Source organism: Myodes glareolus, chromosome 4 (genome assembly GCF_982192425.1).
Source record: "Myodes glareolus chromosome 4, mMyoGla1.1, whole genome shotgun sequence".
Lineage (NCBI taxonomy): Eukaryota > Metazoa > Chordata > Mammalia > Rodentia > Cricetidae > Myodes > Myodes glareolus.
Genome location: NC_142029.1, coordinates 5,271,212 through 5,557,352, shown reverse-complemented (window position 1 = coordinate 5,557,352; position 286,141 = coordinate 5,271,212). Strand labels below are relative to the sequence as shown.

At 49.1% G+C, this 286,141-nt stretch overlaps 4 protein-coding genes and 1 pseudogene across 15 annotated transcripts in view; 3 read left to right on the top strand and 2 right to left on the bottom strand.

The window, feature by feature from the left end:
• Itga9 (integrin subunit alpha 9) overlaps positions 1-86,532 on the top strand; it is a 306,676-nt gene extending 220,144 nt beyond the window's left edge. The window contains exons 19-28 of the mRNA XM_048423214.3: positions 9,984-10,070; positions 12,292-12,371; positions 18,184-18,273; positions 21,010-21,118; positions 27,968-28,075; positions 52,750-52,875; positions 55,321-55,440; positions 59,987-60,088; positions 71,912-72,031; positions 82,707-86,532. Of these exons, the coding sequence (XP_048279171.2) occupies positions 9,984-10,070; positions 12,292-12,371; positions 18,184-18,273; positions 21,010-21,118; positions 27,968-28,075; positions 52,750-52,875; positions 55,321-55,440; positions 59,987-60,088; positions 71,912-72,031; positions 82,707-82,805 (1,041 nt within the window). The 3' untranslated portion in view covers positions 82,806-86,532. The remainder of the gene's footprint in view (positions 1-9,983; positions 10,071-12,291; positions 12,372-18,183; positions 18,274-21,009; positions 21,119-27,967; positions 28,076-52,749; positions 52,876-55,320; positions 55,441-59,986; positions 60,089-71,911; positions 72,032-82,706) is intronic.
• LOC125393461 (small ribosomal subunit protein eS6 pseudogene) lies at positions 8,364-9,061 on the bottom strand (annotated as a pseudogene).
• A 27,487-nt stretch (positions 86,533-114,019) lies between the features above and the next one.
• Ctdspl (CTD small phosphatase like) lies at positions 114,020-231,191 on the top strand. 4 transcript variants are annotated; one of them, XM_087905182.1, is made up of 9 exons: positions 114,028-114,244; positions 199,730-199,884; positions 207,202-207,234; positions 213,984-214,085; positions 217,186-217,242; positions 220,699-220,791; positions 224,532-224,717; positions 227,693-227,814; positions 228,773-231,191. In XM_087905182.1, the coding sequence occupies exons 1-9, from the start codon at positions 114,166-114,168 to the stop codon at positions 228,831-228,833; spliced, it is 888 nt and encodes a 295-aa protein (XP_087761308.1). In that variant the 5' UTR covers positions 114,028-114,165; the 3' UTR covers positions 228,834-231,191. The 4 variants fall into 4 exon arrangements, with proteins under 4 accessions (XP_087761309.1, XP_087761308.1, XP_087761307.1 ...); XM_087905183.1 differs by lacking the exon at positions 207,202-207,234 and having other exon boundaries at positions 114,020-114,244; XM_087905180.1 differs by having other exon boundaries at positions 114,086-114,244; positions 227,693-231,191.
• Positions 231,192-237,900: 6,709 nt separating this feature from the next.
• Positions 237,901-256,519, top strand: Vill (villin like). 5 transcript variants are annotated; one of them, XM_087905176.1, is made up of 21 exons: positions 237,938-238,016; positions 238,264-238,337; positions 242,481-242,664; positions 242,815-242,889; positions 243,157-243,362; positions 244,736-244,844; positions 245,875-245,985; positions 246,293-246,492; positions 246,873-246,951; positions 247,033-247,131; positions 247,617-247,752; positions 248,117-248,217; positions 250,533-250,670; positions 250,775-250,933; positions 251,537-251,716; positions 252,248-252,393; positions 253,510-253,654; positions 255,291-255,476; positions 255,664-255,735; positions 255,878-256,135; positions 256,320-256,519. In XM_087905176.1, exons 3-21 carry the CDS (start codon positions 242,599-242,601, stop codon positions 256,431-256,433), a joined length of 2,580 nt encoding a protein of 859 aa, XP_087761302.1. In that variant the 5' UTR covers positions 237,938-238,016; positions 238,264-238,337; positions 242,481-242,598; the 3' UTR covers positions 256,434-256,519. The 5 variants fall into 5 exon arrangements, with proteins under 5 accessions (XP_087761304.1, XP_087761302.1, XP_087761301.1 ...); XM_087905175.1 differs by having other exon boundaries at positions 237,944-238,016; positions 238,261-238,337; XM_087905177.1 differs by having other exon boundaries at positions 237,955-238,016; positions 238,261-238,317.
• Positions 256,520-256,722: 203 nt separating this feature from the next.
• Plcd1 (phospholipase C delta 1) lies at positions 256,723-280,197 on the bottom strand. Of its 5 annotated transcripts, none has more exons than XM_087905173.1 (15): positions 280,012-280,197; positions 270,395-270,559; positions 267,022-267,250; positions 261,418-261,547; positions 261,089-261,320; positions 260,222-260,423; positions 259,982-260,126; positions 259,756-259,905; positions 259,511-259,669; positions 259,129-259,288; positions 258,816-258,932; positions 257,662-257,840; positions 257,438-257,570; positions 257,209-257,358; positions 256,723-257,088 (listed from the first exon to the last, which is right to left on the bottom strand). In XM_087905173.1, the coding sequence occupies exons 1-15, from the start codon at positions 280,064-280,066 to the stop codon at positions 257,003-257,005; spliced, it is 2,292 nt and encodes a 763-aa protein (XP_087761299.1). In that variant the 5' UTR covers positions 280,067-280,197; the 3' UTR covers positions 256,723-257,002. The 5 variants fall into 5 exon arrangements, with proteins under 5 accessions (XP_087761299.1, XP_087761300.1, XP_087761298.1 ...); XM_087905174.1 differs by lacking the exon at positions 280,012-280,197 and adding an exon at positions 278,742-278,899; XM_087905172.1 differs by lacking the exon at positions 280,012-280,197 and adding an exon at positions 273,703-273,873.
• Positions 280,198-286,141: the final 5,944 nt, after the last annotated feature.

Here is a 286,141-nt window from a genome sequence, read left to right as displayed (position 1 = left end):
ACCAAGGGGCTCCGCCTTTCCTTCCAAAGGACCAGGAGAAATCATTAATGTTCTGCACAGGGCTCTAGCAAGATAGAACTCTAAACCTTTTCATTAAGACGACCTAAAGTGACCCTTACTATTTGTATGGGCCAGTCATTCTAAACAACTGGCTACTGAACCAGAAATGCTGAGCTCAAATGCGAAAGAGCAAGAACAAACCTGGAAAGCAGAGCCTATCTCCCCAGGCATGCTAGCCCCAGTCCAGTTGACTATGTTTGTAGAGCTTTTTAAAGTATTTTTATGTGTAATGAATGTTTTGCCAACTTGTATCTATTTGTGTCACATGCATGTCTGGTACCCAAGGAGGCCAGAAAAGGGCATCAGATCCCTAGGACCTTGTGAGCCACCATGTGAGTGCTGGGAACCCAGGTCCTCTGCAGGAGCAGCCAGTGCTCTTAACCCCTGAGCCATCTCTTCTGCCCCATTAGTTGGTATGTCTCAGGGCTGCTGTAGAAGTGTCTTTCGGTTGTTCTAATGATGTATCAATCACTGAAGTTCTTGGCCTCAGGCTTTTAGGCAGTGCGCCCATAATTACACACCCTGGAATACGCCCTCTGCTTGCTTCTCTGTCCTATGGGAGATTCTTAAAGCTTAAGCCTTGTCTGGTGTATGAGTCAGTGCTGCTACAGCTGCCAAGACAATAGCTCCGTGTCTGTTACTTCAGGTTAGCTCAGGAAGTTCCCTTCCCCCTTCCTCCGTGGTGCTGTTGGAAAGTGACAGAGACTTTAGGAGGTAGGCCTTAATTGTGGGCCTGCCCTTGAAGATGATGCTGGGACCTGGACCCCTCCCTCTCTCCCATCACCTTGACACTGTGAGGTCAGCACCCTTGCTCCATTCCACACTCCCACCAAGATGCCATGCCTTGTCACAGGTCACCTGATCATGAGCTGGAACCATGAACCAAAGTCATTTCTATTTTTACATTGGGTTTCTTAGGTGTTTTTTACGATGGCAAAGATGACTAGAACATAGGTTTAAATACCAAAGCGCTCACTAAGGGGAGGGCTACATCTGTGTACCTCCAATCCTGACACAAGAGACAGTTGTAACAGCATCTGCAAATATACCCAAACCCTATGCTAGGCACAGAGCTCTGGGCACAGCCCTTGGGTCCACCAAGGAAAGCTTTGAATGAGAGACCTCTCAGCTACACCATGATTCTGGTTATTGGCATTTGTGATAGAGTTGACCTTTGTATTCCAACGGTTGATACTCTCTACCTTGACATAGCTATAGAGTCTGGTAGACTAGCAGATTCAGTCTTAGATTCTGTAATTTAAAGGACTTATAGGTTTCATGGTTTACTGCAAAGGAAGGTAAAATTGTAGTAGCGATGTTGAACTGTAGTGTACGTTTATGGGGTGGAGTAGGGAGGCCTGGTGCTTTTCCTATAGGTGTCCATTTCAGCTTCTTATACACCGATTGCCAGGCCTGGTATCCTCCTTAGAGACACCAATGACTGGATTATAAAAGCATATGGGCCAATAAAGAGCATTGTGGATATTCCATTAATATTTATTATTAAACAAGAAATTGACAAGAACATTTAAGAATCAAAAACATGCCCGTTTCACACATGAGAGTTAGTTTGTCAAAGCTGTTTTCTGTTGTAGACACATAAAAGACACAAGATGATGGATGGATGGATGGATGGATGGATGGATGGATGGATGGATGGGTGGGTGGGTGAGTGGATTTTCTCTAGGACAAATAGTCCTGGGATTAGAGCTCATCTCTCTTAATTGTCTACAGTAATATGTTCTGAATGCACCCACTCTCATCTAACTCCCTGCTGTTAAGGCATGGTGTACAAAAAACATGTCACCCAAGGCTTCCATATGAAGACTCACAGTCTGGGATGACCATCATTGTATGGGGGCTGAGTTATCACCATGGTTACAAGCTGGCAAAGGTGCTGATGTTTCCCTTCTGCTGGGGAATGTGCTATAGCCTCCAGGCTGCATTAGTCTTGAGAGCAAGAGTTTCACAGATGACTCTTTGTTTCTCTTAGTTTACACTCAAACACTCAGGATTCTCCCTAAAATGTCTCATGCTGAGCTGGTGTGGTGGAACATGTCTGTAGTCCCGAGATTCAAGAGGCAGAGGCAAGAGGATTTAGAGTTCATTCAGTCTAGCCTTGGCTACAGAGTAAAACTCTATCTTGAGAAAAACAAGAATCCCACACTGGAGAGGAAGGCATGAAGTCAGCTGGAGAACTTTAACACCATCCAACTTCCAGGGAGCTTTCTACCAACACACACCCTGGCTGCCCACTTTGGTTTAGTGGAGCCATGCAGAGACCTCCATGTGGTCTTTTTTGTTGTTGTTGTTTATTCAAGTATCCGAAAACACTCTTTCCACTTCCTCCCCTCCTCCCAATACCCTCCCGCTCCCCCCATTCCCTCTCCTCCTCCCTCACCATTCCCAAGAGCAGTCAGGGTTTCCTGCCCTGTGGGAAATCCAAGTTCCTCCCTCCTCCCTCCGGGTCCAGGAAGGTGAGCATCCAAACAGGCCAGGATCCCAAAAAGCCAGTCCATGCAGACGAAACAAGACCCAGTGCCATTGTCAATGGCTTCTCAGTCTTCATTTGGACCTCGGGGACTCAGTCAGCCCCCATGTCAGCCACATTCAGAGAATCCGGTTTGATCAAATGCTTGTTCAGTCCTAGTCCAGCTGGCCTTGGTGAGCTCTCATTCGATCAGTCCCCTTGTATCAGTGGGTGAACGCACCCTTCGCGGTCCTGACTTCCAGTGCTCCAATGTGGGTCTCCGTCTCTATCTCCATCCATCGTCGGATGAAGGCCCCTCTGATTTTGCTTTCCTTGCTCACGATCTCCATGTGGTCTTTTAAACAAAGCTTTCTATGGGCCACTATAGAAATCACTGTCTTCCCTGTAGCATCAGAGAGATCAAGGAGGTGCTGCTGTCTGGTGACACAGCTCTCCGCCAGGGCCTGGGATTTGGTGAGAGCAGAATGCTTGTGGTTTCTGCGTCCCATCCTCAGCCAGGTCTGGTGCACAGCTGGCCTCCCAGAAGATCCTGCTCCCGGTTAGGAATCAGTAGAAGTGTTCATTGTTTATTACTCCTGAATACTGCTAAGCAAGAGAGCAGTGCAAGGTAGCCCAGAGGCAAAACACAGCATAGAGTAGGGGAGGCAACAATAATTTCAGAGCATCCCTTCGAGAAGAACCCCATAGCTTGTGCATGCCACCTCTCCCCCTCCATCCCTTCCCGCACGAGGCAGTCACTAATGCACCCTCTCTCTTATTCACCTGTGCTGTGCATCTCACATAAGTGGATAGAAATATTCCTGAACTGGACCCCGTGACTGGTTCCTTCCGCTTAACAGTTGGATTTGAAGAGACATCTGTGATGTGATACGCACCAGCACTTTCTCCTTGTTGAATAACACCCCATCCCATGAATACTCTACATTTTGTCCACTTGTTGATCAGCTGGTGGAGGCTAGATCATGTCCCTATGTATTAAAATGTGTTAACACTGTTCCCTTAAAAGCAGGTATCTGTTCTCAACTGTCAGTCATCAAGCCCTCTGTTCTGAGCTTGCCTTTTTGAAGGCATTTGCTAGAAGAGCAATGAGTGAGTACATGAATGGTTGAATGAACGGATGCACCCATGAGTGAAGAAACAGAGTATAAGACAGTGGCAGAGGACACAACACCCTCTGTGACATCACATGTGACATATGACAGAGTTTATGTCAGAACCTAAGTCTCATTTAGAAGATGCTCAAATGAGAAGTCTTTCCTCACACCCATGTTGTGTTCTGTACTAGGTTCATGGAACTGGGAATTGGACCAGGAGACAGGAATTTACATTTAAAGGCAATGTGCAGAGACACAGGTCTGGGCATGGACTTTGAGAATCCATATGCCCATCTTTTGCCCACTAGGACCCTTCAGCAATTGACAGAATGCCTCTGCTCTCCAGTTTCCTCCTCGTAGAGTGATGATTAAGTGGGGATCGAAGTCCTTAGACAGTGGATTTAACTCAGTGCCTGGCGTGTTAGCAAGGCATTGTTGAGCAGAGGCCATCTAGGAAAAACCTCCCCACCTCCTTCAGGCCTCGTGGAGGGAGTCAGGGGTCATCTGAGGCGGGTGCCATGACTTCATCTGGCAGGTGATGAGATGCAGGTGTGTAGAAAGCGTGGTTTATTTGCATGACGACACGCACAGCTGTTGCATATCCGGACGTGAAAGGCAAGGCACACTCCCTTTCTAAGCGGCAGGCCCACAAGTGTTTCACCACTGGGAAATTCATGAGCCCTGTCGAGGAGAATGGACCTCTGGAGCAGGACCGTTCTGTGATGAGACCGGCTGACTCGTTGTTGAAGGGAACCAATGAAGTCTTCTCCAGGAGTGATCCCTCTTTCTACCAATCCAAGTCACTGGGAGCTTTGCTCACCTCTGGTTCCTCTAACTAGGGAGTTTCGGCTAAACACCTCCAAACAGAACCCCTAATCAAAGAACCCTAAAGAAAGTGTCTTGGAGGAACATCAACTGATAGCCAGACATGGAGACCCAAGGGCCCTCTTCAGTTTGGCACACACAGGTAGGAACTAGAAAATGAAAGTTAAAACTCCAAGTTCACCCTGACTCTGAGAGCAAGCTCACCTTGGAACTCACAGACCTTCTGTTCCCCAAAGCTGCTATGTTGATGGCCAATTAAGTTCCTTCACTGAGGCTGAAATCAAACCCTCCTGCAAATGAGAGAAAGGAGGCCAAAAGGCCAGACAGGCTCACTGGCTCCATTGTCTGATCCTCCAAACACCCCCACGTTGTTACAGAGTCTGGAACCTGACGCTGCTGGCCCTGTGCCCAGAAGTTGGGCAGCCAAGGTATACCTGGAAAAGAGGGCTTCTTCGAAACCAGCATCCCTCATGCCAGACAGGCCAGCGAATGAGTTGCTGTTTGCAGACCCCTCACTTGAGGCTTCCATGAGTCAAGCCCACTCACTCAATAACTGCAAAGTCAAGACACCAAGAAGCTTGTGTATACAGACCAAGGACGCTTTCCATCACTATGCTTTAAAAAAATAATAATAATTGATGATTTCCTAGCTTGAACATAATGTGTATTACTATGAAATTTCAATTGAATTACCTGTGATTGTTAGAGAGGAACCCTGTCAGCTGCCCTTGCTAGTCAGGGAAAAAAAATGGGACTGGGAAAAGGGCCAGTTAGTGAATTGGCCTAAAGTCCAGTCCAAGATTTCATAGTCAAAATATTTTCAAAATATTTTGTTAGGACCTTGCTTGCAAAATAAATAGAAACTTGTGAAAATAGGTTGGCTTTATGCTACGTTTGAAATCACTTGGTACTTTGTCATTATGACTCTCAAAGATGTCGTAGAACAAGGTAAAAGCTCTCTGGTGCTGATGAGCCTCTTTAAAACTCACTGCCAGGGCTGGAAAGATGGCTCAGTGGTTATGAGTGCTTGTTGCTCTTTCAGAGGACCAGGGTTTGATTCCCAGCACCCAGATGGCAGCTCTAAACCATCTGTCCCAAGGTGTCCAGTGTCCTTTTGTGACCTCTGAGGGTACCAGGAATGCACACAGTGAACATACATACATATAGGCAAAGATATTCATACACAAAAAAATAAAAAATAAGTAAATCTATTTTTTAAAATATAATAACAATGTCTGATAAGCAACAAAGTATCGGATGAATAATTACTGCATGGGAGTTTTCTTAATATGTGATGTCCCACACCTTCGACTTTTAAAAGTTTGTGTGTGTGTGTGTGCATTCGTGTGTGTGTATGTGTGTGCATGTGTGTGTGTGTGTGCGTGTGTGTGTGTGTGTGTGTTTGTGTACATTGACTCTCTCCTTTCACCATGTGGGTCCTGGGGATTGAACTCTGATCATCAAGCTTGCTAACAAGCGCCTCTACCCACTGAACTATATTGCCAGCCCAGTCTTCTTGTCTGGTATACATGGGACCCAGTTTCAAAACATAGTCACACATGCTGGGGGTTAGAGAAGGAAGACAATTATGAATGAACCAATGTTCATCCCAGGTCCCATGATCCCCGAGTCTCCTAGAGATACATGTTCAACAAAACGTAGCTCAAGAATCCACATGTTCAAATGTTTCTATGGTAACATTAATGCAGGTGACCCTGGGTTTTGATATGCAGACCACTAGCTGTGAGCAAAGCCAACCTTTAGGAAGTTTAGAATCATCCATATCAGTTATTTGTAAGTGCTGAAAAGACTTGCAGTAGTGTCCTCTTAAATTGATCTGTTGTTTGCTTGGTTATTTGGAATTTGGGGTATTATACTGCCTTGATATCTTCTAGCAGAAATTGTTTTAATGTTTAACAAGGTACCTAAGTCATTAAATTTCACTCAATGAATTTTCACAAAAATGGTCTAACCTATGCAACCAACAGCCAAATCAAGAAAAAAAAACATCCTGGGGCTGCAGGAATGACTCAACCGTTAAGAGCACCTGCTGCTCTTGCAGAGGACCTGAGTTCGATTCCCAGCACCCACACAATGGCTCAAGACTTCCTGTAATTGCAGCTACAAGGGTTCTGCTGCCCTTCTCTTGCCTCCAAGGGAACTGTACACATGTGGTGCAAACATAGACACATAAACAAATTTTAAAAAATGTTAAGAGCATCCCAGAAACCTCCTGTGCCACTTCTTGACTTCTGAGCCCATCGTTCTTCATTTCTGCTTCTGTGTGTTTAAGTTCATAAAGTACTTTAATGGCAGGATGGATCTACAAATTGATGTACTATGGCAAATGCTTATATTTTTAAATATTTATTTTATATTAGTGTGAGTGTGCCTGAGTGTATGTATGTGCACCTTATTCATGCAGGAACCCAAGACGGTCAGAAAATGTGTCAGATCTGGAGTTACAGTTGGTCGTGGACTGCCCTAGGGATGCTGGGTTCAAACCCCAGTTCTCCACAAGAGGAGTCAGAGCTCCTAACCACTGAGCCATATCTCCTGCCCACATGGTCTTTGTTGTTGTTGTTTTTCAAGACAGGGTTTCTCTATGTAACAGCCTTGGCTGTCCTACAACTCTCTTTGTAGACCAGGCTAGCTTCAAACTCAGAGATCCAGCCATCTCTGCCTCCCAAGTGCAGGGATTAAAGGCATGTGCCACCATGGCCCAATGCAAAATGTTTGTATTTTTAATAGAAAAATTTATAGAAGTTTTTGTCTTAGTTAGGGTTTCTATTGCTGGGGAGAGACACTGTGACCACAACTCTTATAAAGGGAAACATTTAATAGGGGTGGCTTGCAGTTTCAGAGGCTCAGTCCATTTCCATGCTGAAACATGACAGTATGTAGGCAGGGATGGTCCTGGAGAAGGAGCAAGAGTTCTACTCTTGATCCATGGGCAAGAGGAAGTGAACTGTCTACCACACTGAGTGTAGCTTGAGAAAAGACCACCTCAAAGCCCACCCCCACAGGGAAACACTTCCTCCAACAAGGCTACAACTACTCCAACGAAGCCATCCCTCCTAATAGTGCCTCCCACTTTGGGAGCCATTGGGTGGAAGAGCTGGGTGTGTTGGCACATGCTGATAATCTCAGGAGGTGGAGGCAAAGAGATTCAGATTAGGAACATGAGCTCAACTACATAGTGAGTTCAAAGCCAGCTGGACTGTATAAGACCCTGACTCAATAAAAAAGGAAAGGAATTTGGCTGAAAGGAGCATAGTGGTATTGCAGTGCCCGAGTCTGCGGCTGGTTCCTAGCCACTCTCTTCAGCCATGCTCATTCTCTGGATGGTATAGGCCATGAAAGGAGTGAGGAGATTGCTTCCAGAGTTGCCAAGTCTTATCCAAAGTCTTTCTGGCTTTGTCCCTATCTTCTGAATGACCTTGGGGACGTCCCGTCACTGAATGTCAGTCTCCAGACTTGAGATACAAGGTTGGCACTCAACAAGTGTTGGCTCCCTACTACTTCTGTCTCCAGTGCCACGGATGCCCTAATTTGGTCTCAGGAGCACAAAGAAGCCTGTGGGTCATGAGAGCCTCCAGAATTTCCTCTGACCTCAGTTAGAAACCTAGTGTTAAAGTGAAACAAGAGCAGTTCCCTGTAGCTTCTCTCTGCATTCTCTTAAGCCAGTGTTTGCAGAGTGCAGCCAAAGCTGGGAACACGGTAAACATCACCTCACCCTGGCATCTACTCTCCATCCTGGGAAAGCTTGTGCCTTCAGCTATGGAAAGGAATCGTAGTTTCCTTGGTGTGTTTTGTTTGTTTGTTTTGCTGCTGTCTTTCCAAGGTATGGTTATTTGTTATCCTTAAATACTTCTTTTTGACTGGACCAAGACTTAGAAGTAGAAGCCCTCAGCAAGGACAGCCTACGTCTCTTGGCATCCATTCTTGGCCCTTTCCTTTGGTTTCCTGCATTGTCTTGGCCAACGGTTTAGCGTATTCTGCAGCCTCCTCCTTGTTTTTCTTAGTGTGCTGTTTCTTCAGAGCAATACATCAGCATTTGTGTCACAGGACATGTGGAATAACAAGACGCTGGATCTTGGGCGCTTTCGACCTGGGCTTCTTCCCTTCTTTGTTTAGGGGCTCTTTGATAACATTTTGACAGACATCAGCTTTAGAGAGATTAAAAAGCTTTCAGATTCTGATAGCTCTTTAAGTCCTAACTGATGTGGCCTAACTGATCTGTCAGTCCAGGAATATCCTTCTCTTCTTGTTGTATAATAACCAAGTTGAGAGCACTCAGCATGGCATCCACAATCCGTCCACAAACAGACCTGTGCTTCCTCTCTCCAGTTCTCCTTGCTCTATAGCAAGAATGCCTCATACTCAACAGCAGGCACACTCTGCCATGGGTCAAAATGCCTTGCTTCATGGGAAATCTTTATCTGTCATTCCCACCACTGATTTGGACCACATGACCCTTCTGCTCTTCACCGAGAGCATCAGCAGCTACTCCTGTGGCCATGCAAAGCTTGTCATCCACTTCAGTGAGTTTCCGACAGCCGGTGGCAGGGAAGGAGATAGTCAGATCCATCCTAACACAGATGATGGCCTAGGAGGTGCCAATAAAAAGATGGTGGTGGTGTTTTTTGGTACAAACCTTAGGAAACTCTCAGCCCACCTGTGGTCCAGTCCAGCTTACCAAGCAAACCTGACTTTTGACTCATTTTTTTTTTCTCCCATTGATAACAAAACACCTGACAAAAGCAGCTTAAGAAAGGGGGGTTTATTTTGGCTCACAGTTTGAGGGTACACAGTCCATCATGGCAGCAGGCACATAAGACTTCTGGTCACGTTGCGTCTGCAGTCAAGAAGCAGAGAGAGGTGGACGCTGGCATTCAGCTCACTCTTTTCTTTAAAAAAGAATCTCATTGTAGTTATGTATTTATTGTGTGTATATGTGTACGTGTGTGAACACATATAAATGACAGATATATCTGGGGAGAGCAGAGCACAGTTTAGAGGGATTGGTTCTTTCCTTCTACCATGTGGGCCCCAGGGATTAAACTCAGGTCATCTGGCTTAGCAGCAAACACCTTTGCTCACTGAGGCATCTTACTGGCCCTTCTTCATTCAGTCTGTATCACAACCCATGGAATGGTGCTGCCCATAGTCAGGGTGCATCTTCCCTTCTTAGTTAAATCTTTCTAGAAACATCCTCACAGTCGTGCTGAGAGGTCGTCTCCTGTGTGAGCCAAAATCTGGTGGACAACGATGGCTAATACCTAAAACATTGGCCTAAATTTCTCTGTAGTTCTGCCCTCTCAGAGAATGCTAGGGAAGTGGGCAGACATCCAGAGATGAATGGGAGGGCTTGGTCTGGGCTCAGAGCTCCTGAGTCCACCACAGCCGGGGGCAGCAAAATGGGTCTCGAGGACCTGATGGCCTCACTGGGGCCCGCCTATGTCTCTGTCTCCCATGTAGTCTTGTCATCTGCTGCCATCTTTCTCTTTCAGGAGGAGATGGGCATATCCTGTGAGCTGCTGGAATCGGACTTCCTCAAGTGCAGTGTGGGATTTCCTTTCATGAGGTCAAAGTCGAAGGTGAGGCCCTGGCAGAGATGGGTGCTTCCTCGACCACTGTCCCCAGCTCTTCCCATCAGTCCCTTGTTGCTATGCACGCATGCACACCCTGCCCCCGTGGTGGCTGGGTGACTACTAGGCCCTGGCGTGTGTCTGTCACTGGTGCTCTGCTCCAGGCGATCAGTGGTTACATCACCTCTCTCTTTGAGCCACATCCTCCCCAATCAGGAATGACACCACAAACTCCTTTGTGCTTTGTTAATGGTTAATGTTTTTTGTAATTTTTTTTCTTTTCTGGGATATTCTGTACTATTCTGAGTCTACAACAGGACACAGGAGAATATGTGGCATGAACTAGTGACCTACAGCCCTGACTCTGTCATTCCCTTGGGTCCTCAAGATTTTCTGGAGATCCCCCAAATTTTCCCAACAGAAAAACCTGTATTCTGGTTCATATTTTGAAAAGTTAAAGGCATTGTGGCCAAGTTGGTATTTAGAAGGAGGCAGGTTTCTTAAGCTCAAGTAGTAATACTACATAGCATAGTAGATATTTATGGAACATTCTAGTGTGCGCCATGGTTAGGAAAAATGATCAGACTGGTTTATGGAAAGAAAACTAGAATCTAAAGAGGCCAGATCTGCCTTTGAGTCAGTAGATGTTTCCTCTGTTAGGATGTTAAAGAAAATGCTCCGGTTTAACTTTTTCTCCCGTGAAGAAGTAGAAGCCCCATTTCCTCCCCCACCTAGTCATGGAACCAGACCGCTGTCTCCTGGGCACCTGGTCATTGTTTTAGAATGAAATAAGGTTGACTCATGTCTTGGCAAGCTGCCCAAACACATCAACTGCATTTGATGTACCACGTCCCATAGTCTACGGGCCAAGATGGGGCATACAGAGGAAGACCAGGCATGGTAGGTAGCTTTGTCCATGGTAAAGCATGTAGTTTGAATGCATACCTGCACGTGCGTGCACACGCACATATGCACACACATTTTTTTTTGAGTAACAGAAAATAGACTTCATTAAGAAACCCACACTCTTTCTTAAACATGCTACTCTGCTATAAAAATCCAACTCATATCACAAATCAAACCAAAAATTATCTGGTTATCTCTTCTGGTGGAATGTGAATTTCATCAACATGTATTAACTCTAGAAATGTCATAAAGTCAATAGAGATAAAGACTATCAGAACAGTGATCTCCTATTTCTGCTGAAGCGGTCATATAAACAAATAACTGTATTCTGCTTCATTTTTTTTTAAATCTCACATACAGATGTTAAGACCCTTAGCAAGACTAAACCCAAAGGTAATGGGTGGAGAGAAGGGTTAGAAACCCAGCAAGTTACACAAGGACTGAGCTTCCCCTGCCTGTGGCCCCCCTCATGCTCACCTATTCTCAAATCCTGGGGTCATCAGGGGCCAGGACACCTACTCAGTCTCGTGACCACTCTTCAGGCTCACTGTGACTGGCCGTGTGTCTGGGTCACTCGCCCCTAGCCTGACCAGTTTTGTGCCTTCATCTCTGACCGTGTGTCTTTCCCTCATTTCAGTATTTAGTATGGTTGACTTAGTTCAGATGTCCTGCCAGTTCTAACTCTACAGGGACAAGGCCCTTAACTTCACCTTCTTTTGTCTCCACCTCCCCTGTCTTCATACCTCATCCTCCTCAGAAACCAAGTACCACTGCCACAGAGATTTCTGCCTAGAAAGGAGATGTTTGTGTCCATCATAGATAATGGTCCAATTTAATGGTTCATTCCCATGGGTCTCAAGTAGCATTCAGTTTAACAGAATTCAATATCTCAAAAAGCACGTGATTGCCTAGAATGAAAACCAAACAATTGAGATATGTTAAACAATTCACAATCTGTCAGCATTGGCTGGAATTAAAGACTATCTTAGAAACATCACAGCTGATGAGATATGCAAATTTGGCAAAGCCTGGGAAGGCGTTAGAAGTGAAATCAGAAACTCCTGGTCTTGCAGTTCCAGGGTGCCACTTCCTCTAGGACTTCCTGTGGCTGGAAGGGTGACGTGCCTCTCACTAGAGTGGGGGAAAGGGCAAGGTTCTGCTGTGGGAGCCTCCTTGGGCCTGAAAACTCAGATACACATTAAAAATAACATTTGCTGTGCAGACGAGCTTCCAGAGGACATAGACTGCAGACCGTGCTAGAAAACATAGTTCAAAATGTGGATGGCTCGTGGTTGCCAAAAGTGTTTTCTTTCTTTTCTCCTAGTATGAGTTCAGCGTCATCTTTGATACAAGCCACCTGTCTGGGGAAGAGGCCGTTCTCAGCTTCATCGTGACTGCTCAGAGGTAAAAAAAAAAAGGCCTTAAACAGACTTTTTTCAAAGATAAAAACTTTATGGGATTGGGAAGGGACATGCCTTGGGCATCCCTAGGATGCAGAGGATGCGAAAATGGTTACTCGGTGATAAATCCCCCTTAGCCCTGGGTGGGATCTGACATCTGCAAGGAGGTCATCAGGTTCTGCTTGCTGAGTGAATTTGTCTCCTCTCTCACTGCTGTGATCAAATGCCCGAGGAGAGGAGGCTCAGGGGAGGCGAGGCTTGTGGTGGCTCACGGATAAAGGGATTCAGTTTGTCGGACTGGGAACTCATGGAAGGGGTTGCTCTGGGAGACGGTTTGCTCACATCCCAGTGACCCAGTGATGACAGAACTGGGATGGAAGGCAGGTGTCTGCATGCTGCTTTTTCCTTGCAGCTTCTTGTATCTGAGCTTCTGGGGCAAGACCTAACTTCCTCTGAGTGGAGGTTAACCCTCCCTCTGTTAGTCTTCCCGGAGACTGCTCTCACAGACCTGCCCAGAGGTGTTTCTGCTGGGTGATTGCCAATCTACTCAAGCTTAGGTCAAATCCAGTTAGGACTAATGTCACCCCTACTCACCACTTCTGACCGAGCCTGGGGGGCCCAAGGATCAGCTAATCATGGGGAAGTCTGCAACTGAGGAGACACAGGCTGCTGAGGTGACCTTCTAGTTTTCAAGGTCGTATAATTAATGTGGCTAGTTCCTGCTTGGCCGTGTTTTCCATATCGGACAGATGTTCTTTGTGGATTGTCAGGTCAGACCATCTGTATCTCAGGGATACACACTGAAGCATTTGACAAAGTGGAGAAAGCCACCTGCATCCTGAGCGCCTGGTGAAGCCAGCTGGCAGAGGCCCCCCAAGTAGTGTACCTAGAGAACAGGAGTGTCTTCAGAAGCCAGGTAGACAGACAGAGAGGCCTGTAGAGAATGGTGACGTCTTCCCCTAGGACTGTGTGTAGCTTTGAGTGCCTGCGCTAGCCTTCCTGGTTTATGAGCCACCTCTTTGATTGACAGCCTATGCATGCCTTGAAGCAACATCTCGGTATCAGATGGCTAGCAGATTTCATGAAGGAAACACCATTGGGTCAGTAAGCAGGGACAGACCAACACTAATGAGGTGCAGGCAGGTGTGGTTGCACACCCAAAACGGCATGTTCATTTACAGTTCTTGTTATTTGGCTAGAGAAATGGCTCAGAAGTAAAGAGGGTATGCTACTCTTGCTGAGGACCTGAATTCAGTTCCTAGCACTCATCCTAGTCAGCTTACAGCTGTCTGTAGCTCAGGCTCCAGTGGACCTGACATCCTCTTCTGGCCTCCCCAGACATTGCCCTTATATTCATATTGCTGCATGCACACATGTGTGTGCACATGCACGTGCACGCACACACACACACACACACACACACACACACACTTTAAAATAATTTTAAAACTCTAAGTTTCTAGTTGAAAATATGTCACAAGAATCCTCAGTGTATCCTTTACCCAGATTCACCAAATGTTGACATTCTGATTCGTGAATTTAGCCTTTCTTTCTATGTAGATTGTTTTTCTTAACCATCTGAAAACCAATTATAGAAACCATACCCCTTGACCCATAATTCCTCAAGAACAAACTCAGGAGCTTCAACAGTGGTACATCTAACCCACAGCCCATGGTCCAGTTATACCTATTGTCTCAGAGCTGTCTTTCCAGCCATTTCCCACAGATTCTCAAGACTTCGTTATTTTCTGTTTGCTTTATTTTCAAATTCACATGAAACATCATTGTGATCTCATAAGAATACATGCAGACAGGGCAGATCGCATTTCTGCCCCAGAACTCAAGAGAAACTCTAAGGTGATGGTAGCAGGGTCACTTCCTTCCTGAAACACAAAGTATATCAGTGAAAGTCCACAGTGCACCCTGCTGTTCGGTGCCCATGTGAACCACAGACATGATAGTAAATGGTATTCATGGGTGTCCCTGAAAGGAGGGTGGGAACACACATGGCAATGAGAGATGGAGCTGAAAGAGAGAGGGTTTGAGTTACTTAGGGCAGGAGCAGGCTCAGAAAATCTGAACTACATTCTGAACTACAGTGAGGGGTTACCTCAAGCTTTTGGAGAGATTGGTAGTCTCTAGTTTGATTTCTGTTGCCATGATAGTGTACCCAAACAGAAAGCAACTTATGAGAGAAAGGGACATATTTGCTTGACAATTCCAGGTTACAATTTATCGCAGCAGGGACTTCACTTCGGCAGGAGCTTGCAGCAGTGTGTCGCATCTGTCTGTAGTCAACTCCAGAGAGGAACTGAATGCAGACATGTTCACTCGCTGGTTTGTGCTCAGAGCGATTTCCCCACTCTTACACAGTTCAAAACCTCCTGCCTGAGGAATATTGGCACCCACAAAAGATCTTCACACACTAGTTAATTTTAGACAACCCTTCATAGACACATCCACAAGCCAACACAATATAGACGATCCCTTGTTGGAGGGAGGAAGGGTCGCTTGTTCATCCTGGCCACCCAGCCACGAAGTAATCACAAAGAAACCATATTATTTAAATCACTGTTTGGCCCATTAGCTCTAGCTTCTTATTGGCTAACTCTTCCATCTTAGTTTAACCCATTTCTATTAATCTGTATATCACCACAAGGTGGTGGCCTACCAGCAAAATTTTAGCACATTTAACTCTGATGGTGGCTCCATTGCATCCCTCTGACTCCACCCTTCTTCCTCCCAGCAGTCAGCCTAGCTTTCCCTGCCTACCTAAGTTCTGCCTTGCTATAGGTCCAAAGCAGTTTCTTTATTCATTAATGGTAATCACAACACACAGAGGGGACTCCCACATCAATCCCTTACTGAGACTCTTTCTAAAGTTGCCTTGTGTCTAAAATTAAAGCTAACAGTCATGCTGACACAATGTAACAGCTCCACACATCCCATGAAATTGCTGCCCAGAATACAAGGAGGCAGACGCCCACTGAAACTAGAAACGCTGTTTCTTAGATCCACAGAAAATGCACTGTTGGGCAGGTCCGCCATTGTGCTCTGTCCGTCCTTCAACACCTAGCGCAGCCAGTGGCCATGAAAAGGAACAGGACACGGAAAGGATTTCCTTGTCAAAAAGAAAACGATACAACCTGCCTCTAGCCCCACTCCCCGCTGGGAGGCTGGGAGGGCAGGGGTCAGAAGCACAATGGGGAAAACTTCCCTTCCTCTCTTAGAATGACATGTCCATTAGCGAGTGGTGTGGCTGGGCTTGAAGGCATAGTGGAAACACCTGGGGAGCTTTGAAATCTGCTGATGCCTGGTGCAACCCCACCCATGCCTGGGATTCGGAACTAATTGGTCTGGGGTAAAAACTGGGCATCGGAGTTTGGAGAAAAACTTGATTCTAATTAATGTTAAAGGTCCAGAGCCACTTACTTATTTAGTCCTGAATCCTGCTGAGCATGTCTCTGCTCTGTAGACACCTGTTAGGTGCCTGCTATTTACCAGTTACAGGGATAAGTGTAAAAAACCTCATATACATTAGTGTAAGCATTTCCAGCTAATCCCTTGGGTCATAAATATTAAAGAGATCACAAAGCCATTTAAACTTACTGGACTGGTCCACATATTTCTCTTGGAGATTTTGTAGAAATCTGGTCTACCCACCCCAAGGAGTTCTCCTAACAAATACTTGGCTCCCTGCTACGACAGACAGATCCCTAAAGCCCCTTATCTCAGATGTGACAGTTAAAATATCTGTCATTTCTCTTGTCTGTCACCACCCTTTGAAGGTCTCTTGCCTACTTAAAGCTTTCAGAGGGCATCAAACTGAGACTAAACAGCGTCTTGTGACCCCGCATCTCTCCCATCCGCAGCCTGGCCTGGCAGCCCACTTGGAAAAGTCCCAGCACATGGAGATTGAGGAATGGCAAACGTTGTTTGATGTTTGGCCCCTTTATCTCAGCTTTTCAACTTGGCTCATTCTGGAGCCGTTACTTGATGACAGATCAAACCATTATTGAGTGTGAGCTGCCAGCAGCCCCAGGTGGCTGGACAGATGACAGGGGAAGGGATGACTCTTCCATCAAGAGCCAATTCCTCAGGCCTGGAAGGATGCTGGGAGCAGGGAGGGTCTGGGCTTAGCAATGTACCAACTGCATTGACGAGGAGGTCACCTCTGGACTGACACCAGCAGTGACTCCGATGCTTAAATTACTCCCTGGAAAAGGCAAGGCAAGGAATCTAGAGCACCGGCTCCTGCTGTCACGTGCTGTGGACACCCTGTGAGGGACTGAGGTCATCCCATGTACGGAAGACAGGTGGATCCTGGGGCAGTGGCCCTGTGTGGTCAGAGTCATGGAGCACCATTGTGTTAGAACAATGGGACAGAAGAGAAGGGACTGGAGGGCCGTTTCAGTGCTGTTGCCATTCAACACCTGCTGGTTGGAAGGGGGGGGCTGATGGGAAGGGCAGCGGAGCAGGTGAGCTAGGTCTAGGGGAGTGGGTGAGATAAGCCCTGCCCCAAACCTTACAGGGTCTGGGGCTCCCAGGTTCCATCCCTAGAGGCAAGCTTCACTTTCACTTGGGAACCTTTGTCCCTTCCATGTGACAGAACCAGCCTTAAGTGTCCCATTGGTTCAGTGATTATACCCAAGAGCAGGTGTCCTCCCGAGGCAGCCACTCGCCATGGCATTCACGTACCAATCCTGACTGAGTTAGCGAATCGAAGTGATTGGAGTTCCATTGAGCTGGCTAGAAGCTCAGTGCCCTCTGGCTCATGGTGGCAGGGCTGGAAGATATCTGAGCTTCTCCTGTCGATCCAGAGTGGTGATCCCTCTGCCCCTGGGCTCATGGTTGAGATGTTCACAAACCTCCTTCCTGGCAACCGTGTCCTAAGTTTGCTGGTCACAGTTTATGCTGGTTAGTGTGGCCAACCTGCCACTGCCACTGGGTAAGGAGTCTCAGGTGAGGGATCTTCTTGGCTGGATTAGCCTGTGGACATGTCTTTGAGTTTTGATTGATGTGGTAAGATCTAGGCTCTTGTGAGCACACCATTGCCTGGGACAGCATCCTGTACTGTGACGGATGGGCAAAAACTGTGATAACACGCAGATGGTATGAGTGCATTCGTCTCTGCTACGTTTTTAAGTCCCTACCTTGACTTCCCTCTCCTGAAAGTGTGCCCCAGAAAAACCCTTTCCTCCTCTTTCCAAGCTGCTTTTATTTGGGGTGTTTTATCCAAGCAGTAGGAATGTAACTAGAGCACTGTTTACGAAGCAAACATTTCAGGAGGTCTCACACACGACAGAGGCTCCACCGTAGATCCTTACAGCGCACTCATGAGGACCAGTTAAATCTTGGCTTCTGCCACTCTGCTGGGACTTTTATTGGTGGGGGCCTACTCACCTGTGTGACAGAGAATTTGTGTCCTCTCTCTGTTCCACTATAGTCATCCTAGGGGTCTCTGTGCCCTCAGTTGGGGCATCCAAGATACGTGTTCTGTCCTGCTTCCCAATGTCTCCCCAGCTAGCCTGAGTCCCATCTGCCTCCAGCATACAGTTCCTGAGTAGCAAGCCTTCAGTGGCTTCTTCTCTTTCCTGGTCTTTTTCTCTATTACCTATGGGTGCTTCCTGGGGGTCACCTCCCATATACACTTCTTGCCCCACATCTTTGTATGCGCCTCTGTACAGGGGTTCTCTACCACTAACAGAATGGGACAGATAAGGTGAGTCTAAAGAATATAAGGATTGATGTGCAGCGTAGGACAGGCAAGTCAGCTGCACTCACCGCTGCCCCTGCGTCCTTCTCTTCCCACACAGTGGGAACATGGAGCGCTCCGAAGCCCTGCATGACAACACGCTCACACTGGCAGTTCCTCTGGTGCACGAAGTGGACACGTCCATCACTGGGTAAGTATCGGAGCACGGGGTGCCCTGCAACGGAAGGTGATGCTGCTCCCAATTTGCATGTGTCATAGTCAAGAGCAAGGGGCCCTGCCACCTCCCTACCTTCCAGCCTTGGAAAGCAGGAAGAAAATTTACCTGCCTGTGTTTTATTCGGTCAGTCCCAGCTACCCAGACACATAGCTGATAACACAGGAAGCAAGATGAGGAGTTTAGACCCCACAATTTCTCTAAACATTCTGTTATTATATGCACCCACTCCTAGCACCCATACCTGCCACACACAGTCGCTCCAGAATGCTATATAGTGGCAGGCACTGTGGTTATGGGATTAAAATGTTGGCCTAAAGCTGCAAGGCCAGAGGCTGCAGTCAGGTGTTCCTCAAACCCTAATCACAGGAAGGCAGCCCTTCTGATCAGCTCCATAGTCAGTTCCGACTTCTTGTATTTCTGTCACCGCCTTGAGCACAGTGAGAAACAGCACTGCCTCACGTCTGGGATGGTCGGGAATGGACAGGGAGCGATCACAACAGCAATACCACCCCGTCCAGGTGAAGTCCGCAGCCAGTCAGGGCCGTGTTTTGTTGGAAAGCAGGGCTGTTGGCTGTGGTCTGTGGGGACATGAAGTGACCTGGGTCAGCTTTCAGCCAGAGCTCAAGCTTAGAAAAATGAGAATTCAGTTCCTGTCTCGGGCAAACAGATTACACACTTCTCTGATAGCAGAGGGCAGGGGTGGGGAGGGCCACACAATCAGTTTAGATCAAAGGGGAACTCAAGGAATTCTTAACCCAAATGTAGGCTTAACTTTCTGAAAGTTAAGGATCTTATGTTTCTGTTTTCAGTGTTCCTGACTCTAAGCTTTGGCCCAGAAGGAAGATGCTGCTCCCTAGGGGGAGGGGTCACCCATGGAGTGGGTGGGGCCGTCTATGGAGTGGGTGTGGCCACCCTGCAGTGACAGGGGCCGTCCCTGCAGTGGGAGGGGCCGTCCCTGCAGTGGGAGGGGCCGCCCCTGCAGTGGGAGGTGCCGCCCCTGCAGTGGGAGGGACCGTCCCTGCAGTAGCTGAACCCTGCCAAGAGCCAGCAGAGTGAGGAGTCCCACATTTCATGGCATGGTTCTTAGACATAAAGCTCTGGTGAAATGTATTTGCAAAACGGCTTATGCTGCCTGTGTTCACAGCTCTGTTTTTAACCATGTGGTTTATTTATCTAGCCTGTCTAAAAGATAGTACAAAATGCCCAGAACCAGGCCTTGTTCTTGGGGATGAAGTAAAAACACCTCCCCCACACACTCCATCATGCCGTCAAGGCCTTGGGAGACCTGGCTGCAAGGTATTAACAGTCCCCCATGAAACCATCAGTTAAACAGAGGAGTCAACCTCTGGTCTCTCCAGGGATGGGCAGTGGAGTGAGTTTAAATGAAGCAGCTCTTGCCATTTGGCAGGGGTTGGAACTCACAGCGTCACCAACATAAAGCATTTACGATGAGAAGAGACGGTGGCTGTCCTCTTGCATTCTGTCCCACAAGGTCTCACACTGTTGCTTTGAGAGCCTTTGAACACCTGGAATCCACTGTAAGGTGCATCTGTCTGATTTCTGTTGAGCAGAACTGTCAGGTTTATTCACCTGGGCAGAGTGAAAAGTACTGTCACCAAGTGAAGTCACCTCTTCGAAGACCGTGATCTAAAAGTGTATGAGATCATGCACCGGTGAATTCATTCTCCTTTGAAATACCTATTTCATTTTGATGTTTTAGTCCATTTATTATTTGTGTGTAAGTGTGCAGGCACATGTGAGCGCGCATAGGATCCGTGGTACTTGTGGGAGTCAGAGGACAACTTGGGGAGCTCTAGGTCTCTCCTTCTACAATGTGGGCTCCAGGGGCTGAACTCAGGTCCTCGGGCTTCGTGGCAAGCCCCTTTACTCTCTCAGCCATCTTGCCAGCCCCTAAGATGCACAACTTATTATTCCAATAATCGCATGGAAGTCTGACAGATATAAATGGTGCTTAAAAATGAATTTGTTTAAAAAATAAATTTGTTACAGTTTTGGTTGCCAAAAACATAATTTACTTACATTTATTTCTCAAAAGCTTGTTATCAGTATATTTCACAGAGATTCCTTCCAAATGACAAACAAAATGTGTGAGTTTATAATCAAAGTTTTGTGGTTTTCTTTTTTTGTTTCTGTAACTTGATTTTTAAAACCTTGTTTTAGAAATATCATTAGGAGGATGCCTGGGGGAATGGCTCAGTCAGTGAAGTGCTTACACAGAAAATCATGAGATTCTGAGTTCAGATCCTCAGACCCCATGTAAGAAGTCAGAGGTCGCCATGAGCATCCGTAACCCCAGAACAGACAGATCCCTGAGGCTCTCGTTCAGTGAGAGTCTTTATCTCAGAAAATAAGATGGAGAGGAGAACACCTGATGTTCACCTCTGATCTCTATACCTATATGTTCACACACAAAAACAGATACACATATATAAAGAAACATAATCTCAGTATATAATGGTTTTGTAGCTATTGGTATGACCTAAGGCTAGAAGACATGGCAGAAATGTCCCTGAGGAAGCCAGGGGCCAGTTATGCCTACTGATGGGAGAGAGGAGTAAGCATCTACCTGGGAAAAGAATCAGGGGGAGACGTGAGGGAAAGAGAGGTGATGTTTGAGTTCTCAGCCCCACGGTGACCTAGGGGCCTTACCTCAGGTAGAATGACAGAGTTCATACTTTCCTCTTTCAGAGTTGTGTCCCCAACCTCCTTTGTGTATGGTGAGTCTGTTGATGCATCCACCTTCGTTCAGCTGGATGACCAGGAGTGTCATTTCCAACCCCTCAACATCACTCTTCAGGTAAATGATGGAAAAGCCAACCTTTTATCTTATTTTCTTTCCAGAGGGAACTGTTCAAGTCTTTTTCTGGTGTGGGGTGTATAGATAGATAGATAGATAGATAGATAGATAGATAGATAGATAGATAGATAGATAGATAGATAGATAGAGAGATAGCGCTACAAATCTGCAAACCTCTCTGCTTTTCATTTAGAGCTGTGGTTCTCAACCTTCCTACCGCTGTGGCCCTTTACAGTTCTTCATGTTGTGCTGACCCTCAACCATAAAATCATTTTGTTGCTACTTCATAACTGTAATGTTATGTTTTGCTACTGTTATGAATCATAATGTAAATATCTGATATGCAGGATCTCCAATATGTGACCCCAGTGGTGGTAAGCAACCCACAGTTGAGAGCCACTGCCAGAGATTAGTTTTGTCAAGAAGGCTTGTGTTTACTACCATCCCCCACCTTAAGGGCTTTAGGGGAGTCTCCAGGGACTTGGCTCATCCCTTTCCTCCAGGGTTTCCATGGTGACTCCATAGAAGCCTTCTCCTGTGGGGACCAGCCTTTCAGAAGTTCATTTTCATAAGTACACTGTGGGAAGTGCCCTGGCCCCCCACGGGGCCCAGGCTGACCAGGCTTTCTAACCATCAGCTCCTTTGGTTTACTGGGCATGTGATCTGTAGAAGGGCGTTGGTCCTTCTCTTGGAGGTTCTGACAGAGCCAGGAAGTAGCTAGTGGAGGCTTTGCAGGCTGTACGGCCTTGGTTGCCTGCTGACCCTCTTGAGCCTGCGGGGCTGTGACAAGAAGGTAGTCACAAGGGAAGATGTTGATGCTTTAGCTGTGCACCGAGATTTACTTTGCATGTATCTTCTATGTGCCATGGAATGTTACTCTGGTTTATTTCCCCCCAGAAATTTACTGATGTCGCTGTTCTCAGTTTGCATGTTGGACAAGAGTAAGCACTGGGCCAGCTTTGGTCTGTGAGGCCTGGTTTGTTGGTCTTTGCTTTGAACATATGGATTCTGAGGGTAGCTTTTCAATATGAGAGTGTGTGGATGTGACACTAGAGGGACCTCCACATTGGCTAGTCTGTGACCTTTAAGGGGCAAGTACGGGGAAATTTGGCCCCTGTGAGAAAGGGTGTGTAGCATGGCCCCAGCACTAGGTGACCCAAGCCTGGGCAAGGGCTGATCAGGCATTAACTGAAAAATACAAGAAGAAATGACCCCACTTATTCAGTGAAGACCGTATCTCACAATCCTGGGATCTGCCTTCTGTTGCATTCCTCTGCCTGCCCATCCTCCTACATGGAAAGGATGGTCTCCCTATGCGATACTCACTATCGGGGCCAAATAACAGCCATTTTCCTTGTCTGTGGTTCTCCTTAAGTGGACATAAGGGATCACAAATAATGATGTGGTGAGAGCTGCAAGGATGAAACCAAAGCATTTGGGGGCTCACAGACAATAATCTTCCTTTACCCAGAGTGTCCTCTGGGCCAGGAGAACCCAGAAACCAGGATGGATGGAAAACACATGTCTCCAGCATAGAGAAGATGCTTCCTTGACTAGCTAAGCCAGGCTGTCACATCCTGCCCTTGATTTACAGAGGAGACCGGGGAAGAGAGTTCAGGGTTCACTGCGGAGACCCTAGGGTGACAGCTGTGGCCATTCCTCTGGGTTTCCAGAGCCCCTCTTCGAGCCCTTCTACTGTTTCCCCTTGCATCTCTCAGCTGGATAGGAAACAAACACCAGGTAGATTTATTTTATTTTTGTGATTTACAACCTTTCTTCTTTTGAAATACAGGATGCAGGCAAGAGAATTATTTAGAAAGGTTCAAATGACCCAGACAGTGTCATAAAAAAAAAATCCTGAGGACTGAAAAAGGCAAGAGGAATGCTAGCTACATAAAATACCAGATTTATAGCAGATACTGACTACTAGTGCCTATTTACAGGACGGAAGAAAAGGATTGATGGGTGGGTGGATGGACAGACGACAGGGATCGATGGATGGGTGGATGGATGGATGGATGGGTGGGTGGACTGATGGGCAAACGGACAGATGGATGATGGGTGGATGGATGGATGGATGGATGGGTGGGTGGATGGATGGATGGATGGATGGGTGGACTGATGGGCAGACGGACAGATGGATGATGGGTGGATGGATGGGTGGGTGGATGGATGGATGGACTGATGGGCAGACGGACAGATGGATGATGGGTAGATGGATGGATGGATGAATGGATGGATGGACTGATGGGCAGACGGACAGATGGATGATGGGTGGATGGATGGATGGAGGGATGGATGGGTGGATGGGTGGATGGATGGATGGACTGATGGGCAGACGGATGGATGGATGGATGGATGGATGGATGGATGGATGGATGGACTGATGGGCAGACAGACGGATGGATGGATGGACAGGTGGGTGGATGGATGGGTAGGTATATGGGAGGATAGATGGAAGAATTCTGAGGGCATGCAGTTCACTCTTCCAGTTGGTTCCCTGAAGGTGTTTTTGAAGAGAACTTAAAGTTAGGTGTCTAGGAACCTAGCTTATTTCACAAGTGACCTAAAGCAACAAACCCAGGTGAAGACTGTGGCCCTGGAAATGAGTGATTGGCATGGTTGTTAGATAAAACACTGGTGAACTGTAAGCTGGGGCCTGAGGGAGCTTCAGCTGTCGGTTCAAGCAGGAGTCAGTGAGTTGGGTCTGAGAGTGGTCAATGAGCTGTGATTGGAAAGAGGCCTTCCACGTTAACAAAGCCTTCCTGGACCCTTATCTACTGACTCATTTCTCTGCTGCAACCCTTGTGATCACTGTTGTCTGCTGGAAGGTCACTCAGATCGGCAGTGATAATAACCAGGAGCTGGGGCTGGGGTGGGGAGCGGGAAGGGATGTGGAGAAATCCCTGGAGTGTTTCCTTATTCCAGCAACGTCGCTCCTGAAAAGCAGAAACAAGACTGCCCCACAGAGAGGTCTTTCTGTGTCGTTTATTCGTATCTCTGTCATTCAACAACATACATAGGAGCTAAAAGGCTCCAAGGCTCCACTGCAGATGTAACTGGGAGAAAGCAGATATTCTGTCTGGGTGGCTTTCTCTGCTTTGTGCATAGTTTTTCCGACAGAGACACGAAAGATTGTTCACTGTTAATAGTGATTGGTTTGTGGTTTGGTTTGACTTCATTTGGTTCGACTTTCCCATCAGGAGTCAAAATGCTTCCCTCACCTGAAGAATTATCAGGAAATATATTGCAGATGTCACGCACAAGCCTTCCCAAAACGCGGGTGTTTAAAGTGCTGGCATGGCAGGCTGCTGTTGTTTCAGCTCCTTGCTTGCATCTCATTACACAGAACCTCGAGATGTAGCCCTGTTTAGCCTGGAGCTTGCAGAGATCCACCTGCCCCTGCCTGTGACTGCTGGGGTCAAAAGCGTGTGCCACATCTGGCTGCTTTGTTGTTTTTTGAGAGCAGGTCTCATTGTGTGACCCAAGTTAGACTAGAACTGGTAACTCTCCTGCCTCTGCCTCGTAGTTCTGGGAAGACAATGTTGAAGGAGAGTGATAATACAAGCTGCCTTTGTCAAGTAAAAGCCGTGTGAGCCGAGACCTCTTCCCTGGCACTCACCCGTCCATGCTGTCAGCAGGATTCCCAGGCAGAGCAGGAGGGCCCTCTGCATTTCCCATTCTTGAGTTTTCTTGATTGAATTGTTTCAGCTGTGGCTGGATACTCTTTCCTGTTCCTATGGTAGAGGGCTGTTGTTGCAACTGTTGTTCTTTGGGAATCAAAAGTTGGCAACAATCTCTCATCCAGTCTTATCATTTTTAAAAATCTGTCCCCTGAAGCAGAACTACCTACTGGGAAAAAGAACTAAAGAGCTGGCTTTCTAGGGGAAAGTTGGCTACAGACAGAGCCCACTCCTTCAGTGTATGAATGCACAGTGGTTTCGTTTGTTATTGGTTCTACCTCTCTAGCCTCACCTTCAGAGATACATACGCTGAATACCTGAATCCTGTTTCTTATGCCCAGGCTGCCACTCCTTTGTCTCTCTCCCACTTACCCCATGCTCATCTTTAATTTTTTGACAAATTAAAATTGCAGCTTAGAGTGATAGGTGCATGCCTGTAGTCCAAGCCTTTGGGAGACAGAGGCAGAAAGAGCGTGAATTCAAGGACAGTTTGGCCTTAACAGTGAGTCCAAGGTAGACTGAGCTTTCATAGGGAAAGACCCTTTCTCAAAACAGAACTTAAGAAAACAAATCTATAAATATCACTCTTCATTTTTTATTTAAAAAAATCTTTAATGACACATATCTTAAACTTTGTCCATTTAAAGTCTACAGTTAATAGTTTTCCAGAGTGTTGTAGAACTTTGTTTCCTCAAAACTAAATTTAGAAATTGCCATCAGCTAAAAGAAAACCCCCACAGTCTGAGTACTGCTACACAGACAGGCCTTGACAGTAGGCTATCCAGGGTTGGCTCCAGACCCCTGCCATCGAGCAAACAGCCCAACAAACAAGTCATGTATACAATACCTATGTTTACCATATATTGTAGTGTTTACATGGGACACTGAATGTCTAGAAATACAGCAAACACACCTTAATTATGCATACTTTATTGGTGAAAACACTAATGGTCCTCTGAATCTTAGCAAGTTTTACTCTTGTTGCTGGGGAAGGTGTTGTCCCTGTAAGGATGAATGTTGACCGACCTGGCTTCTAGTTGTAAAGACTGGGGACCACTGGTTGACATTTCTGAAATTCAGATAGCAGGGACATCTGCGGCATCCACTGACTCTTGCCCTCCTGAAGAGTTCTTGATAGAATAAGATGCGGCTTGATGGTCTACCTACAGTAGAAACACTTAGGAAATCGGAGTCCATCTTCAGGTACCTGCCAGTGCCTTGCCAGCTAAGTTCACGACCTTAAGTTCTAAACCCTCCGTGGTCATTTCAACAGCTTCATGGCATTTTTGTCAGGAGTGCATCCCCTCTCAAGGAATCACTTTACCACTGATCATGAATGTTCACAACGGCAAACCCTGTCTTGGTTTTCAGTGTACTTTCCCTGGACTTATGATGGTTAGTTTAATTATCAAGTAATGAACGTCTTAGACTAACCCGGGAATTGAGTCTCTGTGAGTGATTGCCCATATTAGGTTGAACAGGTCTGTGGGAGATTGTCTGCATTTTGTTAAGGGATGTGGGAGGACCTGCCCACTGTGGGTGGCCCCATTTCCTGGGCAGAGGATGGTGGATGGCTTGAGAGTAGGGAAAAGGAGCTGCACACTAGTTTACATACATTTGTTCATTACCCTGGTCTTGTCTGCAGATGTAGTCATGACTAGCTGCTTCCAGGTCCCTGCCTCCTTTCCTTCTCTGAGGTGATGTGCTTAAACTTGAAATCATGAACTCAAATAAATACCACCTCCCTTAATTTGTCTCTGTAAGGCTAATTTATCACAGCATTGGGGAAAGAAACAAAGACTCACCGAAGACATCAGTCTAGAGCAGCTATACCCATATGGACTATAATTCTGAAGCAGTAAGACTTGGACATCAAAGTCGGTCCTCCATTCATGGGCTGCAGACTGAGTGCCGTCAGCAAGCATGAACACATCGGTCTCCCAGTGCATCTCCAAAATACATCTCTGCTCACAGCCTGTTTGCTTAGTTATTCACGAGTTCATTAGAATAGCACTTTTGATTTCCCCAGGGAACGTTTCCTCTGCATTCACAGTTTTATTGAATGGTGCAAGAAACCTTCCCATCAGAGTTCTTGGGTAGCCAGGTACATTGTCTGCTGTGACAATCTTAGGGAAGGAATCTTCTCTCCAGCAATAGATCACAGCAGTGAGTTAAAACATTCAATAAACATGTGTTAGAAGAAAGTCTGCCATTCAGTCTTTGCTACTCTGTTACAGGATGTGGGTTCTAGCCCCATGATTGTTACAATGTGTTCACCTGAGTAATGAAATGTCTTATCTCACCCGGGGAACTATTAGTCTATGCTCTGCTCTTATAATATGCCCATTTTCCAGATTCCTCCTCATACTGTTTCTGCCCTGGGTTTAGCTTGCACTCTTTCCTCCCTCACCTCATCCTTATTGGTCTCTTTGTTGCTTCTTTCTCCCCTACACCCTTACTTGGCTTTGAAATGAAGAAGATGGCCGAGAAGGGAAGGGGGTCGAGTTGGCAGGATTAGACACTGAGCTCAAGAAGGGATGCACAGATGTCATCCAGCTGTGCCAGCAGAATGGCCTGGGTAGCATGCGCACCTTTGTAGGAATAAGATCACTTCATTTAGGGACAGCCCCCATGGTCACTGAGGATCATTGTTATCTCACTGAAAAGAAAAAGAGTTTGGACCAAGACACTGGACCTCAAAGATTGTTCCTGGGTGTGGTATCTCTGGGAAATATAGGGGTACTACCCCCACTCAGACCAACTGCATCAGAAACTGGGGGTGGTCCTCCCCACACCACCCATCTGTATTTGAGCAAGCCCCATAGATCATTCAGATGTTGTTCTAGAATGTGAAAGCCCTTAAACCTTTTTTTAATATCTGAATTACCCTCAACTACCATCTGTGAATAAATATCTAGGTATGTAAAATTAAATATAAATTTTAGCTTGAAGAGGACAAGAAAAATATTTAGTATTTCATTTCAATTAAATTCAGATTCCAAATGATATAGTTCTATTTCATTTAAAAGCATATCTTAAAAAGTAAAGTCACATCCTAGTGTAAAGCTTCTGTGTTCGGTTCGGAGACTCTTAGGGCTCAAGAGCATAGCATGACTCGAAGGACCCTTGTCTTTTACCAACACTTGTTGTGTGCTCCAACCCACAGGTCTACAACACGGGCCCGAGTACCCTTCCCGGGGCGTCTGCCAGCATCTCCTTCCCTAGCCGGCTGTCACCGGGTGGCGCAGAGATGTTTCAGGTGCAGGAGATGATGGTGAGTCCTCCATTTGCGTGCTGTATTTGTTTCAGCTTTGAATGCCTGCTAGAAATTTGTATTCCACACCCTGGCACCTACTCACAAGGTTCAGGAAGTCTGACTTCACACTCTGGAGACACACCAGGGGAAACCCAAAGAAAGACTTGAATTTCTGTGCTGAGACAACTTGGTTGGTGCCATGAGACCTTGGAAGGGATGGCCATGAACTCATCCCCCGGGGTGGCTTCCGGTACCTCTGGGAACTCCCAAGGGCTATCTGCAGTCCTGTGCGTGTGAACGGATTTCTCTGAGAAGAGCCTCTGCATGTGTAAAGATTCTCAAAGGAACACAGCTGCCCAGGGAGTAAAGATCAGTGGATAAGGTGTGTGCATGATGAGAACAAAACCCCAATTCCCGTGCAGACGATGAGGCCACCTGACTGCATCCCCTGTAGCTGGCGTGTGGCCATTGCTACCCACGTGCTTAACACATACTCCTTGGCTCCAAGGATTTTTGCCCAGCTTCCTTCTTTCCTCTGCCTTTCATCTCATCTCCCCAGCTTCTGAGGGGTTCAGGCCTTCTGTATTCTACACTCCTACCCTGGGGTCTAAGCCAGACTCAGGAGTCAAAAATCTAGCCTATTCTGATGACAGCACCAATCTCTGTGCACCCAGATCCCTTCCAGGAATTAGAGGCTTTCTCCTCTCATGTAGATACCAGCATTCAACCGCAGAATCTACATCCTGGTGATTTCACTTAATTCCGGTCACCCACCAAAGGCCCCACCTTTTTTTCTTTTTTTCCTTTTCTTGTTTTTATTGAGCTATGCATTTTTCTCCGCTCCCCTCCCTTCCTCCTCCTCCCCTTCTATCCTCTCCTGTGACCCCCACACTCCCAATTCACTCAGGAGATCTTGTCTTTTTCTCCTTCCTATGTAGATCCCTGTGTGTCTCGCTTAGGATCCTCCTTGTTGTCTAGGTTGTCAGGGTTTGTGGACTCTAGGTTTGTTGGCAGAGACTGCTCATTTGTTTCCCGGCCACTCAGACTCCTGAAATAATCACACAGAAATCTGTATTAATTGTAGTACTGTTTGGCCAATAGCTTAAGTATATTGCTAGCTAGCTCTTATATCCTAAACTAACCCATCTCCATTAATCTGTGCATCACCATGAGATTGTGGCCTATCTGCAAAGCTTCAGCAGGCTCCAGAGGAGGCATCTGTCTCCAGCAGCAGCTCCATGGCTTCTCCCTGACCCCACCTACTCTCTTCTTCTCTATCTGCTTGGAACTCCCACCTTGCCCTATTCTCCTAAGCCATTGGCCATAATAGCTTTATTCATTAACCAATAAAAGCAAAACATGGACAGAAGAACTTCCCACACTATAGGTTAGGTTGTTGTTGTTTTGTTGTTGTTTTTTTTTGCTTTATATCTAGAAGCCACTTATGAGTGAGTACATATTATATTTGTCTTTCTGGGTCTGGGTTACCTCACTCAATATGATGTTTTCTAGATTCGTTCATTTGCCCGCAAATTTCAAGATGTCATCATTTTTTCCTGCTGTGTAGTACTCCATTGTGTAAATGTGCCACATTTTCCTTATCCATTCTTCAGTCAAGGGACATTTAGGTTGTTTCCAAGTTCTGGCTATGACAAACAATGCTGCTATGAACATAGTTGAGCACATGTCCTTGTGGTATGATTGAGCATCATTTGGGTGTATACTCAAAAGTGGTATTGCTGGGTCTTGAGGAAGGTTGCTTCCTAATTTTCTGAGAAATGGCCATACTGATATCCAAACAGGCTGCACCAGTTTGCACTCCCGTCAGCAATGCAAAAGTGTTCCCTTTACCCCATATCCTCTCTAGCATAAGCTGTCATCAGTGTTTGTGATCTTGCAAAGGCCCCACCTTTAAGCACCATAGTCACATTATACACAGGAGATTAAATCCAGTGTGAGAGTTAGAGAAAGCAAACCATGTTCACACCTTAGCGCCTTTCAGACCTGCTTCTCTGTCTCAGCACACAGCTACCCTGGCCTTCAGAGCCTGGGTCGGAAGTCTCGGGTCAATCCTAACTTCCTTTTCTCATATACTTCACATCCAGCATAGAAGCAAACCTAACAAGTGCCCCTTCGTAAAAATCCCAGTGTTACCTTTGCTTCCAAAGTCTTGGTCTAATGCTGCCACCTGTCACTCAGGTTGTGGTAGTGGCCACTGACTAGTGTTCCTGACTCTGCCCTGGCCTCCTACAGTCAGTCCCTCCCTGGCTGGGTACTGACACACCTCCGTGTAAAAATCTTCCAGTGACTTTCTTCTCCCTGTAACTTCTTCCAGTGACTCTGCTGTCCCCTGCGCTCTATCTTCTGTCACTCACCCTCACCTCCTCTTGCCCAGTGTCCTCTACTCCAGTCCCCTTGCTGGTTGCAGATGCTCTCCCACCTCTGGAATTCAGCCTACATCTTCCTTCCCCTGGAGTACCTTTTCCCCAGATATCCACATAGCCTCCTCCTCCAGGCTCCTCAGATGTCACCTCTCATTGACACCCTCCTGCTGACTCTGTCTTGACACTCCTCTTCCCTCTGCCCTGCTCACATTCTGCCTTGTTACCAAGCTGACTTCTATTTTCTTACTGGGCCACTTAAGCAGCCTCCTGTCTGTTTCCTATAACATAGGGCAGGGATTCCACACTTGCTATCTCTCTGGGACCTAATGCAGTGCTCAGACTATAATGTAGGTATTCAGAGAATATCTGTGGATCGTGAGAACAACTCCATACTCTAAGGCAGTCGCTAACTCTGTAAGTGAATTCGGGGGAAATGCAGAAAACAATCTTGACAGACCCTTTTACCCAGGAGATGAAACCATCTCCTAAACAACAAAAAGTCAAGTCCCTGGGTCAAAGGGTCTGTTGAGATTGTTTTCAGCATTTCCCCTGAATTCACTTACAGGCAACCACCTCTCTGCATCCCTGGAAAGGATGGAGGCACAGGACTCAGGGGAGAGTCACTGCACAGGAAGGCACATGCAGGCTGGGTTGAGAGGGTCAGGAAAGCTAGGGAGGGACAGGCAGCCAGCCAGAGAGATGGTCTCTCCATACATGGTTGCAAATCAGGGCAGCAAGCCCATGGCCTGTGTCACATTTAAGCCTAGAGTTGAAAGGACACTGCCCACTGGGTGGAGTTTTGGGAAGCATTGTGCGATGCAGTCATGGTTTCTGGCATTGCTGTCCTCTTGGGTCACATGGGCCCGAGACTAAAACCATGTGAGTGCTAAGTGCAGAGCAAGCCCTGGTCCCTGATTTGCCTACTGAGCTGTGCATCCTGTGCTGTGTCCTTGTCTGTGAGCCCTGCTGACCTGGCAGAAGACAATCCCTGACTGTTGTGAACCAGCGGGGTGACACTGTCTGACCTTAGCGTGAGCTTGGCAAAGTACACACTTCTGTCTTCTTGCTTTTTGTTTTTAGTGCTAAGGATTGAACCCAGGGCCTTGTACATCGAAGTACTTGTTATACCACTGAAAAATTCCCACCCCTCTCCGTAATTGTTATTAACTATAGCAACCAATACCCTGTCTTGTCCCCAGTGTCTGGAAGTATTGATAGAGGTTTCTGTCCCCCCTGGTCCCATAACCATTCAGTCCCAAAGAAATACACAGAGGCTTACATTAATTATAAATGAGTTGGCCTATTAGCTCAGGTTTCTTATTAACTCTTATAAGTTATATTAACCTTTCTTACATCTTATATTATCCCATTATGATTGTCCGTGTTAGCCACGTGGCTTGGTACCTTTCATCAGTGATGCATTCTCATCTTGCTTCCTCTCTGTCTGGGTGACACTGCAGACTGACTCTCTCCTCTTCCCAGAATTCTCCTGTTCTCGTCACCCCGCCTCTACTTTCTACCTGATCGCCCCGCCTATACTTCCTGCCTGGCTACTTGCCAATCAGCATTTTATTAAAAATAAAACACGTGACAGGATAAAAGACCATTGTCCCACAGCATGGAAGAATAGTGTTCTCACGTGGCACCCAGTATGCTGTAAGAGCTCTTCACGTGGACATCTGCAGTGTTATAATGAGACCCAACCCCCATGCTGTGAGCAGAAGTAACTATGGACGACATCAGAGCACTGAAGTCACATGGACGGGGACGCTGTCTCAGAGCCACGTGTGCTCTTTTCCCTCTTTACTGGCCTGCTTTCCACAGATATGTGTGAGGTTTTCCCAGGGATTTTCAGATTGACTTGTCTGTGAGTTGAACTGGCGACCCTGAAACTCCCAAGAAGAAAGAGGGGCTTGGATACATTCGGGGTTTTGAGTTCTCAGAACCAAACACTTAGGTTTTTCAAAACAATATTTAGGGTGTGGTCAGTCACAGAATTTCCAGCAGCCAACTCCGGTGAATAGACTAGCCATGAGCATTAACAGGAGAGAGGAAAGCAGACTCCCAGACGGCAAGTGTTGAGACACTCTGTTCCTATGACGAGCCCTCACTGGATGACCGAGTGAGGGACCTGGAAGCAATCCCATGGGTCATACGCTGCAGCGGTGGACAAGGATCCCAGACACCTGTCTGAGACGCCCAAAGCTCACCCTTGGTCTTAGGGCCCATGTGTTTGAGAGTGAAGGTAGAGCCTGGCCCCACCCTCTTCTTGCTCAGATCACTAGATCAGGTGTGACTGGCTAAGGTCTCCTTCTGGGGCGTGGGATGGAATTGGGATCTCGTTCAGGAGACTTGAGCAGTGCCCAGTTTCCTTTCTGTTGCTGCGTGATAAAACACTGACCCAAAAGCAATTTGGTTAAGGAAATGGCTGGTTTGGCTTATACTTCCAAGTCACAGTCCATCATTGAGGGAAATCAGGTCCGGAAGTCAAACAGGGTCCTTGAAATAGAAACCATGGAGAAATGCCACTTGGTAGCTAGCTCACTCCCAGGTTCACACTTAGCTAGCTTTCCAATGCAACCCAGGACCACCGTTGTGTGGCATGGTGCTGCCCACAGTGGGCTGGGCTCTCTGACATCATCTACTATGAGAGAACAGTCTCTCATAGACTGACGGTCTCCCAGCTGGGACCCCCTCTCAGGTAACTCCAGGCTGAATCTCACTGACAAGTAAAGCCAGTGCTAATCACACTTGCTCCTCTTAGGGATACGCGTTGTCAAAGCCTCCAAGATCCTGTGGGCTTCTGTAATACTTGCCTCAGATACATAGCCCTGAGGCTGCAGAAGGGAGAGGATATGGAAAAAGGACAGAAGAAAGGAAAAAAGGAAAAAAGGAAGGAAGGAAGGAGAAGGGAAGAAGGGAAGGGAAGGGAAGGGAAGGGAAGGGAAGGGAAGGGAAGGGAAGGGAAGGGAAGGGAGGAAGAAGATAGCTCTCGAAGATGGAAGTTGTATAAAGACCACTTAGTAAATAATGTAAAAGCAGCTGCCTATCAGTAGGCAGGTGAGCAGGCAGAGGAGGAACAGCAGCAGGCAGGGCAGCAGGCAGGGGCAGCAGGCAGGGCAGTAGGCAGGGGCAGCAGGCAGGGCAGTAGGCAGGGGCAGCAGGCAGGGCAGTAGGCAGGGGCAGCAGGCAGGGCAGTAGGCAGGGGCAGCAGGCAGGGCAGCAGGCAGGGGCAGCAGGCAGGGCAGCAGGCAGGGGCAGCAGGCAGGGCAGTAGGCAGGGGCAGCAGGCAGGGGCAGCAGGACAGCAGGAACCTGACATTTCACACCTTCAACTGCAAACACTAAGAAGATAGAGAACAGAGTGGGACAAGGTGATGAGCTGCCCAGGTCAGCCCCGAGTGACGCACGTCCTCCAACAGGTCTGTACCCCTTTCCCAAACAGTGCCACCAACCGGGAACTGAGTGCTCAAATACCCCAACCTGTGGAAAACTTTTCTCATTCAAACCACCGCCATAGATATAAATTTATAAAATTATTAACCTTTGGGAGCACCAAAATTCTTCATAAAAAACGGTCCATAGGTATTTGTGGGAAAGGTATTTGCAACAAACTTAATAGGTAAGTGATATATTATTTATTTTTTCAAAATAACAAGGAAAAGGCTAAAATGCATACAAATGGGTAGGGGTAGGCGGAAAATTCACAGGCGAAGTTTAAGTGGCAATAAGCATGGTCAGCCTCCCTGAATTCAGAGCACTGCAAACTAAAATTGAGGTTTTCATCTTTGAACTGACAAAGATCAAAAGACTTGGGGCATTGTGTTCTCAGGTGAAGGATAATGACTATGCCCACAAATACTACAGGTAGGAAAGACAGAAAAGAAACTGTCAGACTTTAAAGATGAGCCCTAACAGCGCCTCTCCCCCCACCCGCCGTTCCCGAGTCTATTCCAAGAGACTGTAATCTACTCAGCTAAAAGTTTGCCTTTCCAAGAGTAAATATATCATAGACCCTTCCGAGTCTGGCGAAGTGTGTGATCGCACCATATACACCACTCAGGTTCTGGGAGGAGACTGTTAGAGTCAAGATAATAATACTAAATTTATATTATTCGGAACTTACCGCAAGCTGGGGATATGGCTCATGCAAGCATGGGGACCTGAGTCCATTGCTAAAATCCAGGCAGAATCGGGTGCAGCGGCACAAATCTTAATCCTGGTACTAGGGTGAGGATTCGGGAGGGCATCTGGGACTAGCTGGGCAGCCAGTGCCGTCAGTCAGCAAGCTCACGGTTGAGGGAGAGACCGTCTCAAACAGAAGGTAGAGGGTGATAGAGGAGGACACCCGTGCTGGCTGCTCTTCTGTTGCTTTGGTAGAATGTCTTAACAAGAAGCGGCGTGGGAAGGCAGGGCCTATTTGGCCCACAGGTCCAGGTTGCAGACTGTTATTGCAGGGAAGGCATGGCAGGAACTTAAGCCACTGTGTCCACAGTCAAGGACAGAGAGAGAATAAACACACGCTCGTTTGACTGTGCTTGGGGTCATCCGACTTTCTTCACTTTCGTAAATCCAGGGCCCAGCCCATGAAATTGTGATGTGCACACTGTAGGGATTCTTCCCACCTCAGTGGATGCTGCTAAGAAAATCCCTCATGGGCATGCCCATAGGCCAACCTGATCTCCATAATTCCTCACTGGGACTTTCTTCCCAGGAGAGTCTAGGCTTCTTCTGGAAGATTCTAAACTGACAATTAAACCAAACCAGAACAGTACCCAAAGTCAACATGTGTGTACACATACATGCGCATGTGTGTGTGCGCACGCACACACACACACAGAAATGAGCATGTCACGAGAAATGCAGTACGGAACCACTGTATCAAGTTCTATATGTACTATGACAGGTTCATCTGATTACATAGCTTGGTGAGAAAATAAAGGCACGGAACACATTTAAAGGATCACCCAAGGTCTGTGTTTATAAAAACCTGGGTTGGTGTTCACTCCTGACCACGGGACTGCACAGCCACCTACACGGCCTCATGACGTCATTCTGTCTGCCAGTCATGATGTCGCCCAGCTGCACTGACCCCATCTAGAAGACAGACATGTCGAAATGCAGACTCGGGCTGCACCTGAACTTCTGACTCCAAATCTGCTCTTGAACAGGACCCCTGCACTGTTCCACTGCCCATGTGCACACCCCTGCTTGGGAACCCCGCTCCACAGTATGGCATTTCCACTAACACACTTCCATCTCTCTGTCTGTCACACGTGGTGACTGTGGCTGCTGAATTAGTCTGTCAGGAGAATTTTTTTTTTAAGCCACATGTCCTTTCATTCAACAAGTACTCTACACCCAGCGCAAGTCGAGGGCCGGGTTACTACAGACCGTAAAAGGCAGAGCTGTGATCATTCCCAGCCCTCAGCTAGGCTACCTTCCAGGAGGGGAAGACAAAAATGAGGGAAGCCCACACAGCACATCACTAAAAGCTATGGAGAAAAAATGAAGGAGGCAGAGGACGGCCAGGAGGAAAGGGAGAGTGGTCAGCAAGGTCTGAGTCCTCCTGTCAGGGTGGGTGACTAAGCAACCCTGGGAGGCTGTGTCGTGAGATCTCTCTGCACAGTGGCCTTGCCATGTCTGTGGGGTGGTCTCTCTGCCTTGTCCTTACTTGGTTTGGTTTTCTCTTTGGAAGTGCCAGCCCCTACTCCTTGAGGCCCCCACATGGGCATTCAGCTTGGACGACCAGCAGTCTGTGGGGGAGGGGGAGCTCCCTCTCATCACCTGAGTCACTTATTTCTCTGGCGGTGGCTGTCAACAGTGACACTGATGTTTAGAATGATGTTGTTCACATGAGAAGCATCCTGGGTTTTACGAGTTAGCTATGCTTGAATGCTAATTGCAACAAGAAGTCTCCCTTGCAGCAGTCTTCCTGGAGGCCCGGGTTCAGCTTGTACATGAGTCAAGACTGGATCTTTAAGACAACCCAGCAGATAACCCAAATCAACCCCAAATGGCTCACATTTCTGTTTTAATCTCCTCTACCGTACCCCATCATGAACTCACGCTGCTTCCCCTGCCTGTCCCCCTCCCTCAGCGTTCTTCGGGAGGAATTCAATGGCTTGCCCTGTGCCAGACTTGCTCTCCAGGTGAGAGACCCCTTCCAGGGAGAACCCTAGGCTTAGAGAAGCCCTCCCCAGCAGTTAGAGAGGGATTTACAGCCCCAGAGTAGCTTTGGGGATTCCATGATCTAGCCCTCTGTCTTTGGGCAGAATGGAGTCAAGATGTCTTTTCAGTACAGTAGAATCATATTTCCAGATAGTTCTCTCTGCTAAGCCACCCAGCATCGCTCAAATCCCACTGCTATGACTAGCCTCCATCTCTCCTGCCCTCATTTCCCTCCTGACCTTTTCTTAGCTAAAATGGAAAACACTTGCCTCATTCCCTCTTAGAGAAGTTGAGCTAGTGCCTAATCTTTCTTCCACCTTCTTTTCCAAAAAAAAAAAAAAGAGAGAGTTGTTCCCCCCCCCTTTCCTATCCTAGGCTACTGTCTTTGTTTTCTCCATGGGCTCCAAAAATAAAAATAAAAATTCAAAACCAAGCAATGCAGACAGCTTTTTCTCCAGCCTCTCCTCATCTCGAGCCATCATTGCTCCACCAGGGAGAAGCCACTTGGCAGCTGGAGAACTCTGTCCAGTCTTCCCGTCCTGACTGCTTCTCTGTGTAATTCTGGAACCCTCGAGGGTCTGTCTCTGTATAAAGATCAGAAAGGAGGGTCAAGTGATAGACCTTTGTCATTCCGGCTCTAGGAAGGCAGAGACAGGAAGATCCCTGGGGCTTCTTGGCCAGCCAGTCTAGCCTAATGGGACAGTTCCAGATTTAATAAGAGACTGTGTCTCAAGAAAATAAGGTGGAGAATGATTGAGAAAGACATGTAACATCCACCTCTGGCCTTAACACGCACACACACACATACCAACACACCAACAAGGAGCTTGTATTGACCCACCCACAGGTCTGAACCCACACATACACCCAACTTTTCTGGCCATATTCTCCACTACCCCATGCTAAACTCCTTCTGACTCACCTTCCAGCATGCTGAACCTTTGAGGCTGCTGGACTTCCTGGCCTTCTGTTTGTTCACAGCGTCTTCCTTTCTCTACTCATCCTTCCAGATCAGTTCCTAGGTTCTCTCCTTCATCATGCCTTCCTGAGTTTTCACATAGACAGTGCTTAGACTGCAGGTCTGGGTCCAGAGCCTGCCCTCCTAAGGAGTCCTCCCCGGCCACTATTCCCAATGCTGTGAATCCCATTGCTGGTTCCATTTCACTGTGGTATTTTCTTCACAGTCTTTGTCATATTGTAAATAGGAGCTGCGGACTGCGTTCCCACCTCCTGGCTCCCAGCCGCTTATACCCTGAAATAACAACACACAAATTGCAATCATTTAAACACTTCCTGGTCCATTAGTTCTAGCCTCTTATTGGCTAACTCTCCCATATTGATTCAACCCATTTCTAACAATCTGTATCTCACCACGAGCTTGTGGCTTACCGGGATGAGTCTAACCTATGTCCATCTCGGAGGGGAGAGACATGGCGTCTGCCTGACCCTACTTTCTTTCTCCCAGAATTCTGTTCAGTCTACTCTGCCTATCTAAGCTACTGTCCTATCAAAAGGTCAAGGCAGTCTCTTTATTTAACCAATGAAAGTAACACATAGACAGAAGACCCTCCTACATCATTGTCACTCACTAAAATTAGTATATCTGATGTCTGTCTTCTCTCAGGAGATTCCAAACGTCGTGAGAGCAAAGGACATGGCCCTGTTTTCTGTATATGTTCACATTTGACGTCTGGACAGAAGCATGAGCTCAGAGAAATAGGAGAGTTCACGCCTGTCTTTGTTAGGGTTTCTATTGCTGTGAAGAGGCACAATTGCCATTGCCATGACATCTCTTATAATGGAAAACATTTAGTTGGGGTGGCTTACAGTTCAGAGGTTCAGTCCATTATCATCATGGTGGGACATGGTAGCATGCAGGCAAACATGGTGCTGGAGAAGGAATTGAGAGTTCTACATCTTGCAGGCAGTAGGAAATGGTCTGAGACACTAGGCAGCATCTTGAACGTATATGAGACTTCAGAGCCTGCTTACACAGTGACACACTTCCTCCAACAAGGCCACACCTACTCCAACAATGCTACACCTCCTAATAGTGCCATCACCTCTGGGGTCATTTTCTTTCAAACTGCCACATTCTATTGCCTGGTCCCCAAAGGCTTGTAGCCATATCATAATGCAAAGTAGTTTTTAGTCCAACTTCAAAAGTTCCCATGGTCTCTCCAGTCTCAACAATGTTTTAAAGTCCAAAGTTCATAGTCTCTTCTGAAATTCATGTAATCTCTTAACTGTAATCCCCTGTAAAATCAAAAAGTAGATCACAAACTTCCAACATATAATGGCACAGGAAATACATTACTGCTCCAAAACATAGGGAGGAGAGCATAGTGAGGAACTACCGGACCAAAATAATACCGAAAACCAACAGGGAAAACTTCAAACTCTGCATATCCATGTCGGCTGTCAAAGAGCTCTTCAGATCTCCAACTCCTTTCAGCTTTGTTGACTACAACACACTTCTTTCTCTTGGGCTGGTTCCACTCTGCAGCTCTGGCATCTCCAACATCTTGGGTTCCCCAGGGCAAGCTAGTCTTCAACTTCACAGCTTCACACAATAGCCTCTCTGGGCTTCCATTCAGGGACAGGCCTGACGAGTGCTTAACCTCAGTGACTTTCCTTAATCTTGGGGGCAAATTCCATTTCATTTTCTTCTATCCTTAGCTCTAAAGCCAGAACTATGTGGCCAAAGCAGCTTACAGTAAGCTGCTTACTGGGGTAGAACATGGATCCCTTGTTCAATTACATCTTTACCAGCTTTCTGATCTTCACTGCCCATGACTGGCTATTCTGGAATTTGCTATGTAGACCAGGCTGGCCTCAAACTTAGAGATCTGTCAGCCTCTGCCTTCTGAGTGCTGGAATGAAAGCCATGTTCTAAGCTTTTCTTTGGTTCTCTTTCACAAGTTGGGACACTGGGTAAGATCTGCTTGCCTCTGTCTCCCGAGTGCTGGGATTAAAGGTGTGCACCCCACACCTGGATCTAAACTTTTCTTTAATTCCTTTTCACAGTTGAAAACTTAGCTGATGGGATCTTGCCCTGAGATCACCACTCCCTTTATTCCATCTCTTAATCTCTTTATCTCCTTAAACACGAGACTTAGTTCCAAACTTTTTTTTGGTGCTCCTTTTCTCCTTAAATTTTACATTTTGTAATTTACTCTGCTCAGTTTGCTCCTTTTTATTATAAATCTTCGTTAGAGTGACCACTAATAACCACACAGCCTTGTCTATACTAGGCTGTTTTGAGATTCACTTTAGCCTCAGACAGACTCCAGGTGAGGGAAAAAGGCAGTCATATGCTTCACCAAAATATCACAAGAATGATCTCTACTCCACATATTAATTTAATATTCTTCTTCTCTGAAACCTCTTGAGCCAGCACTCCACGGTTCAAATCACTCTCAGCACCACTGTCCTCCATTATGGCCCTCGTGTATGGACCATTAAACAGTGCTTAACACATCTCACTGTTTTCCTAACCCAAAGTACCAAAGTCTAAATTCCACCAAACAAAAACATGGTCAGATACATCACAACAATACCCCAGTCCCTGGTACCAACTGCTGTCTTAGTTAGGGTTTCTGTTGCTGTGAAGAGACACCATGACCACGGCAACTCTTATAAAGGAAAACATTTAATTGGGATGTCTTACAGTTCAGAGGTTCAGTCCATTATCATCATGGTGAGACATAGTGGCATGCAGGCAGACATGGTGCTGAAGAAGTAGTTGAGAGTCCTACATCTTGCAAGCATCAGGAAATGGACTGAGACACTGGACAGTTTCTTCAGCATATATGAGACTTCAAAGCCCACCTCCACAGTGACACACTTCCTCCAACAAGGCCACACCTACTCCAACAAGGCCACACTCCCAAAAGTGCCACTCCCTTTGGGCTACTTTCAAACTACCACAACTGCCCATACCAGCTGCACCAACACCAGACATAATTTTTTCTGTTGTGTGCTTGAGAGGTAGACCCTTAATTGTCAATATACTTCACAATATATCTAGAGCTGCAGTTCTCAACCTGTGGGCTGCGACCTTCATAGGGGTCACTTATCAGATAGCCTGCAATCAGATATTTACATTACAGTTCATAACAAAAGCAAAATTACAGTTATATAGTAGCAATAAAGTAATTTTATGATTGGGGGTCACCACAACATGGGGAACCATATTAAAGGGTTGCAGCATCTGGAAGGTTGAGAACCACTCATGCGAGGGTGCTCCATATGTCCTAAAAATCTGAGAAATTTGTGTTCACTGGGAATCCCTAAGTAGAGCCATTTTGGAAAGTTCCACTCGTTCACCAGCAAAAGTTGCCCGAATTTCATTCTGAGAATCAAAAGGAAGGTAACATTTTCAAATCAGATTAAACCTCTTACTGGTGACAGCTCATAATCCACAAACTTCAGGGACAGTTGTTATGTGATTGTGTTACCTCACAGCCCTCCTTACACATCAGCCGATCTTGTGAGCAGCCGTAAATCATTTTTTCTCTCTTTTTCTTCTTTACGTACATATAGATATATCACACAGTAAAATTTCAGAAATAGGCCGGGATAAGGCTTAATAGTTTTTTTTTTTTTCTCAACAGAAGTCAAATACTTTAAAGAAGGGAAATGTTTGGTTGAATTCTGCAGCAATAGTTAAGGAGACGTGATTGATTGAATTCTAGAGAGATCGTTGCATTTCTGGGCACTCAGTCTATGTGAGCTTGGCCAGAAGGCAAAAGCATGTGTTCCTACAATGTGTCTGTGTTCCACTCACATACTCTGGGAGATGGAGACTAGTGTCAGTCTGGGACATGTATGGACATGTGTGGACATGTACAGGCATGTGTGGATATGGTACAGGCCAGAAACTCACCTTTGAATTGTGTGGACATCAAGAGTAAATCAAGCCAGCAGTGCCGTTCCCCTGCTGGCCGAGGGTGCCTGTCCTTTTTCTGGGGCCTGAATGCACTGTGCTTCCAACTGCCATGACGCCTCCCTGCCATGGGGTAGACCAGTTGGACTGCGGCTGCTTAGGTGGCGTGTATCTTCTGGTTCCCGACATGAATAGGCCTTAAAAGTGGGTAATTAAACAGTCAATTTCCCTTCATCCCTGAAAACAAACATGACCCCAGGCTCGCTGGTGCAGGCAGGATGGGTTGTTAAGAAGTCGTAACAGAGATTTCACTGAGGATAAACAGAGCTCATCAGCCACTGCCGAGAAACACATGGTTCTCATTTAACCTGCTGAGGCCTAATTGAGTGTGCCTTAGAAACACACACACAAAATGGAGGATGGCTTTCTGACATGCACCCCAAATTTATTCTGACCAAAAGAAATTGCCGTGGCATTACCAGCCCCTGAGAAGTAATCGTCTCCTGGCCGCTGGGAACCCACCTTTGCCTCCTCTTTAGTTTCCTGGACATTAGGCCTGAGGCACACCTCAGACTGAGCTCCTTGAAACCGGAGAGCAAATGAAGCTGCTCCCAGTGTCCCTTCTGCAGCTCTGATACGCACACACCTCTGAAAAGCCATCTGAGGGGTTGGCTAGAACGTGATGGGAGGTGGCATCCAAGAGGTGGTCACGGGGCTTCTGATAGAAGGGGATCATCAAATATGTCCGAAAGGTGCAGAGTGAACCCCTCAAAGCTGGAGGGATGTGAGCTTTGTCCTTTACTGTAGAGGAATTCAAGAGCTGAGGCTGGAATTTAAACAAACTGATACAGCTCCAAGGTCTGTGTTGTATCCCATTGGGTAGGGGTGGGGGCGGAGGTGACAGGGTCATTCGTTATCCAAATCAGCAGAACTCCTGCTTCCAAGCTGTCTCCTTATCTGTGGAAGGCAACGTTTCTGGCCTGCCTGTATGTCTAGCGCTCAGGTGACGTATTTACACCTCAATCTCTCACTCCAGACAGTTCATCCACATCTGGAAATTCTTCCACGTCACACTACAGACAGTCCATCCACATCTGGAAATTCTTCTGCGTCACCTCATCTCTAAAACTGCTTCCCATCTGTAGCACTTTAAGTCCAGGAATGGCCATCCCGCTCTTGTGAAACCTGCCTCCTCTGGGGCCTGCCTTTCTCTGATTACATGTAAATGAACTCTCTTTTATAGAGAGCCTGGTGTGGCCTGCGCTCTTGACTCTCCAGCAAGTTGGTTCATCCCCACAAAGAGGGAAGAAGGAGCTCAGAACTGAGGGTGAAGCCAGCCCTAAGGCTGGTGTAAATAAAAGGCGTTCTCCTGTAACATGAGAGATGGCCGGCTCCCAGAGAGGCTGTGCTCTCCACTTCCTACATACAAAGCATTAATGTCAAGGCTTCATTCCTTTTCTGTCTCATCTTTGGTCTCAGTAACCTCCTGACCTAACAAACAGAACACATCTTTCCCCGGTGAGATGACCTTTGGGGATCGGGAAATAGCTGAGAAGAAAAGTATTTTCTTTAGAAGATGGTTTTCAGCTAGAAGTCAAAGTTACGACAGTTTCAGGGTTTTAAATTGACTCTCCTTGTTGCCAAGCCGCACACACACAAATGAATAAGTATAATGAAGCGACTGTCTTCTTTCTAGAATTAAAGGACACTAGGCTAATCTGGGGTTTCTGATCTGTCCCCAGCTCTGCAGTTTCCAAGTGGGCTGTTACGGGGACAGCTGTTATACACCTTCATTTCCTTTCCATTTCAACAACAAAACTATGTATCTAAGGTCCTTGTTGATACAGACCTGGAGCTCTGGGGGGCAGAGCTAGCCAAAGCTAGAACCTCCCATCCCCTTACCTCACTGAGCTGGTGATGAGGGGAACAGCTTCCTTTTTGGGATTGTTGGTGTGTTGGGCCCTCTAGCTACATGTCAAAAATAGATATCAGAAAGACCAGAACACAGGGCTGGAGATGTGGTTCCATCAGTAAGTGGCTAGGCACACAAGCATGAGAAACTAAGTTCAGATTCCCAGCATTTACCAAGCATGGCAGTGTGCACAAGAACCCCAGAGCTGGGTGGGCAGAGAACAAAGAGAATCCCTGGGACATGCAGGCCAACTATTCTAGTTGAACCAGTGAATTCAGATTCACTGAGAGACCCTGTCTCAGAAGACTAAGGAGGGGAAATGACTGAGAAAGACCCCTGACCTCTGGTGTATGTGCACATACACACACACATTGACACACATGTATAAGAATGTATACATACATACATACACAAAGTCACATGTCAAACTGATAAGCAAAGAGTCTTCCACAAAAGTGTAGGAATCCACGGCTGAGCGCCCCATTGCTTTTCAGTGGTGGGACACCGACACTCAGGAGTTGTGTTCTCAACCATTGAAAACATGGGTAACATACAGCTAGGTGCACCCACAATCAGAAACTCACCAAGACTGTTATTTTGGTCTCTGGCCTTGCATTAAGCCACCCTGTCATAGCTGGAAAAGCAGAACAAATCAGGGGTGACTGACTGGTTGTCTGACTCTGTCTGGGTCTATCACACTGTGCAGCTTGAAGTGGATGTTGAACACACGAGCCTTAGGGTCATTAGGAAAATGATGTCGTCTTTGGCTATTTGTTAGACACTACCGAGAAACACCTGGGAGCCGTGCACAGCGATGTAATTGAACAGAAGGTAGACAGGAATATAAATGTAGTTCACTTTTTGCTGAATGGAACAGAAATTAATTGACTCATATATGTTAGGTCAGGTGTAATTAATCAATTTCTCAAGCATTTTAGTGAGTCCTTTGAGTCCTAAAATGAATGCCGCCACAACCGTTTTGGAACTCAGTGAGCCCCTCGTGGTGGATGGGGGTCACCGTGTCTTCCAATATCTCCATTGCTGGAGTAGGCGGGTAGGTGGTAATTGAATTAGCAGAGCTGGCATTCAAAACATTCTCTGGCTTCCCATCTCAAAGGGCGTGTGAATTCAGAGAATTCGGAGAGGCCCAGCAGTTAAGTCGTGGGGCTGGTCATGTTTACCCAGTTGCCATCAGCTGTGCTTATGTAATGTGATACGTGGGGGAGGGGGAGTGGCCCAGGGAAGTAACAGGGAGCAGAATGTCGGCTGACAGAGAGACGTGGATTAACAGGAAACATATGTTCTTGAAAAAAGCGAACCTGTACTCCTCTATCAAGTAAGCTCTGGGCTACTTCTAGTCAGCTTCACCCAAGGGCTGCATCGAGCGTGACTCCAAGCTGAGCTCCTAAGTGATGCTTGGTTCATCCAGGTTTCCAATTGCCTCTCACTGACTGCGCACCAGAGGTGTGGAGCCAGGTACATCTTGATGACGTTCTCTGTGACACCCCACCCAACCAGTGTGTGATCAGGAGAGTGGGCTAAAGCTGATACAAAGAGGCATTCAGGCCTCAGATGCATGGTTAAAATGCTCAATAAAAGGCTAGGTATGTTGGTGCACATTCAGGAGGCAGGAGCAGGTGGGTCTTTGTGAGTTCAAGGCCAGCCTGGTCTACATAGTGAGTTCCAAGCCAGCCAGAGCTAGGATGGAAGGGAAGGAGGGAGGGAGGGAGGGAGGGAGGGAGGGAGGGAGGGAGGGAGGGAGGGAGGGAGGGAAGGAGAGAGGGAGGGAGGGAGAGAGGGAGGGAAGGAGAGAGAAAGAAAGAAAAAGAAAAGAAAAAGAAGTGTGAGGATACTACAGTCCTGAGTGGACTTCATCCCCCAGCACTGAGGCAGGTTAATCCGCACACTTCAGATCACACATCCTCCTCTTTGGTTCAGAGCCTTTATTGGCTCCTGCATCCTCCTACAGAACCACCCCAGTCCTAAGATTTGCTTGCAAGCCCCTTGTTCCGTTGTCCAAAGTGGATAACAATGTAAAGAACAGAGGTTTGCAGATGATTTAGGAAGCCACAAAGTCAAGGGGTACAGAGCTGGCACTGCGCCTTGAGGGTTCTTGTTGCAGGGTAACGGTGGTGAGGGTCACATGTTATGACAGCTGTCTTAGCATACATGGTGGTACATGCCTTTAGTCCCAGCACTCAGGAAGCAGAGGCAGGCAGATCCCTGCGAGTTCAAGGCCAGTCTGATTTACATAGTGACTTTTAGTACAGTCAAGGCTACAGAGTGAGATCTTGTCTCAGATAGATAGATAGATAGATAGATAGATAGATAGATAGATAGATAGATAGATAGATAGTCAGTCAGTCAGTCAGACAGGTGGATGGTTAGATGAATGGATAATAGACAGATGATGGATAGATAGATAGATGATAGATAGATAGATAGATAGATAGATAGATAGATAGATAGATAGACAGACAGACAGGTGGATGGATAGATGAATGGATGATAGATCGATGATGGACAGATAGAGAGAGAGAGAGAGAGAGAGAGAGAGAGAGAGAGAGGTTTCTGTCCCGCCCAGTCCTGCAGCTGTTCAGTCCCAAAGAAATACACAGAGGCCTACATTAATTATAAACTGGTTGGCCTATAAACTCAGGCTTCTTATTAACTAACTCTTACATCTTAAATTAACCCACAATTCTTGTCTGTGTTAGCTATGTGGCTTGGTACCTTTTATCAGTGAGGCAGTCATATCTTGCTTCCTCTGAGGCTGGGTGACGACTGCAGACTGAGCCTTTCCTCTTCCCAGAATTCTCCTGTTCTGGTTGCCCCACCCATACTGCCTGCCTGACTACTGGCCAATCAGCATTATATTAAACCAGTACAAGTGATAAATCTTTACAGGGTACAAGACCACTGTTCCACAGTATAGATAGATAAACAGACAGAGAGATAGAGACACAATCTCATGATAACCCACCAGCCCCATGGTGCTTGAATAAATTAATTTATTTATGAAGGCAGAGCCCCATGTGACCTCTCTGAGGTCCCATCTCCAGGTACACCAACCCGTGAATGTGAGGACACGTTCACACCGCAGCAGGAGCCCTCTGCTCAGGCCGACTCTCCAGCCTTCATCCCACGCTTGTCCCAGACTGAACTCAAGGCCACCGTGTGCTCTTTCCAGCTTTGCTCTTCCCTTCTCCCTGGATTTCCTCCCCTCCTCAAGATCCACAGGAGCCTGCCAGCTCCTCTGGGTCAGGAATGCAGGCCACAGTGGGGGCTGCCTTCCTGGCCAGGGGAGGAATTTGTGGAAATGGTTGGAGTTACTGCAGGGCTCCTGCTCTGAGGCAGGGATGGCAGACTGTAGCAGTGGGGGGTGTGAGGTCAGTGTGTAGAGCTGCAGAGCCTGGGTGCTGGAGTGGTCGGGGAACACCCTACAGGGATCCTAGAGACGGACTTTGTGAGCTCAGAGCTACAGGCACAGGGCAGGTCGCCTAAGCCCTCAGACCCTCACACCTGTCAGGTGTGGGTGACAAATAAGAGACATGGTGGCCCAGTTTGCCTGGCACACCTCTGATAAACGTCTGTCTCACTCTTAAATCTGCTCAACCCCCAACTGCACTCTCAGAACCAGGCCATTTTAACAATGGAGTATTATTTGGCCCTAACAAAAATGAGATCCTGTCACTTTTGGCAACAAGGCCGAAGTGGGAGGATATTGTGTTGGATGAAGTGAACGGGACGTGGAATAGGAAATGCACATGTTCTCGCCAAGTGGGGGCTGGGGAAGCTGATGTCACCGTAGTATGTGAGACTACCAGAACCTGGGATGGGTGGGGGAAAGGGTGGGGAGGAAGAAATGGTCTAATAGGGATGAGGTGGGAGGAGACAGCACACAGAGGAGATGCGGAATGTCCCCAGCACAGAGGATGGATGTCCAAGGTGATGGACACTCCAGGTGCTTGGTGATAGCCTCACACATTGTATTCCCGTTCTGAAAGCTCACACGCAAGCAGAGGGGACTGCTAGAGAAATAGCAGGGAGGAGATTGAATTAGGTTCCTGCACACAATTAGGTGACTCGCAACAGTCTATAACTCCATCTCCCTGGGATGATGCCCTCTTCTGGCCTTTGTAAAACCTGAGTGCACACACACACACATGCACACACACACACACACACACACACACAAAACCCATACCATGCTCACTCACAAATATGTAGTATTTTTATATATTAATTAAATCACTGTTTTCAAGCCCCTATTTGACAGTCATATGATCTCCATTCTGACAACAGTAATCCCTGCATGCAGGGATCCAGTGTGTGTCCCAGCTGTTACAATAGTGCCTCATGTGAACTAGGATTATCTTTTACGTCTGGATTCAGCATAGAGAGGCCCACAGACTACACCTGGCTCCCAGGGAGAAGGGCTTGAGGATGACGCTAGAAAAACAAGCCTTATGTGGTGCTATATGCCAGGAGCCCCAGTCTGGAGGCAAATAGGAGGGCTATAACTGTCCAAGGCTAGCCCAACCGCAAGCAACTTCTCCAGGTCCATAACAGACACTGTGGTCCTGAGCCTCACACATGGAAACGTCCTGCTTCCTCTAACCACAGCATAGTACACCATCCCTTTTCCACCTGGGGACAGAGGCGGGTGATGTCCACAGGAAGTGCCGGCTTTACCTGACAGTGCCGTCACCAAGATGTGAGCCTCAAGTCAGGCTTCAAGCCCCATGCTTTATGAAGTGAGACCACTTGGATTAGGCGGGACACTAACTTCTGATACCTTCGCGGTGTCCAGCCACTTGCCCAGGACGACTGTCCCACCATGTGATACCTGTGTCCTCTTGGACTCCACAGTCCAGACTCCCACATCGCTTCCAATCTCCTGGTTTCAGCTTCTACCGTGTTTTCTTTGAGGTCAGGGGTTTGAGAGGACAGACAATAAAAGAAAACCCTCAATAACTGCCTTGGCAGAATCCAACCTCAACAATGTGCCCCATGTCCTCTTGTCCCTGTTGTGGGCTTGGTAAGTTCTTTTGTGCAAATTCCAATAGCTGCGGACCTCCCCTAACTCCCAGGGGTCCTGCCGAGGAGCAGCCCTGGCGTGGGAAGCATTCAGGCTGGAGCAGTCTGGGAAAGTATGAGAGTGAGCGGGCAGTGGTGAGCAGCGGGCATAGGCCACAGGGCAGCCCCTTCAGCCAGCCGAAGATGTGGCTGTTGAGCAAGAGCTGAGGGTGCTTAGTGAGACACGGGAGGATGCTCCATGTTCCCATGACTTTGAGAAAAGATGATTAGGGCCAAGTTGAGGGCATTCCAGTGTGCTTTTTCTTGCTTTGATAAACATCTGTGGCCAAAGGCAACTTGGAGAGGAAAGGGTTTATTTGGTTTATAGCTTACAGTCCATTATGGAGGGAAGTCAAGGCAGAAACTCAAGCAGGAACCTGGAGGCAGGAGCCGATGCAGAAGCCGTAGAGAAGTCCTATTCCTGGCTTGCGCTTCATGGCTCACTTAGCCATGAAGCACCCAGGACCACCACTCCAAAGATGTCACTGCCCACAGTGGGTGGGGCCCGGGTGGGGCCCTTGCACATCAATCATTAATCAAGAAAATTCCCAATGGGCTTGCCCAAGGCTAATCTGATAGAGGTATTTTTTTTTCAACTGAAGTTCTCTCTTCCCAGGTGAACCCTAACTTTTGTCACTTAGACAAAATTAACTAGCACGTGAGGGTGGGGTCTCAACGATTGCTTGTCTACAGAATGGAAGATAAGGTGACCCCAGGCTAAGAAGATGGCTCAATAAGTAAAGATGCTTGCTGCTAAGCCTGTGACCTGAGTTCGATTCCCAGAGCCCATACGGTAGGAAGGAGCCAGCTCTGACCTCCACACATGCACCATAGCAAACATGCCTCCTCTACTCACTCATACATGAAGAAGTATTTTTACAAAAACATTAGGTGCCCTGTATGCTCCATGGAAGATGCACATATGATCCTAGAAGCCTGGATCAGCTCCTAGGAGTAACCATGTAGGTCATTGTGCTAATTCTATGGATGAGGAAACCAATACCCTAGAGACCCAAGTTGTTACGTTATCAAGGCCGTGAGGTGACAGAGCTGAGCTATAGCCAGGTACCACTGAGTGTTCAAGAGTGTAACTGGACACGGTGGCTCACATCTTTAATCCCAGCACTCAGGAGGCAGAAGTAGGAGGATCTCTGAGTTCGAGGCCAGCCTGGTCTACACAGAGAAATCTTGTCTCAAAAAAGGCAATTAAAAAAAAAAACGACAGAGAGAGAAAGATAATGTGTGTATGTGTAGAGTGTGTGTCTGTGTGTGTGTCTGTGGGGCTGGGGAGGCAACTCAGGGGTAAAAATGTTCACCTTATAAACTTGAAGACCTGATCAAGTTCAATCCCCAGCATCCACAAACAAACCTAGTTGGGTGTCGGGGGTCACATTTGCAATCCTAGTGCTGGGAAGATGGGGACGGGTGGCTCCTTGGGGTCACCAGCCAGGCCATCTAGTCTAAGTGCTAAGTTCCAGGCACTGAGACTCTGTCTCAGAGAAGGAAGATGATATTTTCATGGCAAGATTGTCCTCTGGTCTCTGCATGCACATGCACACAGACATGGACGCACATGTTTTCAAAAGTGTGCCACGTGATTCACAGTAGTCAAGTTACAGACCACGACTAGATGTTCATCAATCTAAGGTGTGTTGTGTAGACATAGGGAGGTGTGTCAGACACGGGAAAGGGGTGGAACTGGAGATCATAATGGTAAATGAAATAGGCCAGTCATAGGAAGATAAGAATTGGGGTTTTTCTCCTATGTAAAAGTTTTGAGGGTGGCAGGAAATAGCAGTGACGTGAGAGGGAGAGTGGGGAAAGGAGGGAGTAAGAGCAACACCGGTAGGGTAGCATCTGCTCTTCAAGTTCATTTTACTGGGTGTGGGCTGCCACTAACGGTCAACCACGTAACCTTGGACAAGTCACTGAACCTAAGGCTTCAAGTCCCTTATCTGTCAGCCAAAGCCAAGAACTGCCTGATCTGGGAACTGCCATCCAAAAGCAACATTCCAGGGCTCTCTGTTCCCCTTCCAACCCCAGAGCCGGCACAGAGTGGCCTGACCTCCCGCCTACAGGCGCTTGCGCCTCCCAGGGGCTGCCAGGAGTCAGCCTTTGGCTGGGAGTGGGAGTGGGGGAAGCAGCGGCAGAATGACTCTCCGTGGAGAATTCTGGGTAAAAAGAGACCAGTTGATTGCCCTCCCTGACTCCATCCTTGACTGCTGCACCTAGTGCTGGGCTGTGGGTACTGGGGTGTGGTCCTTCTGCTGCTCTGCCTTCCTCTTGTCTGTATCTCCATCTTTAAAATGGCCCTGTCCCATGGGACTGTTGTGAACCAAATGTTAATATTTGAAAGGCGTCCAAAGCTGTTCTTGGGTGTTACCATCCGTGACTGTGACCCACCCGTCCTGACCAGAGGAATGCCTCCCTGCAGTAACCCTGATCAGGGACTGAGTGACTGGATTTTAGCTGCTCCAGGTCAGACCCTATGAACACCCCAGGAGCCTTCATACTCTTGGTGAAACAAGACAACCCTGAACCTCCCAGAAAAGTGGGTTATTTCCTGATTAAAATGATTCCCATTTAACCACAGTTAAGGGCACAACAGCCAAGGTTTTCATCCACTAGACTTCGCTCTCTGTTTCCTGTCTCCGCATTCCACCGAGGGCAGACTGTCACAAGGCATCAGATGGTCTGACCATCACTTCCCTGTTTGCACGCCACCCAAGAGATGCCCTGTGGAAGAAGTCGTGTTCTGAGCTGTGACTCTGCCCCTCCAGGCTGACACCAAGACCTGTTTCTCACCCCCTGTGCCGCCAGTCCCAGTCCCCTGCCCTTCTCTGCTGGCACCTGTGGCCGATGTCAGTGCCATCTTCTCCCACTGAGGGCTCTTGTGTGAAACCAGCTAGGGTGGGCTGGCAATCAGATTCCCCTCCCTGACTGAAACCCCAAAGCAACAGTTTGGGAGCACTGAGGAACCTTTTGCGAACTTCTGATTTCAGTGAGGATCAGTGAGTCTGTTCTGCGAGACTCAGAGCCTTTCCAGGTATAGACCAGAGATGGGGAATGATGGCCAGGCCTAGGGATCTTCACTGGAGCTTCTATGCGGGACACTGTGCTCTCTGGGCCTGTCAGCACTGTCCACTCAAGGGACAAGTGGGGGAAGGGGAGCCCCACATACTCTAGAGTGAAAAGAGATGGGCTAACAGAAGAGTCCATGTATCCAAATCTCGGGCACCCACCATGGAGTTGATAATCCACTTGGAGTAGAAATGAGGACCCAGAGAAATCTTTGATGCCCTTTTTACCTCTCAAGATCTTGAGGGGTTTTACAGCATCCTGGTGGCTCCTTGGAACATTCTAGAAACTGTAGACAGAAGTTTCTGTCTCACCTGGTCCCACAGCCATTCAGTCCCCCAAAAAATACACAGAAGCTTATATTAATTATAACTGTTTGGCCTATTAGCTCAGGCTTATTACTAACTACAACTTAACCCATCATTCTTGTCTATGTTTAACCACGTGACTTGGTACCTTTTCTCAGTGAGGCTTTCCTCATCTTTCCTCCTCTGTGTCTGGCTTGTGACAGCAGACTGAGCCTTTCCTCTTCCCAGAATTCTCTTAGTCTGGCTGCCCCATCCATGCTTCCTGCCTGGCTACTGACCAATCAGCGTTTTATTAAACCAACTCGAGTGACAAATCTTTACAGTGTTCAAGAGCATTCTCCCACACAAGAAACTTCTAGCAGTGGGCCATGCCCGAGGCCCACTTACATGCTGATGAAACTAAGGTCCCAGAAGATCTGAGCTCCAAACCAGGGCTCTTGACTCTGTTAGCAAATCACTTGAACTTCTTTGCCTCCCAAATGCCTGTCTGAAAGGAATTGTGTAAATGAGCTTGGGGATCAGTATGTGGAGGATCAGAGCTATTTATTTGCTTGTCCTGTGTCATCTCAGCTCAGTTATTTGAGGACTTAATAGCCACACTGTCTATCATAACTTCTTCCTCAAACACTTCACAGCCAGAGCTGTCTGTGGTGCGTGCCTGTGGTCCTGGCCTCTAGATGGGCTGAGGCAGGAGGATATCTTGAACCCAGGAGTTCAAGGTCAGACTGGGAAACACAGTTAAGATCCTGTCTCACAAAACATGTTGCCTTCTAGAGAATGGTAGTGGGGAGGCTGTGGGCTCCGCCGCTGGGCCAGGTGACTCCAGGTCAGTTCCTAGCCTGCTGGCTCTCACGGGTCTCTCTCGATTTCTAGGTGAGCCAGGAGAAGGGCAACTGCTCTTTCCAGAGGAACCCGACCCCTTGCATCATCCCTCAAGAACAAGAAAATATCTTCCACACCATATTTGCTTTCTTCACCAAATCTGGAAGGAAAGTGTTGGTAAGAAGTTGTTCAGTGACTGGAGTCGTGAGGGTGGGCTTCACAAGGAAGGTGCGTGGGAGATGGTAGGCACTCTGCTGCTTGGCGTTTCTTCTTTCTCAAATCTGGTTTTCATCAGTTGACTCAAAAAGACTCAAGGACTGTGATCAAATCCTACTTCTCAGTCCAGGCTTTCAATCAAGACATTAAATGGAAACCTTTGCAGCCCACCAAGCAGGACACAAATGATTTCTCCTCCTAGAAAGAGTCTGCAAAAATGTCGTAGTTCTTCACAACACCCGGGGGAAACCTCCTAGCAATGTCTATTAAAACTAAACGTGTGTGTTCTGCAAACCAGAAAGATACACCGTTGCTGGGTCTATCTCCAAGAAGTGAATGCATATGCTACTGAAAGACATGGGAATATTTGAAACAATTGTATAGTAGCTAAAATCAGAACAATACAGATACAAGTAAACAGTGATGTATATTCATACTCAGGAATATTATAAAACAATGAAAAGGAAAATGTAACTACTCATGTTCCACTATATAATGCAAGCAAGTCTCACAAAAGTTACAGTAAGTGAAAAAAGTCAAGAATGAAGGAACATTCTGGAATATTTTGTGTATAAGAAGTTCAGAATTAAGGAAGGTAACAAAAATGTTCGGTAGCATGATGGGGGTGGTTCTCCAGGTGAAAATATGCATAAAATATATATGTTTTTTTTACCATTTTACCTCCCTAGTGCTTTTCCAAAGCCCCCCCTTCCCATATCCTATTATATTTCTCTAGCTCTTTACTTCCACCTAAGCACACCCCACCCTCACTTACACACATCTCCCACCCCCTCAGAGAAGCCTGTTTGAGATCAGGTTGATAACTGTTTGAGATCAGATTGACAACTGTTTGATATCAGGTTGATAACCATTTGAGATCAGGTTGCTAACCGTTTGATATCAGGTTGATAACCATTTGATATCAGTTTGATATCAGGCTGATAACCGTTTGATATCAGGTTTGTGTTTTCTTTTTTAACTTGCACACCATCTCAGTTTTGTTTCTTCTTGCTATGACAACACACCCTGGCCTAAGCAATTTAGGAGAAAAGAGGTTAATTTTATCCCACAGTTCCCAGTGTACCGCCCATACAGAAGTCACATGACAACCTAGTCACCTGGCATCCACAGCAAAGAAACAGAAAGGAAAGAGTTAGCACATTCCTGCTTGTGCTCGGCTCCCTTTCTCCCTCTCACACAGTTCAGGACACCCTGCCTAGGAAGGTGCCACCCACAGTGGGCAGGTCTCCCACATCAATCAGCATAGTGGAGACAGGCCACCCTGATCTAGACAATTCCTCATTGAGACTGTCTTCGTAGGACTCTAGATTGGGTCAAGCTGACCATTGACACACATGGCGAGGGTGGCCAAGACCCCAGGGGACAGTTAATTAGATTTAGTGACATCTGACTTACATTGTGCACAACTCCAGGTCAGGCTGAAAATGTCCCCTGAAAGAGAAGCTTCACGCGGGTATATACATATATACATATAAACTTACATATACATACTTACAAAGAGAGAAGCTTCACATGGGTATATACATACATACATATACATCCTTAAAAGATACACTTCCAAACACGAAAGGGAAATCCCTCCTTGATCACTGAGAATAACTTTCCCTTGGCAGTTTGTGTGTCTCCCTGAGGTATCACAGGCTCTTTTGTTCTTTAAGGCCCCACTGGAAACAGGCAGATAATGAGATGTGTTCTGCAGAATGTGCTCACGCAGAATTAACTGTAGCTGGAAAGTATTCTTGTTCAAAATTCATGAAAGTTTATCAGGATATGTAAACGTTTCTTTTTGAGAGGAATTGATTCTCCTTGTTAAATACAACTTTTCAGTGGGATTAACCACGAAACCACTTCCTGCCTAGTCGTGGTCTCCCCCACAGGCTAGTGAGCAGTGCTCTAGTGCCCACGAGGTCAGAAATCCTTGTACCGCCCTCTGGCGGTGACAGAACATATTGACATCTTTAGTTTTGGGGGGGTCTGCTAAAGTGAGGGTTTTTTTAAGCTATTCTTTATAGCAGTACAATTTATATACTAAATAACAGTAATAGACTTGTGTGATATAATCTCAAACCGAAGAAATCGGGAGATAGTTCAGGTTACACAACCCCTCCCTGCATGCTATATGTGTTTAAAAATCACTTTTTCATAGATGACTTTATGGGACATATGGAGTTGTGACTGGACACGCCTAATTCCTGTTTTACACTGTGTTTTGTAGCTGGGGGTGGAATCCTGGGCGGGGTCTGCCATCAACCACTCCCAGGCTCCACCTCTTCCTCTTGATTTCTTTATCCTGAAATCCCACGGTCACCATCACAGATGCTCTGCTCTGTAGACGGCTTTGGATTGTGTCCGTCTCTTAATTCCATCTGGAAATTTTCTCTTCAGGACTGTGAGAAGCCAGGGAGTTTCTGTCTGACAGTGCACTGCAACCTTAGCGCTCTCCCTAAAGAGGAGAGCCGCACCATCGACCTGTACATGCTGCTGAACACAGAAATACTGAAGAAGGTGAGTCCCCTCGGCCTACCTATTGGGGTTACCCGGAACCCCTGGGATCAGTTCCCTATGACACTCAGGTTACTCCTCATCAGCCTTTTCTGTCAAGGAATAGCAAGAGCTGTTTTAGGTTTATGGGCCAGAATCATGAGCATTCAACCTCTTGACATTGTGGCATATTATGATCATGTATGAAATCAGTCTTCAGACTGTTCATTGACTTCTGAAAACAGCAAACTCTCAATGTTTTAAATAAGTTGATTTTGTGTTGGGCTATCCATGTTCATAGCTACACTGGGGTGCATGTGGCACAGATATACATGCTAACTGAGTCATTTACAAGCATTCGACTCTACCAGCAACCCTAGATGATATTCAAATGCAGGGCATGGCTATGTTTCTAATAAAACTTTATTGACACAAACAAACAGAGGGCCAGATTTGACCCATGAAGCCTAGTTTGCCCTATTGCTTGTTCAAACGATCCCTCAAAGATGTTGGACTTGTGAGCCACAGATCACTTTGCTACTGTGAGCTTATCAAGTATGGTTACAAATCCCTGTCAGCAAATCAGTGGCCCTTAATAGAGGTTTACTGTGATTTATTTTAAGATAAGAGGTGGCTGAGACTGCTCAGCTTTGTGCCACAGAATGCTATAGAAATAATTGGGAATAAAGGTAAAATGCACATGTTAGCCTCAGAGTTCCTATTTATCTTGATTTGAGAAGATTAATTGTGTGTGATGTGTTTAAAGCCATCCACAGGTGAGTACAGCTGACATCCTGGTCAGCTTTTAATTAGACCCAGCAGTGAGGCCTGCCTGAGAAGATTCTTGCAGGCATCGGGGGATGGGGTTCGGCTTCACTGTGTGCTTTCCTACAGTCTCCACACGCTGAAGACAACTGGACACCATCTGGGCTCCCTAGTTTGGAAACTGGTTTGGAGAAGTTGGACTCACACTCAGGGCTTCTCTGGTGTACCCACTTTCTATAGGACCATGTTAGAGGAAGCTGGGTGGGAGCTATGCTCTATTCTCCTCCTCCTCCTCCAAGGAGTCCCTGCCTTACACGGTTCCCCGAGTCTGCAGATGTGCCTGCCTATCTTAGCCAGTGCTGCTGACAGTTGTGTTTCCCGTGACACTCTCGTGTCCCCAGAGCAGTAACACTGGCAGTGAAGACCACTCTGCCATCTCTTCTCTGTCTGTCCCATGGCTGCTGCTTGGCCTTCAGTCACAGGGGCTGAGCGTAACTGTGATTATTCGGCATTTCTCTCTAGTGACCAGTGATGGACAAGCTATGACGTGTGCATGACCCCCAACACTCCCTCACAAAATTAATTAATTCATTAATTAAATATAAAATAAATAGAGGATACATGAAACCAAAATTGCAAAACTATTAAATTGCTGGAAGATTTTAGGAAACAGAAATATTCTTTTGGATGACAGTCCTCCCATATTTACCAAGGACCACATCCCAGTAACTGCTGTGGAGGCTGCCAAACCAATGGAGCCCTAGGCAAGGGAGGTGACAGCTCTGGGAGGCTGCTTCTCCAGCAGAAGCAGGTCCAGACTGCAGCTGGTGACAAGACTGACTTGGGAGCCACGTGGGACCCCTGCTGCCTTGGAGTCTAAAACAGTGTTTCGGGCTTGGACCTTAACACAGTGCCTTTAGAAGGTTGACCAGATGGTCCCTGAGCCATTGGATCTCCCTGTGGACTTGGGGCAACACAGACCTTGTGGCTGGCCTCAGCCTAGAGTTGTGTTTATTTTCCTTTGACCTCAAAGTCTGACTCCAGACAAGGGAATTTGAGGTTTTATTGTTTTAACCTCAACTAGTTTTCCTTTGAAATGCTGGGTCTGATTTTTTAAATCATCAGAGGGTAGGATGTCTTTGGAAGTGTCCCTAGGGCCTTCTTCACAGCCACCAGAGGCCTGCTGTATGCCAGCCCTTCATCTGTGTGGCCTTTAACCTAACCGTCATTATCATTGTTAATATCTAAGGTGGTGATAACGATGATTCATAATATAAAACACAGTATCAGAGGACGGCTTTATGACTCAGTGGGTAAAGGCACCTGAGGCCAAGCCTGTCTACCTGTGTTCCATCCCCACAATCTACATGATGCAAGCAGAAAACTGACCAATGAAAGTTGTCTACTGACCTCTCCTGTAGGCTATGGCCTGTACATGACCCCCAACACTCCACACTAATTATGTAGTTAATTCAGGGTAAGATAAATAGGGGATATAGGAAACCAAATTTTGAAAACTATTAAATTGCTGGAAGATTTTATGAAACAGAAATATTCTTTTGAGTGACCATCCTCCAAGAAGCATTTAAGAATGTATTTTTACTAAGGAGGGGGGTGATAAGAAGAAAAAATATGGGGGAGCTAGAGAGATAACTCAGCAGTTAAGTACACTGACTGTTCTTCCAGAGGACCCGACAGAGCTCAGTTCCCAGCACACACATAGCAACTCCCAGCTGCCTGTAACTCCAGCTCCAGGGGAGCCAGAGCCCTCCCTCTTCTGGCCTCTGCAGGCACCTGCACTCATGTGCACTTACCCCCACACACACAAATATACATAATTAGCATTAATTTTTTAATAACAGTGTCAGATTTGGCCACTACATCTGTGGCTCTATAGTTCAAATGGAGCTCACACACTGGAGCCCATCACTCCTGGTCTGTCTGGAAACACCACATTAAATGTTCATAAAACTCCTAAGCTGGGTTTAAAAGGACAATAATTTCTACACAACCCCCAGGTAAAGCACAACATCAGTAGCCCCCTTGTGCTGCTGCAAGGTGCTCTCTGTGGGTTCCTGGGTGATGAGCAAAGGATCCCCTTGGAACTTACATCTAGAGAGAGAGGCCTTTGTTGCATTCTTGTAGATTTAGACAGTGTAGGTCGAAGTTGGCAGCTGATCCTGAGACGACCTTCACCCATTTTCTGTTAGGATCACAGGGAGCATGGAACTGGGTGATGTATGAACAGGTCACTCCTGGTCTCAGGAAACTGACACCATTTCCTTTGTGTCACAGACTTTTCCTGGAGACATCTCACATGCGCTTGTGTATGCGCGCACGCGCGCGCACACACACACACACACGCACATGCACACACACGTGAACACACTCACGCACATAGAGGGGTTGGTGGGGGACATCTACTCACCTCTGAAAGGAAATCCACAACAAACCAAAGTAGCAGTGAGGCCGAAGTGCAGCATGGAGAACCAATGAGTATTCGCTGTGGCCACTACAGAGCTAGGATGACTGGAAGCTGTCAAACAGCCACCCAGGTATAGGTGACAACCCAAAAACTGCAGCCTTGAGCTCTGTGCACTGCTTACAGGCAGCTCTACCACATTTGGTCAGAGTCTCCTTCCCCAAGGTCCCCTCCCCCACAGAGACCCTTCCCCAGGATTCCCCTCCCCCCAGCAACTGTTGACTCCTTTTATAAACTGGGAGGGGCTTCCAGAATCGGCCTAGTTTCACCTCCCAGACTGTGCTCTCTCCTTTACCTCCTATATCGCTTAAACCTTCTACTCCCTCTTGGAGAAAAGGTTCCAGTCCCAGGGAACGCCATTCAGCACGTGGATACTCCACGCCTAACCTAAATGCCAGAAGCCTAGCCCTGAATTCCACATGCATATGCCTCCAAGGATTAAATTTCTGACCTTAGTGACTTCCTCAAATAACAGAGGAACTCAGTCAGAGCAGATGGAGACACTAAAGACACCTGGCTGGCAGAGCCCAGTCATCCCGCAGAGCAGCGAGGGGACTCCACAGACAGCGTCCAGTGTCCTGAGGCCTGAGCTTTGCCAACCCACATCTTCTCCGTCCTGGCTTTGGAGCCATGTGCTTGTTATCTGGATTGTGGCTTTGAAACTGAGCCTACAGCAAGGCTTCCAACCGCTTCTCCCCACAGGCAGAGTCTCCAAGGTCCCCTCTTTCCCCTTAGACCCCATTTACAAACTGGGTATTTGTCTCCCACACACATCCCCATCATCATTCCATCGGGTATCCCTTTTTGAATGCCCAATGGCTTCAGCCTCCAGAGAGCTTCGTTCAAGAGCAAAGAAAGAGTTAAGGCTAACTAAACCTTCATGGTTTTGAGGACTGTGGTCAGGGCAAGAAGATGACTAGAAAATGGGAATCAGATGCCTTCTGAGGAATGCCAGGCTGGGATTTGTTGCACACAATTAAACAGCTTTATTTATCCTCTACTCTTTGTGAACATGTCAGTATCAATCACCAGCTATCTGGCCCTCACCCCTCGGAAACCGCAACACACAGGCTTGCATGTGTGCCGTACTGGCAAATGCAGAATCCTCTGTACCCTCCACCATCCAAAGGGATTCTCAAGAGAGGCTGGAAGCCTATGTCTTTGTGGGTACCAGTGATGGGGAGGCTGCTAGTTGCGTGATAAAATGCACTTGGGATCATCATGGAACCCTGAGAGCTCAGCTCCTCGTAGTCCCTCTCATGGGCGAATCATTCTCCAGGTTGTTTGAAAAGAGTCTCATGAACTGCGCCATTTCCTCCACAGGACAGCTCCTCTGTCATTCAGTTCATGGCTCGTGCCAAGGTGAAGGTGGACCCTGCCCTGAGAGTGGTGGAGATGGCCAATGGGAACGCAGAAGAGACTCTGGTGAGTTCACTGCCCTGGGACAGCTCTTCTCGGAGGATTGGGGTCTTGGAGTTGGGACCTGAGGGGAAAGAAATTCTCTAAGCCAAGATGAAGGGTTTGTGGTAGACCCAAAGCCCTGCCTGCTCTGGCTCCCAGGGCCCCCTGGAAGGCCTCATGGGTCCATGGCTCTGTTAACTTAGCACGCTGTCAGTATGCGAGAGTTTCTTGTAGTGATGGGCCAAAGGAAAAACTGTCTGGAAGTGTCCTCAATAGGACTTAGAGTTCCACTCTGAAGCCAGGGCTATTTTTATCTCTCCTTGGCCCTCCCCTGAAATCTCTGCTGCTCCCCTGCCTATGCAGTTCCATGGATAAACCCTGAGGGTGAGGGGAGCTTAGGAAACAATTGTTTGCTTGTCTTACAAAGGCCGTGTCACAGTGCCAAGACCTAGAACCTCTTTCATGCGCTCCCCCTTCTGCCCTGCTCTCCTTAAAGTTGTCAGGCCTCAGAGTAGGCAGGGAACCTCACAGCTTAGGTGTCTGGTGAGGGAGACACTGGACAGTAGTGAGACCTTGGAAATCTGAATTTTTTTTCTTGTTCCTAGGGAGGGAAGGGTCAGCGCTGTTTGGCACCCTCCTAAGTCCAGTCCCAGGGGAGCAGGCAGGGAAGACAGCCAAGGCCCTGCCCTGCCAAGGAGCCCTACAACCTGCTGCTCTTCAGCTTCCCCTCCCATGGATTTTACCTTCTCTCAGGGGAGACTCGCCCTCTCTTGGAGAATCTGTTGTTGCTTTAACAAACTTAAGAAGTGAATTCTCGAAGAATTGTATACTTGCACAGAGCAAGATTTTTAACTTATTTTCTAGTCACACAGAGATGCACCTTTTCATAATACTGGCATGTGAGGGGCTAGGACGATGGCTCAGTCAGGAAAGTGTTTGCTGTATGAAGATGATGAATTCAAGTTCTGGTCCCTGGCACCCATGTAGGAAGCCAGACATGGCAGTGCGTGTCTGTAGTCCTAGCACTGGGGAAGAGCCGCGGCTTCATGGCCAGCCAGTCTAGCTAAAACAGTGAGCTCAATAGCATCCCAATCCTGTTCCTCTTCCCAGCGAGTTTATCATGAGAATGTCAGCCTGTCTGGGACGTCTAAATGCATGGGGATGACAGCACTCACGAGGGGTCAGCCATCCCAGGGAAGGTGTCAGTCCTGACCTCTTTGCAAATGGACAAGTTGCCCAGAATGAAACTCAAGTCCTCCACGGCTCGTGCTCAGTTCTTCTAGCGGGTCAGATATTTGGGGTTGGCGCTCGTCTCTTTTTCGCTGCTCTGACCACTTAGCAGCTGTCTCAGCTCTGCACCTAAAAAGCAAGCAAGAGAGCTGTGGTCCCTGCTGACTGTCACAGTGCTGGTTAAAGATCATCTAAAATGAAACATGCCCAATCATTCCGCCAATAGGAATGATTCACAGGTGTGTAGCAGGCCAAGTTGCTTGTGTGGGTGGAGAGAAAGTTCTGGATATGTTGTCTTCGCCCTGGGATCCAGGGAGGCACCACACACAGCATTGTGTTGTGGGGCTCAAGTCTTTGACTCTCCTGTTTTGAGGGCTGTGGTAATATTCTCTCTATCAAGTGTTGGCAAGAAGCTGTTGTTAGGTTTCTTTTTTTTTTTTTCATGTTCCCAGCAGGGACGGGAAGGAACACACAGTGAGAATCCCAAGAGAGCCCTTCTCAAAGGTCCTCCCACCACTGCCTTTGTGGTCCAGAAGCTAAGATTCCGTTCTGCACTGTGTTCTCAACTTTCCTAGTAGGGGAAAGAATCTTCTCTGAGTAGGAAGACTTCTGGTTTTAGATGAAGTGCATTTTTTCCCCACGTAATCTTCTAAGCATCTGGCTCCCCTCAACCACCCATCTGAAGGGGGTTTCCACAGAGGCTGCCCAGCGAACTTAAATCAGGTGAAATTTCACAGCCTCTCAGATTAGGCACCAATCACTGTGGCCTTGGACCGATGAGGGAATGTGCTGTCTGGTGTCCATCAGGGGTGTAGGTAAAAGGAGGAAGCACACAGTCCGGTTTTTAACCATAAACAGCACACGGGATGATGAATTAGGAAGATCAATTGCTTTTCCTTGTGTTATCTCCCCCACCCCATCCCACAACCCAGTGCTGGGAATCAAGCCTGGGGCTTTTAACACATCCGGCAAGAGGTCTACCCCAAGGTCCATCCTCGGTCTGCGGTCTGCGTGTCTTTTATTTTTATGTCCTGATGCAGTGGAGCATCTGTCGGTCACTAGAAGTATGTAGTAGTAGATTTTTTGAGGACTTGTTCCTTGATGAATCCATCAAAGATGTTTACTCTTAATTACTTTCCTATTGCTGTGCTAAGACATCGCTCCTAAGGCAACTTATAAAAGAGAGAGTTTATTTGTGGCTTACCATGTCGGAGGGTGAGTCCGTGAACATCACGGTGGGAGTAGCATGGCGGCAGGCAGGTGGGCACGGCGCTGGTGGGCACGGTGCTGGAGCAGCAGCTCAGAGCTCACATCTTGAAGCAGAGAGATGACTGGGAATGGCATAGACTTTTGAAACCTCAAAACCCACCTCCAGTGACACACCTCCTCCCCTAGGGCCATATCTTCTAATCCTTCCCAAGCAGTTCTAACAGTTGAAGACTAAGTATTCGAACATATGAGAGTCATTTTTGTTCAAACCCACCACACTTAACCAGAAGTAACGTTCAAGATCAACTTCAATGACACTTATCTGGTTTCATGCAGTCTTTAGCCCCGAGGACCTTGGTGGAGTCTCAGTGACCGCAAGATCAAAGGGCTGGTTGTGAGGAACCAATAACATGTTGACTTTCATATTCAACTCAATCCAACTTACTTTCCAGGGAGCAAGTTGGGGCAAGAAAGAAAAGTTAGAGAAAAAGGTAAAAGCAGTAGTTGGGGTCCACAAAGATTTTGGCATAGCTGTGTGTGTCCTGGGAAACTCCCCATTGGGAGCAGGAATTCGCTTGGGGAAGAGGGGTACATGAGCTCCCTTTTCCATGCTGTCTCTCTCCACGGTTTGTTCCTAGTCAACCACAGTGTGAAATACTAATAGAAAATTTCAGACATAATCAATAAGTACCATTATACAATATTGTCACATTTTTCCTGTCTTATGGGTTGTTATTATTGCTAGCCTCCTACTGTTATAAATTAAGTTCCGTAGTGACTGTAGAGTTAATATTGGTGGGGTTTACACTAACCACAAAAATCCACTGGGGTCTTAGAAAACACTCTCTTGGGGGAGAGCTCTGAAGGGAATGAAAATAGGAATACATTCCAGAGACATCTAACACTATCCATGAGACAGAAAAGGCACCAAAAGACCAAAGAGAGTTAGAGATGTCCCCTGCCCTAGGAGTTTACCTCCAAAGCCAGCAGCTGAAGCAAAAGACTCAAGTACTGCATTGGTTAGTTTTCTGTTTGGCTGGTTTCTGTCAACTGAGCACAAGCTGGAGTCATCTGAGAAGAGGGAACCTCAATCGGAAAAATGCCTCCATTAGATTGGTCTATCGGGGTATCCTTTTTATTGATGATTGATGTGACAGGAACTAGCCCATCATAAGCCGTGCTATATGGACCTAGGTAATATAAGAAAACAGGCTGAAAAAGCCTGGAGGCACACTCCGCCATGATCTCTCCTCAGTCCTGTCTTGAATTCCTGCTCTGACGTCCCACCATGACGGGCTATAAGATGAACTAAATCCTTCCCTACCCAACTTTGGATCATGATGTGGTATTTTGCCACATCAATAGTAAGCAAACTAAGAAATACCCCTTATTTTTTGAAGATTTATGTTATTATTTCCAATGATGCATGTATACCACATTCACACAGGTGCCCATGGAGGCCAGAGGCATTAGATCCTCTGGAGCTGAATTTATAGGCAGTTTTAGGCTGCCTAGTATAGATGCTGGGAATCAAACTTGGGTCCTGCTCAAGAGCAATACTTGCTCTTAACTGCTGAACCATCTCTCTGACCCCCAAGTACCCCATACTTTTAAGGAGACTAGCCAATAAAGAAGGCTGGAGATTCCACCAATGTAAACTAAAAGACTATAGAAGTGATAGTTATTGGAGGCATCACCCCAAATTCCTTTCGTCCGTGTATGAGGTTGGCATGCTTGCTCACTTGTGTTCCTGGGATCTGCATAAAATAGAAGGGTGTTGGACGACCATGCCGTGGCGTGTGTACCACACTGCCACCTTGAGGACAGAGGCAGAAACCTACTTTCCCGCTGTGTCAGAAGCAGAATGGGCTAGAATTTGGCTTATCTGAGAGCTCTTGGAATTGCCAGGAGAACCAGACTGTGGGGGTGTGAGAGGAATCAGGAAACCTGACAAGCCAGGGCCGTGCTGAGTCCAGCCACAGGGAGGACTCAGTGCCCTGGGCTCTGGGACCAGCGCCCCTGCCCTCTTGTCACCTGCTGCTCTGGGGTCAGGCATGAGCATCTCACCAGCTAAGGTCGGCACTCTGTACCTGGGGACCAGGTCACTGGTGTTGTCAGCTGCTCTGGCAGGGACGGGAGCCCGTCTTTCCCTGTGACTCATTGACTGGGGAGAAGGAGCCAACACTGGGCCACAGACAGTGACCGTTGTCCCCTTCAGCACGCTTCAGGTGTCATGAAGGGCAGTGACTAGTCAGCCACGCTTGCCTGAGAGCAAGAGTCACTGTTCAAACACTTGGAGCACTTTTCGGTGGGAACTGCCTGGGCAAGCGGCCGTCCTGATGAGAGAACATGAGGCCTCGTCCAAGGATGACTGGCGGGCTGTGGACGCCTCACTCTCTTTCGAGAACTAATGTGGATTGGGTGTGGTGACCCACCTGAAGTCCAAGCACTCGGGAGGCCGAAGCAGAGGACCTTGAATCTGAGGCCAGCCTTGGCTACATAGCGAGATCCCGACTGAAAACCAAAGAGTGTGGTAGAATAAGCAGTGGTTCCTGCCAGTGGGATGGGAAATGCATTTGGAACCTTCTGTCTTCTTCATGGAGTCTCATGTTCCTCCTGCATGTGACGATCTGGATCATTGATTCAGAATAACCCCTAGAAAATCCGCTGTCCCCTTCCGTGTGAGAATCACTAAGCCCCTTCCTCTCGGGAACGAAGGAGTCTGTGACTCGGGGAGAAAACAATTGATCCACTCCAGATCTCGCACAGGCTGAGGCCAGGGTGGTGTCTGGAGTGCTAGACGCACAGCCTGGTGCCTCTTTCCCTCTGCCTCGTAACCTCTCAATCAACGTTGGTGCCCAGCTACTCCAGATGAATCCACTGAGACAAAGGCAAAGGTGTTTGACATGACAAGGAAATGACTGGCTTGTTTTAAGTTATTTAATCTGTGAGGATCTGCAGAGTCCAGTCAGCCTCTGTTCCCTGGACCCTGATCTCCTCTTCCGAAAAGGGGTCTTCCCACTCAGGTTAGGTCAGACCCCGGAAGGAAGCCTCCTTCCTGTATCCTGTGTGCACGCCTGAATAAACCTGCCCTGCTAAATCAGTAAAGACAGCACATTCCGGTGACCCGTGCTCTGAACCCATCCTTTCAGGTCAGGCCTGCCTGGCTTCCGGCTTTTTCCTTCCTGCCTCCCCTTCGGAATCAGAAACTCCCAAGTCAGCATCCTAACTCAGTAACTTGGAGATCAACTAAGCTCCAAGCCTCAGTTTTCTTGACTCTGTCATGGGAAGGCTGTTTTCTGTTTCCCTGCAGTTGTTGGAAGGCTTCAACACCACCAGTGAGAAGTCTCTAGTAGGGTCTAGAGGGGCAACTCAGAGGTTAAGAACACTTACTGCTTTTGCAGAGGACCTCAGTTTAATTTCCAGCCCCCACATTAGGTGGCTTACTATGACCTACAACTCCAACTCTAGGGGACATGGTACTCTCTTCTGGCTCTGGCACATACATGCTCAGTGCACACACAGACAAGCAGACATGTCTGCATACACATAATTATGCCCTCTATACAGAGAGGGTTTTTTTTAACCGTGAACCTCGGTTATGCTATGATTTATTGCCACCCCTCCTGTACCATCCTCTTCACCCAAAATTCCTGTGGGAGAATTAAGCACTGCCCATTGAAAACTGAGAAAACTCCAGGTGTCATTTGCCAGACACACACGTGAGATTTTCCAGCCATTTAGCCAGCTGGTGACTATATCTGAGGGTTTGCTAAGTGTGTGTGTGCCAGGCACTGAGGGAGGAGGTGGGCACAGCCGTACCACCCACCCTGGGGCTGGCTATGGGAGAACAAGGATGTCACCAACAAGGAAACTAGCAAGGACTTTGTCTCCACTGAGCCATTCAGAACAGAACAGAATGGGGTTAAGGCCTGGGAGTGGAGAGGAGTGAGCTTGCCCAGCAGGAGAAAGTGTCCCGGCTCATTAGCAGAAAGCTGCAAGAGGACCAGATGGGGTGGCGTGTTTAAGCTACCAAAGGAGGCAAGATTGAGGGCAAAGGTAGGGTCCATACCACATACAACCAGTGGCAGCCAAGGAAAGCCATCTGAAGTTCTGTTTGCAGCAGGGAATTATGTGGAATGATGTATATTCTTTGTGAGTTTTTTAAAAAGAAAAATATTTATTTATTTTTATTTTATGTGTCTGGTGATTTGAAAGAACCCCCCCCCCATAGGGAGTGACACTATTAGGAGGTGTGGCCTGGTTGGAAGAAGTGTGTCTGTGTGGGGGCGAGCCTTGATGTCTCCTGTGCTCAAGCTATGCCCAGTGTGGGATACAGTTCACTTCCTGTGACCTTTGGATCAAGATGTAGAACTCTCAGCTCCTTCTCTAGCACTGTCTGCCTGCATGCCACCATGAAAATGATGGACTAAACCCCTGAAATTGTAAGCCAGCCTGAATTAAATGTTTCCCTTTGTAAGTTGCCATTGTCATGGTGACTCTTCACAGCAATAGAAACCCTAAGACAAGGTGTATACATGTTTGTATGTAAGTTGCCATGCGCAAGCTGGGAACAGAACTGGGATTCTCTGTAAGAATGACAAGTGCTCTTTAATCTACCGAATGACCTTTCAGGTCCCTTTAAAATTTTTATTGCATTATGTATTTATTGCATGTGCATATATATGAATAGGCATGCCTATGCCACAGTGTTCCTGCAGAGGTCAGAGGACAGCGTGTGGGAGTTGATCCTCCTTTCACCGTGTGGGGTCCGGGGATCCAGTTCAGGTCTCCAGGCCTGACCGAAAGCCCACCAACCCTATGTACATGGTTTAAAGTCACAAACTACAGTGTAGATGCTGGGTTCATAGGGATAAGGGTGAGAATGAGGAGTCGGTTAGACAGTCAACACTCTCCCCTGACACTAGTAACACTGGTAGAGGAGATGGAAGAGCAATGATGCTAAGGCTAGGGAGTATGTGGCATGTGCATCCTGACCAACGATGAGTCTAATGCTGTCTTGTGTGGTGTGCCCACATTATCATGTAAGAGATGAACAAGAAAGAGTGAGCCAAACCAACAGGGAGTCCCACCCACACTGTGAACCAGCGGCTTCTGGCCACCATCACGATTATCCGTACTGCTGTTTAAAGGACAGGATCCATTTCCACATAGAAATGTGCTTTGGTTGACTTAGGAGTGGGATGTCTGGGACTCCCCCAGGATCCTTGGTCCCCAAGGAAACCATGGCCAGGGAGGATCATGTTTTAAAGGAGCAAGATGTCCAGCCCACCAAAGTCTTTCACTGACCATCAATTATCCAGAGCCCCATCTGGATAGACACACGTGTGCACAAGTATGTACACGCGTGTACATGAACTATTACAGACGAGCTGGACTTTCTAAGTAACAAGCAAGAATCAGTCCGGGTGATATATAGCTGACCCTCTCCCTCAGAAGCAACCTGTGTCTGTGGTGGCCTTGGAAGCACACCGCATTCAGATTTAGTGGTCAGTTAATTGCAGAATCTTCCCCCTGTGGCCTCGTCTCTATCCAAGCCGCAGATATGCAGTCAGGAGGAGAATTGAGAGTGAAGGATAGAGCCCCGAGGTAGAGCGCTTGCCCAGTATGTTCAGAACCCTCTATTCAATCCCCAGCCAGAGACAGGGGCAGCCCTCACCCTCTGAGGGTTTCTGCATAGCAGCAGACCCTTGTCCCCTTAAGAAGTCCTGTCCTCCAGGAGTAAGCTATGAGGGGTGGCTCTGGAAGTTATGAGTGTATCCGTGGGGAAGTAACTTCTGTCCGACCAAAACTATGAGCCCCAAGTGCATCTTCCTGTGGACCACCGGCCAGTTTGTGTGTGACTCACTCATCCAGTTTCAACACACTTCCCCAGCCTCATGACATCTTTTGTTGAGCCCACTTTGCCCTCCTGCTGACTCCCTAAACAGTGGGTCTCTTCACTTACAGTCGCTATGTCTTTGTTCAGGAGTCACCGTGCTTCTGATTTGTTAAGATATCATGCATCAGTAGAGAGAGATGGCTCAGTGGTTAAGAACACTGGCTTCTCTTTCATTCCCAGCACCCACATGGCAACTCACAACCATCTAAAACTCCAATTTTAGGGTACCTAGTGCCCTCTCTGATCTGCAAGGGCACCCAGCATTTAAATAGTGCCAGATGTGCATGCAGGCAAAACGCCTATATGCTAACAAATAAATGGATAAAATGTTTAAGTTGCACATCAGTCCTGATGTGGTCGTTTACACCTGTAATCCCAGCCGTTAGGAGACTGACGCAGGTGGATTGCTGTGAATTCAAGGCCAGGCTGAGCTGTATGGTAAGTTCCAGGCCAGCTTGGGCTATGGAATAGGACCCTATTTCAAAAACATGAATACATACCTGTACATATACACACATGCTACACGCATATGCATATATGCGCATGCACAGAGACAAATATAATTTATAGAGCAGTTTTCATTTTTAATAGCTGGTGCTGTTCTGCTTCACGGTTAGCCGTCATTTAGCTCACCTGTTGTGCTTTCCTTAGACACCGAGGGTAGGTTCTCATTCTGTCTGTGGGAGTAATTCTGCAGTCAGCATCTTCCAGGTCTCTTGTTTAAATTGTGTTTTTGTGTGTGTGTGTGTGTGTGTGTGTGTGTGTACGTGTGTACATGTGTACATGTGTGTCTGTGTGGTACATGTGGAAGTCCGAGGACAGCTTTTGGGAGTTGGTTTCCTCCTTCCACCAAGTGAACCCCAGGAACCACACTGAGGTTGTCATGTCTGGCAGCAAGTCTCTTTACCCCTGGGGCGTCTCACCAGCCCAACATCTCTGAGAAGAGCTTTTTGTCTGGAGTTTATATTTCCTGCCTTTGATCATGTTTTTAAGGGCAGGATTGGCAGGTCGAATGGTGTGAACGTATTTAAGACAGGCAATTACAGAACCTGTCACACAACCAGGGTGGAAGGACATTCCAAGGTGTAAAAACAAAGAGTCGGGGACCTCAGGGAGGATGAGACTAGCTAGCTGGGTTGCGAATCCGTGACCTGGGAGGGCCTGGGAAGGAAGGGAACCAGACTGTTGTGACTCGGTGTCCTGAATTAGACACTCAGAGTGAAGAGGAGCCATCGATAGAGTGAGGTGACAGGAGTGACTTGTCAGGACCTATGTTCTTAGAGAACAAATTCAGTGGCGGGGGGGGGGGGGAACCGCTGGAAGGAGCCTGGCGCCATGCCTGTGATGGTGGGGCCTGAACTAGGGCAATATCAGGATGGAAAAGGGGAAAGGAGAGGTGTCTTAGAGAGGCTTGGTCTGGGCCACTGGCTCCTGAGTGGTAGAGTTCTGGGCTGTGGTCAGTGTGTCTCCATGGTGTGCCCTGTACATTGTGGGCTGTACTCAGTGTGTCTCCATGGTGTGCCCTGTACATTGTGGGCTGTACTCAGTGTGTCTCCATGGTGTGCCCTGTACATTGTGTGCTGTGCTCAGTGTGTCTCCATGGTGTGCCCTGTACATTGTGGGCTGTACTCAGTGTGTCTCCATGGTGTGCCCTGTACGTTGTGGGCTATGGTCAGTGTTCTCCACGTATATGATTTTTCTTCCCTTCTTTGCTCATTCATTTTTTTTTCATTTGTTTGTAATCTATGATGTGGCTTCTTAGCACACTGCAAGGCGCTCAGATCACTCACAGAGTTTATTGCAGTCGGGATAGAAGAGACTGATCTGCCAAGGCTTAGAGGTCACGTCCAAGAGGACCAGCACCACTGAGAAAAGACACCGAGTACACATTCCCGGGACGTGACAGGACATTCTTACAAAATCCGCCAGACTAAATTGTAGTGGCTACTCTCGTCTCTGTATCCACAAAACCAGACCTCCAGCATGGCTTTGCCAAGAGGACACAGTTCAGAGTCCCGGACCTTACAACTAACCCCCTACTGAGTCTGGCTCAGGATCCTTGTCTGCCAGAAGGTTTGGCTGACTTTTGCCTGAACCTCTAGGGAGGGACTGAAGCGCTCCTGACTCGCAGGTGCAAAGCTCCAAGCTCAGAGAAGTCAAGGACTTTGCCTGAGGCCCCCATCCCCAAAGTGCCTGCTGGGTTTTCTAGGCACCTTTCTCTAGCTTGTTCCCACACTGGAAAGAGCATTTCTTCTCTACTGAATTTCCCTTAAGACAAGTTCTGGGTTCAGGTTCTACATGTGAAACCAACGAACCTGACTGTCGTGTGGATAAATGTCCACACCCACCCTTACTCCAGCACATATCACCCAGCCACTCCTTGCTCCAGAAGTAAACACGAGGAACTAAAGATGATCAGGTGGCTTTCTCTTTGGAAGAAGAGGGCGCAAGTGGCACTTGATTTCTGTAAAGCCGCAGGGACTAGAAGTTAGCCAGAGAGGATGGTCGGCGTGAGCTACTGCAGGGAAAACACCCCACTCTCCTGCCGGAGGCCAGAAGAACCCTGTCTTGCTTGCCATTTCTGTGGTGTAATATTCCCACTGCAATCTGACAAAATGTCATCACAGGTGTCTTGAGTTGGGAGGAGAAGCACACTTGGCTCTTGAGCGCTGACTTAGGTCAGCTCTAGACACCAATGAACCTCTTCAAAGTTAAGGGCTCTGCCTCAGGGCCTGGAGAGATAGCTCAGCAGTTAAAAGAACTTGTTAATTTTCTTTCTTTCAGTTTTTCAAGACAGCATTTCTCTGTAGCTTTGGAGCCTGTCCTTGAACTCACAGAGATCCGCCTGCCTCTGCCTCCTGAGTGCTGGGATTAAAGATGTGCGCCGCCACCCGGCTACACTTGCTGTTCTTAAAGAGAACCCCAGTTAAATACCCAGGACCCACATGAGGCAGCTCACAACCTCTTATAACTCCAATTGCAGGGGTTCTGACACTCTCTCCTAGCCTCTGCGGGCACCTGCATGCATATGCTATACATACACACACAGATGCACACACACCTATAAATAAAAAAACAAGTGTGCTCCGATGAGATGAGGCCTCCAACCACACATGATGCAGGTTAGAAATGCCAGCACATCTGGAATGAACTTCTTTAACAGCTTAGGCACAGCTGTGAGACCCAAGTCAGTGGCTTAGCCCTTATATGGTCTACAATCTAGCAGGAAGATGGTCTTGAGAAGATGATTCCATACTAAGTGGCACATTGAGTTGAACCCTCAGAAGTACTCCCTGCTGGAGAAACACCCCCTCCCCATCTTCTTTATCTCAGAATCAGCATACGAGGTGGAAGAGTGTCACCTTGTCTCGGGATGTAACATGGCCTGACGTTTTTTACTATACTTTTGTTCAGCTTGTGATATTTGGAATCAGGGCTGCTCTCTTTATAGCCTTTCCAGGACACAGACCTTGTCCTCACAGTGTCACGTCTGTGTTGCCTTCTAGGTGGTCTTCGAGGCCCTGCACAATCTGGAGCCCCGCGGCTACGTTGTGGGGTGGATCATCGCCATCAGTTTGCTGGTGGGATTCCTCATCTTCCTGCTGCTGGCCGTGCTGCTGTGGAAGGTGAGTCTGGCGACCACGGGTGCCTGCAAATGTCCCACCCAGGACACCAGGTCGCGGGCCTCCCCAGGGCCAGGGAACCTGGGAAGAGGTTTCCCCTCACCGCACCGGTACAGAGGGAATCAGCGCCCTCTTCAGGCAGAGGATGGAATCTTGCCTCCTCTTGGACCACTTTGGAGGAGACTCCAATCACCTCACTTTATCTATCCTCAGAAAATTAAAACCATCCCAAACCGTTACTGCCGTCACTACTTCAGGAGACCAATCTGGTCCCTAGAAGGTGTTTGCTCCTGCCTGGGAAGTGACCTCACCATGGGTGATAGGTTGCCAGCCAGGCTTTCCCTAGATTTCAAGATGATTGCAGCTGGAGACAGTGTTATCTGTGATGTTGGCCCGGAAAGGGAAGGAGAGGTCTTAGGTACTGTGGGTTTTTAGGTGGACTCTCATTAAGAGCCAAGTAGAGCCTGGCCCAGGGGAGAGAAAGTACAAAGCGAAGACAAAGACGGCAGGCTTTCATCCTGCTTTGGGTTACCTTCTGGGCACAGAGTAAACGGTGCTCTTCAGCAAAGCAGTTTTAAAATGCCTATTACAGAAACAGTTTCTGAGAGTATTGTGCATGGATGTTTAAAATCCAAATAATTATTTGGGATTAAAAAACAATATGTATGTATTGATCAAACATAATAACCTTAACAAAGAAAAAAATGTTATGTGGCATCCAGGAGTTACATCTTGGACCTAAGTGTGACGAGCTTGGTCTTGTGTTTCTCCGCATGCGTAGATGTGAGCCAGGCTTTCTCATGGGCTCAGCTTGTTCGTGGACAATTTATTAGTTAAGTTATCCAGACAGATACTCAATATATGTTCAGGTATTTAAATAGAAAGCCGTGGGTTCAGTCCCTGTGTGTGCACGCTCACAGACTCGCATGCATGTCTGTACACATATGTCATGGCCTACATGTGTGTTTAGAAGGATGACTTTCAGGCATCAATTCTCCTCTTCTGCCGTGGTATGTTGGTATGTTACAGGATGGATCTCTGCCAGGCTTGGTGGTAGGCACCTCTGCCCCCACCCCATCATCTTACCAGTTGTACCGTTGTTTGTTGTTGGCTGTTTATTTCTTTGGTTTTCTCTTTAAAGATTTATTTATTATGTATACAGTGTTCTGTCTGCGCTCCAGAAGAGGGTACCAGAGCTGTGAGCCACCATGTGGCTGCTGGGAATTGAACTCAGAACCTCTGGGAGAGCTGCTAATGCTCTCAACCTCTGAGCCATCTCTCCAGCCCCCCAGCACCCTCGCTTTTTGAGACACTGGCCTGGAGCTCACCAGGTTAGGCTAAGATGGCTGGCCAGTAAGCAGTAGGAGTCTGCCTGTGTCTCCTACCCAGCCCTGGGACTGTAAACCATTGCCACTATGCCTTGCTTTTTCACACGGGTTCTGAATATCAGAACTCAGACCTTTATACTCGCCAGGAGGCACCGTACCAACTGAGACATCTTCTCCGCCCCTGTGGGTTCAGCTCTCAATCTGGAAAAATATACGTATAATAAATACAATTTAGAGTATGTAAACAGTCTAGAAACTCCAGGAAAACTGTGTGTTTGGCATACTTTTCTCAGATTAATGGTCGGCTCCATTGCTTTAAACTTAATGGTACTTTACTTGGAAGAATATGTGGACATGGAAGGAAACATACGGTGCATATCATGCTCGTCTTACATGCCCGCACATGCCAGATATCCTGTGCTGTCTGGCAGCTGTTGTTCCCTGGGAGCAGTACTGCAAACCTCTCCCTGTGTTCAGAGCCGTTTCCGGTCGCATCACGACAGCGCTAACTCTGGAGTCCACAGCCCCCTAGTCTAGAATCAGGGTTGTTCCTGGTTGTGCATATCTTATAACAATACCACAGTGGGTGACCTTAGAGTCAGAAAGTTGCACAAATCCTTCACTGTGTCCTCAGAGTGAAACCCTAGGAACGGAGTCATGGAGGGATGTAGTTCACGTTGTAAACTACCCTGATCCCCCCTCCCACCGCAGGTTTTGCAGAGTGTGCATTTTCCTGTGTATTTGCCAACAGCAGACATTTCCTCCCTTTTAACCGTCCAGTTCGTCCTTTGTTTACCCCACACAGCCAGATAGACTCTTAACAACCCCTCGTCTCCAGCTCCAGCGCCTTCCTGCTGAGAGGGCCTCTGGCCTCTGAGTGGAGAACAAGGCTCAGTGTTTGGAATCTGAAGACGCCTGGTTGTAGGGTAGGGGGAAGCATCTGTCTTCATGTGGGCTTTTGGAATGAGAAGAAAGCGCTCTTGCTCCAGCCACATGGGCCCAGACACAGAGCAGGGGATGTCATGGCCACTCCCATTCCCCCTGCTGGTCTGCACGAAGTCCTCATGGCTACCCCACTGAGCTCACACCACCCAAGACACGTCATCTGTGCTCTCTGCTCTTCCCGCCTGCCGCCACTGTGTCCCTTTGCTTTTGTCCTGTTTGCTAAGAGAGAGTGTGGTGATGGACCATGTTCCCTGATAAGAGCCGCACACACAAGCTGTATTCCATGGCCTTGTTTCCGCAGGAGAACTAAAGGGAACAACCTTGTGTATATGCACCATGGCTCCTTTATTCTTCTTGGAAGGGAAGGGAGAGGACACACATACTTTTCTGCATCAAAAATGTCATTGCATAGAACTTGCCATTGTCCATCATGGTTACGAATCTGATATGAGGTGGTGAGAGTCCAGGGTGGGCTAGAGCATAGTGGGTTATGCCTTCTTGTTATCTCTGTGCCTTCTTGGTACTTAGATCAGAGTAAATGCAGGCAAACTGCATGCTGCTGTCTGATCCTCAACAGAGCTCGCTGCTCTTTACTGATCTCCATAGCCTACTCAGGCTTCCCTTCCTGCCCCTCATGTATGTGACAAGCTCTTGTTTGAGATGAGGTGTAGAAGTTGGTTGATGTTGACACTTGATGGCTGTTGACTGGGGACTTGTTACCAGGACCACCATCTTTCTCTGAGTCCCTGACAGTAGGTGATGAATACTTCTTGAATCCTGTCTACTGAGGGACCTCAGGATTCTGGCCACCTGGGAGTGTGTTTTAGTATTAGAATGAGCCACAGGTCAGCTCTGCAGTGGCCCCCAACTGGTTCTAGCTGGCCTTCTTCCGAGGGTTCCACCTTCATCTTTGCCGACTGGTTTCTCTTACTCTCTAATTTGGCAACCTTTGTGTAAAGTTTTCTAGACCCGACTCTCCACACAGGCACGCATGCAATACGCGCACACACACTCAGGCACACGAACACATTAAATTAATTAATTTTAAAAATAAAAGGGATGGCTGGTGAGATGGCTCAGGCAGTAAGTGCTTGCTGCCAAATCAGACAGCCCGAGTTCAATCCCCGGGACCTAGAGAGAGGAAGAAGAGACCCAGCTCCCACCGGCTGTCCTCTGATGTTTGTGTGGACACTGATGTTTGTGTGCACACTGATGTTTGTGTGCACACTGATGTTTGTGTGCACACTGATGTTTGTGTGCACACTGATGTTTGTGTGCACACTGATGTTTGTGTGCACACTGATGTTTGTGTGTACACTGTGGCATGTACATGGGAGCACATGTGACATAAAATTAATTATAATTTTAAAAACTTGGTATAGTCTTCATATCAGAGGGTTGTCCAAGTCAAGCATGGCTGTAAGACCTTCTGACTTCTCACAAAAGAAGCAAGTGGGATGGGAAGCCTTTAGGGGGGAATATGTCTTTTGGGGGGACTGACTGTGTAGTAAATCTAGAAAAGGTTGGAAAAACAAGTGAAATGAAGGATTATTTTGAAGTTCTACCTTCCCTACAATGTTGGACTACAGACATTTTGTCAACTCTGTTTCCTATATCCACAACCTGAAAATAATGCATTATGGGTATTGAGTGGCAATTCAATATCGCATCGATGACGCCGTACGGAGAACCCCACTGAAAGCTGGATGAAGTCCAGCCCGGCATCTGCCTTGTCAGACCTCACCAGTTTGGGCTTTATTACCATGCTCCATATGTAATCCCCTCCACCCCCTCCAGGGAAGCCGCTGGCTGGCACCAGCCATTCAGCTGACCAGGAGACATATTTCTAAGAACACTTAAGGGACAGAAGCCAGAGGTCAGGCCCTCTTCCTGTACGGACGCATCTATTGAATTCCCTTCTACTGTTTTTTACTTTTGTAAAAGATTTATTTTGTGGGGAGTTGAGAGGAGGGGTTGGTCAGAGAACAACTTACAGGAATGAATTCTCTTTCCTTCATGTGGGTCCTGGAAATTAAGGAACTTAAGTCATGAGGCTTGGCAGCAAGCTTCTTACCCACTGGAACACCCTCTGAGAGGCCTGAGTTCCCTTTCCGAGTGCCTCTGGACATTGTTGCCTGTGGTCATCTGTGTTTGTAGGGGGAGGCCACTAGGTAGTTCCCAGCCATTTAGCCCCAGAATAATCACACAGAAACTGTATTAATTAAATCACTGCTTGGCCCATTAGCCCTAGCTTCCTATTGGCTAACTCTTACATCTGAATTTAACCCATTTCTAGTAATCTATGTATCGCCACATGGATGTGGCTTACTGGTTAAAGTTCTGGTATCTGGCGGGGGGGGGGGCTACATGGCTTCTTTCTGACTCCACCTCCTTTCTCCCAGCATTCCATTTAGTTTTCCCCACCTAACTCTGTTCCCCTATAGCTCTGCTATAGGTTCAAAGAAGCTCTTTATTTATCAATGGTAATCACAGCATACAGAGGGAAATCCCATATCATGTGTCCTACACACATGAGCCAAAAATGATCGTCCCAAAACTGTGTGGTCTAAACCCAAATGCTGGTATGATATTAAAGCTCTAGAAAGCAGACTCTGCCAGTGCCTCTGTGATCCACACGGGCTTGTGAATCCACGTGTTTGATGCTCACTGGGTAGCCAACAGCTCCATTCAGCAAGTTGCACTAGGCTCCTTCTAGGTGGCACACCCAAGTAACTGGGCAGAAGGAAACAACTGTTTTGAAACCCACTGAGAAAGACACTTTAGTGGCAGAGAGGAGCATCAATACTTGGCCTCCTTCACTGGTCCCTGACTCTTGTGACATGTGTCCCATGGAGTTCCCTTCTATCAGAAACAGAAACCCCTTGAGGGTCCACAAATGTCTTCTCCAGAGCTAAGTCCTGTTCCCTGTCTTGTGCTCAGCCCACCCAGACTCCCCCTCTAGACCCTGCCATTACTGCTCCCCAGAACCTTCCTAAAGGGCCTGCTGATGGCCCAGACTCTCTCACGCTTGGCAGCAAACGGACCTGGCTCCTACACAAAATCCACAGCAGGGCCCCAAGCTAAGCAGAGCGCTGAAATGGATCCTAATCAACCTTCTCAGGGTTGAGCTGTCCGCGGACACTGGGAACCGTAATTTAAACTTGATGTGCAAGGATTACGGTAGCCTGCCAAACCACTGCGCAGGAGGAAGACTTTGAAACATGAAACTCTTTCAAGGGAGAAAAATCCAAAAGCGTCCGCTCTCGTTGCTTCAGCTCCTGGCTGGGTTGGAAGACACGCCAGCCTGGTGCCTCTTCCTAGAGGCCCCTTTATGGAAAGGGTGAACTGCTCAGAGGTGCAACAGCATGGGGCTAGCTTATCTGAGAGACACCTTCAACTCATTAACACCAGCGAAGCAGGGCAAGAGAAAATATGTTCAGGCGTTTGACCTTTGGAAGAAAAATGCCTCCCTGCATCCCTCTACAGCTTCCCTGAGTCTGCCCCCTGCTTCTTTGTAGTTTGCCAGACACACAGGCCACCCCTTCAGTGAAGGAGCTCATCCACAGCCCCCAGCCAAGGACCCTCTGTCTCTCTTCTTTTCTTTCCTGATTCACACCTTTTCAAAACTAGACGTTTTGGAACAGAGTGCCATTGTTTTGCAAGGAAGACCCAGTCCTGCCTGGTCAAGTGACAGAGAAACAGGGTGCAGAAAGGGTTTGGCTGCCCCTCCCCGCCACCCCACACACAGGAGCTACTCGGAGGCCTCCATCAGCTGGAACCGTTCCAGGAGCCTTGTATTCTAGAACTTTCTTAGAGAGCCTGGTTTTTATTGGAGAGCATCACTGTGGCTCACAACCCAAACTGCTTAGCAGTGGACATCTGTGGAGTAGCACTGGGAACATGGAAGGTTTGGCAGCCACGGCAGAAGGCTCACCACCTTGCCTCTAATGCAGACTGAGAAAACCCATCCCTACTTTTCAAAACAATATACACTCATGTGCACACATGGACACACAGTCCCAAACCACCACCCCGCTAAAAACTACGTGCCAGTGACGTGTGGTGGGGCTAGTTTATATTTGGAGATAAATATTGGTCTGATACTGTGTCCTCGACGTCTTCAGATGGAGACGGGCTGTGTAAACAGCCAAGGAACTAAGAGGTCCATAAACATGGGCCCAGAGCTAGGCCAATGGAAGAGCGTGCCCAAAGTTTCGGAATGGCTACCCAAGAAACACCAAAGGCCAGCATCCAGAGAAACACCCTCAGAGCCCAGACGCCCTGGAGTTGTCTTGCTGTTCTTATCACCCTGAAGTGAACTGGACCAGGACTGAGTACCTCAGAACTGGGTCGGTTCTCATTTCTTCCTCTGGGTTCATTGACTCACCCAGCACTCACCTAACGGGGCAGCTGAGGAGAAGGTGCCACTTGGCCAGTTTTCTGGAGACACATCGGTTAGTGCACAGGAGGGATCTGGGAGCTGTTCTCTTGGGGTTACTGTCGGGACCAGAAGGTGCTTTGCTGCTCCAGGCCTCCAGCTGAGCAAACCTTGAAGCTAGTCATGAAGTCTCCTCGTAGGGCGGTTTCTCCTGCAAGCAGGATAATTATAAACAAAACATCTGAGCCCTCCTGGAACACAAACCTTGGAAGATTCCAGAAAGGGTTTCAGATTCAGGAAGCAACTGACGCCGCTGGGTGGAAGTGTGGGGTCGTTATGGGTACAGCATATGCTTGTCATTAATCGTTTCCCAGAAGTCTCAGGGTGGGCTTAGCTGGCAGTCCAAGACTTCTCAGAATTCCTCCCAAATACCCAGGTATGCTAATGAAAGAGAACCTACATGCTAGGATCAGTAGGGGTGATAGTGACTGGTTGGCGCAAGTTACCATACAGTGTGGTGACTATACAAAATGATATTCACATATTCACTCATTCATCCATTCATTCGTGTGTGTGTGTGTGTGTGTGTGTGTGTGTGTGTGTGTGTGTGTGTGTATCTGTGTGTGCACACATTGCTGGGAATAACAGCTGTGGCCCTGTGCCTACTAGGCAGGTACCATTCTACTAAGTCATTCCCCAGGTTCTCCTTTTGTTCTGGAAGCTTTCTCTTCATCTGCTTGAAGAGTCTGAGTTTGTTAGAAGTCACTCTACTGCCATCTGTTGGGAAATGGCCCTGGCAACCCTTTCTGTCTATTCTCGGGCAACCTTAAGCTCTGGTGCACAGTGCACAGCCTGTTCTGCCATAGTCAGCCTTCCCCAGCCACAAGAATGTACTGTGCTTTAAGGAATGGTCTTGGGGAAGACATACATACCCGTGACAACTCAGCCTCCCCTGCACATAATCGCTCATCAGCCTCCCATGCTCAAAGGTTGACTATTGGGGTCAGAACTCTCAGACCCTGGGGTCCTGGCGGGGAGAATGGGCCTTCCAAGCCTGTTTCTGCCTGAAGAAGAGAGCTTGCTCTGGGTGTCTGCAGGAGAGGACAGCACCCTTACTTAGTTGGTGACAAGAATGACATCCATAATGGTCTGAGCATGTGAGCGTCATCATTGCATTAGCTGCTCCAAATCCTTTCACCACATCTTAGCATGGACACGAGAAGTGAGCCATCTCGTCTCCTTCTTAGAATGAAGAGGAACCCTAGCTCTGGAGCCGGGAGGTGGCTCGGTGGTTAAGAGCACTTGCTCTTGCGGAGGATTCAAGTTCGGTTCTGAACAACCGAGTTAGGGTGGCTTCCAACTGTTTATAACTGCAGCTCTAGGTATCTGATGCCCTCTTCTGGCCTCTGCAGGCACCTGCACTGATGTGCACATACCCACACAGAGACACACACAGACACACACAGACACACACACACACACACACACACACACACACACACACACACACACACGGTGGCCCAAGAGCGGAATGTCACAAGTCTCCTTGATTGGTACCACGGTCACCTGGGGTTACCGATGGAACCGTTACAACATCAGCAGCCCCAAGTGTAGGCTAAAGACACTTTCTTGTTCTAGCCATGTTTATCTTCACGATTGAGTTTTTCTAGTTTCATTTCTGTTGTTCTGATAAGAAGAACCCACCCACCCCCAAAAAAAGTAACTTCAGGAGAAATGGCTCATTTTAGCTCCCAATTTCAGGTTATGACCTGTGTTTGCAGGGAAGTTGGGGCTGCAGGAATCCGAACCAGTCAGTCACATAGCATCCGTAGTCAAATGCAGAGAGAAAGGAATGTGTGCACACTTGTGCTCAGCTCGCTCTCTGCATTTATCCAGTCCAGGACTTCATGCCTAGGGAGTGGTTCTGCCTCCAGAGGGTTGGGCCTTCCCATATCCATAACAGTGAAAAGAAACCCTCACAAGCCACCCTAACCCAGACAGTGTCTCACTGAGACTCTCTGCTCAGGTGATTGCAGGTTGAATCGAGTTGACAGACTGAACCATAACAGATTTTCTCAGACTCTTGCAAGTTGTCCTTGGAAGGCCTCTGTTCCTTCCCTGCCATTCAAACTGCACAGCCCTGGGGGACCTGCTGGAGTCTAGTAACAATGTGGGGGAGGCAGCTCTGATCTGTGCAAGGCCAGTGGAGCCCCCTTCAGTGAAGATGGGGTGGTGTCACAAGAGAGACCCTGATCTCCACCTGCTTCTCTGCCCTGCAGGAGCCCATGACCACCCACAACTCTCATTCCAGGAAGTCCGGGCCTCTCTTGGCCTGACCTGCTCAGGCACTGTGTGCACATGGTGCACATGCATGCACGTGGGCAAAACACTGATGTGCATAAAAATAAACATTTTTTAAAAAGAAAGGTCTCTGCACACCAATCAACTTAATCACTATCACTGCCCTTAAGGCATGCCCGGAGGCCCATCTCCCAGATGGTAGATACTGTCAGTTTGAACATTCCTTTAACTATCACAGGCCGCAAACAGTTGCTTAGACACTGGATAGCAGCAATTGTAATGGCTATGTGAGATGAGCCAGATATTCATCTTACCAAGTGCGAAGAGCCACAGACCAAATGCAACTTCAGGGCAGAGGTAGAAGAAAAAAGTCGGAGAAAACTGCCACCCTGAATCAGGATGCAGAGCCGAGGGGAGATCTATGCTGTTGACTCCAGCATGGGTATCATGAATGCTACAGATAGGAGAGAAAGTTCTAGAGACTAGCAAGGCGAAATGAGACCCCACTCCCTGGATGCTTGTAAAAGTTAGCTGTGTGAGAGCACTGTTTGTCAGATGGGTTCACAGGGGCTGACATCTCTCGGGACATTAAGAGGTTTGTGTAAGGTCTGAGGATGTAACTTAGATGGTGAAGTGCTTGCCGCATAAACACAAGGACCTGTGTCCTTCCTCAGCACCTGTATAGAACCAGACGTGGTGGCCTATGCTTGTCATCCCAATGCTGGGGAGTAGAGACAGTCAGATTCCCAGAGCCTACTGGCCAGGCTGGCCTGCTCAGAGTGGTCCAAGCCACTGAGAGACTTGTTTCAAAAATCAAAATGGACAGCTCGTGCCTGACTCTGACCTCCACACACAAAACACATAAATACATAATACATAGCAAATGTGTATAAACATGTTTATATACTTATATATGTACACAATACAAATCCACACAGACATAAAGAGACATGTACATAAACACATAAACACTATACATATAAACACATATACACATAAACAAACACATATATACATACACATAAACAAACACATATATACATAAACAAACACATACATACATTAACATAAACAAACACATATATGCCTAAGGACATACACATCATCACATATGCATATAAACATACACACATAAACACATATATACATATCTATGTGTACACATTTGCACAAACATATAAACACACATATACATAAACATATGCACATAAACAAATATACACTACACAATATACGTGTAAGCATGCATGTAACACATGTATACACAAACATGTAAACACGTATATACATAAACACATATGCAGGAGAGAAAACAGTAAGCTCTAGAAATGCTGGCTTTCCCCATCAGTGGTCAATGCCTAGAAGATTGGAGCTTTTCCCAAACTTGATTGACCATGGCATATTTATCGTTTTCTTCACTCAAAAGAAACTTTGAAAAACACCCAATAACTAGTGTTTCCCAGCACCCAGTTTGGGGAACACTTTTTCTAAAATCGGTGCAATGAACATCTTGCTGGGAGATAGACCAGGAAGTCAATGTGGTTTGAAAAGTGGATCCAGGTAACTCTTTGCTTGCCTGCATGTTTTCTAAAAACAGTCTCACCCAAGACATTCTCCTGGCTTCCCCAGGCTTGGGGAGAGCTAGGTCCCTCCCACCTCCTCATAGCTTAGGCTGCCTGGGAATCCAAAGCCAGTCCTAACCCAGAGCTCTTCCACTGTCTTTCAGATGGGCTTCTTCCGCAGAAGGTACAAAGAGATCATCGAAGCTGAGAAGAACCGGAAAGAGAATGAAGATGGTTGGGACTGGGTGCAGAAAAACCAGTGACCCACCGTACCAGTCATGTGATGCCCTCATGCTCCCATTGCCAGCCTGTGGTCCCTGATCTTTGTATCTTCCATATTTGGAAGAAAGAAATCTTCTCCAGATTTTTCGGAGGCCCCACTGATGCTGTTCTCTTCCTCATCCTGTCAAGCCCGGTGCCGACCTGAGATGGCCACCTCCAGCCAGGTCACATGACTGGGGCCACCACGACCTCCCTTTACAAACAAACTCAGAGCTTGGGAAAGAAGAGCTACAGAGCAAAGCAATATTTATGGATGCAACATTGCGTGGTCAACCCTCAGGGGAAACTGTTACCTAAAAGTATTTTTTATAAATGTAAGCCTTTTATATTGATCGTGTCTTTATATTTGTATCGATGTTTTATAATTTCTATTAAATAGTTCTATAATTCACTCAAGCACTGAAACCTTGGAAATACATGTACCTGCATACAAATTTTAAAAGAGAAAGAACTTATTGTACTTTGGAACTTGCTGTTTAAAACCTGCAGATAAAATAAACTAAAGAAACCTCATGAAGTGAATCCACCAAGCTGGGAGCGCTGCAGAAGCACCGTGGATGTGGCAAGAGCACCTAAGACATTTCCCATTGTTGTCGCCCGGAGTCGAGGCCAGAGCCTTGAAGAAGTATCAGTGCTTTCTCTTACGGACCTCACTGGGAGATTCCCAACAGGAGCTGAGATAAAAGCCTGGTTTCCTCACTGCAGATGCTCTGCACACCTCCGAGACATGCAGCAGGCACTTCACCCTCCTCCCTCTGGAGTCAGCAAGCGCTGGATAGACAACTGGTCAACCTCAGAATAGCATCTCATCCCAGACACTGTGCGCCAGGATTTAAAGCGCAGGACTGAAGCTGTGTTCTCTCAGCAAAGACCTGTGTCTCTGTGTGTGGGGTGTTACCTTGTGATGCCATTTCAGTTCAAGGATCTCCATTTCCTCTGTCACTCTTGCTGTCCCCAAATGGTAGTCCTGCAGATTCCTTCCCAGAGAGGATAGCCCCACTTGATTTATGTTATGTCTTAGGTGGAATTCTCAAGAGTCAAAACCTGGAATAAGGACTTGGGTGCAAGTAAGTTATTGAGAAAGTCTTCCCAGAAGCTAGCAGTGAGGAAGTAGAGAATACAATACAGGAAAGTAGGCGAAGCCAAGCAACAATGTCTCTTTAGGGGACAACCCACAGGCTGGCTTCAGCCCAATTGGATCTGGTCGGCAAGTCAGGCTCAAGAGTGTCCCGACCAGGTGTCAGGAAGCTGGACTTTTGTGGTCACACACCTGCAGGGAATGTAAACTTTCTGCCTTTGGTTCTTGCTGACAAGATGACTCTGTCCTCTAAAGGACTGCTTCAGGGACACCCTCAACCAGGGAGACCCAGAAATCATACAAAGAACTCTGAGCCAAGAGCTTTGGTGTTCCCCTCCCCCAAACAAGTGAACGCTATCTTCAGCTTTGGGAAACCCAAGAAGCCATATGTCAAAGCTGGTCCTAAAAGTCAAATGTTGCATCTGACTCTAGAATGGAGACAAGGGTCACAGCAAGACTGGGGCAGCTCAGGAAAGTAGTATACACCCAGTTCATAAGTTTTGTTAAAAGAATAGGGAAAGAAGTCTTGGCTTTGCCAGCCATGTACAGCCTGGACTGTGGGTTGGGCACTGTGCCGGATGCTGGTGATCCCCAGAGAACACAGCCTCGGGGTAGTAAGCCATCCATCCCGCCATAGATGTGAAGTGTAGATTCTTCATGAACCCCACTTGCAGCTGTCCTGTGATGATGATGTGTGGATTATGTCATGGTTTCCTTTAATAAATCATTCGATATTCTTAGGTGGTGAGACCACTAGAGTGCCAGCTGCAGTTTTAGCCAAATGCATCGGTCCCCACTGGCCTGCTTCCTGCAGAGGGCATGGTTTCATTGGGGTCAGTGGAGAATGGTGACTCACGTGGACAATCCAGCCAGCCAGCAGAGCTGCACCTGAGAAGTGTGGACAGGGAGGAAGGGCAGACTCGGGTGAAATCTGGCCGGTCGTGCCCCATCATGAAAGATAAGCCCCCATGAGTAGCCATGTGTCAATAAGTCAGTACAGCTCCATGAGGCAGATCTTAAGAAAATGACATGGTAGCCTCAGAAGCAAATCCTGGCAGCCATTGTAGGAAGCATCTTTGCCTGTCTGATAATGCTGAGAGCCAGGTGGCAGGAGAGCGTGGGATGTGACTGCTGGGCACACGGGCAGAGAAGGGGGTGGAGCACCGTCTCGGAGTTCTCTCACTGAATAGTTCAGCATCTTCATGCCAGCCTTCCTCAGGCTATCAGGGTAAGTGGGCAAGTGTGTTGATATGTCTGTGTTAGCTCTCTCTAGAACATTCTTTTAAAACCCCACTGTGTAGCCCATTGTACCCTTTTGCCTCTGAATTCACCGTGGAAGCCCTGTAGTCAGTCTCTTGGGCATGATCGTTTCTCTGCTCCCGTGGTTTCATTGTGTCTTTCGTGGTTTAGCCAGCTCTCTGGACTGCACTGAGTGTTGTTTTGTTTTTTGTTTTTAATATGAAAAAGGACCCTTGTAAAGTCTTGACTAAAGCAATGCCTCCAAAAAACAAAGTGACCCCCTTCTTCTGAGTTTACACAGGACTCAGGAAAGTCTGGAGCATCCCCAAGAGGCTAGCAGTTTAGAAGCACAGAAACACTAGCGAGAGGGAGCTGAGTGTCTGGCTTTGTGCTGAGAGACCAATGCATGCCTTGTGTTCCTGGCACTGCGGTCACAAGCAGTGCTTTGGGAAAGCATCCCAGTGCCCAGAGGCTTGGCAGGCTGCGTGAAGCCCCCCGCACCAACTTTCTTTGCTAAAGCCAAAAGCAAGATATGTCAACAAACAGCAGCCATGTTTGTGGGGCACCCCAGTGACCTGTGATGCTGTTGAGCCCCAGTCTGGTCGGTGTGGAACGTTATTCACATTTACCTAAGGTTAAGGTAATGTTACACCTGATTGCCTGGGGGATGGACGCCTAGGACAGGTGTGCCCAATTTCAACTTCCTGAATTTTCGAGGTGTTACAGAGCATTGTCATTTGAGGGATAGACAGTTTAGTAACAGAGTGTTTGCCTGACATATGTGAAACACTGGGGAAGCTATCCCTTTAGCAAACACAAGGCAGAAACCGAGTATCATTTCTCAGTTCCTCGAGGACATGGGATATTAAGAGATGGGGGTTTTGATACGCGGAGTAGTAAAATGCATGGCAGAGAGTATTTGATAATGGCTGAAGGGAGGCTGCAGAGCCAATGGGGCCAAAGCAGCCTTCTAGACGGACTTCTGAGTCTTCCGCCCCCAAGGGGAACGTTGAGTAAATCCCCCCACATGGTGCGGTGCTCTCCACAGCACGCTGGTCTGGATTTCACTTCTGTTCAGTTTGCTTTGTTTGATCCTGAGGTGCACAGTATGATTGGCAGTGTGAGTTTACGCTTTCTGAGTGGTTTGTTGCAGGGCAGGCACCTCCCCTGCTCTCCCCGCCCCCTCCCGCACGGCCACAGCTTTCCTGAGGTATCCACACAAAGCACACTACCCAAGAGGATTTGGGATGGGAGGGCTGTCCCTCCTCACTGTGTCTGTGTGTACTCCCGTCTCTGCAGTCACTTCTAATTCACTTGCACTGTTTGGGAAATGCCAGGTTTACAAAAATAAAAATATGTGTTTGGAATTAAAAAAAAATGGCTTCAAACGATCCCAGCGTTTCTGACTGTAATTCATTTGCTACTAAGAGCTTTGTGAGGTTCTGAAGAGGGAATTCCAGTACAGAGTGAGGCAAGCCTTAACAAGCACACCAAGGGCTGCCTGCTCTGCTCTCACGGGAGCACCCCACACGACAGCGCTGACCCTGTCCTCAGGCCTGTAATTTGGACACCACCTTCTCTGTACATTGCCTGGTGTCATCTGTCCAGGGAGAAATACCCGTCAATGAAATGGGTGGGTTTCTCAATCCAAACAGACCTCCTGCACATCCATCTGTAAGTCACTGAGCATTTGCCCAGGCTAGCCTCAGACCTGCTGTGTAGCCGAGGATGGCCAAACTTCTGATCTTCCTGCCTCTATCTCTGAAGTAATAGGGTTACAGATGTGTGCTCCCACACATATTTATTTGGCAGTAGGAATCAGACTCACTCTAAGCAAGAGCCCTGCCCACTGCACTAGCATGCCCAGTCCTTCTGGAAATTTCCCACTGGCTCCAGACGCTGCTGCATTTTCTTAGATTTTCAAATATACATTTTCTAGCTGAATCCTCATTCTTATCCCAAATACTGTTCATCTGTGGATTTTTCTTTTTTCCCTAGATAGTGCCAACAAAGATCTCCCTAATAGATCATTCGTTTTCAAGAATAAAGCCTCTGACTGTATAGAACCTGCTGGGTTTTGCGTTCTGGTTCATCAATTACAACTTTCACACGTATGAAAAGGTCCTCTCTGGGCTTCATTGTTAAATTCACACGTGGCCTGCAGAGCCAGCTGGGTTGTTAAGATCCCTGGCTGCTCTCTTTCCCTCTCATGAGTCTCATTCACGGGCACGTGTTCTTCACGTAGCTCATTGGTTATTTATTTACTGTTGGCCGGTGCTTGGCAACTTTCCTCAGAAAGTTCTCGGTGGCGGCCATCCTTTGAAGCCTGGGTGACATCTGCTCTGCTGAGCTCCCACCGATGGTCAGGCCTTGGGGTTTGATGGACCACCCATGGAATACGCACAGCAAATCCACTCCAAGGCCAGCCTGCGGCTTCCTCCACGGGGTGGGATTCCATCAGCGCCCTTGCATTGCCCTGTGCTCTGCTCAACACCCTGGCAGCTTTCCTCAAAGTCTCTCAGGCCTTGAGAGTACTGGCCCGTGGCAGCATTCCTGTTTCTGATTGGCTCTTCTGTCTGCTCATTCATTCATTCATTCATTCGCAATTCGGTTTTTGACTGTATAGCCTGGGCTGACCTGGGACCTGGCATCCTCCTGCCTCACCCTGTAATGAAATCACAGTCATCCACCACCGTGCCGAGGTAAGCTGCTACATTATAGGCCACTGAGTCCTGCAAGGCCCTGAAGGCTTAACCTCCAGTTTGTTAGCTTTGGCGTCAGCTTAGAAGGGAAGTGAGAGAGTCTCTTCCCATGGGCCTCTCCACCACCTTTGTTCAGGCTTTGACTTGGGAGTGGCAAGCTTCTGTTTTCACTTTAGTGATTGGTTGAGACAGAATCTTGCCATGCAGCCCTGGCTGTCCTGGAACTCACTATGTAGACCAGACTGACCTCAAACTCACAGAGATCTTCCTGCCTCTGCCTCTGCCTCCCAAGTGCAGGGGTTCAGTGAGTGTGCCATCAGGCTTCTTCAGTGGTTTTAATATGTTCTTAAAACACTTTATTCTTAGGACAACAGCAAGACAGCTCCACAGGGAAAGGCACCTGCTGCCAAGCCTGCCGACCTGAGTTCAATCCCCAGGACCCTCATGAGGGACGGAGAGAACTAACTCTTGAAAGTATCCTCTAACTTCCATACATGCACCCTGACATGTGCACTTCCCCAGCACGTAAATGAATATAAAAATAATTATTAAAATGTTATTCTGTTGCAGGGAACCGCTTGTTCATCTCAGCCACCCGGCTATCTTAGCCCTGAAATAACCACACAGAAACTGTATTAATTAAGTCACTGCTTGGCCCATTAGCTCTAACTTCTTATTGGCTAACTTTAACATCTTAGTTTAACCCATTTCTATTAATTTGTGTATCGCCACGTGGCAGTGGCTTACCAGCCAAGTTTCGGCAGCATGTCTTACTCTGGCAGTGGATCAATGGCGTCTCTCTGACTTTGCTTTCTTCCTCCCAGAATTCTGTTCCGTCTTCCCCGCCTACCTAAGTTCTGCCCTATCAATGGGCCAGGGCAATTTCTTTATTCATTAACCAATGAAAGCAACACACAGAGGGGACTCCCACATCATTGTTCTTTGTTCTGAGCATCCTTTTTATGTTGTTAAGAGGACTGGTCTATCTGTACTCCATGTGAGAAGCCTGAATATCTGCTCCCTAAGTTCCCAGCCTCCTCATCTGCATGTAGACCTATGTAACATTTTTACTATTAGAAGAAAAATCATTAAGTTTTCAGAAAAGTTGAAAGAACTTTATAGCAAACACTCAAGTATTTGACATCTAGATTTACATCAGCTTTTTATTACATTTGGTTTGTCATGTGTCTACTAACCTTCTTTCCATGAACTCGTGTTCTATTTTTTATGATATTCAAGTAAGTTATAGATGCAACGCATTTTCCTCTGGCTGTCAGTAGATTTTTCTGTTTGTTCGACCTGTAACAATATTATTCATCTATGATGTCTGTTTGACTCTTTTGAAATCTGCTTCATCCATAAATACATACTTATCATTCCTATCTTTAAGCATACTAAGCTTAGCTGTTACATGATGTCTATGCCCCCTATAAGAGCGAGGTCTTGGGGATATCACTGCTCTCTCTGCTGTTTCTCAGCTTGGGTCCTATTTCCCTTCGTATTTTTAAACTATAAGCTGCCCATCTTCCTTGGGACATATCTGAGAATTTGAAACAATTTCTCCATAGAACGTTTCTATTTGCTTTTGTAGGGTGTCCAAGAGACACAATATCTGATACCATTTTCATTGAAATCCTTGCAGCTCTCAGCCCACCCAGTCAGCGAGCAACCAGACTTTCAGAAAGGCTTCTCCTGCCCAGAGCCAGAGTTCTAGTTCAGCACTTTCTTGGAGTCCTTAGTAGGGGGGTGGCAGGAGGGGATTTCTGACTCCTCCCTGTTCTGGTGCCACAGCACTGTCCTGTCTCCGATTTATAGAAAGGAGAAGCTCGGCTAGGACTCCTCTGCTTGCGTGGCTCCAGGATGTCTCAGGCACTCAATCTCCCTAGCGACACAGACGCTGACACTCAAGATTGTCTAGTTTGATGGTGTGCCCAGAGCAGAACTGGACCTCAGCAGTCTGCCACCCTCAGTGGCGGGGAGGGTTCTACTGTGGGTCAGTGCTTATTGACAGTTTAGATTCTTACCGTTTCGTCAGTAATTTACAGCAAACAAATACAGTCTTCAACTTTTTAAAAGCTACATTTGTTTATTTATTTCTTTAGTGTCTGTGTATGTATTTGAGCATGCAAACCAGCAGGCATGTGTGCCACGGCGTACATGTGGAAGTCATCCATCAATTAATAGAAATTTTTCTCTCCTTCTTGTAATGGTCTGCTCTGTCCCTTTAAGAGACAAGCCATGCCCACTCCCTCCCTGTTAGCTTCCAGACTGAGTCCCTTCCTTTTCCATCTCCCTCTCAAAAAGGCAGCTTCTCCCCACTTCTCCCCTCCCCCCCTCTGCCTCTCTCTCTCTCTCTCTCTCTCTCCCCTTCTACCCTTTCCCCTCCATAACCCACTAAATAATATCCAACCTCACCTGCATGGCATACCTATCCATGTCTCTGTCTCTCACCCACCTTCGGAGACCTATGGTGTGGTCTCATTGCATGCCCATCCGTCTGTCTCTCCTCATGGGACTGGCTGCCCCATTGAGGTCTCTCACCCACCTCATGGCTCCCAACTTGGGACCCGCTGCCCCTCAGGCATCCACAGCATTTTACTTAATCCATTCCACTTCTACCATGTGGGTCCCAGGGATTGAACTCAGGTCATCCGGTTTGGCAGCAAGACTCTTCACCCCTGAGCCCCCTTATCAATCCTCAGCATTTCTCTCATGGTCAAATACTCTTCTATATATCTGAAATTTGTTATGTCTAATCTAACTGGGAGGTGGAGAGATAGCTCAGAGGTCAAGAATGTCCAGAGAAGGTGAGTGTGGTTTCCAAACATCCATATCAGAAGGCTCACAACTGCCTGTAATTCCAGAGGCCTCCATGCTTCCAGCTGACTTCATATGCACATATGTGCACACACACACACACACACACATACACACATTTACACATTAAAATTTTTAAATTATTTTTTGTTTGTTTTGGGGGGGATTGTTTGGTTTTGGTTTTTTGGTTTTTTGAGACAGGTTTTCTCTGTAGCTTTGGAGCCTGTCCTGGAACTAGCTCTTGTAGACCAGGCTGGCCTCGAACTCACAAAGATCCACCTGCCTCTGCCTCCCGAGTGCTGGGATTAAAGGTGTATGCCACCACCACCGGGCCTTGTTTTTGTGTTTTGAGACAGAGACTTACTATGTATCCCTGGCTGGCCTTCAACTCTGATATAGATACTAATAGAAATATGTCTTTGCCTCCTCCCAAGTACTAGGATTAAAGGCATGAACCACCATGCCCAGCCAAAAAATTAAATTCTTAAGAAAGAAAACAAAAGAAAGGATGGAGGGAGGAAGGAAGGAGGGAGGACAGAGGGGCAGAGAGGAAGAAAGCCAGAAAAGAAACCTACCTCTGTTGTAAAGTTAAAGTGCTTACCCCACAAGTGAGAGGACCGCAGTTTGCACTCCCAGATCCCACAGATGGTCCGAGTGGGTGTCCCAATCACCTGGAATTCGGGGACTTGGAGGGCAGTCACAGGGTGTTCCTGGGGCATGCTGGCTAGCAAGACTAGTGTGTATTGATGAGCTCTGGCTCTAACTGAGAAACCTTGCCTCAGTGAGTAAAATAGAGAGCAATCAGGGTGAATCGTGATGTCAATCTGGGGCCCCTACACACACATGCACTCACACACATGAGAACACAAGCACACACCATGCCTGCTCACCACACATGCAAAAATAGCAAAAGTAATTAAAGGAAAATAGAGTAAGCTCTAGCATCGAGATTAAGTAACTCCCATCTACTCTATCAAGAATTTACCAGTGAGGAGTCTCAGTGGTTAGAGCTCCGGCTGCTCATACAGAGGACCTAGGGTTCGGTTCCCAGAACCCACATAATGGCTTACAACCACCCATAGCTCCAGTACCAAGAGGCCTGACACTCTTTTGTAACTCCACAGGTACCAGACACTCACACGGTGCATAGACATACATGCAGACAAAACACCCATACATGTAAATAAGTGAGTGAAATTTACCGAGTGTGTAAGATTCTCAGAAGCAGGTGTAGTCACACACACACACACACACACACACACACACACACACACACACACACATACAAACACACCTGTAACCCAAAAGTCAGGAAGCTGAAGCGAGAAGATAGCTATCAGTGTGAGACCAATCTGGGCTACATAATAACATACAGACACACGCATGCACACACATACAATCTGGGCTACATAATAACATACAGACACACGCACGCACACACATACAATCTGGGCTACATAATAACATACAGACACACGCACGCACACACATACACATGCATGGAGCGGGTGTCTGAAATCAAGAAGGCACACATGCACACGAGTGTAACACTTGTGAACACTATTTGCTCTTCTGTCCCCTTTTGGTTCCTTTTCATTCCTTTTTGTTGAGGGTTTTACTAATGACGCTGTTGCAGACATAGTCATTGGCAATTGCTCTACGTGATAAAACTTTTATGTTAAGTTGTGACTAATCATGTGCTCAACCTTGTGTGACCCAGTGAGCTGATGGGAAGCAGGGGATCGGCTTGCATGGCCCTGGTGTGTTGAACGTCAGCAGCAGTCTGTACTTGGCTGCGTTTCGGTGTCGCTCGGGTGGCCACCGCAAATGTTACAAGCCCTGGCTTCCTGGAAATGGAGGGTGGCATCTGAAGAAGACCCACGACTCAGACATGATCTGTCCCTGTGAGGCTACGGAAGTCCACTCCTTACCCATGACATCGCAGGAAAGCAATGACAGGTTGTGGATTTGAAGAGTTTACAGTTTGACAACCCACAGGATTCAGAATCTGATCTTTGGCGGTCTCCATCTGGTTAGGAGACAGCCAAACGTCTCGTTTCCTGAACTTGCCCTGAACCCAGAATCTAGACTTTCAGCTGTGTGTTCCTATTTATTAAGTTGTCCACAGCAATTAGAAATGACCAGGTACCCCGTAGCCCTCTGGTCCCTGTCCCTAGAGTCGGGCGGTAGCTATTCAGTCTCTCCCTAACTGTACCTTGGTTTTAGTGGGCCCAGTTCTGAAATCCTGCCATGGACTGCTGGAGTGCCCCCTTAATACTTGATGTAGCGTGAATTAGTTACTCCCCTGGCATTGTAACTAATTCCTGAAAAAGACAACTTAAGGCGTGGTTTATTCCGGCTCTTTATTTAAGAGCACAGCTCACCATGGCAGGGTGGGCATAGCAGCAGGAGCTTGAGACAGCTGGTCCCTTTGTACCCGCTATCGGGAAGCAGAAAGAAATGACGGTCGATGCTCAGTTCACATCCTCCTTTTTATTCATCTAGGGCCCTGGACCGTGGGATGCTACTGCCCACATTCAGGGTGAGTCTTCAGTTAACTAGAAACTCCCTCACAGACATGCTGTATTGTCTCCGACGTGGTTGTAGGCTCTGTCAAGTTGGCAGTCAGTAGAATCACCACAGGTGCTCACATGGAGACACAGGGGTCTCTTGGGGGTTTCTTCTGTAATGACACTAACTCCACTCAAGAGGGCTGTCATGAGCTAATCAACTCTGAAAGAACTCACCTCCAAATCCCTGGAGGGTGCATTTCAGTATGTTCAATAAGAACAAGTCATAGATCATGAACAGTCCAACCATGGCACAAATAGACAATTACTGATTTCAAGAAAAGCCAAAGTTGAACAGAAAAGGGAAAATAAGCATAGCGTGCTGCATAGTTCAGCTAATAACGCATTTCTTTTTTTATGTTTTTAAAGATTTATTTATTTATTTTGGGTTTTTTTTTGGGGGGGTGTCAAGGTTTCTCTGTGTAACAGCTCTGACCGTCCTGGAACTGGCCTTGAACTCACAGAGATCCACCTGCCTCTGCCTCCCAAGGGCTGGGATTAAAGATGAGCGCCACCACCGTCAGCTAATAACACATTTCTATAGTGTTAGTAAAAACTGAGTATCTAACTGAATTATATTTATCCTGAGAGCAAGAGGGGACAGCTGGGCATGGTGGCACACGACTCGGGAAACAGGCAGGCAGAGCTCTGTGAGTTCAAAGCCAGCCTGGTTGATATAATAATTTGAGGATAGCCAAAGTGACATGGTCAGAACCTGTCCCAGAGTAAACTTTCTTAAAAAGGGGGTGCACAGGGAGAGGACAGGAAGTGAGGGCCCAATGGCCCAAGATTTCTAACACGGACTAGATCTTTCTCTTCTACTGAAGAAGCCTTCCAGGTAATGCCTGAAATATCAAGCTAAACATGAGTGCCTCTTGTGAGTTAGACTAAAACCGCATGTGGCAATATACACCTATCATCCCAGCACTTGGAGGCAGAGACAGGAGGGCCATGAGTTCAAGACCAGCCTGTACTACATAGTGAGTTTGAAGCCATTGTGGTCTATAGGACCTCTCTGTTGTCCCAGCATTTGGGAGGTAGAGGCAGGAGACTCAGGAGTTCAAGGCCAGCCTGAACTACATAGTGAAGACTTGACCTAAAAACAAAACAACAACAAAATGGGAAGCCAGAGAATCGGCTTCGTGGTTAAGAGCACTAGCTGCTTCCAGAGGACTCTGGTTCGAGTCCCAGCATTTACATGGTAACTCACAACTGTCTGTAACTCCAGCTCCAGGCCAGCATTCTCTTCTGGCTTCCACAGGTGCATGCATACTATACAGACCGTCATGCTGACAAAATATATTCGTGCACATAAAAAATAAATCAAAATAACTGTGATACTTGACATTTGCTCCAACACTTAGGAAGTCAAGGAAGAAGGATTAGGGACTCGAGGTCAACATGAGGGACAAGGAAATCCTATCTCAGACACAGAGAGAGAGAGAGAGAGAGAGAGAGAGAGAGAGAGAGAGAGGAAGACAGAGAGAGAATATACTCGAGTGATCGTCCATATGAATAGGTAATGGATGTAAGACTGGGAAATATAAATTTTATAGAGTTAATTGATTCTTCAAACTATGTGCTTTGTAATTTTCATAAGAGTGAGAACTGAGTCTGAAAGTCATTTGTAACAGATGCTGTCTGTACCTGAACGGATGATAATCCTAAAGACTCATCTGGAACTGGCTGTCACGGGCCTCTGGACATCAGGGTGGCAGATTCGGGGCCCTAATGAAGGGGTCCTACTGACCGGTCGCCCTGAATTGTATCCAAGAAAGCAGCCCTTGGTTGGTGGTGGGTAACAGAGTGTCAGTATCCTAAACAAGTCACAGGGGCACCTCGCACAGAGACATCTGATAGGAGGGGGGAAAGGCACTCTATCGTAGAGCAGATTATCCCCCTTAAGAGAACTTGAGACAAAGATTTATAGGCAAATTATTTTGGGGGCGTGCAGCCTCAAGCATGCAAAAGTAAGAGTGTGAAGGGGCAGGAAGCAATGGGGTAGGAAGGAATAGGTCACAGCTGAGCTGACCACAGCCCAACTAATTAGCAACAGACTTGGGGAACTTCTGTATCAGCCAGCCTAGCCAAGCAAGGGACACAACTGCCATTAGCTATGAGTCCATCTCTTGGACCTCCCACTCCCACCCTACTCCCGCCCATACTCCTGCCTCGGAAATGGTCAAAATGAACCTTCCTGGGAGTTAGCCACCCCACACTTAACTGCCTGGGAGTCAGCTCCCACACACCGTTTTATGAGATGTTGTCTAAGTTCAGAAGTGTTAGGGGACAACCAACAGCAGGCAACACCGTCAGCAGCGTCACGGCAGGATATAGAACCTACAGAAAGGAGCTGGCTACCACCATGAACCAAGACCCAAGTTTGCATCAGTCAGCTGATGCCATAGCCTGGCTTATTAGCCATCGGTGTTCCGACCGCACAGCCCTATACTGTCGGCAGAGGCACCTAGCCACTAGCCCCGCCCTCCGACTTTCACTGCCAATGCGGTAACTATTGACAGCCAGAGCTCTCTCCCTATGGGAGGATCTCTCCACGGAGGGCTTCCCAAGTAATATTCCAACCCCTTAGTAAATTGCAACGATGTTGGAAAGTAGAGTCTGGATTGTGCTGACTTCTGCAGATCAATCAAATTCCCCCAGATACTAGCAACTGGCTGCAGATGCTGATCGGTGTGGCTTCAGCAGCCTAAAGCGGCGCACAAGCCAGAGCGCTGGTAAACCGTCTCCCAGCTGCCCCCCAGCGGTCAGAATGCGTCACTGCAGTTCGTCTGTTGTAAAGCGTGTGGGTGGTTCCGGGAACTCATTTAACTTTCCAAAATAGTGCCAGGGAAATAGCAGTAACCAAGAAATTACGTTAAGCAATTAGGGAGAGCAACGGGAAATCACGGTTTTGGGGGTTTCGTTGTTGCTTTTTTTTTTTTAAATAAAATACTCCAACCATAAACTTACTAAATCTAGTGTCAAACAGGATATTTGTTGTTTCAAGTTGCAGAAGTCCGAAGAAGCGGAGAATTGCGACAAGGCCGATGAGAAGTTCCGAGGTGAAAAGGGCAAAGTGGGTCCGTTCTCGGCTCCTCTGAGTGCCCTTGCTTCCCACTCCCTGGTTAAAGGCGCAGTACTAAGAGCCTCAAGCCCCTTTTAACTGTGTTCCGTCGATAAGGATTTTTAAGTGGCAGATTCTCTACAGTTTCATCACAACTATAAAAATACTGACCTTAAAGATCCCACCTAAATATAAGCCAGGCAGTAGCGGCACGCCTATAATCCTAATCACAGCCCTTGGGAAGCAGAGGTTGGTGGGTCTCTGTGAGTTCAAGGAGAGCCTGGACTACAAGAGCTAGTTCCAGGATAGGCTTCAAAACTATGGAGAAGGGGGCTGGAGAGATGGCTCAGAGGTTAAGAGCATTGCCTGCTCTTCCAAAGGTCCTGAGTTCAATTCCCAGCAACCACATGGTGGCTCACAACCATCTGTAATGGGGTCTGGTGCCCTCTTCTGGCCAGCAGACATACACACAGACAGAATATTGTATACATAATAAATAAATAAATATTAAAAAAAAAACTATAGAGAAACCCTGTCTTGAAAAACCAAGAAAAAGCCAACAGAGGTGCCCTCTGATTCTGAGATATCAGCGGGCTTCTTGCCGTGTTTGATGGCGTTTGTTATGTGCGCTCACTTGTTTAACTGGTACCCCAAACCTATCCACCTGAAGTGTTTTTCTTGTTGTGCGTATGTTTGTGTGTGTGCAGGTACACATTTATGTGCATGTATATGGAGGCCAGAGATCAACCTTGGGGTGTTTTTCTCCAGAAGCAAAGACCCGTATTTTGAGATCTGTATTTTGTTTACAGCCATCTTAAGTAAGTAAGATACTCACCTTTGCAGGGCAAGTTTGGAACCTAGGAAATTAGCCTAGTGAGATCTGCAGGCCCCAGGCTTTAGAAACAATTAGCATTTCCTTTGTTGGTCAACAATCACAGACCCTCAGTATTTCCTTATTAGCTAGGGATGTCTCTGGACCTGAATTCCAGCAGACCTGATACCCTCCCCTCCCCCTTGTCCATTTGCTATATAACAGCTTCTGAGAATTAATAAAGCACAACTTGATCAGAAAACCTGCCTTGCTGTCGTTTCTCATGTCTCTTGTCCCCTCCATTCCTCTTCCTCCTCTAGGTTTATCAGGGACCCCTCCCCCACTTGTATCCTGGTGCAGGACAATTGTCTGTAATCTGTTCAATCATGTTTTAAATAAATGCTGATTGGCCAGGCAGGAAGTATAGGTAGGAAAACCAGACAGGAAGTAGAAATGATGCAGTGAGACCAGGAGAATTCTGGAAAGGAGGAAGTTGATTCCTCCCACTCCTGCCCAGATCACTTGCTGCCCAGAAGCAGCAAGATGTGATCTGCCGCACTGAAAAATGTACTGAGTCATATGACAAATATAGATCAGAATAATGGGTTAATATAAGCTACAAGAGCTAATAAGTAGCCTGAGTTAATGGGCCAATCATCTTTATAACTTATAGAGATCTCTGTGTGATTTTCTTTGGGGCTAAACAGCTGTGGGAACTGGGCAGGACAGAAACCCCAACAAGCCATCCCCTCATGTTACAGTATCCCACTGGCCAGGATATTATTCCTCATGGTATACCTCGTTTTTATTGATGCAGGGTCTCTCTCTGGCCTGAAACTTACAGATTAGTCCAGGCTGCCCAGCCAAGAAGCTCCAGAGATCTACCTGCCTCCAGCTTCCCAGTGCTAGGATTACAAACCTGCATATGTGTGTGCGTGGGGGGAGGGGTGTGCTCATAAGTGCAGAGCCTGTGGGAGCCCAAAGAGGACATCTGGTCCCCTGGAGCTGGAGTCACAGGTAGCTGTGGGCACCCAGTCTGGGTGCTGGAAACCACTGAACTCCCATCCTCTGGAAGAGCTGTGTGCACTCTTCTCGACCAGCGAGCGGTTTCTCCAGTCCAAACACCGGAATTTTGCCAACTAAAAATGTTAATGTTTGTTTTATCAGCTGTCTGCAAGGGTGTGTCCTTACATTTGAGTTCTTTTGAAAGAAGCCAGTGACACCAAACAAACTACTCCAGTCCCAGAAAGAAGAAGAAGAAGAAGAAGAAGAAGAAGAAGAAGAAGAAGAAGAAGAAGAAGAAGAAGGAGAGACAGAGAGAGAGACAAAGAGAGAGAGAGAGAGAAAGAGAGAGAGGAGAGAAAGAGGAGAGAGAGAACTATAAATCAGAAAGAATATGAAGGAAGTCACTGAGGCTTGGTAGCATCCAAAACTATCACCTGCCACAGCATCAACTTTAATGATTCTCTGGGTCCTGATTTAAAATACCTGATCTATCAGCTACAAATCCATCTACTTTACTTGGTCACAGCACTCTGTTTAATGAATTTTCTGTCTCCAAACTCATTTATGTATATAGATCATATGCCAAGTGCTGGATGCTGCACAGTATGTACGATCCATGATGCTCTCTGGAGACGTCTCGGTTGTTCAGAAGGTCTAGCTTCCTGTCGCTATAGACCTGCAGTCACTCAATAAATTACTTCTTTGCTAAATCTCACTGAAAATTTCCCTAGCAGGGTAGCGCTTTCTTATCGCGAAACATGTGATGGGCCGTGGCATGATATCACATTGATCATGGAATCTGCACGCTCTCCCCACAGGGAGCAGTGGTTTATTAGCTGTCGATTTGTAAAGCACTCTCTGGGATTATCTGATGCAAGATAAAAAGGAGGGCAAGTCTGTTTCATTGTCTTCTCTGTCAATGAAGAATTAGCAAGCACAATACAGCTTATTCTATCAATGGAATTCCAGTGAGAGGCCTTGAGTCTCCACCACTGGTCCTGGCTGGGTAGTTGTAGTCTTGAAGTTTGGGGGCTCCCTCTGTTGTTATCTTTTGGTTAGTATTTATTATAGGTTTTATAGCGTTATTTAACTATATCTATTTATATAGTTATTATAATAATATTATTACTATAGGCATTTACCCATAATAAAATCCATAATATGCCAGTTTTAACTAACAAATTTTCCATTGCTTTCTGGAGAGAGAACACATTTTGACCATTTATTCCCTATCTATAAACATTTATTCTGAACAAATATTGACCTGGTGTCTCTATGTCCAAAGTCCCCTGCTTATGGCCTGAATAAATAGACATGTGAAGGCAGGTTTGGATCCATTTCATGGTATCTGTGCAATGAGGCAGTAAAATGGATGGCTAAGAGTGGACGGACATGGAAAGCTCTTTCTATGTGTGTGTGCATGTGTGTAGGTATGCAGCATGTGGGCAGGTGTGTGTGCATGTGCATGTGTACAGGCATGCAGCATGTGTGCATGTGTGTGTGCATGTGTGCAGGTATGCAGCATGTGTGCAGGTGTGTGTGTGTGTGTATGTGCATGTATGTAAGTATACATTCCTTCATGTAGAGACCGGAGCTCAACGTACAATCTTCTTTTGCCACTATCTCCCTTGTCTTTGTTTTGTTTTATTTTGTTTGTTTTTTGAGGTAGGATCTCTTACTGAACCTGGGGCTCACCGATTGCAAGACTGGTTGACCAGTGAGCCCCAGGGATTCCCCTGCCTCTGCTTCCTGTGCAAGAATTCCTTCGCTGGGGAGATGTATCTGAGGAGATACCCTCTCCTCAGAAGACCCCAACGACAAACTAAAGTATGATACCACCAAGTTCTCCTTGGGGAACTAACGAGTTTATTTGGCTTACTTATGAGTGTGGAGAACCCCAAAGCGGCAGCACTGAGAAGTTCCTCCCAGCATGGATGCTGGCCTCATAGCCACATAGATTGAGTTACCCCACCCCATTAACCTCCTCCAGCCTGTACACTCCATCACCTCCCAAGAACACAAAGCCCTGAACAATTAAGGTAGAGCTCCATCCTAGTGGCTGGGAGGCACAGGCAGGGGTGGCTGAGGTCAGGTGACAGTCCACTGACCATTGCCACACCCCTCTCTGTGAGGGGACACCAGCAGTCTGCCTTCCTGCCCCAGGACCTCTTCAGCTGCCTGATGAAGGACAGTGGCACTCACTGAATAACACTGTAAGGCACTTCCCACAACTGAGATCACAGGCACACAGCGGACGCCTGGCTTTTACCGACTGCTAAGAACCTGAACCCAGGCCCGCAGACTTCCCCAGCGCTTGACTGAGTCATCTACCTAGGCCCAGAATACTCTTTCTGGGCAGTTGATACAATTACCACACAGGACCTTAGCTATGCAAAGATCAGAGGGTAGGAGATCAGATGTAGACAGTAAGTAAGGCTTTGTCCTGGAGACCACCAGGCCGGCCAAACATGGGCAGCAATGGCTGCTGGCCCTATACACTGGGATGTGGAGAGAAAGGCCCATGGAGACTGTTCCTGCCAACTTCATAGAGTCCTGGGGCAACATGGGACAGGCTTTCTGACAGGCAGAATCCAGTATACCTACAGGAGCTACCTCTAGGTGACAGCGATAGCTGCCATATATACTATAGACAATAGGAATCCGCATTTCATAATACCATACCTGAATTTTGTATGATGTCTCCCATTTCACATTTTGGAAAGTAATTTTAAACATTAATATTGGAGCTGGAGAGACAGCGCAGTGGTTAAGAGCACTTGTTGCTCATGCAGGGAGCCCAGGTTCAGTTCCCAGCACCCGTACGGCGGCTCACGACCACCTGTAACTGTAATGGATTATTAAAAATGCTGCAGGATCCCCGAGCAGCGGCAGGCAGTGGGCCATGTGGTGGCAGGCAGGGGCAGCAGGTCCCCAGAGCAGCCAGTTTCAGGCAAGGACTGTGCATGAGACCATGCGGCAGGTCTCCGAAGGTGGCTGGTCCCTGGCAAAAGGCGAACCATGTGGTTTCAGCGGGCGAGGAGAGACAGACAGATAGGCATGCCATGCAGAGTGAGGTTGGATATTTATTCAGGGGGTTATGGAAGGGGGGGAAGGGAGAAGACCAGAGAGAGAGGAGAGAGAAGGGAGAGAGAAGCTGCCTCTCCGAGAGGAAGACAAAAAAGAGAGACTAAGGCTGCAAGCAGGAAGGAAGATCTGCCTGCCTCAGCAGACAGGGAGGGAGTGGGCGTGGCTTGTCTCTTAAAGAGACAGAACAATCATTACAGTAACCCCAAATCCAGGGAGATCCAATGCCCTCTTCTCACCTTCAAGGGCACCAGACACACATACAATGTGCAAACATACATACAGGCACACATACGATGCACATACATACATACATACATACCAGCATACATACAATGCATACACGTGCATACAAGTAAAACACCCATACATATAAAATAAAACAAATAAATCTATTTTTAAATTTAAAAAAAAAATCTAGGTGTGGTGGTGCATACCTTTAATCCCAACACTTGGGAGGAAGAGATTGAGGATCTCTGCGTTTGGGGCCAGCCTGGTCTACATAGCTAGTTCAAGGCCAACCAGGACTGCATGGAAAGAAGTCATCTCAATAATAATGATGATGAAGGGAAGGGGTCTGTGGCTCATTACATAAAGCACTTGCCTCGTAAGCATGATGACCTGAGTTCAGATCCCCAAAATCCGTGCAAACAGCCAGGGGTGCAACCCCAGCACTAGCAGAGAGGTGGATACCTGAAGTTCAATGGCTAGTTAATCCACAAGAGGATAAACTCAGGCTGACAAGATGGCTCAGAGGGCAGTAAGTGCTTGCAGGCAAGCCTAAGGACCCAGGTTCAATCCCCGGAACCCACATGGCAGAAAGAACCAGCTCCTGAAAGTTGTCCTCTGAGGCTGACGAGATGGCTCAGTGGGTAAGCGCACTGGCTGTTCTTCCAGAGGACCCAGGTTCAATCCCCAGTACCCACATGGCAGTTCACAACTATCTATAACACAAGTTCCAGGGGATCTAACTCCCTTCCCGACAATGCACGAAAGAATTAAATAGATTATTCTTTTTTTAAAATAAATGAGTAAACTCCAAATGTAGCAAGCAAAACTTGAAGAGGCTGGCTTACCTAAGCAACTTCAGTAATCTCAGCCACGAATGCCACAAAGCCACCAGTGTCCATTCAGATAATAGACAGCGACTACACCGTGCTGCCTGTGGGCTATCTGCACTCCAAATGCACAACCTGAGGCTGACTGTGAGGAAAGTTAGACCAGCCCACACTGCTCAGGGTTACCCTGCAAACCCATGGGCCACACATGGCATAATTTAAAATCGGGCTGGAGATGAGAAAGTTGATTGTCCCTTCTGAATGCAGGCTGAGACAGTGAAGTAAAACTGAGGCAGATTGCTTAAGACTGTATCGTTTTAAACTCCTAACTTGATCACTGCATCCGGGTTATGTAAGAGACTGACCCTCTTCCTTTCCAAGTTTGCTCGTAAGTGGTTGGGAGAGTAACAATCTGAGGGAATATGAAATTAATATTTGGGAAAACACAGGAACTGCTTGATGACATTTTTTGCAATCTTCCTGTAAGTCTATATTTAAAATAAACACTGGCTGTTAGTCCAGGGGTATGGCGCTCGCCTGAGGCTCGGGTTTGGTCTCCAGCCTAATAAACAAACAAGGGAGGCCATCATAGTTCAAACCTGTGATTTCAGCACTGAAGAGGATGAGGCAGGAAAATCACCGCAGGTTTGGAGCCGAGCCAGCCTAGGGTACCTAGTGAGAACCTGTTTAGAGAAACAGAATAAATTTTTAAAAATTAAATTAAAAAGAAAGCACACGGTAGAAAGATCGGGTGAGGAACAGTGTCTGCAGGCTGTAGAAAGGAGTGACGCGTCACTTCCCGCCGCCCGTCCGGCTAGCTTTACCAGAAATAATTACACAGAAACCGTATTCTTTTAAACACTGCTTGGCCCATTAGTTCCAACCTCTTATTGGCTAACTCTCACATCTTGATTAACCCATTTCTATCAATGTGTGTAGCACCACGAGGTGGTGGCTTACCAGCAAGGATCTTAACCTGCGTCCATCTTGGAGAGGAGAGCTATAGCGTTTGCCTCACTGCCTTCTTCCTCACAGCATTCTGTTCTGTCTTCCCCGCCTACCTATATCAGGCCAAGCAGTTTTCTTTATTAATTAACCAAAGAGAGTAACACATAGACCCTTGACCCTTCTCCATCCTTTCCCCTTTTTCTGTTTAAACAAAAAAGAAAGGCTTTAACTTTAGCATAGTAAAAGTACATATAACGAAACGGTTATCAAGCAAGTATTACAGTTACAATATTTAGATCTATTTTATCTTTTATCATAATTAAGGAAAACTATAACTATAACTAACCATTGCAGGCGGCGCCTTCTCTGTCTCTGATCTCAATTTGATTTGGAGGCAAGTTCCACTGATAACGACCGCTGTGCTTCGGGCGTCCAGAACTTTTAAACTGGCTTAGCACCAGTGAAGACGCATAGCGGCGCTTATATAAATAATCTATTTGACAATAAAGCCATTGGATCCACAGGCAGCCCTGGTCCTCAGGGATGGAAATTTTCAAAAAGCTAGCGAGCCGCTGTGGTCCGATCTTCCCCCGCGGAAGGCCTGCAACTCATTAGCTGCTTCACAGCCGTGCAAGCGGCCAGCCTGGCCTCCTGGCTGCTGCTCTTGGTTGTGCGCAGCACCAGAGGGAAATTGCCTAACCTTCCAGGGCCCCACTGAAAACACCAGCATTGTGTAAATAAATAAAGGAGAAGAGAAATCTGACTGTGGAAATGGCGCGGAGAAAATGGGTGTCACTATCAGAGAATTGGTGTTTTGGCAGCGCAGGCCTATCTGAGAAGAAAGGAAACGGAAGTTGGCAGGAGCCCCTGCGAGAGCCTCTGTAAGCACCGCAGAGGCCACAGCCATTGGCCAAAGCCCAGGAAGAATCAGATCCTGTTCGCAGACCTATCCACGGGCATCCATGCCACTTCTCGCCTCCAGACCCGTGATTCCTCTTTCCTGTGACGGTCCAAAGCCTAGCGCCGAGCAGTTCTAGAGTCCCCGGGAATGAGGCAAGAATCACTCAAGGGCAGGGAGCAGCCTTTTTGTCGGGTGTGTGTGGGGGGGGGGGGCATATGCAAAGCATAGTAACAGATGGGTCCGTGAGCTGTGTCTTAATCTGCTGGCATCTCTCTTTACTTCTCCACACATCTCAGGGAACCACACGGTCTCCAGCAGTGAGTTTTGCTCTCCAAGGACATGGAGGCCCAGCGAGCACATATCTAGTAAATTCTAGCTTTCACATATTTTATCCAGCACATAAAAGTGCCCATCTTAGCAGCTGACAATATGGTATGTCCCCCTTCCATTCAGGTTGAGGTTTTTCTTTTAATTTTTATGTGTATGAGAGGGTGTTTTACCTGCAAAGATGTCTATGATGCATGCAGTACCCACGGAGGCCACAAGAGGGCAGTAGTCCCTCTGCCTCTAGAGTTCCTGGTGCTTCTGAGCCTCCAGGTAGGTGCTGAATATCTAACCGGGGTCCTCTGGGAGACCATTAACCACTAAGCCGTCTCCTAGGCACGTTTTAATATTTTGATATTGTTGCCACTGAGACAAGGTCTCAATGTGGACTAAACTCACTATGTACAACAGGCTAGCCTCAAAAAACTTGATTAGCTAGGCGGTTGTGGCACACGCCTTTAATCCCAGCACTCAGAAGACAGAGACAGGCGGATCTCTGAGTTCAGGGACAACCTGGTCTACAGAATGAGTTCCAGGACAGCCAGGGCTACACAGAGAAACCCTGGAAAAACCAAAACCAAACAACAGCCCCAACAAAATGCAACGTTCCTCCAATCTCTGTCTGTGGAATGCTGAGATGGCCCAGATCACAGTCAGCTTCTATTTTGATGTTTATCTCAAAATAATTCCCCAGATTCCTACCCACGCCTTCTGCTCTTCAGGTTCAAGGTCAGCCTTTCCCTGAGGCTATCTGTCCACCTTCAGCTCTGACAGCTTCTGGGGCTTTGACCACGTGTGACCGTCCTGCTAGAGCTGCTTCTGGGGCAGAGAAGAGTCCCAGCGTGACAATGGATATATCCGTCTTAGCCCTGCACTCGCTGTGTGAGCAAGGAAGCCATTCAGCCTCACTAAGCTTGGTTCCTCATCTGTGAGACACCACCGTTGGGCGGGGGCACGTCCCTGGTGGTAGAGCGCTTGCCTAGCACACACGAAGCCTTGGGTTCGATCCCCAGCGCTGGGAAAACTGGGTGTGGGGAGGTGGAGACAGAAGGCTCGGGAGCTCAGAGTCCTCCTCAGCTACATTTGAGTTTGAGACCAGCCTGGGCTCTCTGACGTCTTGTCTCAGGTGTCTGGGAAGATGACTCAGTGCAGACTGTACAACCACGGGGACCTGAGTTCAGGCCCCACCCTCCCAGCTCCCGGCAAACAGCCAGGTGTGGCAGCACACTCAACTGTAATCCTAGCACTGGAGAGTTAGAGGCAGAGGCTCCCTGGGACTCATTGTACAGATGATCTAAACAAAATGCTGAGCTCAAGGTTCATTGAGAAACCCTGCCTCAAAAATACCCAGGAAAGTGCCATGGAGGGAGAGATACCTGGTGCCAACTCGATTTGTAGACAGTTGTGAGCTGCTGCTATGTGGATGCTGGGAATTAAACTGGGTCCTCTGGAAGAGCAGTCGGTGCTCTCAAGTGCTGAGCCATTACCATGCCCTGGTTTTTATAAGATTTGGAGTAATGATTTGCACAATTATAACTTGGTAAACGGTAATAAACTGAGCCAAACTGACCTCTGTGTGTGTGTGTGTGTGTGTGTGTGCACGTGCATGTGTGTTTGTGTGTGTGTGTGTCCATAATTTAAAGTAGGATTATTGCAAGAGGAATGGGGTAGAGGGTGGGAGAACACCCAAAGAAAATCAGAAACAGAAAGACAGAGGTATCATATTTGCCACACATGCCTTACCTGAAGGAACTGGTTCTGGTCTGGAGTGGCTCCAGCCCTGTGACTCTATTTCTAGAACTTACCTGGGGAACCTAGTCGTTCTGAGACCCACCATGTGGTGGACTTCCCCGTGGAAACTGGGGTGTGTAAAGCACTAAATGCGCAGATATGCCCCCATCCTCTGCTCAACGACCCTCAATGCTGGACCTTCCTGTGGGGCTCTATTTCCTGCAGCCAAGGGAGACTGACCCCTCTGGGGACGCATACTGCCCCCGCAGAGCTCTGTGTACTTAAGTAGGCAGGATGAATGTCAACTCCTCATCCCTGTTGAGGACTCCCAGACACAGCAAACAGAATGAGTTTAGGGAGCTCTCAGAGGTCTAGCCAAGCTGGCTAGGATTTTCATTTGCCCAAAATATTTTGATGCCATATTTTGCAAATACATTGTAATGGTTCCAGAATCTCCATAAATTTTACTTCTTCAGACCCATCTCAAAGCTCAGACCAGGACAGGAATGTTCTTCCATGTCGCACGCCTTCAAGAAGCTTATGGGTCACAGACCATGGTCTGGACGCCCACCTCCTCTCTATGCACCCTAGCCAGCCAGCTCTCAGGTACGGATCTCCCAAGGCAAAGGACTCCCAAAGTTAAGGGCTGAGCCTGCCAGGGCGGACATGATCATTCGGTGGGATTGGGAGCCTCACCTAAGAATGAAGGTTAGCAATGTAAGTGGGGAGGTTAGCAGTCTGCACGGCAGTATGTGAGACCATTCACTGGAATATTAACGAGGCATGAGCTCAGGTGTGAGAGGAAGCCAGCAGGCTTGGCCCTTAACACCCAGACCTCTATGGACCCCTGCGTGCCTGTGCCTGTGGGAGTTGTTAGCACACACCTTTAGTCCCAGCACTCGGGAGGCAGAGGCAGGCAGATTTCTCTGAGTTTGAAGTCAGCTTGGTCTACAGAGTGAGTTTGAAGACAGCCAGGGCTGCACAAAGAAACCCTGTCTTTTAAGCCAGGTGGTGGTGGTGCACACCTTTAATCCCAGCACTCGGGAGGCAGAAGCAGGCAGATCTCTGTGAGCTGTGAGTACGAGACCAGCCTGGTCTACAAGAGCTAGTTCCAGGACAGGCTCCAAAGCTACAGAGAAACCCTGTCTCGAAAAACAAAACAAAACAAAAAAGAAAAAGAAAGAAAAGAAATCCTGTCTTTTTACAGTGTTCTGCCTACATGTGTGCATACAGGCCAGAAGAGGGAACCAGATCTCATTTCAGATGGTTGTGAGCCACCCACCATGTGGTTGTTGGGAATTGAACTCAGGACCTCTGGAAGAGTTTTTAACTTGCTCTTCACCTCTGAGCCATGTGCAAAACCAAAATGAAATCGCTGTGGAGACTCCCTCCCTCTCACCTGCACGTGGAGTCTGAGACCTAGAAGTCTGGGCTCAAAGGCAGCTGGGGGAGTTGGGTCATGCTTTCAGGGCAGACACATGGAGGCCCAGGCAGGGAAGATGGTGATGTATAGGCAGTGCCAATGCAGAAAAACCAGCTGGGCAGATAGCCTCGTCACGTGTGTGCCTTGTGCCCAGTATGTAGCTGAGCCTGTGTACAGTCGAGCATGTGGCTGCTGATGCCTGTGGCCAGACCTGCTCAGCCAGGGCCCTGCCCCTGGGAATGATTCCAGCAGGCAGTGTTACCAGGGCAGCCTCCTGTTGAAACTGATGTCATGAATGACTGGAGGAGACAGTAGCCTTTCCAGGTAGGGCCACACATGCACGCAGATCCATCAAATCTGTGCCCGCATGACTGCTTCTCATCAGGGGCCTGGGACAACACAGTGTGGTGGATGGGCACAAAGGATGAGATCCCACCTAAGGAGCTCCAGACATGAAGTCAGCCCCGGTTTCTCTGGGCTTTCGGGACTCAAAGCCACTTCTGGGTTGAGTGCAGATGGGGGCTGTTTACTCTGCTTGGGAGTTAGTCCTTCACATAGGGGTCAGGGTCGGACTGTGTCCTCTCCCAACTCAGGTCACTGTTCTTGTATCCAAGTTCCCTGAGTAGAGAATATTCGAATTTTGGAGGTTGTGGGGGTTTCTTGGGTTTGATATGCTGAGAATATTCCATCTAGGATCCCAGAATTTTCCAAACCCTTCCTGAGCAATTTTATAACAAGTCTCCTCCCAGCTCCCGTTCTCATCAACCGGGTTGCCTTTCCTTTGCCATCCTACCTCTTCATCTCCGAGACTGGATGCTAACAGAGCACATCAGTCGGCTTCCTGTCTTCTGCCCTCTCCAGATCCTCATATTCCCGAGGACTTTTCTGTTAATCTCTGAGGAGAACCAAACAGACATTTCTATCCTGTCCGCTGGGTAGAATAGCACAAGCCTGGACCCTCTGTGGCTAGGCGCTCAAGGAGCCTAGTGCCGCACCCAGCGTGACTTGGAAAGGAACTTACAATATTCAGCCACCAGGGGGCAGGCTGCACCTGCCCGACCACTAGCTCATTTCTGGACCCTTCTTGGGCATGGGTATCTTTATAAGCAGGAGGTGGCACATAAGTCCCACCTGGGGCCAGGTAGAGGGCATCCGTGGGGATGTATGCAGAGGGGGAAGATGGCCGGAAAGCCCCGGACACAGAATTCAGTGGGGAGAATCTATGTGATGAGGATGGTGGACCTTGGTAAGTGGATGGACCATGATGCTGAGAGTGAGTGGTTGATCCCTTAGGGATGTCACGTCCCAAATCTCAAGCATGCAGCCATTCTAGTGTTACATAAGCTAATAGATTCCCTGCTGTGGCTAAAGCTGCCTTGAGTTCTCCTTTCAACCCACAGACAGGCTCTAGTTATGTTTGCTCCTTGCACAAAAAAAAGTTACCAGTGAGTGGGGGCTGGAGAGAGCTGGAGAGATGGGTCAGCAGTTAAAAGAAATCCTGAGTTCCAATCCCAGCACCCACATGGTGGCTCACAACCATCTGTAACTCCAGTCCCAGAGGATATGACACCCTCTTCTGGCCTCTTCAGACAGTAGGCACACAGACAGCACACAGAAAGACATACAGATAAAACACTCATGCATATACATTAAAAATACACCTTTTTGTGAGCCAGGTGGTGGTGATGCATGCCTTAAGTCCCAGCACTCAGGAGGCAGGGGCAGACAGATCTCTGCGAGTTTGAGGCCCGCCTGGTCTACAAGCGCTAGTTCCAGGACAGGCTCCAGAGCTACAGAGAAACCCTGCCTCAAAAAACCAGGCTAAATCCGCAGCACAGCCTGGCTGTCTGGAGTTGGTCACACACAGCCTTCTCTGGACACGCTGGATGTGGAAATCCACTAGCTCGGAAAACCGAAGCCCAAAGAATGGCTCCACGTAACATCTCTGAGCTGACACCACACAGAATAGTCAGCTCTCCTTGCCGTCAGTGGTTATCCCCCTGCCTCTTCTACTAGACTAAGCCTGCAATACTGAAGCAGAGAGATTTAGTGTGGGGGAGGCATAACGTGCCTAGGCTGGAGTGAGGCTCCTGGGAACTTCCTGTAGAACCCTGGCCTGGTACCCACTAGGAAAGGAGAGATGTTTGCTGGAGAAACCTCATCCAAGTCCTAAAGTGTCCCCAGGAGACAGACCCGAGGGCAGGCTCTGCTGTGCAGCCACCTGACCAGCCACCAGGAGTCTCTCTCTGTCCAGAAACTACTTCCCTCCTTTCCCAACAAGGGAAACATGACTTCTCCTCATCCTTTCAACTGTTCCTGAGCCTCTCTGAGCCTTGATGTGATTTACCTCCAATGGCTGTCAGCTGTCCTCTGGGTACCAGGGATGATTTGTCAAATTGGCAAAGAGCCACAAACAGGAAGAGCCATACTCATGCCTGATCTATGGGAGAACAAGGTAGCTCAGCTCCATAATCCCCAGTGCCTAGATCAGAGCAAACAGAAGGCACCTAATAAATGAATGCTGAAGCCAGGTGGTAGTGGTGCACACATTTAATCCCGGCACTCGGGAGGCAGAGACAGGCAGATTTCTGTTAATCTGAGGAAATAAATAAATAAGTAAAGCATTTTCCCACATTTATTTTGGTGCATTTGCTATGTTTGATTCATCTTGTCTATATAGTTTAACAACTAAGGTATGTATATATTCCCATCTGTGGGCACATACTTTAATCTTTCATCTGCAAACCAATGTACTGTATCATCTCAGACTTTTCCTATGATACTATGAAATTATTTATTATAGTTATAATAATTATGTCACCACATGAAAAACACATTTAATTTTTAATAATTTACTCCTACAAAAAGCTACACAAACAATACCAAAACAATGGCACCGTCAATAGACACACTAACATAGAAGAGGGAAACTCTCATAGGGCCCGCCCCTAGACAAAGAACTACAGGCAACTAATGCCTGCTAGAAGGAGAATTAGCCCGTCTCAGGGTTGAGCCCTCATATTGGTTATCCAAGACGAGGTGGTCATTTTTGAAACTATACACACACACACACACACACACACACACCAAAGATGAACTCAGTGGGTTGTATTTATAACTTGTGCACACACATCCACATATTTTGTGTGCAACAAAGGTACTCATGTAAAATGTATTTATATTTTTTAACTTATGTGTGCTTTACCTGCATATATGAATGTGCATCATGCGTACACAGTGCCCTCAAAAGCCAGAAGAGGGCAGCATATTCCCCTGGGACTGGAGTTACAGTTGGTTGTGAGCTGCTATGTGGGTGCAGAGAACTGAACCCCAGTCTTCCGAAAGCACAGCCATAGCTGACAACCACTGAGTCACCTCTCCAGCCCCGACCCCATCATTTTAAACATGTGGTTCAGTTTGGATTTTATACCCACATAAAAATCTTGTCAGCAATGGCAAGGAGAAATGGAGGAAAGCTAAGATTGGTTTAAGGGTAGGATGGGATGGTGGGTAAAACTTTTCTTTGATTTCTATTAATAAATTGAATTCTTAAATGAACTGACGATGGAAGAGAAAAAGGACTCGGAAGACAAAAAGCCGAGTTCTCCCCCTCCCCCCCCCATGCAGGATTTGTGCTGCCCCCAGTCATGAAAAGGAAGCTACTTATTATTGTGGCGGGCAGGGGCAGGGGTCGATGCAGAGATGAATTACTATTCAAAGTGCCCAGAATAGGCAACTGTGAGTGCTCAGCCATTCATGGGCCTTCTCCATCAACAGCCCCCCCACCTCACCCTGACACACACACACACACACACACGCACGCACGCACGCACGCACGCACGCACGCACCAAGGCTCAGGGAGCACATGGAAAATGAGGCAGAATGTGAAAGCAGGATAGGGGAGAGAGCGATGAAGTTTCCCTCTTTCACAGTTAGCCCAGGGCAGCTGTGGGTGTCTGCACAAGATTAGGCCAGGCAAAAATTCCAGCAATGAGTAGGGAGGGGCCGCGGGGCCCCTCAGCACCTAGGAGCTCTGGGCTGTTGATGGCTGCTGGCGCTGGAAGAGTCAGTTTTCTTTAGACGTGTAGCCACTGGTGAGTTCCCCACGCCTCAGTGGCTGATTCCACAACCATGTGCTCAGGCTAACTGCAATCAGGGCAAATAAATAATTATAAACGAGGGCACGAAACTGGACGGGAGATGGAACGGGCTGCTGCGGGGAGCTGAGGGATGAATTGATCAAGATATAATGTATATATTTGTGAAATATTCAAAGAATAAATTTAAATTTAAAAAGAAAGAAAGAGTGAATGGGTGTAGATGGTGGGGTGAGGGTTGAGGGACTTGCAGGTGATTTCCGACCCGGAGAATGGTAGAGGATGACGGTAAGGAAAGAATTGTTACTGCCGGGTTCCCCTTCCCTACCCCGCCCGCCAAAATCACTGCTACAGAAAAAGCTAAGCAGGAAACTCCACACGTGTGAAAATCGCTTCCGGTGGTCCTTCCCTTAGCCAAAGAAATACAGGGCTTAAACACATGCGCAGGTGAGCCCAGACACAAGGTGGGACAGGCGTTGTTAGATGAGAAGACAAGTCCTGGGCGCTACCTGGCTTTAATGGGTCTGCGTCTACGAGGGTTAGCGAGGTCATGCCGTGTTGGGGGGCGGGGGGGGGGGGACGGGAGCGGGGCGACTACAAGCTAAGGCTCGCCTTCCTCATCAAAAGGACCCTTGGCGCTTCATGGCTTGGCTGCCCAAGATACTCATCGGAGTCCCTAAGGTGCTTTGAGAAGAGCACTCCTGGGCGAGCGCACTCTAAGGGCACCTGGGACGCCTTCTCCATGCACAGTTCCAGGATGTCACTTGCTTGGGTGTGGGAACAAAACGCTGACTTCTGGATAGGCAGCTTGTCAGCAGACAGGCCTTCCTCGTACTCCGGGCGCAGAAGTTCTGTCCCGGGGCAATCACCCACAGTGGGATTCTCCCGGCACCACTCGCCTGCGAGCTCACACCCTACCAGAAGCGCTTCTGGAAGGTTCCTTCCAACTTTGCGGAAGCTCGCCGGTGACCACACGGCTTGCCTACTGCCGGGATCCCACCCGCGTGGAAAAGTGAGCAAGTTCCACCGGGCCTCCCCTCTTGAAAGCCACCGCCGGGTGGGGTGGGGGGGAGGCAAGTGCGCGCGCAAGCGGGAGATGGGGGCGTAGCCTGATTGTCTTCTCCAGCCCGCCCTACGTCACGAGCCTCGGCCCTGCCCAGGCAGCGGTGATTGGTAAGCAGAGCGCGCGAAGCCCGCCCCCCCCCGCAGCGGTGCTCCGCCCACCGGTTGACAGGGAACGCAAGTCTGGCCTACAAGTTGGAACAAGAAGATGAGGGCGCCGAAAGGCTCATACCCTCCAAAACTGGTGGCTGTTACCCCGGACCTGGCAGCAGCCAAACGCTCCAAGTTCTTGAGTTCTGGCCCAACTCCGCTCCCGCAGGCCACTGTCCACCCTCAGCCACCCACATCCTCCTTTCAGTCGCCAGAGGCATCCACAGCCCCACGTGCCAGGAGGTCTAGCCTCGAGGACGCACTGTTCCGCCCGCACAGCGACTCTCATCCCGATTGCTTCTGCGGACTGCACAGTGCGAGCCGGGTCTGCAGACTCCCCGCGCACCACTCAGCGCCTCCTCACTCCCGGGCCCAGCATCACCTCCGCCTGGCAGCACACCCTAGCTCTGCATCACCCCAACTCCGTGCCCGAACCCTTCCGCAGGCCCGTTCCCCTGCGGAACCCTTCTTTCCCAGTTTGAGCGTCAGGACGTCCCTCACACGGAACCCACTAGTGACTGCAAACGTCTCCCACGGCGTCTGGCCTCCGGGTGAATAAACCTCCCTGGGCCTCAGCCGGCGATCCCGCTGCACCAGGGCCTCCACCGCGCGCGCCTCGCTCATCCATTCCACGCTCCGCGGCCCACACCCCGATCGCTGAGCCCACTTCTTTCCCCGGGCTTCACTGCACCCTCCCACCTACCCTGAGGCCCCTCGTGCCCCGCGCGGGCGCCGCAGCCCTCGGCCCCAGACCACACCCCGCGCACTGGGCCCCCGACTCGGCCCCGCACCCCTTTCCCTGGCGGGCGGGCGGGCAGCGCCGGCGGCGGTGGAGGCTAGTCCTCGGGCCGGGACACACCCACCCGCCCGCCCTCCCCGCTTTCCTCCCTCCCTCCAGCGCTCCCTCTCTCCCGCCCTCCCGCCCTAGCACAGCGCTCGCTCCTTCCCTCCGACTCCCGCTCGCGCTTCCCGCGGCGCCGGGCCTCCCGCTCCGCCTCCCCGAGCGCGGCTCTCCCGGGCGCGGCTCCGGGGTTCATGCTGACGAGGCGGCGGCCGCTCCAGCCCAGCGGCGGCGGCGGCGGCGGCGGGAGCTGGGGCGCGGGCCCCGGCCTCCTCTCTAGGAGCGCGGGGCCGGGCGGCGGGCGCGCCCCGGCGGCGGCGGCGAGCGCCCCACCGCGCCGCGCCCCTGCGCGCCCCCTGCGCCGCGCCCCCGCGCGCCCCCCGCGCCTAGCTTGCGGGGGGCCGGGCCTGCGGGCGGCCGGCGCTGCGCGCACCCATGGACGGTCCGGCCATCATCACCCAGGTGACCAACCCCAAGGAGGACGAGGCCCGATCGCCCTGTGCGGGCGAAAAAGGTGAGGAGGGGCACGGGCAGCTGCCGCGAGGGGCGTGAGTGCACCCCGCGTCGCCGGAGTTCTCGGTGTGCGTCCGCACGGGCGTGGGGGAGGGGTGCACTGAGCCGGGAGGGTGCGTGGGTGTGGGGTGCGCCTGGAGCAGAGGGAGGCTGCGAGGGTGCGTGTGCCAGCTAAGCTCGTGTGAGTGTGCATGAGCGGCCGAGAAGTTGGGATCGGATGTGTGCACACTGCACAGCGCTGTTTTAAGTGTGCATGCGGTGCGTGTGACAGGTTGTGGGTGCACCTACGTGTGCGCGCAGGCCAGCTGGAAGATTATAAGGGCGTGTGTGCTTCGAACAGATTGTGTGTTGCTGACAGGCTGTGTGGAGTTTGTGGTCTTATGTGGAGGTCTGTATGCATCTGACTGAGAGGTGTTGGAGTGTGTGCAGAGCCGGAGCCTGGGGACGGTGGATGAGTATGTTCACTCCTGATGGAGTTGGTGTGCGTGTGATCGTGTGCCTACGCTACCCAACTGGCAGAACGAATGCACTGTGTCTCTCTACTGTAAGGGTGTGTGTGGTATCCACCGCCCTGACCAAGAACCTGTGGGTACAGGAGTGCACATATGCTTGTGCACAGCACAGTGAGGCCATGTCTTGAGAATAGTTGGTTGTGCAAGTGGAAATGAGAGATGAAGAGGAGCTGTGCTGACCCCCACAGACGGCAAGGCACACATGCACGCTTCCTTCCTAGCTCTTGTCTCAGAGTCTGAGGAACTCCAAGGCCTGGCGTCTCAGGCCTCTGGTGATTGGGGTGGGGGTGGGGGCTCTAAGCAACACTCTGTTCGAGCTTTGGGGAACTGGTCAGGGACTCAACCGGCAATGCAGTGTTGCTCCTGGTTTGTTTGGGGGTCATATTCTGGCCCCACTCCTTTTCTCTGTTTACTTTTTGCTCTTTCTCTTGGTCTGTTGACCCCTGGGAACTGCCTGGAGTCACTGTGTGTCCTGCAGGTTGGACAGACTGTTTTGAAGAGCTGGCATGGTTTGTTCTGGCGACTAACTCTTGCTTCACTGTCCTGCCATGTGCAGGACAAACACCCCGTTCCCTCCCCAAGGACCTGCTTGCCCCCTCCAGCCTGTGTGCCAGTGCAGTGAGCAGGGACTGCGGCCCTCCTGGGAAATGGGATGAGGATGGGGGAACAGTAGGACCCCCCAAGTAGGACCCCCGGACAAGCCAGGAGAATACAGAGACTCTCCAGAGGTCCCTTGGGTGGGGATTCGCCATCCATTTCACCCCGTACACTGTAAACACTGCCTGCATCACAGACTGGTTTTCTAAATGTATAATAGAGAATTCAAACTCCACAGAAGCCCTTCGTGCCCCATAAATGAGTTTTGAAAACCCTGCAAGAGGGTTTGGAGTGAATTCCACGCCTGCCTGGGGCCTATGTGGATAGCCCTCTGGAGTCTAGCCTTCCCACCATAGGGGCTGGAGTTTTGGGGACCCTGGCTGAGGATGTCCCCTCGGGGAGGGTCTCCGAGCTTGGTGAACCCAATTGTCCTCTCTACTGTGGACTTGTAGCAAGAGCTGTGGCAGGCAGCTAGGGGCTACTTGCCAGGACCTGGGTCCTCTTGCGGCTCCAGCCTCTGAGCTGCAGTTTTGCAAACTCCCTCATCCTGGCGGCTCAGGTTTCTGAAGCAGAGTCAGCCTATAGAAAAGCCAGACCTTGTACGTGTTACTGGAGGTGCTTGCTCCGTTGGACTTGTTGACATTGCTTTCCTGGACAGGCCTTTCATATCGCTAACAGTCTATTTTGTTTGTTTCAGTGTCAGCTTGGTTACTTGTTAACTGATTAGGGGAATTCCACGCCTGCTGTCCTAGGGTGGGGTGCCTGGCTAGTAAAAGCCTTAAAATACCACTAACATGAGTTTTTTTACTCCAAAAAGTTGATATAATTTTGATCATATGTGGTATAACAAAATACTTGAGAATCATTGTTTTATCTATTTGTTTTTAAAAATATTTTTGGCTTGGTTGGAGCCAGGCGGTGGTGGCACACGCCTTTAATCCTAGTACTTGGGAGGCAGAGGCAGGCGGATCTCATGAGTTCAAGGCCAGCTTGGTCTACAAATCAAGTTCCAGGACAGCCAAGCTACGCAGAGAAATTCGGGGTGGGGGGGGATTCAGCCTGTGCTTTGACAGTCCCACAGGTAAGCAGCGTATCCTAATCATATCCACCCCCCAGCTCCCCTTAGCCCCCACCAACACGCGCTCCTCCCACCTTCATGTCTATTCCTGAGAATCAGGTTTGAAACAGATTCTTTAGAAGAATAAACCACCAAAAGGGTTCAACAGTGTTTCCAGCTTAAGTATGCTGGTATCTTTAGATAGGCAGAACGTATTTTATATAATTTAAATGAAGACAGACAGCCATTAAGTATTGGGCCTGCAGTGTTTGGAAGTGTTTGAGGTATGAAAGTGATTGATGGTTTTTAAAGATGTTTGCTTTCATTATTTATTCTGTCAAATAGGCATGACAGCGACTCTTGGGTTTGATGGGAGGGATAAAAGAAGCCGTATATGGAGAGTTCTGCTCTGTGTACCTGCGCACCACTGCTCCACAACCTTTGTCTCAGTGTGGGTTTAGAACAGAAGCTGGGTGTGCTGGCAGCAAGTTGAATTACTTCTTGACACAGTACGTGTGGCTGTGTGCTCAGAAATGGCTGTCGCTGTCCCCTTAGCCTGTCTCTCTGGGCTATGCCTTCCCGTTGTGTGTGGTTGGGTTGATAGTGTGAGGCTCCGAGGAACCATGTCCCCCGGCAGGCTAACTGTCCCCACTTTGCTGTCACATAGCACCCAGAAAAGCAGACAAGAGGTAGGAATGAGAAAGCCATGGGGGAAGAAACCCGAATGACGAGTGTGTCTGTGAAAGACCAGGTCGTCTTGTTAAACATTCAGGTGACGTCCAGTGTTCAAAGCTGACATGTTTGGGAAATGACTCCTCTCAATAAACTTGGAAGAAATTAAAAAAAAAATAGCACAGGCTTTTCTTGTCATTAAGATTTATTTATTTGTATTTCATTTGTGTGGGTGTTTTGCCTGCATGTATGTCCATATGCCATGTGTGTGTCCGCTACCTGTGGAGGCCAGAAGAAGGTGGTGTTTGATCCCTAGGAACTGGGGTTAAGGATGGTTGTTGTGAGCCACCATGTAGGTGCTGGAACTGAACCCTCTGAAGGCAGCCAGTGCTCTTAACCAGCCCCAGGGGTGCAGGCATTTTCAAGAGTAATTTAATACTTAAAGCGTAAGGAATGCTTTTGGCTGCAAGTAACAGAAAACCAGGCTTCCGGCAGCCTAAGCCAGCTCCTCCTTAATGACCAGTGGCTGCTGTGGCCCTCGGCAAGCGGCTCTGATGTTATAGCCAGCGTCACAGTGATTCTCGGGGCTCCCCCACCCCCAGTCACCATAGTCAGTCACAGAAGTGCCATCTTCAAGGCAGGAAAGTGGACAGAGCCAGCTCGTGTTCATCCCTCTTCCCTGGAAAGCCGGCCATTCCCAGGGGCTGCACAGTAAACTTTTGTTCATGTTTAATTGGCCAGAACCGGATCACGTGCCCTCCCTTAGCCTCACGCAAAATCGAGGACGTTAACTGTCTAGCCCACCTAGGAAGGAGAGAAGACCATAATAGAGGGGATCAGCATCCTCAGCACCGGTTTTACCTCTGTGTCTCTGTCAAGAGGTGTCACCTCCTCTGTACTCAGAGACACAGTGCGATGATGTCACTGCTGACAGCATGGCTTTGCTATAGCAACATTCCCAGCCATCCTGTGTCAACAGGTGAGTAAGGCTGGACCGTGGGCCTTCAGTCCTGCAGAAAGAATGCTCCCAGGCCGTCGGACCAGACAAGTTCAGTTACATCTGAACATATAGACACGTGACTTTCTGAGACATTCCATAGTGAGAAATCTCAAGAATGACATAACAGTGTGATCCTATCTTGTTTTTTTAAAAAATCAAATACACAAAACTGAACAAATATGTAGAAATACCCACACACAAATGAGACAAATGCACAGAGGTGATTCCCTCGGGGGCAAAGGCAGAGTGGCAAGTGAGGCAACTTTGGCTCTTTGTTTAAAAATTGATGAAAATGTGCTTTTGTTTTATGGATGAATTTTTTTTTAACTAAGAAAGGACATTTCCCCTAGCTCTTTGGAAAGAAATAATTTGAAGGAATTGTACAATAACAAAACAAAACCCAAAGAAACCTCGATTAATATGCAGAAATACCCAGAACATTTCAATGCTAGCTAAACAGCTGATTGTGAGCTGATAGGCCTGCTGGAGGTCACCACAGGCTGGTGTATTTGTGCAGCTATTTGGGCCCAGAGACCTGAGTCTGCTTCTCATAAATGTTTGTGACCCTTAATCTTTTATTAAATATCATTCTAAACTTTTAAAATTTTATTTCATGTGTATGGGTGCTTTACCTACATGTATGTATATGTACCGTGTGCATGTGCCAGAAGAGGGAGTCAGATCAAGGCTGGAGTTACACGCAGTTGTACATTGTCATGTGGGTGCTGGGACTTGAACCCGATTCTCTGAAAGCACAGCTTTTAGTCATAACTGAGAGCCTCCGACCTTGGAGGTGCTGACAGAATTACAGCTAAGAGAAGGTTCTTCTGAGCCGTGATCATTTCAGACGAGAGGATAGGCTGAAGGGAGGTTCACGCTAACACTTTGTCGAGGCGGTGTGAGGCAAGGTCTCGTGAAGTTCAGGCTGCCCAGGAATTTTCTGTGTAGCCTTAAATTAGCCTGTACCCCTGTACCTCCTAAATGCTGGGATCACAGTCATGTGTCAGTGCACCCGGTTAATTCAGGTTTTTTCTTTCTTTCTTTCTCTCTTTTTTTTTTTTTTCTTTCAAGACAGGGTTTAGCTGTAGTTTTAGAGCCTGTCCTGGAACTAGCTCTTGTAGACCAGACTGACCTCGAACTCACAGAGATCTGCCTGCCTCTGCCTCCCTAGTGCTGGGATTAAAGGTGTGCGCTACCACTGCCCGGCTAATTCAGTTTTTAAAATTAAACTTTTTGTCATGGTTGCTGCTGTTGTTGTTGTTGACAGGGTTTCCCATGTAGCCCTGTCTGTGTAGATCAGGCTGGCCACAAGCTCAGCCATCCCCTGCCTCTGTGTCCCAGTGCTGGGATTATAGGTGTGCGCTCCTCACCAGACTTAAATTCCCGATGCCCAGCTTACACTTTTATTTAGGCATAACTGTAGATCATATGTTGTTACAAGAAATCACACAGAGCCAGGTGTAGTGTGCATACCTCTGTAGCCGGAACTCCTGAGACTGACTCACAGATCCCAGATTCCAGGTCACAGATTCCAGGCTAACCTGTGGCAAGACCCTTCGAAGAGGAAAGAAGGGAGGGGAAGGGCCATTGAGATCCTCTGTCTCCTCTGCCCTGATCCCCTCAGTGTTAATATTTTCAAGACTTTGAATGGCTTCCCAGCAAGGATGTTGAGAATGACCTTATCGAGGCAGAAGTTACATTACCGGGAGACAGCCTTTTCCCTCCTTCCCAGCTCGCCTCCTTAGCACTCCGGCAACCCCTACTCTGTTTTCTGTTTACAAAGTTTTGCCATTTCAGAAATGTTGGCTCGGTGCGATTGGACAGAATGTGGTCTTTTCAGTTTGCTCTTTTCCTCCAGTGTGATTCTCCACGGAGTCACTTGGTGGTTGCTCATGCAATATTTGGGCTTTTCTTTTCCCTTGCTGTGTATTATTCAGCGGTGTGAACCAGCCTGCAGTCTGATTGTTCATCCTCTGAAGAGAATCTGGGTTATTTCTACATTTGGGGTATTTTGAATAAAGTTGCTGTATACACGTATGAACATTTTAATGTAAGTACAGTTCCTGGGTCATGTGTTGGTCACAAGTTTAGTCACAGTTTTTTATTTAAACTAAACTACTGTTTCCTTGAGTAAACATACCATTTCGCTTTCTTAATAACAAGTAGAAGGCATCTTTTTCTCTAAAGCCTCTCGAGTATTTCATGTTGTCATTTTTAAAAATTATTTTATTACATTTATGTATATGGTATGCCCTGCGCTGTCACTGTCTGCCTCATTCCCTGGAGACTGGGTCTCTCACTGAACCAGCCTAGTGACCAAGTCCCCGCTACCCTTGTGGCCCTGTTGCACACAGCACTAGGGTTGCAGACTTGTGCAGCCACATCTGGCTTTTTAAGGGGTGCTGGGGTTTTGAACTTGGTCCTCATACTTGTACAGAAAGTACTTTCCCCACCAAGCACTCTATCTCCCTAGCCCCAGCCATCACATTCCCAAAGGCAGGGAGTTGCCACACATTGTACTTAAGATTGAATGATGCAGGCTCAGAAACAGTGGAGTAAGACACAGAACTCAGAAACAGACCCACACCACAGATTTTAAACAAGCTCAGATGAAGAACAGGGTCTGTGAAGGTGGCCCAGCTGTTCAGAATAACTCCCCAAGCGTGAGAGTCTGAGCCTCAATCCCCAGAACCCAGGTAAAAAGCCAGGCATAGGTTGACTCGAATCAGGGTTGTGTGATTCTCAGTAATGTGGGATGTCCTTCTGTATATGTGTTGTTCTTATTGGTTAATGAATAAAGCTGCTTTGGCCTATGGCAGGGCAGAATATAGCCAGGCTGGAAGAGATATGGAAAGAGAGAAGGCAGAGTCAAAGAGAGGCCATATAGCTGCTGAAAGAGAAGGATGCGTCAGAACCTTACCTGGTTAGAAATGGGTTAATTTAAGATGTAAGAGTTAGTTAATAAGAGGCCTGAGCTAATAAGTCAAACAGTGTTGTAATTAATATAGCTTCTGTGTGATTATTTGGGTCTGGGAGGCCAGGAAACCGAGCAGTCTCTGTCTACATTTTAGTAAGCAAATCCTATTAATGCTGCTCTGTGCACTCTTCTTAAAGCACTTGGAAGTTTTGATGTGGATGTTCATGTGTTCCATGTTAGCATACAGACATATAGTTGCTGTTGTATACTTATCCTGTGTACTTGTTGTTGAGCTCACTGATTTGCTGTGAGCCTTTCTGTGGATTCCTGCAAGTTTTGATGTAAGCAATCTTGTCAAATAAGAATGTTTGTTTTTCTTCGTTGGGGCTGTTTGTCTTTTATTCATTTTTTCTTGCTTTATCACACTGACGAGAACATGGAACAGTAAATTAAGCTACTGGTGAGGATGGATGGATGCCTTTGCTTGCTCCTATCTTGGTTACTTTTCTGTTGTGATAAAACCATGAGTTAGGCAACTCACAGAAGAAAGGGTTTATTTGGGCTTAATGGTTCCAGCGGGATAAGAGTCCCTCATGGTGGGGACAGACCAGAGGGCAAGCAAGCAGCAGGCATGACGGAGGACTAGAAAGCTGAGAGCTCACATCTTCAGCCACGTGCAGGGAGAGAGCCAACCGGAAATAGGCGTGTGACTTCATACATCAAAACCCACTCCCAGTCATGTACTTTCTTCCAGCCAATCTGTACCATTCAAACCCTCCCGAAACAGCTTCACCAGCTAAGGACAAAGTGTTCAAGACTGTTGGGACGCTTCCCCTCTAAACCAGGACAGCTCCCAGCTCCCAGAACCAACAGTCTTTCTGCAGTAACTATAGTATATAGTTTGTTTTGTTGTTTGTTTGCTTGTTTCGAGACAGAGTTTCTCTGTGTAGCCCTGGCTGTCCTGGAACTTGCTGTGTAGACCAGGCTGGCCTCAAACTCACAGAGGTCCCTGATTTAATCCTGAGTACCAGAATTAAAGGTGTGAGCCACTACCGCCTGGCCCAGTTGTTAGAGTTTTAACTCATTGGGTTGAAGTTCCCTCTGTCCTGGGTTTTCTGAGTTTTGATATTGAAGTTTTCCATAGGCTTTGCCTGCATAAGTGAGGACAGTCATGCTAACTGATATGACAGTACATGTTGACTTTCGAATCTAAACCCAGCCTGATATCCTTGAATAAACTGCTTCTGTTGCATGAGTCTTTTCTCAGCGTTGATAAACTATCTGCGACACTGTCTACAGTTTCGCTGTTTCTTTTCACTTATGTTGACTTTTCCTGACATCAGCCTCATGAAATATGTCAGGGAGCGCTCTGTCTGTCCTGTGTTCTGGAACCAATTGTGTGGAATTAGCATGTTAATTTTCCACTGAAATCATCTGGGCCTGGAAATTTCTTTGGGGCAGTTTTTAAATCTCCAGATTCGATTGTTTTCCAGTAGTGGCAGAGCTGTTTAAATATCTCCTCCATACGGGAAGACTTGCGATAGAGCGGGTTGCTTGAGGTTCAATACGTTTCATTTCTGCTGACAAATGGGCCTTCGTCATACTAATTCCCTTGCCATCTTCCAGATGTAAACAGAACGAACAGCAATGAGGACAGTGGTCATTTGTGACCCCGTATTATTATTTCCTGTCAGTCTTGTTAAGGGTATCTCAGTTTCCTTAGACTGTTCATGGTTTTTTTTTTTTTTCTGCTTCTCTTGTGTGTGTGTGTGTGTGTTCAGTTTTCTCATTTCTTTCTGCTGCTTGATTTGATTTGAGTTGGAGAGTTCTGAGACCCAGGTGCCCTTTGGCCTTCCTGGTAAATGCGTTTAGTGCCGCGCACGTCTGAGCACTGCGGTAGCAATCCCCACGCATTTTGACATTTCCACTTTCATTCAGTTCCCTGCGATTGTTAAGTGAACTTTAATGTTCAGAAGAGCATGGGGTTCATGGTCAAATCGAGCAGAAAGCTCGACACAGCCCCCGGCGCCAAGTATGGGGCATCCTCCCCCACTGTCAGCATCCAGAGCCGAGCTGTGATTACAGTTTTATGACCCTGCGTCCGCTCAGCATTATCGCCCAGCACAAGAAGTACACATTAGGGCTCACTGTCGCCATTGTCCGCTTTATGAGTTTAGATAAAGACGCAGTGATATGTGTCCACCGTTACAGCATCTAGCAGGATGATTTCACAGCCCTAAAATCCTCCTGTATTCACCCATCCTTCCCAACCCCCAACCTCTGGCAACTGCTGATGCTTTCTAGTGCGTCCATAGGTTTGCCTCCTCCTCCTTTTTCTTCCTCTTCCTCTCCTTCTTCTTCTTCCTCTTCTGCCTCTTCCTTTTCCTCCTCCTTCTTCTTTTTTATGTTTTGTGTGTGTGTTTGTGTGTGTGTTTTTTTTGAGACAGGGTTTCTCTGTATAACAGCCCTGGCTGTCCTGTAACTATCTCTTGTAGACCAGGCTGGGGACACGCACACCCACAGAGGAATTCTTTTTTAAAGATTTATTTTATTTGTAATTCTCTCTCTCTCTCTCTCTCTCTCTCTCTCTCTCTCTCTCTCTCTCTCTCTGTGTGTGTGTGTGTGTGTGTGTGTGTGTGTGCGCGCGCGCGCGTGTGTATGGGTGTACATGTGTGCCGATGACCAGAAGTCAGCATCATGTGTCTTCAGGAGCTGTTCCCTTTGTTTTTTGAGACAGGGTCTTTTATTGGCCTGGAGCTCACCAATTAGGCTAGTCAATGGCCACTGAATCCAAGGAATCTGCCCCTCTCTGCCTGTCCAGTGCTGGGCGTACAAGTGAGTGGCACCATGCTCTGCCCTTCAATCTGGGTTCTGATGATCAACTCGGGTCTTTGTGCCTCACAGTGTGTGGCGCCATGCCCTGCCCTTTAATCTGGGTCAGCTCAGGTCTTCACGTCTGCACAGTGTGTGGCACCATGCCCTGCTCTTTAATCTGGGTTCTGTTGCTGGAACTCAGATCTTCATGCCTGCCCTTTAATCTGGGTTCTGACAATCAGCTCAGGTCTTCATGTCTGCACAGTGTGTGGCGCCGTGCCCTGCTCTTTAATCTGGGTCAGCTCAGGTCTTGTGCCTTCACAGTCAACACTTTCCGACAACGCTCCCTTCCGCATCCCCTCAGACCCTCTTGTTTTTGGTGTTGAGTAACGCCGTGCTCTGTAGATGTGCAACAGTTTAGTCATCGTTCACTCGTGGAGGGACAGCAAGGTCGCTCTGAGCAACTGTGTCCACGTCTTTGGTAGAGATGAGTTTTCAATTCATTTGGGTCAAAACCCATATGAGATTGTTGTGCTAAGCATATTGGGTTTAATTGTAAAGGAAACAGCTGTGCTGTTTTCCAAAGAGGCTGTATGATCGTTAGTTTTCATTAGTTTAATTATGATGCATCTTGGCATGGATTTCTTTGATTTGTTTATTGCCAGTTCATTTTGCTTCTTGGGGTTATGTCTCCGGCCAAATTTGGGAAGTTTTCAGCCATTGTTTCCCTGAGTCCTTTTCAGCCCTACCCATTCTTATCCCCTGAGATGCCAGTGACACCATTTTTTTAAAATTAAGACTCAGTTATTTTTATTTTATGTGTATGGATGTTTTGCCTGTGTGTGTATATATGTGCGCATCACAAATGTATCTGGTGCCTGTGGGGGCCAGGGGGCACAGGACCCTCTGGAACTGGAGGTGTAGAGTATTGTGAGCCACTATGTGGCTGCCGGAAACGGAACCTGGGTCCTCTGCGAGAGCAGCAAGTTTTAAGTACTGAGCCGCCTCTCCAACCTCCACGGTCCCTTTTGTTACTGTAGTCCTGAAGGTGAGTCAGTGCTGTTCTGGTGATTTTTTTCCTTTCAATCTCCTCTTGTTCAAACTGGGTAGTTTCTGGTTTTCTCCCTTCAAGCTCTGATGTAGAAGCTACCCACTGGGATGTTTTCCTCACGCTTCTTTCATGGGCGTGGCGTGGTGTGTGCACCTGTCCTCCACTTACATCCAGAGGCAGGGTCTCTCACTTGAACCCACGGCTCACTAACTTTTCTAATCTAGCTTGCCATCTTCACCCTCTGTGCGCTGGGATCACAAATACATCACCATGCCCACCAAGAATTTAGTTGGCTGCTGAGGAATCTGAACCCTGGTCCTCACACTAGTGGGGAAAGGGCTCGACCCAGTGAGCCATCTCCCAGGTCCCAGCCATGGGCCCTTTCATTCTAAGTTTCTGTTTCTTCTGTATAATTTCTTCATTGCTAAGGCTCTCTACCCCCTGTTTCCAGCGTGCTTCAGTTACTTGTTGAGGCGTTGTTATCATGGCCGCTTTGAAGTCTTTGTCAAGTAAGCCTACCTTCTCTGTTGTCATGGCGTTCCCATCTGCTGATTGCTCTTTTTCGTTCAGTTTGAGGTGTCCTGGGTTTCAATATAACAAGGGAATTACAGTCAAAATCTGGAGATCTTCATGTTGTGAGAAGACTCTGGGTCCTGGTTAAGCCTTCCATCTTAGTCCGGGTACTCCCACTTGGCTCTAGCGAGAAAGGGGAGCCCTGCCTTGATCCCGGTCTCCACTGGGTTCCTCTGATGGCTGCTGGGCCGAGAAGGGGGGAGTTCAGTGTTACAGAGGACTGGCCTCATTGTCTCGATGGGTGTGGAAAGCCTTGGCTCTTCCCACACCTTCGGTCATACCGTCCTAGTGTAAGGGGAAGCGTCTTCCTACTGAGTCAGGGTGAAAGGCCCCACTGCCCACGTGGTTACCACTCACATCTCTGGGTTCATCACCAGCCCTGCTCCGTACATGGCCTTCTTTGTCGCCATCAGGGCTAGTGACTGAGATCACTGCTCCTGATGAGAGTAGAGGTCTTGGTTAGTAGCCTCAGCTATTTACTGGTATTTATGGGGCAGGTTCACAAGGGCGTGCGTGTGCGTGCGTGCGTGCGTGTGTGTGTGTGTGTGTGTGTACGTGTGTGTGTGTACGTACGTGTGTGTACATACATGTGCATGTGTGTACGTACCTACGTGCGTGTGTGGTGTCTGGTTGCAAAGTGGTGATTATTATCTGGAGTATTTTGGTTTTGCCAGATTTTCCTTTCGTCATATGGCCTCTGGGTTGCAAAGAAAAGCTTTTCTGGGACTCTCATCTGTAGCTACGCTTTTTGTCTTTCATCTGAAACTTCTCGAGCAGTGGGTCTTGGATTTGTGAGGCAGACAGGGTCCCCAGGGAAATCGCCATATTGTTCTTCAGACCTCATGGTCGCTACCTGATTTGCCTTCTCTCTGCTTTCCAAGATTGGCCTGTTTGTCCCTAATAAAGTCCAGAGGGTTAATTGTGTTTAGTGGGAAGGAGAGGAAGTCAGTGCATCTACTCCGTCTTCCTGGAAGTCCCTCAATTAATATTTAATCTCAGCCAAATTAAGTACTGATTTATGTAATGGTTTTGACACAGGGTGTCACTCCCTGCCACCAAGTTGGCTTTGAGCTTCCGTTCTCACACCTCAGCGCCAAGGTGACAGGCACACATGACCAGCCAAATTAGATACTTTAAAGACCGGAGTGGGAAAAGTTGTCCTTTTGAGGTTCATTTCAAGGGTGGGCGAGAGGGCTCAGTATATAAAGACGCTGTCCACCCAGTGCCTGACAAGCCGAGTTTGATCCCCAGGACACACATAGTGGAAGGGAGAGAACCAGATTCTGGAAGTTGTCCCTGACCTCCACACGTGTGCTCTGCTGGGCGCCCACCCTGGAAATAAATAAGTGTAAGAAATCTATATATACATTTTAAAGACTTGTTTATTTTTAATTTATGTCTTCAGTCCCAAATACTTACGCTTTTTTAAAAATAAAGATTTATTTCAACATTATGCTAGTGAACAATGTAAAAAGTCAAATTCTCTTAGTGCTTCTAATATCTTAAAAATTCTTAGCTGGGTGTGGTGGCACATGCTTTAATCCCACTTGGGAGACAGTGGCAGGCAGATTTCTGTGAGTTTGAGGCCAACCTGGTCTACATAGCAGGTTCTAAGTCTGCCAGGATAAAAGTTAGACACTGTCCATGAAAACAGAAAACAGAACAAAGAGAAAAAGATAAGAATGAGTTAAGTCTAAAATCAGATATAGATCAGTAGGACTACCGGGACACCAGTAATTTGACTGGCCTTGAAAGGGTTAATTTATAAGCTTTGACCTTCACACAAAAATATTAAACTCCAAGTTCCCCCACTTTCCTAATATGAAGTGTGTTTTTTAGCTGCTGTTCTGGTGGTTAGTGAGAATGTTCAGCTTCGCATCTTTAATTTTATTTCTCAGTTAAGGAACTCTCCATTTAATCAAATAGAAATGCCTTTTCGGGGTAAACACAGAATAGTGGGTCTGGATTTAGTGCACATGGTCATCAGAGAGAGACTGCGAAAGTCTGCTTTTGGCTCAGACTGCCTGGGAAGTGGGCCTGTAGTCTCCAGAGACTTGCCTCAGGATGATTTGCCAGAGCACCCCCCTGATGGAGAACTCCCCCCCCCCAAGAAGGATGCTAAAAAGAAATCCCACACTAGCTCAGAATCAAATATAATAGAGGCTGCTCGAACGGGGAACAGCCACCGAATCCTGCAGCATAAAGAGAGAGGGACCGTGCACTTTACATCAGCATATATAGTATAAGAGGCCATGCCCAAGTGGGCGGGTAACTTTTAAGGATTTCCTACAGCACCCCCGCCACCTCCCTCCCCACCACCACCATTTGAGACGTCAGGACGGGGGATCTCAGAAGAGACCTCACACCTTAGATTTTAATTTTCAACCAAAGGGCTTTTCCCCTTTTTGTCCTGTGGAAGGGGCAGGCTGGCAATGCAGGAATGGTCATGTGAAAAGGGGCTGACGGTCACTGGATCTTCCAGCGGGTAAGTGGCAGAGAATGGGAGAGAACTGGCCACAAGTGAGTCTGCACACATATGTAAACACAGTACATGTAAATATCCCTCCACCACTGCTCCAGAGGAGATACAGTATCCAGGCCAGAGGTCTGTAAAGGGCGATGGATCCTCTTGGGTAATAGTGAAATTATAATGTACACCTTAGAACTTATTTTCCATGTCTTACATCCTTACTCGTCAGATATTTAAAGTTGAGAGTGGGGCATGGGTGTATGTTGTGGGGGGGATTTAAAAATCCCTTTTGTTGGGCTGAGAAGATGGACTCAGTAGAAAAACTATTTGCTCTATAAACTCGAGGGCCAAAGTCCTACTCCCCAGAACCCATGTCACTGCCAAATGGGAGTGGTGACTTGCCTCTAATCCCAGCAATCTAAAGGTGGAGACAGGATCCCAAGAACAAGCTGTCCGGCCAGACTGCCTGAGAGACCCTGCCTCCGTGAGTAAGGTAGAGGCAGTCAAGGATGCTACCAACGTCAGCCTCCACACACGTGCACACACGTGAGCCTCCCACACACATATGCACACACTTTTCTCCTTACCTTTAAATACATCTTTCCTCTCCTTCAGTATAAAAAGATGGGAATACATAAGTGATTTGACATGAAGCTAGGCGAGTGCTTGTCTTCCCAGCTCTGTGCTAGCAACGTGCAGCACAGCAAAGGCTCTGGAGCCCCTGGAAGCTGCAGGTTGCAATGTGGACATTGATGTGTGAATCACAGCTGCAAACACGGATGGTATAATCCCCCTGAACCAGAACCCAATCAAAACCCGCCTTTATGGTGCCTAGGATTACGCAACAGTGCCTGTTGGTTCTGAGGAGCTGTGTCAAATCAAAAACTGAAAGGTTTCTTTGTAATTATAATTTGTATTAAGGCTGTTTGCCAGAATGTTCCCAAGTCCTTGTACTGTAGAGCGCTTTAAAAATTGAAGCAAAGTGGCTGAGCATTTGATGGCTGGAGCTATTCTTGCTTTTCAAAATTAGTACGTAACCAAAGACCGCAGGGCGATGTTCCAGCATCCTGAAGAACAAACTGCTTTACCTTGTCAACATGGCCTGATAAATGTAGCCTCGTAGGGCCAGGAAGAAAGAGTATAGCCTCCAGATTGTACTTAATGTATTCCAAGCCAGATTCGCTTTTCTTGCTTGGCTGTTTGTTCTGTGTTGAACTTGCTGAAGCCCCAGACAGAAACCATTGACTCTAAGTCCAAAGACCTCAGTCAAGGCAGTATTTTCTTTCCCCTTCTTCAGGAAATAGAATATATCCACTTACGTTTTGTTTACAGTACTATATTTAATGACAGTCATCAAGCAATTCTAAAATCTGTATTGTTGTTAACTTTGTTTAATGTATAAGCACCAGCAACTGGGTGTGTGTGGGGGTGTATTCATGTATGTATGTGTGCAGGTATGTTCATATGTGTGCATATACACACATATGTGAGCATATACAGCATATACACGTGTGTGCGAATGCAGGTGGAGACCAGAGGTCACCCTTAGGTTTGCTTCCTCAGGTCCTAGCCACCTTGCATTTTGAGACAGCCCCAGAGATATCCCTGTCTTCACCTTCCCTCCTGAGATGACAAGCCCTGCTGTTTTGCCCAGTTCTTTGTGGGTGGTGGGGGTCACACTGCAGTCCTGGTGCCTCCAAACCTTTACTGACTGAGCTAACCGCCTCCCCAGCCCGAGAATTAGTTTTTCTACTCCATGGGAGGCCCTAGCACTGTAGGCTGACTTCTTCCCTGAGTGATTTCTGGGCTTTGCTTTTGTTCTTCTTTGAAGCAGGGCCTCCCTGTCTAGTCCAGGTTGGCCTGGAGCTCGCTTTTCTGCTTCAGCCTCCCAAGTATTCAGCTTCCAAGTATAGGCCTGTACTTGTCACACTCGATTGCCTTGATTGATTTGACATTTAATATATGTGTCAAGGTAAATTTACAGAGAGTAAAAATACACGTTTACAAAGCTGTGTGAGCCTTGACAAAGACAACCGTGAAACCATCTCTATCAAGATAAAATGCTTCCACTGGGCCCAAGATATTCTCCCTGGCAGTTCCGTTTTGATTCCAAGCCAATGACAGTCCCTGTTGATAGGCTGCTTATCTGCCTTTGAGATTGTCATTTCTTTCGAGTGGCTAATGGCATCTTATCAAGCTGGGCCTTTTGGTATTTTGTTTGTGTTGGCTCTGGAGACAGAACCCCAGGCTTCGCACTTGTTAAACACACACTGCTGTCCCAAGCCTGAAGTCCCGATGATGCCGAAAGTCTTACTTTAATTTTAAATTTTTCAACTAGGTTGTTTGATTTCTTATCATTGATGTCTTTTAAATATAAATTGAGAGTCACATACTTTGTTTTCTATGAGTTCTGCGAATATTTTCTCCCAGAGAATGCAGTGCTGGGGAATAATCCAGGCCCTTGCACATCACATGCTAACCCCCATCCTACCTCCGACAGCCCAGCCATGTCTTCCTTTCTCCCAGGGGAGTACATGTGGTTAAAGAAACACACACACACACACACACACACACACACACACACACACACCAGCTGGAGCAATAGCTCAGCAGCTAAGAGTTCTTGCTGCTGTTACAGAAGACCCGGGCTTAGGTCCAGTAGATGAGATGTCCTCTTCTGGCCTCTGTGGGCACTGTATACGCATGTTGCACAGACACACATGCCGGTGAAACGCCCATACACATAAAATTAACATAAATCTTTTATGTTAGAAAAATACATAATGTAAAATTTTACCATCTTAAAGTATACCTTTCATGGGTACCAAACACATCCCTACTGTTGTGCAGCCGCTACTCCGTCCAGCCCCATAATACATTAATGTTGTAAAACTGTTCATATCGGTTAAATGGTAAATCGGTATTTCCCCTCTCTCCATGTCCCCTAGCAACCACCGTACTGCCTTCTTTCTTTGTTCTTTGATTTTCCACCCTTCCTTTTATCTTTTGGGAACTGGTTTACAACACTTTAGCAGAACACCTTTGGGCTCCATCCATGATGTATATGTCAGAATTTCCTCCCGACAGACAGTGTTATGTCAGAAGGAAGTCGTGATTATTGTCCATCTTTAATTTTAAAGTTGGATGATAGCATTCTCTTGTCTGTATCTGGCTTCTTTGCTTTTCCCTGTTCGTGGGCGCTTTGGTTGCTTCTGTGGTTTAGCTTTCATGAATGCTGCTATAAACCTTAGGGTACAAACATTTTGACTTCTCGCTTTGAGGTTCAGGGTTTATGCTTACGTGTAGAATTGCTAGACCATCTGGCAGTTCTGCTGGGCTTGTTCTGAAGCCCCACCATGCTGCTTTTCCAGGCACCCTGACAGCACAAGGATCCAGCGTCTTCTGAGCACGCTTGTTCTTTTTCTGGGTTTTGTTTGCTGTGCTTGCTTGCTTGCTTGCTTGCTTGGAGTCAGGGAGGGTTGGGACAGAGGCCTTGAACTCCTCTGGGTCCTCCTGTCCCCATCTCCCAGAGTTCTGAGGTTACAGCATACACCACCAGGACTGGCTTTTCTGGGTTTTTTTGGTCCTCACAGCTGTGAGTGCTGCTGGTGCCGCTCCAGAGTGGGGACTTCTAATTTGGATCAAGTCTAGCTTGAATCATGGCTACTGTGTCATGATGACCTCACTATTACAAAGACTTTCTCTCTAGGCAATGGTGGTGCACGCCTTTAATCCCAGCACTCAGGAGTCAGAGGCGCTCAGATCCCTGTGAATTCAAGGCCAGCCTGGTCTACAAGAGCAAGTTCCAGGACAAGCACCAAAGCTACAGAGAAATCCTGTCTTAAAACAAAAACAAAGACTTTCTCCTAAGTTTTTTGGAGAGGGGAGGAAGATAAAAGCAATTTACATCATTCCATTTTTAAACTGTTTTAGGTAAAATATATGGTGTGGGTTGAGGAATATTTATTTTCTTAAAGTAAAGTATTTTGGTTGTTTGAGAGGGTTTCTCTGTGTAGCCCTGGCTGTCCTGGAACTCATTCTGTAGACCAGGTTGGCCTCAAATTTAGAGAGATCCTCCTTCCTCTGCCTCCGGAATGCTGGGATTAAATTCGTGGGCAACTATGCCCAGCTCTTAAAGATATTTTAAGATAGGCTTAAGTGTAAGGATTAGGAAAGAGCTGTGCAGAAGAAAACAGTCACCCATAAGGAAGGGAGGTTCCTGAAGGGAGAGTCATCCACCTTGGTTTATTGAGATAGTATCTACCACTGACCTTATTAAATAGGCTGGACTAATAGCCAGCAACCCACCTGTCCCCACATCCCCAGCAATGGGATTTCAAGTGTACACCATCAAACTGGACTCTTTTTTAAAAAAACAAACAAACAAACAAACATGGATTCTGGGGATCAAACTCAAGTCATTTTACCAACTGAGCTATCTCCTCAGCCCCAGGTGTTGAATGTCTTTGAGCCTTCATTTCATAGCGAGTGGTAAACACCATATAGAGTTATTATGAGAATTTGTGACACGTGAAAGGCATTTGCCAAACATAAACATTTAGCAAACACATCCTAGATTAATCACTATTGTTATCTCTGATTGCTTACTCGGTAAATATTTGTTGAGCAATGTTCTGACCTGTTCAGCCCCAACAGGTTCCAGAATGCACATGCCAATACACCTAGCTATTTTATTTGAAAAAAAATTGTTATATTATGTGTGTGTGTGTGTGTGTGTGTGTGTGTGTGTGTGAGCGTGCATGTGTAGAAGTCAGAGAACAGCCTGCAGGCATTGGTCTCTCTACCATGAGGGTCCCAAGGATCAACTCATATCATCAGGTTTAGTGGCAAATGCCTTTACTCATTGAGCCATCTCTCTGGTTCAGGCCATTTTATTTGGCTATTTACTGTGCTTGATCATAGTGCTCTAGGGATTGGATGTACAAAGAGCCATGGATGCTCTGACTTCACCATTGACATGTGTTAAGCTCACTACACGTGTGTCTTATTTCATGCTACTTTAGAAGGTCAATAGCGCCCACCATGTGGCAGAGGAAACCAAGTCTCAGAGGAGTTAAGTAACTCTGATGTAGCTGTGCACCTACCTGATTGGAAAGCCAGGACTTAATCCTCGTCTGTCGGGCCCTGATGTTGAAAGGAAACTTGAAAAATGCTTGGGAACTACTACAAGCCCTTCCAACTTATGTCTTGAAAGACAGCAGCTACCCTTCTTTGAAGATGCCTCTCCTTAGCTCCTGCCACAGGCAGCGTTTTTAATGGGATGCGTTCTTTGGCTCACCCAAAATGACAGAGCATTCTCCTAGGATGTGGTTTCTTCTGTCTGTTATCTGTGTAATGAACTGTTTCCTTGATTCTTGCTGCTGTCTCTTGACACTCTTCAAGTTAGCTTACAAACCATAAATGCCAGAAGTGAGAGACACTGAAATTTTTCATAAAAGTCAAGACTCCTGGGGCTGGAGAAATGGCTCAGCTGGTATGATGCTTGCCATACAAGTATTAAGACCTGCGTTCTATCCCCAGAACCATGTACATAGCCAGGCTTAACTGTATATACCTTCCTGGTGAGGCAGAGACAGGAAAAGCCTTGGGGCTTCCCCAGCTGGTATAGCCAAACTGGCCAGCACTCAGATCATTAAGAGACGCTGTCTCATAAAACAAGGTAGAGGGCAATTAAGAAAGATACCTAAAGTCAACTTCTGGTCTTTACATGCATGTACAGGCATGCAACATACACACACACCCCACACACAGAAAAATCCAATACCATTGATTTCTGTGTGCATTTGTGTTTTGCCATGGGTGTCAGGTCCCCTGGAACTGGAATTACAGACAGTTATGAGCTGCCCTGTGATTACCTGGAATTGAACCCTGGTTCTCTGAAGCAGCAGTCAACGCTTTTAACCACTGGGCCATCTCTTCAGACCCTACCGTTAATTTCTAAACCCACTGAAGAAATGATTCCCTAGCCTTCATTTGTTCCAGCCACATGGTTTCTAGGTATATCATTAAATAAAAGAGGAAGTTTGGGGTGTTCTCTTTTTGTTGTTGTTTTTGTTGAGCCAGGGTCTCACTATTTATCTTTGGCTATCCTTGAAGTCATTGTATAGACCAGGCTGGCCTTGAACTCACAAAGATCCACCTGCCTCTTCCTCCCAAGTAGTAGGATTACAGGCGTATACCCTGCACCTGGGAGGGATGTTCTCAGTAGGGAAACAACACGCCAAGGAGGCTCTTAAAGGCAGTCAAGTCCCGTTGTATTGGTCAGAGTTCTTTTCTGGAAACCACAGAACCCAGCTGTATTAAAAGGGTTCAGTGCCTTGTAGACATCTGGATGGCCAGGAAATACTCAATTCCATGTGGAACTCTCCTACTGAGGCACACCAGAGACCCCACCTGCTCATGATTTAATGTAGGATATCTCTATTTCAGTGCTGGCATTGTCTGAGGTGAATTTATTTTTATAATCTTATTATAAAAATAAAAGATCATGTCTCAAGCCCACTGGCTTCTCTTTGGAGAAGCAGGGCTGAGATCTGGTTGGAAGAAATCATAGAAAAGCAAAATTCTAAATAAATACATTGAGGCATGCTTAATGAGATAAACAAAGGAATGCATGAGACTCTCAGTGTTAGCAGTACAAAATATTTTATTGTCTGCGATGTGCGTACATATGTACATGCATATGTGTTTATGCATGTGAGTGAGGGTGTGCCCCAGAGCATATGCAGAGATCAGAGGACAGCAGATATTGTTCCTTGATGCCCACCTTGGCTGGGCCACTGTCGCTGGCCTGATATTCTGTCTCCACCTCTCGTCTCGCTCTAGGCATGCTGGGATTGCATGTATGAGCTGTCCCGCCTGCCTTTGTGAGTGTTTAAGGGATTGGAGCCTGCACAGCAAGCTCATCACCCACTGAGCCATCGCTCCAGCCCTCTGTAATGTTTTCTTAACGACGGCTTTTTAAAGACAAATATAACAAAGCACTAAAATTCTCTAGAGATGGGTAGTTGGATACATAGGTCCAATATGTGTTTGCTAAATTTATTCCCTGTATTTCTCATAGGTTTAAATTTTTCATAATGAAAAAAGATTAATCTTGGACTCTAGTTGAAGATTAGCATCAATTTTTAAAGACTTTACCTCTGTATAAGGACATGAATTCCACAAAGTGGGGAAGATGCGATCATTGCATTTAGTTGGTTCTTCTCCCGAAAGGGGAGTGTTCAAGAAGATTGTGGGCAGTTTAGGATGAGCTTTCCCTCAGGGAGTTGAGCTTGGTGCTAATGCAGCTGTCCCGGGCTGTGCAGTGGGCCACATCAACCCTCAGTCTTGGTTTTCTTCAGGTGACCTTCCAAAGGATGTTGTAAGGGTTTGCTCAGTAGCTTGACTTTGTGTCAAGCACCAGCTACAAAAAATGTCTTGAATGTCCTGTTTTCGAATGTGCAGTCTGGTCTGAGCATGTCACCAGAGGGTAGATTGCCTAATGTGCTGGTTCCACTCTGTTACCCCAGGGGTTTATTTTAGGAATAAAGGACTTGAACTGTTCAGTCAAGTTCTTTATATTAAAGAAGACAAACATTATTTTAGAGAGAGAACAAAGACATCTGTGAAATAAAAAGTCAAGACAAGTCCACTTGAAACAGCGTTTCTCAACTTCCTAATGCTTCCTAAACCTTGAGTTCCTCATGTTGTGGTGATCCTCAACCATAAGTTATTTCATTGCTACTTCCTTACTGTAGTTTTTGTTACTGTTATGAATCATAATGTAAATATCTGCTATGAGGGATATCTGATATACAACCTGTGAGGAGGTCGTGACCCCTAAGTTGAGAACCACTATCTTAAGAGCAATTCAGCCAAAACAAAAACCAAAACAAAACAAAAATTCCTGTTTGAAGACCCTTACTGTCCATAGCACGGAAGCCCGTTATGACTAACAGGATGGGTTTTCTGTTTGGACAAGGGCTCTGGTTCCCTGGTGGTCCAGGTTACCTCTAGCCCTGTTTCTTTAGGGCAGGAATTTTCAAGCCAGAGCCCGCAGGTTCCCCAAGAAGCCCAGGGGCCCAGACTTCAGGGAGTCTGTGAACTTGAGTGGAAGGTGGGCAACAACTCAGTGCAATGCTTACCGATGCTGGTGACCCTCCATCTTGCTCAGAAGAGGTCAGCGTGGGGTCTTCCTCTTGTCGGAAATATCAGGATGGATCCCGCTGGGCCTCAGAAAACATGGTTGGGAGTTTTATTCTTTGGAAAACTTTGTGTGAAGCCAGTGCTGTTTCTGTCTGCTTTTAAACTGCATTTTTGTGTGTTTTTCATGCACACATGTTCACGTGTATGTGTGTACGTATGTCCACGTGTATGTGTGTGCATATGTCCAGGTGCACATGCATGTTGTGTGTGCGCATGTGGTAGCCAGATGTCTTCCTTGAGTGCTCTTTTCCTTGTGTTTTTTGAGGCAGGCTCCCGTTGAAGCTGGAACTTTCCAGCTGGGCTGGACTACCTGGCCAGCAAGCCCTAGGGCCCTCCTGCCTCTGTCCTCCCCCCGAGTGCTGGGGCAGCAGTCTCATGCCGTCACACCTGGCATTACAGTTGGTTTTGGTTTCTGAAAAACCAAACCCGGTTCTCTCACTGAGCTACCCACCCCTGTGGTTTATTTCATAGATTGCAGAGTGTGTTTGTAAAGCCCTTGGGTCCTGGAGTTTCTTTGTAAGCAAGGTTTTCAGTATAGATTTAATTTAATACCAGTTTTAGCAAGTTTTCTCTTCCTAGTAATTTGTTGGTTCGGACTGTGTTTTTGGAGTAATGGGTGGTGCAGCTGGGCATGATGGCCCATACCTTTAATCCCAGCACTCCAGAAGCGAAGGCAGGCAGGTCTCCAGAGTTCCAGACCAGCCTGATATGAAAACAAAGAAGTAAAGAGTTTGTTTAGTCAGTGACCTACACAGTCATTTGGGGTTAAGAGGCTGCCCTTACAGAGCAGGTTTGGATCCCAGTACCTGCATGGCAGCTCGTAACAATACGAGTTTCAGGGACCCGACACCTCTTCTGGCCACTTCACGTACGCATTTGGCACACATACATACTTGTAGGCAAAATACCTCGACACATACATTTTAAAAGATTTTTTTTTTCTTGAATGAGGAATACAGCACTTGGGAGGCACAGACAGACAGATCTCCTTGAGTTCAATGACAGCCTGGTCTACAGAGCAACTCCCAAGACAGCCATGGCTACACAGAGAAACCCTGTCTCAAAAAACTAAAATTAATTAAAATAAAAATGAGGAGTATGCGTTGTCCATGTTACTCATCTTTAATGCCTACCAGGTTATCTTTCATTCTTGATATCGGTAATGAAAATGAAGCAATGGCCCTCGGGATGTGCATTGACAAGAGTTCTAAGAGCTACCTACCCAGAGACTGTTTGCAGTCTATACCATGAGCTGAGAGTGGATTTAATCTGTCAGAGGAGCTAGAGGGCTGGCTCAGCAGTTAATAACGCTGGCTGCTCTTCCAGAGAACCTGGGTTCAATTCCCAGCACCCACATGGCAGCTCACAACTATTTGTAACTCTAGTTCCGGGGGATCTGGTACCCTCACACAGATCTATATGCAAGCAAAACACCGATGCACATACAATTTGAAAAAAAAATTTAAAAAAAGTAGACAGAGGAGTCAGTGGGATGGCTCAGCGGGGAAAGGCATTTGTCACCCACTCTGGTCTTGAGTTCAGTCTCCAGGACTCACGTGTTGGAAGGAGAAACCCAACTCCCACAAATTGTCTTCTGACCTGTGCACGCACACCAGGGCCTCCAACTCACCCACGTGTTCTCTCCCTCCCTCTGTCTCACACACAATAAAAATGTCCTAAAAATAGTTTAAAAATGACATTTGCCAGAAATAATCTCCTTGACGCACAAATAGTGGACACAGAGTGATAAGCCTTATCAGTGGGGGCAGGGAAGCAATTATGTTATTTACTCTCCGGGACTCCCCCAGTTTCAGAATGTAAAGCATTGGCTTGGAGGGCTAGGGAGCCACTGGGCCTACAGAGCTGCGGTCATATACAACCAGGTACCCTGAGGTCTCTGCTGAGTTAAACCTTATGTCCCTCTGCATGTGACTGTGTATGTATGAGCTTCTGCTATGATAAAATACACATGGCCAAAAGCTACATGGGGAAGAAAGAAAGAATTATTTGACTTACGTGTCCTGGTCACCTCCCATCAGTAAGGGAAACCAAGGCAGGAGTTGAAGAAGGCCATGAAGGAATGTTCTTCACTGGCTGACTCTCCACTTCACTCATTTTGCTTCTTAGACTCTCAAAACCACCTGCCCTGGAGAGTCATTGCCCCCAGTAGGCCGTTCCCTCCCGTATCAATCATTGTTTGTTTATTTTGATTTTCTTTTCTTTTTTGTTTGTTTGTAAGTCTTGGTTTTTCTCGTAGTTTTGGGACCTGTCCTGGAACTCACTCTATAGACCAGGCTAGCCTCAAACTCACAGAGATCCACCTGTCTTTGCCTCCCGAGTGCTGGAATTAAAGGCGTGTGCCACCACTGCCCAGCTTGTTTTGGTTTTTCAAGACAGGGTTTCCGTGTGTAGCCTTGGCTGTCCTGGAACTTGATCTGTAGACCAGGTTAACCTCAAAGTCACAGAGATCTGCCTACCTCCACTGGGATAAAGGCTTATGCCGCCACTGCCTGGTCCACACCAATCATTAATCAACAAAAAGCCCCCACAGCCTTGCCTCCAGGCCGATGGGATGGGGACACTTCTCCACTGAAGCTCCCTCTTCCCGGATGCCACCAGCTTGTGTCGCGTTGACGAGTTAACAGCACGGTATGCACAGAGACTTGTTTGAGGCACATTATCTTTGGGTGCTGGATGTTAGAGGATGCTTATTTTCTTCCCGATCTTCTGTATTATTTAAAATGTTTTGCATGAGCATGCATCATTCCTACAAAAATAGCAAAACTTTCTAAGGAGCTTGGCAGGAACAAGAGGAGAGTGTGGTAGGCGCGGGGTGTGCATGCGTGCATTTCTGTTGTGTCTTAGGGAACAGCCAGGGAAGAAGGATTTGAAGCTCTGAGAAAAGAGTGGCAATCAACAGAGTGAAGAAGACTTGGGCCTGGGCTCCAGTACAGACATCAGCCTTAAAGGGACAGGACACTCTCGTCTTCATAAGGGACACAGGGATGAAGATGCTGGGGAACTCCAGAGCTGCAGGGAGGGAGAAATGAGGGTGTTTATAACCCATGGCTTCCAGTGTCTTGGTGAAATGGGAGAAGAACATGTGCTGAGAACGGGAGCAGTAAAACCAGTGGTGGGGTCTCCAGTGGATCTGATGGACAGTGGGGGAGACACGTGATGGGCGTGGTCAGCTGGGCTGTGGCTCCTGCATGCAGCTATAAATACTACACTGGTGAGGAAGGCCAACAGTGGCTGGACAGGCCTTCTCTCAAGGAGAACGGTGCTTGGATCTGGCTGCAGGGAACAGACAGGCTCAGCAGAACGTCCAAGGAGAAGAGAATTCAGAACACTTACGAGCAACACTGAAATGTCTGGCCCTTGCATCAGGATGCTAGGAATAGTGAATTAGAGAAACACTTACTTGGAATTTGGAGCATGAATCCAAGCCAGTCCTTTGGCCAAAGGTGCATGATGCAAGAGGGGCTTTAGAATCCGTACATTGCAGGAGTTCCTCAGGTCGCAAAGGCAGCTATGGAGTGATCCCGATATACTCTGGCCTTTCGGGGAGGAAGAGTGCCAGGCAGGAGCTAAGATGTTAGCTCCAGGGTGGAAAGATGGTCGACTCCTCAGAGAAGGCTCCGTGAGTCCACTGACCCCTCACTCGTGGGGCTCTGGTGTTTCCTTGTCCTCCTGTGAAGGGCAGGTTGACCAGAGGGAGGGCAGAAGAATGGTCTCAAAAGGGAAACAGAATGCTCAACCGAAGCTTCTTACAGAAGAGAGGGAGGTGGGATGAGGTGGGTGCGCATACCCCTCACAGTGAGAAAAGGGGTACGCAGAGTGGGGAGCCGGATTGGGTGGTGGAGGGCGACTCGCACGCGGGTTTTCCACAGGAAAAACTGACCTGGGTATTCTATGTTTGCTGTCACAAAGTGCTGTCTGCTCACTTCAGGAGAAACTACAGACGAGCAAACGCAGAAGGAAATAAACAGAGGAGCCGAAAGAACTACCCATAATTCCCAGAGTGTGGGAGCTTTTCCCATTGATCAGTTCTTCCCCTGCAGTTCCCACCGTCACAGCTTTGAGTCTTGGGATCAGCCTGACCTCTGGCTCAGTGGCTCCCCCTAGCTGCGCCTGGTGCCTGCCACAACCACACTCTCAGCCTCTCTGTCCTGTGTGGACGGCCACAGTCGTCTTCCTGGTTCCTGGCTTGTCTTCCCCACTTTCCAGTGCACCGGGGAACCAAACTGTTTGTCAGCGTACTGTCAGGCATAATCTAGCAAACACTGAGTAGAGTTCTTGTTGGCTCCATCTGTCTGGGGTGTGTGTGTGTGTGTGCGCACGTGCACGCACGCCTGCGCTTGCCTGCCAATAATCTACAGCCAAGGACACCCAGGCCAACCAGACCCGGTCTAGGCAGTCTTGGCCAGTTAGAGGAGATAGGCCTGTGGTGTGACTGGGATACGGCACTGGTAAACTCTGAGTTTATGCCCCCCAAAGCCCCCATTTAACCTCCCTCTGCCTCCTTTTCCTCATCTGTAAAATGAGAATAAAACTCATTAAAAATCATCACAGTTATATTATAAAAATAAAAATTGTCCCTTCCTGGCCAGGATGAACTATCAGATCCACGCAGGTAAGGCACTTGAAATGGCACTTGGTATGTAGCAAGCAATCCATGAGGGTTTGCTGCTAAGATTATTCCACAAACACTGTGAGGAATGAGGAGGCTCCGGAGGGCGCTCTGCTGCGCGGGTGCCGGTGGGGAAGTTATCAGTCCCTGCTTTGTGCAGGATGACTGGAGGTGTGGTAACAGCTCTTCACAGCCCTGGAGCGCTGGAGGTAAACACGCTAGGTATTTGCCAAGGAGAAGGTCAAGCCATGCATAATTTAAGAAATACACAGCCGTTCTGCACTCCAGGGCTTCGATAAGGTGGCAGTTACATAACAGGCTGTAACCATGCAGACGAGCTGAGAGGGACGTGGGGGTCTGGCCGTTCTGAAGAGCAGTGTGTCTGCCAGGGCAGAGGCTGTGAGGGACGGAGGACAGGCTGCATTAGGTTTCGTACAGTGTGGGTCTAAGGAGATCTGTGTGTTCCCATGTTGTATGTGTTACTGTGGCAGCAGGACAAACAGCCTGATGATTCTTGCCAGGCTAATGCCAATAGGAGGGTTGAAAGTTGGCTTTGAATGAGATAGATCACCATTGCTTTCTTCCTTCTTGTTAATGTTTGTAAGTCAAAATCAGATTGCATCAGTGTGCGGCTTGGTTTGAGTCAGCTGTTACAAACCTAGACATCTCTGGGAAGAGGGAATCTCAACTGAAGAATTGCACCCATCAGATTGGCCTGTAGGCAGACCTTTGGGGCGTTTTCATAACTAATGCTTGATGGGGAAGGGCCCAACTCACAGTGGGTAGTGCCACCCCTGGGCAGATGGTCTTGGGGTACTCTTGAAAGCAAAATGAGTAAGCCATAAGCAGCAAGCCAGTAAGCAGTGTTCCTCAGAGGCCTCGGGAGGTTCCTGTCTCGAATTCCTGCCCCGACTTCCCTTCGTGATAGAATGTAAGCTGTAAGGTGAAGTAAACTCTCTTCTCCCTGAGGAGCCTTTGGTTATGGTGTCAATCACAGCAAGAGAAACCCAACTAAGACAGGCACAAAGTCAATCTCAAAAGCATTAGGAGCCAAGGAGGCAGCTCAGTGGGTAAAATGCCTGGACAAGCGTGAAGACACGAGTTTGGGTCTCAAGAATTCCTGTGACCCCAGAACTCCTGCGGAGAGTTAAAAGATGGGCAGGTGAATCCCTGGAAGGTCACAGGACAGCAGTAACGAGACTCTGGCCCAAACAAGATGGAAAAGAAGAATGGACCCCTAAAGGTTGCCTTCTGACCTCCGTACACTATGGCACATGTATCCCCACACTCATACGAGCATGCACACATACCCGTAACACACACACGCACATCTTATGACGCTCCTGTAAAGCCACACTTGGGCTGATGCCATCAGATACAGTGATGCTAGCCTCCTGATTCCAAGCACGGGTGAGTTAAAGTGTTAGAAGCAGATTCTAGTGGCTTGTTTCCATTTGGGGGCAGAAGATATAGCCCTTGAGCAGTTGCCGAGTGGTCCCATGCTTAGACCTCCCAGTGTGAGTCATCCAGTACCTTTTGAGATGGGAACTGACTGGTTTAGATAAACTTTGCTGTTAGTCATACCATGAAGCCCAAAATTTCAGAGCCAGTTTATTTCTAGAACCATCTGTAGGGTAAGCATAAACCTCACATCCAAGGAGTTGTCTGAACGGCTCTGCTATTGCCAGGCTTTTGGAAGTGATATCCAGGCAGGGATGGTTCTGGACTTGGGATAGAGTGAGTGAGGGGGCTCCAGCCCACCAGGCCATGCTGGAAGCTCTGCTGTATCCCAGAATGCCGTAACTTGCCATCTCCCTTAGCAAGAAGCCGCTGAAGAATTAATTAGTCCCTGGGAGTGGGGAGGCCCAAAAAAGCTTTGTTGGGTTGAATCCATCATTTTAAATTGTGTGGTGGTGCGAGCCTGTGAATCCCAGCACTTGAGGGCTAAGGCAGGAGGATCATGAGTTACATGGCAGCCTGAACTGTGTACAATTCCCTAGCTCAAAAGGAGGGGGGGTGTGATGAGGGGGGGATCTGTAATACTCCTCTGCTGCTTTTTAAGTATTTTCATACATTTATTTGCTGTATGCTTATGTGTGTGTGATGAAGTGAGTGGGGGTGACTGGACAATGCTAAGGAGTCTGTCCCCTGCGTCTGCGGTCTCCAGGGATTGAGTTCAGGTGATTAGGCAGTGCAGGCACTTTTACCTGCTGAGCCATGGCACCAGCCCCGAGTAAACAATTTTAATATTTGTAAATGAGAACAGAATTTGGAATGTCCTTTCTTTCTCACTGCCACCTGATGGAGTCGTGTGGGAGATGGGAAGGCTGGCTTGCAGGCCAGGAGGATGCAGGGAGCCTGGAGACTTAGCGAGCGTGCGACAGTCTTTATTGAAGGCAGGGACTGCCTCCCCCCCCCCCCCCCCGCTATAAAGGACAGTGGCTGAAACAGTTCCACTCTTTGAAAGTTTTCAGAATGAAGTTTTAAAAAGTGACAGCATACTTGAGGACAAGGAGAACATTTCGGAAGATAAAAATATAACTAACCACTTTAGAAATGTAACGTAAAGGCTGGATATGAAATCAGAGTTTGCAAAAGACAAGAGAACAGCCAGGCATGGTAGCCAAGCCTCTGGCCCTCCGATGCTGGGAAGGGGTGGGGGCAGGACCCAGTTCCACTGGCCAGTTCTAGCCAATTGGTGAACACAGTGCTCAGCAAGAGACCCTGCCTCAAAACATGAGGTGGAGAGCAAAGACACTTGCTGTTGATATCTGGCCTCTGTAGACACGTGCACGCATGTGTGCATGCGCATGCACACAGGTGACACAGGTGAGGTAGAAAATTAGAATGTTAGTTATATAAGTAAATTTAAGCAGGTTGTGCAAAATCATTATCTGATGAGCAAGAGTTCTAAGGTAGAAGAACCTTGAAACTAAGAAAAGGGACTGGAGAGATGGCTCAGTGTTTAAGAGCACTGGCTGTTCTTCCAGAAGACCCAGATTCTGTTCCCAGCACCCACACGGCAGCTCACAACCGACTGTAACTCTAAATCCAGGGCACCCACTGCTCTCTCCTGGCCTCCATGGGCACTACACACACGTATTACACAGGTATAAACATACACATGAAATAAAAATAAAATTTCAAAAAATTTAAGCATAAAATCTAGAAACACTGAGTAGTAAAAGTGGTTTGTCAGTAATTACTTTGTGTCACTGTGGCACAGTCTTTACAGAGCGACTTAGAACAAGGAGAATTTTGTTTCGGCTGATAGCTTCTAGGGGTTTCAGTCCATCGTGGTGGGAATGGCCAGGCGGAGGCTGTGTCAGAGTTCACAGCGTGGAAATGGAAGGCAGAGTCTGCTCACGTCACTGGCCGAGCAGGAGCAGGAAAGAGACTGGAGCCAGGGGTCGGGGCACCACCTTCAGAAGCCCACCCCTATTGACCCACTTCGACCTGCTTGCCTCCACTTCCTGATAGTTCTGTACCCTTCCAAACCAGCCCCACCAGTGGAAGCCAGGTGTTCCACATGTAAGCCTCTAACACTTCAGGTTCAAACCACAGTCCTTCAGAAACAGGGGAGCCATGTCACAAGCAGAAATAAATGAAAACCAGGATGCCGTCAGACTTGTGAACGTAAGTGCCAGAAGCAAGGAGACAAACTCAGCAGAGTTCAAGGACAGAATTATTTCCCATCTAGAATTCTACACTCCACTGAAGTTTCAATCAAGTGTGAAGATAGAAAAAAGATGTTTTTAAATCCTCTTCTGGGAAACAAACAGAACAAGAGTTTCAACAAAATAAAAATAAAAAAGAAATAAAAACAGAACCTAGGAGGCATGGAACAATCCATCATAGAAAAGCAGGCAGGAGATGCCCAGTGTTTTGTAAAATAGGCTCAACTCTGAAATGCACAGGTATCCGCTCCACTTGGGAAATAATAAAGATATCAGAGTAGGCGGGTGGTGGTGGCGCACACCTTTAATCCCAGCACTTGGGAAGCAGAGGCAGGCGGCTCTCTGAGTTCGAGGCCAGCCTGGTCTACAAAACAAGTTTCAGGACATCCAGGGCTACACAGACAAACCCTGTCTCAAAAAAGCAAAACAAAACCAAAAACCCAGAGTATTTGGAAAAGGTGGATGCGCATGGAAAAGAAGCAAGTGAAATAAAAAGAGGAAAGGTTAATTAAGGAAAAATAAAAGTATGTAGTGAACAATTATTAATTTTAATGTAAGAAGTGGGGGGATGTAGATGGTTTAAAAGAGATAAAATGTAAAAAATAAGACGTTAATAGAGAATGGATAAAATAGAAAAATCAAGAACCGCATGGGAGCTCACCAGGCTGGAGCTCACACCAGTGTCTCGCTCAGCCCTCAGAGGCTGCTTCTTGCAGTAGATGGGAACCAACACAGAGACCGTAACTGCACAGCGTGCAGAGAGTGAGAGATACTGGCGCACTCTGTCCTAGATGGGACGCCTTCATCAAAGCCCTCCCCTCAAGGCTTGGGGAAGATTCTCAGAGCCAGCAGCCAATAGATGACTCCAAGGAGCTCGTCCAAGCACACAGCAGTACTAATTATATGAACTCACAGAGACTGTACATACATAAGACTCGCGCAGGTCCACACCAGACAGCAGGATTAATTAAATGAACTCACAGAGACTGCACATTCGTAAGACCCGCAGAGGTCCACACCACACAGCAGGATTAATTATATGAACTCACAGAGACTGCACATACATAAGACCCACACAGGTTCACACCAGACAGACCCCTGCACTGAAAGGGGGAAGTGGACACAAAGTCCCACCTTAACCAAGAAGCTGTTTGCCGTTGGTACCTGCTGGGAAAGGGAAAAACAGTTTCCTCCAAGGGGATGTCACTGGGTCTAAATTACTACACTCCGGGGCAGGCTTCATGCTTCAGACTGATTGATCAACACAAAATAGACTCCACATGGGTTTGGTTTTTTTGGGGGGGGGGCTTTTTGTTTTGTTTATTTTCGCTTTTTGTTTTTGTTTGGTTTGGTTTTAAGAGAGAAGGAGAGAGAAAAGACATGGAGTTTGGGGGCATGATCAAAATATATTGTATGAAAAACATTTTTTAATGAAGAAATTCTACTTAAAAGAAAGAGATGGATGGATGTGGGCAGGTAAGATGGCTGCCCATCACAATGGCCTGAGCTTTATTCCTGGGCCCACATGGCAGAAGGACAGTGCGGACTCCCACAAGTTGTCTCTGAACTCCTCACACATCCTGACATACATGCATTCCCCCACATAAATACACCCTCTGACACAAAATATGCAAGTATGAAAAGCAGGACAAGAAATGGCAATATCAGTATATTATCTGGCTTAAATAAAAGCCAAAAGAATGTTCAAAGGGGACGGACACATATTTTTGAATAGTTTGATGTAAAACATGGTTTACTCTGATTTAAAAAAAAGAAGAAAGGGCCTGAAGAGGTAGCTCAGTGGTTAGGAACACTGGCAGCTCTTCCAGACGACCCAGGTTCAATTCCCAGCACCCACATGGCAGCTCACAGCTCACGACCGTGACTCCAGTTGCAGGGGATCCGACACCCTCACACAGACACACCCAATGCACATAAAAATGACAAAAATTTTCAAAATGAAAAATGATAAAAGGTTGAAGCTTTGTTAATAGGAGACTCAAGCCTGTACCATCCAACGGCATTTGCCGCTGCAGGCATCCGCAGCATGCAACCAGAGTCTTCCTCGGTTTATGCTTTCTGTCTTGAGGTTGTCTGTCACAGGATGTCCTTTGGCAGGTGGCCAGGCTGTCACCTGCCAGAGTCATACCAAGTTTCACATGAGGTTATAAGGCTGAGCAGGGCTACATTCTTCATAACAGGAAACAGGAGAAGAGGAAGCAGGAAGGAAGGAGACAATCCCCTTCATAGGAGGATTTAGGAGAGGATTTGCTACTTTGTGGTTGGGACGGCCCCAGGGAAATCCTAGCTGAAACCCAGCCTGTGACCATGGCATTGCCTGGCCATTCCACGCCTCCGTCTTCTGAGGCTTGCCTAATCCAGCCCAGCAGTATGTCCCCAAGGCCAGCCCCGGATACAGAGATAACCAAATGGACACAGCCCTCTCCATTTCTGTCCCTGCCGCACACTGGGCTGGATGTGCCGAGGACTCCGTGTGGTCCCAATCCAGGCACTGACTTGGAGGACACAGAGTGACCCAGATTTCCTTCTCTCCCTACCTCTCACCCTGAGGTGGCTTTCTCTCCATCCATCACTGTTGCTGACACACAGTGACTTTTCATAACCCAGACAAGACTAATCCATGCCTGGGCTCGCTGAGTCCAGCTCTAATTGACCGTAGGAGATGTCAGTTTGTATCTCTCTGCTCGTACTGTCTGAAAGCTGTGATTGTGGAGAAGGCCCTTTGTACTCCTCCACACAGATGTGTAGAACAGCAGCCCAGGTGACAGCTAGGCCACAGCTGTTGAAAGAATGGTTTTTAGCTTTTAGGTAGTAAGAGACCTTAAAAACGCTTACCCGTTTATTACAGAAATAATGCATAGCCAGGCACGGCTGTGCATGCCTGTGAGTCCAGCATGTGGGAGACTGAGGCAGGAAGATTGTGGGGTCCAGAAGTTAATCTTGAGTGATGTAGTTTGAGACATGATTTCCCTTTTGGCCCAGCCTCCCTGATGCAGGCAGAGTGGCTAGCCAGCCAGCCCTGGCCATCTCCCTATTTCTATCTCTGTAGTGCTGGGATTGACAGATACCGGCCACCACCTCAGGTTTTCCCACGTGGATTCTGGGGACCAAACTCAGGTCCTCGTGCACTTTACTGACCGAGCCATCTCCCCATCCCAGTACCTGTACTTTAAGGGGCCCCAGAATAGAAAGACCCTTAAACTTGAGTCCTTCTTCTGGTGTCGAAGGGTGACCATAAACAGCTCCTGGAAATTGATCAGCCGCAGTTTCCCTGCCTGTGTGCCATTTGCAAGAGGGAGAGACAGTATCAAAAACACTGCACGTATATAAGTGTGTGCATTTGCAAGGCGTATTTTAACTTTGTTCCCTGATCTTCACTCTCACACCACTTTCGGTGGTAGCTCTCCGACATCGTCTCTGATCTGACGCATGGGAACGAGAGCAGCAGCGAGCGTGCAGGAGGAAGGGTAAGGTCTCCACTTCCTGTGCAGGGCGGGCTGGACATCTAAGGCCAGTGAAGGGCAGCCAAGGGGGAGGAAAGGGAGTTGAGGGACAGTCTGTTCTGTTGTGCCGGCATGTGCCACCGGCCGTGGAGTGGACTTGCTGCTGCAGGACACAGCTGACCTTTGGAGAGGCACTGGGTGAGGCGCCCTTTCTCAGGACAGAACCCAGCTGTTGTTTAGATGTCAGAGACTAGTTCATAACTGAGTTTGGCAGTCAGCTCAGGATGTGAACAGTTTGGAAAACAGTCCGCCCTTAGGTTTATGGAGGCCAGGACGGTATGAAGGGAATCTTTGTGTTCCCAACAGGTTGCTTTGTAATCCTTCTTTGCAGAAAAATTCGCGCTTAGCAACTGCTTTTAGAAAGAATGGAGAGAATGTAGGAAGGTCAGAACAGGTGTGCAGAGGTCGCCCTTTCTGACCCTGGTGGAGGACAGGGGCCATTCCTAAACCAACAAGTCCACCAAATAGACCGATTCAGATTGCGATTTCTACCACAAATATTGACTCCTTCAAGTTAGTTCTCTGGCCTGAGTGTAACAGGACAGCCTGGCCTGTTTTCTTTCTTCATCTCTATTCTTTTACCTACCCTACCCTTCCTTCTGAACTCTTAGCAGGCGAGTCTTCTTAATGACCAGGTCTGCATTTTCTCTCCCAAGCCTTAATGTTGAGACAAATAGCAATAGGAAATCCATTTTCTCCGAGTGTGGTTGTGAGGGAAGTGAGAGCAGAGGCCGGGAGAGCCTAACAGAACAGAAATGACAACCAGATCAATCAACGCAGCTTCTTGTCTGCCCTTCAACAGTAAAAGTAAAAGTAAGGATAGATTATTACGTTGTTTTTCCCCACCAATTTTAGTTGCTTTTTAGTTAATTTTAAGATTCCTATGAATTGGTATGCAGAGTACCACATGGCTAGCCAATGTTTAGTATAAAATCAACAGGTCGGGGTAAAGAGATGGCTTAGTTTGTAAAGCGCTTGCTACATAAGCTTTCAGACTTGAATTCGGTCCGTAACACCCAAGCAAAAAGCTATTGCACCTGTAATCCCAGCACTGGGGAGGCAGAGATGGGGATTTCTGAACATGCAGGCCATCCAGCCTAGGTGAATTGGTGAGCTCCATGTTCAGCGAGAGACCCTGTTGCAAAGAAAATAGTGTGGAGAGTGACTGAGAAAGGCACCCTATGTCATCCTCCAGCCTCCACTCACGTGTTTGTGTTTGCACGCACGTGTGTGCATGCACATACACACACACTCACACACACACAGTTTTATCTAAAGTTTACAACACCTGGGCATGGTGGTGTATGCCTATAATCTCAGCACTTGGAAAACAGGTGAAGGAGGATCAGGAGTTCAAGGCCAGCCTCTGCCACAGACTGAGTTCAAAGCCAAATGGAAGAGCTTGCCTCGAAGACATAAAACATTAAAAGTAAAATGTGTGATAAAGGTAGTGCATATTTACTTATCTTCATTCTGGAGGGTGTAGAATTTCAGTTGAAGGTTTTTCTGTAATGCTGTTTGCGGGCACTCCAGGTTTGTGACAGAAATCTATATAGTCGCCACAGTCCTTGTGGGGTCTGTGTTATATGCAGTTTTCCTCTGGCTACCTTCAAGATCTCTGTAGGTCTTTCTTCCTTCTGGTTTCTTTGTATTTATCCTGCTTTAAGCTCCTTGGGTTTCATGAATATATCAATTTGTTGATCTTCTTAAACCCATAAAATCAAAGAATTTCCAGCCATTATTTTTTTCAATACTTATTGTGTCTTGATTTTTCTCTCTTTCTTCTACTTCTGGGGTTCCAGTTACACTCGGGGTCCTTTGCAGTCCTACAAGTATGTAATATTCTTCATCTTTAAAACATTTTTTCCTTTTTCTTCTTCAGATGGGATCATTTTCGTTAGTGTTGACGTCATGGGCCCTGTCTGTGGTCTGAGTTGTCACCCTTACCCGATGATTTAATGATGATTTAATTTTTTTTCACATATAATAGGAGGTTGTTGTTGTTGTTGTTGTTGTTGTTGTTTGGGTTTTTTGAGACTGCTGTGTCTCTCTGGCTGGTCTCACAGTCACAGAAATCTGCCTGCCTCTGCCTCTGCCTCTCCCATGCTGGGATTAAAGGTATGCGCCGCCACATATGCACATATGTGATATGCTGAGGTCTCTCTTGATGGTCTCTCGTTGAACATGGGCTGTATTTTCCAGTATAGTCACCAATAATTTTGCATTATTTTGGGGTTGGAATAGAGTCAGATATCCTGCGGTGAAAAGCCTAGATTCTCTGCCGTTCTTCTGAGGAGCTTTATTGAGGAGTGAGGGATTGTTTGTTTGTTCTAGGTACCAGTGATTAACTTGGTTAAACTAACCACAAGCTCCAACTCCTGCTCAGGCACCTCCTCATTCTCCAGGTATTTTGTTTGGAGTCTGCTGCCTGCATGTGGGATTCAGGGTCAGCCAGAGGTGTGGGTGGTTCTGAATGCATTTACGGCTTTCCTGGGTCTTTGCCATCTGGATTGCTGCTGCAGCTCCCAGTGGCCATGGCTAGCCGGAAATGTCCTGAGAGCCAGTGCTCTCCTGCTGGGCTTTCAGCACTAGGCCAGCTGTGGCTCCCACAAGGCTCAAAGACAGACTGAATAGGACATTAGTACATCTGCGTCTCTCCCGTCTCCTAGGTGTCAGCTCCTCCAGGAGATATATATTCACTTTCTGTCTCATAGTTTGTCTGGAGTTTATGTAAAGCTTTTGTAAATAATTATATTTTTGTCCTGAGTTCTTAGTTGTCTGTCCAGGAAATCAATCTAGTATCAAAAATGTGGTGGGTGGGGAGTGGTGATTAAAGCAGTAGCTCCCCATGGAGGAGTAAGGGCTGCTCAAATGTATACAGCAGGCAAAACGCACTGAGTGTACAGCTAAGATTTGGGCTTGAGACCATGGAGATAGTTCAGGGGGTCAGAGCGCTTACTATGCAGCCATAAGAACCTGAGTCCAAATCCCTCCACAGAAAAGCTGGGTACAAGTGTGCGTACCTGTAACCCAGAGATAAGCCCATCCAGAGTGCTCACTGGGCAGTCATTTGTCCAAAACAGTGAGATTCCACTTCAGTGAGAGACCCTTTCTCAGTGCAATAAGACGAAGCATAGAGAAAGATAACCAGGGTCTTGCTCTGGCTTCCACGTGTATGCACATTGCCTCACACAGAGACACTTATGTGCACGCACGGCACACATGCATACCAAGACGTGGGCACCAAAATATAAAAACTAATACTAAAGCATTGCTAATTTAACCAGTTGTGCTGAGTTACTCAAGGAAAATAAATATCTAATTATTTTGCAGTATGTCAGGGAGACTGGATTGGTGAGCATAGAAGAACGGGGCGGTGTGTGTAGGTGAGGAGAAAGCGACTGTAGGAAAGATGTTGGTGGTCGAATCTATGTGGCCTTTGGAACTTTGCCAAGGGCCTGTAATAGTCGAAGGCAGGCGTGCTGGGTTCTCTCTGAGGTGCCCACAGTCTGGATGTTGTGTAGACCATTAGAAGAACCGCAGAGGCTGCATGGGAGGGGTGAGGGGCATCAACAGGACATGGGAGTCCAGATGCAGAAAGGAGCCTGTGTAACTGTCGTGATACGAAACAGAGCTAGAAGGAAGGACCAGAGCCTCGAAGACTAGTTTGTGTTTTCTTCAGAGCAGAAGAGACTGCGTCTTTGAGTAAGGTGGGAGATGAACACCCTAACACGCAGCTGTTTAATCTGGTACCCAGAAGTGCAGGGCACCCAGATACAGTCGGCCCCCACCCACCCTGTGAAGCTTCCTATTCCCTTCTGTGCATCTGGCAAAATGCCCGGGCCACGGTGAGTTAGAGCGACACCTGAGGGATCCTCGGGCCTTCCAGCTGTGGTGTTTGGATGGCTCCTCGGAAGCGAGGCTTCTGAGGAAGATGAGTGTCTTCTTCTGTAACCATGCATTGCTGTGAAGCCAGCTCATCCCCTCCAAGTCTGGCCTGTCCTGACTGAGGATGAATTCTACATCCAGAACTCGCCATGTCCAGGCTCTAACCCCTTCCTGTGTTGTTAGGGTGGATGGGCTCCTCGCGGAAGCTTGCAAACCCTCACTCACGTAGAGGCCATGTGACTTGTTTCTTGGCTCTAATTCACCTCACCCCAAACACATAGGAACCACAATTCTCGACGTCCCTCACGTGTCTGTTCTCTAAGAAGCGGACAGAGATGGTCCACATTCACGCTCAGTGATGCAATTCGTCCATCAAGACCTATTAATGGAGAGGGTCTTCTCTCAGGGGACCCCAGGGGAGGGAGGATTCCCCAAGTTGCCTCAAAGAGAGGAGAGTGTTTCGCTAGCCCTAAGCTCCAATGAAGAGGAAAAAACGCATTGTTAACTCTGCTGGGGAATGAAGGCTGCCGCCGAGGCTCCGTGAGCAGGGCTTGAAGTGCGTTCTGACGGAGCAGCCACATATCCTGTCTAAACAATGATCACAATGTTGAGTGAGACCATATGAAGCTGCCGTTCTGTGGGCAAAGTGCAGACAGTAGCAGTTTCTATAGCAAAGCCTAATGGCCATAACAGCAATAGCGCTGCGGGTGCTGCTGCCCCTGCCGGCTCCGCTCCCCCCCCCCCCCACCGCCCCATGCCCGGAACCCCACACAAATGCTTTCACTTCGGCTGGTTCTATTAAATGCCACTCGCTGCTGGCTTCACTCACCTTCCATTTGGTCATTAAACAGTATCGCCAAGGATCTGCTGTGCGCCAAAGAATACACACCAATGACCAGGACAGAGTTTTTACTCTCACAGACTCAGGGCAGCTCACAAGGAGGGCAGATAATAACAAATGAACAAAAGATCAGAGATGATCAAGGCACGTGCCATACAAAACCGACAACTCATGTTTGGTCACTGGGTCCCACAGCAAAAGGAGAGAACTGACTTCCAGAAGTTGTTCTCTGACCTTCAGACACACACCATGACACAAACACATGCCTTCTCGTACACATGCAGCAGTAATAATTACTAACTTTTTGTTTGTTTTTTGAGAAGGTTTCTCCGTGTAGCCCTGGCTGTCCCAGGACTCACTCTGTAGAGCAGGCTGGCCTCGAACTCACAGAGATCCTCTTGCTTCTGTCTCCTGCGTGCTGGGATTGAAGGTGTGCACCACCACACCTGGTTAACAATAAATTTAAAAGTGTTAGTTAATTCATTAGTTGCAGAGTACAGTAGGTGTAGAAGGGCAGTAAACTAGTGTTTTATCCTTGTTGCTATGACAAAAAGCAACTTAAAGGAGAAAGGTTTTAATTTGCTTCACAGTTCTAGGTGACAGTCCATCACAGAGAAGTTCAGGACGTGGGGACTTCAAACAGCCAGTCACATGATACCCACAGTCAAAAACAGAGAAATGGATGCATGCGTGCCGCTTGCTGGTGCTCAGCCTGGTTTCTCCGCTCCTACACAATTCAGGACCCCCTGAATAGGGAATGGTGACGCCCACTGTGTGGATCTTCTTACAGTTCCCCAAAGACATGCCCACAGGCCAACCCAACACAGACAACTCCTCACTGAGGCTTTCTTACCAGCTGATTCTAGCTTGTGTCAAGTTGACAATCAAACATACAGTGGTTATCTGTGGTATCCGCGCCAGGGTGAGCCTGGTTTGTTTTGCCAATGGTTGGAGAACAAAGGAGTATTGGTGTGGCATAGAAACTAGCAGGTGCTAACCTCTTGCCATAGCCAAAGCTTGACATAATCCGGTACCCAGAGAAATCCCAGTGAGTAAAGCGGTCAGATGACGGACAGGACTGTGCAGGTCTTCTGTCCTGCACTGTGCAGGTCTTCTGTCCTGCACAGAAGGACACGGGGGGGGTGAGATACCAGAGGGGCTTACAGAAGGAGTTGCTGCGGAGGCAATAAAGTCCCAGGCTGGAAGACAAAAACTGATCTTGGCTAGAGATGCCCGTTTGTGACCCACACCAATTTAGATGATAGTTCATCTCACGAGAGTATAGGAGCTGACCTGGGAGCATGAGTCAGCCCCAGTCTTAGGGAGATCACAAGGTGAAGGCAGGCCTTCCGTATCAGGGGCCCTGCTTTTTTCCCCCTGTGGGCCGAGGTCTCCACACTGATGCCTGTATCCCAGAACCGCTCTGACGTATGTCCTCAACTGTAGCTGTCCTGTATCCTAGGCACGAAAGGAGCTCCTCGGCTGCTTCCTCTGTGTCTGGCATTAGGTGTCCACTGCAATAGTGAGTGGACCTTGAGATGAGTCAAGAAAAGTCAAGAAAAATGGAAAGGACAGGGTAGCCAGAGGTCTGAGGGCCAAAGATGAGTATGGAGAGAGCGAGCCGGCCAGGGCTCCGCAGAGGCCTTAGGAGGCCTTGAATCCCAAATACCATCCACACTGGTCTCACAGCGGTCAGAGACCATCATAGTAAAACATTGCAAACTGAGGTTCCCATTTTTAATGGCTTTTCTTTGCTTTGCTACTTTTTTCTCTAAGTGGCCCCAATGGGTAACTTAATGTCCCTGGGCCTCGGTTTACCCATCTGTAAAACTGGAGTAATCATGACGCAGATTTCTGCCTGTAAAGAGCATCAACTATGGCTGACATGTGGTCAATGCTCATATGTTTTCTTTAAAGAATTTATGGGATCTTAGGACTGTTTCAGAGTTAACAGCAAGTGCTGTTTGGTTCCTAGTGGGTGACCCATATCACAACCATCTGTAAATCTAGCTCCGGTGGCATAGAGCTGATGCCCTCTTTTGGCCTTGGCAGGCAGGGCGCAAACATGCACAAATTCATACACGGGCATACATGCACATACATAATCATTTAAATGATTTTGATTTAAAATTTAAAATTTTTAATGCTCTTAATTTCATTTATTTTTTTTAAATGAAACCATTTTTAAAAAGAGCTTGAGGAATCTCTCTGCCCTATAACTAGTTCTGAGACTCAGGTGGGCCGTGTCCCTTGCCTTCCATCCGTGAGAAGACAGACAGGCGCAGACAGGCCTTTCGCCACAGTGACATCTCGCCTGCTATGAAAACAAGAGTGTGTTGCCTGGGAGCGAGGTCACAGAACTGTGCCTTGGGTTAGAAGCAGGAAAGCACAGCGTCCCAGAGAACCAGGCGAGAGTGAATGCCGAGAGGATGGAGCTGGGGGCCATGTGACGGGGATGTTACACGTAGGCCCCAGTTGTGCAAGTCATCTGGGGTCGGCATGAGAAGGAACAGACGGTGCCGACACCAAGCCAAGGGTGTCTGATGGAAGACTGCCTGACGGATGGAAGGCAAGGGACAGCCACCTTATCTCAGAACCAGCTATAGGGCAGAGAGATTCCTCAGTTCCTTTTAAAAATGATTTCATTTTCGTTTAACAAGTTTTAAATTAAATTAAAATTAAATTCATTAAACCCCTTTTACGTTTGGGGGAATACTGTTTATCGATGTCAGCAAGTGTTGCTTTTGACAGTGAAGGAGATGTTTGGCTTCTGTGGCTAAAGACTTGAAGGAAGAAAGGGGACAGTAAGGTGGTGAGAGGTTGTGACATTGCTTCTGAAACACAGAGGGTCTTCCTCATGGTTATATAGAATGTTGTAAACATCGCATCGGTTGGGGGGTTTTGTCTGTATGTATGTGCACCGCCTGTGTCCCTGGTGCCTGTGAAGGTCAGAAGGCAACATCAGGTCCCCAGGAACTGGAGTTAAGGATAGTGAGCCAGCCATGGGTGCTGGGAATCAGACTCAGGTCTTCTGTAAGAGCAACGGGTGTTCCCAGCTGCTGAGCCGCTCCACCAGCTCCCTGTGTTAGTTACACTTGCATGGCCGTGACCGCAATACAGCCTCTCAGGGTTTCGGAGGACGCTGCCACTGTGGCAGACAAGCCATTGCGGAGGGAGTGTGTGGGAGTCTGCACATAGCACAGGAGATAATGAAGCAGAGAACAGGTTTGGAACCAGGGGTCAGGTTCTAAAGACCCCGCCCAGTGAGTCCACCTCCTAAAGGTTCCACAGCTAGTGTCCGAGCAGGAACAAAGACAGGAAAGCTGAGGCCCTGGGTCCAGCCGTGAGGGCATTTCCTCCAGTGACCTAAGGACTAGACCCTACCTCTTAAAGGGCCCACCACCTCTCCTATTGCCGTACTAAGAGCCAAGCTTGCAGCACATGAACTCAGAAGGGGACAGACATACCCCAAACAGCCATTAGGCTAAACAAGCAATTTTTCTGATACGATGAGAAACCTAGAGAGAGCCTGTCCGGGGCTAATATGGTACATCCGCAACCCTGTCTGTTATCTTTCTACCTGTCCTTGGCAGTGGCTTTTATCCTTGTACACAACACAGCTCTGCCTTTTCTCTGTGAGTCAGAAGAAGGAGAAAAGAGAGAGCCCTGTGCCAGGACAGCAAAGCTCTTTGCAAGACTCTGGTCAGTACTGTGTCCCACGGTCACCTGACCATAAGTCAGGGAGACGTCTTAGCTGGGCACATTGCCATCCCTAAAGATACAGAGAATTCTGTTACGAGGGAGAAGAGGAGGGTGTTTGATGGGTAAGCAGCCATCCGTGTCTGTATCAGTGCATCGTTTCATCTCTTTGAAGCTCAGTTGTGTCCAGTCTCGCTCCGTGCTACCCCATCTCTTTCAGCTTGTCAGAGCAATGCCTCATTTGTCTCTGGGATGAAAACTCTCCGTGAAGCTCTCCAGGGATGTGGGAAAACTCGGCTTACATCACAGCAAACAGTCCATTTCTCGTCAATCTCTGTAGCTCTAGTAGCCTCTTGGGCAGCTCATTGTTCAGAATGCAAGGAGTTGTGGAGCCACACTAACACATTTAGAGTTTGGCATCCACAGCTCCCCACCCTCGGTGTTCTCCCAGGTGACTTTGCCCACTGTTTCTTCTTGCCCCTATTGTTGGGTGTATTATCCCACCCTGCCTGCTGTCCATGCCTGCTGCACTGGGTCAGCCAGTGGTCACTATGAAGGAACACTACAGTTGAACAGTCTTACACCACGCTGCCCTGTGACCGCAGGGCAAATCAGGGCTGCTTTTCTACATAGAGGCCCATTGTCATGACAACTGCTGCTGGGTCCCACATCCTCCTCAGAGAGTTACCTTAGTTTTAGAGGCACAAGCACTGTGCAACTCAAGAGAGCACCGTCCGTCCAGCATGAGGCCTGCGTGGGCTGAGCTTGAGGAATTGTCAGGCCCCTGAAGTTAATCAACATGGTACTGGTCTATGATGGGCCTCTTTCTTGGGATAGTTAGAGAAGGTGGTGGGCAAATTGTACTCTTGTCTATCAAGAGCCAAACCCAAGCCTGAACCAACCAGCTGGTCTACCAACCATGTGGCCTAGTAGATCGAGTGGGTTCCGTGCAGAGATGGAATGCTCACCACCACTAGCCGTCAGAGAAATGTGTATAAAAATTACACTGGGACTCTATCTCATTGCTGTCAGAATGACAGTTCAAAAGCAACATGCCAGCAAGAAGGAGACAAAAGAGGACACTAATGCACTATTATGAGAAGGTAAGCTGGCCGTGCCACTGTGGAAATTAATGTAGAAAAATAAAAGTAAGAACTAAAAACACACCTTCAGTATGGCCCAGCTATAACACTTCTCAGTATTCACCAAAAAGACCCCAAGTCAGCACATCCCTGAGATCCTTGCACATCAGTAGACTGTGGTACCATTCACAGTGGCTGAGTTAGGGAACCAGCCTAGGTGTCCACCCACAGAACTGGGTAAAGAACAGGTTTATGTATACAATGGAAAATAGGTTGACGTATACAATGGAAAATTTTTTCAGTCATAAAGAAGGAATTTAGATCATTTTCTGGAAAGTGAATTCAAACGAAGATCCCCATATCAAGTAAATTAAATCAAACTCAGAAAAGCAAATATCACATTTTCTCTAGTTTGTGGGACCTGGCTTTTAAAGGTACATAGAATCGTTTATACTGATGGTGCAGAGGAGAGAGAAAGACTGGACTGAGTGTTTTCAACTTGACAGATGTCTCCAGAATCACCTGGCAGAGGGGGCCATCTGTGGCTGACTATGGCTGTGGAGTCATCTGGACTGCATTGAGTTAGGGAAACCCATCGTTATTGTAGACAAGAATCGTCCTCATCGGGGGATCCTGTACTGTATGTAATAAGAAAAAGGGGAGCTGAGCATTCATAGCCATTTTGTTTCTTAATTATAGATGCAGTGTGACCAAGGTCTTGCTACTTTGGCTTCCTATCTCGGAACTGTGCCTTTGATTGAACAAGAACAAACTCTCACTTAAGTTGCTTTTGTCTGGGTATTTTATCAGGGCTACAGGAAAAACTAATACATTGGGAAACACGAGGGTAAGAAGGGGAAGGGCAATATGGGGGGATATGCTCAGATAACATTGTATATATGTGAAAATAGTCTTGTGTCATTCGGTGATGGTGGTTGATTGTTGGTGGGGTGGTGGTGGTAGTTGATTGGTTGCTTAGTTGTTGGTGATGGGATGGTGGTTGGTTGGTTGGTTAGTTGTTGGTAGGATGGTGGTGGTTGGTTGGTTAGTTGTTGGTGGGGTGGTGGTAGTTGGTTGGTTGGTTGGTTAGATGTTGGTGATGGGATGGTGGTTGGTTGGTTGAGTGGTTGGTTGGTTAGTGGTGATGGGGTGGTGGTTTTTGGTTAGTGGTGGTAGTGGTGATTGGTGGTGGCAGTTGGTTGTTAATGGTAGCGGTGGCGGTAGTGGAAGTTGGGTCATTTTCTGGAAAATGATAGCCGTAAAATACAAGGACTTGGGGGAGAGCAGCCAGAGATCCTGCTGGTTCCTGAGGCAGACCTTTCCATTAGGGTAGACAGCTGCTGCTGGTACTCTGAGCAGTGAGGAGCAGTTGTGGGACTGGTGAGGAAATGTGTGTACGCAGATTTCGAAATGGTGCCTCGTGTAAAAGCTTCCTTGCTGCTGTTACTACAGCTGCTGAAGCAGGGCAGCACTGGGCCCTGAGGTGGGAGACCGGCTAGGAAAGAGTTCTGGGCCACACAGCGTGAGTGCTCACACTCTCAGTTACTGGGGGAGGGGTCGTGGGGAAGACTGATGTGTAATGTTCCTCCGGTCCTTCAGTTGTGCAAGTTTGGACACCAGTAGAGTCTACCTGGAGCCTTGGGGTCAACCGCTAAAGGCAAGCAAGACTGTCCTTATCACAAGCCCGTCTAAGCTTCTCACTTAGCAAGTGATGTGTCACATCCGGACACCGCCCCACCAGACGTCTCCTGTGTGGCTCTGAGGTGGCTTCCTAAGTGCCAGGCACAAGCTCAGCCTCTTGCCACGAGAGCCAGGTAGCTCCCCTTATTCACATCCCTGTAGAGAAGCCACCGTGCACCAGATGTTGTCACTGGTGGGTCAGTGCTACTGCTTCTGGTTGCTGCCACGCTCCCGAGCCTGCCGGCACTGCCACTAGGTTAAGCAGAAAGTGAGCAGGGGACACAACCTTCCTCACTATCTCCCTACCACTTACTCTTGTGGCCTGCAAACTGCCTCAGTCTGTCCAGGGCTGGAGAACTGGATAGAAGAAGAATTCCTGTGAAGAATTATGTAGAAGAAAGTAACCTGACCGACTGCTGACAGAACAGCCCTTCATGTGACCACATCTAACATCTGCAGCCTAGGCAAAGAAGAAAGCCAGACTGAGACGAACCACACTCTGTGTGTGTATGTGTGTGTGTGCGTGTGTGTGTATGCGTGTGTGTGTATGTGTGTGTGCGTGTGTGTGGGGTATGTGTGTCTGTGTATGTGCAAAGGTGAAAGCCTTAAGCCCACATCAAGTGTCTTCCTCTGTCAGCTCTCCACTTTTTTTTTTTTTTTTGAGATAGGTTCCCTTCCTGAACCTGAAGCTCACTGATTGACTAAACCTGCTAGCCAGTGAGCCCCAGGCTGCCTCCCCAGCCCTGAGACCACAGCAGTGCCCACTGTGCATAGCTTTTTGCGTGGTAGCTGGGGCTTGAACTTGAGTCTTTATGTTTGTCCAACAAGAAATTTACCAACTGAGACGTCTCAGCAGCCCCTCTCTTTAGAGTGTGAATGCGAACTCCCTTTAGAGGAGCCCCTAGACCCTAGAGTGCTGACCTCCCCAAACCTGAGAAAGACCCTCAGTGTGAAGAGATGTGCAGAAGGAGATGTGGTTCCCCGGGAAGAAGAGCGACCAGAACAAAAGGGGAGTCTGCTTCTGTTTGGGGTGTGTGTTTGTGTGTGTGCATGCACGTGTGCACGCAGCATGTATGAACATTCATGAGTGTACATGTGCAGATAGGAATACATACGTGTGGGAACCAGAGAGAAACCTGCTGTGTTATTCCTCAGTCTCTGTCCCCCTTGTGTTTTAAGACAGAGCTTCTCACTGGGATCTAGGCCACAGGGGTCAGCCTGTCTCTGCCTTCCCAGTGGCCAGATTACAAGCGTGTGTCACCGTGCCCAACTTTTTACATGTGTTCTCAGGCCACACATTCATGTCCTCATGCTTGTACCACAAGCACTGTACCAAATGGCCTATCTCCAGCCTCAGGAGATTATTTTTCTGTCTACCCTTGCATCCGGACCGCAGTATCGAAACAGCCTCTCCGCTCAGCTTCCTGACTCTGGGTTGTTGCTGCCTCACCACCCCCCATCATCACCACCTCTTCGGTGACTTATCAAACACTATGGAGTCACTCCTCCACTCCTCTGCTCCCAAGCTCCTGAGCCTTCAGAGCCGCTCTGCTGCCTGGGAAAAGAAAAAAGAAAAAAAACAGGAAAAGGTGGGAGAATCTTCCTCTGTCATCTGCCCCCACCTACTGCTCCGAGTCTCATGACTTTGTTCTGGAAAGAATGGAGATGAGATGAATGAATGTAAAAACCGGGAGGCCCAGAGAGAGTTCTGGAGCCTTCTGTTTCGTCGATACAGAGCTGTGGCGATCGTCGGTGGCCATCACCGCTCCTAGTGACACGGTGGCCACCGCCACGCTTATTGATACAGACGTGTTTTTCAGAGAGTTAGGGAGTTTGTCTTGCTTCAGAAAGGGACAAGGTTGCTAGGATTTCTGAAGGAAATCGAGACTCGTAGCATCTGGTCTTTCCCTTTGAACTCGCCATGCAGATAACATCTTCATAAAGGATCTCAGTGGCTCGGGCTCGTTCTTTTTTTAGCCAGCCAGTCCTCTAGTCAAGTTTTGAGAGACTTGGGAGAACATGTGATTTTTTAAAATATCCTGGAGTATTTTTCCAGGCCTGGGCAGCTCGTGGGTCAATGCACAGCTATTTCCGTATGTGGGTAGGGTGGGAGAGCACAGCCAGGTCGCCAAGGGCCAGGGCCCGGCTCTCTGAGCCGGTGGTTGGACAGAAATGCTCCTTCCCTCCCTCCTCCTCCTGCTCCCAGCATCGAGGTGCAGGTTTGTCTCCCAGATCCCTCTGAGTCTGCATGCCTGTACCTGCTATCTGGTGTTGACTCTGAGCTCAGATCCCTTTAACTTGTGGTGAAAGCCCGGACTTCCCACTCCCAGCACGTCACAGGCAGGTTTGAACCGCCAGGCATTTGAGGAGTAGCTGAGGGGAGTGTGGACTGCCTCGGGGAGGGGTGGCTTTGGAATGCACCTTTCAGAAAACAGACACCCACAGTCCTAACTGATGTGAAAGCCTGTTGTGTTTCAAGGCAGGAGCCTGAGTCATAGAGTAGGGTACCTGTAAGGGGTACCTGTAAGGGGGTGTCCTGGACACCTGTAAGGTGTCCCCTGTAAGGGACACCTGTAAGGGGGTGTCCTGGAATCACAGGGAGTAGTGTGGACTGGCCGCTGGGTGACTTCCCAGCCCAGGTCTATCGCAATCTGTCGCTTCCCAGTGATGTTTCCCTTCCCAGGCACAGAACTTTTCAAGTCAGAGGGTGAGTGAATTAGTTCTTGGGCCAGATGTTCTCTGCCCCACCCCCAGCTTTTCCCCACCCTGTCTGTGCCCAATTGGGACTATATGAATGGACTCCCTAGCTTCCTGATGTCCTCTTGGTTTTGCTCAGTGGGGAGTGGGGGAGAGCTAGAAGGAAGTATCCTACCTCCGCCCTGTGACATCACCAAAGATCTGGACTCCTGGTGCTACGTCTAGTTCCAGTGACCTCTCTTCCCTCTGAACGTGCACGTGTGCCGCTGAGACGGCTCCCAGAGACCTGCACTCAGGCCCTGAATAAATGGCACCCTTATTAGACTCCTCACATTTCCTGTTTTGAGGGTTCTGTCTGTTTGCTGCCAGAACGCTGGTGGATAAGATTCCTACGATCTTTTCGGATTCGGACAGAGCTGAGTGCCCAGAGGGAGTAGCCAGCTTTCTGGGTCTCCTGGTGTTTCACCAGGACAAAACCCAATGAAAACAGACCTCTAGAGCCAAAGTTCCCAGGATACGGGGTCACTGGAACCCTAGTAGGCACAGACTGTTGGGATTTGGTTTCCAAAGAATGTGCAGAGGAATGTTGTCACTGAGGTGGGGAGAGAGCCACGAGGGCCACCCTGCTAGGCTGACTTGTCTCCTGCACCTTTTGCCATTCCACTGAACTTTCCTGGTGTTCCTACGCTGAAACTGCTGCTCTTAACCTGGCCGTGCACAGGTTCTGTGAGGTTCCCATGATGGTGCCTGTGCCTGCTGTGTGGAATGAGCCGTCCGTGTGGACCTGCCTGTGTAGGTAGCATGTGCAGTCCATATGGACCTGTCTGTGTAGGTAGCATAGGAGAATTGCCATCACAAACTACCCTAATTGTGAAGATAGAACCTGTGTCCAACTGGACCGTCACCCCTGCCCTGTCCCTGTTAAAAACTCCCTTTCCTCTTCTCTGGAATGTGCATTGCTCAGACAGACGTGAAGCATAATCTCAGAGACATCAAATTATACAATTATGCCGTCAAACAGCAGCCAGATCTGGAATTTGTGTTCTTCCCTTAAGGGTCTTAGGACCGTTCACACACAGCCCTTCCAAGAACAGCTGCTTCAAAATGGGTTCAAAGGGAGAAGGGTAAAAATTAGGAATTTTTTTAAAATTCGGACACTCTCAATTAGTTATTAAAGCTAGCATTTTTAAGAGAACTATGTTATTTTTTGTTTGTTTGTTTTAGAGAACTATGTTATTGTTTGTTTGTTTGTTTGTTTCCGAGATAGGGTTTCTCTGCTTGGCTGTTCTGGAACTCATTTTGTAGACCAGGCTGGCCTTGAACTCGGAGAATCACCTGCCTCTGCCGCCTAAGTGCTGGGATTAAAGGCGTGTACCACTACCACCCAGATGAGAACTATGTTCTTAAAAATTATGCCACGTGCAGTTTTCTCTTAAAAACAGAAATTTAAGGACGTTTGCCCTACCCACTTGACCCTGTAGAAAATATGCCGAGCCGTGTGCGCATGTCCATGTATGCTGTGCATGTGGGGTGACCAGAGAAGCTAAAGGAGACAGGGATGGGGTGACAGGCCTAGAAAAGACACAGCACAAGGTGCCTGGAGGGACACACACTGTCCTAGTTTCACTTCCTTCCCCTGACAAACAGTGTAAGGGGACAGGGGTCATCTCTCTCTTGGTTCCAGGTGACAGGCCATCAGAGCAGTCCCAGGGACAGGGCTCAGGGGATCTGGTCACATCGCATTCATAGCCAGGAACAGAGAGCAAGGAATGCATGCGTGCTTGCCGTTCAACTCACTTTCTCTTTTATACTGCCCAGGACCCAAGCCCAGGGAATGATGCCTCCCGCCGTGGGCATGTCATCCTACATCCACTGCTGTAATTCCTCATGGGCCTGCCACCCACACACCAACCTGATGGACCCAACTCCTCATTGAGACTCTCTGCCCAGGCGCTTCTAGATTGTGTCCCACTGACAGTTAAAACCCACTGTCACATAACACCAAGGGGTGTTTACCAAGCAGATGCTGGGCCTTGCTGCACATAGCATGAGTGACTCTGAAGAGCAGTGCTTGGTGGATGAAGCAAGAATGAACTACATCAGGTAGCTTTTCCGTAAGCTAAACGTGGGTGCTCGCAGACATGCAGTGCACATGTTGGGAGCGCAGCACGGACACTAACTTCACTCTGAGCACATCCTAAAGTTTTCCTCTGGGTTGAGGGAGATGAAAGTTAGCCTATCGGGCCCATAGGGAAACTTGGATACACAGGACCTTTGCGTGGTGTCAGCCGTGTGGTGCACGGTAAATGGAGCCCTCTGTTCTTAAGGTGGAAAGCAAACAAAGTCCTCAGCATGTCGTCCCCGTGACTGTGCGGCGCAAACCACAGGTGGTTAAGGGAAACAAAAGTCACTTTTGTAGGGTCAGGGCACGGACACGGCTGCCAAGAGACCACATGAAAGGCCGGATGCCATGAGCCAGCCTCCAGGCTCACCTCTGAAAACACATCATCTGGCAGCACCCGCCGAGTGGGTGAGTGTCCATCGCTGCCTGCAGGAGTACTCCAGATGTGGCTATAGCTCTATATCCTCACCTTTGTTATTTTTATTTCTTGGTTGTATGTTTGCATAATTGTGTGTGTGTGTGTGTGTGTCCCTTCTGGCCTCTACATGCCTTGCATGTGCCTGGTACGCATACATATGTGTGGGTAAAGCACCCATAAAATAAAGCAAAAAAGAAAAATCTCCAAAAAAATTATACCCATCGGTGTTAGAGGCCGGGTGATATTTTGCTGAGTAAACACGTTGTCCTTGCTATCCATTGTCCCTTGCTGTCACATTTCGCTGCTTCCCACTCGTCCCACTTCTAACAACTCATGGAAGGTATCTTTGGTGCATATATTCTTCATATTTTAACTGAAACCCTCAGAATACTTGGGACCAGGGATTGTGGAGTAAAGACATACACAACAGCACCAGTGGGCTAGCGTATTAGCACACACCTTTGATCCCGCAGGTGGGTCTCAACTGAAGGCCAGCCTGGTCAACATAGAGTTCAAGGCCAGACAGAGCTAGACAGTGAGACAGCAGCATCTTAGAAAGGGAAGGAAGGGGGATGGAGGAGGGAAGAAGGGAGGAAATCTTCCACTCTTGGGACAGGCTACCAACTTGTTCTCCAAAGCATACTAGCAGTTTACCGTTTCCCTAGAGCAACAGCAACTATTGAAATTATACACTGTGTTGTTGCCTTTTGTCATGGGTGGGTTACTGCGTAGTTAGACAGCTAGCTACTTTGTTAAAACATGGGCACTCTAGCCCAGACTAACCTGAAGCTCACTTGTAGCTCGAGCTAGCTACCACACACACACACACACACACACACACACACACACACACACACCTTACAGTGATCTTTCTTCCTCAGCCCTTGAAGGCTGGAATTCCAAGCATGAGCCGCCAAACCCCACTAAATGTTTTTCTTTCTGAAGAAACTGGTGCTAACTTACTGGTTTCTCTGTTTGTTTTATTAGTCAAATAAAAATCAAGATATGCCTTTTTTGGCCAAATTTAAGAAATTTCCCAGCATTCCGTAATGAAAACCACATCAAACTGGGGGCCTTGAAAGTAGGCGAGCCAGGTCTGGGCTCTGCCGCTGTGACGTCCTGGGCAAACACGTCTCCTGAGTGCTCTGTTCTCTACATCCGTGCTGCAAAAACTGTGAAACCCACCTTCCAGGTGGCAGACAGAGAGCAAACGGACGCCTACAGAATGGCCTTGTTGCTCCTAGCCAGTCTGTAGCTCAGGACTGAGCAGGGGAACTAAGCAGCAACTTTGGAGAAACTGTCCTTACCCAAGACCAACACAGCCCCGAGGCTGACTGTTTGCACGGGCAGCGGCTCCTGCACTGGCAGCGGCTGCCTCCTGCCAGGAGCTGGGAACAGTGGGGCTCTTGTTCTGGCGTAGCTGGAAACCAGCTTCCTGTTTTTCCTGGTGTGGGGCTGGCGTTTTAATCAGTGGCAGGAGGGAAGGAACAGCCCTGGGTGGGTAGCCTGTGTCCCACAACCCGGCAGTGAGGAGGAGTCTGGCTTTTCCTCCAGGGACTCCTGTGGGTCCAGAAGTCACGGAGCTCGGTGACCTTGACCAGGACCTCGCAGCCAGGTTAACCAGGGGAGGGAGCTCAGGACAACACCTCGTCAGTGCCTGTGGAAGCCGATGCTGGTGCATTTAAAATATGATGCCGATTCAACAGGACGCTTCTATTTCCCCCAGAGTCAGTGCGCCACACAGCCCTGCTCACTTGACGTTCTTGGACGAGCCAGACTCCTGGGGTCACTCTCTAGCCACAGAAGGGACTCTAGACAAACGGCTTATAAAACGGGAAAATAACCGTGACTGCGTCCCTGGGTTACTGCGACGTGTAAGTCAGGTCTTCATAGTTTTGAGTCCCGCACTAGCCGTGCAGTACTTAACATGCAGTCTAGAAATTTTACTTGCTAAACACGGGACCCACAGCTCAGCGGTTAAACTTTAGTTAGAGACCTGGCAATCCATTTTAAAGGTAATCGGAGGAAGTCGACACAACAACTCTGCAGCATAGTAAGAAGCAAGCGTCTACAGATGAGACTCTCTGCTGACCCACAGAGCCCTATGCAATTCCGCTCCAGTTTATGAGGTGTCACAGTGAAGCTGTACCAAACGTTACATCTGATGTTAGGGCCCTCTCAGGAAATGTTCACTGCACTGAAAAGTAATGAGATGAATCAACCAGGCCAGAAAGAAAGCTGGTTCTAATTCCTAATATAAATGTTCTGTCCATCTTTTGTACATTAATTATATTGAACTTTCTGGACTCTATTATTCTTTAATAAAGATAAAATCAACATAAAAAAAGATGATCGGAGGAAGTTTCTCAGCCCACTAAAAGTGAATAGATAGTATGATGGTTTAATAATTCCACAGGAGCCAGGCAGGCAGTGGTGGAATCCCAGAGCTTGGGAGGCAGAGGCAGGTGGATCTCGGAGTTCGAGGCCAGCCTGGGCTACACAGTGAGTTCCAGGACTAAGCCAGAGCTACACAAAGAAACTCCCGCGCCCCCCCCCCCCAAAAAAAGTCCTCAGGAGTCTATCAAATGTGCCTGTTCGTAATAAAATAAAAATACTTTCTTCCTAACTGCTCTGGTTTAAATTCAGGGGGAAACTAAGTTGGTTTGGTGCCGACATTGGTGTGCCTTGGTTTCGTGAAGACACAAACTGCCTTGCTCCCTTCCAAGGGGTGGGGCTGGAGAGGTGGGTGCAAGGTGTGAGCTCACCATTCGTGAACACGACCCTTGCTGTCTGATAGGAAGACTCCTAGCCACGGCTCTTTAGTCTCCAGCGCTGTGAAACTGGGCTGTCCTGGTTTGTAACTGGGAGTAGGTTTGATAGGTGTTTGTAGTACTGGTCCTGTATCCTGTGAGGATGTGAACTGAACACATAGGGCCACTTAAATCACAGAGTACTCTTGCCCTTCTATAAAGCACATTCACATGGATGAGCAATGCGACACAGCCTATTCCTCCTTGAGCCATTGGAACCAAACATCCACAGCTGGTTTGCTCGGTCAGGCTGAAGCACAGCATTCTCTGGGTTCACAAATGGGTGAAAATTATAACACAGCTGCATCCACAGTGTGTCTGAGACTTCAGAACGGAGTTGGGGCCATAGAGGAGTGATATCCCGTTGGCTGATAACTTTTATTTCTTCTTTGAAAATGTCGCCCTTTGACTTGTATTTTGATCCTAACCCTCCACAGCCACTACTCTCTAACTCCCTCCAGTGCCCCCAACCCAGCCTCCCTCCCAGCTAAATGCTCTCCTCACTTTGAGACAAGGTCTCACAAAGTAGATCAGGCTAGCCACGAACTCACAGAAATCCACCCACCTCTGCCCGCTAAGTGCTAGGATTAAAGATGTGCCCCACCACATCTGGTGTCTCCTTTTTTGCTGTCATTAATAAAACCAGAGTTCACTCAGTGCGGCCCACGTGGGTATGGGACCGGCTACTGGAGCACGGACAACCCACCAGTGGCCATATCCCTAAAGGAAAGTGACTCTGGCCCTCAGCAGCCATCAACTGCAGATAGGTCTTCCACCACGGGTGGGACCTCAGGGCTCCTCCCCGTCACACTGGGCTTGATCTTGTGCTGGCTACTGTAACTGTAACTTGATCTTGGTGCAACGGCCATGTCATGTCCGGAAGCCATGGTTCCCATCCCTCCTTCCCGTCCACCAGCTCTTCCGTCCTTCCCACCCTATCCTCTGAGCTTTGGCTGGAAGGAGGTTAATATAGTTGATTCATCCACAGCTGAGCACTCAAGGTTATTTTTTATCAGACTTTGATGATTTCTGGGTCTCTGTGGTAGCCACTAGCCACCGCCAGGAGAGCCCCAGAGAAAGTAACGGATTTGCTGAAGAACAATGTTTCTTCTGGTGAGTTTGGTTTAACATGGTAAAGGATTCCCAAGGCAGGTTTCAGAGTCTGTCTGGGAGAAAGAGGAGAAAGGGTAGCAGCAGAACCAGAAGGCGGTTCAGACACTTCTCTACAGAGAGGCAAGAGGAGGTTCTGGGGTGCTGAGAGTGAAAGTCTAATTAAACTCCCTGGGTCACACACAGAAGAAAGTGTGGAAATAGGAGGGGGCGTGGGGATAGGGTTTGGCAAGGAGAATGAAAGTGACAAAAGCTTATTACACAGACACACACACAACACTGTCAAACAAACCAAGACTAAGACCTCTGTCCTAAAGCAAAGCTCTTGAGTTAATTATACTTTATTGTATTCATCTACGCCTTCAAAAGCATCTTGGCCGATGTCTTTGGAGGGCCTGGAGGGATCAAACATTGCACTGTCACAGCTCCATGGTGAGGCTCAGAAGTCTGATTGGTGGAGAACCCGTAGACGGGAGGCCAGGTCCTCCCTGCAGCCGTCGGTCTGGCTCTCTACCTTCTGTAATAGGATGGAGAACCTCGACTTTGGTTGACTTTAAGACCATTTCTTTATAGGCAGTAATGAACTACAGAGTCTTTGTGTGAGAACCAGGCCCAGGAAGGCAGCTAAGTATTAGCCAGGGTTGTAAGGCTCCCCCAGCGAAAGATGAAGGATTGCTGTGTATTTGTGAAAAAGAATGTTAGCCAGTGTGTGTGGGGGGGGGAGTGATATGCGCATGGTCTCTCTAGTAATAGTGCAGAAATGTGTTAGGTATCTAGTTACCGTTGGGAAGGAAGCCTGCCATGAAGTAAGAGGATCTCGTCAGTGAATTAACACTGTCCCAATTCCACAGATGCTTACTGACCATCAGTCACCATTAGTCACCAGATGATGGCTGACAGTCTAGTTGGTTACTGTCCCCTCTTGTCTTCAGCAGCCCCATAGCCCAGCCTCTGGCTCTCCTATGCTGCCTTAGTAGGTTCTACTTACTGAATGCTTGTCTGAGCCAGCCTCTCCTGAGTGCTTTATAGGAAGGACTTGAACTCATCTTTATGACTTTCCTCACACAGGTGTGGACCCCAGGGTTCCATGCATGGTTTAGTCAGAAACTTCACAAACATGTAAATGAGCACAGAGTGCAGGCTCGTGCCCATCATCCCAGCATTCGAAAGGTGAAGACCAAGGGCAGCCTAGTGGACATATGAAGTCCTAGGCCAAGGTTGCACGAGACCCTACATAAAAAGAAAAATCATCCATGTGGTGGTGGCACAGGCAGGCGACTGCATACTGCAGAGTGAGTTCCAGGACAGCCAGGGCTACATGGAGAAACCCTGTCTTGAAAAACTAAAAAAGGGGGGAAAAAGTGCATATAAATGAAAAAATAGTATTTTAAACCTAGGTCTATCTAATATCTCCTATGTTATATTATGTACCCTTTAACCCCCATTTTTGGAGACAGGGTCTTACTATATAGTCCCAACTGGCCTGGAACCTGCTACGTGGACCAGACTGGCCTTGAACTCACAGAGACCCACCTGCCTCTGCCACCCAAGTGCTGGCCTAGAGCCCCACATCACCATGCTTGGCTTCTATGCCTCCTGAGTGGGTCATCAAAACAAACCTTAGCAGCTCATACCCTAGGCTGCCTGGACTATTTGGGACTATAAGGACACAGGTCCAGAATCCCAGATTTTGTACCAACCCTCACCCCCACACACAAAATGATGTTTGGTTTCATGGGAAAGTTATCTTGTTTGTGGGTAGAGGTAGGAACTAGAAACTCTGCAAACTGGAGATGTTTAACTTACTTAATTCTGATTTCAAACCTGAATTTTGATGACCTGACCCAGGTGCTTCACATATGAGGAAACTGTGATCTTCAGTGGATCTTTCTTACCTTACCCAAAGTACACAGAACAGAAGGATGCTCTCAAGGAGCCCAGCCCAGGATCCTTCTCTGAACATCTTGGTACTCCAGGCATTTTCTGAACTTTTTATTCTGTTGCTTGATTTGTTAGCTCTTTGGACCAAGATACCTTTTTCTGTTGCTGGGTAGCAAGCTCCAGTAATCCCCGAGACAAATGTCTTTCAGCTGTCTGCATCTCTGCATCATCTCTGTTTGTTGGTGTGTGTGTGTGTGTGTGTGTGTGTGTGTGTGTGTGTTTGTTTGTTTGTTTAAGGCTGCTGCTGGGCTGTAAGCTCCAGTACCCACTGGGACCAATGTCTTGCCTTCGTTTGCATTTCTGCATGAGTCTTTAAGTCAGTTTGACTGCCCAGTCTCCAGAAAGTGAGCAAGACTTGCTCTGGTTTTCACTGAAATGACATCAAATCTGTCATAGATCATATTGTAAATATTCTTTATAATATAATATTGAACCTTGACATTCACAAACATGATATATTCTTCCATGTGTTTATAGACTTATAATTTCTGCAGATAACGTTTGGAATTTACATAGGAGAAGTCTACATCTTTGGTTTACTCTTAAATTTTGTATTTTTGATGTTAGCATATGTTATGACTTTGGGTTCTTCCCTTTTCTAAATGCTTTCTATTCTCTTATGTATGGGGACAATGTGTATGTGGTATGTGTGTGTGGTATACGTGTGTATGTAGTATAAGTGTATGTAGCATATGTGTGTGTGGTATACGTGTATATGTGCTATACGTGTGTTTGTGGTATATGTGTGTGTGGAATATGTGTGTGTGTAGTATATGTATCTGTGTGGTTTATGTGTGTATGTGGTATATGTGTGTATATGGTATATGCATGAGTGTGTTTACATGTGTGTGCCTTGCTCTATCACTCTCTGCCTTTCTCTTCATTAAAGGAACCTGGGCCTGGGCTGGCAGCCAGCAAGTCCTGGTGATCCTATAACCCTTTATCCTCCATCCTGCACCCCAGTGCTGGGGTTATGAGTGTGAGCACACCAACTTTATACGCATGCTGGGGATTTGAACCTGGGTACTTTGCTTTCACAGCAAGTGCCCTTTCCCACCAAACCATCTCCTCAGCCCTGCATGTTTATTATTTTTTAAACTAACCTTCTGTCTCCCAGCTAAGTGTATGTGCAGATTCTCTTAGATCATCAGTATGCAACATCAAACATCTGAACGAGCCCCCCACATACATTTCTTAGAGCGCTCTCACCAACTGATGCTTCATCCAGGCAGTGACAGCTTCCGTTTCTTGTCCTCGGTCTCAGGAGGAAGCGTCAGTGTTTCAGCAGAGGATGATGGGTGCTATAGATAGTTATTTATAGTTACTTATCAGATTCCAGAAGATTCTATCTAGTCCTCCTTTGCCAGGAGTCTGCCATAGATGGCTGTTGGCGTTTACCACATTTTTTCTCTCTGAATCTGTGAATATGGTCATTTGGTTTTCCTCCTTTCTTTGAGTGTGATGGCGTGGACCCATGGGTTTGGGGCCTGGCTTGGTTGGACTCAGAAAGTGAATTAGTTCCTGATTTCTGGAAGGGCGTGTACAAGATGGCTGCTATTTCTTTGGAAAGAGTTGTGTAACATCGATGCTGCTTTCTTTCCCGTCTACTGGCGTGTCATACATTCATTCAGGAAGTGATTGTTGTGCCAAGTGTGGTGGTGCACTCAGGAGGCAGAGACTGGGGGTGGGGTCTCCTGAGTTCATAGGCCAGCCTGGTCTCCAGAGTGAGTTCCAGGCGACAGAAAAAAGAAATCGTCAATCTTACTGTTACTTCTTTGGAAATAACCCAAGCCGCCCTTCCCCAGCTGCTTCTAAGGCTTTTCTCTTTGTTTGTATTTTCCTGGGTATTGCCTCATTGTCAGCTAGTCCCCGGGGGCCTGGGCCTTAAGATGTAAAGCTGTGCCTAATCATATTCTTGGTTTAAAACATTCTTGGTTGCTGTTTCCTTTCTTTTTTATAGTTGCATTTATTATATGTGTGCACACATGCATGCCTGTGTGTGGAGCTCAGAGCATTGCTGGCGAGAGTCAGTTCTGCCTTACCCCATGAGGGTCCTGGGTATGAAATTTCGGTCGTCAGGCTCGGAGAGCAGCAAGCACCTTCCCCTCCTGAGCTATCACTCTGGCCTTCCCACCGTCCGTCTGTTCTGACCTATTGCCTCTTTATCTTTGTAGTAGAGTTACAGGCATGTTGGTCTTCCCACTACATCCTCCTCTATCTGTCTGTCATCTGTCTGTCTGTCATAGCCTAGGCAGGCCTTGAACTCATGGCCCTCCAGCCACCACCTTCCCAGTGCTCGGTGCACTTCCAGCTGTTCCCTGTGTATCTTCCCAGCTCCCCTGTTTTCTACCCTTCCGTGGCTGAGTTTGAAATAGATTCTCCTTTTGATCTCTCAGCGAGTTCCCCGATTTGCTCTTTCTCACTGAATTTCAAGTGCTGAATCCTTGATTTTAGGTTTTTGGGTTTTTTTTTTTTTCTCCCCATCTACAATCTCTGCTTGTTCTTTTAGCGTGTTCTGTTTCTGGTTTCCCTGGAAACTATCTTTTACCTCTTCGAATTCTCTTAAGTGCAATTTCTTTTAAAAATTGTATTTATGTGTGTGAGTGTATATGTGTGCGTGTTGTTCACCTGTGCAGGGCAATGTAGGAGCCGGGGATTGATGTTGAAATGTCTTGCTCACTTGCTTCTCCGTGTTTGTATGTTGTGTGAGGCAGGGTCTCTCACCGAACCTGGGACTAACTATTTCAGCTAGACTGGCAAGCAGTGAGCCCTGAATCCTCCTGCCTCCACCCCTACCTCCAATGATTCTGTTACAGGTGTGTGCCATGCCCCTGACTTTACACAGGTGCTGGGATTTAAACTCAGAACCTCATAGGTAATACTTTATAGAAATAACCAGAACCCTGGGTTGATGCTGTCCTTCTTCAGGGAAATCTGTCCCTGCAATCTGGAATCAGGGGGTCAGGGGACTACTATGCCCGTGAGAAGCAGCCTGCTTAGTGGTGTGGTCATCTGGAAAGGAGGCTTTGGTTGTGGTCTGCCCAGTTCCACAAGGTGTCCAAGCACTACTCTTAGCCTCCTCTTCCAGAAGTGGCAGACATTCCTAAGAAAACAGCATCACCCAGTGCCACGCACCTCTCTGGCCATATCTTCGAGGAAGAATCTTTTAACATAGATTATTTATGTGGGGGAGGGGTGTGCGTGTGTCACGGCCTTGTTGAGATCAAAGGACAACTCGCGGCAGCCAGTTCTCTCCTTCCGCCTGGAACTGAGCTCAGGCCGTCGGGCTTCGTGGCAGGCACCACCACGCCGTCTCAGGAAGCCCCAGGAATGCTTTTAAAATAGTTTCCCATATTTTCTCATTTCCAGTAGGTGGTTTAGCCTGAGTTACCTAAGCTGATTCTTCCTAGTAGGGTTTCAAGTGACCCATTTACTCAGTGCTTGTGAGTTGAATTATGGCCTGCAGAAATCTGTGCCGAAATACTAGCCCCCAGCATTGCTTAAGATGACCTCATTTGAAAATAGGGTCATTGTAGATTGAAGTGGCTAAGGAAAGGTCAAATGGGAAGAGCACACCCTTTATTTGTGTGACACTTGTCCTTAGAAGAAGAGGAGATGAAGTAAGCAAAGGCAGAGTTATGAGAAGACAGAAACTGAGATTGGAATGGTGTCTGTTAGCCAGGGGACACAGGTCGTTCTCACAGGTACACAGCAGAAGCTAGCAGAGGCTAGGAAAAGGCACTGGCGCTCAGAACTGGGAGATGGTAAATTCAAATCACCTGACGTGTGGTGCTTTGATGCTTTGAGTCTATTTCACCTAGGAAATAGACTCAACACCTTATCATGTGCTGAGTACATTCCACAAACCACCTTGTTAGGCACAGACCTCTTCATGGGAAGGAGGGAGGGCAGCTTGTGCCTGAGAGAATCATGTTAGAGACCCAGAGGCTGAGAGGAAGCCTCGGTACTGTGTGTCCTGCCTTAGTTTGGTGACACTGAGGTGTCTTCTAACACTCTGCCGCACAGAAAATCCACCATGTGTGCACATGCACATGTGCCAAACTGTGTGTGTGTGCTTGTGTATGTGTGTGAGCACATGTGCGTAGATATACTGTATTTGTGCATGTTTGTGTACATCTTGTGTACATGTAGCCACACTGTGTATTGCATGTGAGAATGTGCATGTCTGTGTGGAGCCCGTAGGCTGACATCGGGTGTCTTCCTCCATGACTCTCCATCTTGTCTGCCAAGGCGGTTTCTCTTACTTGTACCCAGAGCTTGCTGGCACACCAAGACTAGCTGACCCGTGTGCTTCAGGGATCCCAAGTCTCTACTTCTCAAGGGCTGGGATCACAGGTTGCCATGCCCACCCAATATTCCTGTGGGTGCTGGGGGCTCCACACTCTTGTGCACCAAGAACTTTACCTGCTGAGGCATCTCTCCAGCCCAGTGCCTTGTTTCTTTAACTCTGAAGATAGTGCTCAGCAAGACATGAATAATGCCGTTAATTCAGAGTGGATTTCCCCCTGGGTTTGTAAAAGTAAGAAAGCATTTGTATGTAATATTTAATAATTATGGCACATCATTTCCCTAAAGGGTTAGATACTTTCATCATAATTATTTAGAAAATTGACTACTGATAACTTGTCCTAAATTATATCCCCACGTAGATGAATAAGTTTAGACTTTACAAAGTTGATGTCATCTAAATTGGAACATAGCCCCTGCCCTGGAGTAGCAGACCACAGACTACCAAACAGCTTCACCAATAAATGTTTCCACTTAGTACAGTTGAGTCATCAGATTCTGGGTTACAGCTTTCTGAGGGGTCTGACAGCTTCCCGCCCTCAGTCAGAGGCAACTGTAAGCAACACAGCCTCCTTTCTTTAACCCACCAACCTTCACGGAAGTGCCCAGGCATCCTGGTTGTGGTGTTGACTAACACACGATGGATGGGCGCGCTGTTGTGCTTGGCAGCAGATGACCAGAAAATAGCCAGGTGAGCCCAGGGCAGTTAGGAATTGAGAACGGTGTGTATGAACAGTGTGTATGGCTGAGAGTTTCAGGGAAGCATTTCCAGGTTCAGAAGCTAAGGAGTAAGGAGTAGGGAGAATAGAGAGGCGTGGAGGTGTTCCAGGGGAGCTTGCTTAGTGTGGCATGATGGACTAAGGGACCGGTCTTCAGTGCCTGGATTTAAGCCACCTCTTTCTCCTGTACCTTTATTATAGAACTCTTTAAGGAATCCACCTGGCATCAGGAAATGTCAAAGTCTGATGTCTTAAGAGCCCCTTCCCTTCCTACCCAACGTGACCCCGTGATGGTCTAAATAAGAATGGCCCCCACAGGCACATATATTTGAATGCTTAGTCATCAGGGAGTGGCACTACTTGAGAGGGATTAGGAGGTGTGACCTTGTTAGAATAGGTGTGGCCTTGTTGAAGGAAGTGTGCCACTGGGGCTGGGCTTTGAGGTTTCAAAAGCCCAAGCCAGTCCCAGTGGTACTCTCTTTCCTGCTGCCTTTGGATCTGAGTAGAGAACTCTCAGCTACCATGTTTGCCTGCATACCGCCATACTCCCCACCATGATGATCATGAACTAAACCTCTGAAACTGTAAGCAAGTCCCAAATAGATGCTTTCTTTTTATAAGAGCTGCTGTGGTCTTTGAATCTCTTTGTAGCCATAGAACACTGATTGCTGGTTGTTAGTGGTACATGCCTTTAATCCCAGCACTTGGGAGGCAGAGACAGGTGGGTCTTTGTGAGTTCGAGGCCAGCCTGGTCTACATAGTGAGTTTCAGAACAGGCTCCAAAGCTACAAAGAAACACTGTCTGGACAAACCATAAATAAATAAATAAATAAATAAATAAATAAATAAATAGATTAATTAATTAATTAAACACTGACTAAGACCAACCCTGTAGCATGTCCGTCTGAGCTAAGGCCTTTGCCCGTTTTGAAAGACCCCATTATTGTCCAGCTCAGTCAAGCTGGGATCATCGTGGCTTTGTGCAAGCTATTCCCCCAGGGTTTCCCAAATTTAATGAATCTCTTGGAACCTCTAACCTCCAGAGGTTATCTGTCACAGGTTGCCCTCTGAATGGGTGCGTCTAAGACGCTCCGCCTCCTTCCACTCACTTTCCATATTCCTATCCATCAGTCTCCCCAATGGTTCCTCTCTCCTTCTCTTGATTTAATATCAAAACTTTGATTGTCTTCAATGATTCACAGGAGTCGTATTCTTTTCTTGTGGGAGGATTTTATACCTTGTTTGAATTTGATATCCTGCCGAGGAATCAGGTCCCATCCAATGTTGGGAGTTGAGCACCCTAGGATCTGTGGGAACAGGAGGGCCCTGTAATTGTGACCCTCCTGCTTCTGCCTCTTCAGCATACACTACTGATGTGTGCCCCCATGGACGGAGTGGGATCTCGAACTGTAATAGAATTTGTGACTGTGGGATTATTCATCATTCAAATGATGAAATGTATTATCAGTAATAGATTCAGCGTCCTGCCTGTGATCTTCACACGGCTCTGCAAATCCCTCGTGGATTAAATGGATCAGACCCGGCTGCCCTTCTGGACAGCACACACAGCAGCTCCTCTCAGGGTTTAGTGTTTGACACAAGTGTCCTTGGAGGTTACTGTTTTTAAAGGGTTACCTGGTGATGTTTTAAACATTTGAAGTCTATTCTTCCGCATAGCAGGCCTGTCATCCTTGGAGGTATTTAGGGGACCCGTGTCTTCCAGCGTCTGCCGAATACTCCCCCTCTCTGGGAAAACAGCATTGGAACTTTGCCTTGAGTTGATCGCACATGGCGGGACAGAGTCTCTGAATACATTCTCACCCCTATCTTTATTTTAAAAGTGATGTGTGAAGTAGAAACTAGACTAGGAAACCAGCGTGGCAAGTGTTGGGGGCCACTTGCAGGAGGGATCATTTAAGGACACTATGTGTTTTCTGGTCTGGAGCCAGGTCCTGAGGAAGTTGAAGGATTGGGAGGCTGTGGAGAGCTGAAGAGTCGGTCATCCGGTGGGAGCCTGCAGCTGAGGGAGAAGGGATGGAAAGAGGCCTAGGGTGCCCCGCCCCGGGAGAGTGGAGTGTGTTCGTAGGGCTCTCTTGGTGGAATAGCGCTGCTTTGTGGGGCCCTGTGGGAGACCAGGGTGGGGGTCTAGCTGGTTTGTGTGAGCCAAGTGCCCAAGAGCCATAGAGGAACTGATCAGAGCAATCAGGGCCCAGAGAGAAAGCTAATTTGAAGATGGGAGTTATGGCGGCACAGACACCTCTCTGCCTTGATGGGGGCTTATGTTTCCTCTGGCTGCTAGAAAGAGAGATAGGGAGAGAGAGAGAGAAGAAAAATACAAATGACACACTCTATTCTTAAGGCAACACAGATTTATTCTTCTTTAGTTTTAGAGGTCAACATTCAAATGCTCCCACTAGGTTAAGGATGAGGTGTTACGGACTGGTTCCCCCTGGGGCCTCCAGGGAGAGTCAGCATCGGACCCCCGTAGCTTCTGGAGGCCACCAGCAGTCTGGCTTCTGGCATTCCACTCTCTTCCTCTTTTGACCTTCGCTTCCTCGCAGAACCTGTGTGAGTTGTGTTTAGTGTTCAGGGGTGCTTGCATGGTTCAGGAAAGTCCCACCATCCAGTGATCTCCAATCAAATGACGGTCACATTCCTAGGTTTCTCAGGAACTGTAGCGTAACAGTGTTAACACAGAAAGTCAAGGATTCGTGATGTCTGATTGAGTCTTGGGGCTATGACTTTTACCCAGTCTCAGGGCTATGCGGGCCTGGCATGTTGCCATTGGTCACCAGACTGCGCTTCCATTCAGTCAGTTGGCTGCTCCTGGCCTGTGTTGGGTCTCAGGAGGCTGAGTACTGGGGGACAGCTCTCCACAGTGGCAATAGGGCTGTGCATGCCTGCTCTGGCTCTTTAGCATGGACAACTCCATCTCCAGCTCATTGACAAGTTGGGTTGCTTCCTGTTTCGACTTCATTTGCCCAGGCTCCAGAGCACCTGTCTGATGGGATGGGTTCCTATGGGTCCTGAATATATCCTTCAGGGGCCCTGCAGAAGGCATGGGGCTCTCTTACCCTCTCTTGCTGGGGACTGTGGTGAGCAGTCAGACATCTAAGACTTTTTTCTCTTCGGAAGTATGCTCTTCAAGGGTGGGATTTCGAGCTGGGCATGGTGATACGCACAGAGACAGTAAACTGAGACAGGAAGATCATGAGTTTGAAGCCAGCGTGTCTTGAGAGGAAGGGAGGTAGAGAGAGAATATAATGAACAAGTGAGAGCAGGAGAGAGAAGGCAGAGGGAGAAGAAGAAACAGAGATGGGGGGAGGAAGAGGAAGGAGGAAAGAATTCCAGGTGTAGTGGCTGTGAGCCCAGGCCAATGTGACCTACACACACTGAAACCCTGTCTCAAAAAGCAGAGGAGGAGGGTCAAGACCTTTCATTAGGGTAGAGAAGCACTGGGTGTATCCGTATGACCTTTTCACCCCGTCACCCTTTGCCCCCTCTTCCCTTCACCTCGTCACCCCTTCACCCTGTCACTGTAGAGTTTTTCAGAACTCTGGGAGCTAATGTGCTGCATTCTACCAACTCTATGAAATAGGGCAAATGATCTGGTCTAGAGCGAGCTAATAGCTCTGCCCCTTCTGGTCTCATCCTCTCCCCTGAACCACCATCAAAACCTTCCCACCGCCCTTCGCTATTCTGTGGCACCACTGCCTTATTTGAAGTCTTGATGTCTCACCCTTTCAGTCCGGGGACAGCTGGCCTACAGGAAGGTGGTCCTTAACACTTTTCCACATCCTGGAACAAGATATACAACTTGTGGTTTCCTCTTTGGCCCTACAGTGGTAGCCCTCGCTTCTGCAGGGTCATGGGTCTGTGAAAACTTCATACCAGGTCATGGGGTTGAGGACCTCAGCTTGAGGGAGGAGCTAGCTGAGACCACTGTATCTGATCCCCTGGAAGCTACTGTCTGGGTTTCAGTCCCAATGCTGTCCTCCCAATGAAGTCCCATGGTGTAGGATGCAAAGGTGGTGTTGGTCTCTCTATAGAACCCCACTGGTCTGGGAACCGGTTCCTGGGCCTCGGGAAGCTGGAGCAGCAGCGGCTGTGAGATTCCCTAAGGGAAGGTAAATGGTTCAGAGCTCCGGCTGCTCAGTCTTGTGTGGCTGCTTCCCCTGTCATGGTAGAAGGAGGATGTTACTTCATTAGAGGAACCAGCAGGCCTCCTCATAACAGGTGCCAGATGAGCCTTGAAATAGATGACCACTCCTCCTTGCACGCAGCTTTGTTGAGCTAGGAGCTCATCAGCCTTAGGGTCCACAGGGAGCACCTGTCCCTCGTTATCACACGCTCTTGGTGGGAGATGGTATTCCAGGTTTCAGATGAGAGGTGTGTGTGTGTGTGTGTGTGTGTGTGTGTGTGTGTGTGTGGCCCACTCACAGCAGAGGCCTGCCCCTGTCTGGCTTGGCGCTCTGTTCTCTCTGGGGGACTTCCTTCTGGTCCCATGCGCAGCCTGCAGACCTGGCAGCCATCCGTACTGCTGGCGTTTCCATCACGAGGATGCTGAAGGCTGAGCTCACCAAGCATCCGTCCAAACCTCGGTTGCCTCGTCTTGTACAAGATTACAACAGCTCGGAGCCATGGAAAGCCACCCGAGGAGCTGTGAACAGGAAGGCAGCCAGCCACAGCCGGCTTTCAGAAAAATCACTCTGCAAGAGTTGGGGTGGGGAGGCTTGTCATCGGGCTGCTGCAAGGCTCAGGGATGCAGGAACCATGGTTGTGCTGGAAGCCTGCTGAGTGCTGGAAACAACCAGGCTCTGGTGGTTGACTGGGGGGTGCAGGCAAAAATACAGGACGTGCTTGTTCTTGAGTGACGTGTAACCAGTCGGTTAGAAGAGCCTTGAGTTCTTTTGGGAACCCCTGAAATGGCTGAGGCCTTCCAGAGAGCTGCCCTCCCAGCCGGTTCAAGTGTATCTTAAAATACCTGATCTCGGCAGAGTGGAGCGCTGTGTAGGAAGAACCACATGTTATTTCTCATTCCATGTTCAGTCCCCGATGTGTGGAAGCTATTTTGAAAGATGAGCTTTATGTGATTTCATCTAGAGAGGTTTCTCAGGGTCATTTGTTAATTTTTTCCCATTTATGAAATTACTGTGTCTTAGAAAATTCATGTTAAAGAAAAAATACCTTTATAAATTCTTTAAATTATCTCTTTACAAGTCCTACTCATAGCAAGGAGGTGGTGTTGCATGCCTAGGCAGAGTCAGGCAGACCTGAGTTCTAGGCCAGCCTGGTCTACAGATCAAGTTCCAGGACAGCCAGGGCTACACAGAGAAACCCTTGGGGGGGGGGGGGGTGGTCATACTCAGAAATTTGAACTGGATAATTAAAAACTGAAAGCCCTCAAAGGTGACATTCTGACACGCACATTCCGTGTGAATTGCTAAACCACTATGCCTTGCTGCCTGTTGATCTATTTTCTTTTTAAAATCAAAACACCATGCTTGTAAGCCCATGCTGTGTCCAACAGCATTGAATCGCTCATGCTGGCTACCAGAAAACTGGTGCCCGGAAGGGAAACACAAGCTACCCATTTGATATCTGCTGAGCTGGTCTGAAACACCCGTGTGCGCTCCTGAAGGGTGAGGCTCCACATGGACCCAAAGGTTACAAGCAGCAATTCCCCTGTTCCAGGGTCAGGGAGCTGCCTGAGCAAGTCAAGGCACTCTGGTCAAGCCTCAGCCTGAGTTCCACCCCCGGACCCACATGACTGAAGGAGAGAGACTGTTCCGCGGTTCTCATAGGTTGTCCTCTGACCTCTGCACTCACGCTGTGGCGTGCGCATGTGTACACAAATACAGCACATGGTCGTGCACACACGTGTGCAATAAATACATAATGTAAACACATCATTAAAAAAAGAAATTCTCCTATTCCACTTTTCTCTGTAAAACTAAAGGCGGAGAGTTTTCCGTGTTTCAAAAGAAGCCCGGCACCTTTAATCCCAGCACTCTGAGGCAGAGGAGGTGGGCAGATCTCTGTGAGTTCAAGGTCAGCCTGGTCTACAAGAGCTAGTTCCAGGACAGGCTCCAAAGTTACATAGAAACCCTGTCTCGAAAAACAAAAACAAAGCAAAAACTCTTGGAGAAAGGACACTGAGTGCCTTGGGGCGGAGACCATAAGCCATAGGTACTGTTACAACCTCCCAGGAAGGCCAGAGATGAAGGTCAGCTGCAGGCCTCCTCATCTTAGTTCTGAGACAGGGTCTCTCCCTGGCTCTGGAGCTCACCATGTTGTCTACACTGCCTGTCCACAGAGCCCCCAGGAGCCTCCCCCGCCCCTGCTCTCCAGTGCTGGGCTGAGGAAGTACATACCAAGGCACCCTGTGCTCTCCTGTGAGTGCTGGGGCTCAGGCTGGCGTGACAGGCACTCTCCCCACCAAGCCCCCTCCCCACCCTCCTGAGTTTCTTTAGCTATTCAAACTATCTGCTCTGTTTTGGGTTTATTTGGTTGGTGGTTTATGGGGTTTGCTGTTGCTGTTTGTTTTAAATTATTGAGGTAAGAATTTGATAAAAATTCAAAGTAAGGGTATTTCGTAATTTGACCTTCAGAGAAGAGAGGTACCGCGTGTGCTGTTTGTATGATAAAAATACATTTCTCTAGGCCCACCATGTACTCCTCTGTCTGTTTTGGTCACTGCCCCATGATTAGAGCTGTTTACCCATGTAAAGAAGGAAATTGAGAGGGCTGTGAGGTCCAGAAGCGGTAGGTTGGATTTGTGCCAACTTTACCTCCACTTCGTTCTGTCGTTGCCAGCCCTGGCGGGGAGGATGTCCAAGAAAGAGGGCATCTTAAGGGATGACCCCCAGCAGGCAGCAGCTACTGCGTCCCTGGCTTGTGTTTATCTTCTTATCTGTGCAACTCAAAATGACAAAAGTAAATATTTGGGACCAAGTTTATTTTGATCAGACAAATTCCAGCCTGCTTTCTAAAATTAGGGAGTCTGTGGGATGCACGCGGCTTGGGGCATCCTGCCGGAGAAGTTTGTCTGGGAGTTATTCTGTTCCCTTCCTTACTGTTGTTGCCTTGGAAAGACGTGCATTTTAATGTCCCCTCGTGTCTCCCCCGTGTGCAGACCCCGGACTGGTGATGGGACGGCTCTAGCCAGCTACTTTGGTAGGCGCCCACCGCCTGCCCTCACCAGCCCATGAAGAGTCAAGCTGCCTCCTCTGCCCTTCGCTGTTTACCCTGCCAGACCTGCCTTCTAAGGACAGCTTCCGTCCTGTCCCTGTCCCTCAGGGGAGCCCCTTCCCACTGTCTTTCCCCTGGTGGTATTTGTCAGTGGACAAGTTAGAGTTCTCATTACCTCCGGAACACATTGTAACTTTCCATTTCTCCCATATACATGTCCCTTCTTATCCACTCCCCCCCCCCCAATGGCTCCAGGCTTAGCTGCTACACTCCACTTCCTGGGCAGGCCACTGAGCCCAGGGGGGACGCCTTGGCTGACTAAGTATTCTCTGTGACATCTTGTCACTATCTTTTCCCCTCCATCCCTAGCACAAAGGAAGTCCCAGAAGACATTTCTGTTTCCCCATTCCTAAATTGTCCTTGACCCCGGGGAACAGGCAGGCTCTCCCTGCAGGCTCCCGGGTGCCTAGATTCCACAGCCCTTTAGTAGAATGTAGCAGAAAACAGCTGCCCCACCTCCCACAGTGGGCTTTCACTCACTCCCAGGGCCTCACCCTGCCCTTGCCTCCCTTCCTCACTGGGCTGGCTTTGCTGGTTCACGACTTGTGTCCTCAGGGAGTTCCTTGCTTTAATACTCTCCTGCCACAACCCTGAAAGTCTCTCCATGTTTGAACCTTTGCACAAAGTTATCCAAACTGTATCCCCAGTTCTAGGAGCAGAGAAAGTGCTGGTAATCAGTGGGAGGGAGGGAGGACTGGGGGCGTGGGCTCTGTAAAGAGTGAAACACTTGCCGTGGACCTGCCTGTGTGGACTCTGTGGCCTGAGTTCAGACCCCTGGCACTCTTGTAAAAGTGAGGCGTGGCAGCACGTGGCAGTGCCAGTAACTCCAGAGTTCAGGGGAGATGAATAGATTCCCGAGACTTGCAGGCTAGATGAATCAGTTAACTCCTGGCTCTGTGAAAGACCCTGTCTCAATAAAAAAATTTTTAAAATTTTAAAAAATTTAAAAAAAATGAATGGATGAGAAAAGAAGACAGATACCAAACTCTGCCACATGCATGCACATACATACACAGGCAAAAACACACGCATACATGCATGCATAGGCACGCACATGTGAGCAGACACTACACACACAGTTGAGAGTAGGAGGCAAGACAGATGGGAGCCCGTGGGGGTTGGACACGGAGGTGGAGGATGGGAAACTCGAGTCGATATGAAATGCCTTTCTGCAGGTGGAACATCTCTGATGTGGAAAGCCAGGGCGCTCCTCACCAGTGCTGGCTCTGGGACCTGTCTGAGCAGTTCAGCAATAGGCAGCCATTTTACTTCCTGGGACACTTGAAGTGAAAAGCTGCTCTTGTGGCCTACGGGACCTAAGTAGCTTGTCCTCCTCTCCGTCCACTGCCTCCCTGCCTGATCTCCCCGCTGTAGCCATACGCACCTTGCTATTGGTTTTGAGAGACAACCCCCCCCCAACCTCTAGTGCTTGTTTTTGCCTTCCTTCTACTAACTTTGCACTTTGTTGTTCTTTTTTCTAGTTCCTTGACATATAAAGATAGGTTGTTAGTTTGAAATCTTTCATTTGTAAGATTTATTTTGTGTGGCTTGGTGTTTTGCCTGCTCGTCTGTCTGTGTACCCTGTGTGTGCCTGATGCCTGGGGAGGCCAGAAGAGGGCTTCAGATCCCCTGGGACTGGAGTTACAGGCAGTTGTGAGCTGTCATGTGGGTGTTGGGAATTGAACCTGGATCTTCTGGGAGAGCAGCCAGTGCTCTTCACTACTGAGCCATCCCTCCAGGCCATCCGTCTTTCTTCCATTTTCATGTAGGCATTTACAACTATCAGCCTCTCTCAGTACCACCTTTGCTGCCTTTGTCTTGGGGTGTTGTGGTTTTGTTTCTATTGATTGCTTCTTTGGCCTACTGGGTGTTTAAGAGTGTATTACTTTGTTTCCATGTGCTGTGGGCTTCCAGTGTTTCTCCTGCTGTAGATTCTTAGTTTCGTCCCACTGTGGTCAGAAGAGACTTATTCTGTGACAACACGTGATCTGTTCCGAAGAACGCTCTGCGTGTGCTTGAGAAGAATGTGTGTCCCGTGGTGTCTGGAATGTTCTGTCTGCGGCTCCTAGATCCATTTGCTCTCACTGTTCAGTCTTGTTTTCTTATTGATGTTCTATTATTCAGAACGGGATTGTGAAATATCATTGTGATGTTATCTGCTCTTCGGTTTTGTCAGCCTTGGCTGGTCTCCTCCCCATACCTCTGATGTTGGGAACTTATATAACTATTGTATCTTCCTACTGAATTTATAGAATGTGTGTGTAGTGGGCCATGCATGTGAATGTACAAGTATACATCCCATACAAATGCATGCAGAGATCATAGGAAGACATTGGATGTGTTCTGTGCTCTCTCTCTCTCTCTCTCTCTCTCTCTGTGTGTGTGTGTGTGTGTGTGTGTACGTGTGTACATATATGTACACACATATAATTGCCTTGCAACAGAATCTCTCACTGACCATCTGGTCTAGGATAGCTGACCAACAAGCCTCAGGTTCCACCCATCTCTAACCCCTGAGTGCCGGAGTACTATCTAGGTAGGTACAACCATGCCCGGCTTCTTAAATAGGTGCTGGGAATTCAAACTCAGGTCTTATGCTTGCACAACGAGCATTCTTACTCACTAAGCCATCTCCCCAACCCCCTTCATCATAGGATGCCATCTCTCTCCTGGGACAGCTCTTGACTTAAGTCTGTGTTGTCAGCTCCACTCTGGTTTGACCCTGTTTGCATGGACCATCTCCCCTCCTTTTGCTCCTAGCTTGTGTATACCCTTCCAGGGACTCTGAGTGAGTCTCGTGCGATTGGATCTTGATATTTCTTTCTGAGTTCAGCCGCTTTATGTGTTGTGATTCGAGTTTAATCTATCTATGCTTAAAGCAATTATCGACAGAGAATGACCATTTTCCTGTTTTCTGCCTTGCATGAGTTCATTTGTTCTCTTTCTTTCTGTCTGTGTCTCATTGGTGTTTTTGTGTGGTGACATGATTCGACTCCTTTCTGTTTCTTTAGTTTCTCATCTATAAGTATTGTTTCTATGGTTTCCATGGAGATTACAGAAAACACCATTCAGTATTATGAATCTATTTTTGGCTGGCAGACGATGCCACTCAAGCCAAGGCATAGTTTTCAGGCATATACAACAAAGGGGATTTTTAAAATCCTTTTCCCTCTACCCCTTCATTAACAACTTCAGATAGAATTAGCTAGAACTGGTGGATATGTATCTTATGAATCTAAGGCAAGTAATTCCCAATGGGATTTGTTTTTAGAATTTGGTAAGTAACTCTGACATTTGTCTAGAAGTATGAAAGGTTAGACCAACCAAGATATTTTCAAATAAAAAGGGAGGGGCTACCACCATTCAATATAAAATAGTATATCTGTACTCACAAGACTGCATTTTACTGGCACACATAGGGAATTGGATTAGACAAGAATACAGATCAGAGTCACAGGCTGAAGAAGTACACAAGGATGGATTGTTCAATAGATAGTAGGATATTGGGTGTCTTTTGGGGAAGAAAAGGGTTCAGTAGTATATCCTGAAAATCAGAGGAGACCCCAAACAAAGAAATGTTTACTTTGAAAAATACTAGAAGAAAAATATAGTGTATCAAATTGAGTTAGGAAAGAATGTCTTTAAAAGATTGTTGGACTTAGGAGTAGGGAAGGTGGAAAATTCTCACACATGCATTTGATACCCAGTGCCTTAGAACGAAGGGCAGGCGTGAAGGAAGGACATTGTTAGAGTTGACTCTTTGGAAACCTAAAGGTTCTGCCTGTCCATAGCTACTCTCGCCAGATTCTCTACAGCCTACCACAGATGCTGTTTCCAGCACATGGCACAGTCAGCATGGCAGAGGAGCTGGTGATACAACGCCAAGTCATCCCCACTAGGACAAAGGGGAAAATGAGTAGAAACGGGCTGCCCCGAAGTGCCACGTTTGTCCCCCCCATGACTCTCAAAAGATCTAGAGATGCCCCCAAGCCTGCAGGAGGTTGCAGAGCCTGACTGACCACCGAAAGCGTGCAAATTAAGCTCACAGCAAGTTGTACTTGGCGCCTTTCGGACAGCAGAGGCTGTGCGCTCTCCACATCGCCATCGGGCTCCTGTTGCGGGTTGAGGTGTACATCCTGGTGTCCCCCTGGCATCAGGGACAATGTTGTAGTCCATTCTCTCCTTCTGTTGTGGGCCCTGGGAATCAAACTCAGATCATCGGGCTCATGAGGCAGATGGATGCTTTTGCCCACTCAAGCCTCCTCTCCAGCCCGCAATATTTTAGAGGGATAGTGTGCACAGAAGGGCTGCGTGTGCGGCATTAGTGAACACAGGAAGACCGTGTGTGCTGCGTGGCCTTCATGGCACTGTTTTTGTGTTCTTGTCGCTTTCAGATGTAGAACTCATAATTGTTACTTTAATACATGGTATGAAACCCTACAATACCTGGAGCAATGAAAAATCCTTCCCCCTCTCTCCTGTTCACTGTCCTTCATACTCCTGATTTTTCTTCCAGGGAACATTAGGTTCTTTACAAAACCTTCCAGGGGTGCTCTCGGCGTACAGAACATGAACATATATGTGCATTTTGTTTAGAAGTGTAAACGAGTGGGCTGGAGAGATGGTTCAGTGGGTAAAGTCACTTGCTGCCATGCCTACCAATTTGAGTCTGACCCAGGCGACCCACATGGTAGAAGGGGAGACTGACTCCCAGAAGTTGTCCTCTGACCCCAACATTAAAACATACACACTAACAAATGGCATGACATATTTTTTTAAAGTTTATGGTAGTGTGCCGCATGTGATGTATGTATTGTGCGTTTCTCATTGAGGCAGCTCCACATCACTGGCAGGTAGTATCAGACCAGGTTGTGAGCATCGATCTCTGGGTTTTGAGAAAAATGCTTTTTCCACCTTTGTCATCTTCTCGGGAGAATTCCTCAACATCTTTAGGATACAGCAGGTGGCCCATCAAAATGAGGCTGTAAAAGGATCCGTTTTATGAACTAGAAACTAACATTTTAAGTAATATTTACTACATTTTCCCATAATAAGTATGATATAAATTGTGGTCATTTAGAAATGTTAGCTCAGTATCAAGAAAAGCCTAATATGCCCTCCAGTCCCGTGAGCCAGAGAGCACTTGACATGATGGTGCTTTTTACATGAGCTTGTATTAATTATTTTATAGGAAGCAGGAATTACCATCTTTGCTAAATGGGCCGTGCTTGTTGTGCAATCACGAGGATCTCCCTGGACCCTCAGAACCCAGGCAAAGCCATGCATGTGGGCAGAGACGCGTGGGTAGAGACTTGGGTAGAGACGTTGGCAGAGACACATGGACAGAGCCCATGGGCAAAGCCATGTGTGCAGAGACATGTGGACAGAGATGTGTGGGCAGAGATGTATGGACAGAGACATGTGTGCAGAGATACGTGGACAGAGCCTGGGGGCAAAGCCATGTGGGCGTGGTGGTTCTTAGTGCTCGAGAGGTGAAGACAGAATCCCCAGGGCAATCTGGCCCTCCAGACTAGATGCAAGGTGAACTCCAGTATCAATGAGAGAATCTGCCTCAGTGAGTATGGTGGAGAGAGACCAAGAGGAGCACCCAGCTTCCACATCCATGCACAGCATGCGCACGCACGCACACACACATGCATGCACACGCATACACACCACACATACACACACATATACACGTGCGCACACGCCACAAATGCACATCTCGAAAAGAAAAAGAAGTGGCAAGGAACTGTGAGCTGTGTGTCCAGGACTGGGAACTGATGTGAGTGGCGTGGACGACGAGTGCTTCGGAGGACTCTCACAGAGGGGAGCTGTTTGCCCTGCTCTCCCGACAGACTGCAGGAGCTCCACCTTTTCAGTGTTCTGTGCTTTGGTTCATCCGTTCATTAACATCTGCGAATTTCTCCCCCATAGTCTCGGGCGTTTGAGCTCTTGGTCCCCAGTTGGTGGCGCTGTTTGGGGAGGTTTAGAAGGTGTCGATTTGCTGGAAGATGCTGGAAGAATATCATCGCCAGGCAACTGGGCAGGGTTCACAGCTAGAAGCCGCATGACGCTTGATGTCTCTGTGTTTCATGTTTATGGTTGGAAGGTCGGAACCATCAACTTCCTGCTCCAGCTGCTATCTGTGCTCCACCATCGTGGACCTTTACCCTCTGGAACCAAAGCCAAAATAACTTTCTTCCTTTAGTTGCCTTGGCCATGGTGTCTTAGCACAGCTTTGAGAGTAAATCATTGAGCGTGTACTCGGGCAGGCCTGTGGTGTACCAGCACAGGGATGTGGACAAGATTGCTAAGGCCCCATAGCCCTGTTGCTCACAATTGCAGAATTTACCCAGCCCATACTGCTGATAGAGACAGGGCTGGAGCAGGTCTGAGATGGTCGTCGGTGCACGCACATACACACAGACATACACGTGCGCACACACACATACATATGCGCGCGCGCACACACATACACACCATGGAGAAGGGTCACTCCTCCTGGACACACAGGGCTTTCAGTGGTTGTTGTCTGTTGATAGATCAAGGGCTGCAGCAGCAGCTACTCCGCTGGACCTCCACATGGCTTTCCCTTTTACTGCTCAAGCCTCATGTCTGCTGCTGTGGTAAAACACCCTGACAGAAAGCAATGTATGGAAGAACAAACTCGTTTCAGCTCTCAGTGCCAGGTCCCAGTCTCTCATAGAAGAGAGGTCGGTGCACAGGAAGTTAGAACAACTGGTCCCATCCATAGTCAGAGCGAAAAGAGAATGGATGTTTGCGTGCTTGTTGCTCCAGGACACAACCCAGAGGACCGTTCCACCCACTTTCAGTCTGGGTCTGCTCGCATCAGTTAGGGCAATCAAGGCAGGCACCCTCCCCCCCAGACACGCCTACCCTCCCCCCCCCCCCCGCCTGCCCAGACGTGCCCATAGGCCCAGCTGACCTAGACACTCCTTCAGTGAGACTCTTCCCACCCAACGTGTGTCAAGTTGACAGTTAAACTAATTATCACAAACACCTCCTGGCGTGTGACGTGTTCCTCTCCTGCTTTTCAAACAGGTTGTTGCCAGTTAGAGAGTGGGCAGTGTGTGTGTGTGAATGGGTCTGTGCCCCCGCGCTCACCTCTGTTCGGTTAATAAGCACAAGAGAAGGCCTTGTTTTTTTAAAACACCCTATATTTGATGACTGTTAAATTTTAACCTGTTTCCTCTTCAGTACATCACCTTAAATCCCTGTGCTGGTAGTTATTCCGGCTCTTGGTGTAAAAATGCGCTGTGCGCAGTGATGGCTCAGAGCTCGGATCCCAGCCTCACACAACCCAGCTTGTTTAACCAGCCCTGCTACTTAGGAGCTCAGTGAGTGGCCCAGGTCACCAGGGCCAAGAAAAGTGCTGAGGCAAGGAAGGGTGTTCCTGGTAGAGTGGGCATCAATCCCTGGAGGCTATGCTCTGGGTTTGTCTACCCACTGGGTCTTCCTAGTAAGACCCGGCTCCCTTTGTAAGTCACCTACACTCACTCTACAGTGAAGGCAGAGCTTTGAGGGCTCAGATGCAGGTCATGAGGCCCGACGAGCAGGAGGAGTGCTCGGAATCTGGGTGTCCGTGTTCTCGTGGGGACGTGGGCTGGTTATGATTCTCACTACACACTGTGAAGAGCAGAGACGACGTATCTAAAGGGCCTTGCACAAACACACTCAGCAAACGTAAGACAGGGGACAGGGAAACAGCTGTCATCCCTGGGGAACCATCGCAGACCGGCATCGTGCTCCCAGAGGTGGCTCTTTCAGACTGTCCTATGGAATTCCCTGGGGAGGTCTATCTCATGGAAACAAAATAGACACTGGCTGGATATCTTGAAAGCTACCTCTTTTCTTGACTAAATCTTTTTTTCCTAGATGTTTGGGTTCTCTTTTGAGCTGTGTGGTCTGCAGCCCGGCCTCTCTCCACTCTGGACACTCCCCTTTTATCCCAACAGAGGGGAAGTCGTGTTTGTTGACCGCTCTTTCAGGGCGGATAAAGGAATGTAATGTATGCACACACTGCCCAGAATTTCCTGTTAGACACCCATTCCAGACCACGGCCTGGGAGGCGGTCCAGAGATAGGAGCCCATTCTAGGAGGGAAGAAATAGTGCATTCATTTCTCGGTTGGCCTCCGGAAAGGGCCTCACCCTCGCCCGCCTTTTAAGAGGGCATTTAGCTTTCTCTAGCATGATGTAGTTGTGAATTCAGCAGTATGGTCTCTCTAAGACTATAATTAATGTGCTCAGCTCTAACATTCCTGTGTGTGAAGCAATAGCTTTACCTAAGGCACATTTGATATTCCATTCTAAAGGCAGCAGCATGAACCCATGGACTGCGTGGACAGAATGCAGCCCATCTGTAGCACGGATGTTGTTTCATTCTGTAGCAACATGGACATCCACAAGGATGCATGCACGGGGCTTATTGTTCTGAATCCGCTACGGATCACTCCTGTGTGTGTGATGGGGGTATGCAGTTTCATACAGCCCCCCCAAGAATGTTGGGTTCTTGCTCCGACACCATCCGCAGCCAGCAGGCCTCAGCATGCCTTCTGTCTCCACCCTTCATAGTGCTGGAATTACGATCGCTTTTGAGATGGGAGCGGGGACACAAACGCTCACACTCACGCTCGCACAGTTAGTGCTCTCACCCGTTGAGCCATGCCAGCCCCCCAGCCCTCAGATTACTGTGAGGCCGTCAGTTGGATGGGTATGTTGTTGGAGGAACCGGGCTCCAGGGAGTGGTTGAAATGGCAAGAGATTGTCTTCTGGACTGTCGCAATAGGGGACTGAGCCCTCAGTCTGGATCCTTGGTGCAGTCTGAATGTAGCACGGACAAGCGGTGTTCATAGTGGAGCAGAATGGAGGTCCTGGGTGGACAGTTACTGGTGGGGGAGGGATTTCCGGCTAACTAGCTGTGGGGTTCTTAGTATGTGGTGGGTGTGCCACAGCAGGAGTGTGAGGGTCAGAGGGCAGCTTGTAGGAGTCGGCTCGCCTTCCTTCATATAGTTTCTAGGGGTTTAACTCAGGTCAGGCATGGCCGTAAGCACCGTCACCAGTCGACCCATCTCTCAGTCCGCCTATTGAGATTTTCAGTGAAGACAGGCGAGGGTTGTGAGCCATCACCTGAGGAAGGGTGGATATGGGACGTGTTCCCTGGACAGGCACAGGAACTTTGTTAAGGTCACCGCGTAGCTCTGGTAAATTTGGACTTTACAAAGAAATGCACAGACAGACCGAGGAACCTCTCCGCCATCAGGGTACGTGAAGGTTCCTTGTCGGCGATATGTGAGTTTTCCTTTGGACTGTGCTCCCTTGGGTGATCCCTGTGCCAGGGGCAGGCGAGCTTCGTGTCACGGAGACTAAACGCAGCCCTTCGTGTTCGTTGCTGCTAAGAGCGAACCTTAATTTTAGAGGTACTTCCATAGAGTAGCAAAGTCAGCTCACTGCCCTTTATCCTCAACTCCTTATTTTTAATTAAATTTGTTCTTGGACCTCTTCACCCCCACCCACCCCCTCTTCTCCCCACAGATCTCTTTCGTGTTTATGTCTATTCATTTGGTTTTGTGGCTCACTGAGACAAGCCAGTGTCATCTGTGTGGCCATGGGTTTGGAGCTTTCCCCTGGGACCTGGTGGGTTTACAACGGTACGGTCAGTCCTTCTCTCCCAGGATCTGATCAGTCAGTCTGAGGTCGTGCCCCGAGAACCATCCCTTGGCGCTGCAGAGCTATCACAGCTAAGGAGTGTGAGCCAGAGCAGAGGGGAGGGTAGGTCATAGCCCATGTGGTAGCTATGCTCAGGACGGTGAGCACACACAGCCTGAGTCTATGTGGACCCCAAAAGTTTAGGTCCTGAAGCCAGGGTGGGTGGTCCTAAAACTTCCTCACACCCTAACTCTAAACCCGATCCAGTCCACAGAAAGCGAAAGGTCAGTGGTTGCGTGGTATGTGGCTGGTCTGGGGACATTTCCACATTTCCGGGAACTGCAAAGAAGCCAGAGGATCAGGAAACATAAGATGGTAACCGGAAATTGCCCTCTGCCCGTGTAGATCCCACTCCACTGCAGTCTCCCCCGTTGGCATAAACTCAGCCAGCACTCTAGTCACGTGATCTTTAGACTACTCTCCTTGGGCCACCGGAGAACCGAACCCCATGGTCCGTCTTGGTGAACTTCCTCCTAGACACTTGGTGTCTTTGATGACAGCACGTTCTGAACACATTCCATACATGACCTCCTAGAAGGACGCTAAGGCCAAGGCTGACTCTAAGCCTCACACGCAGAGATGGGTTTTCCTCATTGCCTTTGCTGTACTGGTGTTTGTGTATACAGACATCTTCTCTGCTCTGGAGGTAAGACTTGAAAGGGCCACTTAATGTTCTAAGTTTAGAATTCACATCACCAAAACCAAAATGGTTCTGCCTACATGTTTTCTCCTAAAACCCGGCTGTGTCTGTGAGGACGGTTGTCTGGGTACAAGCTAAATTCTCACTGTGCAAAATGAGACGCTGCACAGAGCCCAAGTCAGCTGCCGTTCTTGCTCTGTTTCAAGTTGCTGGTGGGTCTTTGCTGTTACGTGAACATACATGCAAATTTTGCTGCAGGCACGGTGCCGGGGCAGGCACGGTGCTACGGGGAGCTGTCGTTCTTTGCACAGCGTTGCCGTTTAAGTAGATGAAGTCATGCAGCTAACGAGAAGGCTAAGACAAGCACCTCCCACGCCCTCCTCCTCAGTACCTGATGAGCGCTCTCTGTTTGAGGGAGCTGTATTGTTTATCTGTTGTCTGCACATGCGTGTATGTGTGCTTAATGTATTCACAAGTGTGTGGGGGTCAGAGGTGGACATCAGATGTCCTCCCCAATCAGTGTTCCACCGTAGTTTTTTCAGTCTCTTACTGAACCTAGAGCTCACCAGTTTGGCTAGATCCAAGGATCTCCTACTTCTGCGTCCCCAGCCAAGGGGATACAAGCATGTACCCCCACACGTTGGGGACCCAAACTCATGTAACCATGATTACAGAACAGCCACTTTACCAACTTAGCCACCTCCCCAGTCCACAAATACTTTTAAAAAGTTCCGAGGGGCAGGGAGTGCCCTGTAGCACATAGAAGTCAGAGGACAAATCGGAGGAGTTGCTTCTCCCTCCACCTCGTTGAGGCAGGGTCTCTAGTTTGGAGTTCTAAGCCTGTTCTCAATCTGTGGGTCTTGAACTCCAAAGACCACCAGAAAACACAGATATTTACATTACAGTCATAACAGTAGCAAAATTACAGTTATGAAGTAGCAACAAAAATAATGTTATGGTTGGGGGTCACCACAACGTGAGGAACTGTATTAAAGGGTCGCAGCGTTAGGAGGCTGAGAGCCACTGGTCTAGGTCCCCAGACCATCACCACGTGTCATCTCTCGTAGGCGTGCTAGGATTATAGATGTACACACTGCATCTAGCTTCATTATGTGGCTTCCAGGGATGGAGCTCAGGTTGCGTGACTTGTACAGCAAGTTCTTTCTCCTGCTGAGCCATCTCCTTGGCCCCTGCACCTACTTTTAAGTAAGTTGACTTCTAAGGAAGAAATCCCACTCTAGGCTCTTAAATAGCCCATGGGGCTGGGTTGCAGTGCCCTGTACTGCCCACATCAAAGCTTAGCTTTCTGGTATCTTGATTTTTTTTTAAAGCAATGTTTCTTATTAGCCTTGATGCTCCTCGGGCTGTGAGGATAGTTAGTGCCTAAGACGTTGACCACTGCTCTCCACTACCTAGCGTGAGAGCTTCCATTCCCAGAACTGAGTGTTGCCACTGAAAATCATGTGAGCTAATGGGCGGTGGTGGTGCACACCTTTAATCCCAGCACTTGGGAGGCAGAGGCAGGGAGATCTGTATGAGTTCAAGACCAGCCTGGTCTACAGAGTAAGTTTCAGGACAACCAGGACTGTTACACAGAGAAACCTTGTATTGAAAAATAAAATGGAGGAGGAAGAGGAGGAGGAGGAAGAAGAGGAGGAAGAGGAGGAGGAAGAGGAAGAAGAGGAGGAAGAAGAAGAGGAAGAAGAAGAAGAAGAAGAAGAAGAAGAAGAAGAAGAAGAAGAAGAAGAAGAAGAAGAAGAAGAAGAAGAAGAAGAAGAAGTTTTTTGTTGAAGAAACTCATGTAAACCTAGCTTAGGGTAGAAGGGAATCTGTGGTTTTACAAAGCTAAAAATTCCACAGGGGCCTGGTCTTGATAATACTCTATCTCTTTCAACTTTGGCTTCCTGCACTAGTGACAAGGGTGGCTACCAGCTCCAGGATTCTTAGAAAACCCAGCGAGAAAGGACACCCCTGACAGTCCCAGCATGAGTCCCAGGCAAGAACCTGCTGGACCGAGTTCACCTGTGTGGACTAAAAGCCAGTGAGGTGGGAGGACATGAAATAAAGGGGGACACATTTTTTTAAAGATTTATTTATCTACATCATGTATGGGAGTGCTCTATCTGTACATACACCTTTATGCCAGGAGAGAGCATCAGATCCCACTATAGATGATTGTGAGCCACCATGTGGGTCCTGGGAATTGAACTCACGGCCTCTGGAAGAACAGCCAGTGCTCTTAACCTCTAAGCCACCTCTCTAGCCCCCTAAGGAGAACTTTTTAGTATAAAACTTAGTGGAGTTCTGGGAGGCGAAACCTGTCAGATGGATGCCATATTCCTGTTTAATGATTTTAATTTGTTAGTTACTTAATGAGGTCACTTCTTGCTCCCATTCAGAGAGACCGGGAGACATTCTGGAAGCTTCCCATTCTGTAGGATCAGGGACTCATTTCCTCTGAGAAAAAGGCAGCTGCCACATTGTCTACTCCAAGCCTTATCTGTCGATGCTTCCAGAAGTTCCTAGCCCTGGCAGGAGAGCAAAGCCCATATCCACAAGCAGGAAGTGGGTCTTAGTTGTTGAAGTGAGGTCTAGAAAGAAGCAGTAGGGTGTGCCCAGAAAACGAGCCTTGTTTCTGTTTCCCTCTGTCACCCCCTCCAGGAGACACACAAGGATCATGAAATCCAGACCCACCTCCAGCACAACTCTCCTGTGACTTCCCTCTAACGTCCTCCAGGGAGAAGAAGTTGAGCCACAGACTTGCTCATCTGCGTCTGCCAAGTGTCTCCCTTTATTCACCTTTAGAGGAGATACCCCCTGCAGTGGTAGCACAGGCCTTTAATCCCAGCACTCAGGAGGCAGGTGCAGGTAGACCTCTGTGAGTTCAAGGCCAGACTGATCTACAGAGTGAGTTCCAAGACAAACACACACACACACACACACACACACACACAAAAAAAAAAAAAAAAAAAAAAAAAAAAAACAACATAGGAGATACCCACATCCTAGCCAACAGGTGGAGAAAATGGCCTTGAGCGTGGTCTCACCATCACCCTGAAGAAAGAGACAGAGGGTGGTCCCTCGCCACCTGTGCTGCCCTGAGCCTGGGGAGATGGCAGTCATGGTATGGCAGGGAACCCCAGTGGGAGAATGCGCTAGATCTGCTGGCCTCCTTGGTGATGCCGTCCAGGGAGCAGCTTCGGGCTAGGACTCCAGGGCCGGCCTAGGTAGCAGAGCTCAGCAGAGAACTAAACATAGCCCTGGGGGGAAGCGAGCTGCGAGGGGGTGAGATAGTGGGGGCTCTGCCTCTTCTCTCCTGAGAACCTGCTCTTTCCCTCAGAAAACAGCAGCCAGCAGAGCTCACTGGACACTCAGCCCCCTCTTTACCTTGCCCATCTCTGCATCCAATTTCAAAAGCAATTGAATGGAATTATTTCCTGAGATTTGTCTAGCTTTGCTTTTAAAGTGCAGTTTATATAACTGAGACCTATTATAATAAATGTGTCTCTCGGTTGGCAAATGCCAGGAGAAAGAAAAAAAAATTTACTTTCGCAACAGCCAGCCTTTATCCAGAATTTACCAGCAGAATCATTTCTGCCCTGCCAAGCAAACGTTGCTGAGACCTGATGAGATGGCTCAGCAAGGAACGGGGCCTCTGCAGAGCCTGGAGACCCGAGTTCAAGCACCAGGACTCACATGGTAGAAAGAAAGAACTGACACCCAGTTCTCCTCCAACCTCGACACACAGTGTGCATATGGGTGCACGCGCACACACACACACACACAGACTAAATAAAAAATAGCATGTGTTTAATAATGGGAGAAATAAGAAAAACAGAAAAGAAAAAAGGAAGTAAGTGCATTGCTGAAGAGACTCCGAAAAGAAATTAAAGATTGACTTTTTAATTATGTGTATATGTGTGTGTGCAGTGCCCACAGAGGTCAGAAGAGGGCCTTGGAAACCCTGGAGCTGGCGTGACAGGTGGTTATGAGCTGCCAGCATGGGCACTGGGAACCACCTTGAATTCTTTACAAGGGCATTACCCACCTTTGACCACTGAGCCATATCTCCAGCCCCTAATTTTTTTTTAAAAAAAAGACCACTGATGGTTCTAAGAGCAGCGTTTGCTGAATACTTATTAGACTCTATTCTCAGTGCTCATAGTAAAACATTTCATTCTCACAACAAACTTGGAAGGTATGGCCATTTCTAATGTCCTTATTCTATGGACACGGAAACCCAGGCTCGAAGTAAGGCAACTTCCCCAGTCCCCGTGGTGTTTCTGGTTGAGCCGTCATGAGTACCCACACAAGCAGGCTCCAGAGCTGTGCTCTCTCTCTCTCTCTCTCTCTCTCTCTCTCTCTCTCTCTCTCTCTCTCTCAGCATTTGGTAGGCTTAGTTGTCACGTGGATCCTGTGAAGAAATTACTGCGGGACAAAGATCTGTAGCAAATCAAGCTAGGACACTACCTCAGCAGTTTAAGGCCTCTGCCTGGGGAGGAGAGGAGCCGATGAAGACAGATGTGAGAGCTACTTAGGATTCAGGACGGCCTAGTGAAAGAGAAAGGGGTGATGATTAGAGTCGGGGAGCGGGGACCGCAAGCCCCATTTAGCCATGTCAGAGACTGGAGGAGCGGAGACTATGAGTCCCATTTAGCCATGTCAAGGGGGAAGGCCTATGAGACGTCCGGAGACATCCATCCCACATGTGGGAGAGAGGTCAGGGCCAGAGGCTCCAGCCACTCAGTCATACGCTCACTGGTCCTAAGGAAATTTGTCTTCTCCCTACTCCAAGAAGGGAGGCAAGGAAACCTCTGCACTTCCACGGGCCTCTGTATGGCTAAATCTAACTTCTCCTGACTCTCTAGACAGCGAGGGATCCAGTGGTAGAAATGTAAGTGCCTTACTGGTTCCAAGTCTCAGGTTGATTGATTGATGATTGATTAAATAAATAGTTGTTTGTTAATTAGTGTGAGGAATGGTTGTGTGAGCCAAAGGTGAAGACAGACCTTGGAAGGCGCTCCCTCTCGGGCTGCTCACTGGGCTGCTCACCGTCTCCAAGATGCAAGCAAACCATAGACTTGCCGGGAAATGTACCGTCAGCTGGAGACCAGCATGCTGTTGGACTGGGTTCGCCTTCAGTGGGGCGCTTAGAGGAAATCGTACATTGGAAAAAGGCCCACTTGGGTTCTACTCCTGGCACCAGCAAGTGCTAGCTGCTCCCTGTCAGCAAGGATGGAAACAGTGACCCCTGTAACCTCTGGGAGTTGTGTGGAGTCCAGGAGGTGAGGTTTAGAAAGTTGGCCATCAGTCAGCTTGCTGGTAGTCGTATATTTACCAACACTGCTCACATGTGCTTGGGAGGCCACCACTTGTTGGCCCAGTGGCCTGACCCTGCCATTGAATCCTGAAATGGGACCACTGGGCTCCGTGATGTACCCTGAAGTATTCATGAAGAAGACAAAACATCCAGCTTCCCCAGGATTTATCATTTTAAAATGCATCGTGTGTGTGTGTGTGTGTGTGTGTGTGTGTGTGTGCGCGTGCGTGCGTGTGCGTGCGTGCGTGTATGCACGCGCGTGCACACACGCGTGCACATAGAGGTCAGAAGAGGGCATCAGGTTTTCTCCATCAATCTCTGCTTACTTCTTTAAGGCGTGGGCTGTCTCTGAACCTGGGGCTTGAGTTTTCTCAGTGAGGCTGGAAGACAGTGAATCCCAAGAGGAAGTTCTTGTCTCTCCCCTCAGAGCTGGGGTTACAGGTGTGTGCGGGATGCCCAACTTGTCCCACGGGTGTTAGAATCCAAACTCTGGTCCTTACAATTGTGTATCAATGCTCTTAACCACTGGACCATTTCCTCGGCCCCTAAGGGTCGTGCATGGGGGCTGCAGACCACCCACGTCTGTGCAGTTGCTTGGTGATCACCTTCCCAGAATCCCCTGGATGCATTTGGGTTTGCTGTTACCAGGGAACTAATTCCTGGGATTGTGATCACTTGGGAGGAAGGGCGCTGAGTGAATCACTAAGTTCACACAGTGAAGAATAGTGCCAGGTGGCTCGTGAGGAGAGGCGTGTTCTCACAATTGCCCTACTTTTAACACGCTTCCCACATCACTAAGCCTCAGCAGGGTCTCTTTGAGACTACAGCTCCCAACACTGTAGACCCACCCAGCCATGGCATGTGGTAGGACTGCCCCGGCCACATTCCCAGGCAGAAGCGCCTGCCCATCCAAGTTGTCAGTCTTCTGCCCTGAGGTGTGTTTTCCATCTGTGCCAGATTTTACCTTTTATTTCTGACTACTTGTGGCAACTTGTCCCAAGCCCTGGATAAACAGAAAGACCCATCCCTCCTTCAGATGCCTCCCATTCAGGGCAGGCCAGGGCACAGTGTTGGATCCAGAGAACTTTCCCTGATTCTCCAAAGCCCGCGCTCTGAGCATCACGCACATCTTTGAGCTGTTTGACCCCTACAGATGACCATCTCCGTAAAGCACAGAAGTGTCCAGACACCGAGTCTCTAAGAGGTTCTTGCTTGTTGTCCAGTGGAAAGATGCTTCTGAGGGAGGGTCAGGTCTGGTTTATTCATGAAAAGACACTGATTTTGATGCGTCTTGTTGCTGGTAGGAATGCTCCACCTCCTCAAGTTGGAGAACGCAGGTGACAATGCCCCTGAGCACTGTGGTGCTAAGGAGCCAGCAGCCCCACCGAGCTAAAGTTCCAGTGATTTGTCCCGCCTGTGGGGGTGGGTTGCAGGGCCCCTGGAGTCGGGTCTGAGAAGCAGCTGCACACTCCAGTCCTCGCCCCCATGCGTTGCCTCGATCACCCACAGTGTGCTCTTTCTCTTTCAGCTTCTCAGCGCAGCATCAGCCTGAAGAAGCAGAGGGGTCGTAGCATCCTCAGCTCCTTCTTCTGCTGCTTCCGAGACTACAATGTGGAGGCCCCTCCACCCAGCAGCCCCAGTGTGCTTCCACCACTGGTGGAGGAGAATGGTGGGCTTCAGAAGGTCAGTACATACGGAGAACTGCCGTCGGTAAAACTGCGGCACTGTGTATGTCCTGCCGTGGCAGATCCTCCCCCAACAGTCTGTGTAATGTGTGTGCAGCTGTTGAAGACGTGGGTTCGGTCTTTTTAGAGACAGGGTTTCTGTTCCTCCCATCTAGCAACTGAAGGGCATGTGTGATCGAAATTTATGGCCAGCAAGATGGCTCAGCTGGTAAAGGGGCTGCCAAGCCTGATGACCTGAGTTCAAGCCCCAGAACCCACATGGTAGGAGAGAATTGACTCTCCCGCGAGGCATCCCCTGACCCTTTCATGCACACTGTGACATGGGTGGGCATACACATGCGCATGTGCACATGCGTGCACACGCATGCACACACAGAACAGATAAATTTTTTAAGAAGGAACCAGTAGCAGATATAGAAACAGGCAAAGTAAGATAGAGACAGAGCAGACCTTGCAGTGAGTATAATTGTGTGACAACACGTGTTTAACAACAGTAAAGTGGAAGGGCTCCAGGTGAAGTGTTTGCTGGTGTGTGTGTGTGTGTGTGTGTGTGTGTGTGTGTGTGTTAGATTGTCATAATAGGTCAGAACCCAAAACCACCCACAGGCTGTCTGATAGACACATCTGAAACAAAATGACTCAGAACAGTTAAGAATATAAGGATAAACAAAGAGATACCATCCAGAAACAAACAAAGAAACCAGGTTATATTAATTTCTGTCAAAAACTGGATTCCAGGTTAAGAAAAAAAAATATTGAAAACTGCAAAGGAGATAATCCAACAGGAACATGGTTAAAATTACAGACATGGAAGTCATAAATAAAACTTTATGTTCCAAATAGCATGAACAAAGATCATAAGCAGATAACTCACAGAATAAGAAATAGCTGTGGGACAGGAGAGAGGCTCGTATCTCCGCAGTCCGGAGCACTCACTGCCCTTCCAGAGGATGAGTTTGGTTCTCAGCACCCACGTCAGGCAGTCGCAGCAGCCTGGGATTCTAGTCCAGAGGCTAGAATGCCCTCTTCTGGTTTCCACGGGTATGTGTGCACATATACTACATATTTAAATAAGGAAAAAAATACAACTAGTCAAATATGGGATAGATCAAAACACCTGATTGTTTTGGTGTATGGCTCAAAATATGAAAAATATTTGATATGGCCAAATATGTAAACTAAAACTACCCTTTTCCTGTCTGTGAGGTTTTTAAAAGGTGATACTTGGGTTTGGTGTGGGAGTGGAGGGGGCAGCATAGCATTAAGTGGTGTAGAATGTGTGCTAATTGGTTTGCATTTCCGAGAGAACATTTGGCAATGCACAATTAAAATCTTAGAGTATGCCTGTTGTTGATGAAAGCAATTTTATTTCACAGTAAAAAAAAAAAATCTTGTTATAAATGTACAAAGATTGATCCAGAAGATGCTATCCAGCATAGCTTATAATGATCCAGGAAGGTGCCTGATGCAGACCTCTGACCTACATACATGCACACAGACACACATATGTGTACACGCACAAAGCTGGCCTTCCTTAAGTCAATGGAGGTACATTTTCAGACACATACTGATTCCAAACAGGGGTTAAAAGGAAAAAAGAGATCGTTGGTTAAATGAGCTACGTCATAGCCACACAGTCAGTGGCTGTCTTGGTTAAAAGTGGCATACCCTGAGGAATGGCGTGTCACGATTTTTGACGTAAAGAAATATTCCCAGTAGAGCTGGGAAGACAGTTCAGTGAGCCCAAGCTTGACTGCCTGGGTTCAGATCTCCAGAACCCACATAAAAGCATTAGTGCAATGTCTTCAGGGAGTCAGCAGAAGCCTGTGGGCCAGCCGGCCTGCCGTACACCACAGCGAATAGTCATGGGCCAGCCAGCCTGCCATATACCCAAGGCAAACACTTGTCTTCTATAGAGGCCTAGGAAAGACCTGAAATGTCAACCACCAGCAGAAGCCCATGAACTCCGTGGGGAAGGATTTAAACTGTCCACTGTAATGTAGCCTCAGGTCCACGTTGGAAAAACGAGCGTCCGAGACTCCTTCTGGGGAAAACAGCGTAGAAAGCCAGCCTCCACAGACAACTCGGGACAGCCATTGGGATGGAAAAGACTTGTGGGGCTCCAGCGTCTCACAGCACTAAACACAAAACCTCAGAAATCAAGGGAGACAGTGAGAGCAGCCGTTTCTGAGAACTGAGTGTGAATTCTGGAAAAGCAAGTAGAAGAAATATCTTAAAATTCAGACCAGAAACGCAAGGATGGAAATCGTGAGGGAGGAGAGGAGCCATCTAGAGCAATCAGCAAGCGGAGTTCCAGAAAGAAAGACGAGGCAGATGTTTTTTTCTTGAGCTGAAAAAGACAGATTGCACCTGCCACCGCAAAGCTTGCTGGTTCTCCTGCAGGAGTGGGACACAGCAGAGCACACGCCCGGGGATCAGGGGCTGCTGGTAGAACTCCCTCAGTTAAAGGAGCACGGCTTTTTGTTTGTTTGTTATTTCAAACACAGAGCCAGGGTTTCTCTGTGTAGCCCTGGCTGCCCTGGAACTCACTCTGTAGACCAGGCTAGCCTTGAACCCACAGAGATCCGCCTACCTCTGCCTCCCGAGTGCTGGGATTAAAGGCGTGCGCCACCAGTACCCTATCCCCTGGCTCAAGCAACACATCTTACAAGCTACCAGAACACTTTATTCCAGTGAAAGCACTTCTTATCAGCAACAATAAAAGACAGAAGACTGTGACCGCGTGTGCAGGTTACTGAGAGGGGAAAAGATGATAAAGCACACACATTGTACCTGTCAAAAAGCTAGCCCTGGGCTGGGAGGAACTCAGACAGTATGAACGTCTGAGTTCAGGCCCTGATTTCTCCAGGGCAGCTGAAGATAAACAGAAGCATATCTTAAACAGAGAACATGAAACAGATTGAACCAGTTTCTGCTCACAGGTGACCAAGACGACGTCATCTGTCTTGACAGATCTAGCCATGCGCCGTTACCAAGAACACGCCTGCCATCAAATGGCGATGGTTTGGGCAACACGTAAAAGAAAACGAGCAACCAGTAGCTTAAACTGATTGCTTTTCTCACACGCAAAGACTGAGTCAGTCGGGTGCTGAGTTGGTTTAGATCCCAGCGATGACATAAGAACCCCAGACTGTGCTCCTCCACTTGGCCATCTCCCTGCGTGGCTATCACTGGCCTCTGTGCCTCCCTCCTCACACCCGAGATTTATGTTCATGGGTGGTGGGTAGCTCTAGCATTGTCTGTCTCTTTCACATCATTGCTTTCATGGAAGACCCAGAACGTCGTCAGAGGGCTACCCACGTGCAGCAAGGATGACATGCACAGAAATTCACCTGGATGTGTTTCTACTCTCAGCCAAAATGAGGAATGACCCATGAGTAGATGGGCCGGTCAGCATGAGTGTAGTTGTATTTCAGTAACAACCTTGAAACCTACGAGGCTTCAAACAGCGGAAGTTGGTCCAGCAAGATGACTCCTTGCATAAGGATGCCTGCTACTAACGTTGACGACCTAAATTCTGTCCCCGAGACTGTGACAGAAAGAGAACCGCCTCCTGCAGGCTGTCTTCTGATCCGTGTACGCTTCAAGCAGTGGCTTATGTTCACCCCCAAGCATGCACACACAGGGCTAGAGAGGGGTCAGTGTTAAGAGCGCGTGCTGAGGACCCAGGTTCAGTTCCTGGTGCCCACGTGTTGGCTCACAACCATCTGTAACTCCAGTTTAAGGGGTTCCAGTGCCCTCTTCTGACCTCTGCAGACACTGCAACCTGTGACACACACACACACACACACACACACACATATATGCAGATGAAATAGCTCGTATACATAAAAAGTAAGTCTTTTTCATCTTAAATTTTGTTTTTGAAATAGTTTAGAGAGCTATTAGGAGGTTTTTATGTTTCATTCATCCATCATTTGCCATAGATTAGCTGAGTCTTCTGTGGAAATGCAGTAAGACACAAATCCAAATCATTCCAGCCACATTTCAAAAAAATGTTTCAAAACAAATGCAATTAATTTTAATCATATTTTACTTAACCCAATATATCCAAGGTTCAAACGTGAGATCAGTAGAATAGTGTGAAGATAATTTCTTTTTGCCTTACCAGTTCAGGAGCTAATGAGTGTGTTTTCTATCCGCGCACATCTTGGTTTGGGCCAGCCACGTCTCGTGGACTCAGTGGCCACCTGTGTGCTGCTGTGTGTGGCTCTGCTCATCTCATTCATGGACGTACAGTGTTGATGGTCTGTGGCTTGGCTTCCTTAACTGTCACAACCCCTGAAAGTTTGACCCAGAAGCAAATGTATGTTGGCTTTAGTGGCAGCAGCAAGACACATAACTATACCTACCTAACTTCAAAGGCAGTGAAGTACAACCTTACCGTGTACCCAGAAGAGAAGCTGAGGTGACAGGGCACAGACTGGCTAATGCCTTTTAAAATGAGTTCTGGATCGTTTCCATAATAGCGTCTAACAAGGCATGATAAAGGAGAGCAGGAAGCAAAGAGATGGGTGCAGTGTACAAGGAAGACCGAACTGAAGGAAAGAAGTCTAACCGCTAAGGCAATATTAGTATCAGATCGAGCAGAACTGAGTCAAATATGTTAGGGGCTGGAGAGATGGCTCAGTGGTTAAGAGCCCTGGCTGCTCTTGCAGAGGCCCTGGGTTCAGTTCCCAGCGTCCATATGCGGCTGCTCACAACCACCTGTAAGTGTCCCTCTGGGAGTTCTGATGCACTCATCTGCCCTCCACAGGCACCCAAACACATCACATACATGCACACAAATAAAAATAAATACATTTTTGAGGGGGGCGTTTCGAGACAGTGTTTCTCTGTGGCTTTGGAGCCTGTCCTGGTACTAGCTCGTAGACCAGGCTGGTCTCGAACTCACAAAGATCTGCCTGCCTCTGCCTCCCGAATGCTGGGATTAAAGGCGTGCACCTCCACTGCCCAGCTAAATAAATACATTTTAAAAACATTAAACACAGTGAAGACATTTGCAGTGATAAAAGTCTAATAAATGAGGTATGTCATGGCCCAGTCATCCTTCCGTATGACCAGATATGTGGCCAAGTATGAGAAGAAAGCTGTGATAAAATCATGATATAAAGCTATTCTGTCTTCTGAAAATGAGCAGCAAACAGCACAGGCAAATCATTGGTAGGTTCTGGCTGGTGGAATAAAACAGGAAAATGAAACAGTTGTTATAAATATGGAAAAGTTATAAAATTAGCCTTGCTTGTGGATGGCGTCACTGTTGTTATAGATGCCCGAGAGAGAGAAAAAAACTGATTTGAATGGCTGAGAGCTCGCTCTGTGTGCTTCTGGACGGGCTTACATTCGTGTGGAAGGAAAAGACATCAATGATACTGAAGAAAGCTCAAGGAAGAACACACTAAAAGACAGCTCGCCTAGCAGATGTGACTCTTTGGTGTGTGTAGCTGTCATAACGTATAAAAGGAGAGTCCACTGTGGCTCGTCTCCTGACCCCAATTCCAAGCAACTCTCTCCATGCATTTCTGTCCTGCCCTGCTTAAAAACTATTGCTGCCGGCGGAGACCAGTGCTCGGCTCAGCAGGAAAAGGCTTTTGCTATCACACCTGACAACTTCAGTTCCATCCCTGGGACCCACGTGGGGGAAGGAGAGAATCAGTTCCTGCGAGTTGTCCTCCAGCCTCCACGCGTGCAGAGTGGCACGTGCAAAATGAATAAATAGATGTAATGAACACGTTTTTAAAATAAGAGAATTAAGACCCTGTCCCTGGGGAGAAGTGCCTTAAGTGAAGGGAACCGGGATCCTCAGTTGTCCGTGGAGATAAACACCTTGTAAAGGCGTTCCTTTGGGAGCGGTGGTCTCAGAATTACTGTTTATTCATGGCTTGCCTCTGTTCACATTTGCAAAAATGTCTTTTTAAATAACTCAGGGTTGTTGTTTGTTTGTTTTTGCCGGCGGCGGGGCTGGAGAGAAAGCTCAGAGGGTTAGAGTTGGATTCCCAGCACCCTTGTGGCAGCTCACAACCCTCTCTAACTCTAGTCATGAGATCTGGCACCCCTTCCTGGCCTCCACGGGCAGTGGGCACACATGTGGTATGCAGACAAAACACCGCTCTGAAGGGACCAGCACTTACGAGCTTCTGGTTAAGCCTATAGCAGCCCTCTGCTCCCTAATCCAGACACTGGGGTGAAGTTCCCTGAGCCAGTTGTTGGACACCAGGATTTTATTAGCGTGTGCTATTGTGTGGGAGACATGAAGCTCCCTGCAGCTCCCCTCTGAGGGAGACTGCTTAGAACTGTAGAGAGAGGCCCCTCTTGGGGGCCTCCTGGCAAAGGAACAAGCCATCCAGGTCATCTCTGGAGAAAAGAGGATTGCAATTACCCCCACAGAGGTGATGTCTAGGGCCCAGAGAGAATCGTGAAGTCACCATGTGAGTCTTAGCAAAGCTACCAGGAGGTGCCAGCCGCTTGCCTTTGCCGTCAGGTTTGGCCTTCACAGGAGACCATGCTGCTGGTGACCACCTTGGTAGCCATGGATACATCTTTTCTCAAATCCTCCAATTGGAGACACGAAGCAGCACATCTCCCTCTCCCAGCATATGAGAAAGAAAAACACACACAAAAAGTAAATAAAACTTTCTTCCCCTTGTATTAACATTTATCAGCGCAACAGTGCCCCTGCCAGTCTGCAAGGCTGGTATTCTGGGCTGAAGCTCTTTGAGGCCCCTCCTCGGGGCATGAACATTCTTAACACCCTCAGTGAAAACAGTGTTCTGTTTCCCTTAAAGGGGAAAGCTGCATTGGTAGCCTGGGAGGGAACTTCTTGTACCTTGCCCTGTCCTCCACTTTTCCCTTCTCTCCTCCACTCTAGGAGGACCTGGAGCGGTCAGGCATTCCTCGTGATCCGATCAACCTGCCTCCCTTTCCCTGTTTGTCCTTTTAGGGGGGAAATTGCTTAAACACAAGAAAGAAGCCGGTTATTAGAGGGGTGGGGATCAAAATCGGAGTGTTCGGTTTTGTTTTTAAGTTACAGTTGTATTCTGAGAGCGGGCACACACTGTTTAAATAAACAGGCCTGAGCCTCAGAAACCCTGCCTCCTTGTCCGGGAGGGGCCTGGAGGCAGCTTGGGCCTGCTCCCTCCCGGAAGTCCCTGGCTTCCTCTGCTCACTGCCACCAGGGTGCAGGGGTGGGAAGGCCATTGCTGTGTTTCTGCTCAAGAGAGCTTAGAAGTTTCTTTTGAGAATGTGGTCTCTTTGTTTTCCATCCTGACAGTGATTTTCTTTTCTTTTTCCTCAGGGTGACCAGAGGCAGGTCATTCCCGTACCAAGTGTATGTATCTTTTATCCAGTTCTATTAAAGCATGCATGAAATCCTTCAGTGCATTTCCTACTAAGGGGAAAGGTTTTCCAACGTTCTTGCTTCTGTTGGGTTTTATCATGTGGTGTAAACAGCTATATTCTGCTAGAGAAAGAGAGAGAAAGGGGGGGGGGAGGCAGAAAAACAAAATTAGTTTGAGTTGTGTACAGAAACACTCTGCAGCGTTCACCCCTCTTTTCTCCTGCAATCCTCACCTCCTTACTCCCAAGAAGAAGCTCCCAGCTGCAGTCAAGTGGCCTGGCGCCCACCCCACCCACCGTATGCCCTGGACCGGCTCCTCTGATCAGGAGAGCGGCACGCACTGCCCAGACTTGCTTCCTCACAGCAGAGTCTGGCTCACTGAAGGTGCTCGCTGTTCCGGGGCTGCTTGGCTGCAGCTCTGGGCTGAGAGGAACTTTTGGGCTTAATCTCCTTAAACTCCCAGGACCCAACCAACCCCTCAGACCCCTCGGCCAGCTGCTCTGCGACTTGCCAGGCCACCTCACTAACCCTTTGAAAACCTTGAATTCCAGAGCTAAGTTGTACCTGTGTCCCCAGGCCTCCACTGGGCCTGCCATTCACTCTCCTGTATGTTCCCACCCCTCCTCAGCCAGCAACACTCTACATCCAACTACTTCCCAGAGGAACTTCACAGCTAGGCACAGCCCCATGTCCTCAGCGAAGGACCCAGTTTCCAGAACAGTCTGTGAATTGGTCTTATAGTCTTTAAGGATTACCTGATTCCTATTATGGGATTCCAGTCTGTGTGTGTGCTTTCCTAAAGCCTCCCCGAAGTATGGCCACCCTGCACCAAATAGAGTGGGTTTTATGAGTTTGGGTTGCCAGAGATTGCAACTGGCCCAAAAAAGTCACTCACTTTGCTTTTCTCAAGACTTTCAGTTCTCCATTGACTGTGTCTAGGGGTTAGGCTTCCCTGGGGGAGAGACTGACCAGGCCAGGTAGCCTCTGAGCCAGTGTTTTCAGCAACACCCAGCAGGCTCTGTCACCGGGCCACCTTTAACCTCTACGGAGGTATTTTCGTACATTTTTCTTGCACAAGCATCTGTGTTAAATAGGTGGCAGCATCTAGTGTCCTCTCCGTGTCAGTGCTGCACACAAAGGTAACTCGTGGCCGGCTGTAAAGCGAGGCGCGAAGGAAAGTAGCTGTGGGCCGTGCAAACCCCGCTGAGGAAACTGGGCTCAACCGCATACAGAATCCCAGCATAAAGTAAGCAGGGCCGAGAAGGTTCCTGGTGTAATTTATCTTAGCGTCGGATCAATGGGCTCCAGGCTCTGTCCTGCATCTACAGCAGACAGTGGTCACATGTGGCTCTTGGGACTGTCTTCCGAAGAGGCAGCACCTGTCTGAAGTAACTCTAATCGTGTCTTCATGTTGATGCCGCCCCGGCCCCACACTGGGAATTACCTTGTGCATATTAAACCAGCTCTCTACCACTGAGCGACATCCTCCCCCAGCCCCGATTTGCACCTTTAAATGATGATCTGAAGGAAAACAGTCCCACCATTGGGCGTGGTGTCCCCTCCACTGCCTGCTCCACATGCGGGACTGAGGACAAGGTCAGCCAGGCTCAGCTCAGTCCTGAGGTTTACATCTTGGCATCCCTGGTAAAGTCTGTACTGACTTCCCAAGGCCCCGGGTCACTTAGGTAGAGTGACCCTGTGGAGCAAAGGGTATTCTGGGTAATACTGAGTGACTGAAGCTAGGTCTGCATCAAAGGACTAGATACCTAAGCACTTCAGGACCAGGTCCCCTGAAGGCTTTCTCCAGGAAAGAGGAAGGGCCATCTGAGGCCGCAGGTGCCCAGGGCAACTCTTGGCACAGAATCCCCCATCTCTGCTTCGGGCCCCACCCCCGCATCTCTCATTCATATGCTGGTCTTTTTGCATGTGCAGAAGTTTCAGACTTTGAACTTTTTATTCAACAATAATTCAAGCCAGTAGTTAAACTTTAAATGATGGGAAATTAACATAAGGGGGAAAAGCCTCTCCGGGCAGGGCCCACAGTCTAGCATACCTCTCCTTAATGTTTGTCCCACCCTCTCAGAAAGCTCCCAAGCAAACATGTTCATATGCATGAGACTGTGTTGCTCCCGCCATTCCGCAGGCCATCTGATGCTAGTCACAGACACTGTGAACATCTTTGTACAGATCAGCATATGTACATCTACATGTGTATATGTTTTGTACATATCTACATGTACATATGTTTTGCCTGCCGCTGACTGCATTCACGTGGCTGTTTGTGTAGACACAATCATTTGTTAAAGGAGTGTCCATGTGTCCATGGACCTGCCCATCGGGTCCTAACGGAAAACACTGGGTGCAGCAGCCTAGTCCTCATTGTTAGCTGTCGAAGCCAAACTGCCCTCTAACACCGACGACTGTGAGATGCCCCGTTCCCTCTCAGAAATGCTTTTCAGAAGTTCCCAGCCTTTGCTAATCCAAAAGCGAAGAATGCTGTTGGTTTATTGCTTTGACTGGCATCTGTGACCCGTGAATGTGAGCAATCTCTCACTGGCCGCACACCTTGCTTCCATCCTGCCCGTCTAGGCTTTATCTTGTCCTCTCTTTTGTAAATGTTCAGGAAGTGGTGCTTGGGCCTAAGAGGAGGAGCTCAGTCGGTAAAGGTGTTGCCAAGGCCAATGACCTGAGTCTGACTCCCTGGGACCACATGACACAGAGAGATCATCAACCCCCACAGTTGTCCTGTGACCTTCATATGTCCACACAAACACATGCGCACGCGCACACACACATTTTTTTTAAAGTTTTTAATGTTAAAGGACTATAGTGTATCTTTTGTCCGTGTTTTCAATCATTTTAGCCACAAAGAAATTTTAATCTCCTATAGGTAAATGTACTCATCTAATGTTTTATGACCCCTGATTCTGTGCCTTGGGAGATCTATCCACTCTATAACTGTGACTCAGGACCCATGTCCTCCTCTGAGATTTTGGTGTTCTTCATTCATTTAGAAAGCACGGGATAGTCTCCAGTGGCCGCTCTGCTGCCCTGAACCTCTACTGAGCCCTCACCTGTGACACACCACTGGAATGACATGTTTACACAGACCGTTGAAAACTTCAGTTAGTAGCTTTCGTATCCCACCTGTGTGCTGGGAGTCAGAGCTTCCTCGCTGGGAAGCTTCCTGAGCTTTGTACTTATGGTCGGATGTTGATGGCTAAGGAAGAAATGCAGGGATGGGAAGTTCACAGAGTGGTCATGGCTTGAGACAAGCTTGTGAAGGTGGCATCCTCCGTGAAAGAACCCACAGGGTCTGTGACCCGAGTCCTGTTGTCCTACACTCTGAACACAGAAGTGAAGGGGGATGGCAGAATTGACTTAACAGTCAGTCTGTGTTGTCCGCCAAAAGCTTTTAATAAAACTGGAATTTCATTTCCAGACTTCAGATGGCAAACCACGATGCCTTTCTCCTCCCCCACTTCCGTGTTTCTGCCCCATCCTGCAAGTCCCACACATGCATTTGTATAAGTGATTTTGTATAGAAAAGGCCATTTTTGCTGGGCCAAGGTGGCAAACACCTTTAATCCCAGCACTTGGGAGGCAGCTGCAGGCAGATCTCTCTGAGTTCGAGGCCAGCCTGGTCTACAGAGCTAGTTCCAGGACAGGCTCCAAAGCTACAGAGAAACTGTGTCTCCAAAATAAAACAAAAACAAAAGGTCATACTTTATCATACTCAGTGGCCCGTGCTTAGAATCTCACCATCAGGAGGGTTGAGAGTTCCAGACCAGCCAGACCTAAATGGCCAGCAAGGTGCTTAGTGCTTACCAAGTGAGTTTGAAAACCCAAGTTCACCCCTAGGTCCCACATACAGGTGGAAGAAGTCAGCAGACTCCAGTATGGGCTTCTAATTTCTGCTATTTGGGAGGCTGAGGTAGAGTGAGTTCAAGGCCAGTCTGGGTGCCTTAGCAGACCTTGACTCATGTTTTCAAAAGGAAAAAGACTCGGTGCCACCTGGTTCGGCTTACAGTTCTACTGTAAATATGTACAATCCTTCTTGATGTAATGGGAGTTTGTCTTGTTCTTAAGCTTTATGATGACCTCAGAGATTTGGTTAAATCTTTTGAGTGACTGACTCAAGAACCAGCTAACTCACCGAACACTATGGTGGCTTTACAGTGTCTTGGTATTGCCAAGAATGTGGCTGGCTCTCCAGAGGTCTTAGCATGGGCTGAGGAATTTGCATTCCTCCCGAGGAGGCCCCCAGAGAAGCTGTGTGAAGGGCTGGATTGATGGAGCTCTCCCTCCTTGCATCTTCCTGGAGCCTGGCCTTCCTCTCTGCTGTAAAATCAGGAGCTTACTTAGCCGAGTTTCGCCCCTCTGATCCCTCCTTCCCTGTATCATTTGGTCAGAGCTGTCTGTTTTTCTTAATTACTATTAACTCAGACAGTGCTTATAAAGTGTGGTACATATGCCGAGAAGGGAATTTTTAATCTTGGGCTTGGAAAATCTCTGAGCCGCTTTGAGCAGATCTTTGATGTTTCCAGATCTGTGAGGGGTTGGATTGCTAGAGCCTTGTTTCCCAGGCCAGCAATTTAAGTGACTGAAGTTATAAACATCGCTTCAGCAGCAGTGCGTGAAGCTGAGGGGGAGGCTGGAGGGAAGGATGCTCCACCTGGGTCGGGGGATTGAAAGGGAAAAAGTCTTGCCTGTCTGTAGTCTTCACAGTGAGACTGTGTCTGTCACAGACTTGTGTGATAAAATCAAAGCAAATTTTACTGTGGTCACGCGCATACCTTCTGCTGTGGCACAAAGAATTCCCTATCTTTTGGTTGTGTTCAACCCTGCCTTTTTTTAAAAAACATATTTTCGTACAAAACTTCTTGTGAGTTTGTTATCTTTTTTTTTTTTAACACCCTGCTGACTCTGTCGTTTATAATGATGGAAACAGGTCCCCTTTCAGTCCCTGAATTCCACTTCAGCAGCCAGGGCACATCCCGCCTCCCTTGCTAGTGCCAGAGGCCATGGGGGGACCGGAAGCCAGCTTTAGTTAGAGCTTTGGAAAGTGGAGCCTTCTGGGCTCTTTCTTCCCCATGATTTAGAAAATGGCATCAATGCCAAGCACCCTGGAGTTAGGACCACTTCTGGCCCTACATGTCACCTTTTGCTCAGCCCCTGTCCTGGGTGATCATGGTACCTACCTCATTAGCTAACCTGCCCTGTGGCTTGCCCTCACTCTGCGGCTAGCTAGGGTTCAATTCTATTGTGTTTTCAGTCCTGGAACTAGCCCTAATGCCCCACACATGCCAGCGCTCTGCCACTGAGCTAGATCCCCAGCCCTACTTCTGGGCCAGGGTCTCGCTAAGTTGGCCAAACAAGTCCCTGAACTTACTGTGTAGCCGAGACAAGTCTGGCTTCTCCTCCTGCCTCAGCCTCCTGAGCAGCCCTCTTGGGATCACAAGTGTGCACCATCTAGCTTCAAAATTACTATTTTTTTCCCCTTAGTTAATGTTCAAAAGTGAAGGGAACCAGCCACTTCACAGAAAATACTTCTGATTTCATGCTTGCTTGTCTTGCTTGAAAAACTCCACTGTTCATTCTTCCGTGGCTGAGTCTAGATATTTAATTATGTTTTGTTTTGCATCAAATATTAAACAGTTTGCAGGAAAAAATTAACTAGTTAACATTAGCCTCTGAACATACCACAGTCAATTAAAATACTTCACATTATCTCTGGAATGAGGCAAGGCCCAAAGAAATAAATACTCAGAACAGAGCAGGCTGGCTGAAATCAGTGTGTTAGCTCTTTATGACCCCACCACAGGATAGGAGTCAGCTGCTACAAGAACAGATTGGGGGAGCGGGGGACTGGCTTAACACAGCACGTGGGTTAAAGTCTAACTTGATGTAAGAGGTACAGATGCCTCAACCATCGGTTTCACGCCACAACAGTGGAGGGGCTGTGCCCACCAGTTTCAATTTTAATACTTGAAGGACAACTTGTTGGTGGGTCAAGTGTTTAAGAATGCCAGGCATGAGGCTGGAGAGACAATTAAGACTTTGTGTTACCCTTGCAGAGGACCTGGACTCCACTTCCAGCACCCACAAAGGTGGTTCACAGCCTGTAAATGCAGTTCCAGGGATTTGACGCCCTCTTCTGGCCTCTGCAGGCACTGCATGCACAATGTGCACATACAGACCAGCAGGCACACATGCATATACATAAATAAAAGTATCATGGGTCCAACATAGCTCCAAAGTTTCCTGACATGTTACAGTGAAATTTAGGCAAACCACAAGCCCAGGAAATAGGCCTGTGAAGTCAGAATAGTTGTTCCATGTAACTGTTCATTTCTTGTGTGATTCATTTTACTAATACTGGCCACCCTATGGGTCCCAGAGAAGTGCTTGGTGATGGAGTGACAGTACAACTGATAAACATCTGTTTTGCATGGAGCTATAATTGCCTCAACTGATAACAATAATAAGTGTCTGAGGTGATATTGAACGCCAGGCATCAGTCAGTCACAGAAAGATGCGGTTTCAGTGGGACAGAATCCCTGTTGCAGAATCTCTGTTGTTATTGCTTTTAGTAAAGGGACCTGATGAGCCTGACCGGGCCTCTAAATGTCCACTTTCATTTACACCCACGTTAATGTGGTCTCAGCTATAGTGGAGGTGGGGGAGGGTCAGCCTCTACCACTGAGTTTATAATATTGATTTTTTTTTTCTTCCTTTAGCCACCAGCTAAATACCTCCTTCCAGAGGTGACGGTGCTCGACTATGGGAAGAAATGTGTGGTCATTGACCTGGATGAGACCCTGGTGCACAGTTCATTTAAGGTAAACTCCACATTCAGGGTCTCGGGGCGGGGGTTCTTTTTGATGTCATAACCACTGTGTGAAGAGTGAGGGCTGTGTGTGTGTATCTGTGTGTGTGTGCGCGCACACGCGTGTGTGACTTCACTCCTCATGAAGAAATTCCAAGAACTCAGGGTTTGCCCAGGTGTACATGAGCTACAATAGTTGAATATTAACACATTGGTTTGGGGAAGAAATTGCTGGGCTGCCAGTATCACCGAGTACTTCCTTGAGGTCTGGGACTTCCCCACTCTCAGCCTGGTAGAAATGTTTTTAGGTTCAGGTGGTTCGGACAATTAGTGCCTGGGGATGTAATGTTTTTGAGGTAGCTGGAGCGCTGTGCATCCTATTGGGTGGGGCATGGGCTAGGGTATTGAAAGTTGTTGGGCACCCTGCTGTCCTGGTAATGTTCCCAGCTTAATTTTTGAATGAAGCCTTGTCCAGTGGACTAGGTCGTTCATTCCCACTGTTCTGCTGCGGTTGCTTGTTTCCGTCATGGCTAACTGAGTACCCACCCTCACAGCCCCTCTCTGTGGGCAGTGAGCTGCCACTAAGCTACATCTAAGTGACCGTCACTCCACCTCCCTGCCTGGAACTGTTACAGCAACAGAGGGCCTCCGCACCGGCGTGGCCGGAGCTGCGCTAAGACAATGAGTTCATTCATTCCTACTCAAAGTAGAAGAAATTGTTTAAGGAAGGCAAAGGCTGCCAACATTTGGAATAGATGGTTGGTGTGCTGGGGAGAAGCGGTGGGTGTTGAGCCTGGTTCTGGTCACCGTGGGCTATTCCTGTCAGTGAAGCTGCTCTACCCTGGCCGGTGCCACTACATTCCTCCTCCCCCACCCCCATCCTGGGATGCCTCTTGCTTCACTGAGAGATGTGACTGGCACCACCTTCACCCGAGCCTTCTCACTGAACAAACAGGACGAAGCCAGGAGGCACTCCCTGAAGGCTTTGGAAGGTGGATAACCTGGCTTGTAGGACCACCTCATTACCCAGCATTCTAAGGACTGGACTCTTCCAGGATTGGTTCTGGAGCCATGGCCTTGTGTCCAAGCTCCACTCTAAATGTCCTTGCAACATTTCCCCTTCCATGAAGCAAGCGGCTCCGGGTTTCAGGCGCAGAGTGGGGTCAGTTACTGTCGTAGTCTAGAGAGCATTCTCCCAAGGCACCCTGGACAGACTGCACAAGATTACCAAAGGTTCCTGGTTCCAAGGCAGGGCCTTGGCAGCCTTGATGTCCCTGGACCCTGCTCAGACTGTCACAAGCAGTAAACCAAATTTCCTCATTTCTTCCCTGACCTGACTACATTCTAGAATTATCTCTTACCTTTTTATTTATCTGTTTTTGTGATGAACGTGAGTACATGTGTGCCGTGGCGTGTGTGTCTGTGTGTAAGGTCAGAGCACACTTTTAGGGTCAGGTCTCTCCTTACACCGTGGGTTCGTGGGCTTAAACTCACCAGGCCTACCCAGCACTGAGCCATGTTTCCTTGCTGCACCATCTCATGGACTCGACCCAGGCTACCTTTCCAAGTCAGGTTAGGGTTTTTCATGTCGTGGGCATCCCAGTCTTTTGGGAAGTGAGCGCTGTGGACCTCTGGTGTGACACACAAGCTCATGGACTCCATCGCCCTGGCACATGAGAGCCTAGCAGCCGTGTTTGGCAGCTGAGGTTGATTCTCCTCTTACTTCACTGTGTAGAGTGTGATTTCATAATCCAGAGCCTGTGACAGTTATTCTTCCATCGTTTTTCTCTGTTTCTCTTGTTTCGTTTTTCTATTTCCGTGGTAAAGTTATGAAATTTTGAGTTTCTCCCTTGCTTTTCTACCCTGGGAACAGATAAACTATGGTCTTAAACCTCAGCAGTACCCCCACATCTGAGCGCTTTGTGACAGAGTGATGGTCTAGCACACTGCACACAGTGATGGGGTGGTGGTCTAGCACACTGCACACAGTGATGGGGTGGTGGTCTAGCACACTGCACACAGTGATGGGGTGGTGGTCTAGCACACTGCACATAGTGATGGGGTGGTGGTCTAGCACACTGCACACAGTGATGGGGTGGTGGTCTAGCACACTCCACATTCTTCAGTTTATATGTCAATGAAGAGTGTGTGGTGCAGACCCAGTCTACAGACTAACCAGAGGTCCGGCACACCTTCTCCACCCAGTGGCCACCATGTGCATCTTCCTTTGTCTTCCTCAGCGTCTCTCTTGCCCCTAGGATCTGCAGGCTGATGAGTCTTTTGGACCTGTTCCTTAATTTTTCTAGCTTGTGAAATTCTGTTTAGACTACATAGGAGCCCATTGAGCTACAATGACTGCTAAAGTCCTATTTTCCAAACGCGCCCACTACTCTCCAAGAGTTACGTCCAATGTCTGTGACGTTGTGGGTAGGCTGGGTTTTGTGTTTCGTAGAACAGAGCAGTCGAGAGGGTGGCTGCTTTCCAACCCCAGAGCAAGAAACCAGGCCAGGCCACCAGGCAGGGCCTGAAACTGCTGATGGAGCCATGGGGACCCATCAGACATCATGCTCACCACCACAGCAGTGGTAGAGGACAGGCACTGGAGTCCGGAGCGGGAGGTCTGCCCAGCCTCCTGGTGGGCGGCATCTGGCTTTCTGCCTGCTGTGGGTCGGTGCTCTGAGCATCCCCTGCCAAGCTGCCCACACTGTGAGTCCAAGGACAAATTGCTTTTCCAGTGGTGGTGACACTGGTCAGTAGGTTTTCATCTCTGCCCCCTGGTGGCCAACATTGGCTCCCCTCATCTTGTCTGGGCCCCCAGGCAAGGGCTGGACTCTCTGAAGAGCCCATTCTTTTGCCAGGCTGTGCCACCTTTTGTGGTAGAGGCAGGCAAGTGACCAGGAGGTTGGATCAGAATGCTGAAATGCCATGACAAGCAGAGAGAAACGTGCCTTCCTGCTTGTGTTATTTCAAGGACCCAAGGCATATGCCAGCACCCTACTGAACTGTTTCCCCCAGTTATCAAAATATTGGTCCAGGCAAGCTTTTTTCTTGCTAAAATTTCCAATTTTATTTTCCCTTTCAGATATATTAATCACAATTCCTTTTCTCTCCAGCCCATTAGTAATGCAGATTTCATTGTTCCCGTTGAGATCGATGGAACTATACACCAGGTAAGAAATCAAAGCTAACCTGGATCTGTGGTGAGCATTTTCTTCTTGTGACCACATTCCCTGCAAATGTCATTTCTAAATTCTCATCTCCATGGTGATTTTATTCCAGCTACAGGAAACAAACTTTGTATAATAAATACAGTGAGCCGGGCATGGAGACAGAGGCAGACGGATCTCTGAGTTCGAGGCCAGCCTGGTCTACAGAGCGAGTTCCAGGATAGCCAGAGCTGATACACAGAAAAATCCTGTCTCAAAAAACCAAAAGGAAATAAATGAGTGCAGTAAATGAATTCCTACCTCACACACATTTGTCTTATACCAGGTTAATGAGGGACCTTTTCTGTTCATAACTGTTAGATGTGATTGTTCTTTGGTTTGATTTATTTAGACTTTCGGGAGTTTATTTTTTCATTATTTTATTACTTAAAAAAATACCAATCCAAATTCCTACTCCCTCCCCTCCTCCCACTCCCTCCACAGACCCTCCCACTCCACCCCCCTCCTAAGAGAGGGCCATGCGCCCCTCCCTGTGGAAAGTCTAAGGCTCTCCCTACTACATCTAGGTTGAGCAAGGTTTACATCCAAAGAGAATAGGGTCCCAAGAAGCCAGTACATGCCATAGAGACAAATCCCAGTGTCACTATCAGTGGCCCCTCAGTCTGCCTCTGCTGTCAGCCCCCTGCTCCCCACCCCCACCACAGGCTTGACATCCAGTTAATGTCCTCCTATGATTGCTTTAGGCCACTCTCTCAGCATGCAATAGGGAAATACCACCAGTAAGTCATTATGGGGCATTTTTGGAAAGAGGTGTTTTGTTTTTGGGGGGGGCGTTATTGCTTGTTTGGTTTGGTTTTCGTCTTTGTCATCAGCAAGCTTTTCTGGAAATGGCCTTTTTTATGACTAGATTAGAAGCGTGGTAGAAGACCTAGCCTTGAAGGTTAAAGTAGAGGCAGCTTTGGTCAGATTACCCTTAGGGATGATGGGACCGCCTCCGCTGGTGACTTTAAGGCCTTAATGGGAGAGTACCTGGCCTCAGATCGCAGGAGGGAACATCTAGTTCCTAGGCCACATGGGATGTCATTTCTTAATGATGTCAATAAGGCCCCGTAACTCTTGAATGCAGTTACAACTGTCCAGGCCTGTAACAAAAGTCATCAGTATAACCGTCTCACTGCCCAGATGGGGAAACTGAGGCTTAGAGAAAGGGTTGGCTCAAGATTAAATGTGAAAAGTATCAAAATGAGAATCCTGACTCCCGAGCCAGGGTTCTTTTCCTTAGACTTAGACCTAGCATTGCAGGAAGCGGGACCTGGGAAAGGCCATGTCTCCACACCTCACGCTTTAAAGCCATCATAAAGCCAGAGCTGCAGGCATATGGGCATTTAACATTCCTACCAGCATCTGCTGATTAACTCGACACCCGACCAGCAGTTCAGACTTCTGCACTGAGTACTGTGGCTCGGGAGAGCTTGAGATGAGGCACTGGAGGGCTGCCCAGTGGCATGGAGAGAAAAGTAATCCTCCACACCATGTGACCGCGAGCATGCGCAGCAGCTCCCCCAGCCCCTTCTCTTTGGCCCTAACCACCCCGGGGCTGGGATTAGAGACTCCTAAGGGGAGGAAGCCACAGGTGCTAAAGCAAGAGGACCAAGGCCCTGGCGAAGGCCGTGGCCTCGTTCAAGTAATCCAGGATAGGCTGTGCAGGTCCCAAGGGGCCTATTCTTGGTTACTTGCACGGGGACGCGGGCCTGGACGCCGGCATCCGGGCCCAGGACCCTCCTTTCTGCCAAAGGCGCCAACGTCAGAGTTCCCTGTCAGTCTCCAGCTCTTTGCACGTAGCCAAGCGTGCTGTCCATCCAATCCTCCCAGGGACACAGAACGGGAGGCCACGCCCAGTCACTGGCACCAGGACCAAGAAGTGGTGCGAGCAAAGGGGGTCCTGCGGCTGCTGCAGCCACAGCTCTGCCCTCAGCCCGAGCCCAGCACCCCAGCTCAGCAGGGTCCTCCTATTGGTACTCAGTCTCCCGTTCCTCAGACCCCTTCCTCTGCCCTCAACCGCAGAACCAGGCCCCAGACCCACTCTTTCAGCTAGCCGGGTGGGTGTTCTCCCACCTAGTCTCCCACCAGCAAACACCTTTTTCTGGCGTACTGCGAAGCAGTTGTTTGCACGTGGGAATGCCGTTTCCACGTGGGAATGTCGTCACCGGCAGGGTTTTCTCACAGGTGGTGCAGAGCCCTGTGCATCCAGCTCCGGAGCCTCCCTCCCTTCCTCTGTGTGTGTGTCTCTCTCTCCCTCTCAGAGGCTCTATGTACTTACTGCCACCTAATTCTTCACCTGCAGCTGCCCCTCCCTGGCACAGCCTTACATTCTCTGGTTGCCTATGATTGACTGGGCGCTCGGGCTTCAGCCCAACACCACACATGTTGTCAAGCATCCAGGTCCCGCGTTCACACTTTGCTCAGCCTAGAAGCTTGGTTCTTGCTTAGTGTGAGAACTCCTATTGATCCTTCAAGGTCAAGGCCAGATATTATTCTCTGTGACTCCCTCCTCTGCAAAGGAAAAATATCTTTAATGTAAACGCCACCCCCACCACCCTGCTCCACCCCACCCCCATCCCCAGCCGAGCGATGAGTGTTGTATTCACTAATTTCTGTAAGTATATGTTCAAGGCTGTGAGCCTGGCAGGGGCAGGCCTACATCATCCCATTCAGCCTTGTAGCCGAACCGAGCAAAGCACTGTGGCCTAGTAAATGTGTTGTGTCTTTAAAGAGGTAGGCTAACTTCAGTGGAATTTATTCAAGTCTTAATTGGGTCCTCCCTCTTCCCGTGTCTTCTCCCTGGCTTTTCTTTCTTTCTCTTCTCTCAGTTCCCTGAGACTCACTTCACCTCCAGAAACAGGAGCCTTGTGGTCCTCTGTGGCCCGACTGTGGGAAAGAGACACCTCTTGCCACTCGGGAGTACTTTGTGTGTTCCCACATAAGCAGAGGAACCTCTATGGTGTTGAGCAGAAAATCTTCAAACTTTTTAGCCCCCGGGCCTTTTTATGGGGTGTGGGGTGAGGGGGAAATTCAGAGTAGAAGGCAGCAGCCAATCCTTGACTTCCAAAAGCTCAGCACATAGGCTGTAGGCCTGCGTCCACATAGGGACTGACTCACAGTGGGTGTCAAAAACCACACGGGATGAATGAGCAACTTCACCTGAACACGGCACAGCTGTGCTCCACCTGCTAGCTCTGATGAGCCCTAAGACCCTCGGCATCGTGGTCAGCTTCCCTTTCTCCTTGTGAGAGGTGTCTACTGGCATACCTGGAACCTACATCCAGCTTTCTGGTCCAAACCTCAGCAGATCATGCACAGATAGGCCTGGCAGCAGGAGGAGGTCCCCTGGGGCAGCTCTGGATGCCCAGGGCTTCCAGCTGCTGTGTGGCTGATGCCTATCATCTCCTCCCATTGCAGGTGTATGTGCTGAAGCGCCCACACGTGGACGAGTTCCTCCAGAGGATGGGGCAGCTCTTCGAGTGTGTGCTCTTTACTGCCAGTTTGGCCAAGGTGCGTCCTGCTCCCCGCCGCAGACTCCCAGCCGTCACCCCAACCCCTTCACCCTCCACCCCCCCCCAAGCTGCCAAGAGCCTTTTGTTAAGGTGGAGGAAGCTATTTTTGCGGTGACAGGTTCCCACCCCAGATGGGATGGATGCAGGCCATGTGCATACTGCCAGGCTGAAAGGCTTCTGGTTACCATGGTGACAGGGAGCATTTAGAACAAATGCTCCATGAAAGTCGCCTGTATGCAGCCACCTGAAACCAGTTATCCACAGCCGAAATCACAAGACCTGTCCATTGTGACTGCAGAAGGATGGCTGCCCAGCACAGGCGTGGTGGAGCATCCCTCGCCCACTGACTAGCAGCCAGATGTTAGAGGTCTCTGTGTCCCTGGGTTTAGTGGCCACAGGTCTGGAGGAGGAACGAGTAGAGGCAGGTATCAAGTGTCCCTTGCAGGCATGGGCTGATGAACGTTCTGACTGGCTTAAGGAGCCGCCCGGTTTCTGGTAACACCTCAATTTCCTCTTATCTAATTGGGGCTAACTCCATCTGCTTGATGGAGTGGATTAAATGAAGAAGCCGCGTGGATGGTTAAGCCTAACTCCCAGCTCCTATTGGCAGTCGTTCATTGAGCCCCTGCCATCTTCTGTGCGCTGCTCTGGGTAATGTCACGGGGTAAGCATTCCTGACGTTCAGTGTATAGGATCATCCGTGTTGGTGAGGGTAATAACATCCAGACAGGTTCATTGGTGCCATGCTGTGGGCAGGCAGAACAGGCCCCTAGCTCCTCCAAGGTCTGCCCACCACGAGTCTCACAGAGTCACGAAATCCACTTGGTAACATCCACGGTGTCTCCATGAGTACCTGGAAACTCTGAGTAGCCCCCAAAGATGAGTTCTGTGGTGTGTAGGTTAACCCTTTGTGTGCAGAACTCCTCCAGGAGCAGCAGCCTCCTCCTCCGTGGCCTGCCTGGACAGCACCCACATTCCTCTACATGTTGAACCTGTGACCTCGGGTCCTCAGCACTGCTCCCCTGGCTGGGGCATTCACGTCTGGGTGTGTCCTCTGTGCTGACCAAGGCAAGGGCCACCTATTGAGCGCACTGCCAGCCTCATCAGCTGGCCTCAGTGTGAGCTGCTGAGAGATCCCACACCTGGGCTTTATTCACTTGTACAGAAAACAGAGCATGGCCTCAAGGAAATAGTCTTCCCCGGTGGTGCCAAGACTAATTATGTGTGCAGCCTCAATGGTGCCTCTGATGCTGCTCCAGGATGCTAAAGAACCTGGAGTAATAAACAGCCAAACAGCAAGGCGAGGATTGCACCAGCGCGCTGGACTAGGGCTTGTTTTTTCCTCGGCGAGATTGAAAACACTCTTCCTTGGCATTGTCCCCAGTGTTCGCCTAAACATCCTTGTTTGGGCTGCTCTTCCTGGGCTGCTCCCACCTGCCCCACCATCTGTTTCTCTAGCCCTGTTTCAGTATTATTCTTGCCCTGCAGAGCCAGACCCAGTCCCCAATGCAACCTTGTAGCCTTTTCAACCCCATGGCCAAGTTGTAGTGATGTGTAGTCTGGGTTCTAGCTCTCGGAGTTTAGCTCAGCGCTCAGCCAGCTGCATCTATACAGTGAATCTCCCTGCCTCCTGCCAGGGCCTGCAGGCACAGCCCACTGCCTCCCAGACTCCACGGTATCTGCTACTTGTTGCCTATCCTGGCATTCATTCTCCCTCCGCACGTGATAGGGCACTGAGGATACAGAAGAGAAGAGATGTGCCCCCGCCTCGGGCGCCTGTAGGCTTCATCCTAATCTTGCAAGCCTGGAGACCCCCAGACACTTCCCTAAAAGGCGATTGACAGGACCAGAGAGATGGCTCAGCTCTGGCTGCTCTGGCAGAGTACCTAAGCTCAGTTCCCAGCACTCACATGGGAGCTCACAACTGCCCATAGCTCCAGTTTCAGAGGATCCAATGCCCTCTCCTGGATTCTGTGGACACTGCACACATATGGTGCCCATACACACATACATGCAAGCAAAACACACATGAAAACAAATCAACCCTTAAAAACATTTAAGGGATGATTGCCACTTCTGGTGGTAGCAACGAGGAGAAAATGAATCACATCTTTTCTCGTGCAAGTCAACCCTTTGTAGAACGCCCACATGCCCCTTAGCCAGCTTCACCCAAATAGTGCTCTGAGCTGCTCAGTCAGTAGGAAATGCAGCTGCTCCTGGACTCTGCCCCACTCAGGGTGTCCTTGGAGTGGAACGAACTTTCCCACAGACCCAGCTGCAGCGCATCTACTACGGCCTCGGTGACTCAGCCTCAGGAGGTCCCAGGTTGCAAACCCTGGCCGTGGGCCTTACTTTGGTCTTGCTGGTGGATCCAGGTCTCGAGTGAGGCCTGCAGGACAGGGCAGCAATGGGATGTGCCGTGTGCCCTGTACTGACTCCGAAGATAGTAGGTCAACACTGGGAATTTTAATCAGGGCAGCAGTAGGATATGCTGTGTGCCCTTCAGCGGCCACTCTGACAGCTGGGGGCCAATGGCTGGGAGGGGAGGGCCAGCAGGAAATAGGAGCTTCCCGGGCCAGGAGAACTCGTCCAGGAAGATTCATTAGAACTAAAGAAATGAAGGTGGGAGTCAAACTATTTTTGGAGATAAAACTGACAGGAACTGCTGACGGATTCGATGGGAGAGACCTGTAAGAATGCAGTGCTTTCTGATATACACGGAGAGGGAAATACCACAGTCCTAAAATACTTCCAGCTATTCGAGTGGCCTAAGAGGCTGATGAGATGGCTCCGTGGCTCAAGGCACCTGCCATGCAAGTCTGGCAATGAGGGAAAAACGGTTCCATAAAGGTGACCTCTGACCTCCACGCGCACATCATGGTGTGCTTGTGCATGTGAACATACGCGGCAACGATAATTTTTAAGTAAAAAAATAGAAAGTAAGTCCGAGAAACGGAGAAGGTGGCTCCGTAGGTAAAGCGTCGCTCATGCTTCCCTAGAACACACAGAGAACCGAGCATGGCAGCCAGTGTGCCCCCTGCAGGTCCAGCACTGGGGAGGCAGAGACGGGGAGGGGGTGTGTTCCTGGGGCTACTACCAGCCAGTCTGACTGAATTGGGAGCTGCAGGTGCAGGGAGAGACCTTGACTCAAAAAGCAAGGTGGGGGACAATAGAGAAAGACACCAACGGTGGCCTCATGTGTCCATGCACACCTGTACACACACACGACCAAGACAAGGAGTAGTCTAGGCAGTTTCTTACAGGGCTACGGAATCTGCAGCCTCATAATGCTGTCCACTTTTCTGAATTACTCAGAAGAGCGGGCCTTTCCCTCCTTCCTCCTTCCCTGACACTTTGGGCCGCCTTTATTCTCTCTAAAGCTCCCCCACACTCACCCCCACCCGCCATGCAGCTGGCTGCCTCTGTGCAACTTTTTTTTTTTAACATGATTTCCTCCAGTCTCCTGGACAGCTGCCAAAATTTACAGCTTGCCAGACCTTTCTGGCAAGATTTCTTCCAAATCTAATAAAATACACCAAACAAAAAGTCCAGCCTGATGTCATGCCTCATGCCTGTGATCTCAGCACACGGGAGGCAGTGGCCCAGAAGGACCCTGTCCTGGGCTGCTACGTGGAACACATCTTAACCACCCTACCTCCCCGCCAAAAGGGGACGTGTGTGCTGGTGTCCTAGGTGGATTTCTGGCTCTTCCGGCTTCATAGAGACTCTTGTTTCCAGTATGCAGACCCTGTGGCCGACCTCCTGGACCGCTGGGGCGTGTTCCGGGCGCGACTCTTCAGAGAATCCTGTGTTTTCCATCGTGGGAACTATGTGAAGGACCTGAGTCGCCTGGGACGGGAGCTGAGCAAAGTGATCATTGTGGACAATTCTCCCGCCTCCTACATCTTCCATCCGGAGAATGCAGTAAGTAGTCCTGAGAATGGGCTGGGAAGCTGTGGCTGCCTCTGGCCTGCTGCTCAGGCACCCGCTCGGCAGGCACCACTCTGAACACCTGTGCAAGGGGGGCTCTGGGCGGGGCTCTGGGCGTTTTTGGATTGGGTTTTTTTTTTTTTTTTGATACTGTATAGCCCTGACTGTCCTGAAACACTATAGACAAGGCTGGCCTGGAATTCACAGAGATCCACCTGCCTCTGCATTCAGGCAGAGTGCTGGGTTTAAAAGCGAGCGCCACCACCCGGCACTTTTTCCAGATCTTGACTCAACCACTTAGTAACGGCCTGACATTGGCTTCCTCGGTCAGCCTTCCCCCTCGTCTGCATGTGAGATTGGCAGGGACACTGCCTCCTGGATGGTTAAGGACTCAGTGTGAAGAGTCCTTAGAACCTGGCTCGGTCCGCTGCGCTCCGTAGCACTGAGTGTTGTGATAGAGAGGGCCCTTTCTGTCTGGCACTAACTTCACGGAGCTTTACGACTCCTAAGGAAGTGTATCCTCGGTGAATAAAGCACTTTAGAAATGGCTTCCCATCAGACTGTCAGGTTTGCCTCCTCAGAGTGACGTCCGAGAAGCCCACGTAGGAAGGTTCCCCGCGTACAACTCCCTGGAGCGTAGCCGCCCTCAGTGCCTGCTCACCAGGGCAGCACAACTCACTGAGCGGAAAAGTGGTGCCCTCCACTGCTTGCCGGGCACTTCCAGGAAGAGAGAGATCAGCCAGGCCTACTGGGGACTGCTTCAGGGTCATCACACCGAGCCCTCAGTCCTTCCAGATCATTCTCTGGGAAAGACACATGCTTCTTGGGCTCACCCCAAGCCTGCAATGCAGATCCCTGCCTTCCTCCTCCCCCACTAAGACAGGGTTTCTCTGTGTAGCCCTGGTTGTCCTGAAACTCACTCTGTAGACCAGGCTGGCCTTGAACTCACAGAGATCCTTTGCCGCTGCCTCCCGAGTGCTGGGGTTAAAGGCATACACCACCACTGTCATACATACCTTTTTAAGTCTAGAATTGTATGTCTCTACTTATTATAAGGGGTCGCAACTATATTCAGCCAAAAGGTAAGAATAAACAGTCAAACTTCTGCCTCACAGTTAAATATGTTCATGTTGCCGGATAGTGGTGGCACACACCTTTAATCCCAGCACTTGGGAGGCAGAGGCAGGCAGATCTCTGTGAGTTCGAGACCAACCTGGTCTACAAGAGCTAGTTCCAGGACAGGCTCCAAAGCTATACAGAGAAGCCCTGTCTCAGAAAAAAAAAAAAAAGGTCATGTTACCAGGTGTGGTGGTGCCCGCCTTTGATCCCAGCACTCTGAAGGCAGATGATCTCTGTGAGTTCGGGGGCCAGCCTAGCCCATGTAAAGAGCTTTAGGCCAGCCTGGCCCACATACTGAGACCCTTTAAATAAGTAAAGAGATTCATGTTAACGAGCCAATCCAGTTCCACCTAGTGCACCTGGCAGTTGTCTCCAGCAGATAGGGATGTGTCCGCCGCTGCCATGGTTCACTTCCACACAGCCGTTTCTTGTATTAGCTACCGTATACACTGTTCATGTTGCCATCTAGACATGTTTTTCTGGGATGTGAATCAGTTAAGTCAGGATCTAAAGAAGGTCCCTGCATTGCTTCATTTAATGTGTCTCCATTCTAAGCATTTCTTCACTCCCCATCGTTTCTTCTCTATCATTTATTTGTGGAAAGTTTACCAAGTTGTCTTAAGGGAATTTTCTATATTCTGAATTTGATGGCTGTTAGTAATTAATGTTTTTCAGCCACCTTTCCTCCTTCAGGCAAACAAGTAGACTTTCTATTTGCTATTTGATTAGACTTGGGCTTCTTTTAAATTTTTTCCTTTTTTTGTAGTTTTGTTTTTAATTACCTGTTTGAATGTATAAGAGAGAATATGCACATGAGTGTAGTACCAGTGGAGGCCAGAAGAGGGCATCAGATTCCCTGGAGCTGGAGTTACAGGTGGTTGTGAACTGCCTGTTGTGGGTGCTGGGAACTGAACTCAGGTCCTCTGCAAGAGCAGTACATGGTGCTGATCTTAGCCACCAAACCATCTCTCTAGCCTCTCTTTGTAATGTTTGAAAGAGCTTGTTTTATTTTTATTTGCATCTATGCATGTGTGTTTCATGCATGCAGTACCCAGAGAAGCCAGAAGAGAGCATTGGATCCCTGGAGCTAAAGTTACAGGTGGCCATGAGTCACCTCGTGTGGGTGCTGGGAACCAAACTCGGGCCCTTTGGGGGAGCAGCAAGGTGTCTTAAGGACTGAGCCATCTCTCCAGCCCCCTCTTTTTCCTTTTCTAACAAAAATATGTCACAGGTAGTGCTGTTGATATGGTTTAGTTGACAAAGAGCTCACCTAGCATGAAGGAGGCCCTGGGTTCAATCCCAGGTCTGAAAGTAAGTAAATGAATACCTTTTGGTTTTTTTAATCTCTTCTTGGGACTCTGAACTTCTCTCCACTCCTCTTCTTCCTCCCTCCTCCACAGAGAACTAACGGGAGCTCTCTTTGTGCCATATCTTCCAAATGCCCTCAAATTGGACATTTCCATGTTTACCTGGTTGCTGCTAAGCCTGGGCAGGAACTCTCTGCTTCTCTTTGGCACACCGCTTAAAGCAGTGGCCCTAAGTAGAGTCTGGACCTATGTGCTTGGACTGGGCTCTGTGGTTGGTGGTTGTCAGGTAACCTCTGAGAGGCATCCAGGGCTCCACAGCAGCCGGGCCAGCGCAGTGCCGTAAAGAGCTTTGGGAACGGGCATCTTTTCTTCAGTGGGAGCACTCACTGGGGCTCGCTCACACACCCTGGGGACGGCTGCCTCACTGAGCCGCCCCTACACCTATGTCAGCTCCAGCACTGACTCTGGACCAGCTGCGCTTGCTGCTCCGGAGCAAACAAAAGGACGACGGTGACGGTGTCACCCTTGGGTCCTGTCTTGCAGGTGCCTGTGCAGTCCTGGTTCGATGACATGACGGACACAGAGCTGCTGGACCTCATCCCGTTCTTCGAGGGCCTGAGCAGGGAGGACGATGTGTACGGCATGCTGCACAGACTCTGCAGCAGGTAGCCCCGGCCTCGGGGCCTCGGGGCCACGGCCCGTCCCTGCCTGTGCACTCTGGAGCCCCTGGCTCAGGGGACCCTCCCAGCCTCAGCTTTCTGAGTGGACCATGAGCTGACTCCATGCTCCGGGTCACAGGGTGAATGTCGCCATTGCCTACCTGTTTCGTTTTGGGTTTGTTTGTTTGTTTTTTTCTTTTTTAAAGAACAGAAGCAACTATTTTAAAGGAAAAAAACTCTTTTAATAGATTTCATAAAAGGACATGCATTTTACCAGATTCGATTTTCTTAAAACATACCAAAAAGAAAAAAAAAGAAAAAAAAGAAACCTTGGTCTCTTCCAGACGCTCTTTCAACTGCCCTCCCTCCCAAGAGACAGCCCGTCCCCTTTGTCCCGGGTTGGGGCAGCTGACCCAACTCAGAATCTCTTTTCTACAGGATAAAGTGCCTTTTCGAATGTTATTTTAAGCTGAGAGTTACTTTTTGTATACAACCTATTTCCAGACATCTTTTAGTCTTTTACTGTCTTAGATATGCTAAGACAACAAACAGGACAGTTTTCTAGACCCTGGGAGCCTGTGTGTGGTGGGGCGAGGGTGTGGCCAGGGAGAACGTGGATCAGGTGCAAACATCAGCCTGTGGCGTGTGCGGGGTCCGGCTCCCTTTTACGGGAGTCTTCTCGTGACACCCGTGGCCCCCACCTGTTTCTGGCCAATCCAGAATGTACCTGCCCACGGCCCCATGCTTTATGAAGCAACCAATCCCTTTTATTATGATTTCTGATGTTGATAAAATTTGTCTTGAGGTTGCATTTTCCCCTTGAGCGGTGACGTTAGGGTCACATCTGCTTTCCCACAATGGTCACACGTCTGTCCCATGTTGTTTTCCTGTTGTCAATGGTTTGAGGAGAATAGTTACAGAAAACCCTAAAACCCTTGGACTGTCACGTCTTTCCTTCCGAAAGCTGGGTACCCGTGGAGCTGTGTGGGACCTGCTGCTACTGCGCTGCCACCAAATGGAACTGACCAGCGGCTGTTACACTGTTCTTCGCCACTGTGCCTATGCTCAGAATACGCTCACTGCTAAACTGCAGGCTTGGACAGGGTCAGAAACGGGGCCCTCCCGCCCCATCAAGCACGGCACCAACTGTCTCCCTTTCTTGGCCCTGGCCACCAAGAATGTTGAAGGGCACAAAGGGGTTTTTTAAATAAATAAATAAATAAATAAGGGCCAGAGCAGCGCTCAGGTGTGGCGTCCACTTCACACTGCAGCCAACATCAGAGCCCATGGAAGAGCTCCCCAGTCTCGCCTGAGAACCTGTGGCCTCGACCAGCCGCCACCTCCATGTGGCCCAAGTCCATCTCAGCCTCTTTGGAAGCACAGCCTCTTCAAGCCAAGGGTTGGGGAAGCCTGTCTAAATGGGAGACTCGTTGCTCCAAACCAAGGAGAAGGGCTCCTCGCTGGAGCCCAGCGGTCTCTTTCCAGCCATTCCCCGTGTGGTGTCCAGCAGTGCTGTGTTAACGTCGCTCTCCTGAAGAGTGAGAAGAGCCCTTTCGTGTTGGCACCGTTGCCTTAGTCTTCTGTGGGTTGGGCCTCAGCCAGATTTCTGCTGGGAGTTGCTGGCACTAACAAGACTCAAAATCAGGGGTCAAACTTTAAAAAAAAAAAAATTTTTTTTTTCTTTCACAAAATAATGAAGCCAGCTACCTGGCCTACCTTCCCACAGTGCTTTGGTCTGGGAAACCACTGTGCATTCAGAGCAGAAATACAGAGAGATAGATCATCAGATCTCCTGACTTTCTGAGTGTTCCGAACCCAGCGATCCCTGTGCCAATTACAACAGAAACTGCCCCTTTGCTAAGCATCACCACAGATAACAAGTTACGTGGCAGATCCACATATGCCATAAATCCTCACGGAAACCAGTCATTAGCCGATCCCGCTGCCTTAAGTGTCTTGGGTGTTGCAGTGTCTGCCGCGTGTTCATGTCCACGCAGAACGAGGCCCGGATGAGAACCTCAGATCGTCCGTCACCTGTGCCTCTTGCTGTACTGGTGTCACGGGTCTCAGTTTGGAAAAGGGGGCAGGATGGACTGAAATTCCAGAATATTTCAGGGGAAGTGAGCCTAGCAACAGTGCTCTGCTTCAGACAGGTTTGAGGCCAGTCTGGGCCTTAGAGTTCTGGAGCTGCGCATGGTCCTGCCCTTGAGGCACAGCTTCCGGACGGGGAACCCTGTTCTTCTTACCACCGCAAACATGGGATGTCTCGGGTGCATGGCAGGGCCTCTGAGGCTTCTGAAATCCGCACCTTATTTGACCAAGCTCCAAAATGTCAATTTTTCTTTCTTTAAAAAAAAAATCTGCTTTATGTACATAATTGAGAAAAAAATCTATATTTTTTAATCAGTTACTTGTAAATGAAGCAATAGAATTCTAACAAGGCCAAGAAAGGAGACGAATGTGTGAGGTTTATTTTCTTAAGGTAAATACGGGTATTGCTTTTAATTGTTAGTTTATTAAAAGTGTGGGCTTGAAAGTTTATCAGCCACTTCTGTGTGCCATATCTTCCCCCACGTTACCAAAACACTCCATCTCCTTAGCCAAAAGAAACAGTTGACCTCCCAAGTTCCGTGATCCTCTCAGCTCCACGTTCGGACCACTCTCCTAGACATGTGCTTTCGACGTGAAGGTCTGGAACAGGACGGCTTGGGATTGTGGACTCCAGCCTACGCCTTTTGCATGACCTCAAATGGGGGCTTCCTGGGCACCCCGACCCCTGATGATGTTAGTGTTCTGTCTTCCATTTATTCTGGAATCGTCCGTGTTGGTCTGTGGTTCCATGCACTAGCTGCTTGTGAACAATGCATTTGTGCCCTAATAATTCTACCACCTGTCGCCCATGGCAGTTGGTGGGGATTCCTTGGACGCGGTGCAATGCCGATGAGATTGGGGACATGAGAATGTCCAAATGACACTAACTTGTCATAGTTACAGCATTTGAAGTTGGGGTACGAAATGAAGCCTGGAAGTGTGTATAGCCCGGCAGCATTTTACATCCCTGGTTTCTAATAAAATCCGGAAACACACAGCCCTATTGGTCAAACACTCGTGACGTGTGTGCCTCTGCTCTCATGGTGCTGTGCTGGACAGCCGGCACGCCAGCGGCTGTATGTCTGACCGTGTCTGTCCCTGGAGCCGCCCTGCAGATCGCCACCCCAGCAGTCGCGATGCTGGTGTCTGGGGGGTTACGGATTGCTGCTGGATGCTTGTGGCGATCCAGCGCTGCTTGGGAAATACTACGTGTGGAATATGCACGGTTCTGGGGACAAGTATTGTCAATCAGTGATTTCCCTCCTGCCAAAAAATAAACTCATGAAACTGCACTGTCTCATGGTTGACCTGCTTCTCCAGAGGTATGGCCTGTTGTGGGTTTTTTTTATTTTTTTTTCCATCCCCTGCACACCACACCCTTCTCTGGACACCGTGGGTCTTGAGGTCGTTCTCACTTCTACAGAGCAGAGTGGATGGAAACTGGGCCACAGCACTCAGTGCCAGACTTTCTGACACCTAGAGTAAAAAAACCATCCAACCCAAATTGCTCATAATTTGAAAAGGGGCAGCTGCTCAGCCCTCTGGCCCTCTTTCTCCAGACAGGGAGCATGACTCCATCCTCCCATAAGGACTCCAGCCCTACCAGCTGGGGAGGGTCCTGGGACCAGTCCCCTTGGGATGGAGATAGAGCTATGAGCACCACATCTCTGCCCGTCCCAGCAGAACTGCCCAGCCAGACAACGGTCACTTTGCCTTAGCCTGATTCTGACTTCCAGCGTGCCCCCATCCTTTGCTTCGCTCTACTCCCTGGTCCTTCCTGCTCTCACATCCTCTCCTGTTTTACACCTCACAAACAGGCTTGTGGCCGCCTAGTGAGTGCCCAGGCAGGTGGAGAGAAGACAGTTACAAAGAGGACAGTTAACTGGGACTTGGCTTCCCCGAAATGTGCTCTGCTCTTTTCTAGTTATGACAGGAAGAATGGAAAGGAGGGAGCAGAGGTAAGGACAGCCTGGGAGTGACAGCAAGCTAGCTGGCAGTTGGTGAGATGGACAGGAAGTGCCTGTGGGCTGTGGTCAGGGTCCCTGGAGTATCCAGACCTGTTAATTTCCCTTTGCTCAAGATCAACAGGATGCTCGAAGCCCATAACCTCTAACTAGTGAGGCATCAGGCTAACCCCAGAACAGGCTGAACCCTCGGGCTATGAGACAGAGGCGTACAGGCCCCTAAGCTTTCCAAACAAAGCCCCATCGTAGTTCCTGTTGGGCTACACCGAGAATCACCAAAGGTTAAGTGCATTCCTCAGCACTGCCTCCCTCACACACACACACACACACACACACACATCGCCTGGGAGCTCTCAAAGTTTCCAGTTCCTGAAGGGTGACAGCTCGGTAGGTGACGAGAGTACTTGCTGAATTATAAGGCCCTGAGATTGGAGCCCCAGCTCCTACGTAGGATACAAGCTTCTAAAGTAAGCATAAGTGCCTGAGTTCAGTTTCTTAAATGCACAGAAATGCCAGGAGTGGTGGCATGCCCTTCCAATCCTAGACCTAGGGCAGCAGAGCCTGGCGGACTCCTGGGACTCCCTGGAAGTCCAGTCTAGCCTACCTAAATGGTAAACTCTAGGCCAATGAGAGACCCTGACCAAAGGTGGTAGACAGCATCCTGAGGATGACATTCCAGCCTCCCACATGCATGTGTACACATGCACCTACAAACACAAACATGCTCATACACACCAATACGTGTAGAGAAGGAAAAGGCTAGGCTTCTCAAGGCCACCCTGGCACTTTGACTCAGACCTCTCAGAAGGGGAGCCTTCCTTAAAATAATCCAAGGGACTAGAAGGTGCAACCAGGGCTGGAAACAGCTGACTAGCTACAGAGGAGTGGGAAAATTGCCCCCAAACTGTCCCCAGGCCTGGTGCCCACACAGTGTAGCTGCCATGTGCAGGGTTTTGGGAGTTGCCATACAGCGTTCTTGGGGAGATGGTTTATACATGTTCACTGCTAAAACGGAACCTCGAAAAGCACAAGAAGTCCTCCCTGGGTACCAGGAGCCTTTCCATGGCCAGAGCATTGTCTGTGCTAGGTGAGAATCCTGGTTGAGCGTCCGGAGCGATGGCTCAGCAGTTAATCAGCAGTTAAGAGCACTGTTGCTCTTCTGGAGGTCGTAGTAGTTCCCAGCCCTTATCAGGTGACTCACAACCTATACCTCCAATTCCAGGGGATCCAGTGCCCTCTTCTGGCCCCTGTGGGTACCAGGCATATACATGATGCATAGACATATATGCAGGCCTTCACGCAATACAGGTAAAATAAAAATATTTTTTTGTAAACCTTGGTTGGGTCAAGTGAATGGGAGCCCAGGACACCTGCCAGGAGCAGAACACAGCTGTTCACTCTCCTGCATCAAGGGTAGGACCGTGCTCTGCCCCAAGCTGTATCCTATGTCCTCACAGACATATTCCCCTCACTGCTATGAGCGAAGAAACAGTGAGGCAGCTTGCCCTTGGAGAGGCCCGCGATTCATCTGCCCTGAGTACCTTACTGTCCCAACACCCACAGGATCTGATCCCCAGGAATTCCTGCCTTGGGGGTTGAGTCGCTTCTATTTCCTTGTCCTGCAGCCAGATGTGAGGACTCAGCAGTCACAGAGGTCAGAGTGGAAGGGACAAGAATTGGAGTATCCCCAAGCTCGCCGAGTGTTAGCAAGACTAGAGTCAGGTGACCCTTCCCATGCCTCCCCTGCAGGGAGATTGCACACCAGCCTGGGGGAGAGTAGGCAGAGATCACCTGGGGGCCATGGGGTGAGGCCTACCGCTACTCCCTCACCTAGGTCAATATTGACTCGAAGAAGGTAGGGCCCTAGAGATAAGCTGGCAAGAGCACAGTAGCCCCAAATCCCTGGAAACCCATGGGTTGGGGTTGCAGAGCCACCTGGGCCAGAAGTCAGTGGGATGAGGAACTTAGCAGACAGCACAGCCAGGCAAGCCCAGCTCATCAGACCCCAAACTAACAGCTCAGGATTAGGGTGGGTATGCCCACAGGGGAGGGGTGACCAAGCAGAGAAAGTGGACCAGAACCCCTTTCTTGCTCTAGGGAAGGAGAGAGAGGGTAAGTGCCCTGTCCCTCAGCCCTCAGTATTGAAGTAACTGAGCCTATCCCTGGTCTCAGTCTCCTCCTCTCCTCTCCTCTGCTCTCCTCTGCTCTCCTCTGCTCTCCTCAGCTCTCCTCCCCTCCCCTCCTTCTCTTTCTCTCTCTCTCTCTCTCTCTCTCTCTCTCTCTCTCTCTCTCTCTCTCTCTGTCATAGGTGTGATGGCCACAAGATGACCCAAGCCAGACACCAAGGTCAGGTCCTAGTCTGCCTGCACGTCTCCAGGTTCTGCAACCACAGGTCACGGGTTCGGGGATGGGCACGTGAGGGGTGGGGTGGTTTTGACACAAAGAATTTTGAGGAGAACTTTTGGAGGAGCTTTGTGTCCACCATTAAGCTTCTGGCGCTGGATTGCACTAAATGGGGCATATTTCCCAAATTGGGGATTGGAGGCGTATCACCTCCTGGGAAAGAAATGTCAATTAGATAGATAGATAGATAGATAGATAGATAGATAGATAGATAGATAGATAGATAGATAGATAGATAGATAGATAAAAGAGCCTGAGGTCTCTTATCAGGGGCGCCAGAGTAGGGACATAGAAGAACTGTGGAGAGAATTCCGTGCCCTGGTTCCATACAGAGCACATGCCTGCTTGCACACACACACACACACACACACACACACACACACACACACACACCCATACCCCATGGGACAAATCACAGTAATGCACTATCTGACTAACAGCAGTGGCCCTCAGCTGCCATCCTCAAAGATACAGCAATGACAGGGCCTTTTACCTCAATGGGCCCACATTCTCCCTGGGCCCACAAGTCCCAGAGAAGGGCCCAACTAACCGAGTTTCAGTTTAGGGCAGAAAGCAGGAAGCAAGGAATGGCTGGGTCAGGAGGCTGCTTCCCTGTGGGCAGTGACGTTTGAGTTAAGAGGCCAGAGGCTGACATCCGCATGTCCTCCTCAATCATGGCTCCACCTTATTCTTTGAGACAGAATCTCTCACTGAGCCCAGAGCTCACCTAGGATCCTGTCGCAGACACTCCCAGTCTCAGTACAGGTGTGTGCAGCACACTCCACCTTTACATGGATACCAGGAATCCACATTCAGTTCTTCGTGTTTCTGCAGTACGTGTTCTACCCGCTGAGCCATCTCCTCAGCCACGTAAAGTTTCTCTTTGGGAAGCTAGAGAGGTAGTGATATGTATGGATAGCGGTGATGGTCAGTGTCCCCATGCCACAGAATTGTACACTTTAAAGTGTAGGGTGATCGGGTGGTGGTGGCGGCACAGGCCTTTAATCTCAGCACTCAGGAAGGAGAGGCTGACAGACCTCTGTGAGTTCGAGGTCAACCTGGTTGATGTACTGAGAATCTGTTTCAAGAATAAGCAACAGCCAAACTAAGTGATGACTTAGAAATAGATAGTATAGGGAAGGGGTGGGGACTGTGTGTCAATACTAGCTCATCATCTTGTATGAAGTGCTTCAGCAGCCTTTGATTTGGGTATCCATGGAGAGCATAGTCTTCTTACAGATACCAAGGCATGGCTGTGTTTTTATAAAATCATGGCAGGGAGCCTCGAAGGCAGACTGGCGCAGTCCCATAATCAGCATTGGGCTGAAGCAAGATTGCCGCAAGTATTTAACAGGTCCAGCTCCCAAATAGTGACACATAGATTTCTTAATAATCATGAAAGCTTAGTCTTAGTTTAGGCTTGTTCCCAACTAGTTCTTATAACTTAAATTAACCATTTATATTAATCTATATTCTGCCATGTGGCGCGTTACTTCTCCCATCTGACTGGCAAATTCCACCTCTCTTTTCCCCAGAATTCTTATGTCTTCCCGATAAGAATTCTGTCCTCTCCTGCCTAGCTATTGGCTATTCAGCTCCTTATTAAACCAATCAGCAGGAGCCTTGGCAAAGGCACTTCTTCACAGTGTACAAAAAGAGTATCCCACAACATGAGTGTGAGGCCAAACTGGGCTATATATGGAAACCCTTTCTCAGAGAGAGAAGAGAAAAAAGGAAGAAAAGAAGGAAGGAGGGAGGGAGGGAGGAAGGAAGGAAGGAGGAAAGAGGGAGAGAGGAGAAAGGAAGGGATGGAGGAGAAAGAGAGGAAAGAGGAAAGGAGGAAGGGAGGGAGGGAGGGAGAGAGGGGGGGAGGAAGGAAAGGAGGAAGAGAACAAGCCAGGCGTAGTGGTGATCTCCTGAGATCCCAGTATTTAAGCAGTAGAAGGAGGAGGATCAGTAAGTAGCTCAGGGTCATACTCAGCTACATAGTTCAGGGCTAGCCTGGGGTAAATGAAACCCTGTTTTAGAAAAAAAATGAAAAAAATGGTATTGCAAGATGGCTGAGTGGATGGGTAAGGATGCTTGTCAAGATAACTTGAGTTTGGTCCATTGGGACTTACATAGCAGAAGGGGAAACTGCCTGCACGGGTTATCTTCTGGCCTCCGTATACATCCCATAGTATGTGCACACGTGCGCATGTCACACACACACACACACACACACACACACACACACACACACACACGTAATAAAAAAATAAATCTAAGTCCCTCTGGCTGCTGTGTGAGGAGGAAGATGTAGGGCCAGGGAGGCCAAGACAAAGTGTCTTCTTCAAGTCACCAACCGGTCGAAGCTGGCTGCCAGAGCAGGGCAGCAGGCAGGAAGCAATGTGACTGCCCGGTTCAGTAAGGAGACTGAATCTAGGTGTGGGGACAGGGGATGAGAACGAGGCCCCAGAACTTGGAAGAAAAGTAGAAAATTGAGAGGGACCGAGGCCTGAGCAGTGTGCCTGCTGACTTTCAAGACCCCCAAAGGAGACAGAGGGAGGGACGCCGGTGACAGAACCAGCTGCCGCTGGCAACGTGGAAGTGTGGGAACAGAAACCAGCAGACTGGTAAAAAGGAAATGGGAAGGAGTGGAGACACAAGGACACAGGCGATCGGTGCATAGGTGGAGCCCAACACACAGAGATACAGGCGTGCCTTGACTGCTGTGACCCAGACACAGAACTGCACAAGTATCTGTGACACAGGTCATAGACTGGACCTGTTAGCTATGCCCAACACAGTGGTACACATCTGCCATCCCAACACTCAGGAGGCTGAAGCGGGAGGGTTATGAGTTCCAGGCCAGCCTGGGCGACACAGCGTGACCCTGCAAAACACGTGCATACTGGCCACTGGGCACAAAGTGGCCTGGAGTTCCTGGAGTGTCCACTGCTGTGACGTGGAACTTTGTAGAGAAAGATTTCACTCCAGAAAGGGTTCTGGCTGACAGTCGGCAGGCTATCGTAGTGTTGGAGGAGATGCGCCTGCTGACTGTACCTCATCTGGCACGGGGGCTGTAACAGGCAGAAGTAAAGGGTGGCTATGTCCTGAACATTTCCAGAGGACTCTGTTTCCAGCACTCTCATACCCCACAATCAGGAGGAGTAACAGAGGGGCAGCCAGTGTGTGGAAGAGATTTCTTTGCTGCCGGGACTCCGTGGCCTCTCCCACGATGGATATCAAGGCTCCCCGGGGAGGGCTATGCTGGGCAGCCAGCCCGAGATGGAAGGTGGGGACTGGGAGATGCCAGTAGGCAGCCCCGCCATTTCCTTTACCTGCTAAAGTAACCTCGGTATCACAGATGCACTACAGTGGCCTGAACCTCTGAATCCAAAAGGACCCCTCTTCCCTGGGAGGTGGGACAGTTTGCCCATTTGAGCTCCTAGGAACAGAATAAGTGTTTTTCCTGCCCAGTGCAGGCCTTCACCCCTTATTTCCCCTGCCCACTAGTATCAAAGAGGTGAGTCTCCCAGGCCATGGGAAGGGGGCTGGCTCCCAGACGGCTTGGTCAATATTTATTAACTGACTAAGTCTGAATACCTAGTCCTTGCTGCACAGATCTCTGGGGTGTGTCCTGCAAGGCAGGAGCTGGGATTGAGTTACAGTTAGAAGGGAGGGGCGATGGGCAGAGCCTGGCAGCGTGCCAGGCCTCGCATTGCCCACAAGCAGGGTGAAGGAAGGTGCAGGAGCGGTTCCCAGAAGGTAGGCCTGAGCTGGTGGGGCCTTGGGAACCAGGTGTGGGTAGAGGGGCTGCGGCGTCCCAGGGCTCAGAAGGCTGGCAGACTGAGGACAGCCCCAGGGTGAAGACACTGGGTGTGCGGCCCTGGTGGAGGAGGGCCACTCTGGCAAGCCAGCATGAGGGGAAGAAGTGACAGATTTTGCATGTGGGTGAGGTCTCTGTCACCCTCAGAGCTGGTTTGCCTAACTCCTCCCCACTGGCCTCCAGCAGCCTGCGCTCTCCCTCCTGGAAGTTGAGCAAAGAAATCTCAGGGTTTACCCTCAGGTACCCAAGGAGGAAAGAAGGTACCGGGAGCAGGGCAGGGGGGCACCTTTAGGAGGAGGGGACATCTGGGAGGGAGAAGGGGTGCCCTGGGGAGAGAAAGGGAGAGATATGGACAGAAGTCTGCACAGTGGATTAGAGCCCCTGGGGGAGGGAGAAGAAGGAAGTCAATGTAGGAGATACAGGAACCCTGGGAAGGTAAGAGGGTTTCTAGGGCGGAGGGAGGTCAGAGGGCATGGGATGGCAGCCTCTCTGGGAAGCTACTGGAAAACCAAAGGGGGAATCCAGGGGTAGGAGCTCATGGGCCACAGGTGACCCTCTGGGAAAAGACAGGAGCTCTGGAGGAAGGCACCTGGAGGAAATGTGGGGTGTTAAAGGAGTAAAGAGACCCCATACTTTAAATGTCTCTGCCCTAGCAACAGGGATGGGGTTTCAGCCCCAGTCTGACTCCCCAGGCTGCGGGTATCCGGGCACCTTGCCTTCCACCCTTGGGACAATGCTGCCTCTCCCACTGAAGCCAGCTTAGTGCTACTTCCGGCTGCTAATCTGCCTGTCCTCTCCTCTGTGGCCCTAAGGTTGGGCAGTGATCTTCCCATCTCGATGCGGTCCGTCTAGTTACATGACCTGTATACCTTCTAGCTCTCCAGATCTCTGTGCCTCGGGTCCCTGCCTGTCTGGGTACCTGGTCACTCTCCTGTCACGCTGGTTTTGCATATCAACTCGGTGTCTTTGTTGAAGGGTCCTCTTGCCCCGTTATCCTACCCGCCATGGTGTATCATAACGTTTTCTGTTGCTGGAGAGCATCACTGTGCCTGCCTGTCACGTATGTCATTATTGCACAATGGTGACAACCGCTGGAGGTGCTGTTAGCTTGCCTGGTGACTCCCTTCCGCGCCCGTCTTGCCTGAGCCTTAGTCAGTCAGCAACTGTCTGTGGATTTGTCCTGCTCCATGTTGAGAGACCCTAAGCAGCACACGATTTCCTCAGGGCGGTAGGGGAGGCTGGCACTGTGTTGCGCCAGGCTCCCATTACTGCACCAGCTCACAGCCTCCGCTGGTGTGGCTCTGCATGGACAGCCCCCTGCCCCACCCCCTTCCCAGGCCACCTTGTTCTGAGCCCAGTCCTCAAGGGCCCTGGACAAAGGAGCAGAGAATGTGAGCCACCATACCAGTTAAGGTTCTGTAACTCTCTTCCCTCATCTTGTCCACTCTCCCCTGTCACAGAGGGCATCTTGCTGTTGATGGGGCCGGGCTGGGGTGCCCATTCCAGAGGAAAGCCGTCAGTGCTGCACCAGGGCCACCCATGGGAGAGACTCAGGAACCCAGTGGCTGTGTCTGCCAATTGAGCAGCAGTGAGGAGAGGCGGCTGGCAGGATTTCGGTTCGATGTGGAAGTCACACCGAGGAGTAATCAAAACTTTACTCTCTGTGCCTGTAGAGCCCATAATTGTTTGCCATTTCCAAAGCAGGTGTACAGGGACGTGAGAGGACAGTGCTGGCACACCCTTCTCCACAGCCCTTGGCTGTGTTTCTCCTCTACCCACTCAGAACCACAGCCCGGACTACAGCGAGCTCAGCCGCTGTTTGCAGCACCTGTGTGTTTATCCGACCATCTTTCAAGGCTGGATCAGGAAAGCAAATGCTCCATTGGCCCAACCTTCTCTGGCCACCTGAGCCTGTCACTTGCTGCAGATTCCGTCACAGCCGTGTATAGAGTCTCTGTCCTGAGCTGACAGAACTTTTGTCTTGTTTGCCGCGCCTGTAGAGCCGGTACCTGTTTCCAGTCTAGGTGTCGTCCCCACGTTTGAGATTCGCTTTTATTGCAGATGCTGACATGCACGCACACCTGTCCTGGCTACAGAGCAGTTCACACCCCAAAAATTGTCTGCTTATGGTGCCTGTTCCTGTCTAGGGACAACTGTTTCCTCCACGGTAATGTTATCAGAAGTTTGAGGGGCAAAGCTTCATCCCTCAGGGTCCTACAAGCGAGGCTCAGTCACCCATACTCACCAGGCCAACCAAACGGATAATAATGAAAAGCAGAAAGAGGAAGTTTAGCCAGTGCGGCCACACTGAGAAGAGGAACAAACAGAGCAGCAGTGACCACAACTATGAGGGTTAAATGGGCACACACGAGGTTTGCATGACTGAGCGGTCCTGCTCAAAGTGCAGCCCGGTCCGCCTGCCACTGACCCACCATTGGCTTTGTTCTCTTTGCTCCAATCTGCCCAGCAAGGTGTTGTGACAAATTGTCAGACTGTGTGAACTCTCTCTTTGGGAGCCAAGCCCTCCTTCAAGCCGACCCTCCCTCCAGAATGAAATTCCTGAGGACATTCCACTTGGGAGGGTTGTCACCTATAGGGTGGGACACAAGTGTCTCTCTTGAATATCCTTGCATTTGCGGATGGCTGGCGTGTCTCTGTGACCTCATGGCAGGGCCTCCTCCACTTTAGAACCATCTTCTGTCTACTTGTGTTCTGCGAGCTTGAGTCTCCCGTGTGACCCCGTGATCTTTTTAGGAGGCTCTCCCCCTTTGCACAGCCTGTCTGAACTGACCTGGGTGGAAATTCGTTCAGCATGTTCCAGTGGAGTTTCTCACGGGACAGAGGTTATGTTTGTCTGGCGACACCCACCTGCTCCTGCAGACATCACCCCTGCTTTCAGAACCCTAGCCTCTGGACGCTCCTGCTTGCCGGTGGACCTGTGGGCGGGGCTCATCCACTTCCAATCTGACCTATATAGCCTGTTCTGCTTTGCAAGACCCAGGGGTCCCCACATTCCCCCCAGAACCCAGACCTGCTTCAGAATCCTGCTTGTGTCCACAGTGACGTGTGCCTGCCCACAGCGCTGGCTTCCCTGTGACTCAGCCTGCAGCTCCATGCCTCTCTGGTGACGTCAACACCTTTGGCATAACCAGGCCGTAGATCCTCTGCAGGCTTACGGAGCCTCAGCTCTTTGGCAAACTCCCTGACCTGACTGCAGGACAGGCGTCTTTTTACAGACCTGAAATCTCTTTGCAAGGCCTCACGGTTTTCCCCACCTATTCTCGTCTGTTTGCTGGAGGTATCCTACATAGGAGGCTCTACCGTGTCTATAGAGCTCTCCCAGGCTTTAAAGCCTGCCTCCAACTTGGGGCCTTTCTGTGGCCACGGTGTGGCTCCTGTCTGTGGAGCCTTCTGCATCACTGCGCTTGCCCGTAGCTTCGGACGCTGCCCCTTCCACAGAGTCCTTTCTTATTCCCGTTAGCATAACCATCCCCAGGCTACTAAGCTCCTGTGCACCTGCAGAACCCATACCTGTTTGCGGAGCCTTTCTCAGCTTCCGGTCTTTGCCTATTTGCCCAGTCTGTCTGACTTTCCCTGGGCAGTGCCTGGGTCTCCCCAAAGCTGTCCTTGTATACATGGAGAGCCCCTGTTTGAAGTCTTCCTTTCTCTCTGGAGAGCTTGAGTCGTTCAGTGCTTCGTCAGTCTGCAGAAGGTGTGACTGTTTGTGAAGTCCCCATCTACACAGCCTGCTGCACTGCGCAGGCCCTGTGTCTACTTACACGCTTGTTTCTAACTTTGTCAGACCTTTGCTGCCTTTCCTTGAGGTCAGAACCTGCCTTTTCATACAGCGTTGAGCCCCACTGGTTCCTTTTGTAAGAGTCTAATTTGGTACTATCTACAGTAACTGTCCAGAGTCTGCAGACCCTAGGTCTGGCTAAAAGCTGTCTCCATGTTTCTTTTTCCCTTTGATTCTCTTAGACAAGATCTGCCTCAGATTCTCTCTGTAGCTGAGAAGAATCCTGTACTTCCAATCCTCCTGCCTCCACCTCCTGGGTGTTGGCATTAAAGCCATGCACCACCATGCCCGGTTCTGTGTGGTGCTGGGGGTCAAACCCAGGACTTTCTGCATGCTAGGCATTCTACCAACTGAACTGCACCTCAAGCGGTTGGTGGCCAGTTTCTAACTCTGTCTCCAGATGTTGCTGCGAGGTGAAGGGCACTCCTGGCCAGAGAGCTCTGCCTGCTGGAAAGCATGCCCACAGACAAACCAGGCTGCTGTATGCCCATCACTGCGTCTCTCCCGGTTTGCTGAAGTTTATCCAGGCCCCCGTAAGCCCGTCCACTGTGCCTGTCCTGGTCTGCTGAAGTTGCATGTTTAACGAAGGTTACATTCTCTCATGAAGGTGCTTTGGAAAGCTTCAGGTGGCAGAAGAATTCTTGCTTGGAGCCTATAACACACACTTGTGTTAGCAGAGGCTGTCCCCCAACCTTTGCATCACCATCGTTCTTGCCTAGCCTAGGATGGACACCAACCAGGACCTCCCAGCCATTGACAGCCACAGAGCTCTCCAAATATGGATTACTGAGGTGAGGAGCAAGACCAGACAGCACAGCCTGGGACTTGGATTAGTGTCACCATGCTCTCCCACCTCCCGGCTAGAGCTCCCTCCTCCACCCTATTGCTGGCCGTCATAGGTAGAGGTCCCTAACTTGCTTCTTGGCGACCTCCTCTCTCAGAACCTAAAGATGCTGCTACTGCCTGAGAGGGCCCATGGGAATTTTTTCGAGGAATGCTGCTATATCATCCTTCACGTAAGTCACTTGGGGAGTCTTTCTGAGGAGTGGCAAGGCCCAGAGCTGAAGAAACTCAGGCCTGGAAATAAACTATCTTGAGATCAGAAGCCCCATACCACATGCCACCCACCAGGGGCTGCTGCCTTGAGGTCTTCTAGTCCCCATTTCCCTCATAGCCTCCATTCGAGCGCCTGTCCACTGGCTCCACCTCACTCACTCTCCCACCACGCCCTGGAGTAAGCCTGGTCCCTTCCCACTCCACATACACAAATGCCTGAACCCTAGGTCCCTCAGAGCCCAAAGGCTAACCGGGGAGGGTCCAGCGACCTGCACTACTGGATTGGAAAGGAGGCCAGTGTGGAGACCCAGGGGGCGGCAGTTACTTGTGTGCAGCGCCTCCAGGAGGTTCTAGGAGACCAGACGGTGCTGCACCGAGAGTCACAGGGCCATGAGTCGGACTGCTTCCACAGCTATTTCCACCCTGGAGTCATGTGAGTGCTGAGGAGCGGGGAACAGAGCGAGGACACAGTGTGCTAAATACTCTGATGAGGGTATCCTGAGATGCCGGCTTTTCTTTGGCTGAACAGTACGTGCGTGTGTGCGTGCATGGGGGCGGGGGCGCGGAAGTGTATATACAGGCAGACATTATCGCAGTTTTAAAATATTTTCCTCACCCTGAAAAGCCCCCTGACTTTGGGCAGCCTCTTTCCGGGTCCTTCTTGCATCCTTTCCCCTGCCAGAGGCAGCATCTAGCCCGTTCTCTGTCTATGTTTGCCATTCTGGAACTACACAGAAAGTGAGCTTCCATGGCTGACTAATGTTCACTTTGTCTTAATCTTTTCTTCTTCCATCTCCTCCTCCTCCTCGTCCTTGCCCACATGGCAGGCAAGCCTCGACCACTAAGCCCCACCCCTCCCTGACCCTGTTGTCCAGATTCACCCATACTGTGGTATGTGTTTCCCTTCACTTCATTTCACTGTGAAATGCTAATCCTTTGTATGAATCTACCACATGTTATCAGCTAGTGGACATGGGTGCTGCTTCTGTTTGGGGATGTTATGAATAGCGCTACTGTGAATATCTGTGGAGCAATTGTTGTTGATCTCGGTCTGTACCCGGGAGTGGTCACCAGTGTTACCTAGGGCTTGCTTGGTCGTGCTGGGAGAAGTGTCTCTTTTACTTTTGCTTCAAACTTTTTTTTGTTTGTTTGTTCATTCGTTCGTTTGTTTGTTTGGTTGGTTGGTTGATTTTTCAAGAGAGAGTTTCTCTATGTGTAGCTCTGGTTGTCCTGGAACTCACTTTGTAGACCAGGCTGACCTCAAACTCACAGAGATTTGCCTGCCTTAGCCTCCCAAGTGCTGGGCTTAAAGGCGTACACCACCACTCAGCATTCAAATATTTTTTAATTGCCACATTTTTAGATTGAAAATGATTAACCTAATTGCCAATATTAAATCATTTTTGTTTCATATCAACGGGTTGAATATTTGCATATAGTGCAGACAAGTCTGTGTGTGTGTGAAAACATACATGCCACCCCATGCATCCTGTAGATGGGAGTGCATACCTAAATATTCATGTCTACCACACAGATATGCCCTTCCATGTACTCACAACTAGTCTCACCTGGGTAAAAAATACGTCTGAAATCCCCAAACGTACCGAAGTCTACACAATTCTACATGCTAATAAGCAATGCACATTGTGCCTCGTGCTGACGCATACACATGCTCACATGTACTCAGACATATGTATCACAGACACGTACCTTCCCACACAGACTTGCACACGAGCCTCTGCTCACTCCCACACTCATTCCTACACAAGGTGTATTTTCATTCACGGATTCCAGTCCCTTCCTCAGCTACAGGAAAGGAGGTCCAGCCTCTGCCCTCAAGCATGTGGAGACCAACGTGTACAATGTCCAGCGACTGTTGCACATCAGGGGAAGGAAGCATGTGTCTGCCACCGAGGTGAGAGCAGACGGGGACATGGTCTGGCCTCCAGAGTCACATGGGCTGAGTATCCTGAAGCATGAGAAAGGCAGGGAATGAGGGGAGTGTGCGGAGCGGTGAGCGACAGCTCCCCAGGTGGCCCATCTCACTAACAGAGCAGCCTTGGGTTCCTGGCCCCACCTCTGCTCTGCTGCTGGGCCCCGTCTTTCCTCATGCCTCATGGGAGAACGTGACCAGAGGAGGCAGACGTGGTGTGCACTGGGCCCTTGAAGGCAGCACGATGGGAGTGTGCACAGCCTCACACCTTCTCTCACACCGTCCATCATCACACACACGCACTCACACTGTCCTACCTCGTCATCCCCGGGTGGCACCCTCACTCTCGTCCAAGCAGTGCCCCCCTTTACGTTCCCGCACCAGGAAATGAACAGAGGAGCTAGACATTCTGCTCGCGGCCAGAGTTTGATGCAATGAGCATCATCTACAGTGTGGAGGTGACCCTTTAGTCACCTCCTTTACATGACAGTCAACCAAGTTTACGGCAGCCCTGGGATGCGCACAATCCTTCCCAGACCCTGCATCAAAACCTCACAGAATCCTGGTCAGGTGGGGATGGGCGTTATGTAGTCCTTGGTTTGACCCATTATGCCGTTGGGATTATTCGGTGTCCTCAAAATGTGTCTGTTTCAATAACCATCCTTAGGTTCCATTGCATACTGTCACCACACAGGCACATAGATACTGTCCCCTTGAGAACATACTCTTGTTCACATGATGTGTTCCATATATGCATGTATACATGTTCATACAGAGATAAGCAATTGCCTCTGTCCCACTTCTGTATAGTCACACGAAAGGTCACATGTGCCTATGATGATGCAAGCCTGCTTGCTGTCTCACATACACACACATACAGCTGCATACAACCTCATGCATACAGGCGACACACCCTGCCTTACCCCTCCCCCTCCCCTTTCCCCCCTCCCCAGCCTTTGGTTCTGGTGGTCTGACACCTTTTCCCTCCACACCTCTCTCCTGGCTCTGGAAGGTGACCTTGTCCTGGAACAGCTTTAATAAGGGGGACATCTTCCTGTTGGACCTGGGCAAGGTGATGATCCAGTGGAACGGACCCAAAACCAGTATTTCTGAGAAATCACGGGTCAGTGTCTGCCCTTAGAACTGGGAATACAGGGCTTGGGGAGAGGTAGCTCTCTAAGCGGTCATAATCTGGCCACCTCAAGAGGTAGTGGGCTCTCAGTCCCAATCCACAGGCCTCTGTTAGGTAGAGCTGTGCCACTGGTGGGACACGGCAGACCTGGGAACACTAAAATGACAGGGTACCAGCTCCCCTATCCCTATCCCCGTGCCTGCGGGTACCACGCAGCGATAAGAAAGACTGGGCTTGTCTGTGTGTGGAACAAGGAGCCGCTCCCAAGAAGCCTTGAGCCCCGGCTCCTCTCCTGCAGGCCCTGGCCCTGACTTGTAGCCTCAAGGACAGGGAGCGTGGTGGCCGTGCCCAGATCGGTGTGGTGGATGACGAGAACAAAGCCATGGACCTTGTACACATCATGGAGGTTGTGCTGGGCTGCAGATCAGGCAGCCTGAGTGCCGCTGTGCCCAGCGACAGTGTTAGCCAGCAGCAGAAGGCCAACGTCTGTCTCTACCAGTGAGCAGAACTGGGGGAGGGCACGGGGAGAGGGAGGGGGCCACAACTGTGTGTCGTTATTAAAACAGCAAAACATCTCCACGGAAACCTCTAGTAAATACATGGAGGTCTCCAGGGAAGGTCAAGTGGGGTGGTGGGCCCACATGATCTGCCCTCTTACGTGGTGTGTGGTAGCGTCACTGAAAAGCCCATAGTACAGATGGGACAACTGAAGCCCTGTGGGGGTTTCAAAGAGCCACCTAAGCCCCAGGGAGAGGCAGAATAATTGAGTTGACAGCTCATAACTTCAGTCTCTGGGAAACCAGAGGAGTTCAAGGGTGCTAGGCTGGCATCAGGCCAGGAAGAGACCAGCTGTCCACATCTGAATGCCTGTCCCACAGTGTCTTCGAAAAGGGAACGGACCTGGTGGTCCAGGAATTGGCGACCCGCCCACTGACCCAGGACCTCCTGCAAGAGGAAGTAAGGAAAGCCCGGTCTGGTACCCCACCCCTTCCCCTCATAACTCCCGTCCCTGCTGACCAGACTCAGCCTTTTTCCTAGGGCTGCTATCTCCTGGACCAGGGTGGCTTCAAGATTTACATGTGGCAGGGACGGAAGTCCAGCCCCCAGGACAAGAAGGCTGCGTTGAGCAGGGCTGTGGTGAGGTCCTGGGGCCCCTCCAGGGAAGTAAGACAGATCTGATACAGGACGCCCTGCCTGGGGTAGAAGGGAAGAAATGGCTCTCCTGGAACATCTTTATTCCGGGGTCAGGAAGTGAGTGTGTCTACCCCGGAAACCTTACGTGGAGGGGAAGATTCCTGACAGCCAAGACGTCAGTGTGCAGGTCTCAGCCTGGCCTTGAGGCCTGAGCGCCCTCTCCACTGGGGGCAGAGGAGGTTTATGGGACAGTAGGCTATGTCATGGCTAGTGCTTCACCCGACTTGGACTAAGGGACCCTGCCTACCCTCAGAGACTGGAAGATCAGTCGTGAGGGAGCGGGTTTGTAAAATGGGTCTCATGGTTAGTTAATTAATGCAGTTCAGAGCTTGGCTGTCTTGGTAGCTACAGTTGAGGGATGTCTCTGGGGATTGAACACAGCCTAGAGTCCTTGAGCCTCAGGCCTGCCTGACAGAGTCGTGTCCCAGGGCTTCATCCAGGCCAAGGGCTACCCAAGCTGCACCAACGTGGAGGTGGTGAGCGATGGTGCCGAGTCGACCGCCTTCCAGCAGCTGTTCCAGACGTGGTCGAAGGAGCCAGATGGGAAAAAACACAGAGGAGGCCGTGAGTAGGGGGTGGAGCCTGGGGGTGGAGCCTGGGGGTGGGGGTGGGGGAGTGGAGCCTGGGGTGAAGCCTGGGGTGGGGTGCGGGGGGTGGAGCCTGGGGTGGGGTGCGGAAGTGGGACCTGGGGGTGGGGTGCGGGGTGGAGCCTGGGGTGGAGCCTTGAGGTGGGGTGTGGAGGTGGAGCCTGGGACATGGGCAGACCTGGACGGAACCAGAGGCTGCTAGGGATTCTAAATCAGGAGGGGGCAGAACAGGTGAGGAGGATGGGCAGAAAGAGGGCGTGCCCTGGGCCTCTGAGATGGGTGAGGAGCGCGTGGGCCCAGAGACACTGAGGAATGTCACTGACTCTAAACTCCACACGCAGATAAACGGATGCAGGCAAAACTGGATGTAAGCAAGCTGCACACCCAGCCTGAGCTAGCAGCCCAGCTCAGAATGGTGGATGACGGCTCTGGCCACGTGGAGGTGAGGGCACTGGCTTGGGGGTGTAGGTGTGCACACAAGGATAGAGAACAGCTGATTGGGGAACAGTTGACGGGGGGGGGGGGGGGGGGTCACGCCTGCAAACCCAGCACGCTGGCCAGCCTGAACGACAAGAGACACTATCTCAACAGCTCAAACAACCCAGGAACACCCCCACACAACCAGGGATGTATTCAGGGAAACATACATGTCCACTCTTCAACAGCTGACTCACACACTCCATGGACACTCACTCACAGGCACGCAGCTGGACAACACCTGGACAATGAACCATGCCCTGTGGCCAACTCTGGTGCAGACACATAAATCATGGCCCCAAACATACCTAGCCCCTTGCACACCTGTCACGAACCCCTCATCTGGCCTCAGTCCAGTGTTCTCATGCTGACCTGTTGGACATATTAAGGCAGAACCCTTAGTTCCCTCAAGCCTGTTTTTAAGTCCAGCTGGAGAGATGACTCAGAGGTTAAGAGCACTGGCTGCTCTTCTTAGAGTTGCTGAGTTCAATTCCCAGCAACCACATGGTGGCTCACAGTCATCTACAATGAGATGTGGCGCCCTCTTCTGGGATGCAGGCAGTCATGCAGGCAGAACACTGTATACTGAATAAATACCTGGCCTACAAGAGCTAGTTCCAGGACAGGCTCCAAAGCTATAGAGAAACCCTGTCTCGAAAAACCAAATAAATAAATAAATAAATCTTTTTAAAAAAATGGAGGCAGAGATTATGGTCCAATCTGGTTCCCAAGCATTCCCTAATGTGGGGATGCTATGAGCCTATGGGAAAGGGAACAAGGCTGATCGGCCTGTGTGTGTCTATGTGTGAGGAGACGGGAGTGGAGTCTAAATTCTGCAGGTAAACTGAGGTCAGAGGAAGTAGAAGTCCTGCCTACATCTGTCCTTATATGGATGACCAGAAGTGATGGGTGAGAAGAGGTGGAGAGAGGAGAAGAAGACAAAGGGAGTGGGCGGAAAGATCGGGGAAGCCGGGATTGAGAGGAGACAGAGGAGAAAGGCTAATGGAGGAAACCTGGGGAGAGGAGAAAGAAGCAGGGGGCAGGGGGGATAAGTAGAGGTGAAGAAAGGGGCCAGGTGGACAGAGCAAGGCTGAGGGGGAAGGATGGCAAGGAAGCCACGAAAGGGTGTCTGCGATCAGCTCCAAACACAAAGGCGAGGGACCTGTGGAAATAGGGAGTCCTCCCACCTGGGTACCTCTGGGGAGGTTTTGGGCCTTGGCAGTATTTTTGGAAAAACACAGGGTTCTGATGTCCTGGTCTAGAGGGGAGGTCCTTTGGTGATGCTCGCTGTCAGTCTGTGTGGGTAATGGACACCAGGTGCTGTTTCCAGGCAGGCGGATGTGCAGTAAGGTTGGTGGGTGACGGACACCAGGCGCTGTTTCCAGGCACTATGGTGGATGTGCAGCGGGGTTGGCTCTATGATCCCCAGCGTACAGGCAGGAAGAACTGGGGCTTAGGAGAGCCAGCCTGCACAGACCTGGACTTCCACCAGTTCTGTCTGGTTCTGAAGCTGAGGTGTGGCTCCCATAGCAACAAGCCCTCACTCAGACAAATGTGAGCAAGCGCTGTCCCTTCAGCCTCTGAGCAGCCGCTGGTTTTCTGTTTGTTTTATTACACAGGGTCTCACATATCCCAGGCTGGCCTCAGACTCACTAGACAGTGAAGGCTGACCTTGAACTTCTGATTCTCCTGCTTCACCTCCCCAAGGCCAGGATTACAGGCAGAATGTTGGTTCTGAGGGGTTCCAAGACATTGTGCACACTAGACAAGCACTCGACCAACTAAATCACACCCCAACCCTGATTTTTGTTCGTTTAGGGGTTTGTTTTGTTGTTGCTGTCAATGACAATACAAAAAACAAGAAATTTCTGCTCCAGAGCGCCAAGGCCTCTCTTCCAGCCTTGCTTCTGCTCTCCTGGCCTGAGCAAAGCACCTCTGCGCCTGGGAGGAGGGGTGCTGTCTGCCCCTAGCCGGGGCCATAGCTAGTGGGGTCTAGACAGAGGTGGCCAGGGGCGAGGAGCTGGGCCCATTGTGTAGCTTCTAGTCTTTCCCTTACCTTCCCAGGTGCAGAAGGCAAACTAAATCCGGGCTGAGGGCAGGCCAGCAAAGGCGTTGTGGGGGAAAGGGTCGCTCACAGGTCCAGCGTGAAGCATAAAGTCACAGAACTGGGCAAGCTGCTTGCTGACACAGAGGAGCCAGTGAGAGCTTCCCAGCTGGGTGCAGATGGGCAGGCTGCTGCAGGTACGGTTCGTCTGAGCCCACAGGTCCCTTGGTCCCCAGGTGTGGTGCATCCAGGACTTACAAAGGCAGCCTGTGGACCCCAAGCACCACGGCCAGTTATGCTCAGGAAACTGCTACCTTGCCCTCTACACATACAAGAAACTTGGCCATGTCCGGTACATCCTGTACCTATGGCAGGTATGCGCACCTGCTGGGATGTCAGCTGCCTTCCAGCCCGAGACCTAGACTCTAAGAATGAAAGAGGAAACCACAGGCCATTAATGTCCCCCTCCCTTCTGCAGGGCCACCAGGCCACCATAGAAGACACCAAGGCCCTGAACTGCAATGCTGAGGAGATGGACCTCATGTACCATGGAGCACTGGTACAGGCACATGTGACCATGGGCAGAGAGCCCCCCCACTTCCTAGCCATCTTCCAGGGGCAGCTGGTGGTCTTCCAGGTAGAGCCCACGTTGGACTTCCCTTTGACACGGGGTGGGGGGTGCTGGAGAGATGTGCAAGCCTGAGCGTGAGCGATTCCAGCCTCCACATAAAGATGCTGGGTGTGACGCTGCATGCTGTGATCCTAGCCTGGGGGAAGTGGAGACAGGAGGATTCCCGGAGCTCAATGGCCAGCTAGTCTAGCGTAACTGGTGAGCTCCAGGCCATGAGAGACCTTATCTCAGAGGAGGTGGAGAGCATTCCTGAAAATGACATCTGCCATCCCAGGACCTTCGCAAGCGCGTGTACATGTGCACGCACTCATAATAATAATCAATAATAATAACAATCATCATCTATCTGGCATAAGCCACATGAAATGAAGGATTCATTTTAGGTCCAACTCAGAGGTCTCATGACCCCTGGCTCTGTTGGTTCTGTGCCTAGATGAGGTGGCACACTATGGTGGCAGGAGCTTGCTCTGGGCCCTCTGAAATGGGTGACAATCTAATTTGAAAGGGCCACAGGACAGTGGTGGCCTTTGAAGCAGTTTGTTCACCTCTAGAACAGGGAGGTGGCCCCCAGGAGCCCTTGCCTCAGCCTGGGCCCCCACCTTCTTCTAGGGGAGTGCAGACAACAGAGGGAAGAGGCCGCCAATCTCCAGCACGAGGCTGTTCCACATGCAGGGGGCTGACAGCCACGACACCAGAACTTTGGAGGTGCCAGCCCGCGCCTCCTCCCTCATGTCCAGTGACATCTTCTTCCTGGTCACAACGGATGTCTCCTACCTCTGGTTTGGGAAGGTACCGGTGCATCACCACTTGGGAAAGTGTCTCTGGGTCAGAGAGGGGTCCCCTCCACCCGAATGCAGGCTTGAAACCCAACTAGATAGAGGCCAGTGGGGTGGTTCTGTGGGTGCTGTGAAGTGGCCCAGGAACCCTGATCCACAAGTGAACTGGGGTTCCTCAGGTCAGAGGCAAGCCTGGCTCTAGCTACCTCTCTTCCTGCTTGGGGACTTTCCCGAAGTCTCTCTGGAAAAGAGAGAGGCCTAGCCTTGTTTGCTTGTGGGTTTTGTTGTTGTTGTTTTATCTTTAGCATAAACCGCAAATGACTCCCAAACCTGAGTGTCTCTCATCCACACTCTGGGCCCAGAGAGGCTCATGGGGTCTCAGCTGGGGAAGCTGAAAGGGAGAGACCTTGCTCACAGGGGTCTCCCGCACAGCTTAGGCCTCCCTTGGCTCAGGTCCAGCTCCACACAGACTCCAGTAAACAGACATGGGACTGGAGGTGAAGGCCTGCCTGCTGCAGGGTTTGACCCAGCCTCTGCTTGCCAGGGCTGCAATGGGGACCAGCGTGAGATGGCGCGGATGGTGGTCACCGTCTTCGCAAGAAATAACACAGAGACAGTGCTGGAGGGTCGGGAGCCTCCCCACTTCTGGGAAGCTCTTGGAGGCCGAGCCCCCTATCCTAGCAACAAGAGGTAATGGGATTACAGGAGAAAATATTTATCTTGAGGAGGAGCTGAGGCCCGGAAGTGGTGACTACTGAATCACACAGAGAGCTAGAAAGATAAGCCTAGAACTGAGGGACTCGCTGTCCTCCACCCGCAGGGGCACGGGAGCCTGCCTTGCAGTCTCCAGCCCTTGGTAACTTAGATGGGGACAATGCCAGGGCAAATGGAGAAATGGCGCCCTCTGCTGGCAGAATCCACTTTCTGCACTGTCTCTAGGGGCACTCCCTAGCAGAATAAACCCGTGATAAGGGCAGACTAAGAACTCGAGAATGGAAGGAGCTGAGTCCCTGGGTGCTGCCGTCCACCCAAGTCTCCTGGGCTTTCATGTACCAGGCTTTCTTTTGGGCCACCAACCAGCTCCCAAATCATGACACAGAGACATATTATTAATTATAAATGCTTGGCCTTATCTTAGCTCTTATTTTAATCTGTTTCTTTTTATCTACGGTTTACCTCAGGATTTTTTACCTTTCTTTCTGTATGTCCTATTTTCCTGTGTCTGGCTGTCCAGCAGCTGCCTGGTTTCTGGCCCCCGACATGTTTCTTTCTCCCTCGCTCTCTTCTCTCTCTTCTCTCTTGAGCCTGGAGTTCTCCTCCTACTTACTTTCTCTGCCCACCAACCCCTCCTATTCCTCCTTTGCCTAGCTATTGGCCATTCAGTGTTTTATTAGGCCAAATTAGGTGCCTTAGGCAGGCAAGGTGAAACCAAATGCAACACATCTTTACATAATTAAACAAACACAGCGTACACAAAAGTAACACATCTTTACATAGTTAAATGTTCTACAACCCTCCCAGACTTGCTCCCTCTCCTCCCACCCTGGACCTGAGGCTACTCCCTGGCTTAATTGAATGCAGGTCACTCCCGTTCTGAGGGCGGGGCCTCAGCTCAGCTTCTCCTCACTAGGTCTCAGGTCTCTTTGCCCCATCCATGGAGCAGCCGGCAGACTTTCAGTCACCTTCTCTATTTGTCCCCTGAAAGAAAGGCGCCCTGGCCCAGAGCAGGCACTCCCAGAGAAAGCCAAGGGGTGGGTGGAGTCTCCTGTCCCAGACGGCCCCCCTCACCGCCCCTCCTCTGGCCAGGCTTCCCGAGGAGGTCTCCAGCACCCAGCCCCGACTGTTTGAATGCTCCAGCCCCTCAGGCTGCCTGGTCCTCACGGAAGTGGTGTTCTTTGACCAAGAGGACTTGAACAAGTATGACGTCATGTTACTAGACACCTGTCAGGAGGTGAGGCCGTCACTCCAGCTCAGCTGGGCTGGGAACGCTGGGCGTGTCCGCATTGCTGGAGTTGGGTGTGAAGGTGAATTTAGCCTGTGACTGATTGTTGCCATGGATTGAGAGTCTGGGTGTGATAGGAAAACCACAACATACTGGGAACAAGAGTTGGGCTGTGTGTGATTATGACCTTGCACGTTGTTTGTATCACTGTGTGTCCTATGATGCCATGTATGACTCCCCACGAGGGCCTGTGGCTGACTGCATGGCAATCAGTAGGTGGAAACACTGACTGGATAGCAGCACACCTGAGGTGATTCTCTGAACCTGCACGTTTGACCGGGTAGCTACGGCCGTGTGGTAGGCAGACCGTGCCAGCGACTGTGTGGTCCAGTACACAGAACCGGCCAGACCAGTTGTAGCTGGGTGACGCTGCCTGCGCACGCGTGTCTGTGTGAGATGGAAAGAAGGGACATATGATAGGGTGTTGGCGTGACTGAGCAACTGTATGCGTGAGGCTGTGAGGTTCTGCGTGGCTATGAGATGGTGTATGTAACCAGTGTGACCATGTCTCTGTCCAGACACTGTGATGACAGGCGATGACAGTGTGTGACTGTGACCGTCTACCTGGTTGTATCAACGGACAATGTGTCTCTGTATCTGTGATGGTGCGTGCATGCGTGTGTTCGTGTGTCACTGTGCATGTCTGTGTGTCCGCATGAGTGTCACTGTGTGTGAGAGAGACTGTGTGGTACTGAGTTCTAAGGAGGTTGAGTTCCAAGTCCAGACTACATCTCCCCTCTCTTCCCCACTTCACAACCTCCCCCATTACCTAGCCATCGCTCTCTGATCAAACCTCCGGACTCCACCTTGCTGGTCTTTCCAGCCGTGGTGGCTCTCACTGTCCCCTGAGCATGCCAGGCACATCCCGCTTACGCCCTCGGCACTGCCTGATCTTTCTTCACTTTCTTCTGAAACATACATGTGGCTTGCTCTTCCACAAAGACTCTATGAAGGTAGAGATTTTTCTCAACTCTTTGCTTCTTTTGAGACAGAGTCTCTATAGCCCAGAATGATTTTAAGCTCACTATGTAACCTGAACTTCCTCTGACCTATGACTCCACCTCCCAAGTGCTGGGATTTTGGGCCTGCCCACCCCCTCCAGTTTATGTGGTACTAGGGTTCGACCCAGGACTTGGCTAAGCAAGCAACCCCAGGCCTTTTTTTTTTTTTTTTTTTTTTTGAGGCAGGGTCTTGTGTTGCCGAGGCTAGCCTCAAACTCTCTCTGGAAGCCAAGTATGGTCTTGAACTAACTGATCCCCCTGCCTCTACCTTGCCAGTACCGTCATTACAGACACATGCCACACTGCCTGGTCTGGGGACAGTAACTTGGGGTTCTTTTCACTGCTACATGTTTAGTTCCTAGCACACGCTAGTGCTTCGTAACTATTTATATTAGATGCATGCATGCAGGCCTGTGATGACAAGTGTTCACAAGGTGGGGGCATCTCAACTCACTGGGCGAATGCTCTTGGCCAGGCATATGCACGCAGGGTTTTCAGGCCACCTTGCTGCATGGAGTGGGGAGGAGGTGACCGAGTCGGGGGTCCCTCTGCCTGTCCCAGCCCAGGCTTTCTCTGTGGCCCAGATCTTCCTGTGGCTTGGGGAAGAAGCAGGTGAGCAAAAGAAGGAGGCTGTGGCCTGGGGCCGGGAGTACCTGAGGACTCACCCAGCAGAGAGGAGCCTGGACACACCCATCATTCTGGTCAAGCAGGGCCACGAGCCTGCCACCTTCACTGGGTGGTTTGTCACCTGGGACCCCTACAAGTGGATGGTGAGGCCTAGCACTCCTCCCCCATCTTTGTCTTGGGAAGCGTAGTAAGAGCCCACCCCCTCCAGATTGAGGATCTCCCATGAGTCAGGGGGAGACCTGATCTTATCCTTTAGGCTCCTGCCTGAGTTTCGGGGCGCTCCTTCCCTTGCCAGTGCCCCCAATCCTGCCCTAACTCCTGCCCCCCCAGAACAACCAGTCCTATGAGGAGGTTGTGGAAGGAAGCCTGGGACCAGCGTCTGCCATCTCTGAAATAACAGCAGTAAGTGTCCAGCATTTCCCTGGAAGCCTCACATAGCGGTCTGGTTTCAGACGCCGCCAAGAGGCCTGTGGGGATAATGTGATCTTTAGTGGGTGGGGGCCTGTCCTCCATCTTCCAGACCATGAGGCTTCTCTCTGGACAGGAAGTACATAACTTCCAGCTAATTCGAGGGCCGGGTGACAACAAGGCAGGTCCCTCGACCCTACTGGCCTTCAAGAGTTCCCAGGAAAGCCCAGAGAATGATCTAGAGCTGGGCCTTGGAGTGGATGACAAGAACCCCAGCAAAAGCCCTAGCAACCGCTGCAGCAGCTCAGCAGCCAATGGGAGCCTGCCCCGGGAAAGGCTGATGCACCAGGCCGTGGAGGACCTGCCACAGGGAGTGGACCCTGCCCGCAAGGAGGTGGGTACCAGACGCTGTTCTCAGCACTGGCCTGAGACCTAACTCTGTACTGGAAGGGCCCCCCTGCCCCCCGTAGTGGTCACAGACAGGCAGTGGGCAGATTGGAGAAGTGTAGATGGATCACACCTCTGGGTGGCACCGGAATCCTGTCCCTCCCCACCGCCACTCCTACCCCCTCCCCCAGTTCTATCTCTCAGACTCTGACTTTCAAGACATCTTTGGGAAATCCAAGGAGGAGTTCTACAGCATGGCCAAGTGGAAGCAGCAGCAAGAGAAAAAGAAGCTGGGCTTCTTCTGATCTGGGGGACCCCTGCTCGCCACACGCCGAGTCTCCTCCTGGAATAACTCCCCGTTCCTAATAAAAAGCCATTTGGTTGGTGTCAAGTGTGGCCTGTGTGCCTTCAAGCTGTGCCATCTGGTGGAGTCCCCTTCTTGGCAGCAGGGCCCTGTGGCACTCTGGGTAATACCCTCCTGGGTGGAAAGGGCTCCTTCCGCCTGCTCACTCCAAACGACCCCATGATGGTGGGAAGGAGTGTGCATGAGGCCTTGACGGAGTCTCTGGTGTCTATGTAAAAAGACTCTAAGACTTTACCTTGTGATTTTTATAAAAACTCGCAACCTAAAGACAGCTAGAGGGGAGGGGGAGGGGGAGGGCTGCAGTGTTGTTCCTAACAGAAACTTGGCCACTCCAGGGACTGGACTTGCTCCTGGGTCCCCAGAGAGGCAGGAAGCACAGTTGGCGCATTAGAGCTAAAGGCAGTTCAGGCCCTCGCGCTCCACACCAGAAGTCGGTGCAACAGTGCCAGCCTTGCCCCAGGGGTGGACACAGCGTGGCCCACTCAGAGTGGACCTCACCCACCCCCAGGCTTAGTCCTGGAGGGAGATCTTCACAAAGAGCGTGGCTGATGGATGCTGATCTCCGTTCTTAGACAAGAGGTGGACGTGGCGGTACCCTGGTGGGAAGGACAGTTCTGGTCACTGGGAGAAGATGCTCCAGGCAGAGTGATCTGTAGGCTGAGGGAAGCCAGGACCTGCCTGCTGCTGCTGGCTGGCCCCTTCCCGCCAACACTCACCCTGCTTGAGGCTGCTCCAGGGGATAGTACTCTGACCAATAAAGTCGTTCTTGGAGGAGGCATCATAGTCCTCTACTACAAAGCGTACAAGGGCAAGGTCAGGCACAGCCACCTCAAACTCAAACTCCGTGTCCCACCAGGGGTTGAAACCTACAAGGACAAACATCATATGAACAGCAAGGTCACCAGCACCATCGGCCTGGCCCAACCCAGCCGGTGCACAGTATACCATTATTGGTAATCACTGTGGTCTGGCGGCTGGCCACGTCCCGGCTCACACCGTGGATCTCCACTATCACCTTGGGGTCCACGATTGAATTCTTACTCTTGTTGACCTTTGGCAGCTGCTGCCCCGAGATGATCTAAGAAAAGGTGGGGACAATGAGCATTCGGAGATGGCAGTGAGCAGGACAGATCCCCACAGGCGTCTGTCCCTTCTGTGTCTGGCCATACCCGGACACGGAGCCTCTTCCGAGCCCACCAGGGCCCCTGAGTCAGGGCACGTGAGTTGAAGGTGGTGTCGGGGTCTCTCAGGAAGGCAGGTTTCAGCACATACCCACAGGCTCCATTGTCCTGGAAGCGGCCCAGGTATACATCCATCTCTGGCCCAGGGGTTTGGAAGTTCAGAGCCACTGCAGGTAGATCAGAGTATACACAAGTTGTAGGCTGGCTCCAGAGTCCTCAAGCCCAGCCCACTCAGAATGCACTATAGTCTAGTTCCTGTGTGCGTTGGGAGCAGGATCAAATGATGCTCCAGTGTCTCCTGTCTTCCCATCATCCTAACTGACCCACCACACTGATCACATGACCTGTTTATTCGTGTGTGTGTGTGTGTGATATAAGTGTGTGTTCACATGAATGTGTGCAAGTGTTTATACATACGTGGAGGCCAGAGGTCAATGTCTGACATCTTTTTCAATCATTCTTTATTTTGGGGGACAGGGTCTCTATTGAACCTGGAGCTTACCAATTCACCAGAGAGCAGCCTACCTCTGCCTCCTCAGTGCTGGGGTTACAGTGTGTGTACAGTATGTGTACAGATGTGTGTACAGTGTGTGTACAGATGTGTGTCATCACTCCTGACATGTTACATGGGTAGGAATCCCAATGCAGGACCTTGTCTGTATTGTTTGGATGGCAAACATTTAGCTGACTGAGTCATCTCCCCAGCCTGCTTTGTTGGGTTTTAAGGTCAAGTCTGGCCTTGAACTCACTCGAGGAAGACCTTGACCTCCTAACTCACCTACCCTTCCCCACCCCTGCCTCCTCCTCAAAAGGGCTGGGAGGACAGGCGTGACCCCACTCCTGTTCTCTGCAGTGCAAAGGATTGAACCTAGGACGATGTCCTGCATGCCAGGCAAACACTTCAATGGCTGAACTACCTGCTCCATTTCCGATGGCAAAATGCACAGGGCTGGAGTGCACACCGGGCACAGACTTGCTGGCTGGGCAAGTTCCATGCTCAGCTCTTGGTTGGCACCCAAACCTTCTCAGGTCCTCAGACCTCTCATGCCGTGACCTTCAGGGCTCTAGGCCACTGGACATCAAGGTCAGGTGCTCTTTCTAACACCCCCCCCCCGCCGCCGTCCATCCCAACTGGTCCATACCAATCTGGCAGCCCCCATTCCACATCTCCACAGGGCTGTAGTTGGAGGAGTCTGTTCTTCTCCCAACAGGGTAGATCCTGCTCAGGTGGTTCACATTGTGGCGGACAAAACTATTTCCTGAGGAAAGGTGGGTTTGAGTCAGCAGTGAAGGCCTTGGTGGGCTAAAGACACACCTACCCACCCCACCTCACCAGTTCTGCCCAGACATAAAGCAGGGAGTGCTAGCTTAGGGTCCCTGCAAGGGTGGAGGGTAGCTCCAGTTTTGTCCAGTCCAGATGGCCAGGTTCATATGCCAGCAAGAACAGGCGCTCACCTGACTCCTGAAGCAGCCGGAGGGCACGGTTCTCAGAGAAGGAAGCCATCTCATAGAATGCCTGCTCGTAGGTGCTAGGGTTGGAGAAGCCACCAAAGTGGACACTCTTGCAGTAAATGACCATGTCAGAGAGCTCCGGCGCCAGCTTTAGCTTATCCTCCTGGAGGCCATGGGGAGGCCCAGGTTAGAGCCACAGGGTAGGACAAGGTGGGCACTGAGCACCAGAAACCCAGACAACAAAGAGAGAGGAGACAGACAGAGAGAGGGGGCAGAAGGTCTGAATGGCAGCCACAGGAAAACTAAGACGAGGCAAACATCCCAAGGGCAATGGGAGCGGGACGGACCCGGGGCCACCCCACCTCCCCACAGCTTCCCCTAGAACCTTGGGCTTCTGCTGCACTTGGCTCCGCACGGCCTCGTCCTCCATTTCCGCGGCTTCATCTTCATCGGACACATCAGTGGCCTCAGGCCCGTTTTCCCCTCCGGCAGGCAGCAGCCCTCCAAACTTCTTCCCCTTCAGCAGAATCTTGCCCTTTAGTTGCTGGGGATAAACCACTCACTGGTGAGGACCCACGTAAGCCTCCCAGCCAGGTTCCCTTCCCTGCCTTCAGGGTACCCACTCTGTACCTCAGGGGAAGGCAAGCTCGTGGTAACGCCCTCCAGGGGCTGGTCCAACAGCAGGGGCCCCAGGATAGCCTTCAGGTGACGGGCCATCACTCGCTGCTGCTCCAGACTGCAGTGGTTCTCCAGGGACAGGATGACGGGGTAGGGGGATGCCTAGAAGCCCCAAGATGAGTTAGAAGGGACTGTCCACCCCTAATGGCCTCTCCTCACTCCCATGGGCAGGCCCAACCTTGAAGGCATAATCCCGGATGGCCCTGAGCACGTCACAGAAAAGAATCTTAGACGTGAAAGTGTAGCCGTGGTAGATGATGGGCTCCTGATTGGGACCATCCCAGCAGTCGAGTTCCACGCAGCGACAGCCTTTGCACAGAGCCCTGCAGGGGGTGGTGACAGCTGGGCTAGGACCCTCTAGATCCCGTCCCGGATCCCACCCTGCCCTGCCCCTAACAGTTCTGCCCCTGGACCGCACCGGATGTAGGCCTCTGTGCTGCTGGGCCCTCTGATCTGGTCTTCCAGCAGGTAGGTGTTGTGGGAAGAAGACACCAAGTAGTGGCTGAGTGGCTGGTCCATGTCCTGGTAGACACGGCGGTGCGCCAGGTTGAAGGCGCTGCCGTCGGCGGACAGCAAGTACATGAGGAAGCCGTCCTTGGTCATCTGCCGCTGCGCCTTGGCTAGGTAGGAAGAAGCCACCATTTCCAGTCAGAGACAGTTGCCTACCGCTGTGGTGAGAAGTCTTTTCTCCACTCTGCCTGCCCACCCGCTTCAGCCAGTGATCTGAGCTCTGGGGAGCAGACGTCCTGGGCTCCCAGTGAGATTGTGGTTACAGTGGGGTGAGGCCCTGCCTCTTTCCCTTCCTTCCCTTCTAAAAGCCTCAAATCTGGGTGACATTGCCTCCGAGTCCCCAGAGTTGACTGCAGGGTCTTTCACGCTACCACCGAGCAGTATCCCCAGTCCTCTTTAGTGCTACACTTTGAGACCAGGTCTCACTACGCTGCTAGGCTGGCCTGCTGAGCAGCGCTGTGTTTCTCTAGGTCATGACTCAAAGCTGATCCAGGATAGACTCAAAGAGGGAAGTAACAGTGACTGTGGCTTCACAGGTCACTTCTTTCTATGCCTTGGGGTAGGGACACTCAATGCCCCTGAAGAGGAACTGAAGGGAAGTGAAGCCCAGACGGGACAAACACTGGGGCTCTCTCTCCCATGCACCTGCTTACACAGGAGAGTCACACACTGATCAGCGACCCTGGGACTGGCTCCCTCCAGCACGTCTGTCTGTCTGTCTGCAGTTCCATCAGAGTCTCCCAGTCATGTGGTTCCGGGATGGCTGGGTCCTCACCAGTCTCACTGGGTTCGTAGCGCTCAATGAGGGAGAGGGCCAGTGCTGGCCCTGCGGCCTCCTCCCGCTGCTGATGCTGCAGGAACGAGACGAGCTTTTCCACCGACAGGGTCTCCGCAGATCCTGCAGCCTCGGCAAAGATGCGGTCGATCTCCGCCCGCTGGGTCAGCATCTTGTAGAAGGTCTCGATCTCCTCGTCCTCCAGCGAGTCTGTCTGGGAGTGGTCACATTCCTGCAGAGCCAGCACAGGGCACGCACGGGCTCAGACCTGGCTCAGACCCAGCCCCAGGCCGGGATCGAGGCCCCGCAGCCACTCTGGGCCAGCTCACCCTGAAGATCTTCCTGGCGTAGCTGTCATCCACCTGTATGTTGAGTTCCTTCAAGAAGTCCTTCAGCTCCTTGAAGTTCATCTTGTTGTCCTTGTTTTTGTCAGCCTTTCGCAGGCAGGAGTGAATCCAGCTGGGCAAGCCGTCAGGAAAACACACAGCAGCCCGATGCCCCCAGGATCCCAGCCACGTGAAGCCGCAGCTGCCTGTGGCACAGTGTCCTGCAGGCCAGATGACCAGGAAGCAGGAACCTGAGGCCCTCCTTACTAGGTGTCTTTCCCCCTCTTTTGCCCTCCTTGCGCTGGTTTGCTTGGTACGAGGGACTGAACGCAGGGTCTTACACAGTACTCCACCCCAGTCCTCTTTGTGTGTTAAATCAGGAGCTCCCGAAATTACCCAGAGCAACTGTAAACTCACTCTTTAGTTCACTTAGATCTTGAACTTCTGATCCTCCTGCCTCAGCTTCCTGAGTAGCTCGGATTGCACTCGGAGTACCACTAGGCCCAGCTAGAAATCTTTTTCTGTTTGCTCATTCTGAAACCTGATGACGTCTGAAATAATCCCCGTAAAAAGGCTCACTGTAGACAATTCAGACCACAGAGAAGGAAATCAGCCATTCGCTCCCCACCTGATGGGACCCATCTCTCCCAGGGCTGATGGGTCACTGTCATCAGTCAGCCCCGCCGTGATCACTGCAAAGCAGCTCCCCCAGTTTCTTAAACCATCAGCCAGCCTGCCCCCAGTGCCTGAGTTAATGCACAGAAACACAAATTCCCAGCCACTGATCAGAAAGTAGAGATAGCCCACAGAAACCCACCCAACTCCAGGGTAGTCTGGGCTATAAGAGACTGTCGCCAAACAGACAAATCAAAACAAAAAACAAACAACAACAATAAAAATCTAAGAAATGGGGGCTGGAGAGATGGCTTGGTGGTTAAGAGCGTTGCCTGCTCTTCCAAAGGTCCTGAGTTCAATTCCCAGCAACCACATGGTGGCTCACAACCATCTGTAATGAGGTCTGGTGCCCTCTTATGGCCTTCAGGCCCACACAGAATATTGTATACATAATAAATAAAAAAAAATCTAAAAAATGCTGGGTGGCGTTAATGGTGCACAACTGTAATCCCAGCACTCAGGGAGGCAGAGGCTGGAGGATTTCTGTGAGTTCAAAGCCAGCCTGGTCTACAGAGTGAGTTCCAGGACAGCCAGGGCTACATAGAGGAACCCTGTCTCAAAAATCAGAATAATAATAATAATCTAAGAAGCAATTCAACTTACAATAGCACCAAAATGATTAAAATTATTATTTTATTTATTTATTTTTAGTTTTTCGAGATAGGGTTTCTCTGTACCTTTGGAGGCTGCCCTGGAACTCACTCTGTAGACCAGGCTGGCCTTGAACTCAAAGAGATCTGCCTGCCTCTGCCTCCCAAGTGCTGGGATTAAAGGTGTGCACCACCACCACCACCCACCTTGAAATGATTTTTTTTTGAGACAGGGTTTCTCTGTAGCTTTGGAGCCTGTTCTAGAACTAGCTCTTATAGACCAGGCTGGCCTCAAACTCACAGAGATCTACCTACCTCTGCCTCCTGAGTGCTGGGATTAAAGACGTGTGCCACCACTGCCCAGCTGAAATAATTTTTTTTAAGTATAAAACTTAAAATTCTGAAAGCCACATGACATTGTTAAAAGAAATGGATAAAGACTAGGGTCTGGAAAGATGGTTCAGCACACAAGACTGTTTGCTCTTCTTTCAGAGGACCAGGCCTAGGATGCTCACAACTACCTACAACCCCAACAGACACACGCGTGCGTACACACACACACACACACACACACACACACAGAGAGAGAGAGAGAGAGAGAGAGAGAGAGAGAGAGAGAGAGAGAGAAATCTTCAACAAATGGAAAAAGGAATAATAAAATGTAAAGACATCTATCTATGTTCATGGATCAGAAGACATTTTCATGCAGAGAGGTCTCCAAATTAATCAATCTATATCCCTATCAAATGCTGTTGGCTTCTTTGCAAGAAACTGACAAATTGATCTTAAACTACGGGTGGGAAGTCAAGGGACCCAGAGTAGCCAAACCAATCTTGCAAAACAATGAACAGACTTGGACAATTCACACTTCCTGGTTAGGAAGCTTACTACAAAGTCACAGGAGCTAAAAATGTGGTGCAAGGACAGTGCACGAAAGGACAGACAGACAGACAAATGAAATAGAACTAAGTCCAGGCTGGAGAGATGGCTCAGCAGTTAAGAGCACTGACTGCTCTTCCAGAGGTCCTGAGTTCAATTCCCAACAACCACATGGTGGTTCACAGCCATCTGTAATGAGATCTGGTGCCCTCTTCTGACCTATAGGCAGGATACTAAATAAATAAATAAATCTTTAAAAAATAATATAAGACTTTTTATGACATGAGATATGTCAGCACCAATTTACTTTGAAAAAGGATGATAGACATCAAAGAACCTTCCATATGGAGCTTGCTTTCGATGTGGTAAAGCTGTGTCCAGAATAAGTACCCACTTTTGCAGTCAATGGACGATTCGGTGGGAATATTCAACAGAATACTATTTTGCAGGCCCACGAGGTGGCACAGCAGAAGAGATCCCCAATAACTAAATTTGATCCCTAGGACCCACACGGTAGAAGAAGAGAACCAACTCCTGCGAGTTGTCCCCTGACCGCCACACACACTAGGAGACAAGCGTGCAGACACACAATAAATAAGTTACACAATAAAAATAATTGTAAAAAAAAAAGTCTCAGCAAACAGTGCTGGATATCCAAAAGCAAAAAGAAAAGAAATAGATTTCCTACCTCATACCACACACCAAAGAACAGAAAGTTAATCAGAGATTTACCACACATCCAAGACAGTGTCTATAACAAGAGCGACAGAGAGAAAAACTAATGCTGCGATTGATGGAAAAGTGGAATCTAAACCACTGGGGTTCCTTTGGGAAATGGTCTGGCAGGTTTTCAAAAGAGTCAAGCATGGAGCTGGAGAGAATGGTTAGAGCCCAGAGTTCAGTTGTCTGCACCTCCTTGGGGCTTTTTACAACGGCTTATAACCCAGCTCCAGGGGACCCAGTGTCCTCTCCCGCCCTCTGCAGGCATTGCACACACAAGGACATATGTGCACACGCACAGACAGACACATGATTAAAACTAGAACAAGGGGCTGGAGAAATGGCTCAGTGGTTAAGAGCACTGACTGCTTTCCCAGAGGATCTGGGGTTTAACTCCTTAATAACCCACATGAAGGCTCATAATTGTGTGTAACTCCAGTTTCAAGGGATCCGACATGCTTTTCTGGTCTCCTCGGGCACCAGGCATGGACATGGTACATGGACATACAAGTAGGCAAAACACTTTGATAAATGTGTTTTAAAATGATAAATGATTTTAAAATGATAAAAATAGAATCTATTTTTTAAAAAGCTAAACACAAAAGTTACCATATAACCTAGCAATTCTGCTTCTAGTGTGCACTCAAGAGAAATGAAAACAGTCACACAAAATGTATGTTCTAGCTTTCACCGCAGAGTAGAGTCCTGAAGAAGAAGCCACTCAGGCGTCTATTAACTGGTTAGCTAGGAGTTACAGCATACAGTGTAACCATACAGTGGGGTACTTTTACAAAGCGGGGAAAGTACGGAAGTACAGATCCAAGCTACAGGGTGAAGGAATGCTCTCACACACTAGGAGTAAGAAGCTGTTAGGGAGGGGCTGCGGACTCTGTTTCTATGGCAAATCCTCAGAGGACAGAGAACAGACAGAAGCTTCTAGGCCTGCCTGGTATCGGGAGAAAATACGAAAGAATCACTAATGTGGTTTTTTTTTTTCCAGGGGTGGGGAGGGGAATGGAGCTGGTCAAAAATGACGGTGGGGAGACAGCACAAGTGTGAATATGTGAACACACACTGCATTGGGCTCAGCGATTGTATGTGCACGTATGTCTGTCCACGTGGGTGCAGAGGCATGCATGCGTATGTGGAGATTAAAAGCCAACCACAGGTTCTGGTCCTCAGGCGCTGCCCACCTTGTCTTCTGAGATGATCTCTCAATGGCCTGGAATTCACTTTTTAGTCTCGGCCTGTTGGCCAGGAAGACTCGGGAATCTACCTGTCTGCTATGCATATCTGGCTTTAAATAAGAGGGGTTTTTTTTTATGGTGTGTGTGTGTGTGTGTGTGTGTGTGTGTGTGTGTGTGTGTGTGTTAGATACCCCTTAGAAGTCAGAGGCATCAGGTTCCCTAGAGCTAAAACAACAGACCATTGCGAGTTAGCTGACCTGGGTGCTGGGAACTGAACTGGGGTCCTCTGGAGGAGCCGTACAAGCTCTTAAACGCCGGGCCAGCTCTCCAGTCCTACTCCTGGTCTTTTCCTGTGTGCTGGACTCAAACTCAAGCTTGCATGGCAAGTTCTGTACTGACTGAGCCATTGCCCCAGCCCTAGGTTTAACACTTGGGTTAACTTTATGGTGTGTGATCTATCACTCCATAAAACTGTCATAAAATGGGGAGCCACAGGGCCTGTGGGGAGCACAGGAGGCAGGAAGATCACAAGCTCCAGTCCAGACCCTATCTCAGGCAAACAAAACAAAAGTGGGAGCTGGTTCCACCCTCATCTCATGCGAGCTGGAAGCAGGATCACTGAATCAAACCGATCCACAAGTTACTGCCTCCAGCTTGCGCCAGCTGACTTGAAGAGTGGCTCCAGTATCGCTCCCGAAAGGATGGTTCAGGAGAGTGCCACGGCCTTCCAGCTCCTATTGTGCAGTAACCCCGAGAATGTGACTACATCCCCCCATCACTGGAGTGACTCCCCAGTCACCTACATCCACATTGCTTCCAGAGAGAACCAAGGAGGCACACAGCTTCTGGCCTTGGATCCTTCTGCCACGGACTGAAACATGAATCCCTGAAATTCCTAGTTGAAACGGCAACCTCCTAGACGATTTCAGAGATGGGAACCGGTGGGTTAGATGAGGACACGCAGGTGTTGCCCTGACCAGAGGGTTACTGTCTGTAAAGAGAGCGTTCTCTGTGCTCGTGAGGGGATAGGGTGAGAAGGCAGCTGCGTGCGAACAAGGGAAAGGGCCCTCCCCAGAACTAACCACGCCGGTACCTGAAGAAATAAATTAGTGTTGTGTGAGCTACTCAGCTGTCATTCTCAACCTGCCTGGATTTGGAGGACGCCTCTGGGTGTGCTTGGAGGGAGTGTCAAGAGGTTTAAAAGAGAGAAGTGGGGGTCACACCATTCCTTGAAGTTCAAGGTTGAGTAAGAAAGGAAAAGAAGGAAGTGAGCTGGCACCCATATTCTCTCTCTCTCTCATTCTCCCCCCACCCCCCTTTGCTTCCTGACCGCAGACACAATGTAACTACCTGTATCACGCTCCTGCTGCCTTGACTCCGGCCTTGACCCACAGCATTCTCTCAAACAATAATAAACCCTCCCTCCCGATTTGTTTTCGTCAAGTATCTCAGCAATCAGAAAAGTAACGAATACATTCTGGTGTTTAGTGACTGCGGCACTAAACTGACCGCCACACATTCCACACCCAGCCGGGACGCCCTGCCCAAGAGGATACTGCTGTAGCTTCTGACGTTGGTCCATGGAGCCCGAGTGATGGATGATCTTGCGCAGGCCCTGCACCCAGTGCTGCGCGTCAGCCGATGACGGGGCAATGAGGTCTAGTGTATTGCGCTGGTCCTTGAAGACGATGGAGAAGCAGCGGTCTTCGGGTATGTCACGGGCAAACTTCTCCAGGCCTTCGGTGCGGTGCCCCATCCGTACCTCCTGAATGTCCTCAATGGAGACTGCAGGGGGGAGTGGCAGTGGAACAGACCGTGAGATGAACAACTGTCTCTGACACAGCCAAGGCCACCAGGGCAAAGAGCACGACCTAGTGTCACAGTCAGACTGGGGGCTCAGACTGAGGGTCCAGGCAGAAGGGCAGAGGAGTGGAGAACAATAAAGACACAATACAGGCAGGGCACGAGACAGCCAACAATGGCAGAGTGGGAACACAGGGAGGTCTGAGGGCAGACATCTTAGGATAGGAAGGGCAGCAAAGACCTAGGTCTGTGGTTACAGTAATGAATCAGGTAGCAGGAGAAGATTACACAGAACCGGCCTCTTAGGGTGAGACTATTCCGGAGCCTGCCATCCAGATGAGAGAGATCATGCATCCTTCAGGCCATACTGGACTTTGGAGCCCCAGCATGAGAGCCTCCTGGCCCCTCTACTGACCACTAAGTAGATGGGTGGCCACCCTTGGTCAATCCTGGCCCTGGTGTCAGGGAACAGAAGCCCAAAGTCAGAGAGAAAACTGATGTATTTACCCTGTATGAGTTCTGGCTTCAGGGAGCCCTCTGGCAGAAGGGTGTAGAAAGGCCCCAGGGTCCCAAGAGGCAGAGTAGAGGCCAGTCTGCATCACTAAGAGCGGGCAGGAGGGGGATAAAGAGGAGACAGCGTTCTATCCTCCTGGGCTTGTCTCAGCTTGTGAAAGGACTGAGCCCTGCGTTAGAGCTACCGTACTCTGAGGGATCCCAGATCTAGGAGGCTCAGCAGTAAGGAGCCAGCAAGGAGGGAGGACCGTCCCAGCAGGTTAGACACTGGGCTCATCATGTTTTCCTGGGGTCTTAGAGATTACATCATTCTGCACTTAGGAGGCTGGTGAGTCCCCCCTCCCCATCACAGCCAGTCTTCCAAGCTTCAGGGACAAACAAGACCTTATATACTACCATCCCAGGCTGCCACCCCAGTGTACCCGCCACAGCTTGGCTGAGAGCCAGCCTCCCCACAGTAGGACTGCCCGTACCCATATTTAGCCATTCTGGGTCCTAGAACGGGCCTATCTGTACATCTTCGAGTCCCTCCCCAAACTCTGTCTACTCCGAGGCCCCAGGAGCCTCCCACACACCTACAGGACCACACATAAGCCTGGACCATAGTCTCTGAACAGTGGGACACGTGACCCCTGCAGCATCTGGGATGTAGAACACATCTTTAGTTAATCCTTCTTTGCCCCACTAGGCAGCTGAACCGCCCTCAACCAGGAATGAAAACAGGAAGCCTGGGTCAGGGAGCCCCCAGGCTCACACCTCCACTGGCCCCTAAGAGAAAGGCCAGCTGCCTTCGTTGCTGATAAGATTTCTGGGAACAATGGATGAGCAGTAGGGAAGCCTGGGGAGACTTAGCATAGCCAGAGAGAGGAATGGAGGAAATGTACTACTCTTCCATCATCTGGCCTCAGTTTCCCCAGGGGTAAGGTGCCACTGGGGACAAGAACCTCAATTCTTGCCTGGAAAAAAAAAAGTGCAAAGAAGGCCTGCTAAGCATGGGACCTGTGGCAGTCATCGAGGCAAGCGTCTCAGAGAGTCCCTGGGCTCCCGGAGTCTGAGGGACAGTGGCTGTTGAAAAGACATAGGGAGGCGCCTTCTCTTCTTCCTGCCTCTTCCCCACTCCTCTCCAACAGAGGCAAGCAATTCATATGTATCCACCGCTCCAATGAAAGTCCTCTGTTCCCATCATGCCCCCATCCACCAGTAGCTAACAGGAAACCCTGTATCAGGACAGGAGACCAATGTAGGAGCCTGTCTGGCGCCACAGACACAAGCACGGTCAGGGGTCACTCCTGGGCTGGGAGGCATTAGCTGGGCCGGGGCAGAGTCTCTAGGTGGTCTTTTTTTGTTTTTGTGACAGGAATTCGAGGTCCTAAAAAACTGGCCTACGAGGGTGACCTTGAACTTCTGATCTTCCTGCCTCAACCTCCCAAATACTAAGCAGCTGCTACCACACCCACTGTATGGAGTGCTGGGAATTGAACCCAGGGCTTCATTTATGCTAAGTGAGCTACAACCCCAGCTCTTAGAGTAATTTCTGCTGAGTCCCATCAAACTGAGCACTCAGGAGTGCACAGCAAAGGGTCAGGAATTCACCCATAGCGAGGGCAGGACTGCCTTCCTCAGCTATAGCAGTAAGCTAGCTCAGGCTGTGTGAGAACCCGTCCTTAAAAACAAAAACAAACAAGCAAACAAATGCCAGGCGTGGTGGCACACGCCTTTAATTCCTGCGGAGGCAGGCCCAACTCTGAGTTCAAGGTCAGCCTACTCAACAGTGTTTTTCAGAACAGCCAACAAATATCCCACAAACCCCTACATTTGTGAGTATAAAGTGAAACCGGGGTTCCTCAGTCACAGCGGCCACAAGTCTGGAGCCCACTGGCCTCTTGGAGCTGGTGGTTCCCATACTGGACAGTGCAGCGGTTCGCTGTTGTGGGGTTCCGCCGCTGGCACTGGTCTCTGCACGGGTGTCTCATACAGAACTTTCAGGGAGCATGCACTAAAGGGCGTGTCTGCAGAGCTACCCCCATGGTCTTGGGAGGCTCTCCCTCTTTGCACACTCAGCATTGGGTACCCGGGCCTTTGAGAACCTTCTAGAAAGACAGTGGCTGGCCCTGCTCACTCTCACTCTCACTTTCCCTCCCCTGCTCCACCCAAGCCTTCTGCGGCTCTAGATCCCGGAGAGATTCAGTGTTCTGAGCCCCACCTAAGGCCACTGATACCGAAGTACCTTATCTGTCCCTGGACTTTGGGCTGAGCTTTTGGCCCTAACATGCCTGGAGTGCTGATTCACCCATTTTCTCTTCTTTACAATGGCCTGGGTGGCACCTACAAGTTCAAACAAACCTGTCCAGCTCCACGGTAGCTGCTGAGCCCGGCTGTCCCCATCTGTGGTCATGGTCATAAATCTTCACCCTCTCTAAACACCCATGATTGCCCTCTGTGACCAACCTAACCTCATTTTTCCAGCAAACAACTGAACTCAAGTATTTCCTTGACCCCAACCAGCCTGTTTCTTCTTTTCGGTCCTTATTTCGGACACGGCCCACCTGTGGTCACAATCCATGACCGGCCTCCACCCTGTACCACTCCCGCAGCAAGACCCAGGACACTCACACAGCTGGGACTCCGGGGACCTCATGACCTTGCGGGACTCCTGCCAGATGGTCTTGCAGTCCTCTTGCAGCTTGTAGAACCGTTCTCTCCGCCACGAGCTGGACTTGACCTTCAGGAGCTGGCTACCTTTCAGAAGAGCCTGGAGGTCCTGGTCATCTTGCAACCCTGGGAGAGTCAGTACTGGTGAGAAGCCGCGTTCTCCACCCGTGACCCTCTTCCGCCAACCTCATCCTTCTCAGTTAATACTTTTCTCCCCCTTTGACCCCGCCAGCCAGCCCAGACCCTTCCTCCGTCAGGGAAGACTGCTACCCACTTAGGATCATGCTTTTGCCCAGGATTGAGTATGGATCGAGCCCAGGGCATCTGTGCATAGCGTCTGACCACTGAGCTGCATTCTCTGCCCAACCATACAGACACTGTGACTTGTCGAAAAATCTGAATGAGCAGGGTTCAAAAACCGGTGTTTCCTGGGGGATCGGGGAAATGGCCTGGCTCAGAAGGAGATGAAGGGAGCTGGCACTAAAAGAGGAAGCAGAGGGACCATACACTGACCACACAGCTGGAAATGAACCCAGGCCTTCAGAGTCAAACAACCTCGCGCCTCCAATGGCTCCAACGTTATCTGTCCCTGGGTTCCAGCACACTTCCTGACCAGCTGTGTGTGTGACCTGGTGACTTGGTGATTTACTGCCACAGGGTCCCTGGGCCTCTGCTGCTCCAGCCACTCTCTTCCCTGCTCCTATCTGTGCCCCAGAAGAGAATGATGAGCCCACCATGGACTACGGTTAGCCCGCTGGGATGGCCCGGTCTTTCCTATCAACTACTGTGCATCCTTGGTCTGGGCTCCTTCAGGGAACAGTTGCTTTAAGACAGAGCTCAGTCTTTTCAGAAGCTGAGATGGGCCCACAGGGAGGACAGAACTCTGCCCGCTTGCCTGGTTCCTGCAGAGATGCAGGCTTGACCTCAGTCATGGGCCTCTCCCTTGACAGACCCAGAAGGACACTGGAGTCATCGTCAGCAAACAGATCCTGCACTGATGGTGACAAAGGAGACACTGTGTGCCTTAATAACTCTCAGTGCAATACAGAGATACACATGCTTATGTCCCACACAGCTCTACAGCCAGATCTATTCAAAGCCAGATGGACACCTAGTTATGTCCCTAAAACTATGTGACCCAACAGAAAGGTGGCATCAAAGACTCCTACTGTCCTGCTTTGGACCAGGGCCTAGGCCCAGGCTTCCAGTCCTCCCAAAGTCGCAGGCTTCTTTCCTGAGCCCATACCCTCCACCCGTGACAGCCCCTCCCAGTTCATCCCGGCCGCCCCCTCTTACCTTCTACACATTGCCTAGAAGCCTATGTGGACAGGCCTCACTCACCCACCTTGTCCCTCACCAGCTTCCCACTTCCACTGAGGGAAGATTCCGGGGCCACCATCCCCGGCCCCGTCGTCTCCGACCTCCTTCCCTCCCTGTGGGCTCCTCCTCAGTCCTGGGGTAAGAACAGCACTATCGCCAGTCCTTAGAGGTGACAGTCATACCACGTGCCACCACCTCTGTCCCATGAGTCCACCCATTGCTACAAGATGCTCTACCTCAGTATGGGCGGCTTCCTCTCAGTGTGGGAGATCTGAAGAAGAGAAGGGGCTCACACAGAATGTTCTGTGTGGAGGGAAGGCTAGGGAGTTTCCAGACAGAGCGGAGGGCCACCTCTGGCCTCTGATGGGAAGATCCCACTGTCTCTTCTGAGGCTAAGGTATAATTAGGAGGGGCCCCTCCTGACCATCTGGCAGCACCCTTCCCCCTAAGCTGGACAAGCTAAGCAAGCTCCTAACAGATCGGATGGGAATGCGGGCTGCTGGGAAGTGGGAGGCAAACCCCGTACCCTCTCGCTCTGGAAAACACCATGAAGAGATGACAAGTTCATCCTGTCCTGGGGCCAGCTGTGGCCTGGTCTGTGAGGTCAGATATGATAAGCTCCTACTGATGTCCTGCTTCCCCGAGGTAGATCCGAGTCCCAAGTGGGCCCAGATAGCTCCAGCAGGGCGACAGCTACCACCCTCCAGGAACTGGGAAAACTGGGCAGGGACCTCCGTGGAGTGGGAAGGGTTTCCTGGTCCTGAGGCCTCTGGGTGGCCTACACAGGACCCTGTTCTCTTATCAGGCAGAAAGGCTGTGGGAAGCCCTCATCCAGCTCCCCTCATTCAGCCTTGGAAGGGCGGGTGGGCTATGAGCTCAGGGGTTTCACCAATCACTTCCAGGCTAGCTGCCCACTCATGAAGCAACTGTATAGAGGACATGGAGGGCATTACAGGTGCCAGTGGGAATGCCTGGCATTCTGTCCATGTTTCCAACATGGTGCATGAAGACAGTATTGGGCCTGGAACCCACATCAGTACACAGCCACACGGAGACATACACTGAGATTTACAACCATAGACTCACAGACATGACCTCGCACCCAGGGACACAGTGCCCCCCCCACACACTACCTGTGTCTCACAGAGTGGGTGTCTTTCACACACAGTGCGGGAATGCTGCCACCATAATAACAGCAGCCGCCATAATAATAGCTAATATTGGAATAAGATACTGTTCACAGCACATGTGTTTAATCCCCTCAGCATCTCTGCGAAGAAAGGCAGTCGTATCATTATCCCCATTTTACAGATGAGGAAATCAAGGCTGAAGGAAGTTGCACAGCAGAGTTGGGACTCACAAGTAGGAAGCCTGCTTGCGAGATGAGAGCTACAAAACATGCGGCCACCACTTAAAGACACAGAGCCGCCGGGTAACCGAATCAGAAAACCCACACCATAACGTAGAATGGCAGCCAGGCCATCAGCTTGGGTCACGTCACTGTCAGCTGCACACCGTCACACAGGGCTGCACACAGACATCTTAGTACCACAAGGTCACACTTGGGGATACAACATTACAAACTATCATCCCCATACTATGGTATCACAATACCACAAGTATGACAGAATCACTCAGCCACCCTGGGGTCACGAACTGTCACCTGTCCAGGTACACATTTGCCCACGCTCATACTGGACCTCATCGATCCAGCTCTAAGAGTGTCACACTCTCAGGGGTTAATCTGTAACCAGGCGGGGTGAGCATAAAGATCGGGTTGCTCGGGAAAGGGTATCTGGTCCCCGCAGTCCTCGCCCCACACTCGCACTCTGAAAACACAGCCCCGTAGGACTAAACAGTCTAATCTGAGGCTCAGAGGGAGGAGCGTCCTATTCCAGCTGCTGTCCCATTTCCCACAGCAGACTCTCGGTGTCCCCTGCATCCCTTACCCAGCCTCTGCCCATTGAGCGCAGCCACTTTGCGACTCTGCTCCTGCAGGTAGAGCTCCCGGGAGCGGCTCACGCTTCGCCGCCTGCAGCTCGGGACCCCCAGGCACTGCATGGTGTCCTCCCAAGACTCTGCCCGGGTAAACCCTAGCTTAGACGTCCGGCGGTTTAGCCCTGAGTAGGCGGAGCCAGAACCTCAGGGGAGGGGCGGGTCAGATCTCAGGGGGCGGAGCCAAGCATGTGGGCGTGGCCGATGGTCTAGAGAGGTTGGAGAGAGCGGAAAGTAGGCGGAGGAAGTGGAACCAGAAAGTAGGAGGCGGGCCGGGAGAGGCCCGGTGTGGCCCTGATGGCCTTGAATTCCTCCCCCCCCCCCCCCCCCCACCCCGCCTTCACCTCCAGCAAGCCTGGCTAGAAGGTTGGGGAGGCAGAGCCTGCCAGACTCTACCCAGGCACAGAGGCTGGCCGTCACCGTCTGGGAAGCGACGTGGAGGAATCACAGCCAGGAAGCACCCAGGAGAGAGAGGCGGAGCCCAGGAGAGGGAGCTTCTGCACGGGAAAGGCGGAGCCCAGGATGGAGGGGAGAAACTTCGACTTGGGGGGGGGGGGGGTGTGAGGGTGGGGACTGGGCGTCCGTGTGCTTTACAGCCTGGCCGGGAACTCCCCTGCCAGCTCTGCAAGATCGTCCAGGTACCAGTGCAGACTCTAAGCTGCGCTGCAGAGGGAATCCTGGTGCCTGCAGAGTTTAACAGAGATGCGGAGAAGGTCAGGCCAGCGTGCCGGAGCTAGGCAATCGAGCCCGCCAAATCTCTTATTCTCAGTTCCGCAACTGATTTGTTATGACTAGGCCTGCTGCCGGCTCTCTGGTTTTCATCTTGGTTTCCCATTTAATCAGGGAAATCCCTAAGGTAACAGATGCGAATGAATTCTTTTTGTTGTTGTTGTTTTGCTTTTTGTTGTTGTTTCTTTCTTTTATTTTGGTTTGGTTTGGTTTGGTTTGTTGTTGTAGTCTAGGATTTTCAAGACAGGGTTTCTCTGTGTAGCCCTGACTGCCCTGGAACTCACTCTGTAGACCAGGCTGGCCTTGAATTCAGAGATCTGCCTGCCTCTGCCTCCAGAGTGCTGAGACTAAAAGCGTGTCCCACCATTGCCTGGCACAAACACAGTTCTTAAAAAGGAAAAAAAAAGATGCTGACCTCAAAAGGCGTCCACGGGCTTGCCTAGAATAAATTAGAAAGACTGCAAACTGTGTGCAGAACTGTGCGGCCAGAGTGCTCGGGAACACTGGAGCCTTTCATGTGTACAACTTCCCTTTCATTCACTCTGCAATTACTGAGTCCCTGCTGCAGAAGGGTCAGGGCACCACCCAGAGGCCTGACTCAGCCCTGCTTTTCCCTCCTCCATCCTGAAGAGTTCCCCACAGGGTTCACTGCAGCAGCCACAGCAGCAGTGAGTCATGGGCACAGCCAGTTTGGGGCACAGACAAGCACAGGAAAAACAAAAAAGACGAAGCACAGAGCGAGTGGGTTGCCTACGGTCACACCGAAGAATAAATATTGAGCAAGGCACGTTAATGCCAAGAAACTGAACTGTGGACACAGGACAGCTTTTAATTTGGAGTGGGGATGAGTAGAATACAGGCTAGCCTACCCAGATTGTAAAGAAACCACTTAGGGGCTCTTAGGCAGAACAGCGACCCCCTGGGACCCTGTGTGGTCCCATCTCAGTATGCTGTGTTTTCTCTGAAGTCTAAAAACACGACCCTACGTTTGTTATGGTGGCTCACGTCTGTAACTGAAGTACTCAGAATTGCAAGGTAGGAAGATTGCTATGAGTCTGAGGCCAGGCTGGGCTACATAGTGAGCCCCAGACCAGCCTGGATTATAAAGTGAGACCCTATCTCAAAAAACAAAACAAACAAACCCCTCAAACAACAACAAATGCAAACAACCCACAGGAACAACAAAATGTAGTTTTGAGAAGGTCTACAGACTTTTCCTGACTCCTCAAATGGCCTGGGGCACACAAAAAGTTTTAAGACCAACATGGGTCAATGTGTGTATATGGCCCAGAACCCCAGAGTCAGACAAACTGTAAGACATAACTCCAGTCAGTGGGGAACTGGCGACCCCTACTTGCTGTGATGGCTTTTCTTGGAGGCTATGACTTTGTAAGCAACCCAGAATTCCTAAGCCCATTAATTTTGTTTGTCTGAGATAGGCTCTTGTGTGTCCTAGGTTGGCCTCCAACAGCCCATGTAGCCGAGGATAGCCTTGAACTAATGACTGTCGCCTTCCAAATGCTGTAATCACGTGCCAATATGTCAGGCTTATAAGGACTGAACCCAGGAATGGGGCATGCCAGGCCAGCACTCCACTGCGTTAAATCCCCAGTCCTCACTAACAATTTATCCTGGCAACATCCTCGGTGGAAAAATATATTGTAATCCCCTGGATGAGAAAGGAGCTCAGAAAGGCAAAAGGTTTACAGTAAATAACAAGGCTGAGATTGGAGCCTGTGTTCTCAGGGCTAAGATGAGGCATTTTCCTTCCCCTTTTACAGAATGCCAGTTCTTGCCATAGGGCAGGGGCCGGGTGTAGGGAAAGTTAGTGTGGGTGAACATCTTCAGGGAAGGAAAGGGCCCGGGAGGTGATATCTTTTCAGGCACAATTTTGGGACCTGCTGAGGACACCAGTCTAGACTTAGCTAGAACAGAGTGGGGGTATGGGGTTGGAGGAGAAGATTGGAACTGTCGGGCCTCGGAGGTAGAAAGAGCCCCTTGGTTCATGCATCTGATTCCAGCCACACTGGCCCTTCATAGTGTTCTATCATCTACCCACCCCTGCCAACAACTCCTGGCTTGTGTGGGGGGGGGGGAGTGGTTCCTGCGAGATTAGGATTGGATATTCTACCTGCTGAATGTCATCTCGCCCCATCCCCACAGTGCCCCTGTGAAGTAGGTGGTGTTTCCTCTCATTTTGCGGATGAAGAAACTGAGGTACACAGAAGTTAGACTTAGAAAAAAAAAAGGTCTGGTGTCGGCCTTTATAATTTATGCCTGCATAGAGCATTGCCTCTGCACGAGTAGGAAGTATGGACTCACCTCACTCTAGGTGAGTCCATTGGTTTCCAGCCAATGGGAGGGACTAGGGACATCCCCACAGCAGACCCCCAACTGTGGTCAGGCAGCATGTGAGCAGTGCTGGGGGACCTGCACTGTGGAAATGGGTTCAGACCCCCCCATCAGAAGTACCGCTAACAAGCCCACGCCACAGTGACCATACTCCCCCCCCCCCCCCAGTTCCCCTTGGCCACTTTTACTTCCCCATCTAGTTTGCCGTGTAGACAGAATGAATGTGCTTGATGGAGCTCACTGTGGAGGACACGCTAGGGGCAGTGGGCCCACAGGTCCATCAGCTTGGTCACAGCGTACATTCCAGTCCTGCAGGAAGGGCTCGACTGAGTCACACATTCAGGAGGCTGGTCTCAAACAGGACGAACCAGGCTGGCCAAGCCTATGCGTTTAGACTAAGGTGCTGTGTCTTTCTGTATGGGGAAAATACCAGGGCTGACCCAGGAAAAAAATGGGATGAGAGCGCAGACACTGAGGCTCGGGCCTGTTACAACACTACCCGAGGCTGTTGTGATGTCAGAGGCAACCAGAGGTCTCAGAGGGAGGCAGGCAGGGAAGAGGTGCAGCCTGGGAGCCTCCGAGCTGCCAGCCCCCTGTTCCCATCATTCTGTCAAGAGCTATAAGGGTACCACTGGCCTCTGAAGAGAATGGGGGAGCAAGGGGAGGGGCACGAACCCAGCCTGGCAAGGTGGTCTTGAGAAACCCTAGTTTACTGGGCTCTGGCCACAAGGTCTAGGTCAACTAGCAAACACAAAACAGATTGGGGACTGGCTGCACGGCACATATCCAGGGGGCGTCAGGTGAATGACTGGTGAGCACAAAAATCTACAACCTAGTCAGCAAGACGTCTCAGCAATGAAGGAGGCTGCTGCCAAGCCCAGTGACCTGGGTATGAGCCCTAGAATCCACGTGGTGGAAGGGGAGAACAGATTCTGCAAGTTATTCTCTCTCTCTCTCTCTCTCTCTCTCTCTCTCTCTCTCTCTCCCTCCCTCTCTCTCTCTCTCTCTCTCTCTCTCTCTCTCACACACACACACACACACACGCACGCACACACTACGTGCAATTTAATTTTAAAAATTCTACAATCTCAAGGATACTAGAGCAAATTGAAAAGTGCTGTTAAGCAGCGGATTGGTGTGAGAGGGGCAGGGTTTGCTGAGGAGGAGACATGAAGGAAAACCCCCCAAAACCCCTCCCCGAAGTATGCGTGAATACCCTTCCCTGGAAACTTCTAAGATTTGCAGCAGGAACCTGGGCGTCTTCTCTGCTAGAGTGAGAGAAGAGGGAGAGGAAGCTAGCCCAGATGGGAAGAAACAAAGCCGGCTGGACAAAGGACCAAGCCTCAAGGCAGTCCTCGCTGAGACCTGGCCCACTCCGGCCAGAAGAGTCAGCAAATAGGATCGCGAGCACCAGCCCTGGCATCGTAGTTTTCCGTTCTAGGCAATGAAGGCTGCCAGACCGACCTCAGCCAAACTTGCACACCTCCTCGCCCCACCCCCTTACACCCACATCTGCCACGCCCGCGCGGCCTGACGCGGTCCAGGCACACCCGTGTTTTAGGAAGCCTCTGAAGGGGCAGGGAGAACTCGGTGGTCCAAGGATGCTGTTCTTTTCCTTCCCCGACTCCTTCAGTGCCATCTGGACCGAGGAGCCCAGCCTTTTATGAACAGGATAAGGAGAACCCACTAAGAGAAGTCTGCACTGCTCCCCGATCTCTTGGGCCAGATTTGGGGAAAAGTCTGGAAACGCCCAAGGTTGTGCCCAGCATGAGCTAAAGTTTTCCGAGATCCCGCAAGAGGCCAAGGCGTTAGTCTCTCTGGTGATACAAATGTAACAGAAGGAGCTACTACCCCTGTCCCCGGGGAGGAGATAGGCTTTCACGAGGGTCCCTCCTGCGGGCGGGACACTCACCGTGCAGGGTCAGGAAGTCCCGACCCGAGTCCATGCCCGTCGGGGCCGCGGCAGAAGGGACGCGGTGTGACTCACGTGAGCAGCAATCGAGCGACCTGGGGTCCCAAGCGCAGGCCGGTGCAGGGACCCGACTGGACTGCGGTGGGAGGAGGCCGAGGGGGTGGGTCCACGGCCCCGCCCCGCCCCCCCGAGCCCGCCAACCGGCGCTTCTCCCCGCCCCTCCAGGGGACTGGGAAAGGACGCAAAGCGGGGGGCCGGGAAGCCTAGCCAAGCCTGGCCAAGCCTGGCCGGGGCTCTAGCCAGCTGGGTGCGCCCGGGCCAGAAATAGTCAGATTCCTCCTGCTTCCTCCACCGCCACCACCCACAGGCCCTGTCATTACGGCGGGCTGCCGGCCCCACGCCCTGCCTGTGGGCGCCTCGCCTCTCTGGGGTTGTGGGTGATGCGGGAAAGAATCAGAACCGGGTCTTAGCGGGGACAGGAATCACTGCTTAAGCGGCATTCTTGCCGGGCAGTCCGGGTTGTCTTCTGAGAAATGGGTGCATGCACGGGCCCACATTGGGAGATTTAGGGAGCGTAATATCTAAATTTTTGTCAGGAAAGGGTCCCCTCCCTTTCTCTGGGAGACTTCTCACTTCTGGAGGGTTGGAGGGCGGGGGGGGGGGGGGACCGTGCGTGCGGGTTGTTAAGGTAGGGGTGATAGCAAGCAGGTGCCAGCCTCTCAGCGAGGGAGGAGGCCTGCCATGAGGCTGCCTGGATAAGGGTGCTCTAGTGAACTCCACCCCTGATGGTGAAGGCAGTTAGAGTCTGGCAGGGGTTAGCATGGCTCACCTCAGCCCCTTCTCTTCCGGCACTACCAGGCCTCTGTGGCATTATATGTAAAACCGCTGGAAGGGTGAGATTGGGTCTTAGTGAGCCAGGTACCTGATGTTCATGTACCCCCACCCCACAGTGTGTGTGTGTAGGGGGGGGGGGGGGAATCCTTGTCTGGCACTCAGCCGGCGTCCTGATGTCCTAGGAAGGCCTCCCGGGGTTCCTTTCCACGAACTGGGGGTGATCAAGGCTCCATCGTAGACAGTCTGGGTGGGGGAAAGATGAGAAACTCCCTCCTCTGCCCTCCCTCCTCTGCCCTCCCTCCTCTCCAAAGTCCTCCTCTCCAGATTCTTGAGCCTCAGAGCCTCCCAACTAGATCTCCGGTTCTGCCTGGGGGCCTGCCAGATACTCTCTCTCATCAGTGAGTCAGGACTCCACAATCCAGCTCCTCTACCCCACCTGAGACAAAGATTCCTGACACCAGCAGTTGGCGTGGCTTCGTCTCAAGCGTCATTGCTTCTTCTTGTCATCCGTGTCTCCATTCCTGGGCTCCGAGCCAGGTTATTATCCAGCAGTGGGGCCTCTCCCTCTACCACAGATGACCGCGGTGGGGTTTCCAGAAGGGTCGCCCTCAGCGTACTACAGACTCACTTGAAACAGGCCCTTTTCTGGCTTCTGTTGCACACATAGGCGCTAATGTCCCCTCCCTGGCCTGGGGTTGCCAAACAGAAAGGGCATGCTGACTCAAAGCTAGCCCAAGCAGCCAGGTTCTGCCAGGAGCGAGGTATGCCGCACCCTGTTCCAAGTACTGACCTGTAGGATGGTACCCTCTGCCTCTGGACCTTTCCCCCTCCTCTCTCTTCCTCTCTCACTGGGTGGGAGGCCCTTGTCTGTTCTTTGCAACTAGTATGGAAGTATTGTGTGTCTGGTGACTGTCTATCTGGCAGGGGAAGGCTCGGACATGTAAGGCCCAGCAAAAGACTTTGTACTAAAGGGCTGGACTCTGCCTCTCTCTACCCTCAACTTCCAGGGGCAGCTGTGGGGGCCTCGTCCTGGCTGAGCGTCTCATTTACCCTACTCAGAACCTTCGCAAAACCTCCTGAGACCCTGGTGACTCATAGGACGCAGTGGCAGACTTTCTCTGGAGCAAAGAGCTTCTGAGACCTGTTCTGGCTAGGCAGAGTTCCAGGCTTCGTCCCACCTCTGAACCCTGGCTGTCCCTGTGTCAAGAGTCTGTGCAAAGGTGGGTGTGGGGGAGGGGTTTCAGAGGTGATTGTGCAGGGGAAAGAGGTCCAGGATTGGAGCCGGCGCTGTCAGGAGTCTGTGAGCCCCCACACCATGCCTCACTCAGAAGGTGGGGCATGCATACACATGTACACTTTATCAGCGCAAGAATGCTAAATTTCAGGATGGTCAGGCTCCAAGGCTGGCTTTGCTCAGTCCATCCCCCATGAAACTCTAACCAAGACTAGCCTGGGTGGGTGAGGCCAATGAGGTTTATTCAGTCCCCTCCCAAGTTCAGAACCTAAGTCCCCGAGCATCAGGCTGAAGGGGTTTTTCAAATTCTGGCTCTGCAGTTCCCCGATGTGAAGATCTGAGCAAGCGGCTTTGCCTCTCTGAAGCTGGGAGCCACCATCGGCTCTGGGATAAACAGAAGCAACGGTGTCGAGCCGGTGGCACCAATGCTTGCCAAAGCATCTGAGCTAGAATTCTCTATATGAGCCACGGTCATTCTATAGATGGCCTTCTCTAACGGGTGCTGCTGGTCACAGAGGCTCTCCTGCCGTCTGTGAAAGCAGGAGCCTCACCTGGGCTCCATGCAGAAGGTCCCCAACCAGGTCCAACTGCATCAGTAAGAAGGTCAATCAGGGAAGGTCACCTGTCCAAGGCGGTAGTGATGACAAGGAAGGGTCTTCACACCATACTGGACTGACATCAGTCAGGGATACAGGGATCTGGATGCCAGCATGGGCCACAAGGTTGCCATCCTCCCGGTAACCACAGGACAGTAAAGGGTTCTTGATGGTTTTTTTTTTTTTTTCCTGAGACAGGGTTTCTCTGTATAACCATGACGGTCCTCTGCAGCGCAGGCTGACCTCAAACTCACAGAAATCCACCTGCCTCTGCTTCCACGTACTGCACCACTCCTTTAATGTGGACACTCACTGCTCACATCCCCCCACGCCAGCCATAAGTAGGTGGAGTGCTTCATGGGCACTGGGGAGAGCTATCTCCTCTGAACTGAAGAATTCCCTATTGGAAGGAGAGGGAGGATCTGAGGACTCAAGAAGCTGAGGAAACTTGTAAGTCTCAGGAAGTTACAAAATCTACAAGGCCTCTTTGGGGTTTCTCTGATCAGGAAACAGACCTGCAGAGGGAGAGGAGGCTCCCGTGGAGCTGCCTGCAAGTTCTTTGGGGGTTTTTAAGGGAGATTCTTCATGCATCCTCATCTGAGCTGGGGTGGGCTTTACAGTGACCCCATTGCCTTTGACTCACCCAAGCATCTGTGTTACCCCAGTAAGCTCACCAGTTCACCCCACTAGTTCTGAATGGAGTCATTTCTTTCTCTTTCTTTCTTTCCCTTTTTCTTTCTTTTTTTTGTAAGAATTTTTTTATGTGCATCGGTGTTTTTCCTGCACGTATGTCTCTGTGAGGGTGTCAGATCTTGGAGTTATGAACAGTTGTGAGCTGCCATGTGGGCGCTGGGAAGTGAACCAGGGTCCAGTGCTTTCGACGGCTGAGCCATCTCTCCAGTCTCTGGAATAATTTCTTTTTTTATATATTTATTTATTTGTTTATTATGTATACAGTGTTCTATCTGCAGGCCAGAAGAGGGCACCAGGCCTCATTACAGATGGTTGTGAGCCACCATGTGGTTGCTGGGAATTGAACTCAGGACCTTTGGAAGAGCAGGCAGTGCTCTTAACCACTGAGCCATCTCTCCAGCCCCTGGAATCATTTCTTTAGTCTGCCATTGGTGCCCTATCTGAGGTGACTAGAAGGTTGTTCGGGTCTCCCCAGAAAAATGTCACATGGCAGGGAGACACAGTCCACCTAGCTGAAGAGAAGAATGTCCAATCTGAAGAAGGCACTGGAGCCCCAGTCTGAAAACAGTTCTACTTGGCTTTGTCAATAAATATTTCTTAAAGAGATTCCTGCCATCAACCATGCACGCGGGGGTGAAAGGTGCCTCAGGCCTTCCATAGCAGGGCTCTCTGCAGGGGAGAGAAGTCCAGCAAGTTTCCAAAGGCAGAGAAAAGGCTTGGAGACGTGACAGAAGGCGCTGGAGAGAAGGCTTGCTGGCTGAAAGGTTGAGAGCATGTGGTCCCCTTTGGAGACCCGGGTTCAGTTCCCAGAACCCACATCAGGCAGCTCACAATAGCCCATGACTGTAGAATAATCCCAAGTCCTCTTCTGGCCTCTGCATAAACACAGCTCACGCAGGCGTTCACACATGATACACAAATAAAAATACCTGTTTTTAAAGTAGAGCCAACAGGATGGAGGGAGGGAGCTGTAAGGGAAACTGAGGACTCAAGGGTGAGCGCAGGGCTTTGGGAAGGATATGGAAGACAGAACTCCCTTTAGCATTTGGTTTGGATACCTTGGAGGCTTTCAGACCTCCAAGAGAGAATGTCCAGTACAAGGCAGTTCAGCTGGGAGCTGTGGGGCTCATGGTGAAAATCGAGATACGAGACAACTCAGCCATGAAAGTACTTGTGCAAACACAAGACACAAGTTAAGACCCCAGGACCCGTGTAAAACGGCCACATGTGGTGGCACATGATTGTAATCCCAGTGCTGAGGAGGCAGAGACGGGTGGATCTCTAGGGTTCACTGGCAAGTCAGCTTAGCCTGCTTGGAGAGTTCAGGCCAATGAGAGACCCTGTCTCAAGAAACACCGTGATCTCAGGATGGTGGAGCATACCTTAAACCCAGCACTCAAGAGGTAGGGGCAGGGCGACTCCTGAGATTGAGGCCAATATGGTCTACATGATGAGTTCCAGGTCTGCCAGGGATGCCCCTTTGAAGCTGATTTGACCAATAGCCAGGCAGAATAGAGTTAGGCGGGAAATCCAAGCAAAGATAAAGGGGAAAAAGAAGGTGGAGTCTGGGAGACGCCAGCAGCTGCCAGAGAAGCAAGATGTGAGGTAACAAGCCACGAGCTTCGTGGTAAAATATAAAATAATAGAAATGGATTAATTTAACTTCTAAGAGTTAGTTAATAATAATCCTGAACTAGTAGGCCAAACAGTTTGCAATTATTACAAAGCCTCAGAGTGGTTATTTGGGAACTGGTGGGTGGGAGAGAAACCTCTAGCGACAACACCATCTCCAATAAGCACACACATAAACAACAAGAAAGCAAGATAAATGACTCCTGAGGAACAAAAGCTGAAGTTGACCTCTGGCCTCGACATACATGCATACACATGCACACAAACAAACACAGTAAGCAAAAAAAAAAAAAAAATACCCAGAAGCACTCTCATAGTGCTGGTGGGTGTCTACTGTGACGAGCCAAGTGCTAAAATGGACACACTTTGGCGGAGGAATTCTAGCATCTTATCACACATCACTATCAGACAGTGGACAAAGTATGCACAAACATGGGCAAAGTTCCTCAGGATGACAGTGTTTACAGTGGAACCAAAACCAAGCAAAACAGGCCCTGTAACTTGCTATAGAGTAAATGAAGAAAGGGCATTAACACATAGCATAATATTTTGTTTTTTAAATAACAAAAACTTACTTTACAGATAGATATCAGTGTTTGTATAAGCAGGAAAAATAGCTATAGCAATATGGTAATATTCTAATCATTTAGGGAAAAGGGACTGATGACACTTTCACTAAATTTATTAATTTATTCTCAGTCCTGGGGATCAAACCTAGGGTGCAGTAAATGTCGGGCAAGCACTCTCCCACTGAACTGCATCCCCAGCATCTTTCACTGTTATTTTGAGACATCATCTTGCTAGGCTGCCCGGGCTGATCTTGAGCTCTCCTTGAAGCCTAAGCAGACACTGAATTTGCAATCCTCCTGCTTCAGTTTCCTTAGTAGATGGGATGTCAGGCCTACACCACCAGGCCCAGCATTTTCTTTTCTTTGTACACTGTTTGAGGTTTTGTTTTTGTGAATCATGATAATAGAGAATATTTGACATATGAAAGTTAAAAAATTAATAAAAGAAGGTGTGTGAAACCAGGCAAACAAGCTGCAGACTGCAGAAGAGATTTTTGAAATGGACAGCTCGCCGGGAATTCCCTTTGTGCCCAGGTTCCCCTTAGGGTGGTGACGGGACTCATTCAGAAACTGAACAGTTACTGATAGCCGTGTATGGCAGGGTCAGGAGTGGGTGCAGTTCAGCCAGGCACTGAAATCCTAGAATAGAGGCAGGAGGCTGAAGAGGGGGTGAAGAGGGGGAAAAAAGAAAGTCAGGGGAGCCAGAGTGGCAGATGGGGAGCGGGTGGCAGAGCCACCCACAATAGGACTCCAGTGGCCTTTGCCAACAGAGGGATTGGACATGGTGAGAGACATTGTCTCGGACAGGTCAGCTGAGCAGACGACAGTAAGATCGGCCGTGCAAAGCAAAGGGGTGGGGAGTACTCTGTGACGGCTGAGATTCCCTGTGACCTTCTCTGAGAACATCTGGACAGAGAGTGGAGAACAAAATAATGGTAAAAGTCAAGTGTCCTGCCTTCCTGTAAATCACGGGAGGACACTCGGGAGCCTCCACAGCGGAGCAGCTGCTAACGACAGGGCCGTTGTTCTGGAGAGACCCTTTCTTTAGGGCAGGGCTGTAACACTCGGGCCATGCACACCCTGCCACTATTCTGCAACTCTCCCATGCAAAGCACTAACCTGCACCTTGGGGAACCTGAACGGGTGTAGAAAATTGGACAGATGGCCTATTTGCCCATGTTCCTCCCATGTGCAAGCTGCCCTTACCATACATACCAGTCAGCACTACAGCAGGGAGCTCAGGCGGAGGCCTACCGCGGTCCTGGAAATGGGCTTGGGATATCTGGGCAAATACTTTCAGGTGCCTGGAGGGCAGGCATGGACATCTCGTCTGGCTGGATGAGCTCTTTACCTGCAGGAAACAGTGTAGCAGGAAGAGACCCGAGCCTGGGCCTGTCAAATGCACGCCTTGACACACACGGTCTCCTTAAAGAACAGATGGGGGAGCCAACCAAGAGTGGCGGAAATGTCTCAGCTGTGTGGGCGAACATCCTGGGACTCAACTCAGGAAGTGGGTTTGGGGTTTTAAGGCAAGTGCATTCATACCTGAATAGAAAGTGATTATTTCGGCACCTGTGTTAGGCAAGAGTATCCAGAGGTACAGCACTGCCAGCACAGGGTTCATACATACATGTAGGCAAAACATCCATACACGTAAAATACATGATAATCTTTTTAAAAAAAATTTTTTGAGATAGGGTCTCACTACACAATCTTGCCTGGCATGGAACTTGCTATGTAGATAAGGTTGGCCTCAAACTCACAGAGATCTGCCTGCCTCTGCCCCCCGAGCGCTAGGATTAAAGGCATGCACCATCACACCCAGCTAGATGTGATGCCATG

Excerpts from the sequence above, each read along its gene's own strand:
- Vill (XM_087905178.1), top strand. The coding sequence starts at position 242,599 with ATGGACACCAACCAGGACCTCCCAGCCATTGACAGCCACAGAGCTCTC. Across the intron at positions 242,890-243,156 it reads GCTGCTATATCATCCTTCAC|GTCCCTCAGAGCCCAAAGGC; the intron begins GTAAGTCACTTG and ends CCTGAACCCTAG. Across the intron at positions 246,952-247,032 it reads AGGACCTCCTGCAAGAGGAA|GGCTGCTATCTCCTGGACCA; the intron begins GTAAGGAAAGCC and ends CCTTTTTCCTAG.
- Plcd1 (XM_087905172.1), bottom strand. The coding sequence starts at position 273,814 with ATGCAGTGCCTGGGGGTCCCGAGCTGCAGGCGGCGAAGCGTGAGCCGC. Across the intron at positions 260,424-261,088 it reads CTACGAACCCAGTGAGACTG|CCAAGGCGCAGCGGCAGATG; the intron begins GTGAGGACCCAG and ends CTTCCTACCTAG. Across the intron at positions 258,933-259,128 it reads CCGGCTGCTTCAGGAGTCAG|GAAATAGTTTTGTCCGCCAC; the intron begins GTGAGCGCCTGT and ends ACCTTTCCTCAG.
- Ctdspl (XM_087905182.1), top strand. The coding sequence starts at position 114,166 with ATGGACGGTCCGGCCATCATCACCCAGGTGACCAACCCCAAGGAGGAC. Across the intron at positions 217,243-220,698 it reads TCGATGGAACTATACACCAG|GTGTATGTGCTGAAGCGCCC; the intron begins GTAAGAAATCAA and ends CTCCCATTGCAG. Across the intron at positions 224,718-227,692 it reads TCTTCCATCCGGAGAATGCA|GTGCCTGTGCAGTCCTGGTT; the intron begins GTAAGTAGTCCT and ends CCTGTCTTGCAG.